This window comes from Bos javanicus, chromosome 7 (assembly GCF_032452875.1).
Source record: "Bos javanicus breed banteng chromosome 7, ARS-OSU_banteng_1.0, whole genome shotgun sequence".
NCBI lineage: Eukaryota > Metazoa > Chordata > Mammalia > Artiodactyla > Bovidae > Bos > Bos javanicus.
Window position 1 is genome coordinate 102,028,168 of NC_083874.1, and position 259,276 is coordinate 102,287,443.

Genomic DNA, 259,276 nt, shown 5'->3' on the forward strand with positions numbered 1-259,276 from the left:
TGCCGTTAGTCATCCTTCACTCTCAGACTGGGAGATAAGCATGAAGACATGGGCATGTTTTTGTTCACAAGAGCACTGCGAATGACATCTGCATACTTTACAGATCAGAAGATACTTCCTAATGTGATTTAAATCTCACCAGTCCAAGATCTGGATTGACCAAACCCATGGGTAATAAAATATCTTTATAGGCAGCTAGGATGGTTGAGAGTCCCTTGGACTGCAAGGAGATCCAACCAGTCCATCCTAAAGGAAATCAGTCCAGAATATTCATTGGAAGGACTGATGTTGAAGCTGAAGCTCCAATACTTTGGCCACCTGATGTGAAGAGCTGACTCATTGGAAAAGACCCTGATGCTGGGAAAGACTGAAGGCAGGAGGAGAAGGAGACGACAGAGGATGAGATGGTTGGATGGCATCACCGACTCAATGGACATGAGGTTGAGTAAACTCTGGGAGTTGGTGATGGACAGGGAGGCCTGGCATGCTGCAGTCCATGGGGTCGCAAAAGTCGGACATGACTGAGCGACTGAACTGAACTAACAACCCTGCAGTGAACAAATCTATTGGCAGCATTTTCCAGCAGCATTTGCTCACTTCCTGTCTCTGTGTCACATTTTGGTAATTCTCACAATATTTCCAACTTTTTCATTATTACTATATTTGTTGTGGTGATCTATGATCAGCTATCTTTGATACTACTATTGTAAATTTTTAGGACTCAATGAACTGTGCTGATACAAGATGGCAGACTTAATGGAGAAATATTGTGTGTGCTGTGACTGTTTCCCAAACAGCTGTTTTCCCCATTCCCCCTTCTCTCTCCCTCTCTTTGGTCCTCTCTATTTCTTGAGGAACAACAATATTGAAATTGGGCCAGTTAACAATCCAACAATGGCTTCTAAGGGTTTAAGAAAAAGGAGGGTCACACATCTTTCACTTTAAGTCCAAAGTTAGAAATGGTTAAGCTTAATGAGGAAGGCATGTTGAAAGCCAAGATAGGCCAAAAGCTAGGCTTCTTGTGCCAGTTAGCAAAGTTGTGGGTACAGAGGAAAAGTTCTTAAAGGAAATAAAAAATGCTACTGCAGTGAATACACAAATGATAAGAAAGCAAAATAGCCATATGCCAATAGGGAGAACGTTTTAGTGGTCTGAATAGAAGTTCAAACAAGACACAAGATTTCCTTAAGCCAAAGCCTAATCTAGAGCAAGGCCCTACCTCTTTAATTCTATGAAGGCTGAGAGAGGTGAGGAAGCTGCTGAAGAACAGTCTGGAGCTAGCAGAGGTCAGTTCATTGGGTTGGATTCATGAGGTTGAAGGAAAGAAGCCATCTCCAAAACATAAAAGTGCAAGGTAAAGTAATAAGTGGTGATATAGAAGTTTCAGCAAGCCATCTAGAATATCTACCTAAGATCATTAAAGAGGGGCTTCCCAGATGGCTCAATGGGTGAAGAATCCACCTGCAATGCAGAAGATACAGGAGACCCAGGTTCAATCCCTGGGTTTGAAAGATCCCCTGGGGAAGGGCATGGTAACCCACTCCAGTATTCTTGCCTGGAGAATCCCATGGACAGAGGAGCCTGGAGGGCTACAGTCCATAGGGTTGCAAAGAGTTGGACAAAACTAAAACAGTTGAGCATGAATGAATGCACACTAAAAAAATAGATTTTCATTGTAGATGAAACAGCCGTCTATTAGCAGAAGATGTATCTAGGACTTTCATAGCTAGAGAGGTTCAGAAAACAAACTGACTCTCTTGCTAGGGGCTAGTGAAGCTGGTGACTTGAAATCAGTACTCATTGATTGTTCTGAAAATCCTACAGCCCTTAAGAATTTTGCTGAGTCTACTCAGTCTGTGTGCTATAAGTGGAATAACAAAGCCTGTTGACAACACAGTATATTTACTATTTTAAACCCACTGTTGAGATCTCTTACTCAGAAAGAAAGATTCCTTTCAGAATATTTACTACTCATTGATGATGCTGGTGGACTCTGGGAGTTGGTGATGGACAGGGAGGCCTGGCATGCTGCGGTTCACTGGGTCTCAAAGAGTCAGACACAACTGAGCAACTGAACTGAACTGACAGTGTGCCTGGTTACGCAAGAGTGCTGATGGAGATGTATGATGAGATTCATGTTTTTATGCCTGCTAACACAACACCATTCTTCAGCCCATGAATTAAAGAATAATCTAGACTTTCAAATCTTATTGTTTAAGAAATACACTTCATAAGTCTCTACCTGGCAAAGATAATATCTGTGATGGATCTGGGTAAAGTCAATTGAAAGTCTTCTAGAAAGGAGTCACTGTTCTAAATCCCATTAAAAACACTTGTGATTCATGGGAAGAGTTCAAAATATCATTAGCTTAGAAAAAGTTGATTCCAACCCTCATAGATGGCTTTGAGGGGGTCATGACTCCAGTAGAGGAAGTAACTGCAGAGGTGGTGGAAATAACAGCAACAAAAATATTAGAATTAGAAGTGGAGCTTGAAGATGTGACTGAATTGCTGCAATCTCATGATAAAACTTTCACTGATGTGGAGTTTCACTGATGCTTCTTATGAATGGGCTGAGAAAACGGTTTCTTGAGATGGAATCTACTCCTGGTCAAGACTGTTGAAACAGCAAAGGATTTAGAATATTATGTAAACTTAGTTGGTAAATTAGTGGCAGAGTTTGAGATGCTGCTGCTGCTGCTAAGTCGCTTCAGTCGTGTCCGACTCTGTGAGACCCCAGAGACGACAGCCCACCAGGCTCCCCCATCCCTGGGATTCTCCAGGCAAGAACACTGGAGTGGGTTGCCATTTCCTTCTCCAATGCAGGAAAGTGAAAAGTGAAAAGTGAAAGTGAAGTCGCTCAGTCGTGTCTGACTCTTAGCGACCCCATGGACTGCAGCCCACCAGGCTCCTCCATCCATGGGATTTTCCAGGCAAGAGTACTGGAGTGGGGTGCCATTGCCTTCTCTGGAGTTTGAGATGATTGACTCCACTTTTGAAAGAAGTTTTACTGTGGGTAAAAATGCTGTTAAACAGCATTGCATGCTACAGAGAAATCATTCACAGTCAGAAAGAAAGAAAGAAAAGAAAGAAACAGTCAGTTGATAATGGCAAACTTCATTGTTGTCTTATTTTAAGAAATTGCCAGAGCCACTCCAGCCTTCAGGAATCACCACCCCGATCAATTAGCAGCCATTAACATACAGGCAAAACCCTTCACCAGCAAAAAGATTATGACTCGTTAAAGGTTTAGATGATGGTTAGCAACTTTTAGCAACACAAGTAATTTAACTAAGGTATGTACATATTTTAGACATGATGCTATTGCACACTTAATAGACTACATGAAAGTGTAAATATAACTTTTATTTGCTCTGAAATACCAAAAAATTATTGTGATTCACTTTATTGGGATGCTTACTTTATTGTAGTAGTTGGGAAGCAAATCTATAATATCTCTGAGACATGCCTGTGTCTGTATTAGTTAAGTTTCTTTCAAGCATAAGCTATAGGGCTGTAGGCTGTGAATTCAATATTAATTAATCAACAATATGTATTAAATAAGAATATTTAAACAGAAACCCACATAAAACAAGGTTATGTATTGGATGATTGATGAAAACATGACCAGAGGCCTTGTGGAACCTGGCCGTGTGATTTCCCTTTAGTATTCACTAACTCAGTGCTTGCAGTGACTTCACAGAACATAAGTACTGAGACTAATAAGAATGGACTGTATTGTTTACATTTGACCATTTAACAATGAATATATTACGTGTATGTTGTTTAATCAACACAAACTATTAGAATAGGTATCTTTGCAAATATATAAACATTAAAAAACATTCTGGCCACTTGTTATTTCCTGGTAATTTTATATGGCCCAATGGTGTAATTTCATTTGCTTTTGCTTTTATAGCTCTTTGTTATAGTCTCCTAATTTTATCTGTCAATTTTGTGAAAAACAACTAAAAAACAAATTGTCAAAAACAAGTGTTTTCAGTAATTTATTCCTTGGGTACTTGTGTCAGACTGTTTCTAAGTCTCAGGAATTTTCAGTTACATTTTTGTTTGTACTTCAGTTGGTTGAGCTTTTTGAATAATGATCACAAGATAACATGATTGTTGTGGTATTGATAGAAATCAAATACATCTTTTAATCGTAGGGAGAATGACATTCTTAGTGAACCAGAAAGGGCTGTGCCGAGGTGCCTCTTATGAAAACTCAGACATAAGAGCCCGAGGGCTGTGTGTTCATGGATCAGCAGAAAAGTCTGGCTCCAACTCCATGCTGTAATATAGAGTTCCTTACATCTCAGGCAGTTTAATATTTTAGAAAAGATCTGTAGAGAAAAGTTATTTTTCTTCAGAGTTTATTTTTAATAATATTCCTTAAAAATAAATTCTTTATTTTAATTTATTGTTAGTTACTCTCTAGGCTTTATGTCATTTTTACTTTTAATTTGTTCTTGGAAAATTTCAAGAATTTGTGGGCCCCACCCTGTGTATAGGGTCGCAAAGGGTCAAACGCCACTGATGCGACTTTGCACGCATTCACATATGGGGTATAATAGCCCACTATGTTCAGAAAGACAACTGAAATGTTAAGCAATAATTTTTGCCATTTAAACTATTGGCCTTTCACAGTCAATTAGAAAAATAGAGAAACACATTATCCAAGTCGATTAAGACCTTGGTCTCTATGGTATGTACAGCTCAGAGATGGAGATGCAAGAAGGATATACGAGAACTTCTCTTTTTAGACCTTTAGCTAAACATAAAATAAACTAAGGTTTATGAATATTGAGTACATAGCTGGTCTGGCATCATCATGTAGCCTCTAGTTCAGGTGCTTACAGGTGAGGAACCTCCACCCAGACTCCACTTCCCCAGGGGAGAGTGTGAGCTCCATGCTCAGAGCACTGGTCGCACACTACAGCTGCGTGTGCACTTTCAGCACACAGCAGTGTGAAGATTCAGAAACTGTATCACCTTCTGATGGAAAAACTCCTACAATATTTTCTAATGCTGTGGGCCAGTGATCTTAAAAATCTTCTATGTAACACAGAGGTGTGTTGGTTATGTTACAGAAAGGTAACATGTCAAATTTAAGATTAATTGTACATTGTCTCCCTCATTAAAATAAAAATCCCAGACCCCCTCACTTACCAGGTTTGCTGACCTTTCTTGTGATGACAAGTAGCTACCAGTAGTGTGTTATCTAGCAGATATTTGAAATAATAAGCAAACTTAGCTTGCCCCTTCAAGGTAAAGGTCACTTTTTAATAATGGATGAGACAGGAAATACTTTTGAAAGACGCTCATGTTACGGAAAAAGCATTTTAGGAATGTTTCTCTCATTAATGATTTAGTTGCCATAAACAGTGGGTTTCACCTGTAAAAACTCACATCTCCATATTTAAGGAAGTTGGAATTTAAAAATCTTCCAAATAAGATGTTATGAATTCATTTGTTAAAAATAGTAAAAATCAATACTGCCCAGTTAGTTTGCATGGATAAGTGACTGACACCATGGAAGATGGAAATTTACTAGCCAAATTTGAAGGAAAATTTTTTGCATAATTGGTGGATGTGGTTGAAAAATGAGCACCGTAATTTAGGAAGTACAGACAATAAGGCATTTCTTCCATTTGGATCTCTTCTGTCTTTGTAAAGTGTACATGAAAGTTATGACAGCGATGAAAATTATGAATGAAAATAAACAGAATTCTGAGCTAAGCCTTCAGATTCCTGTCTCACCAAATGTTAACCCAAAACTTAAAAAAAAATAAGGTATATGAAATAAAGTGGCCTCAGTATTTTAAGATGAGAGAAACATAATGGGTCTTTTGAATCTTTAACAAGTAAAATAAATTTTACTTTTTATTTTTCATCTTTTAAATTTATATTTTTGTATAAGTTTAATAATATCAATATATTATCAGGGCACCATATGTATGTGGTTTATAAAAAAGATCCCATACACTGAGGATGTGTGTTAAAATTTTTCTGAAAGGTTTATGTAATAAATTCATGGATCACTAATCTGAACAAACTATTCAGAGTAGAAAATTAAAATAAATTAGGGAGATTGGATAGACTTTTCACTTCTTTTAAAAAAAATTTTCCCAAAGAGGAGTGTTTAGGAAAAATCTTCCATTTGTTATTTGTATTTTAAAAAGTGAAAGGCAATTTAATACTAGAAAATTAGAAGGGATGTAATTGCAGAAGAAAGGGTAAAGCATTAAATTAGAAAAAAAAATTTAGTTATGAACAACTTAATACATTGTCCTTTAAGGGGGTTCCCTGATGGCCTAGTGGTTAGGATTCTGGGCCTTTGTTGCTGAGGCCGGGTTCAGCCCATCAGGGAACTGAGATCCCACAAACCACGGGCTCTGAATACCACCTTGGAGCAGTAACAGTCTGCTTACCCTAATTCTCACCATCTTCTTTTTTCCATATGTAACATGTCAGGTCCTTTGTACTTTTTTAAAATTCCTTCCTTTCCTGTGATAGTTATCCTCTTTATCCGTGTCTTCCTGGGCCTAGGGCTCAGGAAGGTAACCCTGGTGCTCTCCTTACTAAAACAAAGACTTCCTAGTGGCCAGGGAGGGAGCACTTTTGCCTTTTCCATTTTAGTTTTGCTTTCTGAATACGTAAGGCCCCTCTAACCCCCTGACATTTTCAGTTTCACACAAACATACCTTTGGTTCCTCTTCCCTCAGTACACACTAGTTCCTACCCACCAAATACTTCTTCACATTATAAAAGTCCTTTTAATTCTAAACTTACATTTTGTGATATTGGACATCCTTGCATGTGTAGGTCCAATCTTATTGGTCAGACTTCCTATTCCTATTTTTCTTGATTTTTTATTCAGTTTCCGAACAACCACTGAAATCTCAGTATTTACTTGCAATATTGGGAGAGAATACTGATGAAAATTCTGTGTATAATTTCCCACCAAATTGTTTTCCTTAGTCATTTGGTATGTATATCAAAGGAGAAAAAGACCCAACCAAACAAAACCATACTAAAAAACCCACAAAATTCTCCAGAATGTGTGGCATTTTCCATCACAAGAGCTATCTCTCTGTCACAGGAAATGAGGTAAATTGAAACTTTTTATAAAAACTAAATCTGTTCAAGTTATTCTAGTTTAATCACAAATGTCAACAAAGACAGTATTTATTGTGGTTTCATTTCTGTTGCGTGGCCTAAGCCTGTGCCCTTGAGAAGTTACACAGCAGAGGTTATCAATTTATGCACACGTGCCAAGACTCCCAACACACAAGATCATTCAGTGGGAGCAGTCAGGCTCAACCCCAACAAAATTCATGTTTGGCGCACTCCCTGACCCCTAAAAATACCCCCTCTCCATTTCTTTGTTAGTCACCAATTTCCTTCCTGCCCTCCCCACATCACTGTATGGTCCACAGCCTTGTTGAGGGGCCTCACACAGCGTTTGTTTCTCAGCAGGAAATTCCTGTCTCAGCTCCTGCTCTCTCTTCTTAAGAAGTGAATCGATGGAAGCTTGGCATTCACTTTGAAAAGCCGTTGGCTTCTGGGATGCTGCAACAGTGAACTGACTAGATCTAGCGGAGTGCAGCATGTTATTTAGTGTAGAAAGAATTTTCCAGGGAGAAAAATAGGATAAAATGGAGACAGATTATGCTTGGTTACAAAAGCAGTGGAATTCTGAAGATATATAAAAGAAGGTTCATAAAATAGAAGAAAAACTGAAAATAGAATGGTGGTGGGGGGGCAAGAACCGAAACCAGCAATGAGGTGGCAGGTGAGAGGACATCTTTCCTTCCCTTGTCTGCAGGTGCTGAACAAAGGCATGGCTACGTTTAGAAGGAGTGAGAGAAGCAATGTTCTCTCTCAAGGGTACAGAGCAAGACCTTGAAGATGGTCAGGAAACTGTGTCAGGCCGGGACCTCAAATGATGACCTAGATTTCTGCCAAGCTTTTTTATATTTGGCAGTCTGGATAAGCTTGTGTATTTTTTTTTTTTTTAGAGTAACATTTTTATGTGCGTAATCAAAACATTTAGGATTACACAGAAAACTAATTACACTGAAATACCATTATCAAAATATTAAAGAAAAATATATGATATGATAGCATCTGCTTTTTTAAATAACATATTAAACAATAGGATCTGGTAATGGAACTAACTGCTACCTAATTTTGAAATAGTGATGAATACAAGTTATATATTAGTATATGAACCATAACTATGACACAAAGTATCTGTAATTTCTGTCATTAAAAAGTTGACAGAATAGCTAAGTTTATGGTGGTTTGTTTCCTATTTTATAATTGAGGAAACATTTAAGTTTCAGTTGGAGAAAAAATAGTGAAATAGTTAGTGAACATAAAGATGTAACATTTTTTCCATCCAAGTTCAAGAACCTTTTAATGTTATATTCCTGGGAGTCCTTGAACTCCAAGTTAAGAACTTCCATAGCTAAGGGCTGGAGAGGCTGGGCAAGGAACTGTCAAGGAGGGTGTCTTCAGTGGGACAGAGGATGTAACAGTGGAGAACAGAGTGTAGGGTAACAGTTGGGAATAGCACAATATTTTTGAGGTCCATTTTCTTTCTCTGATTCTCAGTGCCATCAGCCAAATGCAGCCTCCTGTCTCTTGCCTTTGTCCGTGCAAAGCTTCCTAGCTCACCCTACAATCCAATCTGCTGGCACCTCTCCACAGTCCTGAGGAATGGCTTCATTCATCTTTCAGTTATGCTTCTGGGCTTCAAAGCCACTCAGCGGTTCTTCGTTGCCACCCACGTGGGGTATAGCTCTTTATTGTGAATTCAAGGTTTGTTAGTATCGGCTTTGGTCTGTCTTTATAGTCTAAGTCTCTGCTAGTCTTCTCTGTATACCCCACGATGCAGTCAAATTACAGTCAACCCCACTATGGTTCCTTGGTTGGATCTCAGTATATCCCTATATAGCCTTTTCTCAGGCAGTTGCTTCCATCTCAGAGTATCTTTCCCACATTATATGTGCAGAAATCTTAGTCATGCTAAAAGCTTAAGTTCAGTCACCGCCCATTCTGAGATTAGGAACTTAGTCTTACTCAACTTGTTTCTAGACGAATGATTATCTGTATCCTTTGCACACAAAAAGATGATTAATAAGATCATTTAAAATTAAAGAACAAGACTAAACGTGATATTGGGGAAGTCCAAGATCATAGATTTTAAAATTTATGATGAGATTCAAGGTAGAGTGATTCAGCAGCAGGTGTAAAGGAGTGAGAGAAAGAATTCTAATATCTCAGTGTAAGAAATAGGGAATTGATCAGTTATCAACACTACGTGAATTGTGAACTCCCAGATGTTCAAGCTGGATTCAGAAAAGGCAGAGGAACCTGAGATCAAATTGCCAACATCCACTGGATCATGGAAAAAGCAAGAGAGTTCCAGAAAAACATCTGTTTCTGCTTTATTGACGATGCCAAAGCCTTTGACTGTGTGGATCATGATAAACTGCGGGAAATTCTGAAAGAGATGGGAATACCAGACCACCTGACCTGCCTCTTCAGAAATCTGTATGCAGGTCAGGAAGCAACAGTTAGAACTGGACATGGAACAACAGACTGGTTCCAAATTGGGAAAGGAGTATTTCAAGGCTGTATATTGTCACCCTGCTTATTTAACTTATATGCAGAGTACATCATGCAAAATGCTGGGTTGGATGAAGCACAAGCTGGAGTCAAGATTGCCAGGAGAAATATCAATAACCTCAGATATGCAGATGACACCACCCTTATGGCAGAAAGTGAAGAAGAACTAAAAAGCCTCTTGATGAAAGTGAAAAAGGTGGCTTGAAACTCAACATTCATAAAACTAAGATCATGACATCTGGTCCCATCACTTCATGGCAAATAGATGGGGAAACAATGGAAGTGACAGACTTTATTTTTCGGGGCTCCAAAATCACTGCAGATGGTGACTGTAGTCATGAAATTAAAAGACGCTTACTCCTCAGAAGGAAAGTTATGACCAACCTAGACAGCATATTAAAAAGCAGAGATATTACTTTGCCAACAAAGGTCCATCTAGTCAAAGCTATGGTTTTTCCAGTAGTCATGTATGGATGTGAGAGTTGGACTATAAAGAAAGCTGAGCACCGAAGAATTGACGCTTTTGAACTGTGGTGTTGGAGAAGACTCTTGAGAGTCCCTTGGACTGCAAGGAGATCCAACCAGTCCATCCTAAGGGAAATCAGTCCTGAGTATTCATTGGAAGGATGTTGAAGCTGAAACTCCAATACTTTGGCCACCTGATGCGAAGAGCTGATTCATTTGAAAAGACCCTGATGCTGGGAAAGATTGAGGGCAGGAGGAGAAGGGGATGACAGAGGATGAGATGGTTGGATGGCATCACCAACTCAATGGACATGAGTTTGGGTGAACTCCAGGAGTTGGTGAGGGACAGGGAGGCCTGGCGTGCTGCGATTCATGGGGTCACAAAGAGTCGGACACGACTGAGTGACTGAACTGAACTGAACAGTTATCAATTGAAGGTCTTATCTCACTTTATTTGGAGCAATCTGTTTTCATTTTATTTGGCTTTACTACTTTATCATGTTCCTGTTACCATCTCCCCACCAGTGAAAAAGAGGGGAGGATGGTGATAAGAGATGAGGTTTTGCTTACTTACTGTCAACTATGGCGGAATCAATATCAGCTTCGGGTCGGTGGTGGGGGGGTGGGGGGAGTGTCTAGAGAGTATCATTCACAGTAGGCTATTTTTTTCAAAGGTTACTTTTTACATAGTTTTGACTCCAGCTTTCCATTTCTTAAATGTTGCCTGCCTTTAACCTGTATGAGGTTCCAGATAGGAATTCTCATGCTAACCAACTCCAGCTTTCCAGCTCCCATCACACCCATTATAGAATAAGGCAATCTCATGACTGCTGATATCAGACCTGATGAATTCTCTGTTCCCTATAAATTATTCAAAAGCAATTTCGACTTACCAGAAACAAATTTCCCTTTCTATGAAAAAGGCAAGCTTTGGTCATTTTCACTTTACAATAACCTAATGATACTCAAAACTAAATAGATGCATACAGGATATTTCTCAAGAAATTTGTCCTTTGAAGGCTAAACTGACCTATATTCATATCTCTTTACCAGATTCAAATGCAACTTGATATCTCTTAGATGAAAGAGCTAGGAGAAAATTAATATTAAACTGACCTTGAGTTCTCTCAGTTTCTGATGAAAAGTTTCAAATTGCAAATGTTCCTTCTGTGCTTTCGGAACACATTTTTCATAGCTAGAGCAGGCACTCCATTTGCAAGCTCTTTATTTTAGAATTTCTTGGGTAGAATTTTTTGCAACTCATTCACTATGGTAATTCCTTGCAATATAACAAACACATCTGACCACCACACACAATGGCAGTGAGTACAAAGAGACTTGGGGACGGTTGCCTACTTTGCTTTGTCATCCTGTTTGGCCTAAGGAAACAGGAGATGGCAGACCTGTGTGACTATGCAATATTTAGGACAAAGATGACTCAGTTTAAAAGGAAACATTATCTTAGTTCTGAGGTGAAAGGACAGGTCTGCAAACAAATACACTCCGTGGAAATGATGATGACAAGTACATCCCAAAAGGAAAGATGCACGTGGCATGTGACTTCATGAATAATTTGCCTTAATTGTCCATTCTTAAACGTGTGCCTGCAATGCAGGAGACCAGGGTTCCATCCCTGGGCTGGGAAGGGCCCCTGGAGAACAGAATGGCAACCCACTCCGCTATTCTTGCCTGGAGAATTCCATGGACAGAGGAACCTGGCAGGCTACCATCCACAGGGTTGTAAAGAGTCAGACACGACTGAGCGACTAACACAAGTATGTCCTTCCTGAATAATTTGTCCTAACTGTCCATTCTTAAACTTGTGCCCCAAGAATTCCCATGAAGATCAAATACACATACTTTGGCTGATTCTCCTTTTGTGATTTTAGCAGACATTGTACTGAAACAAGGAGATAAGTGTAAGCCAAGGGAAATACAATGCATCCTGATGAAGCCTCTGACATTTTGGTTGAAACAGTTGAAGAGTGTTGAACTGTCTTTCAGCAAAAGGCTCCACTGTGGTAGGTCCTGCAGCTGCTGCTGCTGTCGGCATTATGGCCTGCTAGAAAAGTCTGTGGGAGACACTCATGTGCTTTCCCTTCACGCTCTTTGATGATTAAAACTAGAAAAGAAACCAAGCATTAAGTGTATTGGTCTAAATCGGGCAACCACATAATCCTACTCCTTCTGCTTGTTTACTTCCACGGGGGTTTGCTTGTCCGTGGAGGGATGAGTTAAAAAACGAAGTAGAGGGTTCAGGATGGGGAACACATGTATACCTGTGGCGGATTCATTTGGATATTTGGCAAAACTAATACAATTATGTAAAGTTTAAAAAAAAAACACACACACAAAAAAACGAAGCAAACTCAGTCTCTAATGGTAGATAGGGGAGAGGTGGGTATGAAGTGTGAAGTTACCCTTGCTCTTTTGGCCGTGGTTTTCTGAATCAAATGCAAAGATACCAGTGGACGTGAGGCACACGCCCGCTCTCTTCATCACCCGACATGCGTTCACGGGGTCCTCACTGCTGTGCTGCAGGATCTGAAGTCGCATCCCCCCAGCCCACATCTCACTAAACGAACTTTCTTCCCACCATGTCCCTGAGAACAGGATGAGGTGAGAACTCGGTGCTCTTGAGGTGTAGAAAGTGAAAGAAAATGAAAGTGAAGTCGCTCAGTTGTGTCCAACTCTTTGGGATCCTGTGAACTGTAGCCCACCAGGCTCCTCTGTCCATGGGATTCTCCAGGCAAGAGTACTGGAGTGGGTTGCCATTTCCTCCTCCAGGGGATCTTCCTGACCCAGGGATCAAACCCAGGTCTCCTGCATTGCAGGCAGATGCTTTACCTTCTGAGCCACCAGGGAAGCTTGTGAGAGCCAGTGAGATGTAGAAAGACCTCATTATTGCCCACAAAATTACACCATCCACAGGAAAACTAATAGTACACCTATGAAGAAAGCCTAACGTCCTTTGTTTATTCAAATCCAAAGAGAAAAGTGCTCCTTCATATATTATAGATTAAAAAAAATCACAAATTATCAAAGACTATTAAAGATCTCTTTAAAGCCCCCTAATGTTTCACAGGGCTTTTGGCCATGCATTAATCTTCCCTTTTTCTCCCAGAGGCTTTGTAACCTCTTCTTGCTTTAAAGAAAGGACGGAGCCTGTGCTAGGAAAAAATTGAAGGCCATACTGTTTGAAGAGCTGAAACACTGGAAAAACGCAAATTCCACAGAGCATCAGTTTTCAATGTTAGCGTGGATAGTATTCACTGTGTGTGTGTATGTGTGTGTGTGTGTACCCTTATAATCCATATTCCTGAGCCCCAGCACCTACAGTCAGATTTGGAAGACCCAATCTGATGTCTAGAGGTATCTAACAAGTGCTGAGGTGATTCTAATTTGTGTTTTCAGACCACATTTTGAGAAACAATGAGATGGAGATAAGCAGGCTTCTATTTGGAGGAGGCAATGGCGACCCACTCCAGCACTCTTGCCTGAGAATCCCAGGGACGGAGGAGCCTGGTGGGCTACAGTCCATGGGGTCGCTAAGAGTTGGACATGACTGAGCGACTTCACTTTCACTTTTCACTTTCACGCATTGGAGAAGGAAATGGAAGCCACTCCAGTGTTCTTGCTTAGAGAATCCCAGGGATGGGGGAGCCTGGTGGGCTGCTGTCTCTGGGGTCGCACAGAGTCGGACACGACTGAAGTGACTTAGCAGGAGCAGCAGCAGCATTTGGTGTATTTGGTGTATTTAGTGAGTCTTTTCTGCTCCTGGTGATCCCTGCCTACCCACAGACCAGGGCCTGCCTGCAGGACTCACACGTCCTTACAACGTCCACGTGAGGGAAAGGAGATGCACCTGGCGTGTTCCAGAGGGATGCCTCTCCTTTCCCTCATTTCAGCTTCAGTGTCTTCAAGATGTTTCTTTATACCAGGCAGCAAGTGCTTAAGAACCAACAGGATGAAATGCCTAATGCTCAGATGATAATGACTGGAAATAGCTTAATGTTCCCTCCTCAGGCCCTTTGTACTAACAGTTCCTCTACTAAAATCGTTCCTGCAGATCTTTATTTCATCTGAAATACCATTTTCTCAGACAAGTTTCCTTGACTATTCCTTGAAACTAGGCTCCCAACCCAACCACTCCTCTCAGTTCAGTTCAGTTCAGTCGCTCAGTCGTGTCTGATTCTTTGTGACCCCATGGACTGTAGCATGCCAGGCCTCCCTGTCCATCACCAACTCCCAGAGTTTACTCAAACTCATGTCCATTGAGTCGGTGATGCCATCCAACCATCTCATCCTCTTTCATCCCCTTCTCCTCCTGCCCTCAATCTTTCCCAGCATCAGGGTCTTTTCCAATGAGTCAGCGCTTCACATCAGATGGCCAAAGTATTGGAGTTTCAGCTTCAGCATCAGTCCTTCCAATGAACACCCAGGACTGATTTCCCTTAGGATTAACTGGTTGAATCTCCTTGTAGTCCAGGGGATTCTCAAGAGTTTTCTCCAACACCAGAGTTCAAAAGCATCAATTGTTTGATGCTTAGCTTTCTTCACAGTCCAACTCTCACATCCATACATGACTACTGGAAAAACCATAGCTTTGACTAGATGGACCCTTGTTGGCAAAGTAATGTCAGCCACTCTCAAACTCAGATACTTATCAATGTTGGAAATTATCCACTGTACTTCCTATCTCTTCCCACAGGAAGGAGAAACTCTACGAGAGCCATTGGCCTTTTATTGTTTTTACAGCTTGTCTCTGACACTTGGTAAGGTTTCAGTAACTATTGTGCCAGTGACAGGACGGCCGTGGATTTCTCCCAAGAGTGTGTTTTACAAGTGGACATGACATGGCAGATGGCCTTGCCTCTGTCCTTGGGAGTTCCCACACCGGGGCAGCCTGGAAAGGACGCTGTTTTGGGAGGCTGGCTCCCTTCTAGTTCAGTCTGAAAGTCTACCTATCAAGGGGGACTCTGTCGTAGGAGAAAAAGCAGAAGGTGGTGGGAGGAAGTCAGGAAGGTGAAAGGGATTTGGATTTCTTCCCATTTTAAATGTCCTTTTTTAAATTGAGATTTCTTAATACTGGATACATAGCCCCAAGAGAATATCATCTTAAGAAAATGGTCATCCCATGGAAGACAACTCTCCCTATGTATCTGACACTTTTCCTAACCCAGAGCTAGCTGCTTTATCTTTGCATGGCCTTCTTAGCGGATACCACCCTAAGTCTGAGGCTGGTAGGCTATATAAAGAGGTGGATTCCAGGTAAATATCAACAACCTGGTTTAAATGCTGGGTCTTCTCTTATAAATTATATAATCTTTAATCCTCATTTTCATATTTGGGAAAAGGAGGAAGTTGGTCTAAATTAGTTCTCAGTCTTTTCCTGCATTCACAAGAATTTTAAGTTACGGTCCCAGATGGGCGCTGAGAAACCATTTGTGAGTACGCCGCGCCACCTACTGGGAAATCTCTTAAATTACAAAGTAAGGTTGCAACGAGGTGCAGTATTGAAACCTCGAGCTGAACTGAGTCCAGACTTTATTGGAAACTTGGAAATCCTCTGTTATATCGATTGCACATATTGACTCATTCCCTGCCTTCTGAATGCCACGAGTATTCTTCCACGATGTGGTATTCATTTTTTCCATTCCTGTGAAATCCGCAAATGACACAAATCTTAGTTACTATTTCTTATGTTCACCTCTCTCTTCCAGGTAGTTTGCAGGGAGGCACCAAACTGGGGATGAAAGCCCTGGGAAGGAAGTCTGGAGTCGTGGAAAGACGGAAATACCCTTTTGGGCCAGGAAGACGTGAGTTTGCATCTATACTCACTTATCAGCTACATGACCACAGGCAAATTACTCAGGTGAAAGTAACATGGGTCAAGGGGAGGAAATCTAGTGGTTGACACTCTGTGTCGGACCCTGTAATTGTTGGTTTACATACTTAATTTAATCCACATAAGAGTCTAATCAGGTAGACATTATCACGTCCCGTTAAATGTTGGTGGCCCACTGCTTTTCTCATCTTATTCTCTTTTCCTGGGTTACCTAGGCGTGATCCTAATTTCAGTGTGTACACGTATAGCAGAGACAGACCCCTGATTGTGGTGGGTTAGGAAAGGGAATGAAGGAATGTGGTGCTAGACAACTCTTCCCAAGAATTTGCCTTAGAAAAGGAGATGAGGGATAGAAAGTTCGTCAAAGAAATGTATGTTCGAGAGAGCCTTCTCTACCTCCCTCAGGATAGTATAGACAAGCATGCCTTTAGACTGGGAAAAAGTGAGTTTAAAGATAGAAGTGAGGCCTGTTCTAGCAAGGGAGATGCAGCCTCCCTCTAAGAGGCCTGTGTCTGGCAGGCAATTACTTCACGGCTGCGTCAGCTCCATGGACTGCTCCCTGCATCTTGAAACACGCTTTTGTCTGGGCTCTGCAAGCATAAAACTCCTTTCGGTCTCCTTTCGGTCCCATTGGCCTTTGTGTTTGGCCTCTGAGGCCAGACCCTCCTCCCTGTGCCAGACTTCTGACCGGCTCTGCCCTTGTTCCCGCAGCTTTGGCCTCAGCTCTCTTCTCTTGGAATTGACAGTCTTCCTAGCGGACCTCGACGTATGGTGCCGACTCCACATGCACATGGTTTCATATAGAACATAACTGAATCTCTTGGTCTGATCTCTCCTCAGAGCTCCAGGGTTCCATCCCCTCCATAGGGTCACCTGGAGAGCTACGTGCACAGAACCGTTGTGCTAACAAGCAAGAGCATAAAATACCATCAGAAGTCAACTGTATTGTTTACTCCTGCGGTCCATTCAAGCCCATTCAGCGGGGCTGGTTTTCTTCTGCGTCTTGACACAGTTCAGTTCAGTTCAGTCACTCAGTCGTGTCCGACTCTCTGCGACCCCATGAATTGCAGCACTCCAGGCCTCCCTGTCCATCACCAACTCCCGGAGTTCACCCAAACCCATGTCCATTGAGTTGGTGATGCCATCCAACCATCTCATCCTCTGTCATCCCCTTCTCCTCCTGCCCCCAACCTTTCCCAGCATCAGGGTCTTTTCCAATGAGTCAGCTCTTCACATCAGGTGGCCAAAGTACTGGAGTTTTAGCTTCAACATCAGTCCTTCCGATGAATATTCAGAACTGATTTTCTTTAGAATGGACTGGTTGGATCTTCTTGCAGTCCAAGGGACTTGGACTTGTCTTGAGACAATTCTAGGGCAATTCTTTTATTTTTTCTGATAATCTTTAGTATACTTTAGTATACTATGAAAGTCATTATAACATTGGGCACTGTAGAGCCAACTGACCTTCAAAGCCTGGACTCCAGTCTGCTTCCCCTTGCCTGCACTTGGGGTTAGAGCTTAACAGCCTTTGAGAGTGCACTGTGAACATAGCGGCAATTTTGGAAGAGAGTATTATCTGCTTTCTTTTCAAAGAAGGAAATCAAAGATTAGCAGCTCACATTTACAAAAGAATTCAAGACACATGGCTAAAATAACTGATCTTATTTCATGCTCCAAAGTTTCCGCTTTGTTCAAAGTGAAGTCTCTCATACTACTTTGTGCTGCTCAGTCCCTTGGAGTCTTCCCCCAACACAGCAACGTAAATATGCCGTGACGATCAGAATTCCTGAAGTAGAGGCAAGTACTTAGAGTACAGCCGCTTTCTTCTCTGAGATCTGTGGGGCCAGTGTGTCCAGCGTCCGCCAGCGACCCCCCTTCCCACACACACACCCACGTGTGGATTCTTGCGGACGTAGGGTCACAGAACAGAACAAAAATTGGCTTGTTCTGCTCTGATGGACAGAGAATGTTCCCTTTCTCTTAAAAACCTAGTTGAGCATTCTGTCTTATCCTTCATAAAGTTCATTTTCCTCTGCTGGTACCAAAGAGCTATATATACCCAACTTGTAGGGTAGATGGCATATAAGGTAAATGGATCCACCAGTTATTCCTCTTTTTCTGTATCTCCAGCCTTTTTCTCCTTGCTTGACTCCACTTTCAGAATCACTCACACTTAAACTGGTATCTTAGAGCTTAAAAAAGAATAACAAAACAATTCACCCCTCACATTTCCTTCCTTTTCAGCTGTCACTGGAATTGCCCTTTTTTTTTTAATGTCAGACCGGTTCATTAGGACCAACTAAGAAACTTAGAAAAGCTGGAGTGTATATAAATGCCTCTTTGAAAACATCAGAGAGCCTATAAGATAGTGAAGAATAATGGGGCTAAAACCTAGCAGAAGATGAGCCCAACATTGGGGTCATGTCTATCTGAAGGGGTGAAGACATTGAGCAGAGATTTCAACATGCTCGTGGAGTTCAGACCCATCAAGGAGGAGATCTTGATAAATCAGGTTCTGGGTTAGAATCATGAAGACCAATCTCGGGAATCAGAATGAGTGCCAAAAAGACCACCTTCACAATGTCTGAAGGTTGCTTAAAATTCTGAGACAAAATTGCAGAAATGGCAGATGATGGAAACAGGCATCTGTAGGGGATCCTGATAAAGGATGGACTCAGCATGACTATGATTAATATGTCAAAATATGAAACGCAGGTTTAAACATTTCAGCATGAACAGGAAACTATAAACAAATAATTAAATGGGCACTAGAACTGGAAAAATAATTGCAGAAAGTAAGGCCTTTTGGAGATTATTTGCTATCAAACTAGACAGAAGAAGTTCAGGAGAATATATACGGAATAGAGCACAAAGAAACAATTTACACTGAGAAGTAGAATATTGATTGTATGACATAATACTGATAATATCTCAGCAGATTTACAATCTGTACAGAATTTAAGCATATGACAACACAAACATATTACTTAAGACACGGTTGAATCAGATGCTGTGATGTCCATAAAATAGTTTAAATAGTAATCCATATTTGATTCTAGAAAGTCTCAATGCATGGTGTAATATTTTTGGTAATCACTAAAAGAACAGTAAAAGACTTAGTAACTACCAAGTTAAGTGGGATCCTGTGTGTGTGTGCGCTAAGTCGCTTCAGTCGACTCTTTGCAATCTTATGGACTGTAGCCCGCCAGGCTCCTCTTTCCATGGGATTCTCCAGGTAAGAATACCGGAGTGGGTTGCCATTCCCTTTTCCACAGGATCTTCCTGACCCAGGGATCGAACCTGTGTCTCCTGCATTGTAGGCAAATTCTTTACCACTGAGCCACTGGGGAAGCCCAAGTGGGCTATTTTTTTTTTTTTAATTGAAGGATAATTCCTTTACAGAATTTTGCTGTTTTCTGTCAAACCTCAACATGACTCAGCCATAGATGAACCCCTGTCCTATACAGTCAGTCAGTTCAGTTCAGTCGCTCAGTCGTGTCTGACTCTTTGCCACCCCATGAATCGCAGCATGCCAGGCCTCCCTGTCCATCACCATCTCCCGGAGTTCACTCAGACTCATGTCCATCAAGTCAGTGATGCCATCCAGCCATCTCATCCTCTGTTGTCCCCTTCTCCTCTGCCCCCAATCTCTCCCAGCATCAGAGTCTTTTCCAATGAGTCAACTCTTTGCATGAGGTGGCCAAAGAACTGGAGTTTCAGCTTCAGCATCATTCCTTCCAAAGAAATCCCAGGACTGATCTTTAGAATGGACTGGTTGGATCTCCTTGCAGTCCAAGGGACTCTCAAGAGTCTTCTCCAACACCACAGTTCAAAAGCATCAATTCTTCAGCCCTTAGCCCTAAGCTAAAATGTTACATCTTCAAGAAGGAATTCATTGTATACTCCTGTGTCCTCTATACTAAACCCTCCATTTGAATCTTGTGTCAGTTGTGAACTTGTGGCTTTCAGCTCCAAATTCACCCCCGAGTACCTGCTCTGCAATAATGCACGCAATTTCTCCCCCAGGTTTGTGTTTGTGTTTGTTTTTTAAACAACAAGCGCATTGTTTTCTCAGTAGAGGGCGACAGAGGAACATTGCAAGGGGAAGGGGTCTTCTGCTTTTTGCAGCTGCTGTGGGTGGGTCTGCAGTTTGAGTCGTGGACCTCTGGGGAAGCTCTGTCTGAGCTCTTCACCCAGGACACGCTGTCCCCGGTAGCCTTGTGGCCCTCGGGTGACGTGATGCAAACCTTCCCGTGACCCTCCCCATGGGGACACCCCTGCCCACCCGGGGGCCCTGATGCCCTCCGCTTGCTCACTTCCCCTGCTCCTGCGGTCCTCCCTCAGGGATCTCTCATGCTCCGGGCTCCCTACTGGAGAGGCATCCCCAGATCCTGTGACTCACCCAGGTATCAGCCGCCAGCTTCAGTTTGCCTGCCCCGTCTTGGGCTCCACAGGCTTACTTCCTGTTTGCTCTCTGACTGCAGACTAACTACCTCTGTCTCAACAAACCGGCGAGCTGCTCTGATAGCTGGGAGCTTCAACTACATTTCCTATGGAGAGCCTTGGAGAGGGCTGCCCTTTCTAGGTCTGCCCTTCCTTGAGTGCTCTCTCTTGGTGACACAGAGTTTTCTTAGAGTCTATGTATGCATGTGGGTTAGTCGCTCAGTTGTGTCCAACTCTTCGCGACCCCATGGACTATAGTCTATCAGGCTCCTCTGTCCATGGAATTCTCCAGGCCAGAATACTGGAGAGGGTTGCCATTCCCTTCTCCAGGGGATCTTCCCGACCCAAAGATCGAACCTGGGTCTTCTGCACTGCAGACAGATTCTCTACCGTCTGAGACATCATGAAAACCATATTTATATGAAACTTCACTTTTTAAATCTCTGTATGATTGCACCTCTTGTTTGAATTCAGACTGCTGCAATTCTCTTCTCCCATCCCATAATTTTTCTTACTGCACCAATCACAATTGCATCTTTATTTGTGGGTCCATTTCCTCATGTCAGTCTCTTCCACTGATACAAGCAGAAACGGAGCAATAACAGGAGCTGTAAGTACACTCAGAGCAGGCATCGTGTCTTTTTTTTTTTTTAATTCCCAGTGCTTAGCATAATGCCTGGCTCTTAAAAAGCACTCAATAAATATTTGTTGCATGAATGAATACTGTATAGCTGAGTTGATTTTCTGCTAATTTAATCTACTGTGTTCTTATGATGCCCCCTTAACTCTTCTCAGTCACTGCAATCTACCCTAAAGATTATGCATGATGTATTCTGGAATTCGTTGCATTGCAAGAGATCTGATTTTGGCCCTTTGTAAACAAAATAAAGCCATATTTTTATATTCTACCATTTCCGTGTTAAACCTATTGTGGTGGTGATGCTTCCAACTGCAGTTACTCAAGATGCGTCTTTTCTTAGCTGTGTCCAAACTCACTATAAGATGTATATTTCTTTTCCAAACAGGAATAGAAGTGGGGTTTTTTTTAAAATCTATTTTAATTCTAACCACTCTACCACCACCCTTTTAATTTTTCACATAAATTCTACCCCAGGACTCACACACGCATATCCCTACAGGGCCTAGTGAGTAATTTAAATGACTGGGCTCAGCGTGAGGAAATGAGCAGGAGTAGGGATTATGGCAGATTGGAGAGCACATGCTTCACCTGAATGCATTTCATTAAAAAATTTATGAAAACATTGTGCGAGCCAAATACAACATCTGCAGGCACCACTAGCTCCGTGATTGCCCCTTGGTTAGATTGAACCATTCTAAATCTCAGGAACTAGGAATCTTAAAAGTGTGAGATGCCTGACATGAGGTTGCTTTACGCATTTGTTTTGCTGAAGAAGGCCATTAAAGAAAAACTGGCATCTATTAATACTACTGTCACTGCTTCACAAAAGGAAACAAAAATCATCATTACTGGAGGTGGGAAGCACACACCATCAGGATAAACCTTCCATTCCATGGAAGAACAACTGGCAGGCTTGCATTATTGTTCCTATGACTATAGGTGGGAACGAACTTTGCTCCTTCAGAATGACCTTGACTGCTTACAAAAGAACATACAGTTTCCAGGGCCCCACTCAGGAGGTAAGGGGGTGGGAGACCGTTTGCATCTGTACTTTGGCAAACTCGTCAGGGGCTTCTGAAGCATACCCAGGTTGGAACCTTCTGGTCTGTTCCCCTTTCATACTCAGAATACAGAAAGCAAGGCTTCTCACCCTGATTACAGAGAATCTGATTTTCCTGCACTGGAGGGAGACAGGGTTTTTGCAAAGCAGCTGATTGGCTCACATTGCCTTGAAAGGCAGACACCTCCTGGTCTGTGTCACAAATAAGTGATCCACAGTCTAGAAATAAGAAGTATTCACAATGATTCCACATGCAAAGTCACTCCCTATTTTTTTTAAATGTATTGATTTCTTTATATACATATAGATAGATCTATTGAGAAGGAAATGGCAACCCACTCCAGTATTCTTGCCTGGGAAAATCCCATGGACACAGGAGCCTGGTGGGCTACAGTCTGTGGGGTTGCAAAGAGTTGGATATGACTGAGTGACTAAGCACACAGATAGATATATAGATATTCCTTATTACGGAGAGGAACTAATGTCTTTGTTAAAATATATAAAATACGCCCAAAACCCTTAAAATTAAGAAACTAGGGCAATATAATTTTTGGAGAGAAGCCAGTAGGGCAGAGGACATAGGAAGCAGTGGGCCCTCTCTTGGACTGGGCAGCTGTCTGCCTCCCTGGAGGAGGCAGCCACTACTCAGCTGGAGACTTTTAATTGGACATTGGAATTTCTGTGCAAAATCTCTGAAATATATGATGCTTGCGTGTGATTTAAAAAAAAATTAAACCACATTACATGTTGCTGTTGTTTAGTCACTAAGTCGTGTCCAACTCTTGTGATCCCGTGGATGGTAGCCCACCAGGCTCCTCAGTCTATGGGATTTCCCAGGCAACAATACTGGAGTGGGTTGCCATTTCCTTCTCTAGGGGATCTCCCCAACCCAGGAATCCAAGCTGCATTTTCTGCGTCTCCTGCACTGGCAGGTGCATTCTTTACCACTGAGCCACCAGGGAATTGCATAGAATATTGCATGGTGGTGGTGGTTTAGTTGCTAAGTTGTGTCCGATTCTTGTGACCCCGTGTGTAGCCCGCCAGGCTCCTCTGTCCATGGGATTCTCCAGGCAAGAATATTGGAGTGGGCTGCCATTTCCTTCTCCAGGGGATCTCCCCAGCCCAGGGATCGAACCTGGGTTTCCTGCACCACAGGCAGATTCTCTACTGACTGAGCGCCCAGAGAAGCCCTGGTGTTGTATTGCATAGGGCAGAGAAAACCCTTTGCCCACAGGACACGGCCTGCTGGTTGGTTGTTTGCACTGTGGGCTAAAGTCACCCCAAGTCCCTTTCCCAGACCCACAGGCCCAGGCCCCACCTCAGACTTGGCTGAAACACGGGGAGGACCAGAGCTCATATTCTGAGAACATTCCCCAGAAGCTTTCAACCTTTACCTACGGTCAGAAACCGCTGCTCTACGGGACCCTAGGTGAGGAGATGAAGTATATTCTCAGGTCCTCTGCTTCAGAAGCCTGGCCGACACCAGCCCCTGTTACCTAGGAAACAGTGCCCGCACACGCGGGCCAGCGAGGTGTTAGCTGTGCTTTGCCTTAGTCGGCCTTGATTTCTCTAGGGCACTAGGTATATGGTTTGGCTCTTATTTTCTTGACTTTGATAAGAGAGTTTTCACAGAGCGTCTGAGAATAGGAATAAATGAGATAGAAACTCATGCCAGCCTTGATTTATGCAGCCGCAGAGAAAATAAATTACACTCCTCTGAACCTCTGGAGAAGGAAAAGTTCTTTAGAAGTCACAGGAGAGAGCCCTGTTTCTAGAATCCTTCACCATGCGCAGGACCTGACAAGACAATCCTTTGCTAATGCACCCACCGCACACCCCAGAGTTGCATGTTCTTACGCGCTCCAGCCCTCCACCTTCCCCTTAGTTCACCTTCTTGTGTCTGTAATACTGGAGGCAACCGTCATTCTTCAGCACAAACCACCGCTTCCTCCAGCCCTTCATGAACCCGGAGTGCGTCCTCTTATGCAGGTAGCCGCGGCAGGCGGGCCGGGGGGTGTTGGGACAGCGGCTGATGTCGGATCCCACCACCAGAGTCAAGAGGTCTGGACCTGGAGGGGTGAGTGTGAGATAGGTGAATGATAGACAGCTCACTCGGCTTCAAATCTTAAACCAACTGCAAGGACTCTTGCTTTCCAGAAGGAATAGATGAAAAAGAGATTGTAGTTTCCGTAAATGGAATCAATGAAATAGAATTCTACCACTGGAATGGATCCAAGAGTTCTCCAGTAATGAAACTCTCAGGTCAAATAGGAGAATGAAAACTGGGGAGGCCCAGTGACTTCTCTGAGAACCTAGAGCTCATAAGTTCAGTTCAGCCACTCAGTCGTGTCTGATTCTTTGTGACCCCATGGACCACAGCAGGCCAGGTGTCCCTGTCCATCACCAACTCCCAGAGTCCACCTCAACTCATGTCCACTGAGTCTGCGATGCCACCCAACCATCTCATCCTCTGTCATCCCCTTCTCCTCCTGCCCTCAATCTTTCCTAGCATCAGGGTCTTTTCCAATGAGTCAGCTCTTCACATCAGGTGGCCAAAGTATTGGAGTTTCAGCTTCAACATCAGTCCTTCCAATGAACACCCAGGGCCGATTTCCTTTAAGGGTTGAATCAAATGTGAGATCTGGGTTACCTGGTTCTAAGACAGAATTCTTCTTCTTCAACCACATGGCCTAGTTGGGTCTGATTATGGATGACTTGGGTCTGCTCATTCTGTCTGTAACAACAGCAAGCTAAGTATTAAATGTATTTTGATTTACATCCAGAGAAGGATGATGGGTGATATTTGGCTTTTCCATCTCACTTTTATTCAGGATGATTAGCTTCTTTGATCTGTGTTAGCTAAAGGGAGGGTCTGAACCACTGCCAATGTATGTTGCCAATGTCGTCTCTGATCAAAATCAATTACTTACCTTTGAACTTGACTGGAAGTCTAGGAGGCTTGAAGCATACATGTCTTTTACCCTATCTTCTTGCCAACCTGGATTAGTACCGAGGATTGGACTCAGAGCTTTCAGTGCCTGACTTTCTTAGAGTGTCCTTCTTAGACTGTCTTTCTTACTCCTTGCTTCTTAGAGTGCTTGGACTTCAAGTCCCCTTTTCTATGGAACTGGTTTGGTGAAGAGCTTGAGAAAAATTGTCCCTGTCCCTGATAACATGAGGTCAGTGTCTACCAACTGTGCTTCGATGCTGCCAGCATGAACACAGACTTTCATCATACGCCTACCTCTTGATGCCGCAAGAAAATTCTCTGAATGTCACTCAGATAGACAGCAACCCTGACATGCTTTGAAGACTGCAAATGGGGTATGACTTCATTTACAATTCCTCTGAGATGGAGGCCACATCCCTGAAGGGGGACATTTGGCCTTGGCAGCGCTGACTTCATCATGATGTCTGACATTGAGATTACTGATCTGTTTAGAGCTGTCTATGGAAATGGGGGTCAGTGAGGAGACTCCTCTTATATAAATGACAAGCTCCAACCCAGGGGATCATTCCTGGCCAAGCCACATGGCCCTGAAAATAAAGATCTGTCCCAGAAAGGCTGACACAGTCTTAACTTTAGCAGCACGCAAAGCACCTTGGTAATTAAATAACTCTGCGTGTCAAGAAAATTCTTCATTGCCATGTAAATACATTTTAATTTATTGAACTGCCCTTAAGCTCCTGTCAAAAACACATCCAGAAAAATTAGAAGAAATGCTCCAGATTGACCAGCAACCCACAAATGTCTTTGTCTTTGGACTCTAGTCCCCAAAGAACTGTACTCCTGGACTAATATGCATAGCTGATACATCTGCCAACTTATTTATGTGCTGCCACAGCGGGCCGCCCCTCGAGGTCATTTTCCTCTTGCTTACAAAGACTGCATATGGGTTTCTCTGATACCAATCAAGCTAAACTTGAGTTTCAGCTGGCCCAAAACATAACTTGGTGCACCAGAAAATTCTCTCTGGGGCAGGGCTACAGATGGTCCTGCCGCACCATGGTGTCATTATATTAGAAGCAAAGTATTTCATGTTCACAGTTAGGACATGCGTCTGATGTTTGGGGAGTTACTGAGTTCCAAACAGCTGTTAGGTGGTGGTGATGTTATACTCTTTGCAGGTCCATACTGGGCCAGGAGGACCTGGACCTGACATTTACAGTGACGTTAGACTTTTGATGTTATCTTCACATTTGATTATTCATACACAGTCATTTTAATGTGTATGTTAAAATAATTAAATATTAGGTTTGTTGTTCAGTCGCTAAGTTGTGTCCGACACTTTGCAACCCCGTGGACTGCAGCATGCCAGGCCTCCCTGTCCATCACCATCTCCCGGAGCTTGCTCAAACTCATGTCCATTGAGTCGTGATGCCATTCAACCATCTCATCCTCTGTTGTCCCCTTCTCCTCCCACCTTCCATCTTTCCCAGCATCCGGGTCTTTTCCAGTGAGTCAGTTCTTTGCATCAGGTGGCCAAAGTATTGGAGTTTCAGCTTCCGCATCAGTCCTTCCAATGAATATTCAGGATCGATTTCCTTTAGGATGGACTGGCTGGATCCCCTTGAAGAGCATTTCTGGAGGAGGAAATGGCAACCCATTCCAGTATTCTTGCAAAAGTAAAAAAATGTTCAGTACAAAGAATTAAACACTTCTGGTTCTGCTATTATTTCTTTATTAATTTACTGGATGCCTGAAACATGTCAGTGTCCGAGTTCAGAGCTTCTGAAGCTAAGTGCACACACAAGTCACCCAGTGGGTTTCTTAAGTGCACATCCCCATTCGGTAGGCCTGGGATGAGGCCTGGGATTCCGGATTTGTCAGAAGCCCTCTGATAAAGCTGGACCACAGTTGAAGTGGCGAGTCCTGACAAAGTCTCGGCTGCTGAGAGGCTCTGTTCATGAGCACAGTCTGTCGGCAACCAGCACGCTTCTGCCTTTCCTTGACTCTGATTTCGTTTCCCCTGGATGTGTTCATTTTCACCCCCAGTACTTTGCAACAACAGAATCATGAGTTCCACCCCCCTCCTCACCCCTGCCATTACTGCTTGAGAGCTTGTTTGGAGATTCTAGCAGTGGCGCACTGGAGAAGGACATGGCAACCCACTCCAGTATTCTTGGGCTTCCCTGCTGGCTCAGATGGTAAAGAATCCACCTGCAATGCGGGACACCTGGGTTCAATCCCTGGATTGGGAAGATCCCCTCGCAGAGGGCATGCAACCCACTCCACTGTTCTTGCCTGGAGAATCCCATGGACGGAGGAGCCTGGTAGGCTGCAGTCCATAGGGTCCCTAAGAGTCGGACACGACTGAAGGACTTCCCTTTCACTTTTCACTTTCATGCATTGGAGAAGGAAATGGCAACCCACTGCATTATTCTTGTCTGGAGAATCCCAGGGACAGAGGAGCCTGGTGGGCTACAGTCCATGGGGTCGCTAAGAGACGGACATGACTGAAGTGACTTAGCAGCAGCAGCAGCAGCAGGGGCCCGCAGCCACTTATACACCCTTGATGCGGAGACTGATCCTGCCTATCGGGGACGGCCCTCCTCTTCGACAAGCGCGCGGCTCCAGGAGGGACACACACGTGAGAGAGGAGGGGACACTGGCCAGGCCAGCCAGATCAGCCCCAGCGATCGATGCAGGGGCAGATGCTGCAATCTATCCACCCCCCTCCCCACCCCCCCCCACCCCCTCACCGGCCAATTACTTCTTTCTCTAGGTCCGTCCCGCCCTGGTGAAATGGAACACACAGCCCTCACCTTCCTCCACTGGACACCCCAGAAGTCTTTCGCGCTTTTTGAGTGTGAGCGGGAGGAAGGGTGTCGGGAGGGAGGTGAAAGCGGGAAGAGAACGCTTTGTTTCCTGAGATGCGAAAGTTTGAAAATCCTTGCCTTTAGCACATTCAGCTCTTTGATGACAACGTCCTGAAAAAGAAAGTGCTCTCCAGAAAACTCTCCTTCCCTAGCACTTTGGCCTAGAGGGTTTTGGAAGTAAGGAGTCGTGGGTGAGGTTATTTGCAGCTACAGGAGTGAGAAAAAGGGTTTCTTTTTCTAATTCACACTTCCTCCTCAGATCACTGTCTTCTCCTTATGCCACCATTCTTAAACGGCGTCGGAGTCACACCTCTGCTGTCAGACAAGCCCCACCACCCGCGCAGGCGTGGAGCAGCGACGTGCAAGACAAGCCAGGTCCCCAAGGGCAGGCGCAGGGGGCTGGCACTGCCTTCACCCCGCAGGTCCCAGCTCCAGCTCTTCCGTGCCCGCTTTGAGTCCAGCCTGCTGTCAGGACACAGAGGAGCCCTCGTGCATCCGAAGGACTTCCAAGTCGACTAAGCATCGGTGTTTTTCCCTTCCTCTGTTTCTTTTCAGCACTTTTCAGTTTGCACTTTTCACTTTTCAATCAGCATTATGATGATTAAATCCTGCATTTGACTAAGGAGCCAAGCCCTATAAAAGCCCAAACCAGAAAGTAAGAGGGACCTAATGTAAGAAAAATTCCCATGGAGCTATTGTCATTCCCAGTGTGATACTGAATACTTTCTTAAATCTCTGGCTTTGGTATTCCCATCGATCAAACTGTGGTGTGTGTGATAAGTATTTCTAAATAGAATTGCTATTTGATTACTTTTATTATTCCCTATTTTATAATATATAACATAAACTAACATGTTCAGTTCAGTTCAGTTCAGTCGTTCAGTAGTGTCCAACTCTTTGCGACCCCATGAATTGCAGCACGCCAGGCCTCCTTGTCCATCACCAACTCCCGGAGTTCTCTCAAACTCATGTATATCAAGTCGGTGATGCCATCCAGCCATCTCATCCTCTGTCGTCCCCTTCTCTTCCTGCCCCCAACCCCTCCTAGCATCAGAGTCTTTTCCAACGAGTCAACTCTTCACATGAGGTGGCCAAAGTATTGGAGTTTTCGTTTTAGCATCATTCCTTCCAAGGAACACCCACGACTGATCTCCTTCAGAATGGACTGGTTGGATCTCCTTGCAGTCCAAGGGACTCTCAAGGGTCTTCTCCAATACCACAGTTCAAAAGCATCAATTCTTTGGCACTCAGCTTTCTTCACAGTCCAACTCTCACATCCATACATGACCACTGGAAAAGCCATAGCCTTGACTAAGCGGACCTTTGTTGGCAAAGTAATGTCTCCGCTTTTGAATATACTATGTAGGTTGGTCATAACTTTCCTTCCAAGGAGTAAGCATCTTTTAATTTCATGGCTGCAGTCACCATCTGCAGTGATTTTGGAGCCCCAAAAATAAAGTCTGACACTGCTTCCACTGTTTCCCCATCTATTTCCCATGAAGTGATGGGACCAGATGCCATGATCTTAGTTTTCTGAATGTTGAGCTTTAAGCCAACTTTTTCACTCTCCTCTTTCACTTTCATCAGGAAGCTTTTTAGTTCCTCTTCACTTTCTGCCATAAGGGTGGTGTCATCTGCATATCTGAGGTTATTGATATTTCTCCCGGCAATCCTGATTCCAGCTTGTGCTTTTTCCAGCCCAGCGTTTCTCATGAGGTACTCTGCATATCAGTTAAATAAGCAGGGTGACAATATACAGCCTTGATGTACACCTTGTCCTATTTGGAACCAGTCTGTTGTTCCATGTCCAGTCTTAACTGTTGCTTCCTGACCTGCATATAGGTTTCTCAAGAGGTAGGACAGGTGCTCTGGTATTCCCATCTCTTTCAGATGTTAGTCTATTCTTATTGAATGGAATTATTATTTCAATGGAACTATTGAAAAATTGACCTTATAACATACAGTGGATCCTCTTTCTAATGCTGGGCTAGGAAGATATGATAACACCTGCACCAGAAGCTAACACAATAGGTATTTAATCTACATCTTTAAGATTTTGGCCATGCTTCTAAGATGCTGTATACGGATGCTGGGCTGGCTGTGAAAGAAACGCCGGGGAGACCTGATTAAAATTACAAACATGCAGGCCACCACCATGAATTCTGTATTTAAGAGTGTCTCAGGTGAGTCTGGCATACAGTTAGATTTTGGATTTAAGGTCCTGAGAAAAGTTACTTGATGTTTCTGTATCTAAACCAGCAATGTAGCAATCAGTAATATGATAGGATTTTACCAAAGTTTCACATACTTGGGAGTGAAACTGTGCAGAGATATATAGCAATCAAAAAGATACCAGATAGACTTTTAAGAAGCTTATACAGACAGACACAAGAGTCAAGTGTAAACATTAAGTTTTTAAACACACTGTTAATAGGCACCTGGTAAGTATATATTTCAAGACCTCTGTGTTTCATATGAACATAACAAAAAGCTCAGTGATTTGTTTCACAATTCTTACTTTCTTTGGACAAGTTGGTGACTTCCTCTCCCAAAGAGAACCTCCAAAAGCTTGTTTCAGATTCCATATACTCCAAAAATACTTTGACCAATTTATAGGGCTTGCTAAGAAAATTGAACTTGTAAAGTACTATATAAAAATTAAATTATTCCTGTTATTTCTTCCCCTTTGTCTTCTTCTTTTTTTTAGTTTCATGGTCATGTGTATCCTTCTCATAGCCCCACTGCCTCTCAGTAATGCTGTTTTTTCCTTTCCTTTGCCATTACTACCTGGAGTACTCTTGCCTGGAGAATTCCACGGCTGCAGGAGCATGACAGGCTATAGTCCATGGGATCACAGAGAGTCGGACAGGATTGAGTGACTAAGACACATACATATCCTACTTGATTATGATGTATTATGTATAATTTTAATAAATAGTTTGATTCAGGCATTTACTATTTTTTTCCCTTAGGATTTGTGTATCTATACACTCATAAATAAAATTAACATATGATTTTGTTTTTCATACTATGCTATTCTAGTTCTGGAATCAAAGTTTTAGTAGATTCATAAAATGAGCTGACACGCATTCACTCTTACTTATTTTCTGGAAAAAACTCTATAGAATAGGGATTTTTTGTTCTTTGAAAGTTGGATAGTTATAAAAGTGGTATCCTGGGCTTCTGAGTAGGGCATGGAGTGGGGATGGTAATGGGGGAAAGGAGAGGTGGTCTCTTATCTTATTCTATAAATATTTTATAATAGTCTACACAGATTTTCTGTGTATTCTTGCACTAATGTTGGCTCTTTAAATGCTTTTGAACAATGTTGTTTATCTAGTTTTTAAATTTATTATCCAGTGTTCAAAGTAGTCTTTTATTATTTTTAAAGCTTTGTTTTTCCTTTTTTTCTCTTCATTTTATTTGCATCTTTTAAATTTGTATTATTTCTCCATTAAAAGCTGGTAGCCTTAGAGATGTGCAGAAGATTACGCCTGAGGACGGAATGATCAGCTTCCTAATCAAGCTCGGTCTCAAGGGCCGCACTGACTGTCCCCAATGGGTGCTCCATCCATCAGGCTTTCAGTGGAGCAGGGTGGGGAAATGGCCCCCGAGGACCACATGGGGAGAGGAACACTATGAGGTGGTCCCTCAGCCATTCCCTATGTGTCTTCAGGTCTCTTTTGCTATTGGCTATGATTCCTACCCGTCCAAACGATCTCCTTTCCCTAAAAGACTTACACTGTTCTCACTTTAGCATCTCAGATCTCGAATTCACCTTTCTGCTTCCAAGGCATCTCCACTGTTGGATCTGAGAAGGACTGGCAAAGACACACTGAGGTTCCCTAGGGTCAGGGTCTTAGGATAGAAGTCCACGCTGGCAAGCAAGGAGTGGTGGAACTCAGCTCATAAGAGCAGGTAAAACCAGCCTACCACTAACTGCCCAGGACAGCGCAATGCTCTTTCCCCAGTATCTATGTTAATCCATCAACTTTTAGAGAGCCCCCAAAACCCCATTCAAATTTTAGAGATGTTTTCTGTCTTCCATTAACTGAGGCTGAATGCTTCAGAGGTATAAAGAACATTAAGCTTCTTGGGGAAAAATAGAAGAAGTACTAAGAGCGGAAATATTACTATAGTTCAGTTTTATTTAACTCAAAAATTGGAAAATTAATTTGTGAGAAAGAACCGTGGGAACAGCTAGATGCAGCAGCGAGGGTTAGTACGTCTCCCTTACTGAAGGAGAGCCCATCAACTCAGTATAATCACTGCCCCGTTGCCCCAGCTCCTACTGTGTGCCGCACAAGGATAGAGATGTGCAGGACTCGGAAGGAGTTGCTGCACATGTCGACAGTGTCCTTGGATTCCTGGTGCAGCAAGTACTCGACAGACAGCCAAACACTTTAAGCTAAATTCTACCCCAAAAGCTTCAGCGTGCTTGTCAGGACGCAGCATTTGGTGGCGATTTTCTGGTGCTGGTCTGCACTAGTGAAGTCTGTTGCTGTCGCTTACCCCCAAGCATGATGGCATCATGAGAAATGTATGTCAAGAGATAGTTATTGCTCAGCGATAAGTTATACTTCTAGCACACGTGTCCTGTTCCAAATGCACACATTTTAATACCTCATGGCCTGATAGTATACTTCGGGGCCACAGAGGTATACACGCTGCCTTTGGGAAGCTGGGAATAGGACACCTCACCGAATAATCTCATGATGGAACACAGCAGTTATCACCTGTATATTTTTAGGTCTCTGGGGAGATGAGGGTTTGTAAAACGGTGCTAAAGAAAGTAACTTGTTTTGCAGAGACGAAGATGGTATTAACCTTTCCCAAAAGTTTAAGGTGAGTGGGTACAGGGGTGAAGGGTTTGTGTTCCTATTGCTCTCCTGGTGGGTGCATCCGTGTCAGATTGCTTTAAAGGCAGGCCTCAAGTAGAACCTGTCGGAGCTTTAGGTTTATAATTTCTTTATTTCCTTCTCTCTCTTTTATAACATGAAAACCCTGAGGCTTTTTAATTCTAAAAACTGATGGAATTACAGAAAGGAAGAAAAGGAAGAAAAAAAGAGACCCAGTAAATGAATTCTGGCAGTGGTATTTTTCATGGCAAGGAGTTTAAGGAGATGTATCGGTAATAAACAGAGCACATTTTTCTCGCTCCCATTTGCTGATTTCACTTTTGTGGCTCTCCATCAACATGAAAGGAACATGGGACAGACATGTGATTCAACTTCTCTGAGAGATCATGTTGATGACAAGGCAGTAATGGTAGTCTCAGGAGAGAAGTGAAGTCGTGCCCATTCTGCGGGTTTCCTCCTCCTCATGTTGGTATTCCCTGCTGTGTTTTAGATTGCTGCCTCATCAGAGTCACCCTGGACCCTGCAGACCACCTACCTTTCCTTGCAAGGTGCACGGCTTCTGCGTGCTCCACACTGGTGACCTCCGTGCCGTTGACGGCCAGCACCACGTCCCCGACCTGGAGCCCGGCTTCCTCGGCGGCGCTGTCTGCAAGTAGGGACAACGAGGGTCTCGTTGAGGAGGGGTCCCAAACTGAGTGCCCCCGCTGCCTGGCCTCTTTTTAAAAGGCTCTTTCTCTAACGGGCCTTTCTTTCCAACTCTAGACAATCGCCGGTGTCATTAATAAGAAGGAAAAGCCTCTCCTCGCAGCCTCCTTTCATTTCTAGTGCGTGGTGTCTTTACACGTCCACCCAGGCGTCTGCCTGGCCTCTTTGCAACATAATAGCCAGGCTGCTCAGAAACTCAATCTATTCATCCACCGGCAGGTTGAACTGCTAGTTCTCATTCCTTCATTGCTGCTAGGTCTCTTTGTAACCCTGAGAAAATCACTTAACCTCAATATCTTCATCTGTAAAAAGGGGGATAGGGGCAGAGCTTCTCTGCAGGATTGTTGAGGGAACAAGTAATTGAAATACTTATGAAGTGGTGGCAAAAACAGATCTTGAAGCAGTCAGAGAAAAAAGAGATAAAGAGCTGCTTTTCCTTTTCATGGTGTAGGCTCCTTTCCGAGCCATCTCAGAAAGGAAGCCAAAAATAGCCTCAAACGTTAAGATTTAAGTTTTGGAAGGTAGGGAGGATCTCTCCAGAGGCTGTTTAGTTTACCCCTTGGTTTTTAGGCATCCACATTTACTGTAACATACCTAATATTCTCTAGGAGTCAAAAAGGGTGTAATAAATCATTTCAGAGTTAATTCATTTTAAGTAAGATCTCCTATGTATTTGACCAAGAGTCTTTCTGCATCAGTTTAAATCTGTTTTTTCTTTTTCATTTCAGTTTAAACCCATTTTCTCTTGCTTAGATCCTAGTGCTGGGTGCGTGTTTATGGTCTTGCAGAATAATTATACAACAATATTAGGCTGTCATATATAGGATGTCATAAACCTCCTCAAATACTTTTAATCTTGAAGTGTGACTCAGTTAGTGAGCTCACATGGTTTTGGATATTTTTAATAATGAGTGTAGTTGTTTAAGTCTGTTTAATATAGTAGGGAAGATCTTTTCTGCGTGAATAGGCAATGGTCAATCAATGTAGGAAGGCTAAGTGAAGAGTAATATTTCATATATCTATTTATTTACATAATATCATCCTTGTGATGAATTGACATCTCATGGTATGATCATTTGAAAAGATTTCTTCCACTGTCCTAAAGGACTTGATTAAAGCAATGCCTTCTGAGTCAAATTCCAGAATGATGATATAGATCCAGAAGCAATTTCTTATCAATTTTTTACTTCATATGCTACTAAATATTATATCTTTATACAGTACTTATATCTTTATACAGTACTTATCCAATAAATACATATTAAATGAATGAAAAACCTAAAAATTGTACCTTGAAGGAGCTTAAAATTCCATTGGAGAAGAAAACACATGCATAATCAAAAAGAAATGCTATAATATTTGAATGGCAAGTATAAAAAGCATGAATATAATAGGCATTGTAAAACTTCAGAAAAGAGAATTCTTACTCCCATTTGGAGTGGTTAAGAAATGCTTTCCAGAGAGGTGGAATTTGGTCTGACCTTGATGAATAGATTCTCCATAGTGGGGAGTAATGGGGAAGGCAGGGTGACAAAGACTGCTTGGTGTTCACAGACCCAGTTCCTTTTCCAGCTGGGCTCGTATATGGAAAGCTTTTCTCTGACTTTTTTGCAGTTTTGGAGGCAATATAATTGAGTTTCAGACCTTGGAGTTGGAGAGAAGCCATGTATGCTACTTTTAGGTGTGGCTCATACAAACATCCCAAGGGCCACGCTCCGCGTTCTCCACCCATCTTCCTGACTTCAAGGTCCTATGGTGTGAGACACTTGGTGGTCCTTAAACAAGAGAGCCACTGGAAGTTTGTGAGCAGAAAAATAGATACACGATGGTTTTCAGAAGATTAATTTAGAATAAGGAGGGATTAAGTTAAGCTTTACAGCAAAGATATTATTATAAGAATCAATACAGAATCTGGAAACAGGAACTAGAAATGAATAGAAGGTATAAAATGCTGCCATAGGACCTAAATTACCTCAAGGCACTCATTCGCATGAGTAGGGCCAGATGCCTTTCCATCCCTCTTAGACCGTAAGCATCTCATGAGCAAGTAAAATTTCTTATTTATTGATTTAGGCATTTCCCATGGCTAGTATAATCTCTTGCACATGGTTGGGGCATTAAAAACATTGACTAAATATACTGAGATAACCGAGGAAGAGAAAACATTGAAAATGTTCATTGGGCCAGATATAAAAGATCTTTGAGATCTAGGATATGAAGTTGGCCTGAGAAATGGATTCGAAATTTAGAATGAAAGGGAAAGATGTAAGGAGAGAAATACAGAGCACTGAGAATAAGATCTTGAAAAATAATCATAATTCCCTTTAAGGAGAGAGAGGAAATGGGCAGCTAAAGAGGAACATAAAGAAAAGGCAGAGAGGTCCTAGGGAGTGTGCAGGCAAGAGTATAAGATCAGTGAAGGTGCAGAGAACAAGCGTATGGATGCCACGAAGGGGGATGGGGGGTAGGATGAATTGGGAGATTGGGATTGACATATACACCCTGCTGGTACTAAGTATAAAGTAGGTGACTAATGAGAACCTTATGTATAGCACAGGGAACTCTACTCAGTGATCGGTGGTGACCTACATGGGAAGGAAATGAAAAAGAGGGGATGTAGGTATATGTACAGCTGGTTCACTTTGCTGTACAGCAGAAACTAACACAACATTGTAAAGCAGCTATACTCCAATAAAAATTTATTGGAAAAGATTGGTGAAGGCAAAGGAAAGATTTCAAGATGGAGAAAATGGTCAACAGTGCTACAGTGACACCACAAAAGTAACCATAATAATAGTATGGTTCTAAATCCTTGTCTATTCACAAGGTCAAGATGAACAAGGATGGAAGAAATGTGACTAAAGCTGGATTAGTGAAGTCACAAGTGTTAGTCGCTCAGTTGTGCCCGACTCTTTGCCATCCCATGGACTGCAGCCCACCAGGCTCCTGTGTCCATGGGATTCTTCAGACAAGAATACTGCAGTGGGTTGCCATTTCCTTCTCAGGGGATCTTCCCGACCCAAGGACTGAACCCCGGTCTCCTGCACTGCAGGCAGATTCTGGATTAGCAAAAGCGAATTATAGCTAAAGAGTTTTAAGGAGTGTCATAGAAGTGAAAGACAAATGTTTGAGCTATTTGTACTGAATCATATGCTAAATGATTGATTAGATGAAGTGATAAACTACTATGAAATCAAAAGTATGATTGTTTGGTAACAGATCTTCTCTTCCAAGTAAACTTCACTTTAAAAACAATATTGGACCTAAGGAATCCATCAGTATGGACATACTTTGTTTTTTTCAACACTTTGATTGAATCAAAATTCACATACCATATCATTTTACCCATTTAAAGTGTATAATTAAATGCTTTTTAGTCTATTCACAGAGTTGTGAAACTATCATCACAATATAATTTTAGAATATTTCTGTTGCCCCGAAAAAAAACCAAGTAACCAAGAGCAGCCATTCTCCATCACCCCTAATCTCTCAGCTCTAGGCAACGACTAACCTATTTTCTGTCTCTGTGGACTTGCCTGTTGTGAACAGTTTATATAAGTGAAATAATATAATATGTGGTCTTTTGTGTTTAGTGTCCTTCACTCAGCAAGCTATTTTCCAGACCCATCCACTGGTAGCAAGCACTACATTTTTTCAATTGCTGAATAAATATTTTATGGTAAGAATATAGCACAGTTTGTTTATCCATTCATCAATGGATGGTAATTTGCATTGTTTTCCATTTTTATGATGAATAACACTGCTATGAAAATTTGAGTACAATTTTGTGTGTGTGTGTGAGCATGTGTCTCATCACCTGAGGTATACACCTAGGAGTGAAATTCCTGGATGAAGTAGTGACTCTATTTATTTAACGTAGGAGGAATGATCAGACTGTTTTTCAAGGTGGCTATGCCATTTCACATTCTTATCACCATTGTATAAGTGTTCTCAGCTTCTCCACTTTCTTGCCAACATTTGATATTTTTTACATATAGCCATCCTAGTGGGTATGGGATGGTATTTTGTTGTGGTTTTCATTTGTTTTCCTTGATGACTACTGATGTGGAGTATTTTTTTATGTGCTTATTTGGCTATTTGTTTATCTTCTTTGGAGAAAGATCTACTCAAATCCTTTGCTCATTTAAAAACTGTGTTATTTATCTTTGCATTATGAGTGAAAATTATTCTTGTTTGTAGAGGAATTACTTCTGTAGTGTTACTCTTCCTGATAGCTTATGTGATAGCTTTCAGCTTTAATTATAGAGGGTATTGACTGTGTTCCACTAATTTGAATGCAACTTACAAATTTTCCCTTTATCTACTAATTATGGTGACAGTTTGAGGCATGATGATCTCTTGGAGGAGGGAGGTGTTTCAAGGTGACTCTAATATACCACACAGACAGTTGCCCTACTTGAGGCTGCTCTTGGGAGCAGAATGGAAGTATCCTACATTGGACAGGAAGGATCAAAGTGTTAAGAAAACAAGCCCACACTTTTCTAAGTTGGTTTCCCCGATAGGATACTTGATGACATAGTTCTGTATTGATTATAAAGAGTTAAATGCTGAGCTACTTCATCCTTTTATGCATATTTACATATAATGTAGAGTCTGAAAACTTATAATTAAAAAAGGGGTTTGTCCTTTTCATTTAAAAAATTTTTACTATAACAGTAGCATTTTAAACTCTAGAGCTTCCCGAAAGATGGGCCTGTCCATAATTTCGTCTGTGGTCTGCCCATCCCTAAATGTATCATTTCCTTTTCAACTTTGCTTGGTATCAGAGTTGGAACATCTGTTTCTTTTGTTTATGACAACAGATCTCACAAACATTTGGGCCTTCATAGAAAATGTTCATGCAAGTGCCAGCTGGGTGTGGGCAATTAGTTATGTAAGCTACAAGCAAGCTCCCTTTCTGTGTACTTATGGATAATCATTTCTATCCCACCTACAGGTCTTCATGCTGTATCTTTTTTATCGTCAGTGTATAATTAAGTCTCTCTATTGCATGCAGAACAATGTTTTGTGGTGTGAATGAGATTTTCTGAAATGCTGGAAATATGTGTAATTTTAAAGTCCCTCAACCCTTCATTTAGTAGATTTGACTAGACAATGGATTTCAGAGGTTGCTATTCAGCACTGAGGAATGCATTTTAAAAAAAAGAGAAGTAGACTCAGCATACATGAATCCCTGCCAGGGAAGCACTTTCTGATGTTGAATAAAAGGTTAACTGTGTATTGTTGGAGCATTTTTGCTACAGTAGAGATGCTTCAGTTTTCCTCTTTCAAAACCTCAGGTCCTCCTGAATATCACATCACTTACAATGCAAATATTTTGATTTGTTTCACATCTGAATGGATTAGATATGGTTAACTGGTCTCACCTGGACAGTTATAAAGGTATCAGACATTAGAGAAATCATAACCTTTTATTAGATGGCATTTACTTATTTTATCTAGAAAGGCAGGCATGAAAAGTATGTCGAGGTTTTTGATAGTTTACAAAAATTTGCTAAACTTACCAAGTCAGATCTATTTGAATTTTAAAGGGGAGTAATTTTTATCTTTCTTATGAATTATTTCTTTGTTTAACACTAATCTTGCAAAGTCAGAGCTAGAAAGAGGCGAGCAGGGAGAAGTGAAAGAGAACAGAAGAGAGAGAAAGCAGGGCGAGGAGGAAGGGGGAAGGAAGTAAGTGAAGCCGGAAGGGACCAATATCCGTGAATACCTTCCCCGTAAACGAACATGCATTTTCTTAAAGCCAGATGTCCTTTAAAAATACTGAAGCCCCTTGATGATAAAAAGTGAACTGTCTTCAGAATGGAAGAAAACAATAGCAAATGAAGCAACTGACAAAGAATTAATCTCAAAAATATGCAAGCAACTCCTGCAGCTCAATTCCAGAAAAATAAATGACCCGATCAAAAAATGGGCCAAAGAACTAAACAGACATTTCTCCAAAGAATACATACAGATGGCTAACAAACACATGAAAAGATGCTCAACATCACTCATTATCAGAGAAATGCAAATCAAAACCACAATGAGGTACCATCTCACACCAGTCAGAATGGCTGCTATCCAAAAATCTACAAACAATAAATGCTGGAAAGGATGTGGAGAAAAGGGAACCCTCTTACACTGTTGGTGGGAATGCAAACTAGTACAGCCACTATGGAGAACAGTGTGGAGATTCCTTAAAAAACTGGAAATAGAACTGCCTTATGATCCAGCAATCCCACTGCTGGGCATACACACTAAGGAAACCAGAAGGGAAAGAGACACGTGTACCCCAATGTTCATCGCAGCACTGTTTATAATAGCCAGGACATGGAAGCAACCTAGATGTCCATTGGCAGATGAATGGATAAGAAAGCTGTGTTACATATACACAGTGGAATATTACTCAGCTATTAAAAAGAATGCATTTGAATCAGTTCTAATGAGGTGGATGAAGCTGGAGCTTATTATACAGAGCAAAGTAAGTCAGAAAGAAAAACACCAATACAGTATACTAATGGATATATGGAATTTAGAAAGATGGTAACGATAACTCTGTATGCGAGACAGCAAAAGAGACACAGATGTATAGAACAATCTTTTGGACTCTGTGGGAGAGGGCGAGGTGGGGGAATGATATGAGAGACAGCACTGAAACATGTATATTATCATATGTGAAATAGATCGCCAGTCCAGGTCTGATGCACGAGACAGGGTGCTCAGGGCTGGTGCACTGGGATGACTCAGGGATGGGATGGGGAGGGAGGTGGGAGAGGGGTTCAGGATGGGGAACACACGTACATCCATGGCTGATTCATGTCAACGTATGGCAAAAACAACCACATTGTTGTAAAATAATTATCCTCCAATTAAAATTAAAAGAAAAATAGTGAACTGTCTTTGTCTATACAGAGATAATTACAGCCACAATTGTTTCTTGTTCTTGCTAATTTGAAGAGCGCTAAGAGGCAGAGTAAGGGTGTCCTTGGACAAAATTTGCAATGTTTATGTTTTGTCATCTGAGTTCTGTGGCCACAGCCATATTCCCCTTCTACTCTCTCCTCACTTGTCTGTGGTCCACCTGTATACCCCCAACTGCCACCAACATCTGGGTAAACTTCCTGCCTTATCCAGTTATTCTGAGAATGACCTGCTTGATAGTAACCTGCATTTGATTAGCTGATTAAACTTTAATTGAAATTTATTCACATCAAAGTTAATAACACGGCCTTTTGCTTTTCTATAAATATTTTAGGATCTAATTGAAACATTTTTATGAAGAAAAACAAAAGAGATACTCTTCTAGAATTTTACTTGGGATTGTATCTATGGATGAATTTAAGGAAGAACTGACATGTTTAAAATTTACAAACTGCTCCCATTTTTCCTGCTGTTAATTTAGGTGTTCCTTAATTTCTTTCTGTATTTTGTTATTTTCAAAGTAATATTCAGCACACCTTTATGAGAATTATTTCTTTCAATGTGCCATGTTTTTCCTTCCTGAAAGCTTTATACTTCATACTCTACATAGATTCTTAGATCCACACTACCTAGACACAGCTTCTAGAGAAGCTGCCGTGAGGATTGTTTCCGAGTGCAAGCTGGGGCTCCCCAGGTGGCGCTAGAGGTAAAGAACCCACCTGCCAATGCAGGAGACACAAGAGACATGGGTTCGATCCCTGGTGGGAAAGATCCCCTGGAGGAGGGCACAGCAAACCACTCCAGTGTTCTTGCCTGGAGAATCCCCATGGACAGAGGAGCCTGGCGGGCTACAGTCCATGAGGTTGCAAAGAGTCAGACACGACTGAAGCGACTCAGTGGGCAGGCAAGGCAGGCTTCAACTGCCACACTTTCTGGGCATCCTGCCTTCTACTAAGGCTACATTCTCCCCAATAAGTCACTGCTTCCAGCCTGTGACTGGATCTGGAGCAGGTACTGGAGTCAGCCTCTTTCTGGCCAAAGAGAGACTGATCTAGTGGATGGTTTTTCTGGGTCATCTCGGAATTTCTCAGAACGACAGTGCAGTTTGACTTCTTCCTACACAATTCTGCTTCCTTCTCCCTGTCCTTTCGTAGGTGCCAGACCCGCACTGTGGTCTAAAGGCCCTACTTACACTTGTCTGCCACAGTGCTTTCCTCTAATCTTTTGCACATCTACTTCTGCATTGGTGTCTACCTCTCAGACTATAGGAACTGAGAAAAAGGAATTTCCTTTATTACCTTAAAGAATTCTACATCTGTTCCTATGCTTAACAAAACTTTTATAAGTCACGAGAAGGTAAAAGGATTATCTTTTTAGAGAAGGAGGAAAAGAGGAAAAGGTAAAAATTTAAGTACATTTGAATCAGGTATAGGGGTGGGATTTTAATGAAATCAGAGACAGGATTGGGCTGCAGGGCAGATCAGAAAGGGCTGCAGTCCTCGCGGACGATATGCATCCCTCCCTGACTGTCCACCCTGCCCTGGCGGGCACACACTTAGGGAGTTTGTGCTCCCTCCACAGGCATTTTGGGAGCATCAGCTCTGTTACCTTTGGGACACTGCCCCAAGTATTGCAGATTAAAATAATGGATATGATACTGTTTCTGATCTTGGAAAACTCCCAGTCCAGATGAGGACTATAATGTAATTCAGAAAACCCTAGTAGCCCTGGGCCCCCTTCTGTGATAACTCCATTAGGCCTCCTTTAATGCAGCACTTTGCCAGCAAAGGTCCGTCCAGTCAAGGCTATGGTTTTTCCAGTAGTCATGTATGGATGTGACAGCTGGATCATAAAGAAGGCTGAGTGCCAAAGAATTGATGCTTTTGAACTGTGGTGTTGGAGAAGGCACTCTCGAGAGTCCCTTGGACTGCAAGGAGATCCAACCAGTCCATCCTAAAGGAGATCAGTCCTGAATATTCATTGGAAGGACTGATGCTGAAGCTGAAACTCCGATACTTTGGCCACCTGATATGAAGAACTGACTCATTAGAAAGCCCCTGATGCTGGGAAAGATTGAAGATGGGAGAAGGGGACGACAGAGGATGAGATGGTTGGATGGCATCACCAACTTGATGGACTTGAGTTTGGGTAAACTCTGGGAGTTGGTGATGGGCAGGGAGGCCTGGAGTGCTGCGGTCCTAGGGTTGCAAAGAGTCGGACACGACTGAGCGACTGAACAATAGCAACAATGCAGCATGCTGGGTATGGGTATATTTATCTTATCTTTATATCTTAAATTATTCTCATGTTCTGGATTAGGGAGAAAAAGATCTATCTTTCATTAGGTATCTACTAATTCCTAATTTGTTTGTTAGGAAATAAATCTGAGAAGCCATAAAGGAAATAATCTATGGGGAATGGAACTCCTCCTAGAAACTATTAAATAGTAATAAATTGGCAGCTGCCTACTCAAGACCCTTTTTGTCTGCAGAGCTTGAGCCCTGGTTTTGTAGGTACAGGCAGGGTTCTTCTTTAATGGGGAGGCCCAATAATTACCAGAGGTGTCCACTTCAGCGGGGAAGCATAGTATTCTAAAAAACAATTGATCATGATGTCAGCACTTGCCAATCTTTATGAGTTTTTGATAGACTTGAGATTTACAAACTACTTCTAGTGTATATGTGTGTTTTACAAGACTTCAGTATTGGAGGCTACTTAGTATATTGCGTGAGGCCTGAGCTAATTGTCCTGGTCTGAATAACAACTGCTGTAGTGAAACAACTTACTAGCGTCCACTTCAGTTACCACGATGGGTTTGGAGTACTGAATACGGAATCCCCAGGGGTAATCGCCGGTCCCTTTGACAAGCTTCACGGTGCGCTCACGAACTGAAGAGGAAGCGGAAAGGACATTCTTTTGAGTTAATCTTTAGATACTACAAATGCAATGAAAATATAGCTGGTATTTATTGCTGGTTTAGTATATACCAGGCTTAATAAAAGTCAAAGTACTTTACAACTAGTATCTAATTTAATCTTCACATTGACCTAAGATTAATGTTTTTTTGGAGAGGGGAAAACTGAGGCATATAGACGCTAAACAAGTCAGCTGAGTCACGTGGTGAGGAAGGGGCAGGGCTTTCTTCCCGAGGCCGCTGACCATTGCAGGTTTCAGGCACGCGGAGCTGTGAACCATGGGACGGTTCTACAAGGTTTTAATACACGTGGAAATAAGAAAAGTGAATCTTCATCCATAATAGTCAGGTCTTAAGGACCCCAGGAAATCCCGAGCAACTGAGCTTCTCAGAAACAAGGGAAGCAGCTGGGCCTTGCAGAAATGGTAAGGTTATGCTGCATTGAAAGTGAAGAGTTCCAGAAGCTTGACAGTAAAAATTAAAAAAAATTTTTTACATTAGTCTAATCATCTTAAATTAATGTGGTCCAGCTATTTACCAGTCTGCTTTTCCATGTGTCTTCTCCTGTTTCCTCCTGCTATCTTTATACAGTCTTTTCCGTAGGTGTAAATATAGGTGTGAGTGTGTGTGTGTGTGTGTGTGTGTGTGTGGATGAGTGGGTGTGGGTGTAGGTGTGGGTGGGTGTGTTTCTTCCTCAAGACTTCTGCTTGCTGATAAGTTCATAACTGTAACTCACTCCTGGACCCTCTTGATCTTCCTCTACCTCAAGACATTTTAAATTTCTACCTCAAGACTATCCAAGGGCATTTTCCCAAGCTGAATTCCTAAAAGATAAAATCTATCAGGTAAGAACTCTTTGGGCGATTACTCTTCAGAGACAAGGAAAGAGCAGGATTCCAAGGCAGAAAACACGTCTCAGGAAGACTTCCTTCTGCGGAAGGGCGTTTTCCGTAAAGGAGATGTTGCCGTGGTAGATGTGTTTTCTTTATACTATATTTACACCTTGCATTTTATTTAGAAAAAAATACATGCCTGAATCACGCTAGAGTACAAAACCGAAATAAAAAATCTGAAGGGCTTATGTGATCTCAGAAGAATCCCTTTTAAAATGCTGACAAAGTTATCCAAGGAAGAATCACAATGAAAGACTTCAAAATATTATTTGGTTGTATTTAAGACCAACTTCATCGGGGAGAAGTGTTAATGCAATACTGGGAGAATTACTCTTTCCCCGACTATTAGATTGAAATACTTTATTAGTTGAGCTTTTTTTCCTGTATGTTAATGAATATCTTAAAATGATAAAGAATAAATCATAATACAGTACAATGAGAAACTTCCTGAGCTCCAGAAGTGAATTAATAGTAATATGCCTCTGGAAAAAAGGTATTATTAGGTCTCTAGGAAAAATGCAATTAATTATAAAATAAGAATGCTTATCTATTAATAAAGGCAGGGCAAATTCACACCTTAAGATATAATTTAATAGAATTTCTTTCCATTAAAAATAGGAATACATTAAAATTTACGGGTAATATATTTTGTAGCTTCTTTTCAGCCATTCTTTTGTATTTTTGTGTATCATTTTTCATTCCTCAGAAATATTTACATCTTCCTTCATATTGGAGATCAGGGACATTTCTTCTCTGAAGAGTTGCATCCTCTAGGTTCTTATAAAAAGGTTCATACTAAGAAAAAATGTCTGCTGTAGGCAACATATGGATAAAGTTAGAAGCAATCAAGCATTCAAAGGAGTTCGTAACAATTGTATTTTGAGGGGCTAAGGACTTTTGTTCAGCTTCCCCTTTGATGAGAAATCTCTTTCTTTGCCATTGCCGACAGATGTCTGGGTGGGTGACTCCCTGATCTTGGAGAGATATTGTTATTATAAATTTACCTTATATTTCTCAGAGCTTGTAAACAGATTTGCCATTGTTTTATTACATTTCCTCCCAGGTATTACTGAGGTAAATATTTTTAAAAATTAAGTTTCTTATAAAAAGATGACAAACATAGTAAAGGATTAGGCAATTTTTCCAAATGTTCTTAGCTGACCGTCTTCTTGGTCAGCTAGGGAATAAAAATATCTAATAAAAATAAGGAAATAAGCATCTTTGTTTTTAATAATCCATGGTAGCCTAATATCAGAGGTAATTCATTCACAGACATTTACTGAGTATCTATGTGTCCCATTGTTTTCTTATGTATCAATATGGGGACTGCGGTGTTGAGGACAGAGAAGAGACTTTTTCTCATGGAGTTGACATCCTGGACCTTGGCTACCCAAATTGGCAAACATTCAAAGAAAGAATAGAGCCTCTTCATATGGATTCCTGAAGGAATGTTTGTTATCCCAATATGTCTGAACAAAATACACTGTTTCTCTGTTGGTTAAAACAGTATCAGGAAAAGCTTACCAAAGTTGCTGTGCAAGTATTAAGTGTATTCCAGTGCTAAAATTCTGTGCTCCTGGGAAGATTTCTTATCATTTGTTAATACAATTCCCTTTTGGCAGTTATTTTACATGACTATTTGGACTGCCACTTACTGGATCTCAGCGTAATTTAAGGGACAGAACTGGGAAATTCAAGGACCCCAAAATGAATATTTTAGCAGTCTGCAGCAATCTGGTAGCTAATCAGGGCAAAAAAGAAAATCGGGAATCCTACTTCTGACCTCAGTAGAAATCATTTCTAACAATCCTACTTGTCAAAACTTCTTGCTCCCTGTAGGTTACCCTCTTGATACTAGCTTCTGCTTTTGACAAATTGCTTATCCAATTGATGTTTGTTTAATGGAGTATTTTTACTGAGTTGATTCAAATCAAATCATGTTTGCTTTTTGTCTTACATGCGATGATAAGATAGCTATTGCTTTCAAGGCTGTAGCATAGTGTTTTCTTTTTTCTTTTTCCTAATCAGGTAAATCGAATGTCAACAATGTGTGAAAGTATAAACAACTCAATAAAATCTTTAAACGGTAAGCTCAACTATAGTGAACTCCTGTGGGAGAAAATGCACTCAGAATGTTTTGCAACATGTTCCCCTCCCATTCTGAAGACAGTTTTCTCACATTTTGAGATTTATAGTCCTGGAGCCCCTTGCTGCTGTTTGGTGGGTAATCTGTGAGTGCCACACAGCTGCTGAAAAGCCACGAATAAATGTCATTGTCTTTTCAGAGACTGTGTGGTCACATCATCAAGTAATTTATCCCCTCAAATAGCATTTCCTTGGAATCATCTTGTTAGATGTAAAAGTTCAAATGAAGGGCACATAGTTCCATAAATACAACACCACTTAGATATTGAAAATACCCTAAAACTTTCTCGTAGCTCCAGCAATACACTTCTGTAGTGATGCAAAACTTTTAAAAATCTATTTCTCCAAATAATAGAAGGGCACTTTCTAGAGTATTACAGATTGAATTTTGTAAGTTTAAAATTTATTCTTACAATACATATTGGTAGATATAAATTAGCATTGCAATATCTTCAAAATGTCATTAGGCTAATACAGACATCTTTCCTTTTTAAAATTATTTTTTTGCCTCCAACTCATGTTTCCTCCCTATCTCCAGCTTCTTGTACTGATGTCTCAAAATCACATCGTTAAAAACATGTATCTGGTATGTGGAATACTTCAAGCATTAATAACAGTAAGCAAGAACAATTAGCACATTCTTGGACTGAGGTTCAGTGCAATAAATATTAATAGTTAAAACTCACTTACTACATTTAAACATAATTTGTTTAGTTGTGTGGATGTGTGTGGGCATGTACGTGTGTGTGTATATGCACACATGCATGAATTTTTTGGCAAAATTAAGCACATTTTCTTTCTTTTTTTTTTTTAGCTAAAGCAAATAATGGTGAATCAACTAAATGCTTATTCTTTGATGACCATACACAGTTGTAGAAATGGTGATCACTGTACTTTCTTACATCAGGTGTTAGCCAAGATACTGTGAGGGAAGAATGAATTCTATCTAATGTATCTTTTCACCTGCCTGCCACGAACAGTCAATACATATTGCTCAATTTAGTTAGTATATTATGAAATAGGAATTGTTTGCAGTTTACATAAAATATATATATAAATATAAACAGACATGTATGAATATGTATTTAATATTTAGTTAAAATTCCCATCAAGTAAAAATAAGGATAGGAGATAGAAATAGTCAAGACAGATAAAAATAGCCCACTATTCACATATATTGTGTCATTTCACATTTTATAACACTGTAAGATAGGCAGAGAGATAATAACAGTAAATAAGTGAATTTTCTAAGGTCACATAGCTAGTAAATTACTTTTTATACATTCATGCAACAAATATATGTTGGCTTTCCGTAATGAAATAGGCGCTGTCCTTGGTGTGGAGAATACATCAACGAACAAATAGAGAGCCTAACCCTGAAAATCCTATTTTCAGCCTAGTGTTTTTACCCTGTGCCATGCTATTACTCAAATAAAAGTTAACTATAGAAGATTTTGGTTCTTTTTTTAGAAAGTTTATTGCTTGATTCTCAGCATCTTCTTTTTATAGTAGATTTACAAGGCTGTGTTAGTTCCTGGCATACAGCAAAGTGATTCAGTTACATATATATATATATTTCACTTAAAAAATATATATTATATATATAAATATATATTTATATATAATATTTATATATAAGCTTTATATATTATACAATTTTATATATAATATATATAATTTTTATATAATATATATATTTTTTAAGTTACATATATGTATATGCATATTCTTTTTAGATTCTTTTCCATGATAGTGTATTACAACATATTGAATATATCAGAGTTCCCTGTGCTATACAGAAGGACCTTGTTGTTTATCTATTTTAAATATAGTAGTTTGTGTCTGCTACTCCCAAACACCCAGTTGATCTCCCCTCTGTTCTCCTTTGTTAACCATAAGTTTGTTTCCTATGTCTGTGAGTCAGTTTCTGTTTTGTAAATACATTCATTTGTATCATTCTTTCGGATTCCACATGTAAGCAGCATCGTGTATTTCCCTTTCTCTGGCTACTTCACTTGTATGACCGTCTCTAGGTCCATCCATGTTGCTGCAAATGGCATTATTTCATTCTCTTTTTGTGACTGAGTAATTTTGACTGTGTGGATCACAATAAACTGTAGAAAATTCTTAAAGAGATGGGAATACCAGACCATCTGACCTGCCTCTTGAGAAACCCATATGCAGGTCAGGAAGCAACAGTTAGAACTGTTAGAACATGGAACAACAGACTGGATCCAAATAGGAAAAGGAGTACATCAAGGCTATATATTGTCACCCTGCTTCTTTAACTTATATGCAGAGTACATCATGAGAAGCGCTGGGCTGGATGAATCACAAGCTGGAATCAAGATTGCCAGGAGAAATATCAAGAACCTCAGACATGCAGATGACACCACCCTTATGGCAGAAAGTGAAGAGGAACTCAAAAGCCTCTTGATGAAAGTGAAAGAGGAGAGTGAAAAAATTGGCTTAAAGCTCAACATTCAGAAAACAAAGATCATGGCATCCGGTCCCATCACTTCATGGGAAATAGATAGGGAAACAGTGGAAACAGTGTCAGACTTTATTTTTTTGGGCTCCAAAATCACTACTGATGGTGACTGCAGCCATGAAATTAAAAGACACTTACTCCTTGGAAGGAAAGTTATGACTAACCTAGATAGCATATTGAAAAGCAGAGACATTACTTTGCCAGCAAAGGTCCGTCTACTCAAGGCTATGGTTTTTCCAGTGGTCATGTATGGATGTTAGAGTTGGACTGTGAAGAAAGCTGAGCGCCGAAGAATTGATGGTTTTGAACTGTGGTGTTGGAGAAGACTCTTGAGAGTCCCTTGGACTGCAAGGAGATCCAACCAGCCCATTCTGAACGAGATCAGCCCCGGGATTTCTTTGGAAGGAATGATGCTAAAGCTGAAACTCCAGTACTTTGGCCACCTCCTGCGAAGAGCTGACTCACTGGAAAAGACCCTGATGTTGGGAGGGATTGGGGGCAGGAGGAGAAGGGGACGACAGAGGATGGGATGGCTGGATGGCATCACCGACTTGATGGACATGAGTTTGGGTAAACTCCAGGAGTTGGTGATGGACAGGGAGGCCTGGCGTGCTGCGATTTATGGGGTCGCAAAGAGTCGGACACAACTGAGCGACTGAACTGAACTGAACTGAATTGAATATCTCGTTTTGTGTGTGTATGTGTGTGTGTCTGTGTGTGTCTGTGTATCACATCTCCTTTATGCATTCATCTGTTCAGGGACATTTAGGTTGCTTTCTTGTCCTGGCTATTGTAAACAGTGCTGCAATGAACATTGGGGAGCATATATTTTTTTCAGATTAGAATTTTCTCTGGATATATGCCAAAGAGTGGGATTCTTGGATTGTATGGTAGCTCTATGTTTAGTTGTTTAAGGAAACTCCATAATGTTCTCCACAGTAGTTAAATCATTCTACATTCCCACCAACAGTGTGGGAGGGTTCCCTTTTCTCCACATACCCTCCAGCATTTATTGTTTGCAGTCTTTTTAATGATGGCCATTATAACTGGTGTGATATAATACCTCACTATAGTTTTGATTTGCATTTCTCTTAACCTCAGATATGCAGATGACACCACCCTTATGGCAGAAAGTGAAGAGGAACTAAAAAGCCTCTTGATGAAGGTGAAAGAGGAGAGTGAAAAAGCTGGCTTAAAGCTCAACATTCAGAAAACAAAGATCATGGCATCCAGTCCTATCACTTCATGGGAAATAGATAGGGAAACAGTGGAAACAGTGTCAGACTTTATTTTTGGGGGCTCCAAAATCACTGCAGATGGTGACTGCAGCCATGAAATTAAAAGACGCTTGCTCCTTGGAAGGAAAGTTATGACCAACCTAGACAGCATATTGAAAAGCAGAGACATTACTTTGCCAACAAAGGTCCGTCTAGTCAAGGCTATGGTTTTTCCAGTGGTCATGTATGGATGTTAGAGTTGGACTGTGAAGAAAGCTGAGTGCCGAAGAATTGATGGTTTTGAACTGTGGTGTTGGAGAAGACTCTTGCGAGTCCCTTGGACTGCAAGGAGACCCAACCAGTCCATTCTGAAGGAGATCAGCCCTGGGATTTCTTTGGAAGGAATGACGCTAAAGCTGAAACTCCAGTACTTTGGCCACCTCATGCGAAGTGTTGACTCATTGGAAAAGACTGATGCTGGGAGGGGTTGGGGGCAGGAGGAGAAGGGGACGACAGAGGATGAGATGGCTGGATGGCATCACTGACTCGATGGACGTGAGTCTGAGTGAACTCTGGGAGTTGGTGATGGACAGGGAGGCCTGGCGTGCTGCGATTCATGGGGTCGAAAAGAGTCCGACACGACTGAGCGACTGAACTGAACTGAACTGAATAATTAGTGACGATGAGCGTTTTTTCATCTGCCCTTTGGCCATCTTCATGTTTTCTTTGGAGAAATGTCTGTTTAGGTCTTCTGCTCATTTTCTGATTTGGTTATTATTATTATTATTTTTTTGGTTATTGAGCTGAATGAGATGTTTTTGTATATTCTGAAAATTAACTCCTTGACAGTTGCATTGTTTGCAATAATTTTCTTCTGGTCTATACATTGTCTTTTTGGTTTATTTATGGTTTTCTTTCCTGTGCAAAAGCTTATAAATTTGATTAGGTCCTATTTATTTGTTTTTGCTTTTCTTTCTTTTGCCTTTGGAGACTGACTGACCTAGGAAGATAGTGCTACAATTTATGTCAGAGAATGTTTTGCCTGTGTTCTCTCTAGAAGTTTTATTTGTCGTGTCTTCTAGTCAAGTCTTTAGGCCATTATGGGTTGACTTTTGTGTATGATATGAGGAAGTATTTTAATTTCATTGATTTACATGCAGCTCCTCAGCATCCATTTTAATTTTCAAAAATTCCACTCTAAATTCCTTAAGTTTTAGAATTAAAGTTTCATACTGCATGCTTTTCAGTGAATGGTTAATCTCAATTAAGTCATATTATGAGATGAGTATAAACAAGTATTCTTAATGTGCAGTGGACAAACCTTGCATTTTCTTATGCGTGTACACAGGAATTCACTTAGAGTTACGACTTTTCCTCATTAAAATCCTCCAACGCTGACTTTCATATTTAAAAGAAAAAATTAAGAGGCTCTATTTTCCTCTACAGATAAAGCAAATGATGATCTTATGCGTAACAACAATTACTCATGTCTCATAAATGGGATTTGGATGAAACGAGGCACATTTTGATGCCTGTACTGAAAATTTAAGTACCTCTTTATAGAAATCTCTCCTACTCACTCCTATTACGTCTGTGTATCTTTAGTAGCTTTCCCCAGTGCCTGGACCATAGTAGGAATGGTGTTTGCTGAATGCATGATTGTAAAATTAATTTAAAACATTATTTTAAATCTGAATCATTGTTTACTATTCATCAAAGTAATTTATTTATACTTTGTTTATAAAAGTTTATAAACGCTCTACAGCTTAAATTTTGCAGCAAAGATTAGATTGAAATAGTAATTTCACATTCTTAAATTTGTTATTCAGGTATAGTTTTTTTAAAAAAATCACCATGCTATTATTCCATTAAGGAAATACAGTTTTAGTAAACTGAATTTTAATCTCTTTAAAAAACATCATGAAACTATCAGACTATTAATGACATTTTAAAAACATGAAAATATTTATTTTATGAAATGAAAGTATAATTATTAAATAATTATATTATTAAATATGTCAGGCTATAGAATTTAATTGAATAATTGTAGAATCCTTAGCAGCTACTGGTTGGGGATTTTCCTTTTATATCAAAGTGTATACATGAAGGAGAAGGCAATGGCATCCCACTCCAGTACTCTTGCCTGGAAAATCCCATGGACGGAGGAGCCTGGTGGGCTGCAGTCCATGGGGTCGCCAAGAGTCGGACACAACTGAACGACTTCACTTTCACTTTTCACTTTCATGCATTGGAGAAGGAAATGGCAACCCACTCCAGTGTTCTTGCCTGGAGAATCCCAGGGACGGGGGAGCCTGGTGGGCTGCCGTCTATGGGGTCGCACAGAGTCAGACACAACTGAAGCGACTTAGCAGCAGCAGCAGCAGTATACACGAGAATATGAGATACATATTTTGTATGCATTTGAAAACAGGACTAGACCTATGTATATTAAAAAGATGAGGCAGAAACAATAAAGTGGTCATAGTCCAGTGTTGGAGCAATAAATGATTTGCTGCTTGTTTGTGTTCTTCAGTACATTTTTTATAACAGTATTTTTTACTTGTAGAATGAAAAAGACTCTTGACTCTTCCTACATTCATCTTTATTCCAACTTTGGAATTATTAGTCTATTTTGGAATAGGTTCCTAAGACAGTTATTATTTTAATAGCTTCAGAATCTTTCACAATATTGAGAAGGTTCTCTATATACACATACACACGCATATATGTACATACACACTCACACTTCTTTCCAAATGCTTCTCTCAGCGTGCAAGTTTGCCGACTTTAGAGATTTGCCTGCTTACAGATTCTCTAAGACATATGCATTTTATTGTAATTGTGAGGTCCTTACCGGCTACTGGTCGGGGTTTTTTGCTAAGACATCTGGGACTGTCTTCAGGATTCCCATCATCCCCTCGGAAAACCCATGCAGCTGAATGGAAGTTCTCTGTGTAGAATCCTTTTTCTTCGATACTGACTCGAAAGCCAAGGTCCACAGAGCAGCCATCTTCTGAGGTGACTGAGGAGCAGAAAAGGTGATGACATGAATTATGATCTGGGAAGAAAGCTGTGCACATGCTGATGGCCAGGGTGAGGAAGCACTGAATATATATGCAGGGGAAAAATCTGTACTAAAGCAGTGTGATCCCTGAAAACAAGCAGCTAAGTTTGTTAGACAGTTGTCTTGGGAAGAACTTGCACAGTCCTAAAATATCGTAAATAAAACAGGCACTGCTTGAGGGTCTGTGCGGTGGGAGTCAGTATACTAATCCTTTTGTGGAGAAGTATGTTTTTGAAACTTACGTGTGAGTATTCAGGTATTAAGAGGAAGCCACATAAGACTGAGAATTAGATTTACAATCCCTTTCAAAATACCGAGCATGGGGAAAAAAAATCCCTATTGTCTCTCTGTGCTTCAAAGAAGGTGCTGCAAAAACATATATTCCGAGAAAACTCTATGCTCTTACATGTGGAATAAAGCATGTAGGGAGGCAGGTAAAGTTTTCTCTGACACATTCATTCATAGCAGCTGACCATTTTCTGTGTATTTGGGAGTTTATTGGATTCTCTGGGAGGCTGTGTCAGTTGAGGGAAGGAGAGTGCATTTCTATTTTAGCTTCTAAGTGTTTCTTTGTGGTCCTATTTGGGTAATTAAAAACTTAATAAAGTCATGCCCCACGTCTTTCTGTCAAGGATACAAACTTGAGAAGCACTATTATGTAATTAAGGCATATGTTCAAGAAAAGCATAGATCCTTTACTTAAATTTCTTCATTATCATGAAGAAAGTGGGGTTTGACGATCCCAGAATGATTCTTCAACAATAACAACAGCAAACTCTTTTAATCTCTTCTCACATGCTATATCTGCTCCTGTATGTTTGTCTTAAACATCATAGGTAAAGCCTTTCCCTTACTCCCCTCACTGTGTCCATCGGTCATCAGTACTGTGCTTCTGCTGAAAGTCAGTTATGTAAAGCCCCTAGAAAGAAAGGTTCTTTCGCTCTCACTGCCTTTCTCTGGAGACTCACTCCCGATGGTTCTTGCCACTCAGCTTACATTTCTACTTCTGCTGTCCTAATACTAGACTGAAGGGTGCAAGTGTTAGTGGTCCTGATACCTAGATACAAGCAACAGTAAGTTTCTAGTTCAAGTGTTCGTTTAACTTGTGTGGAAATGCTCAGGGGTGGTATACTGACAAAGCATGAAATAGCACAGCCCCTCACAGACAGTCAAGAACAAATCCTAAATATCTTTAATGCTCGTTCTTACAGTTTTTATTTTATATACCAAATGATATTATACCAGTCACTTTATATCAATCCACAGTGAGTTAAGTGGTTTTAGATGCATTTAAGAAAAGGGAACCCTCTTACACTGTTGGTGGGAATGCAAACTAGTACAGCCACTATGGAGAACAGGGTGGAGATTCCTTAAAAAACTGGAAATAGAGCTGCCTTACGACCCAGCAATCCCACTGCTGGGCATACACACCGAGGAAACCAGAATTGAAAGAGACACGTGTACCCTAATGTTCATCGCAGCACTGTTTATAATAGCCAGGACATGGAAGCAACCTAGATGCCCATCAGCAGACGAATGGATAAAAAAGCTGTGGTACATATACACAATGGAATATTACTCAGCTATTAAAGAAAAATTCATTTGAGTCAGTTCTAATGAAGTGGATGAAACTGGAGCCTATTATACAGAGTGAAGTAAGTCAGAAAGAAAAACATCAATACAGTATACAAATGCATATATATGGAATTTAAAAAGATGATAACGATAACCCTATATGCAAAACAGCAAAGAACAGATGTAAAGAACAGTCTTTTGGACTCTGTGGGAGAGGGAGAATATCACTGAAACATGTATATTGTCATATGTGAAACAGATCTCCAGTCCAGGTTCGATGCATGAGACAGGGCTCTCAGGGCCGGTGCACTGGGATGACTCTGAGGGATGGGATGGGGAGGGAGATGGGAGGGGGGGTTCAGGATGGGGACACATGTACACCCATGTCTAATTCATGTCAATGTATGGCAAAACCAATACAATATTGTAAAGTAATTAGACTCCAATTAAAATAAACTAATTAAAAACAAATTACTCATTTATCAAGTTGAATTAATTTAAAATAATTATTCCTCTGTCATGAGCAAGCTACAATTTTAGGCATAATGGGGATAGAAAGATGAGTCGGATGTGGTACTTAGGATGAGATAAGAGGGTTCAGAAGAAGGAGAGTAGTCATGACCAAAGGAAAAAGAAAAAGGAAGGGTATCATTAGACTGGACCTTAAAGAGTGGTGGGCTTTCCAGGTGGCTCAGTGGTAAAGAATCCACCTGTCAATACAGGAGATGTGGGTTTGATCCCTAGGTTGGGAAGATCCCCTGTAGGAGGAAATGGCAACCCATTCCAGAATTCTTACCTTGAGAATTCCATGGACACAGGAGCCTGGAAGGTTGTAGTCCATGGGGTCACAGTTGGACATGACTGAGCATACACATGTGAGGAGTGGGCAAAATTTCTACAAAATGTTGGGGTTATGGATTGGTAGATAAACATATGTGGATAAGTAGGGAAGAAGGTACTGGAAAGATAGACTATGTTGATTGAATAAATCCAGTTTTGGTGGGTGAAAATAAAGGGGATGATGTATGGTAATGTAATGATAAAGTTAAAATGTAAATGATATGAGAATATTATGGGACATCTTGTCTGTTGAAATAAAAATGATGAAAGCTTTAGAAGAGAATACTTTAACTTTGGATATAGCATATCTTGTTCCACATAACTTATTTCATCATCCCTTATGTATGTTTGCACTCATTTTTTAATAAATCTGAGCGTAACATTTGACATTAAATGGTAGGAAAAGTAAACCAAAAAATTATAATAATTCATTGACCTATCTGAGTTTTAAGCCTAAATCAAAACTGCTTCTTACATACTTGCTAAATTTACAGAAGCCCTAAAGTGTCTTCCATGATTTAATTTGTCTATATCCTTAGCCTTAAATATTCAGTTATATTTTAATATTTATGAATATAGCATATGTAGATTCCTGGGCAAGGATTTATCTTATTTTTCTGAATAGGAGCTGTCCAGGTTGGATGGATAATCATCCCCCTATCATTTAAAGGTCTGAGGGTGGGCCTTTAAATTATAGACATCTTTGTTTTTGTCAGCCTGCATGAGGCTGTTAAAATAGCTCACTTATTTATATACAGATTTGATTATGTGGATGAGCAGTTCTCTGTTCATTCAGTTACCAAGACAGAGCTGATCAACATATTCTTACATAAACTGAGACATAAAATTTGTGTTAAAATCCAGTGAAGCAGCACGCCACACACCTGCTGCAGTTTTGAGCTGCTGGATTTCCCAGCGACTGCCCTTTGGGAACTTTGAGCCGAGAAGAAACAGACCAAACATTTCTGTCACCAAAATCTGGTCATCTAAATTTGGCTGGTTAGATGAGTCTTTTAATAAATGAAACTTTAAAACAGAATGGGCTCCTTTTTAAAAAATTAAAATTCTTTACAGTAGTTCTTGTTGTTATCTATTTTATACAAAGCACTTTGTACATAACATGTACACAGAATGAGCTCTTAAATATTCTTGGTACGACAGAAATGGCATGTTCACTTCTTTGCTCTTAAAAAATTTAAATACTTCATTTTTTTGGACTTGAGAATCAAAAGGAAAAAAAAATACTCAGCTCAGTTTCAGATGTTTTTAGACATTCTCATCTCTCTCTCATTCTACTGTATTTGAAGGTAACAAAAAAATGGTATCTTATGAAGTAAGACTCTGGGCATTTCCAGTGAGAGACCAGGTCAGATACGAATGGTCCAGTCAGTTCTGCCACTAATTATAGCTGAGTGACATTGGCTATTCTCTCCATGACTTATTCTCTTATTCTCTCCATGACTCAGATTCCTCCTTTGGTAAAGTCAGGATGAAAATATCATGCTTAACTCATTTATATCATAAAGCCTGGCATAGTAAGCACAATGTAATTGTTAACTCTTACTATTGGAAATTGAAGTTCCTTTATTATGTAAATACAGTTCCTTAATAATTCTTATTGCAGAATGAAATAAGGGAAATGCTGTCAAGAGTCCTCACACAATTAGACCCAAATTCTTGCCACATCTGTTTGTACTACAGGAACCATTCGAGATTATGAAAATCAGAGCTCCATGCTGCAGACCCTTCTGACTTCAGTATACAGCCTTCAAGTTATTTACCTGGTATGCCTTAGTCAGCATTCCCCACAGCCTAGACGGATTGATCAACTGTGTCCACAGACATAAATATGCCATTCCTAATGTGTTTTCCAGTTATTATGTAGGAAGTCAGAGCTGAGTGAGATTAACAGACTGAAAAACACCAGCTCTAATGATGCTCGATAAAGCTGTCAGATTTTAAGTCATGGATTAGGAGCATATCCTGACTCTGTAAATGAGATAAAATTTAAAGCACACATTAAGCAATGCTAGCTCCAGCAGCTCTTAGTGAATTGCAGCCTCTACTGAGAAGTTTCTGAGGAAATAGAACATGCCTACTGAGTGTTGGTGCCTTGGATAAACGGAAAAATAAAATGGCGGTTCAATTCCCTCATGTCTAATCTGAAACAAATTGTTAGTATACGTTTCCATTCAAAACAGAATCCATCCCAAAGGAAACAATAATTGCTTTAATTAAAATGATCACGGTATTTCGGCTTGAATTTGAATTGAAGTCATACAACTGATTCCTGTGTTGTTTCTAGTGGGCAGTGGTATATGTTTAACAAGTGATTGTCCAAAAGAAAAAGAAAAAAATAAGCCCTGATTTGTAGTGTTTTCTGGTTTCCATTGAATAAATACTCCATGGCCAGTTTCAAGCTACCAGCCTGATGTTACTGAATTACAGTGTTGAGGGGATAAAAGTGCTTTACCCTCTGAGCCACCAGGGAAGCTGATAAAATGGACAATTGGCTGAAATAAACCACTGTGAGCTGATTCCAACACACCTATTATTTGGTTACTTGGTGTGCACTCAGTTGTGTCCAACTCTTTGCAACTAGGCTCCTCTGTCCATGGGATTCTCCAGGCAAGAACACTGGAGTGAGGTGCACTTCCTCTTGCGGGGGATCTTCCTGACACAGGGATCCATGCAGGGATTGAATCTGCGTCTCTGGCGTCTCCTGCATTGGCAAGCAGGTTCTTTACTGCTAGTGCCACCTGGATGAGCTGATTCCAACACAGCTCTAGTTGTTCCTTTTTCTGCAGGGCAGACGTGACTGTGAAAGAGACTAGTAGTAGAGGATTTGTCCATAAAACTAAGGATTTCAGGTTGTTTGCTGTGGAGTATGTGAGACAAGCCCTTCTATCCTAGGGGCTTGAGCATCCAGGGATTTGGTGACCATGGAGGTGGGTCCTGGAAACAATCACTTGTGGATCCAGAGTACCAACTGCATTGCTTTTGTGTGAGATATGCTTTGGGGGACCAGGAAGAATAGGACCAACAGCAATTGTATCTAATTTACGTGACTAAAACAAGATTTATTTTCTTCAGTCTAGTTCAGTTCCTCAGTCATGTCCGACTCTTTGTGACCCGATGAATTGTAGCACACCAGGCTTCCCTGTTCTTTACTATCTCCCAGAGTGTGTTCAAACTCATGTCCATTGAGTTGGTGATACCATCCAACCATCTCATCCTCTGTCGTCCCCTTCTCTTCCTGCCTTCAATCTTTCCCAGCATCAGGGTCTTTTCCAATGAGTCAGTTCTTTGCATCAGGTTCTTTTCCAGTGAGTCAGTTCTTTGCATCAGGTGGCCAAAGTGTTGGAGTTTCAGCTTCAGCATCAGTCCTTGCAGTCAATATTTAGGACTGATTTCCTTTAGGATGGACTGGTTGTATCTCCTTGCAGTCCAAGGGACTCTCAAGAGTCTTCTCCAACACCACAGTTCAAAAGCATCAATTCTTTGGTGCCCTGCTTTCTTTATAGTCCAACTCTCACATCCATACATGACTACTGGAAAAACCATAGCTTTGACTAGATGGACCTTTTTCGTAAAGTAATATCTCTGCTTTTTAATATGCTGTCTAGCTTGGTCATAGCTTTTCTTCCAAAGGGTAAAGCAAATTCTAATTTCATGGCTGCAGTCACCATCTGCAGTGATTTTGGAGCCCAAGAAAATAAAGTCTTTCACTTTTCCCATTGTTTCCTCATTTATTTGCTTCCATGAAGTGATGGGACCTGATGCCATGATCTTAGTTTTCTGAATGTTGAGCTTTAAGCCAACTTTTTCACTCTCCTCTTTCACTTTCAAGAGGCTCTTTAGTTCTTCTTTACTTTCTGCCATCAGGGTGGTGTCATCTGCGTATCTGTGGGTATTGATATTTCTCCTGGCAGTCTTGATTTAAGCTTGCCCTTCATCCAGCCTGGCATTTCTCATCATATACTCTGTATATAAGTTAAATAAGCAGGGTGAAAATATATAGGCTTGATGTACTCCTTTCTCAAATTGGAACCAGTCTGTTGTTCCATGTCCAGTTTTAACTATTGCTTCTTGACCTGCATACAGATTTTATCAGGATGCAAGTAAGGTATTCCAGTATTCCCTTCTCTTTAAGTTTGTTGTGATCCACATAGTCAAAGGCTTTGAAATAGTCAATAAAGCAGAAATAGATGTTTTTCCTGGAACTCTTTTGCTCTTTCCATGATCCAACAGATGTTGGCAATTTGATCTCTGGTTCCTCTGCCTTTTCTAAATACAGCTTGAACATCTGGAAGTTCATGGTACACATATTATTGAAGCCTGTTTTGTAGAATTTTGAGCACTACTTTGCTAGCATGTGAGATGAGTGCAGTTGTCTGGTAGTTTGAATATTCTTTTCCATTGCCTTTTTGAGATTGGAATGAAAACTGATTTTTTCCAGTCCTGTGGCCATTGCTGAGTTTTCCAAATTTGCTGACATATTGAGTGCAGCACTTTCACAGCATCATCTTTTAGGATTTAGGAAATCAACTGGATTTCCATCACCTCTACTAGCTTTGTTTGTAGTGATGCTTCCTAAGGCTCACTTGACTTCGCACTCCAGGATGTCTGGTTCTAGGTGAGTAATCACACCATTGTGGTTATCTGGGTCATTAAGATATTTTTTTGCATAGTTTTTCTGTGTATTTTTGCTGCCTCTTCTTAATATCTTCTGCTTCTCTTTGGTCCATACCATTTCTGTCCTTTATCGAGCCCATCTTTTCATGCAATGTTTCCTTGGTATCACTAATTTTCTTGAAGACATCTCTAGTCTTTCCCATTCAGTTGTTTTCCTCTATTTCTTTGCATTGACCACTTAGGAAGGCTTTCTTATCTTTCATTTCTATTCTTTAGAACTCTGCATTCAGATGAGTATATATTTCCTTTTCTCCTTTGCCTTTTGCTTCTCTTTTTTTCTCAGCTATTTTAAAGTCCTCCTCAGATAACCATTTTGCCTTTTTGGATTTCTTTTTCTTGGGGATTGGCCTTGATCACTGCCTCCTGTACAATGTCACAAACCTCCATCCATAGTTCTTCAGGCACTCTGTCTATCATATCTAATCCTTAGAATCTATTTGTCACTTCTACTATATAATTGTAAGGGATTTGATTTAGGTCATCTCTGAATGGTCTAGTGGTTTTCCCCACTTTTTTCAATTTAAGTCTGAATTTGGCAATAAGGACTTCATGATCTGAGCCAGTCAGCTCCCAGTCTTGTTTTTGCTGACTGTATAGAGCTTCTCCATCTTTGGCTGCAAAGAATATAATCAGTCTGATTTTGGTGTTGACCATCTGGTGATGTCCCTGTGTAGAGTCTTCTCTTGTATTGTTGGAAGAGGGTGTTTGCTATGACCAGTGCGTTCTCTTGGCAAAACTCTGTTAGCCTTTTCCCTGCTTTGTTTTGTACTCCAAGGCCAAATTTGCCTATTACTCCAGGTATCTTTTGACTTCCTACTTTTGCATTCCAGTCCCCTATGATGAAAAGAGCATCTTTTTGGGGTGTTAGTTCTAGAAGGTCTTGTATGTCTTCATAGAACCATTCAACTGCATCTTTTTTGGCATTAGTGGTTGGGGCACAGACTTGGATTACTGTGATCTTGAATGGTTTGCCTTGGAAACAAATTTTCTCAGGTGGAAAGAAAGAAAATTTTCAGTGACTGCAAGTTAATCAAATTAAAGGCCAAGAAAAACATGAATGGCAGTTCAAGAATAATGCTATCTAGGAAATACAGTTTGGAGTAATTCACCTTAGTGAAATTTTGTCTATTTACTTACCCCAAGACTAGGGAAGATTTGAGTATATTGAGAACAAAACCTCCACCCTCTTTTACAGCTTGGAAACTGAAAACCAAAACCACTTACTTCCACACATCTTATTGTCTAAATTACACACCTTGTTTCACATTATTTTATACATTTTATAGTCTAGAAGACCCTTGACCGGGCAAATATCTTTATTGTTCATTACAGGTACTTCTCTCCCAACCATCAGCTCTTCAACAAAATGCATCAACAGATAGCTCATTTACTTAGTCTCTTTGAAATTCTCAAAATCCTCACCTTGCCTTTTCCCTAAGTGCTGATCTTTTAAATAATGATCCTTACCCAGTTTTAATCAAGTTCGCACACTGAAACACCTGCCTTAAATCAAGTTTCTAATTGTCAATAGAATAAGACTTTGTCTTTCCCCACTCTGAAGCACTACCAGACCTCTGGTGAGGGGTGTCCTCTCTTATCTCTGTAAGCAGTGGACAGCTGTGTCTTATCAGTTTGTAATGTAGGTGATATTTAATCATTGCTGTTGTGTCCGACTCTTTGCGACCCACGGACTGCAGCATGCCAGGCTTCCTTGTTCTTCATTATCTCCTGGAGTTTGCTCAAACTCATGTCCATTGAGTGAGTGATGCCATTCAACCATCTCATCCCCTGTTATCCCCTTCTCCATCTGCCTTCAATCTTTCCCAGCATTAGGGTCTTTTCCAATGAGTCAGTTCTTCACATCAGGTGGCCAAAGTATTGGAGTTTCAGCTCATATTATCCTCACAATATTAGGTTAGAGCACTGGTATGTCTTAAAGTTGGGGACACACTCAGTGAGTAATCTGAAGAGAGTTATCAGACCCCAGAGCCACGGAAGGCAGTGTGGAAAGGATGGTTTTACAGGAGTATGACTTTAGGGACACAGGCAGCCTTTGTACACCACAGGGAGAGATCTGAGGCAATAGTACCAGAATCTGTCTCCTTACTGCCTCCTCAGCCTTTCACAGCATCAGGATCTTTTCCAGTGAGTCAGCTCTTCGCATCAGGTGGCCAAAGTATTGGAGCTTCAGCTTCAGCATTGAGGGCAGGAGGAGAAAAGGGGCGAGAGAGGAATGAAATGGATGGATGGCATCATCAACACAACAGACATGCTCCTGAGCAAACTCCAGGAGATGCTGAAGGACAGGGAAGCCTGACTTGCTGCAGTCCCTGGGATCTCAGAGTTAGATACAACTTAGCAGTTGAACAACGAACAACACTCCCTCCAGGCTTCTGTTGATCTTCCCTGGAGGCCAAACCCATAGGGAGCCTGGGGGTGAGACTCCTGGGGCAGATAGTAAGGTGGAGAAAGGTTGAAAAAGAAGCTAGAGGGACAAATGGAAGCTATGTGCAGACATGGATTCAAGGTAGTAGAGGAAGCATTGGCCCAGTATCCCAATTTAATAGGAATGCTAGAAAACCTGTTTTTGGATGGGTCCTAATTCCTACAAGGTCTTTTATTTTATGAACACTGTGGTAAGTTCAATTAAACACAAGTACAAGCGGAGATTGCAGGTAAATTTTTCTGTGTAATAAAGGAGAGAGGTATTTCAAACTCCGGAAGAAAAATAGGAAGGAAACAGAGAGAGAGAGAGTGTGTGTGTGTGTGCGTGTGTGTGTGTGTGCTGTTGTTCAGTTGCTCAATGTGTCCGACTCTTTGTGACCCCACAGACTGCAGTATGCCAGTCTTCCCTGTCCATGGGGATTCTCCAAGCAAGAATACTGGAGTGGGTTGCCATGCCCACCTCCTGGGGAATCTTCCCAACCCAGGGATCAAACCCAAGTCTCTCTCATTGCAGGTGGATTCTTTACCATCTGAGACCCCAGGGAAGCCCCCAAATACTGGATTGGGTAGCCTATCCCTTCTCTAGGGGATCTTCCCAACCCAGGAATCAAACCAGAGTCTCCTGCATTGCAGGCTGATTCTTTACCACCTGAACTACCAGCAAAGCCCATTTGACATATAACACTGAGTAAATTTCAGGTGTGCACATGTTCATTTGATGCATTTATACATTATAGCAACAATTGCCATTGTAGTGACAATTAGCACCTCTATCATAGTAACATTAGTTATTCTTTCTTTTTAGTGGTTGGAATAATTAAGTTTTAGTCTTCTAGTAAGTTTGATGGCTATAATACAGTATTATTGTCTACATTCACTATACTTATACTTAGAGGTGCATTTTACCTCTAAGATTTATTTAGTGCCCTTTGCCTGTTGTACCCTTAACAACATCTATCCTGTCATCCCATGTAATCACCATTTTCCTATTTTTACAAGTATGGCTTTTTTAGATTCCACATATAAATCATATCATACAGTACTTGTCTTTCTCTGACTTGTATGTGAGGAAGTTTTGATGCAGAATGGTGGAAGCATGACCAAGAGTGAAGAGCTAGAGAGGCCCCAGGTGCAGTCAACAGAGCGATGAATTGGAGCACCATGCCAGAAACAGCCCGTAGCTTGATGTCTGCACATCCCTCACTTAGAAACTCTGCCATGAGTCAAGTAGCAGCAGTGATTGTACCTGCCTTTAGCCAAGAAGAAAATGAGTGTTTAAAAAGTTAAAGATTGAGGACAGAGGACACCCAGATGGCTTATAGAATATTCTGTGCAGGGTTATGTCTTTATTGTAACTTGCCGCTTTCTTACAGAGAGAACAGCAAAAACCACAGTGGAGCCTCTGCTACCTGCCCAGGGGCTCAGTTAGAGGTGTTAGGTGAGTAGGAAATTTGAACCAAAAAATAAGCACCCAATCAAAAATCACAAAGCACTTGGGAAAGCCAACACTATGAAATATAGATAACAAACTTGGCAAATATGAAATGAGTACTGAGAAAATAGTTGATAGAGCAACTAGATTAAAACTTTATATAATACATTTAATGTTCTCAGAGGTAAAATTAAAAAAAATAGATCAACAAAAAAGAACCACCTAAATATCCTTTGAACTCAAAAAAATAAAAAACATTTTAAAATGCTGAATGTTGCTGAAATAAAAAAAAAAAAAACATTAAAAAAAGAGGCTAAAGAGAAAGAACGATTTGGATGCAGGGAGACTTGTTAAGCTGATAGGGTTAAGGAATTCTCTCAGAATGCAGTAGAAATTAATGAAGAGATATGAAGTATGAAAGGTCGGTTAAGACATCTGGAGGATAGATCTACAAGTTTAAATGACTCTCTAAAAGGGGTCACAGCAGAAGAAAATAGACAGGAGAGAACTTGTATCTGAGAATTTATGAAACTTGAAGAAAGGCATGAGTCACCAGCATGTGATAGCTTATGGGATGCCAAACATGGAAATATATGCCATACTGACATATGTACTAGAACATTTTAGAATTCCGAGGATGAAGAGAAAACCCTAAGAGGTAAAATATACAAAAGTTGGACTTATGACATAAATTGTGAGAATGAGATTGGATTCAGACTGCTCATCAACACCACTGGTTACTGGAAGATGGTGAACCAGTTTCTTAAATAATCTGAACCTAGAATTGTCTACCAAACTATGTTAAACTGTCATCAGAATTAAGAAGGAAATGAATACATTTTCAGATTTATAAATACTCAGATTACCTCCCAAAGAAACTCTCTCAAAAACTGTTAGAGAATAACTATAGTAAGAAGAAAGTGAAGAGGAACTAAAAAGCCTCTTGATGAAAGTGAAAGTGGAGAGTGAAAAAGTTGGCTTAAAGCTCAACATTCAGGAAATGAAGATCATGGCATCAGGTCCCATCACTTCATGGGAAATAGATAGGGAAACAGTGGAAACAGTGTCAGACTTTATTTTTCTGGGCTCCAAAATCACTGCAGATGGTGACTGCAGCCATGAAATTAAAAGACGCTTGCTCCTTGGAAGGAAAGTTATGGCCAACCTAAATAGCATATTCAAAAGCAGAGACATTACTTTGCCAACAAAGGTTCGTCTAGTCAAGGCTATGGTTTTTCCAGTGGTCATGTATGGATGTGAGATTTGGACTGTGAAGAAGGCTGAGCACCGAAGAATTGATGCTTTTGAACTGTGGTGTTGGAGAAGACTCTTGAGAGTCCCTTGGACTGCAAGGAGATCCAACCAGTCCATTCTGAAGGAGATCAGCCCTGGGATTTCTTTGGAAGGAATGATGCTAAAGCTGAAACTCCAGTACGTTGGCCACCTCGTGTAAAGAGTTGACTCATTGGAAAAGACCCTGATGCTGGGAGGGATTGGGGGCAGGAGGAGAAGGGGACGACAGAGGATGAGATGGCTGGATGGCATCACTGACTCGATGGATGTGAGTCTGAGTGTCCTCCAGGAGTTGGTGATGGATAGGGAGGCCTGTTGTGCTGCGATTCATGGGGTCGCAAAGAGTCGAACACGACTGAGTGACTGATCTGATCTGATCTGATAGTAAGAAGAAAAAGAAAACAAATCTCGTTGGAAGTCATTGGTGTAAAAAGCAGTGATAAACATTGATGAACTACATTAAGTGTTGATTTTGAAAAGTATTGAGTTTTAAAAATCTAAATCAGCTTCTAGACTATATCAATCCAGAAATTGACAAGGTTATGCAGCAGAAATATTGTATTGAAGTTCAATAAAAGAAAAGTATTCCCCAGGGAGGTATTTAAAGAGTCCATGAACAGTAAAGTGATGATAAAACAACCCTATACAGTAGTATATGTGCAAATAAAAATTTAAGAAATAAGTCATGTGGAATAAGAAGTAATCAGAGGGATGTAATATACAATATAGGGAATATGGTCATAATACTGCAATGACTTTATATGGGGACAAATGGTTACTTGACTTATGGTGATCCTTTCATAATGTATGCAAATATCAAATAGTTATTTAGTACACCTGAAACCAACATAATATAGGACATAAATGACATTTCAATAAAAAGCAAAAAAAAAAAAATCATTGGGGAAAACTGGGCTCTCTCTATTCTTTCTTATAAATGCCTGTGAATCTAGAATTATGGCAGTAAAATTTAGATTAAAAAAACTATTCGAGCTCTTGAGTCCTTATTGCCATATGGGAAGAAGCAACTGGAGGGATTAGACATGATCAAGAGACAAGAAAAAAACTATCAGGACAAAGTAGAACATTTACATTGCGTTCTTCACTGTTCACATGAATGTACGAGCACTGTGGTGGGATAACACAGTATTGTGTTTAATTTAAATAAATTACTTAAAAGTTTGCCCCACATTTATAGCTACAGTCAATCTCTAACCTATGCCAGCCTCTAACTCACTTTGGATAAGGTATACCACTGTCTTTCTGAACCGTACCTCGGTCATTCCAACAGCTTGTCCTTAGGACATAACCCAGGACATTCACACGGTCTCTACTGTCTCTCTTGTAGGGACACCAGTCTCTGGATCACAACTCTTTTGGGTTCCTGGGCTTAATATCACAACTCTTGTGTGTGTGTTGGGAGCAGTTCTTCAGAAACCACATGGGTATATACTGCAATTCAACTTGATTTTGACACTACCTACTGGGTACAGATTTAAGGGTTCAATCTTACAAGAGTGCCCCCCCCACCCCTCACCCCCACCCCCATTTTAGCTGCCAGTCACCAGTCCAGGTTATGTGCTCTTCTGACCCACCAACTAGATTCCAAAAACCTCACACTCAGTCATGTCTGATTCTTTGCGACCCCATGGACTGCAGCACACCAGGCTTCCCTGTCCATCACCAAACTCCCGGAGTTCACCCAAACTCATGTCCACTGAGTCAGGGATGCCATCCAACCATCTCATCCTCTGTCATCCCCTTCTCCTCCTGCCTTAAATCTTTCCTAGCATCAGGGTCTTTTCCAATGAGTCAGCTCTTCCCATCAGGTGGCCAAACTACTGGAGCTTCAGCTTCAGCTTCAGCATCAGACCTTCCAATTAATATTCAGGACTGATTTTCTTTAGGATGGACTGGTTGTATCTCCTTGCAGTCCAAGGGACTCTCAAAGGTCTTCTCCAACACCACAGTTCAAAAGCATCAATTCTTTGGTGCTCAGTTTTCTTTATAGTCCAACTCTCATATCCATACATGACCACTGGAAAAACCATACCCTTGACTAGATGGACCTTTGTTGGCAAAGTAATGTCTCTGCTTTTTAATACGCTGTCTAGGTTGGTCATAGCTTTCCTTCCAAGGAGCAAGCATCTTTTCATTTCATGGCTGCAGTCACCATCTGTAGTGATTTTAGAGCCCAAGAAAATAAAGTCTGTCACTGTTTCCATTGTTTCCCCATCTATTGGCCATGAAGTGATGGGACTGAATGCCATGATCTTAGTTTTCTGAATGTTGAGCTTTAAGCCAACTTTTTCACTCTCCTCTTTCACTTTCATCAAAAAGCTCTTTAGATCTTCTTCACTTTCTGCCATAAGGGTGGTGTCATTTACATATCTGAGGTTATTGATATTTCTCCCAGCAATCTTGATTTCAGCTTGTGCTTCATCCAGCCCAGCATTTTGCATGATGTACTCTGCATCTAAGTTAAATAGGCAGGGTGACAATATACAGCCTTAATGTACCCATTTCCCAATCTGGAACCAGTCCATTGTTCCATGTCCAGTTTTAACTGTTGCTTCTTGCCCTGCATACAGATTTCTCAAGAGGCAGGTAAGGTGGTCTGGTATTCCCATCTCTTCAGTCTTCTGGGCTACAGTCCTCAGTAAGCTCTCCAAATAACACTGAAACTCACAGCCACAACTTTGTGCATTTTAAAAATTGCAGTTGACCTAATATTTGTGGTGTATATTAATACCCTCCCTCCATTTCTTAATCCTTATTTCCCTGAAGGGGAAGTTAGATTTCCTCACTGATGACTTACTTTCCACCCTCAGTTTGCCATAGGTTGTGGGACTGAGATATAGGGATTCAGAAGCGTCCTCCCCAAGATGTGCATTTTGGCATGCTGATTTCTTTCAGCTAAAGGCAGGGGAACTCTCTGAGCTCAAGAGAATACTGCCCCTTCCCTAACTGCCTATAAAAACTTAAACTGGGGATTTTTCCCAGAGAAAGAGTTATTGCCAGAGATAAGTCTTATCTAAGTGGTTCCTTTTTTTTTTAATTTTATTTTTTAACTTTACAATATTGTATTGGTTTTGCCATATATCAAAATGAATCTGCCACAGGTATACATGTGTTCCCCATCCTGAACCCTCCTCCCTCCTCTCTCCCCATACCATCCCTCTGGGTCGTCCCAGTGCATCAGCCCCAAGCATCCAGTATTGTGCATCGAACCTGGACTGGCGACTTGTTTCATATATGATATTATACATGTTTCAATGCCATTCTCCCAAATCATCCCGCCCTCTCCCTCTCCCACAGAGTGCAAAAGACTGTTCTATACATCAGTGTCTCTTTTGCTGTCTCGTATACAGGGTTATTGTTACCATCTTTCTAAATTCCATATATATGCGTTAGTATACTGTATTGGTGTTTTTCTTTCTGGCTTAAGTGGTTCCTTTTTTTATGGCAGTGCAAACATCTATACCAAACCTCCATTCTTATCATCCCATGAATGACCCTTCTGTCTTTGAAACCACCAAAAACCTACTCCATTTTTTATCTCAGGATGGCATATATACCTCATTTTACATTTCTGGCTTCTTTTTTTAAAGTATTTATTTTAATTGGAGGATAATTACAATATTGTGATGGCCTGTGCCACACATCAGCATAAATTGGCCATAGGCATACATGTGTCCCCAACCTCCTGAAGCCCCCTTCCACCTCCCTTCCCACCCCATCTTTCCAGGCTGTCACAGAGCACCAGTTTTGGGTTCCCTGTGTTGTACACAGAGTGAAGTAAGTCAGAAAGAGAAAGATAAATATCACATGTTAACACATGTATATGGAATCTAGAAAGGTAGTACCGACAATCCTGTGTGCAGGGCAGCAAAGGAGACAGAGACATAAAGAAGAGATGTTGGGACACAGTAGGGCAAGGAGAGGGTAGGATGATTCGAGAGAATAGCATTAAAACAAATATATTACTATATGTAAGACAGAGAGCCAGTGGGAGTTTGATGCATTTCTGTCTTCGAATGTTTCATGTATATGTAGTCTCTGACCCTCTCATGGATGTGGGGTTCCCACTCTTGTAAAATTAAGTTTGATTTTCTCTTGTTAATTTGTCTCATGTCAGTTTAATTCTTAAGCCAGCCAAAAGACCACAGATAGGCTGAGGAAGGTCTTCTCCTTGACAGAAGGATGATACTAATTTAACAGCATCTTTTCAATAGCAAGAGAAACAGCATTCTCTCACTAAAGTACACGTCTACTTCCTCATTTCAGAAATGTTAAAACAAGAAGAAAATGGTTTCTTATAATAAAACAGATTACTCTTACCTTTTGCACTATAGGTATTTTTGTAAGCCAACTCAAATTCTTAGAAATAGGATCCATTGCAAAACTATAGTAAAGAGCCCGATAGTGAGTTATTTCAGTTCCTGAAGAGAACAGTCGTCTTGGCAGGCAGTTGTGTCTTCAAGGAGGTAATTTACCAAGTTGGGATTCCTTAGTGGGTCATAAAGAGCTGATTATTCTAACAGCATCTTTTCTATAAAAGCATATAGTGACCACGTTGCCGTGGTCAAACAACAGGGTGTATATTCTGAAAATAAGAAGGAGAGGACGGGGGTGAGCTTCAGCAAGCCGTGGCCTTTGCTCTGGTTCTGGAGAACAAGGCACTGGCCTACTCACCGGACCCTTCGGTGACGTTGCTGGTGAACGAACTTCCTCCCGCAGAGCTGGACCTTTTGCCGTCTCGGAACTGCTGCCTCCTCCTGGCCCACTGCTCCACTGCTTCCTCCTGGGAGCCGTCGCTGGCCCTTTTACCTTTTGGAGCCAGTTCCTGGGATAACTTTCGAAGACTGCTGGTTTCCAAATTCCCATCTAGATTAAACCACATGAAGTTTGAAAGTGAGACAGCACTTCAAAACAGAATTTCAAATGTTCCAGTCTTTGAAACAGAACCACTGAAGACTCGAACTAGAATGATTTCACTCAATTCCTTCCTGATGCACTTTCTCAACTTGCATTACTAAAAAAGAGAGAGTGAGACGAAGAGGAGGAGGAAGAAACAGGAGAGTGAGAAGGATAAAAAAGAGCTGTATAGACTGAAGAGAGATTTACGTAGGAAACAGGGGAATCATGATGCATTTCCTCAGTAGGATTCAATTCAACAGATATTCCTTGGGCAGCAGCAGTATGCCTGATATATTGTACTAGTTTGTGTTAGTTTATTAGCTGTTTTGGAGGTGCACAATGTAAATCAATTGTTAATTACATCTACTGAAATTACTGGACAAGACATTATTATTATTATTATCTGAATTAGTTCAGGTACGGTCTTTGAAAACAAGTTTACTATTGAACTCTCAGTTCAGTTCAGTTCAGAAGGACACAGATTTCATACTTTTCTTGCTGTACGTGTTGGTTCAAAAGGAGAAGGATAAAAGCCAAATTACATGAAGGCTTTGATATTTTTATATTTGAATAAATAACAACTTGAAATAGTTTATTTACTTCCAAACTGCTGCTTTCTGTCAGCACAAGCTATGAGACTATATGTTAATTAGAAGTAAGAAAATTACAGTTAAACTAATTACAATACAAGCAAACTTTAAGAAAATAATTATCAAAGTGAAAAACAAAACTCATATAGCAGAATACATAATAACATTGAAAGTGATTTGAAAGGCTAGAATTGGTTAGGATTTTTCTTTCACTTTTTGATATTGTGCAAAAAGAAACCGAACTTTAAACTTTATTTCCAGCAGCAAATGAGTTTTTAGAATTTAATGTTTTTAAATTTAAAATCTAATTTATCAGTATCAAAGTTTGTTCTCAGAACTATTTAAATAATAAATGTGGTATATCCATGAATACATATTCTTCTTTATGTTTATATGTAGTTACTACTCATCCGTTTACATAACAATTTTCACTTCACTTGGCAGAGCCAAAGACATGGGAGGAGAGAAGAGTCATTATTCAATTCCTCTTATTTTCCATAGTTTTCCTGTTGAGTCCTACCTCTTCCCTAGGGCTTAAGAAGTTGACCAAAAAAATGGCATTCATTCTATAATATTTACTGTTCCTTTCTAAACTAATTTCTACCGTGCTAGTTACTAAGGCTGCAGCTATGAACAAGATGACTCTTGCCCTCTGGAGTTTTACAGAGTGGTGAAACTCAAAAATGCTACAGAGCTGGCCTGTCGCCCTTTCCTTCAGTGCTCACTCTAGTTCCACAATTTGTTGAGATTGGGAAGCCAGGCTGACTCTGAAGGCATCCATGAAAAGGAGACTTTTCTCATGTCAAATGTACATTTAAAGCAATTCTTTTCTGAAAATGCTGGGGGAAAAAAAAAAGAAGTCCTATGAATCTAGGAAAGTATAGGTAAGGGGAATATGACTGTGACATGGAGAGATAAGTTTTCCTCTAGAATCTTAAACATTCAAACGAGGACACATCCATGCCCTCCAGTGTGTTCTGAAGTGTGATTTGAGAGCCACCGTGATGCTTGCTGAGTAAAACCTCTCCCACTGTTACTTGGTATTTGTAGAACCTCAGCTTTGCAAACACATAGAAGGTAATTTTGTTCAACCACCCACTCTGTGCTTAAAACAATTCTGCAAGATGTCTACCAAGGAATTATTTGGTCTGAGCTTCTCAGTCTCAAATTTACGACCTGCTTACTACCTGAATCTGCATAATCCTTGAATACTTGAAGCTGATAGAGGTTTTTCACCTGGTGAATTTAACCTCTGTCTCAGTAACCTCTGCTCACATATAAGCCTCTCCCTCATTCCATGACTACCTGATAGATGGTTTACTGAGCCTTTCTAGGAATAAGATGGGGATGAGGACCCTGAAGGATCTTGAAGGACTCAAAACACAAACCATCCCTTTGTTAGGGACAACATGTTAGTCCATCAACAAGCGTGCTGGTGTTTTATGAAATGTGACTGCAAAAGTAGAGAGCTAGCACCGTGAAAGCCAGAGGGGGCCTGGGAAGTGAGTTCAGGCCAAGGAGAGGGAAATGCAGCTCTGGGTGGAGGAGCCCTGTTGGCAGAAAGCTTGGCCTTCCAGCTGGCCCTGGGCCCCTGGCCCTGCTCACATGCCAGGAGACACCGAAATGGCCATGAGTGTGGACATTCCCCAATGTCATCAGAAGTCAGCTTCTTGGAAAGTAGCCCAAGAGCTACAATTCTGTTACCAGAAAAGGGATGGCTGTTTTATGCATCTTTGGACCCCTGGTACTTGGTGTAGATCTTAGGACCACAGACTTCATCCTGGCTACACTCCTCGGCACCTTCTGCCTGGATGCAGGCTTGCAGAATCAGTCCTTCCTTAGGGGTATGGGGAAATAAACGATCTCACATGTTACCTGTAAGTTTTGTATCATATTACATAGAAAGGACTGTTTAATTACAAATATTTCTACGCCAGGCAAAATATCATTTAATCCTTCTCATTACCTGTCATTCTCTCAGAGTCACCTAGATTTGGTTCCCTCATTAAAATGCTTTATGATACAGAATTCCCGGTTCTTTGGCAGAGGTCTTAAAGATATATGTCAGGCAATTTGTAGCTGAAGAAAGGAGGCCCTGAGAAACCTTTTTACCTAAGAATGTGCAGATCAGAACCCAGAGTTTTAGTCTTAAGAGGTTCGGACTGGTATGCTTTCCCTTGCAGCACTGGCTTTGTAGCTCTTGTAGCATGCCCATCCCTACTACCCTGGGTTAATCTACTTCAGAGGTGGTAGATTGCTGAGCCTGTACCGTGTCTTACATGTCATATAATCTAGAGATTCATATAGACTAAAAAATCCCAGATCTCCAGCTTTCTTGAAAAACGAGAAGGCCTGGCCACTCAGGGCCTGAATTCTCATTGCTTCAGGACAGCGACCCCTCTGGTCCACCCACACTCCATTATTTCTGACTTGCAGCCTGCTTTACTCATTTATACTACCTGCCCGGCCCCTCTAGGCTGTGACCTCTAATCTAGTTAATTCCGAAGCACGCACGTGGTAGAAGGAACTCCGTAAATACAGTCAGCACCCACATCAGGGATTCTTAATCCAAGGTACATGGATAGATGTTGAGAAGCTGGAGGACCCCTCTGCAAATAAAGGCATACATTCGTGCCTATATTAAAAACAAAAATTTCTAGTACAAAGATATCCCAACTCTTCAAGGCAATCTATACTCTGAAAAAAATGACAAAATCCTGGCCTAAAGTAGCAATAGTATAATAACAATGGTATTGAATTAAGTATAAAAAACTCACAGCTCTAGGAGAGTCAAATCCATTTAAAGACTTATATATTCAAACAGCTAATATAAACATTTTCACTTCTGAACTGTTTTCCTGTTTGTTTGCTTGCTTTTTTGTATGTGAACAGAGTTTTCCACAAAGAATAACTTTCCTGAATTCATCCTTTCACTCAACAAACATTCACCGAATACCTACTTTTCAGGCAGGCACTGTTCAGGTGCTCTGGATACAACAAAGACCAAAATAGAAAAAAAAAAAAAAAATCCATGCCCTCATGACTGCATTCTAGTGAGAGAAATCAGAAGAAATAAAGTAATTAAATGCACAGCACATTCGCAGGGGAAGCTGCTGTGTGTGAAAGCAAGACACGGGAAAGGAATATAGTACACCCAGGCTGGAGTGGACAGGGCTCAGCTTGCAGTCTTGAATTGAGTGGCCTGAGGGGGCCTCACAGAGAAGGTGCTAGGTGAGCAAAGATTTCAAGAATGAGTGTGAACCGTGTGCACATTTGGAGGAAGGGGAGTCCAGGCAGTGGGAATTGGACTGAGGAGGACCGATGTGGGCTGGAGCCTGCCCAAGCGAAGGACTGATGTGGGCACTTCCCTGGCAGATTCCAGCAGCTCAAGAAAGTCAGTGTGGCTGGAACAGAACAATGGTTGATGCCATTGATTCTGGTGTCTAGGGCTGGGCAGGCAACTGGGCAGCTGTTGTTATGATGTGGATCTTTACCTTAGTGGGTTCATATTAAGCAGATGACTCTATGTGTTGTTTTAGGGCATTTAATTCTCTGCGAGGTAAATTTCACATTTCATGCCGACACTCATGTGCCTTTGTGTTTTATTTCTACTTCTAAATTTTATTCTATTAAAAACTTAGGGCTAGAACAGCAACGAAGAAAAGGCAGCTTCTTGACTAAGTTTTGTCCTTCCAAATATCATCTATGGCCGCACTAGGAATGTTACTGGCAGTTTGGAAGGAAGTTCTTACTTTTTCGTGGGCTACCCTTGTGGCTCAGTTGGTAAAGAATCCGCCTGCAATGCGGGAGATCTGGGCTCGATCCTTACTTTTTCAAGATGCATTTAATGTAGAATAATTACACAATGTAGAATAATGCTAACCTTATGTATAAAATATTTGGGCTTATTGAAGAGAAACAAGAAGGGCCTCTAATGATACGATGAGGATCCAAGATTAAAAGCAGACAGGCAGTATTATATATTTAGGAAAGAGCTTCTATCTTAGCCGTCTCCAAGAGAGCTTCTGGGTTCTATCAGTGGTTTGAAAATGGCCAACCAATCCACAAGGGAGGTCAGAGGTCTGCTTGTGGTCAGAGGTCCCTAGGATGGCTCAATGCGGATTAGCCATGACTGTTTCTGTTTTTTGTCCTTTGCTTTAATTACTATTCCACATGGCCTCCTGAAACATGTATGCCATGCTTCTGCAATGACACGGCAAGGTTTAAAAACACATTTTATCACAAACATTTTCTTCCAATTCTACTGAACATGCTTAGCTTGCAAGAAGGAAGAAATGGCAGATTATTTAAGAGTGGCAAAAGGCTAACATTTCCCACAAAATTGATTTGGCAATACATCAACCTTTTAAAGAGAAATCGATTTTTTTAAACTTTATATTAAACTGCAGTCTTGGTAATTTTGCTATGCACTATTTATGGGTGGGGTAGGAGATAATGGAAAAAAGCAGGCTGATATATGCTTGCCCATATTCATCTAACTCTAAAATACTCAATATATCTTCAGCCATAAAGAAAAAATCCCAAGCAATAAAAAAAGACTTCCCAAAGGTCAAACAAGTAAAAACAATGAAAGTTAAAGATTCTATACAGCCCACTGTACCTTTCAGAGCTTTCTGCTTCTGAGGGGAGAACAGGATGTCTATTTGGTGATCATAAGTTTCCTTTGGGTCATTTTTATTTTCTTCAGGGTTTGGCTTTGTTGATGCAGTCCTTTGGCACCCTGCTGGCTCCTGTTTACAAGTGGTTAGTCCAAAGCTTTGTTCATCCTGGTTACCATATTGGTCAGCATCATCAGTAGTCAGGGTTTTCTCCATAAGGAACAGGTTATCTGTAGCACACATTGCACAGCTGAACTCGGCACTGTCTGGAAAATTCGTCTGAAAACAGACTTTATCATGATTCTCCTTTGCCAGGGCTTCAAAATCTCTGTAGCATGCATTCTTTGTTGTAGGCATAATTATATGGAATTTGTCTTTTTCAACGTTTCCCAGAGAGCTGGGAGGCTCTTTAGGACTTTTCATTCCCATGGAATAATTAGAGTAAACAGTGTCTTCTTTATCACCTTGAATAATTAATCTTTGGTCTAACTCATCAGCTATTAATGTCATCACTGGCGCTTTTGTTTCGCTGGGGACCGCTGTGTCTGGATGGCTTGCCCAAGACCCTGTCTGACCCCACTCTGCGGTGATGCAGCTGCTACTGCCGAGTGGCTGGCCAGCAGAGAGGTTGCCGGAGGACGTGAGGCTGAGAGGTGGATGCGGTGTCCCCTTCACTTCCAGTAGCTGTGCTTTTTTATGAGGGTCACTATGTAAAGTGGTGTTTTCAAAGTCTCTCTCAGTCACATCAGTAAGCCCTTCCCCATAGTCTTTCAAAACTTCCGCACAGTGATTAAAGGAAAAGGGATCCCCAGGGGTTTCTTTAGGTTCTGAGTGTCCGGCGGCCCAGGGTGATGGGCTGAAAGAAGTGGAAGACTTCAGAACATTTTGAATAGAAGGGAAAGATAAAGAATCTGAGTTCTCATAGCAATCTGCAGGTGGAATTTTGCTGCCTTTGCAGTAAATGTTGGATGCCTTTTCTCCCACAAACTGCACGCTCAGAGAAGACGAACCAAAGTCAGAGCCTTTGTCATCTTGAACTGGAAAGATGTCAGTAATGGAACTTGGCAAATAATTTATTCCTTCTGGGCTGGGCTGTGTATCTGGGTCCGATGTGATCTTTTCTGGCTTATCTGAGATGATTTTTCTGTCTCTGTTCACATCTGTAGGGTCCTCAAAAGGTGTTTTACTTAAGTCGGTATCGCTTAAGCTCGTGGTCTTTAAGGTACTACGTGAAGTAGGAAGAATGTTTGTGAGAAGAGTCTCAGCCTCAGAGATACGTTTCTTTTGGGGGGTATTCTTACTGACTGCACAGTTCTTTTGCTGAAAGATGGCAGATTCCACCGCACAGTCATCTGAGACTGAAGGTACTGTGTCAGGCTTATTCTTCTCGCTGTCAGGGCTTGAGCACAGGGAAACCACAACTGTATCAAAATTCTCCTCCTTCTGGAGACCAAACACAGTCGGGGGAGAGACGTGCAAACAGCCTGAACTGTGACGCTTGTCTTCCAGCTGCCACTTCTCAGGGCACCCAGTGTCGGACTGTGCAGAAGACTCGGGCCCTTCTTCAGCTGAGTGGCTGGAGGCAATGTTTCTGTTTTTCGCTATTTTCAAACTTTTTGGTGGACAAGTTATATTTATTAATACATTCTCTTTCTTACTCACGTATTTGACTTTAATTCCTTTTCCTACGATGCTAACTTTCAGTGAGGGGCTCTCAGTTCTGGCAATTTTCCCTTCAGATTTAGACGACGCTTTGGGTTGTCCTTCTTCGACCGACAGATTCTTGCACTTCAAAGAGCAGCTTCTAGAAGTGTCGCTTCTCTGAGAGTGTCTGACAGAGTAGCACGGTTGCCATCTTGAACGCGTCTTTTTCGTTGGGAGCCGTATTCCTGTTTGACAGAAACAGCTGTTCTTGATTGCTACTTGTACGTGGACAACCCCACACCTCACGTCTGTCACGGTTTTGCCTTTTGATGGTTGAAGGGCCTCTGATGTGTTTGGGAAGCCCCGCAATGCAATTTTTTCTGATAATGGTTCTTCGCAGTCATTGAATGTGACCGCTGGTAAGACTTTGTCTGATTGATCAGAAAGGAATGAAGGAGGCTCATCCCTTTCCTTTTCCTTAATTATTTTGCTTTCAGAGGGGAGTTGTTTCTTATCTTTAGGGAAAAAAGGAGACTTTTGCTTTCTACTCGTAGCAGCAGATGTATGGTCATCTCCACTTTCCTGAGATTTTCCTAATGCCCCAGTCTGATGAAATAAAGCTCCTGCGGTGTCTCCTTTGACTTCCTTTTCAAGATCTTTTATGTTTTTTTGGCATGCTTGGTCAGCAGCCTGAGGTTCACCTAAAGAAGAAGCAAAAAAAGAAAAGCTTTCTGTGTCCATTTAGAAAGCAGCCGTTCCAAATTCTAGGATGAAATTCAATGCATATCCTTTGTAAGTATTTTGACATTCATTCCTAGTTATGTCAAGCTATTTTCCACAAACATTCATTTCTAATAAATATGTCATTTTAAATCAATTATCTTAGAATGCAGAATATCACTTGGTAGTTTTAGGAAGTAGGAATCTAAGTTAAGTTTTACTTTGAAGCAGAGACTTCCAAGATGGGTGAAATAAAAATTTCAAAGCAAATTTATGCAAACGGATTTTAAGAGACTTCTTGATAAAGAGCCAGTTGCCATGGTCAGGTATTTGGCCCAAAACTGACACCTTGTAACCTTTACACCTCTGCTTCATAATATTAGAATATTTTGCTTGGCAGATTTGCAAACATGAGCATGAAGTATTGTATCTTGTGTAACGAACAGCAGACAAAATACAAAGATTTCAACTTACCTTTTAAATGTCTGAAAGAGAGTATTTCAAAGGGAAAAGAAAAGAATGAGCAACAGAAAAATAACGATGTCATGGAAATCTATGAACCAGGTGTCCACAAGGATATCTTTATTAAGCTAATTAAGATAAAAATGTGAAAAGTAGTATTTATAATTGTTTTAAATAGTATTTTATATATACTTTTATATTTTAATAAAATTACATAAATAATTATATATAAAGAATAAATAAATAAATTCTCTTCAATCAGATAAAGGAAAATATCCTACCAAAATTTTGCTAGAGGTGGCATAGAAGTTTGGGATGGAGAAAACTAATTGCTGTTTCATGATCAAATAAAGACCCATATATTTAAGAATTATTACTTTCCAATTTCAGGAGAGGTATACAGACTTCTGATTTGACATATAGGTTGTCGAGCATACTGAAGGTCCTTGGAGAGTCTAACTATTCCCATTTGTCTATTTGTCTCTCTTTTAGTCTGAGGGAATGACTTTTCTTATAGCAAATACTCAGAGTTTCCAGTGGGCCTGATTATAGTCTGAGAGCTGTCACGTGGAAGTTGTATGAAAAACCACACGGAGACACGGCTCTCTGACGCCCATTTACAGCAGGTTATAGAGTGGTGGCCTGACTTCCAGAACTGTAGATTACAATTTTATCTGAAAATAGCACCCTCATGCGAAGAACAGTATATAGCCATTTCAGTTTGATAATTTTACAGCTTATAGCCACTTTCTATGGCCTATACTTCAATTTCTGCAAGTAGGAGATAGATACCCACTCCAGTGTTCTTGCCTGGAGAATCCCAGGGACAGGGAAGCCTGGTGGACTGCTGTCTATGCGGTTGCACAGAGTTGGACACGACAGAAGCGACTTAGCAGCAGCAGCAGCAGGAGATAGATTTGAGACAGTTACACAGGAATGCATTGATGACAGAGTCTAAGAATAGGGACTTTAATAGCCTTTGTTTGAATATGTAAATATTTTTATTTGAATTGTTGTCACTTGTAATTCATATAATTGTTAATGCAGAAATACATACATAGTAACAATTGACCAAATTTCTAAATCATTTTATAATATATATGTGCATTTATCTTCCTATTTTTATAGTTATTCCTGTGATAAAGATAAAAATACATAAACCAGGTAGTTCACTTTTTATGTACTTATAAAGCCAATGAATTAGACTTACATACTGTGGGATTCAAGAGTTTCCATTTTTTATAGGCTTTTCTTCTTTTCCTCCTCATTTTAGGGACCTGAGGGTCTTCAGCTTTCACTGGCCTTTGAAAGTATCAAATTTGAAATTATTTTCCACGCAGAATTTAGGTTTTAGTAAAATTACCAACTAACTCAATTCATTTGCGAACTTGATAGCACAATGTCATTTCCTGACATTCCACAGTTTTTCTCTGAATCATTTTGTTTTCATAATTATGTTCTCCTTTCCTGTTTATTTCCATCCCAACTATTTAGTGCATTATTATATACTATGTGAACACTTAAACATAAATTCTTTTCATATGTGTAGACATTTAGGATGCAAGTTATAAAGTCATATTATGTTTACTTTGATCATTTGAAATTCCAGTTATTTTTCCAACAAAGCTCCATCTAAGTCAATGCTATGGTGTTTCCTGTGGTCATGTATGGATGTGAGAGTTGGACTATAAAGAAAGCTGAGTGCTGAAGAATTGATGCTTTTGAACTGTGGTGTTGGAGAAGACTCTTGAGAGTCCCTTGGACTGCAAGGAGATCCAACCAATCCATTCTAAAGGAGATCAGTCCTGAGTATTCATTGGAAGGACTGATGTTGAAGCTGAAGCTCTAATACTTTGGCTACCTGATGTGAAGAACTGACTCACTGGAAGAGACCTTGATGCTGGGAAAGACTGAAGGCAGGAGGAGAAGGGGATGACAGAGGATGAGATGGTAGGATGGCATCACTGACTCAATGGACATGAGTATGAGTAAACTCTGAGAGTTGGTGATGGACAGGGAGGCCTGGCAAGCTGCAGTCCATGGAGTCGCAGAGTTGGACACAACTAAGCAACTGAACTGAACTGAACTGATATTCCAATTTTTTCCTAACATAATAGAAATACCTAATCTTTTTGGCTTAATTCAATATCAGCAAATTTCTAGCTCTTCTATATTAAGTGGGGTAGGGTAGAGAGGTGCTTTGCCTTCATTACATTATCATATATACTATATATAAAATTTTGTTTTAGTATACAACATGTATTCTTTATAGAAGAATCTATTATTTGTGAAAGATCAAATTAATTCTTTGCCTTTACTATGAAATAAAGGATTATTTTCCCTGCTGATGTCTTAACTAATAGAAAGTATTGGGGAGATATCCAGGGAGAAGGCAGCCTACTAACTAACCAGGGAAAAACCCGCCTGTGCTTAGAACTAAACCCGATTCAATTGCTTCATGTTCAGAGGATTTAACTGTCTGCACAGATACAAAGAAAAATAGCTTCCCACGAAGCAGTTTGTTTTGAGTGTATCTGGGCAGCCTGTGCCTTTGGACATCTCAGCAGAAAAGCTCATCTTTTATCTGTTTTGCCAAATAAAATACGGCTGCTTTGTGGCCAGTTTTGGCAAAAACTTATTTAAATTCTTCTTAACCCATTTCTCTCCTCAAAATCCCATCATAGTAATGTGTTGATTTAAAATCCCTTTTCTTCCATAAATTCTCAGTCTCATAACTTCATGAAAATTCCTTTTCCTTAGGCTACCTTTCTTATATAGAGCAATTGACACTCATTTGGTGTCTTCTAATTAGCCTTTATATTCTCTCCCCAATAGACACAATTAAGTTTCTATGGCTGAGTAAGCAAGTAATAATCCTTTCTTCTTAGCAGGCCAATAAGGGGTAGGGTTGGGGAGAGGATTACAAACACATAATTAAAATCTTTTTTTTCTTAACCCCTGTCTGACACATATTGGATTTTCTAATTAAAAAAAAAAAAAAGCTTCAAAAGCACTTGACTAGGTTATTGATTATTTCTGTATGATCCCATTTAGTTTGAACAGTAAAACGTAGCCTGCTGCACTTTGTTCAGGGGAAGATCTGGGGTGTGTCCTGCCTCTGCTGTTTACTTGGCAGGCCGCGTAATCTCTGTGAGGTTGGTCTCCAAAGGAGAAAACGGCAAGACATTTCACCTTGCAGAGTTATCGTGGAGAAACACAACTGAAAATATGTTATGTATGTTTCCAGTAGATGGCATTTATTATCCTTAACCTTGTATTAGAGCATATATATAGGGCTATTAGAATGCACACATAATTAAAGTTGAACAATGCCTGGCGTTGGCCTTTCCTGGTAGCTCAGATGGTAAAGAATCCGCCTGCAGTGCAGGAGACCTGGGTTCAATCCCTGGGTCGGGAAGATCCCCTGGAGGAGGAAATGGCAACCCACTCCAGTATTCTTGCCTGGGAAATCCCAAGGACAGAGGATCCTGCTGGGTTACAGTCCATGGGGTCACAACTAAGCATGCACACACACAGACACACACACACAATGCTTGACATTGGGACATAGTCCATTGGATCAGAGCTGCGAGTGAGTGCTTAGACAAAGCTGATCAAACCATAAACTCTTTTAGAGCTAGAAATATTTAGAAGAAGTTTTCAAGATTATCTTATTAAGTTCTAGTTTTATAGGAGAAAGACATACCCAGAGAGCCCTTGCTTTCTGCATCACTCAGGACTAGAACCCAGGCTCTTAGGAATTAGACGACTCTTTGAGCAACGCATTGTATAGATGCCATGGAATTATCTCTAAGCACATAGAGCAAATTTTATAATCAGTTTTCACTTTAGCTCTGAAATAGCTCAACTTTATTTTAGGGAATTGAAAAAACTGTTGAGTGTGTCAGCCTAGCATAGTGCCTGACACATTCAGTTCAGTTCAGTCGCTCAGTTGTGTCCGACTCTTTGCAACCCCGTGAACTGCAGCACGCCAGGCCTCCCTGTCCATCACCAACTCCCTGAGTTCACTCAAACTCACGTCCATCTAGTCGGTGATGCCATCCAGCCATCTCATCCTCCATCCTCCCCTTTTCCTCCTGCCCCCAATCCCTCCCAGCATCAGAGTCTTTTCCAGTGAGTCAACTCTTCGCATGCATAGTGAGTACCTACTAAAAGTGCAAGAAGAAATGAACTAGATGGACAGCTTCTAATTAGCCCCTGTGTATAATTATGTTTTTAATGACGCCCCTCAGACGTCTCTGGTGGTCCAGCGCCTAAGACTTCATTGCTCCCAGTGCAGGGAGCCTGGGTCTCATCCCTGGTCAGCGGACTAGGTCCCACATGCCAAGACGAAGGCCCGGCACAGCCAAATAAATAAATATTAAAAAAATAATGGCCCCTCTTGTTTTTCCAACTGTATTCTTTCCCTTTACTCTGTATTAATTTGTTGATAGTTAATAAAGTTATTATTAATATTACTCATATACATGTGTATGTATAATATAAATATATTCAAGATTTAAAGTAAATATATATATTATTAGTATATATATAAATATATTTTTTAAAATCTGGACAACTGCAATAGCTTTCTAATTGATTTTCTTACTTCTATATTTATGTTCTTTGAATTTACATAGCAGCCAGATTTTTAAAATATACAAATTAAATCATGTCATTCCCTGTGTTTAATACACTCTAATAGTCTCTCATTTCACTTTGAAAAAATTCTAGGCACTTTACTGTTTTTTTTACACAAAGGCATAAGCTATAATTTTATCCACAAGTAAAATATATCACCACTAGACTTTTTAGGATTTACATCATAGTATCCATTCCACTGCAGATTTCTTAGACTTATATTTTTCATAAATGTTTATTTGTTCTATGTAGAATTGGCAATAAGGTTCAGGAAAATTACCATGATTGCTATATCAGTCAAAACCTATCATATTTTAGAGCTTTACATTAGATTTTATAGATTTTTTTTTTAAACTGGGTTTTGACTCATAATTCACAGAAGAATGAGGAAAAATGTAAACAGGAAATATGAACAATATCTTTCTACTGCACAATTATAAAGTGACAGCATTATTTTCAGAATATTGTTAGATGGCAAAGATTTTTTGCAGCAATATGGATGGACCCAGAGATTGTCATACTAAGTGAAGTTTACCAAAGACAAAATATCATATGATATCACTTATATGTGGAATCTAAAATTGTTACAAATGAACTTATTTACAAGATAGAAATAGACTCACAGACATAGAAAACAAACTTATGGTTACCACAGAGGATGGAGGAAGATAAATTAGGAGTTTGCAATTAACATATACACATCACTATGTATAAAATAGATAAAAAGTTCCTATTGTATAACCCAGAGAACTATATTCAATATTTTATAATAACCTATAATGGAAGAGTCTGAAAATTATATATATATATAAATAACTGAATCACTTAGTGGTACATGTGAAACTAATACCTTATAAATAAATTATACATCAATAAAAAATTAATTAAAAAAAAAAGAAAATTTTACTGGTATCGCTGTTTTGAAAAATTACTTAAAAATTCTCTATTGTATTGTTGAAGCTGAAGTGATTTCCTTGTAACATTCACAGGGTATGTTTTGCTGGCAATAAGAAGAGAAAGAGTCATTAAAAGGTACAAATGATAGCTATTAAAATTCTATGAAATAATCTCAGAAGGTTAAATGTTTAACTTCCAGTGTAGCATGCTATCAAGTACTTTTTAAAATAACTATTGGTTCCAGTTTCTTGTAGAATTTTCAAGAAATCTTAATACATTTCTTATAACTTCGTTTTCTTGGTTTTCACACATGGACTATGTTCTCTGTACTAAATGTTTAAAGGAAATTTATATATGTAAACCAAATTATGAAAAATTTGAGTTAAAAATAGTTAAAGAAAATTCTAAAATTTCCATTTACTTTTAAAAGTGCATTTAAAGTATGCAATATTATCTTCTACTCTCATTCCTGATTTTTGAATAGCCTAGAATGTAAACTGTATTCTTTTGTCCTTAAATTTCTAAAAATTATGTATGAGCATAAGAAGAGTTATACTGGAAAACAGCTGTTTCAGCCCATGTATCAGTTGAGACTTTCCCTCACTTCTATGGGTCTACAAGAATGAAATTTTACTCACTTGGTTGCTGGGCAGTAATTCTTAATAACTACTCTAAGTTTCCTAGTATCATGAAACTGAACAGCTTTGTTGTTGTTCAGTCACTCAGTCATGTCTGACTCTGAGACCCCATGGACAGTAACCTGCCTGGTTCTTCTCTCCATGGGGATTCTCCAGGCAAGAATACTGGAGTGGGTTGCCATGCCTTCCTCCAGGGGATCTTCCCAACCCAGGGATCAAACCCGTGTCTCTTATGTCTCCTGCATTGCAGACAGATTCTTTACCACTGAGCCACCTGGGAAGCCCCTATGTATACCTATATTTATATACATTCATATGGATAAAATATTAGAATCTATTAGGTTAATGGTTTTAAATAGAAACATTCAAATCTCACATTCAATGAAACCAACTTTTCCTTGCCCTAAGTACCATATTATGAGTAGGCTGTTAAAGTTTATAGGGAGTATGATGGCTATCTATAAAACAGACTCTTGGTGATCACTGGAGCATAAATCTGTTAAGGTCTTCAGTTCAGAAGAATAGATACAAACAATTTCAATACTAAAATAATTATCTTTAAAAATAAGCTTTGTTGAAATATCATCACCCTACTTGACCCATAGTTGCTCAAACATAACTTTAGAGGATGAGGGTAGCCCTTGGGCTGGAAGCTCACTCTATACAAGTTAAAGCAGAATCTCGGCAGAAATGAAATGCAGATAGAAAAGAGCATTGTCGAGTGTGGAACTTATTGTTGTTATTATTATTATTAATGTTTTAAGAATTGGGTAAAGAAAAATTTGTATTAGTAAACCAAAAGAAAATTGAGCTTGGTATTTAATAAGGTTTGCTATATTAAGTAATACCAGTACAGGAAGGGAAGAATGAACTAAAAATGAAAATCCCTTACATTTTCAAAAGTGTCTAGCCTTTGAGGACAGATTCGTGTGCAATCATCTACTCAACGTCCTCATTTTTCATCAGAGGAAATAGAGAAGTGCAACGGATCGCTCAAGGAAACAGTGTTGAGATGCTGTTTCTCTTCTTTTTCATCATGGGAATACTCTGAAAAGTGAAGAGCTGTTTTTTTTACCTTAAGATTTTTGGAAGATTTTTATTGCTCTACGGTGTTAAATGTGGAGCCTCCTCCTGACATGGTCTAGGAACTCTCTCTTTCCTCTCTCACTTCCTTATAGAATGATTCTGGTAAAAGGAGATGGATCATAATTAGGAAAACCCAGTGTGTTTCCCGTAGAGGCAGACTGAAGAATCCCTTTGTGCTATGGGCTCAAGGTTCTGAGTGGGCCTTAATATAAAAATGTAAACATATTCTAAACTTCAAGGAATTTGTGGTTTAACACAAGAATTCTCAGACAAAAGAGGTTTAAGAATCACGGAGTAACTTGCAAAAAATGTCAATTTTGGAACCTCTTAAGAGATTTGGATTCTGAGGAGGGGCCTAGAAATATGCATTTTTAATGAGCACTTACCCACCCTCTCAACCTCACAAACATACCAAGTGGTTCTGATTCAGAAACCCCACTGAACCCAATGCAGTCAGATGGAACAGAGTCTCATTCAGAAAATCTTTAACAGCCTTAAGATTTTAGACTAGAACAGTCCTGAGGAAACCTGCAATGAATAGAGTTTCATTTCATTCCACCTCATTTTCCTCCTTTCCCAAGCAGTACACACTAAGGCTTATGTTTGGATGTTTTAAATTTTGGTTTAAGCACAGATGCTTTTTCTTTCTTTCTATATCTGCAAACTTCTAGGAAGAGATCACTTTTTAGTTTGTCTCAGGCCAGCATAAAGAGACTCTGCCCCACACTGCATCCTAGGTCTATTCTAGGTGTTAAGGCCACAAGATCGTTCTGTAATCCTGTGCTAAAGGTACCTTGTGATAAAATCTAGCAAGTCAGCTTAGCAGGCCAGGGCTGCAGAGTAAGATGTTAAGTTGTGTTTTTAATTGCTTGTCTCCCCGGTGTCCACATGTGGTTTTTTGGAGTCGAAGGTTTCTATTCTTTGGGCTTGACTTTGCATGTAAGAGCTGACGTGATGGGCAAGGACGGGGGGATTATGGGAAGTGTTCATGAGGAGGGTACCTGGCAGGGCAATGATGTGCCAAGGCCTTGGCCTTCCTGTTTGCAACGTGCACCGGAAGCTCATCCTCCTCCGAGGCTCAGGACTGCGCAAGTGTTTCTTCCTGAAGCACCACTAGGGAGACTGTCTCCCTGGGGTTCAATCAATCAGATACCAGGCTGCGCCATAGCTAACCTGACTGGAGCCACCAGAACTTCAGAGGAAATTTAGTTTGGGATCCAACAAAAGTCGATAAAACACCCCAGTGTAGACAGCCTTAGATTACCCTAGTCTCCCGAGGTTCCACTTAGAGAAGTGAGATGAGAATGTAGGATCCACAAGAGCGGTGCCTCTTACCTTCCTTAATGTGCTCCTATTTCACACGTGTGCGAAAAAACTCACAGTTAATCAATCATATTGGCTGCAGGAATGAGTACCACTTGCTTTCCTGTTTCCTGCCAGTGATTTGTGTACCGCCTTTAGGAGTTTGACCACTGCTGTAAAATAGCCGTGCTGTTTATTTGCTTAGTAGTTTTTGATTCACTAAATTTTGAACTTTAGCTTCATGTTAGATAACAAGACATGTCACATTCTGGGTTGTAGCTAATACATATTAGAACAAATAACTAATGAAAAGAAAATATTTTCATCTTGCATCCCCGGAAGCCATTTTGCGTATCACCAATGGTATGCATCTCTTACTTTAGAAGGTGTAGGCACACTCTGTGTGCTCTTATCATGACAACACTAGACATCCTTGGAAGTGTATTTTGCTCTGCCGCAGATCTTCTTTGGCTTTGGAATGACTGTAAGCGTATGTTTAGCTAATCCCACATGCAGAATGATGCATGGATTAAATACCACTGCACAAGGAGGAATCGCCCTATTCAACTACAGTTAGAGCCCTACCTACTCTAAAACATTTTCAGTTGCTAGATCTGAGAAATCTGTACCTATGGTTTCCCCCTACTCTGGCCTTGGCCAACATAGAATCTATCTTAAGGGACCCATTTCATGTATTCAGTCTTCAGTTCAGTTCAGTTCAGTCGCTCAGTCGTGTCCGACTCTTTACGACCCCATAAATCGCAGCACGCCAGGCCTCCCTGTCCATCACCAACTCCCGGAGTTCACTCAGACTCACGTCCATCGAGTCAGTGATGCCATCCAGCTATCTCATCCTCTGTCGTCCCCCTCTCCTCCTGCCCCCAATCCCTCCCAGCATCAGAGTCTTTTCCAATGAGTCAACTCTTTGCATGAGGTGGCCAAAGTACTGGGGTTTCAGCTTCAGCATCATTCCTAGATCTCATAAGTCTCTATTCAGTCTTATGTGACACTTAATAATATTTCTCTTTGGCCGATTATACTGTCTGCAAACTAGGGAAGAGATGACAGTTTCAACACTTACATATTTCAAATAGTAAAAAGTTTACTAAACAGTTGTGTTTCCATTAAGATGAAGAAAAAGGAAAAATAAAGCATATATGTGAAAGTCAGCAAAAGAACAGGCACCTAATACATATTGAATAAATCTCAGGGACTACTTTTTTTCTGTGGACGACCTTCCCTTACCTATTAATTAAATGAAGAATGCTTTTGAGTTTTCTAAAGAGGAATGCTGTCTCCTTTTGCACTTACTGAAATAGAGCTACACTACTTCAATAACTATGTTCCAGAAGAGCTATGCTTCTCTGAAGGCTTAATAATTGCTGAATTACCAACTCCTGATGGGTTTAAGTGACACCCTCTTAATTTTGAAGCATTCAGGCTCACATCTCTGTTTGAAGCAGTGTTCGAATACACTGTGTCTTGATCTCCATACAGAAAGCTCAGTGTGTAGTTCCCCCCAAACCTAAAATTACTGTGATTCACTGAGGTCATGTCCTACTCCCCCCAGGACAAATGTCATCTAGTCTATGATACTAGAGAGTTTTTGATTGCTCAAAGTAGAAAATGTGTAATATCATTCCTTTCCAGCCTAGAATCAAGGAAAACACATATAATAGCACACTGTTAAATTCTAAAGAGTAATAGTAATTTCAAGTAAACATTTAAGTTAAAAATGGCTGCAGGTTAACTATACTTCTTCAAGTCACTCAGAAGACATTAATGAGCAATGTTCTTTCAAATGTTTCATTGGAAATGTTATCATCATCAGCTACTTATTAATAGCCAACTTTTTATTCTAATAATATTTAGGGTACTTTGGGCAATGTTAAACCTCATTGCTAGTTTAGGATTTATAATTCAGGATAACCTGAATTACCTTGAAATTACTTGCATCACCTCTGAAAAAATAATTTGCTAAGAATATTACTTTACAAGATGTAAGGACTTCATAGAGGATTTATTCAAAATGTTTAGAGGATATACCTTCTCCACTAATTTTAGAATCAACATTTTGAAACATTTCATATGATCACTTTATTTATTCACTAAAGTAAATACTTTTCTGTAGCTTAATCCAAACTAATGCATGTTTTTGAAAACAGTAAAATGGCATTTATTTTAAAATGTCTATGCTTGATAGTTTTGCTTTCATTCCTTTTACATAGTTTGATCTGTCTAAGCTGTAGTTTTGCCCACTGTTATTAGAAAGTGTATAAATTGCAGTCTGGCCAATGATGAAGGAATGAGAAATTATGTTTAGAATTAGTCTGCCAAGTTAATTTGATCAATTGATGATTGAGTTTGTATTGGGCAGATAATCAGTGCTAACATTCTATCCCATCTCTCAAATTCACTGAGGTCTCCAGATAAGAGTAATATATCAGTACATTTTGCGTGCTGAGTTTTTATCTTCACAATTCAGATCACATTCAGAATTTTTATTCTGCTTTTCCCCAAAACAATCAGGAACAGTCTGTAAAAGAGGCATTATAGGTGATGAGACAATTGAGAATCTGATCCATCCCAGTTAAAATTCTGGGTATCATTTAAGAGACTTATTTGAAAACTTGGTCATTGGATGGTTTTCCCCCTGAAGAGAAGATGCCGAGATTATTTAATGAACATCCTATAATTTTATCACATGGTTACTATAGATTTCTTTGAAAAGTTAAATGACTTCACATAAAATTTAAGAAAAAAATGAATTGCTAGCAACTGAGGGAATAGAATATCTTTCTAAAAAAGTGGACAATAGAGATTTATTTTTCAGTTTACTTTCCAAATAAATAATTTTAGGATACTTAGTCAACATTATGGTAATCTGACACTAGAATAAAAGAACTAATGTTAAAATTCTGGGAGAAGAGAAAGAGATGAAAACCTATCTAATACTTAAATTCTGAGTGAAAGTAAGGAGGTAAGAAGGACTGGGACTGGCTGAATCCTTGATCCAGAGAGGAATTTTTTGACTGTAAATATACATTGTCATCAGAATCTTGGGACATACTATTTAATGATAACTCAAAGTGAGGTTGCAAAAACATTATTTTGCCAAGTTTGATTTGGGATTATTTATACAAAAGGTATCAGTCAGAATATTTTGCCTATGAAATTGATCTAAATCTCAGAGTAGATGAAATTATTATTATGGAAAAAATGTTTAATTCTTAATTTATTCTTTCTAGAGATCAGATTACAATGTTTTGGGTAATTAATATTTTTCAAAACAATTGAATATAAACATTTACACAATAGAAAAAATTGAGTATAAAATTAATCAGGAAAAAGTCTTATAACCAAACTGGATGAGGAAATCAAATTTGGTGATTAGTAAATTTAATGCTGCAAATGAAACAAAGCAGAATATAGGAATTCAAAACAAAGACTGCTGCTTTGAAATTAAACTGACCCTCACTGAATTCAGAAAGAATTTCAACTATATTGAGCAGCCTGGCTTCTCAATTACATTTTCCTTGCTTTCCAAATGTACAATTTATTTCAAATAACCAAATTAGGATATAGATGGTGGCTATTCAAATGTACATATAATATCTTTCTTTGCATAAATATAAGAAGCCTGAACAAATTGACTATTCAGAATTTTTTTTTGGGGGGGGGAGAAGGCTGGGATGTATCCATCCTATTTTGTAACAAAGCAGGTTAAGAACAATTGTTGGATTTTTTTGTGACTGGGAAGAAATACATTGTTAAATTATCTTCATATATAACACTCAAACAATTTTCCTTTTGCTAAACAACTAATTTAGGACAGCAAGAATTAAAATAGGGTATAGTTCATTCAAAATGGCATAAAAAAGAAGAAAAAGGAAAAACCAAAAGGAACATATAATCAGCTCACCTGGGTAAAGCCTTCATAAGTTCCTCAGCTCTAAAGGAGACATGGATAAAATGCAAATGTGTGTTTTGAAAGGCAAGAATATGAAGTAAAGATTTGAGTACCTTGTCTTGTTCTACTTGGGATTTATCTGGGTTGTCTAAATCCAAAATCTGATTAGCATCTTAATCTTATGCAGTGTCAGGAATGATCTACCATCCTTTAATCATTCTATTATTATCTGTCTTAACCATTCCTAACAGTCTGTTTATTTTCAGATATGCTTTTAGTAAACAGTGCTGCACTGCATGCCTTTGTGGCTTAGGGTCTTGGATGGGGCATATATGAAACACAGCTGTGATGTTCATGTGGTGCAGATGAAGTGGAAGAAACCCAAACAAAAAGGAAACCTAAATGCTCTGGTGGAAGAAACCCAAACAAAAAAGGAAACCTAAATCAAATCCCTTATGATTATACAGTGGAAGTGAGAAATAGATTTAAGGGACTAGATCTGATAGACAGAGTGCCTGATGAACTATGAACGGAGGTTCGGGACATTGTACAGGAGACAGGGATCAAGACCATCCTCATGGAAAAGAAATGCAAAAAGCAAAATGGCTGTCTGAGGAGGCCTTACAAATAGCTGTGAAAAGAAGAGAAGTGAAAAGCAAAGGAGAAAAGGAAAGATATAAGCATCTGAATGCAGAGTTCCAAAGAATAGCAAGAAGAGATAAGAAAGCCTTCTTCAGTGATCAATGCAAAGAAATAGAGGAAAACAACAGAATGGGAAAGACTAGAGATATCTTCAAGAAAATTAGAGATACCAACGGAACATTTCATGCAAAGATGGGCTTGATAAAGGACAGAAATGGTATGGACCTAACAGAAGCAGAAGATATTAAGAAGAGGTGGCAAGAATACACAGAAGAACAGTACAAAAAAGATCTTCACGACCAAAATAATCACAATGGTGTGATCACTCACCTAGAGCCAGATATCCTGGAATGTGAAGTCAAGTGGGCCTTAGAAAGCATCACTACGAACAAAGCTAGTGGAGGTGATGGAATTCCAATTGAGCTATTTCAAATCCTGAAAGGTGATGTTGTGAAAGTGCTGCATGCAAAATGCCAGGAAATTTGGAAGACTCAGCAGTGGCCACAGGACTAGAAAAGGTCAGTTTTCATTCCAATCCCAAAGAAAGGCAATGCCAAAGAATGCTCAAACTACTGCACAATTGCACTCATCTCACATGCTAGCAAAGAAATGCTCAGAATTCTCCAAGCCAGGCTTCAGCAATACGTGAACTGTGAACTTCCAGATGTTCAAGCTGGTTTTTGAAAAGGCAGAGGAACCAGAGATCAAATTGCCAACATCTGCTGGATCATGGAAAAAGCAAGAGAGTTCCAGAAAAACATCTATTTCTGCTTTATTGACTATGCCAAAGCCTTTGACTGTGTGGATCACAATAGACTGTGGGAAATTCTTCAAGAGATGGAAATACCAGACCACCTGACCTGCCTCTTGAGAAACCTATATGCAGGTCAGGAAGCAATAGTTAGAACTGGACATGGAACAACAGACTGGTTCCAAATAGGAAAAGGAGTATGTCAAGGCTGTATATTGTCACCCTGCTTATTTAACTTCTATGCAGAGTACATCATGAGAAACGCTGGGCTGGATGAAGCACAAGCTGGAATCAAGATTGTCAGGAAAAATATCAATAACCTCAGATATGCAGATGACATCACCCTTATGGCAGAAAGTGAAGAGGATTTAAAGAGCCTCTTGATGAAAGTGAAAGAGGAGAGTGAAAAAGTTGGCTTATAGCTCAACATTCAGAAAACGAAGATCATGGCATCTGGTCCCATCACTTCATGGGAAATAGATGGGGCAACAGTAGAAACAGTGGCTGACATTATTTTTCTGGGCTCCAAAATCACTGCAGATGGTGATTGCAGCCATGAAATTAAAATATGCTTACTCCTTGGAAGGAAAGTTATGACCAACCTAGATAGCATATTGAAAAGCAGAGACATTACTTTGCCAACAAAGGTCCGTCTAGTCAAGGCTATGGTTTTTCCAGTGGTCATGTATGGATGTGAGAGTTGGATTGTCAAGAAAGCTGAGTGCTGAAGAATTGATGCTTTTGAACTGTGATGTTGTAGAAGACTCTTGAGAGTCCCATGGACTGCAAAGAGATCCAACCAGTGCATTCTGAAGGAGATCAGCCCTGGGATTTCTTTGGAAGGAATGATGCTAAAGGTGAAACCCCAGTATTTTGGGGTTATGCGAAGAGTTGACTCATTGGAAAAGACTCTGATGCTGGGAGGGATTGTGGGAGAAGGAAAAGGGGATGACAGAGGATGAAATGGGTGGATGGCATCACTGACTTGATGGCCGTGAGTTTGAGTGAACTCTAGGAGATGGTGATGGACAGGGAGGCCTGGCGTGCTGCAATTCATGGGGTTGCAAAGAGTTGGACACGACTGAGCGACTGAACTGAAATGCTCTAGTTGGGCTCTTGGATGGTGATTTATCTTCATGTGGTAGATTCAGAAGCAGAAGCAGTATGGTGTATGGTATCATGGAGGTTGTAGACTTTGATTAATATTATTTAAATTTGAGTCCTATTTTCATAACCTGTGTGGACATCGGGGAGGTATCTGACTTCTCCTGGACTCAGTGCACTCATCTGTAAAACTAGGATAAATAATAGATAGACCCTGATTTAGAATTTATGAAATCTTAAATCAATGAAAAAAACAGTTTAGAATTTTTAAATAAATGAAATATTTCTATTTAAGCTAGTGTTATATGATACTGACCATAATTATTCAGGTGATCCTTAATGAATGTTATTAATGCCTAATAAAAATTTAGAAGATGTGTCTTGTGGCTTTTGTAGGAACATGAATTATGGTATATGAGGGGTTGGAAGCAAGGGAAGTGATTAAATTTAAACTGCAGAGATTAATTGTTATGATAAGAAAATAGGACTTTATTCTTTGTCCAATGGGGTATCTTTTCAAGAACTTTAAGTAAGGGAAAGACTAGAAAAGATTTCCCCTTATCAATATCTCCTTTGACTGTAATGTGAAGAATGGATTGGGAATAATACCTGAAGTAGTGGGAAAAGTAAAAGGGATAGGGTTTGGAAATTGTTTGCTGTAGGAAAGGGCAGGGTGAGGGATAAAGTAGGCAAATCAAGGATAACAATACCCAAAGTTCCATGCTGAGTCATTGCAAGAATATTAAAATAGGGCTATAGAAGCAGGGACATGCTTGTGAGAAAAGATACTTTTATTATTTTAAATTTATTTTTAATTTTTTTAGAAAAGATAATTTTAAAACATGTAGTATTTAGGAGGCTCTGAGACACCCAAGTAGGTATGTCTGACAGACAGCTGGAGACAGAAATCTGGATATTAAGTAGTGAAGATCTTGCAGAAATATACAGAGTAACAAGAGTAGAAGGCCCAACCTGAAAAATAACTAAACTTTAAAGGACTGAAAGAGGAAATCAAGACTGGATGTACTTTTGTGAAGGCAGCATTATTAAGAAAATTTTGTAAGATAGCTCTGGTAAGTGGAAAAATTTTGTAAGATAGCTCTGGTAGAGTGAAATATTTGGATTCAAACGTGGCCTCTCCTATTTATTAACAATGTGAATGAGTCCTTGGAAGGAAAGTTATGACCAACCTATATAGCATATTCAAAAGCAGAGACATTACTTTGCCAACAAAGGTCCGTCTAGTCAAGGCTATGGTTTTTCCAGTGGTCATGTATGGATGTGAGAGTTGGATTGTCAAGAAAGCTGAGTGCTGAAGAATTGATGTGAAGAAGGCTGAGCAACGAAGAATTGATGCTTTTGAATTGTGGTGTTGGAGAAGACTCTTGAGAGTCCCTTGGACTGCAAGGAGATCCAACCAGTCCATTCTGAAGGAGATTAGCCCTGGGATTTCTTTGGAGGGAATGATGCTGAAGCTGAAACTCCAGTACTTTGGCCACTTTATGCGAAGAGTTGGCTCATTGGAAAAGGCTCTGATGCTGGGAGGGATTGGGGGCAAGAGGAGAAGGGGATGACAGAGGATGAGATGGCTGGATGGCATCACTGACACGACGGACGTGAGTCTGAGTGAACTCCGGGAGTTGGTGATGGGCAGGGAGGCCTGGCGTGCTGCGATTCATGGGGTCGCAAAGAGTCGGACACGACTGAGCGACTGACCTGAACTGAACTGAAGCCAAATGTAAAATGGGGATAATGATATTATTATTCATTTGATACGGTTAAGGATAAAATTAAATAATTGTTAATATTCTATATGTAAAGCCTACGTAAACATTATTAGTATTAGGAGAACAAGCTAATTAGAGTTGTTTTCTAAGAAGCTTTTTAAAAAAAAGGGATCCATAGTAATTCTTAGAAATATATTAGAACAGGAAAAAATAACCTTTACAAAGTCCAGAAAACTAGATTTAAATTGAACTTATAATTTATTAATATTGATGTTAGATTATCTGAACAAAGAGACTTATGTGACCTTTTAATCATGTTAAATGAAGTGAAAGTTGCTCAGTCGTGTCTGACAGTCCAGAATACTGGAGTGGGTAGCCTTCCCTTCTCCAGGGTATCTTCCTAACCCAGGGATCGAACCCAGGTCTCCCACATTGCAGGCAGCTTCTTTACCAGCTGAGCCAAGAGGGAAGCCCCAAAACAAAACAAAGCATTTATGTGATGAATATATCATCTAATAGAATGACAAATATGTGTATTATTCATATGGATGTATAAAATGGCTGGGAAAACAAAGAAAAAGGTCATTATGGCAAACCTAGTAATTTATACAACATAAGAGTATTTTTCAAAATAATAATAATTAGAAACCTCTACACAGGTCTGTGTTTTCTCTTGTTATCCCAGAACACACGGTGTTTCGACTGGCTTCCCACTCCTGGCGAGATTCCCACTGAAGCCCTCACTATGACAATGCAGAGCAGATGATGGTCTGGCCCAACACAGTCCTGAGATTTGAATGTGCACATGGTTGGGGCGTCTTTTCTTTGGAGTTCCAAATCCTCCTAACTATTTGGTGCTGGAACATTTAAGCTTGTTTTATAAACACAAGTAAACCAAGCAAAAAAGTCAAGTAACTCTTAGCAGCAAAGCTGTTGGATAAATGGCATTTTAAATCGTTTTTACCCCATTGATGGAGATGACTTCAGCTCACTGCTATCTGAAAGCAGTAATAAATATTTATAAGGTACTCTACTGAGGTGTTCAAAACATCATACTGCTCCAAATAGAGTGTAATTTCAGGCTAGAGTAAAATGGGCAGGATAAAAAGTAAACAAAAATAAGCTTCAGACTGGATCACTTGTCTAGTTCTCTGTTCTAAAATAGATATGAGTACTATTTTCCATTTCTACTGCTGGGTCTAACTTCCACATTACTAAAAATGAAACTACTTCCCGAATTAAGTGGTTAGGAGAATGTTCTTAATCCATCAGGGATAAGACAAGGAATTCCCATGAGCCCAGGAGTGAAAAGTCAGGACATTTTTTCATTCTTTCTGCTAAAATTTGTCTCTTGTCAGACTTCTTTAGAAAAATGTTCAGATCAGTTCAGTCGCTTAGTCGTGTCCGACTCTCTGCGACCCTATGGCCTGCAGCACACCAGGTCTCCCTGTCCATCACCAACTCCCGGAGTTTACTCAAACTCATGTCCGTTGAGTTGGTGATACCATCTAACCACCTTATCCTCTGTCGTCCCCTTCTCCTGCCCTCAATCTTTCCCAGCGTCAGGGTCAAAAATGTATCCATTAGCAAAAACTTAAGATCTGCTTTAAAACTCCACAGCCACTCCACTATTCTGTAGAGCATCATTATAATGGGAATTGTGAAAAGGAGAAATATCTGTTGTCCAATGTATGATGTTATCTGCTTAGCAGTAAGAGACATGCATTCTTGAAGGAATAAAGTTACAACTGCTACTTCCACCAATGAGTACAATTATATTAATATGTGGGTATCCTTTAGTGAAAACAGTATTCGCCTGGTATGCCAATCAACATTCCCAAGATTTTTACTTTATAGTTGAAAGAACTTTTCCCATATAAAAGAATTCAGGCTGCTGATGACCCGTTTTTCTCATGCCATCATTCACGTAACTTTCCATGTGACCATTTCTAAGTTGGGCAAGTAAATGGAATTACTTGAAAACTCTATTGGATATAATATAAATTGCACACCACCTTTCAGAAGCTGTTTTGAATTCTACCCAAGTGTCCAGGGAAGAAAAAGGACAAGGTGTAGTGTAGGAAAAAAAAAATCCTTTTCAGTACTGTTTATTTTTACAAGTGACTTCTTAACAGTTCTCTCCTGATTGAAGAGATTGTCTTTAAAGATGCAGGCTCTTAGCAACATTATTTTTCTGGTCTCCTCAAAGCACACGGTGCCTCTGGGCCTCTCTTCACCCCTGGGGTGTCAAAGCTTCCAAGCGCTTGGCCCCCTTACTGAGCACCCCTCTCATCTGCACTGATGTCAGACTCTTCAGCCCTCCCTTTCCAACTGCTTTGCAAGTACTTCTGGTTTGCCTCAAGACCCAGATCTTTCACATCTGTAGACAGACGCTCCTAATTTTGCACTTTGGATTACTTTGTCCTAGATACTTGTTCTGCTAAGAGAAAACTGGCTGTTTTAAGCCCAGCACATAAATTTTACTCATCACCCCCAGCTTGCAAGCATCAGTTCAGTTCAGTTCAATCACTCAGTCATGTCCGACTCTTCGCGACCCCACGGACTGCAGCACGCCAGGCCTCCCTGTCCATCACCAACTCCTGGAGTTTACTTAAACTCATGTCCATTGAGTCCGTGATGCCATCCAACCATCTCATCCTCTTGCGAGCGTGAGCCTGCACAAATACACTGACATGTGTACACACGTACACATTCAGAACCTAGTAACTGGTTCTCATCCCTAATTAAATTTGCGTTGTGGGAATTTTATTGTGAATAATTAATAGATTTGTTTTATAGTACAGTCTCACCTAGTATTTTGCTATATATGCATTAGCAACACAGTTCTAGGACTATCTGTCTACTGTTGTTTATAAGATTTTAATTGAATTTATTGGCTTATTAAAACTTATACTTTCTCCTTCCATCTAATGGTCTCACCCTCTGTTGCTTCATTCTCTTCTATCTTAATCGATGTCCCTAACCTTATATTTGAAAAAGTTAATCATTTTTCCAGCCAAATGAAAAATTAAAATGCAGAGACTGGTAATGTTAGACAAGTAATAAAAATAGACATTAGACTAGATATGTAACTTTAAATCAGAAGATAAAATTTACAGTATGTGTACATGTGTATATGTTAAGTTTCTGTGTGTATATATATATAAAACATAATATATATGTATACAAATATATGTGACCCCAACTTGTAAAGATTAAAAAGATTAAATACATTTAAATTATAAAAAATTAAGCCTTCCAAATATGGCAACTTTGTAAAAGGCATTTGTATTTTTTGTTTACACACTACTAATTTTAAACAGAGGAAGATGACTAAAATTTGGCTTTTTCCATTTTTCAGAAAACATTTATCAAAACATATTTTAAAAAACCACACATGACACATGAAACAGAAAATAAACAAATATTTTAATGTATTGTTACCTTCCTTTTCATTAGGACACAATCACGGTACTTGAATCTCTAATATTTCTTGTTAGTCCTTCTATTTATGTGGAACTATCCACCTCTCAGAGGTTAGCAATTTAAGAATAATTATTAAAACAATAATTTACTTAGATATTGATTCTCCCTGGGTATAGGATTAAATATAAAAAACTAAACTTATAAATTTTATTGATACTTTATATTTTACTTGGCTATCCTAACATTATGAAAATCTAGAATTTTATGATGTAATCTTAGAATCTATAAGTATAAAAAGTACATTTGGGATAAAGTGGAACTTGGAGTCATTATATTTCATAATAATCAAGGCACATCATTTTCTATATACTTACATAATTCAAATCTTATTGTGTATCTAAATGTCTTATATAGTTTGAATTTTCTCTAAAGTCCTAATATCAATATCTTCATCAATTACTAAGAAAATCATTGTTCATTAGTAAAATAAAGTTTTGTTTAGAAAAGTTAACTTCTTTAAATGAACTTTAGTGCCTAAAATTTTAATTAACAGTATTTGGTAAATTAAATTTAGTCTTATCATCCTTTATTTTATTACTTATTTACTTTCAGTAATAGTTTTTACTTCCTATTAGAGTGAGAATCCTGAACTGTGCAGTACAGACTGTTGTATCAATAATTAAGTTACTTAATTGTAATTATAATTAATTGTATTAACAATTATAACTAGTAATTGTGTAACTGTCACCAATTAATTAATCAATTCACCTTTAATGGATAAATTAATTAAGTTCACCTTTTAGGATTTCCTTATCTATAAAAAAAAGGGCAGTGAACTACATACATATATTGTTTTTAAGTTCTCTTCCTGTTCTACCATAGAATAGTAAAGAGCGAAATTATATAAATTTATACATTTATAAAAGAACTTTTAAAACAATTTCAAAATAACCTTGTGAAATATAACAGTTCTATGTTACAAAATTGTGAACTACTACAATTTACTTTCTCTAAAATCGTACTGATTCAGTTCTAAAATATAGTTATTGTATAAATGCTTCTTAGAATGTTGAAATAAGGCTAAAATCAAGATGCTGTATTTGAGTTTAATAAACATTATTAGTAATTATTATACAATTTTCTCCTAGTGAAGATACATTCCCTTATCACAAAATGCCATAAGCCATTTTATTTAATAAGTAAATCTATCTGAGATTTTATTTAATATCTGACTTTGGAGAGAATTCCTTTCAAATATGTTTAATTTTAGGGAAAAAAGAAGAGATTTTTAATTTGTCTTAAAAAACAACTTTGAGTATAGTTAACAAATAGATATATTAATTAATTTTATGTTTAAGAGGGGATCCCAGACACAATGATATTCTCTCACTTAAATTCTCCTTCCCTGAAGGTGTGGTATACTGATCACTAATAGAGTTGTTAAAATAAGAAATTCTTAACACTGATCAAAACAGATTAGTAGCAACACTATAACAGTGTCACTGACAGAACAATAAAACCAGGAGAAAAAAGTGGATCACGTAAAGTGGTAAAATGAGCAAAATTCAGCCAATGACAACCAAAAGGACCTTCATAATAATGAAAACATTAAAAATTAAGCTTAAAATTCATTAAAAATATTTTGTCTCATTTTTCATAAAAGGACTTTAGTGAATGGTGAATGCTTATAAGAGGCAATGAAATTTAGGTTTATTTACATTTTAGAATCTACTTCTTTACAACATGATTTCTCTTATTAGAGATACAGTTTTGTGAGATAAAACTCTTGAGCAGAACCCCCTCAAAAAAGTTCAGAGAATGCTGACTCAGATTTGACAAAAGCTGACATTCTAAAGAGCATTAAACATTTCTAATCTCACTTGAGGAATAAGTAGGATTAGAAATCAATTAGACATAGTCAAAGTTTAGTTATTTGATTTAGAGATTGGGGTTCATTCCAATCCAGTGTTTGATTAGCTGATGTGCAATAGCTCGGCTCGGTGGAACAAAGAATGCCTGCTGCTTGCCTTTGGTCAGAACGTCCACAACCTAAAATACACCACAGTAAAATGCATTAGGATTTCAAAACTATCACACTTAAATACTATCTCTATTCTTAAAACAATTTAACTAAAATGTAGTAACTTTCACAGTGAATAACAAAAGGAGAAAGTAATAACATCCATTTTCAACATGCAAAATTCAGTACAGTATTTTTAGTTGCTTCATTGAGTTAGTGATTCAATTTTAAAAATATTTCAGAAAGGTATTTTTCCTGATGAAAATAAGGTGATAAAAGAACAAAGTATTTGCTACACATATATTTTCAAAGTGAAAATGAACCTTTAGAAAAAATTTCCTTTTATCAAATTCTGAAAAAAATCTAATTTCTACTTTTTGAGGTTGAGCATAAAATACAATTAATTCTGTGAAGGCAAAGTGACAAAGGGTTTCAGGTTATCACTACTGTAGTGTACCCCTCTGTCTTTTATACAAAGACACTGAGTTATATAAGACAGAGACAAGTAATTTATCTTTCACTGTACTACTTAAGGCTGCGTTTTAAAAAGTTCTGAGTGCATCTTTGTTAAACAGTTTTGTCAGTCTTATCAAGTGCATTTAAAATGATCAAGAATTTTTCTAAACTTTTATGCAGTTTTACTGATTTTTTTTGAGTTACTTGTTTCAATACTATAAACTATGTCTAATAGTAATATTCCTGCTTCTCATCTGAAATAATGACCACCCATTTTAAGGCCACTGAAAGATCATTAATCTCAGGGAACAGCATCTGAAATAAGAAAATGGCACAGACTCATCATCACTAGAAGTATGTCACAGCAGGAGTAACATAGGACACATCAATTACGTGGTAATCCGTGAATGATGAGGGGCCATAGCCATTCATTCAACTGGTTGAAAACATGTATCCTTGCTACATGCCCAAACCAATACAGTCAGAGAACAATCAATAGGAGAAGGAAATTAAATTGAACTTTACCTGTTCTCTAGTGAACCAGCGGGCATCCTCTATTTCATTCTTGTCAACTTTAATTTCTGTAGACACTGCCACAGCTAAGCAACCAATCATTAAGGAAGAGGGCATTGGCCACGGTTGACAAGAGACATACTGAACATGGCCAACTTTGACTCCACTTTCCTCTTCTACTTCTCTCCGAACAGCGTCTTCTATTGTCTCCCCTAATCAAATGGGGCAAAAGAACAAGTAGCTGATGAACATGCCTTGGACATTTTGTCCTCCAAATGGTTCAAACCTTTGAAAATCACTTTGGACAGAAACCCAGTTCATAGAATCAGAAAGCAGAAGCCTAAAAGTAGATTGGAATTAAAGAAACATTATTTTTTTAAATATACATACAGAATTAAAAAAAAAAATTTAAATATAACATACAGAATCAAAATGCCAGGAAACTTTTCATTTCTTAAAGGCTTAAATTTGTTACATTTAAAAAATTTTAACATCTACAAATATCCAGTACCTATTTACTATTGGCTAAACACTATGCAAACATTTTATGTATTATCTTGTTTATGTGGTTAACCTTTTCCTCACTAAAATCTTGAAACATTTTTCTTATGTTGTCAAACAACTATTACAGATAACACTTTCCAAAGAGTTAAAAATCAAATAACACTAAAAGTTTAAAAACAGCATAAAATGAAACTCATTTTCTCTTTCCAAATAATTATTCTGTAGATAATTACTGACCCAGCTATGATAAAATAAAGTGATGCCCATAAATGAATTTATATTTCTGATTTATTGAAATTGAGAATTAGACTAAATGGAATAATTTTAAGTTAAGGTTATCTGAAAGTTTAGAAATATTGTTATTTAAATATAGCTTTCTATTTCAAATAGATTGGTAAATTTCCTATATAAAATTAATGTATGTTTATAAAAAATATTGAAAAGATAACTTTTACACTAGCATATCTACAAGACCAAACCTAAATAAATATTAGCACACAGTGAATATTAAAAGACCTCTAAAATCAATAAGAAAAAAAGATTAAACAACCAAAACAAAAACAGACAAAGAATTTAAAATATAAAATTCAAGGGGAAAGAAACTGCATGCCTAACACACATCTGAAAAAGATGCTTCATCAGCAGGGAAATAAAAGTTAAAACTACAATGACATACCACTTCATATCCATCAGAATAGCAAATATGGTCCTGATATTCCTAACTCTGTAAAGAGGAGGAATAACAGACATTTCATGTACTTCCAGAGGCAGTGTAAATTGGCAGGGATATTTCAGAAAATAACTTGGCAATATGTGGAAATGATTAAGATGCTCATGGTCTATGAGCTAGCAGCCGTGCTCTCGGATATACACCCTACGAAGGCCAAATGTACACAAGGATTCACTGCAGTGTTGCTGGTAAAGGTAAAAGCTTATAGCAGAATGGATAAATGAATTGTGGAATATTCATAAGTGGGAGGCTACATAGCAGTTAAAAAAATGACCTAGAGCTACTAGAGCAAGCATAGTAATTAGGAGCAGGGACCTAGAGCCAAACTGCCCAGGGCCGGATGCCTGTCCTCTCACTCACTAGCTGTTTGTTCTTGGGCAAGTTATTCAGCTGCTATGGTGAAATAGTAACTACTATGTAAATTTGTATGAGGACAATATGATTTAATATACAGAAAGCCTTTGGAAAAGTTCATATGTTTAGTACTATTATTATCTATCAGTGTAGATTGATACTGGAAATTGAGATTAAACATGTGTTAATTAGATATATTCATTTATTCCACAAATACTTATTGAATATTTATTGAACTTCTACAACATAGGAGGCATATGCACTAAGGGTTTGGGATAGAGCGATAAATAAAACAAAGTTCTTGCCTTTATGGAACTTACTTTCTGGTACTAGCAAATAATAAATACATAAAAAGAAAGGTAGATAAGTAAATACATACTTACATATATACCCTGTTAGGTGCTGATGAGTGCTCTAGGGAAAAGTCAGACTGGATAACAGGGACTGTGAATGCAGGATATGGGGTTAACTAATTTACTTGGTTCCATCTGGGAAAGTCTCTCTGAAAAGGTGACAACTGAGTCTAGTACAGAAGGAAGTGATGCCTTGGGTAAGAGCAATATATGAAAAAGCAAAGAATTTTTAAAACAGATGAAATTATTCCACTAGTAACAACAAAAATTATATTATTTAAAACACAGAAAATATTTTAAAATACCCCAGTTTTATAACATGATAGGTCGTCAGAGATTACTTTCAAATGCTGTCCAAAACTTTTATTTAGAAATCATATGTTAAATGGAAATTACTATAAAAATTATAAAGAAAAGGCGCACCAGGTTCAATAAATCCAGCGAGGCAAGTAAACATGCCCGGAGGAAATCTCTTCTGCCTGCCTAAAAGACATTTGGTCCCATCGGGATGAATAACTTGCATGATTACCACTGGATCTGTTTAAAAAAATCAGATGTATGAATGACAGGAAAAAACAATTTAGACTCATTGTGTACAGTCACTAATAGGATAATACAAATGTGTACCTCCTGTAAGAACAAGACTCTTTTCTAGTTACAAGAGGTTGTTTCTATCTGCCTAAAGACAGTGTTTCAGGGAAATTGCATAGAATACTGTCAGTAAGCTAAAGAAAGGCCATTTTTGTCTTCTTTCTCATCTTAATAGCATAAAAAATAAGCATAAGATAAAAATAAAAAATAAGCATTAAAAAAATAAGCCTCACATACTGTAAGTATACAATAAATGTTGATTTATTGTAAGTATTGTATACTTATAGTATGTGAGGCTTTTTTTTTAATTAGAAAGAACTTTAAATAACTAATATATAGCATGGATAAAATTCAAATTTTACCATAGTAAATATTTCCTTCCATCCCAATCCTTGTTGTTGTTTGTTGTTCAGTCACTAAGTTGCGTCTGACTCTTTGTGACCCCATGGACTGCAGCATGCCAGGCTTCCCTGTCCTTCGCTATCTCTCAGAGTTTGTTCAAACTCATGTCCACTGAGTTGGTGATGCTATCCAACCATCTCATTCTGTTGCCCCTTTCTCGTCCTTAACAAAGTGTTTTTAAAAGCTAATATGGCTTGATGGTTAAGTTTAAGCCATTAAAAAAAATTAATTTATTTAAATAATATTCTCTGCATTAGTGACTTCTGGAACGATTCAAGAAGTCACTAATTCAGTGAGTTTGCCTCACTAGATTATGACTGAGGATCAGTAATCAAATGTGAAATGCTCTAAGCAGCAAACACCTGTCACTAGGCCATGCGCTTTACTCCCAGACATCCTCAGGTGTGGCTGGGTCTGTCCCTTTTTGCGCAGTTTTAAAGGGCTGGTTTATCAGATTTCCAAGTCCACAGCCAATTCAAAGCAGTGATTGGGAGACAGAAGGTAGAAGCAGACACCAGCAGTATGGAGAAGCTAGCTCCAGGCTGTTTTGGTGATGCCGCAAGAAGGTACTGGACTGTTAGGGTGTATTTTTTTTTTTTTCTCCCTCTCTTCACTAAATGGATGCAGATGGTGGGCTTTTGAAATCCTGTACCTCAATGCATCAAATTCATGCTAATTAACCCAAGGTTAAGAAATGGTCAGTTATGTACAATGAACTTTACTTAAAAGTCATCAAATTAGGTAATACTTTAATACTTACGGTCTTAATGGTTAAACATGTTTTTAATAAAAAGGTAAAGCTCCTTAGCAACTCAAAATCTTGTCTTTCCAGAATGTCTTATTCCCTGGGGTTTCCAGATGGCCGAGATTTCACTGTAAAAGAAAAGGCTTACCAACTCTTGGGTATGATGTATTGTGAACACCATGGAGACTAGGACAGTCTTCTTTTAAGCATACTCTTTTATAGCCACCTTCTTCAATTTTAGTTGCATTTCCACAGGTTGGGCAGAACTTATACCGACTGTGCCAAGCGAGAACAGATCTTGCTTGAGCTACAACCCCTATGACGGGAGCAAAAGAAGCTTTAATTCAATGACAAATGGTAAACAAATTAATACATAAGGAAAGAACATTCTTAAGTCATAATAAAGACATGTACTATATTGTAGGTGTGTGATCAAAGGTTTTATTTTCCTACTTTTGTTATCTGTATATGTCTTTTAAATTAAAAGATTTAAATTCTACAGATGACAAATGAAAATTAGATTTACCTTTAATTTGGACTAATGAAATAAAATTCTCATATAAGATGGATGTACTAACATCCATATACACTGTATTAGTTTAGGCTTTTACCATAGGTGATTTGTAAATTTTGGATATACATGACTCTAGTGTATACTGACTTTACAATAGTGAAGTCACTCACTTGTGTCCAACTCTTGGTGATCCCATCCCTACCAGGTTCCTCCGTCCATGGGATTTTCCAGGCAACAATACTGGAGTGGGTTGCCATTTCCTTCTCCAGGGGATCTTCCTGACCCAGGGACTAAACTCTGGTCTCCCGCACCATAGGCAGACTCTTTACCATCTGAGCCACCAGGGAAGTCCAGGGAAGACTTTACAATAGTGACTTTCATAAAAATACACTACAAAGACAGTTCCTAACTTAGATTTGGACCATAAATGAAATATTACTAGGAAACTGTAGGAATCCATCTCTACTTTCCTTGGTGCCTAAGACAGTACTGGTGTGTGTCACTGTGGAACATATTCTGTTTATAACTGGAAAGTAATAGAATATTTTTTTAAATATTGTGTTTACAACTCTTGTGATTAACTTTGTTTATGACAAAAATGCCCAATAGAATAAATCTTAGACTATGTACACCCTGTCTACAACCTTTACCCTGATACTTCAAAAAATAATATGGCCTGACCAAAAATAGTAGAATTGGGGCAATAAGAGTAGAAATGCTACATTTCAAATGCCTGACAAAACTTCTCTCCCCTAAAACAGATTATTTGGTCTAAGGATTTTGAAATAAAATAACCATAAATAGCAACGTTTTAAACTGGGAAAAATGAATAAGCCATAAATTAAAACAAATGGAACAGTGACATTCAATGAACATAGGCAACATTAAATATCCGCCTGCTCTGTTACTCTGTAATCTGTAACTTACCTCAGAGTACCGCCATTATCTCACTCTCATTACAATAAGAAAAGCTAACATTTATTGAGTACTTACTGTGTGTCAAGCACCCAGCAAAGATCTTCACACACATCATCTTATTTAATGTTTAGAGAAACACTATAGTGTAGGTGCCATTATTATCCTCATTTTTGGCAGGAGAAACTGAGGCACACAGAGGTTATGGATCTACATAAGGTTACACAGCAGCTGAGTAAAAGAGCCTCAGTTTCCTTACTGTTTTTTAAGATATTGTAATTACATGCTGCTGCTGCTGCTAAGTCGCTTCAGTCGTGTTTGACTCTGTGCGACTCTCTTTGAAGCTGTATATGTAATTACATATACAGAGAAGAAATTTTAAACTCATAGTGTTTTTTCCACAGACGTAGAGAATAAAACATAACACTCCTGATTTTGGGATGAGTGTCTAAGAGGTCTCTGGAAGAGCCTGTCAGGTTACCTAAGGGAAAGTGGACACTGACAAGTGACCCCCTTCCTCACCTCCCATTAACTCTTCAGTCCACCATAGTATACCTTCAACTCCTTCTATTCCACGGACACTCCTCTTGTCAAATTACCAACAGCTTCATATTACCAAACCAAAGACTCTTAAAAAAAATTCTGTATCTTCATCTTACTCAAACTCTCCACAGCATTCAATATATTTGACTAGTAACTCCAAGAAACACTTTGCTCTCTTGGTTTCTACAAGCACATTCTCCTGTTCTTACTTGTGGCCATACTGTCAACATCTTCTTTGATGGCTCCTCTCCTATCTGACCTCTAAAACTCAGGGGGATTCAGGCGATTCTCAGGTTCTCCTTGCTTGCTCTCAAATTTTTATGCAACCTGAAAGTTTCCTGGGATTTAAACACCACCATTGTGTTGATGACTCTCATACAGGTATATTCTAGTTCTTTCCTTTGTTCCAGATTCTGTTTCCCTTCTCTAAAACTTAACATGCCCAAAGATAAAATCTTCATTTATTTACTTCAAGTCTGTTCTGCTTCCCTTGCTCTACCCATGACTCTGTATTATTTTATCAATAAAGCTTATTAGTATCTACCAAATGATTAAAGTTTCAAACTTAGCAGTCCTTCTTAATCTTTCACTTCATTATTATATACTCCACACCCACTCCATTAACAAGTACTGCTGATTTTCTCTCCAAATATACCTTGACTGTATCACTTTTCCTCCATCTCTCCTATTATCATCTTAACAACTCAGGCTGTAGTCTATGTTAGCATCATCTCTCTCTCACTTACAAGTCTCAACCTACTGTTCAAGCCCTATCAGTTCTACCTTCGTAATATCTCAGAACTCTCCCTTTCTCTCTACTCCACTAATCCAAACCACTGCATTCTCTTACCTGGGCTACTATAATCTTCAACCTCCTCATAACAGGATTCCTGACTTCCACACTTTACTATCTACAGTTCATGAGCTACAAAGCAGCTAGAGTGATTTTCTTTTTTAAAACACAGGCCAGATTACAACATTTAAATGGAATTTAGGTTAAAATCCCTCATTTCTGAGCATGATACATATGACCCCATGTGAACTGGTATAACAAGCAACAGAAAACAAAGTAGTCAAGGTCTTTGCCAGCATGTTTAATGTATAGCAGGCACTCAGTAATCATTCACTGAATAATCAGATGAAACCAGTATGCACTAGGGTTAATTCTGGGGAAACTAATCTTGGCTGATTAAAACTGCTGTTACCACCCAGAAGAGTAGTCCTCTAGGGTAAGAATGTCAGGAAGTTTCTACTGAAGACAGCCTAATTTCATTGCTTCCTGGAAAAAGTGTGCTTCCTAGAAATTGCAGATACATGCAATTCTAATCCAGTACCCAAAACCAGATTATTACCAATACAAGTAAACCAGTGTTCACTTCTTACCAGCTTCTTTTTCTTTCAATTGCAGAAGAGCTGGCATTGGTGGATGAAGAAAATAACAATTTTCATGCCTTTGCTTAAATTCTTCAGCAGCAACAGTATCTATACCTAAAGCAAACCAGGCAACCAACCCATCTTCTTCTTCTTTTGAGATTTCCCCAGCATAATTAAAAAACTCTTTTTTCATTTCAAGTTCTACTCCAAGGAAAATCAAGGTGATCTTTTCAGGCTGAGCCAAATAATCCTTTATATCTGTGTAGTTCAGCTGACAAAGCCTGACTTCTGGCTGTTGAAAACTTTCTTTATTGCCTCCTAGAGTAACCAAGGGATTTAAATCTGAGAAAAGGATATAAACTGTGGCTGGATGGCTTTCTTTTGCTAACAGCCAGTCAGAATTATTTCTTTTTTCACTTTTCCGGTCCAGTAGTGTCTTGCTAAAATAATTTTCACATTCTTCCACTTCATTGGTTAGGAACCAAGGCTTCTTCCCACCTTTAGCATTAGCTAATAAGTTAGCTATATGCTTATAGCCCCAAAATTTAGCTATATCCAGTGCAGTCTGCCTTGATTTGTTGACAATGGATCTGTCGCATCTATGGATGGAAGCAAAATATAAAATAGCAAACATTTTCTTCAGTATTTATTACAATAAAAATTTCTAGATATACATGATAGTCCCTCTATTTAATAATCACATAATTTCATTTTCTTTTAAAATATAATATATTAATGGAAAGGTTAAAAACCCATCATAAATGATTACAAGTTAGAGACAGTGGATGATTAAAATTTCTGGAAGATTTGTAAAATAAAAAGCATACATTTTATGTGCTGTAAGGGGATATTAAATTTTTACAAGGAATTTTCAGTAGTCATAGTGGGCAGGTTTGCATTTTTTATTTCAGAAAAAAATTAGATTAACTGATTAACTGCTTGGCTATTAAGTATGAAAAGTTAATTCCCCAATAAAAAAGTTTTAAATTAGAAATTATGCTATTATATAACAAGACTGTTCAATGAGTTATTTACAAACCCAATACTATAAATATGGCTATACGAAAAATTGAAAAGAAAATACACTATCCATAAATTAAACCAGACACTCTCCAGGTGGCACAGCCTAAAATGTTTACCCTTTCTCAAGCAGAAATTGGACAACATCTGGGTGCCCATTCCTTGCAGCATACATTAAAGCACTCCAGCCATTTTCAGAAGTTTCATTGAGAAGAGATGGAGAATGACTGAGTATTGCTGTTAACTTGGCAATATCTCCTTCTGCAGCTGAATAGTGAAACTGGGATATTATTTCTTGATTCAGACTTCTTTTTACAGAAGACATTTCTTCCTTAAAACAGGAAAATAGGAAAAAACTCATTTACAATTGCTTTCTTGTATCAGTGATTGAACATTATCAGAGTGTTGATATAATTAGAACATTAGTTACGGTTTCTAAAACGATTTACTCTTAAAAAGGTAACTGTCAAGTGTCATCACAGGACACAAAAACTGTTATCAGTTGAGAATTTTAAATGTAATTCAATATGAAGGATGTATAAAACAATGTATAAAGAACTTTGGTGGAAGAGTTGAAGGGAGTGATATCAGTGGGATGGGGGATAAGGTAAAAGATATGACAAACAGGAAAGTGTATTGGAGGCAAACCAGAGGGACTCCAATACAGATCAGAGCATGAGGGAAGTTAAAGTAGATAGAAATAAAGCAGGTGATTTTAGCAGAGGACAAGTAGTATTCTCTTAGACTACATGATACTAGAAACAGATCTGTCCTCTCAGGGAAATTATGATCCTATTCAAAGAACTAAGTTTCATGTGAAAAAAATTTATTGCTTTACCTTTCACAGGGATTGATTAGTCCATCAAGGATTGATTTTTGCTCATGGTGTGAGGTAAAGGTCACGATACATTTTTATCCCAATAGATAAAATCCATTTGAGTCAGGGTCATTCTCAAATTTATTGTCTTTGTCCCATTATATTGCAGTTTTAGACTTGTCATAAATGAGATGACCATATATTTTTGGATCTATTATTGAACACTGTTCTATTGGTCATTTTGTCTATCCTTGAATCACAGAAGCTTTTAAAATCATTAACTTTGTCTGTTTTGTCACCCTGTTACTTCAGTAAGAAAGAACTGTTCTACGTGTGCGTGCATGTGTGCACACCAAATTGCTTGAGTCGTGTCCGACTCTGTGGACCCCATGGTCTGCCACCTACCAGGCTCCTCTGTCTACGAGATTCTCCAGGCAAGAATAATGACGTGGGTTGCCATGCCCTTCTCCAGGGGATCTTCCCGACCCAGGGATTGAAACTAATTGTTCCATATCCTCTAATAAATGCTTCCTAATTGTGGGCTGAATGTGGTAGGGCACAACTACCACTGAATTGTGGTAGGGCACAATTTTGGGGGAAATGGTTCATTTTTCAATTGTCTATAAACTCCTCAAAGTACTTTTTTTATGGTATGATTTTTTTTTCTGTGAAATTCTATTAAGAAAATATTTGGGATTCTAACTAGGTTTCTACCTTCTGAGGATAACCTACTGAGGCTATAAAGAAAGGTTATATAATCCATAATTTTTGACAGCAGTTGTCTTTAAGGTTCTGACTACAATTTTGTTTATCAATTGTCTATCAGTAGCAGCATGACAATATTTAAAGAAAAAAATGGGCTGGAGATTAACTTTCTTATTTTGTGTCTGTTCACCTTGCCTGTTTATTATCTTTCTGCTACCTATAAATAGGCTAAAACTACTCACAGAAATAGAAACAAAATACTGAAATTCTGTATATAACTTAAATTAGGAGGGGTGGCTTCTGGATTAGAAAACAATTCATTTCTTTGGATTTACCCTAGAATTTACTTCACCATTCTCTTCATATTAAGATTTCTAAACACGTTAAAAACATTATGAATAACAGAAGCTACTTTTCAGGATTTTATTTTGCACTGCTGTATACAGACTCATGTATGGTTTTCCCTTTGAAGTTGTCTTTCCTTAAAATCATATCATCCAGGTTCTTCAGTTTGGTTTACTATAGGTAATATTTAAGTCATGGTCACGTCCTCACTTCCTCCATAGTCCACTCACTCCCGGTTGACTGCAAAATTGGCCTCCAAAAACACAGTACCATTCAGTACCCACAGTGCAATGCTTATGCATAAGGTATTTTCAGGAGAAAAAAGTAGAAAATGTATACTTTCCCCCCTTACGCTTTCTCGCCAGAAAGGCCATCTAGAAACAGAACCATTACTCATTCCAGAAGAGCACACAACAGTCTGAAGTCCAGATCTACTGTTCGATTTACTTTTTCCTTTCTCCTCAGGTTCTTCTGAAGACAGGGTGTTTGAAGGCAGGATCAGGTGATTCAGTTAGCCTAATGCTGCTCTTGCTTTCCAAGAATATGGACAATCCTCAGAGACGGTTTTAAAGAATCTTGACTTTAAAGGGTCTCACACCTTGAGCCAAACCAACACCCAGTTTTATGGGTGTGTGGACCAGGGCCCCTGACTGGTCCAAGGCCACATGGCTCAAGAGACAGGGCAGACCTCACAAACAGCTTTGTCACTGCGGTCACCGACCCGAATTTCTGGGGCATTCCTGAGGGCCAGCTCACCTACCAAACGCTCCCCTCCCCGCCCCATGCACGGTCTCCCCAGCGTCTCCAAGTTCCTTGAATGTCTGTTTCCGTGCCAGGACTGTGAGAATTCTTTAAACATAGTGAAATGAACCCACAGCGAATCCCCACCTCTCAGACTGTGCTGGGTCGGCTGCGCGCCCAGCCCCCTCCCGGAAGCCCAGGCTCTTAAGTCCACACCTGCGTCCGCGCCGTAGCGCGAGGCTGCGCCACACCACCCAGCAGCGCAGGGCCCGTCAGCGCGGAGACGCAAAGAGCACAGAGAACTGGTTACCGGCTCCAGAAGGGGCCCTGGGCCCGCCAACTTGCCGCTGCTGCTACTAACCCACAGGTGACCACAGTAACGGACACAGGGGTTTGTAGTCCAAGAGCCGGGGAAACCCCACACTGCGGCGCCGGATGGAGCCTCGAGAACTTCCGGTGAAGGGCAGGTGTCCGCGCACGGCTTTATGGGAGATGTAGTTCGAAGGTCACACACCGAAGATGAGAGAAAGCTGGGGGCTGGCGGGTGGAGGCGTTGGGAAGCCAGGGCTTGAAGTCCAGCGGTGAGGACAGGCTTCCTAGCGGTGAGTGAAGGGCTGTTTTGTTTTGTTTACCCCCGTGGAACCGAGGTGTGTAAAGCGACGAAAACCTGTAGGTCTGTGGGAACAGTTTTGAGTTCTCCAGAATTTCACACCCAGCACCCACAAGCTTCTTTCATGTATAGTTCAGTGCGTTGGAGTGTTCAAAGCATTCTTTCGTGTTTAAACAAACGTGGAATATAGGCTGGACCGAGTCGTTCCAGTGTAGAACCTTACACGAGTTGTTGGCCTCCGACCCTCAGTCTCCTCTTTTGAGAAATTGTCCCATGTATTGATGCCTACCTCATTCAGTACTCCTCTAAAAAAGTTTACGTCAGTCGCCTACACCACCTCCTTGGGTTGCTATGAAATTGAGGATAAAGTATGCAAAGTCCTTAGGACAAGTGCGAGGTCTGCAGCTAGTACATGCAACACAATTATTATTGTTGCTGTTATTATTTAATTTGCTGTGTTGTCATGCTCCAGAACCTGCTCAGGTTAAGTGATTTGTGATTTACAAAGCTCCGCATTGTTAGCCTTCTAATTCCCAGATTAGGTGTTTTTTTTTTCTTTACTAAATTGTTCCCTTGGCATTCCGTAACAGATAAGGAGTCTCGAGGTAGACTATTGCTTCCTGCCCCGATTGTAAGCATTGGAAGTTCCTTTTCTCAGTGAAGTTTTTGCGTGCCCACCCACATTGTACTTTCATAACTACTTTTTTTTTTCTTCTAACTTTGTTCTATGTTTCTTTTTCTGAGTAGTAGTTTTCAGTCTTTAATGATTGTATTGATGAGGCAGGAGATCAGAAATACTAAATTTAGTCAACTCACTTGGAATACCCAATCTCTGTATTCATACATATCTTAAGTACGTTAACAAATGCACCTGTATTAATCAACTAGTGTAAATAAGGGCTTCCCTGGTGGCTCAGATGGTGAAGAATCTGCCAGCATTGCGGAAGATGCCGGTTCGGTCCCCGGGTAGGAAAGATCCCATGGAGAAGGGAATACCTACCCACAACAGTATTCTTGGGGCTTCCCTGGTGGCTCAGACCTTAAAGACTGCCTGCAGTGCCAAGAGACCAGGGTTCGATGTTTGGGTAAGGAAGATCCCCTAGTGATGAATACGTAGTCTTCCTTCCAGTCCTTTGGATTCTTTTAAAATGAATTCCAGACATCATATTATTTTATTGATAAATATTTAAGGTTACACTTTCTGGAATTATGAATATATCTAAATTATAAAAAAGCTTTTAAAAAGAACATTATTGCAATATGCTGCTGCTGCTAAGTTGCTTCAGTCCTGTCTGACTCTGTGCGACCCCATAGACGGAAGCCCACCAGGCTCCCCCATCCCTGGGATTCTCCAGGCAAGAACACCAGAGTGGGTTGCCATTTCCTTCTCCAATGCATGAAAGTGAAAAGTGAAAGGGAAGTCACTCAGTCATGTGTGACTCTTAGCAACCCCATGGACTACAGCCTACCAGGCTCCTCCATCCATGGGATTTTCCAGGCAAGAGTACTGGAGTGGGGTGCCTTTGCCTTCTCAATATGATTAGTACTAAAATGTTAACAGTACTGTAGAGGAACTAAAAAGCCTCTTGATGAAAGTGAAAGAGGAAGGTGAAAAAGTTGGCTTAAAGCTCAACATTCAGAAAACTAAGATCATGGCATCTGGTCCCATCATTTCATGGGAATAGATGGGGAAACAGCGGAAACAGTGTCAGACTTTATTTTTTGGGGCTCCAAAATCACTGCAGATGGTGATTGCATCCATGAAATTAAAAGATGCCTACTCCTTGGAAGGAAAGTTATGACCAACCTAGATAGCATATTGAAAAGCAGAGACATTACTTTGCCAACAAAGATCCGTCTAGTCAAGGCTATGGTTTTTCCAGTGGTCATGTATGGATGTGAGAGTTGTACTGTGAAGAAAGCTGAGCACTGAAGAATTGATGCTTTTGAACTGTGGTGTTGGAGAAGACTCTTGAGAGTCCCTTGGACTGCAAGGAGATCCAACCAGTCCATCCTAAAGGAGATCAGTCCTGGGTGTTCATTGGAAGGACTGATGCTAAAGCTGAAACTCCAGTACTTTGGTCACCTCATGCGAAGAGTTGACTCATTGGAAAAGACTCTGATGCTGGAAAGGATTGGGGGCAGGAGGAAAAGGGGACGACAGAGGATGAGATGGCTGGATGGCATCACTGACTCGATGGACATGAGTTTGAGTAAACTCTGGGAGTTGGTGATGGACCGGGAGGCCTGGCATGCTGCAATTCATGGGGTCACAAAGAGTCAGACATGACTGAGCAACTGAACTGAACTGAACTGAATACCATAAAGGAGACACTCAATTTCAAATTTAATTGTCTTAAATTTTATTCTATATTTTACAACTGATTTGCTGAAATCAAGACCTAAACAAAGTCTCCACATTACATTTGATGTTTTTCTGTCTGTAGGTTCCCCTTTAATTTTTTCATTGCAGACTGTTAAAAAATAATGATTATGTAGAATTTCACACATTCTGAATTTTGCAAATTGTATGAATACATATGATGTCCTCTCTCTCTCTCTTTTTTTTGTAAACTGATAGTTAAATCCACAGGATTATTCAGATTGCAGGATTTTTGTTTTTTCTCTGGAAAAGACTTCATAGGTGTTATTGTTTACTTCCTGTTGCATAGCTTTAAGAAGCATTCACTATCTGGTTATCTTTCTGTCATGTTATGATTTGGTTTCTGGGTTCAGATGTTGTCAACCTGATGAAGTTTACGATAAACAACATAAATTTTCTTGTCACCTCTTCAGCTAATAGTTTTAGCAACCACTGGTGATTGCTGTCTATGTCCATTATTTCATTGTTGTTGTTCAGTCACTAAATTGTGTCCAACTCTTTGTGACCCCATGAACTGTAGCACACCAGGCTTCCCTATTTTTCACTGTCTCCTGGAGTTTGCTGAGACTTACCTCCTTTGAGTCACTCATGCCATCCAACCATCTCATCCTCTATCATTCCTTCTCCTCTTGCCCTCAATCTTTCCCAGTATCAGGGTCTTTTCTAATGAGTCGGCTCTTTGCAGCAGATGGCCAAAATTTTGGAGCTTTAGCATCAGTCCTTCCAATGAATATTCAGGGTTGATTTCCTTTAGGATTGATTAGGTTTGATCTCCTTGCTGTCTAAGGACTCTCAAGAGTCTTTTCCAGCATCACAGTCTGAAAGCATCTGTTCATTTCTTTCAGTTTAGTTCAGTTCAGTCACTCAGTCGTGTCTGACTCCTTGAGACCCCATGAACCGCAGCATGCCAGGCCTCCCTGTCCATCACAAACTCCCGGAATTCACCCAAACTCATGTCCATTGAGTCAGTGATGCCATCCAACCATCTCATCCTCTGTTGTCCCCTTCTCCTCCTTCCCTCAATCTTTCCCAGCATCAGGGTCTTTTCAAATGAGTCAACTCTTTGCATCAGGTGGCCAAAGTATTGGAGTTTCAGCTTCAACATCAGTCCTTCCAATGAACACCCAAGACTGATCTCCTTTAGGATGGACTGGTTGGATCTCCTTACAGTCCAAGGGACTCTCAAGAGTCTTCTCCAACACCACAGTTCAAAAGCATCAATTCTTTGGCGCTCAGCTTTCTTTACAGTCCAACTCTCACATCTATACATGACTACTGGAAAAACCATAGCCTTGACTAGACAGACATTTGTTGAGTTACAAAATGGTAATATTCTTATTTGATCATTAAGTCTTCATTTACTAACAGAAATTCTTTTATAATAATAAACTTTACATCATTAAATATTTGTACAGTTTTTATAGGAAGAGTAAGGTAAATGGTGATTTTCTCCTGTATTTCCTAGTTTTCAGAATGTGGTAATTCCCTTGTCACCTTCTAGTTTTTAAGTTTATTTATGAACTCATGATCGAGAAGGAAATGACAACCCACTCCAGTATTCTTTCTTGAGAATCCCATGGACAGACGAGCCAGGTGGGCTACAGTTTATAGTATTACAAGAGTCGGACATGAGTTAGCAGCTAAACCACCACCACATAAACTCATGGTTGTTAACATTTTTCATATATTTCTAAAATGTTTATTATTTTTATGCTCAAATTCTTTCTTATTTGGCCATCGGGAACTGAGTGGGTTCTGAGTTCTTTTGACCAGGCAACTATAGTGCTTGATAGTTTACTTTCTTTCTGGCAAAGCAAAATGTTTTAGACTCTTCTTGTAGATACTCTGTGCAGACCTGGAATCAGCCCTTTCTCCTAGGTGCATTGGTTCCTTTTAGTAAAAAATGGTATTTAGATACCACAGTCTTTGTGCTTGGGGTGCTTGTTGCTAATGTGGTACTGAATACTTCTCTGCATGTAATGCTTTTTTAGGGAAGTTTATAGATCCTATCCAATAGGCATTTATATTCCAGGGGCAATAATGGTGCCAACACAGATTTTAATGCCATAATGTTTTCATTTTATTTCTTTCTCATTTAGAAACTTAAAGGTTCCTCGATACCTCAGATAAAAAGTTGAAATTCTTTAGCCTAGCATTAGATACCTTCCTTAACATGGACCCAGTGTGTATATTTAGCTGTATTTTCCCTAGAATATTCTGTATAAACTGTCTCTGATCCTGCCAAACTGACTTATAACTGACCTTAATACCTCTTACTCTTTCTTACCTCAGTATTTTTGTTCATGCCACTTTTCCTAACTTAAATGTTTTCCCTTAACTAAATCCAACCCATTTCTCAAACCTGGCTCAAGTTCCTCTTCTCTTGGTTTTTTCAGATCATTCTTGACCATATTTTTATCAGTTCACCATCAACATTCCCTTCTCCTTGCCACTTCAGCATTTGCTAGCCCTTCTTCTAGTTGCCAGCAATTGTATTTTTTTTTTTGGCCTGAGAGCTTTTTTGTTGTCACCACTTTGTCTTCCTACCCAGTAGATCAGCAATTCCAGTTAATTAATATTGCCTGGGAACAGCCTTAGCTTATTAGTGACATGAGTGAGTGTGTAAATTTCTCAGCCTTTCTTACTGTTTCACTACCCTGGTTACACTGGTCTAGACTTGCTACGAGATTCCTCCAGTAGGATTAGGTTCTTTTTGTCTATAGTGGACACTTGATTAATAACCAATTTTTTATTGCCCTGCTTTCCCTTCCCTGTCTCACTTTCTCCCTCTCTTACAGTTGTTTCCTCCTTTATAACCAGTTTCATGAATTGGTGAATCTTTGACTCAGAATTTACTTCTGGGAAAAACTAAACTAAGACAAGGATTTTTTCCTCTTTTGAATTCTTAACCTCAATCATATAGTGGTTAGCTTTCTTTGCATAACTTGAGAGGATCATAAACCATCATTTAATAAATAAATCACTATTATCACTCATTCTGGCTCACATTATTTTTTGTTGTGTATGTTAGGGTCAGTGTTATTGCATATTCATGCATGAAATTTGGATTTATTGCCTTTGAGTCACATAATTTGGTGTTCAAATTTAAAATCACACTTTTCTCTCTGTTCATCCATTGTATTACTTGCCAAAATTGTTCATCCCTCACTATTACCAGACCTCTAAGACCTCATGGACCCTTTGTTGCACTTCTGGGTGCAACAACCAGTTTTCGCTGCTCTGGAAAGTTCCTCTCAACTTTTTTTTGGTACCGTGCAAGTGAATGTTGTGTGTCATACATAGACTGTTTCTTAAGACAGAAATACGTCAACTGATTCCTGCAGATTTAGTGAAAATCTGTCCAATTTTCTTTCATCTAGATAGAAACTTATGAACAACATATAGATAGATGTTTATGTAGATAATCTTACTTGGTGATTAATCTTATATTGCCTGGAAATATGTCTCATTCTTGCTACACATTGCTTTTATAATTTTGTATTAGTACTTCATTATATTTGCCTTTTTCTGTAATAAACTGTAATTTTTTAAGTGAAATCTGATTTTTTAAGAAATTTCTACAGTGATAGCCACTTTTCTTTCACATGTAAGGGCACTTAGTAAAAGTTGGTAGTTGATAGTGATGAGCTATGCTGGGAATTGTGCTTTAACTCTATTTGATTTCGGAGTGAAGCGAAGCAAAGTCGCTCAGTCGTGTCTGACTCTTGTGACCCCATGGACTGTAGCCTACGGGACTCCTCCATCCATGGGATTTTCCAGGCAAGAGTACTGGAGTGGGTTGCCATTTCCTTTTCCAGAGGATCTTCCTGACCCAGGGCTCGAACCCAGGTCTCCCGCACTGTAGGCAGACGCTTTACCGTCTGAGCCACAAGGGAAGCCCTTATGATTTAGAGGTGAATTCAGTAAAAGTGAAGATATTTTGAACTCTTGATAAGGTCTTTAATATAAAATAATGTCACATCTAATTACGGATAGGGATTGAGCATACTTCGTATACATATTCTGCATTCTTGAATACAGCAAGTTCACTCTGGACTTTGGGCTAGCTGTTCCCTCTTTTAAAATTATTCCTCTCATAGATTTTCTAATTGTAGCCTCCTCTTTTGCTATTCCAGAGAAGGCAGTGGCACTCCACTCCAGTACTCTTGCCTGGAAAATCCCATGGACGGAGGAGCCTGGTAGGCTGCAGTCCATGGGGTCGCTAAGAGTCGAACGCGACTGAGCGACTTCACTTTCACTTTCCACTTTCATGCATTGGAGGAGGAAATGGCAACCCACTCCAGTATTCTTGCCTGGAGAATCCCAGGGATGGGGGAGCCTGGTGGGCTGCCATCTACAGGTTCGCACAGAGTCGGACATGACTGAAGCAACTTAGCAGCAGCAGCGTTTGCTATTCAGAGAAGGAAATGGCAACCCACTCCAGTACTCTTGCCTGGAAAATCCCATGGACGGAGAGGCATGGTAGTCTACAGTCCATGGGGTTTCAAGGAGTCGGACATGACTAAGCGACTTCACTTCACTTCACATCACTTTTGCTATTCATGGGTTGTTCAAAGGTCACCTTTGTAGAGGACTTCCCTAATGACCTTGTTTATAGTAGCTCTCCTAATGATAAAATATTTTCTTGTTTCTGGCATTCTTGTTTTTGATATTTCTTGTTTCTATTTTTATTTATTGTATATCCTTATTAGAATGTAAACTACTACATGAGAAGATCCTCACTTATCTCATTTATTTCTCTTTTCACAGGACCTGAAGTTTCAATTGGCATATAGGAGACATTCAGTTAATATTTTTTGATGTTAAATAAATGGTGGCTTTCATATTAAGTCAAATGTGTTTTTGATGTTACTACCATACCTTGGAAATTCAGTCACTCAGTTGTGTCTGACTCTTTGCGACCCCATGGACGGCAACATGCCAGGCCTCCCTGTCCATCACCAACTCCTGAAGTTTACTTAAACTCATGTCCATCGAGTTGGTGATGCCATTAAACCATCTCATCCTCTGTTGTCCCCTTCTCCTCCCTCCTTCCCCTCCTTCAGTCTTTCTCAGCATCAGGGTCTGTCTTTTCCAGTGCGTCAGTTCCTCCCATCAGTTGGCCAAATATTGGAGTTTCTGCTTCAGCATCAGTCCTTCCAGTTGTTGGGGGAGAGTGTAATTTCCTCAGTTCTGTCTTGTCACAACAAAAATTTGAAGTGACAGACCAGCATTACAGTCTTCGGACAGACCATGTCACAGCTTTTGGACAGATCAGTGTTATAGCTCTGCTTTATTCAGAAAATAAAGGAAATACATCCTCGAGGTGTGAGGGCATGCCGACCCAAAAGATGTGAAGAGAAGAGAGGGAGCCAGAGAGACCCCTGGCCCTTTGGCTCCTCTTTTGGTATGTGTTTTCTCCTCCCCCTGGGCCTGCCCTGTGTACATGGGGCTAGCCAGGAGTGCTCTTTGTTCCAACTGAGGTCCTCAGTCTGGTCCTTGGACCTTCCTCTATTCTATTTTTGGGGGCTTTCCCCTTGTCTTTTAGCCACAGCCATTCTGGACCCCTTTTTCCTATTCTAACTACCTACACAATGAATATTCAAGACTGATTTCCTTTAGGATTGACTGGTTGGATCTCCTTGCTGTCCAAGGGACTCAAGAGTCTTCTCCAAATTAGAACTTCTCAAATGGCATGCACTTGCCTTTCTGTGGTTATGTTTGTGTGTTTATGGAATTTACCAGGAAGACATTATATGGTTGTTCCCTTCAGGGAGTTCATTGCCTGATGAGGTAAAGCAGATGATAAACCTATTACATTTTCCATTATATGACAGAGTGAAGACAAAGCAGAGACCATGTTGGGTATCCAGTCTACATGTACAGTGCATGGTTAGAAGGGGTACAGTGGACACCCAAAGTTCTTACCCATGTCTCATTCTTCTCTTCTTCCAGATCTTCTGGAAAGAGGATATGACCCACTTTCCTTCAAGCTCAGTACGACTTCTGGTTAGTTATAGCTAATGCATTTTGGACAGAAGTGGTGCTCTCTTGGGACAAAGTAGCTATGAGACATACGTTGTCTTCCAGATCCTTTTTACCCTACTGTGGTAATCTGGGTGTGGCATGTTAAGGAGATAGGACTGGCCTTTAGCCTAGGGAGGGCGCTGCTTTGGAGAGCCACCAGACTTGCAGTGGACTTTGCATATGTAAATAAAAGGTGTGAACCCCTGCAGCTTCAGCAGCCTTAATCGGTAGCATGCCATAACAAGTCTGTTCTGAGTAATACAGAAAACAATGAGGAGGTGACCTCTGACCTCAGTTTTGAAGGGCCAGGAAAAATCAAAGTACAAATTGGATTCTTCCTTTTCTCTTTGCCTGGATAGAAGCTGGAACCTTAAAAAAGAGTGGGAGCAAAATTAATAGATATTGAGTAGGTTAGTAGTCCAGATTCCAAGGAGTTACTAGAGTCCACTAAGAGTCAGATATATCAGAAAAGCACCCCATAAAATCCTGATATTCAAGGGCCCCGGTCGGCAGAGTGCGGACAGCGCTCTGTCTGCCGTCCCCAGCTTGCCTGATTTAAGGCCTGTTGCACTCACTCCGCTTCTTCAAATGCATTTCCTCTTACTGAGAATGACAGCATGTAATAGCAGTTGGCAGAGATGACCAAAATGAAGCACTTTACCCTTTTGCGATGTGTACATCCAGAAATGCCTTTAGTCTTTAAATGTGCTCATTTATGATTTTTATGGGTACCAAGTGACTCTTGTTGAGTTTAATGGTAATTTCATCTGTCTTATGATTTTCAAAAACAGTTTTCAGAGTTTTTCACTGTTAAAAGTGTATGGAAATGACTGTTTTTTTTAGAAGTGTATGGAAATGACTACTTTTTTTTTTTTTAACACAAACATCAATTTATGTATTTTATAGAGAATTTTCAAGGAGCAGTTTGTTCTTATTTACAAATTGTCTCTGCCTTTTCGCTGTGTACATTGTGTTTTATGAAGCGACAAGCATGATGTGAGGAGGAGTCTTGTCTGATCAGAGGCACAATTAACATTGCTTGAAAGAGCAGCCTTCTATCTGTGTACTCAAGTTAATTGATGCAGTAATTTAATCACTGAGCTGCTGCTCACATTTCATGTTTAAGTCTCTTACACTTGATTTTATTTTACTTTTTTGGAATGTCTAGGCTGATGAGGATTTAAATGGGTATGTAGCATTTAAAAATGTCCTCGAAACTGATTGCAGCATGACATTCGTCAGATTCTGTATTCAGTTTTACTTACTTTGAAGCTGTCAGATAAAAAAAAATCTAAACTTAATATTCTGCAACAGATTTTTTTCCATCATCATACTAAAGCTCAGAGGAGCACAATATAGTTTGTCAGTTTTAGTCTTCTATTTTTCCTTAGGATATTTTTGACCCCAGATACTTTTTCCTTTAAATTTGACTGAGCTGTGATCATGGCTCTGACCTCTAGCCTTGAAAGAAGAGGAGTTATGTCTCTCAGGAGCGATGCCTCAGGCAGTTTGCAAATCGGCTGGCAGGGATTATTTCCCAGGCTGTGCAGAGATGACCTTCCGAGGAGAGTGAGTGTCTGCAGTGCACGTAAATTCCTTCAGCCATGATTGAGAGCCTTAGGTTTGTTACCTGCTCTATGAATCAGAGTCCATTCTGTCTCTATGGAAGATGGGTAATATAGTGCTATATTTAAAGCCACATGTTATGTGCTCACATGTCCATTAATTTATTGCTGGAGGTGAATATATTCTGTTTTCTTGAGCCCTGTGTAGGGTTAGTTCAGGAGTAAATCTGGAATTTTGGCATGAAAAACTGGGATGACTTTAGTATGGTTAGAGGGCACCTATCCTGTTATTGCTAAACAAAGTGCCCCTGCAGTGGGCCCTGTCAGCTGTCTCCAGCTTGTCTGAGTTCAGTCTCCCAGAGAGGATTTCTGTCACCTCCTAAGCTATCATTACAACAATAATAGAATGCTGATTGCTTCAATATTCTCAGAATACATTAAAAAGAGGGGTGAAATTTAAACTGATTAATAAATACTTTTTGAATTTGTGGGATGGCATTTTGTTTTTATTCTCTGATCTGAACTGTCAGTCTCAATCCAGTGAACTTGCAGAGTTTTTATTCCAAAAAGTACTTACATATTTTTAGGATGGAAAACCTACTTTCAGGATTAAATTAGTGGTTTGACATTCGTGTTTCACACATTAATGTTAAAAATAATTTCTAATATTTGAAGGTCTTGTGAAAAATCCTTGCAAATTCATCTATTGCCATTATAGTCTAGTCAGTTCCAAAATAAATATGACTGATAGAACTGTGGGAAAACTATAGAGTGCTTTGAGAAGCTATGCCACTGAAAGTGAAAGTGAAGTGAAGTTGCTCAGTCGTGTCCGATTCTTTGCGACTCCACGGACACCAGGCTCCTCCATCCATGGGATTTTCTAGGCAAGAGTACTGGAGTGGGTTGCCATTTCCTTCTCCAGGGAATCTTCCTGACCCAGGGATCGAACCCAGGTCTCCCACATTGTAGACAGACGCTTTACCGTCTGTGCCACCGGGGAAGTCCCAAGGCATGTGAAATACTTACAGTGCAGAATAAGAAATTATTACAAAATGCAACTAGGGATAGCTCTTATAATATCCCACATTGTCCTAGTTAAAAAGTTACATGCTGTGAGTGAAAACATCCTTGTTTATCACAAGGAACTTTACTGGCAACAGGATCATCAGTATGATACAGTCTAGGTAAGACCAGGCACTTTGATCTGCAATAAAATTTAAAAATTAATTCATTCATTCAAAAAATAAGGAGTTCTTAAAATGTTGATGGAGAGTAATATTATACTTCAGTTATGCAAAATGTAGTTAATTTTTTAAAATCCAACTTTAAACCCCAATGACTACAACTTAAACCTAGTTGTGGGGTTCCCTGGTGGCTTAGCAGTAAACAATCTACCTGCTAAGCAGGAGACGTGGGTTCAGTCCTTGGGTCAGGAAGATGCCCTGGAGGAAGGCATGACAGTCCACTCTAGTATTCTTGCCTGGGAAATCCCATGGACAGAGGAGCCTGGCGGGCTAAGTCCATGGGGTCACAGAGAGTCAGACACAACTTAGTGACTGAACAACAGTAACTGCCTAAATTATAGGTCATCATTCATCCTCTTTTGTATGGTTTCTATTTTACTTAGCTAACAAAATCTGTGATAGATTTGGAGGCAGATTTACTTAAAAGTTCCTGGCCTATGGAACCTGGTAAAGCAGAAAGAGAACAACAGAAACACAATACTATCTTTGTTCCATCACTGATGGGAAGCCAGGGCATAATTGGATACTGGTTTTAGCATCTTACTTTAATATCAGCCAATATATTTCACCCTCACCTTTGCCAACCTCCTCCTTCCTTTTTTCCCCATATTCAGTGATCAAGATTTTAATTTACCATATATGAGAAAAACTGGAGTGATATAGCTAGAACAGTGATCATATTGCTTTTCAAGGATTGGGCCTACTCCTGAAATCAGAATATAATTTCATCTTTGAGTTTCAATGACCTCAAATAGATAATAGTACCTTATAACTTGATTTGTAAGCCTGCTTTTGGAAGAATGTATAAATTGTGTTTATGGAATCGTGTTGCGCCAAAATCTAATGAATGACGTAAGTCAATCTGATTTACACTTGAAATAATCTTTTTTCCTTATAAGCAATTCTGCCTCCTCTTTGGCATTCCCACTGTGACACCGTCATTGTTTAAGACCTTCTCGCTGGGATGACTGAAGAGGCTTCACTACTACTTTTCTTGTCTCAGATCCCTTCTAATTTATCTCCTAGGTTACAGGTAAAGAGTGATCTTTTAAAATCCAGTTGTTCATTTGCTTTAAGTACTTTATTACTATACATCACTTTCAAGACAATGTAGAATATGAGTTCTTTGTTTTTATTTAATCACAATGCCATCAATTGCATTTTGAAGGACATATATCTAGAATATATTTATTTATTTGTAAGTTATATACATGTACAGTGGTTAGCATTCTAAAATATTGTATACAGTATATCATATGTACAAAAAGATAATTTTGGGAAAAGGAGGTGGTAAGAATAATTGTAAGAAAAGTTTTAGTTTTTTCTTCCTGTACTCTTGAATTTGTCTTATGTACCCAACTTTGGGGAGCTCCCCTACTCTCATTTTCTACGTGTATGTGTGTGTGTGTGTGTGTGTGTGTGTGTGTGTGTGTGTGTGTTAAGTTGCTTCAGTCATGTGCCCTCCTCCAGGGGATCTTCCTGACCCAGGGATCAAACCTGTGTCTCTTGTCTCCTGCATCGGCAGGCGGGTTCTTTACCACGGACGCCACCAGTTATTACAGACACTGTGGCATGTCAGCTCCTTCTGTTTCTTCTCTTAGAAACACTCTACCTCTTCACCCATTTAACCTGTTCTTGAGTAATTCCTACTTGATTTTCAGAACTAAGTTCTTGTTTCACCATCCTGTGGCACTCATATTTGCTTTGCTGGTTCCAGAGCACTCTGAATAAACCTTTTTCATAATAATTTATAGTATAGGTATTTCTCTTTTTCTAACACTCAAAAGATTAGGAGCTCCTTTGGGGAACAACTCTTCTGTCCATCTTTTCATCCTTTTCAACCATAATGCCTGGCATGTGTTATACTCTTAGTAGAAGTTAAATAGATTCATGAATGACCCAAGAAGAGAGGAAAGGAAGGAAGAGAGGGAGAGGGCGGGAGGGAAGGAAGGTGTGTTCAAGATAAAACAATCTGTTACTGGTAAAAGAATTTTAACCTACTCTTTCATGGTTTCCTGGTGGTTAGTTGGTAAATATTCAAGTAATTTTCTATTATTTAAGTGAGAAATTCTCATTTATTATATGTTTTCAAATGTGAATATTGCTGTATAAATGTTCTTGTTTTTCTCCAGGTCTGAAATAGTCATGTGGTTACTTTTATCTATAGCAAGCTTCATTTTTATCCTTTAGGGGAGGGAGGGAAAGTCCTGTTTTATATAATGCCATAGGACTAGCACAGGTATGTAAAATATTGAAGTGCTTAAAGTTACTTTTGAAATGAGTGTGGAGATAGAGCGAATCATAGGAAGCAGGTTATGGGTAAGGATAATATATTTTGATGATATTCAAATTCATTCAGCAAAGCCCAAATTAGTCAGAGCAGATTTGCTGGTTCATCAGCTCTGCTGCTTCTGCATCCTTATTAGTAAACGGTAACACATTTTACAAAGACCCATCATTTCCCACAGGGCGCAGTGCTAGGTTAAGCTTAAAAAGCAACTTTCATTACAGACAGTTCATTGAAGGCAGAGTGAAGCAATTACAGGATCTCTTTGAAGAGGTGTACTGGCCAAAGACTGTTTTGGATAGTGTATTATACTGGGATAGTTACTTAATACTTTGACTATTATTGAAACTTGGAAATGTGTATGGATGCCCTCTTGGGCTTATTGCTATTATTAGAAAAGCAACAGATATGTTCTGGAAAAAGAAAGTATGTGATCCTGATCAGCCTTCTCGAAAGCTAAGATGTAGTGATAGCTCAGTTGCTGTTTGTTTTATGTAGTTTACAGTACCAAGGAAAGTTGTTTTGAGAAATCATTTTCCTGTGATATATTGATAAAAACAAATTTCTATTCTGTTGACAATTTGAGCAAATTTAGATGTAAAAATATAGAGGTTCTTTTATATTTAATCTGTGTGAATTTTCTCATTTGAAAAATTGGAACAAAATGCATAAGATCTTTTTCATAATGGACCAGTCATAAAAACCCTGGCTCAATTCTGGGAAATTAGATCCTCTAGAGAGTCAAATCGTCTCCTTGGAAATGGTTGACTCTTTTCTCCTGAAAGTAATGGATTTTTGTCACCTTTCTCTGATACTGGGGACACGGTTTGTGTGTGTGTGTTTTGTTTAAAGTTCTGAATTATTTGAATATATCAAATGTAAGTTATTTAAATTAAACTGAATCTTGTGAATTTTTTCTTGAAGGTTTTGAATATAATTTAAATTTGGAAAAATGTATTTTTTTTTTTTTTTGCAGCTAGTGAATGCTTTCTCAAATCACAAGTTCAAATTTCTCTGTTTCAGTGGCATATCTTCTTGTATAAAATAATAGCTGGCAAGAAATTGTCATTAGCATTCAGATCTCCATCTAAGTGTTTCTTTCACTGGTATTTGCAGCGTTGTTATATTCATTTACATGGATCATTCCATGGGACTTTTTCTTTTTAAAATTTATTTATTTTTAATTGAAGGATAGTTGCTTTACAATATTATATTGGTTTTTACCATCACATCAACATGGATAAGACATAGGTATACATATGTCCCCTCCCTCTTGAACCTCCCTCCTACCTCCCACCCCAACTCATCCCTCAAGGTTGTCACAGAGCCCCCGTTTGAGTTCCCTGAGTCATGCAGCAAATTCCCCATATGTCTGTTTTACATATGTTTCCATGTTATCTCTCTGTTCGTCTCACCTGTTCCTTTCCCCAACCCTGCTATGTCTGTAAGTCTGTTCTCTATATCTGTGTCTCCATTGCTGCCCTGCAAATAGGATCATCAGTACCGTCTCTCTAGATTCCATGTATATGCATTAAAATATAATATTTATTTTTCTCTTTCTGAATTACTTCACTTGGTATAATAGACTATAGGTTCATCCACCTCATCAACGCTGACTGAAATGCATTCTTTTTCATGGCTGAATAATATTCTGTTATTATATTCCACAGCTCTTTTATCCATTCATCTTTCAATGGACATCTAGGTTGCTGCCACGTCCGCGCTATTGTAAATAGTGCTGCAATGAACACTGGGCTACAGGTGTCTTTTTCAGTTATGGTTTTCTCAGGGTATATGCCCAGTAGTGGGATTGTTGGGCCATATGGTAGTGTTATTCCCAGTTTTTTAAGGAATCTCCATACTGTTCTCCATAGTGGCTGTATCAATTTACATTTCTAGCAACAGTGCAAGAGGGTTCCCTTTTCTTCACACCCTCTCCAGCATTTATTGTTTGTAGATTTTTTGATGGTCATTCTCACCGGTGTGAGGTGATATCTCATTGTAGTTTTGATTTGATTTGTCATTTCTCTAATAATGAGTGATGTTGAGCATCTTTTCATGTGTTTGTTAGCCATCTGTATGTCTTTGGAGAAATGTCTGTTTAGGTCTTTATCCCACTTTTTTTGCTGGGTTGTTTGTTTTTCTGACATTGAGTTGCATGAGCTGCTTGTATATCTTGAAAATTAACCCTTTGTCAGTTGTTTCATTTCCTATTATTTTTTCCCATTCTGTGTGTTGTTTTTTCACCTTGACTTTAGTTTCCTTTGCTGTACATAACCTTTTAAGTTTAATTAGGTCCCACTTGTTTATTTTTGTTTTTATTTCCATTACTCTAGGAGGTGAGTCATGGAGGATCTTGCTGTGATTTATGTGATGAAGAGTTCTGCCTATGTTTTCCTCAAAGAGTTTTACACTTTCTGGTCTTATATTTAAGCCTTTAGTCCATTTTGAGTTTATCTTTGTGTATGGTGTTAGGAAGTGTTCTAATTTCATTCTTTTACACATAGCTGTCTAGTGTTCCCAGCACCACTTATTGAAGAGGCTATCTTTTCCGCATTGTATATTCTTGCCTTGTTTGTCAAAGATAAGTTGCCCACAGATGCGTGGGTTTATCTCTGGGCTTTTTATCTTGTTCCATTGGTCTGTATTCCTGTTTTTGTGCCAGTACCCTATGATCTTCATGGCTGTAGCTTTGTAGTATAGTCTGAGTCTGGAATGTGGATTCCTTCAGCTCCATACTTCTTTCTCAGGATTGCTTTGACTATTTGGGATCTTTTGTGTTTCCCTCAAATTGTGAAGTTTTTTGTTCTAGTTCTGTGAAAAATGCTGTTGGTAATTTGACAGGGATTGCATTGAATCTATAGGTTGCATTTGGTAGTATAGTCATTTTCACAGTGTTGATACTTCTGGGGCTATTTGTTTATATTGTCGTTTTTATAGATTCATTCTCCAAAAGATACAATAAATGTATGCTCTATATACAATTTGGGGTGTCTTCTTGCAGACTTCTGTGCTGTATCACAGATCTGTTCTAGGTGCAGTAGCTGTTATTTTTAGTGTTACAACTACTATATGTTTATTTGTTCTTGATCTTAAACTTTCCAACTTTACCTTTTCATTACCAAGGACACAATGTAGTTCACAGGTTAAAATTTCTCAGCCCCAGTAAAGAAACAAAATGGATTTTTCCAAGGTGATTCATCAGTAGTGATGAAAGAAATAGATTGTAGCAATGGAAGTTATGCATTTAGGTGAACAACATTTATATTAGTTGATGAATCACATGATTCTACCAATATGGAATTTCAATAATTCAAGTGAATGGTATTAATCAAAAGACATTCTTAATGTGAACTAATGAAATAATAGCTTATTATTTTATTGGCACTACTACATTTCATTTATTTCCCAAATTCTTTTTGCTTCACTTATGGAAGTATGATAGTATTTGGTTGACATGGAGGTTAATCTAATACCGCCTGCCTGGTTCAAAACCTGACTCTTGTTACTTTGAACTGTGAGTTTGAGCCAGTAATTTAATCTGTGCCTCAATTATTTTATCTGGATAATGGGTTGATTAATAGTATCTTCCTCATAAAATTGTTATAAGGATTAGATGAGTAAATGAGAAAAAGTTTAAGAAATACTGGCATATGTAACTTAAAACACTTTGGGGTTATTCCTTTTTTTTTTTAAATTAATTAATTTTATTTTATTTTTAAACTTTACTTAATATCTTTTTCTTTAAGACATTATTTTGTACTTGAAATGGAGAGTGTTTATCAAATTATCACCTAGAATAAAAAAGTGAATTATATGAGAAATTTCTCTCATTAATACAGTTAGTTTATTGTGGTTAAATGGTGGGATTAGTGGAGAAGTAGAAGGGTGTCCCACACTACTTGATTCTTAAACTATTTATTCTTCATACTAAGGTTTATGAAAACTGTATGTAACTATTCTGCTTCTTTTACTGTGACCATGTGGCCTTTCTTTTAGGTTGAGCAAGGACTTCTAGCATCATTTGATTCCTACTCTGTGCAGTTGGCAGAGATCATTCTCCTTGTTTTTCTAAGCCTTTCTGCTGGCTTATATGCTTAGTTGCTTAGTCGTGTCCAACTAGAGAAGTTGAATGACTTCCCTAAGGCCATGCAACTAATCTTAGTGGCAGGATATATAGAATTAGTTTCACATATAATTTTATAATTATTTGATAACATTTTCCAGTTATCAAAATATTAAATAAAGCATATTTTTTTCAGAAGAAGATACTTAAAGCAGAATTAATGTCTGGATCATGTAAGTCTTCAGATATTATAAAATGACCAATAAAATAAGAGTGATGTTAACAGTTGCTTTTGGTTTACACTATTTGGGAGAAATCCTTGGAATCAGATTTTCATAATTATAGTAGGAGAAAATAAAATTTTGTTGAAACTTTTTCTTAACTGATACATTGTTTTAAAATGTCAAAAATTTTTTTATTCAGTATTTAGTATACATGTTAAAATTAGAATATCTCTGAAATATATATTAAGAAAAAATATATCTTTTTGATAAATCTGTTGGCAATTTTTAGAAACATGGATAATGTAATAAATCTATTCCTTGGTAAGTATTCTGTGTGTTTGTGTGTGTGCAGTTATTTCCAACTCTTTGTGACCTCATGGACTGTAGCCTGCTAGGCTCCCTGGGATTTTCCAGGCAAGAATACTGGAGCGGGTTGCCATTTCCTACTCCAGGGGATCTTCCCGATCCAAGGATTGAACCCACATCTCTTGGGTTTCTTGCTGCATGGGCAGGCAGATTCCTTACCACTGTGCCACCTGGGAAGCCCCGAGTATTCTATATAAAGAGCCTTAAAATCATTCAACACTGTGATAGCTTGAGAACTAAAACGACATTTCAGACGTGACCTTTTAGCAATATTTAAATGAACTTCAGAAGCTTAGTTGGTAAAGAATCCGCCTGCAATGCAGGAGACCCCAGTTTGATTCCTGGGTCAGGAAGATCCACCGGAGAAGGGATAGGCTACCCACTCCAGTATTCTTTGGGTTTCCTTTGTTGCTCAGCTGGTAAAGAATCCGCCTGCAATGCGGGAGACCTGGGTTCAATCCCTGGGTTGGAAAGATCCCCTGGAGAAGGAAAAGGCCACCCACTCCAGTATTCTGGCCTGGAGAATTCCATGGACTACATACATAGTCCATGGGGTCGCAAAGAGTTGGACACGACTGCTTGACTCTCACTCACTCACTCAGAATTAAATATTTGCTTTCTTAGCCATTGGCTTTATTTATAATGAGAATCTGTTTGAGACCTGCACTAGCAGCTTTTGCCAGGTTATATTGTGGTACCAATCAACAGCTACATTTCTGTGACTTACAACAGTATAGGTTTATTTCTTGTTCATGTTACACCTCTGTGGCAGGTTGGTATGTAACACATCCTCACATTATTGTAATACAACCTCACATTGTTGGTTATTCCAGTTTGGTCAGAGAGAAAGGAAAGCTCAGTGAAAACGCACCATGCCATTCAAGTTTCTGCTTGACAATGGCACAGGTTCCTTGGGCTTACTTTGGATTGGCCAAAGCAAGTTCCATGGTCAAGCCTGAGATTGTGGTGGCAGGAATTATATTTCTTATGTAAGTCAAGTCATTACAGAGGGAACTTATAAGGAGGAGTGAATATTTTGAATAAATAATATCATCTACCACAGAAACCACTGAAATTCCGATGTGTGGACTCTCCTCTAGGTCAATACTACAAGTTTTTTAATGGATAGTACTTGTCTCTAAAATTGTGTTTCACGGACAACATCCATCCACATCTTTCAGTTTTTTTCATTTTTATTTGGGTTTGAATTTTTCTCTTGTGTCAAAAATGTCCAAGAATTTTCTTTGGACTTGTTGAAGTCAAGGTTTTTGGCTTCAAGAAACAGAATCACGTAGCAAAGTAGTCAGAGTTCCCTTTGTGAAGGGGGTTGTATGGATATGGGAGAGGTTGTGGAAGGAAGTACTGCTGGGCTTATGGACTAGAAAGCTGCCAGGCATTACTCCCTGTCTCTCCTTCTGTGCTTTCTTCTTTTTTGGGGGGAGGGGGGGTGGGGTGGAAATTGTACTTGCCTTTTCTTATTTTCTCTTTGCTTGTGGGCATTTCTTTCTGCTTTTCAATGCATTTTGTACCCAATGACAGCCCCATAACCATTAAATTTATATGTTGCCACTTTACAAAAATATCAGATACTGAACCATCCTTTCTTAACTTCAAGAAGAGATAAGCACTGTCCTATAGACTATGACCTTCTGGGATCAAGGATTTTAAAATTCTATGGATGAGGGAGGGCTTCCCAGGTGGCACAGTGTTGAAGAATCCACCTGCCAATGCAGGAAATGCAAGAGTTGCAGGTTCGATCCCTGGGTTGGAAGATCCCCTGGAGGAGAAAATGGCAACCTACTCCACTATTCTTGCCTGGAAAATTCCATGGATAGCGGAGCCTGGCAGGTTACAGTCCATGGGGTTGCAAAGAGTTAGACATGGCTGAACACATACATACACACACATATATGGATGGAAAGTGAGTGGGGAAATTCATAAAGAGTTCAGTAGACAATCTGAAGCTGTTTATTATGCAAATGTTAGATTTCTTGGTAAAAAATAGGCAGCTTTAAAATGAGTTTTCTGTAGTTTTAATAATAAAATTCTCATGCATATTTTTTGAAAAAGGTCTTGGTTCGTTTTTTAATGTTTGATAGACATGAAAATGGAAGGACACTGATAAAGCTTTAAGTAACAGTTTTAAAGCTGTTAAATTTTGAAAGGAAAAAGTATGGAGTAAACTCATGTTCTTTTATGCACTTTGTTCCTGTTCTACCCAAGAAGGAGTATTAGGTCACTGCTCCAACTGTATAACTAGCCAACTCCCATAAGACCAGGGTTGCTCTAAATCATGTTTCTCTAGAATGAGAAAAAATGAAAGCCTCAATATTATTTCAGCCTTTCTCAGACTTTAAAATACGTATTAAATTTGTCAAATACAAGTTCAGTGTTCTCTTAAATTCCTTGAAATTTAGCTGCACTGGTAAAACAGATCAACAATATCAATGCATTATATTTTTTCTCCAACTTTTTATTTAGAAACTTTATAAACATCAGAAAGAAAGGATAGAAACATTATATTCTGTATATCTTTCAACTAGATTCACTGATTTTTGTTTATACCTTGTACATATATGCTTATTTCTCATTTATTAGACATGTTTACTCAATGAAAAGAAAATCACTTAATTCTTTCTGAAAAAGCTTTAATAATTTCAGTTTTTTGGTACTGAATTACCTCTTTTTTTGTCACATAATTAATGCTCTTGTAAAAAATATACTTTAGTCTGACAAATGATTACTAGACTTACGGTTATTAGTTTGTAGTGTATATAAATGTCAAATCACTGTGTTGTATACCTGAAACCAATATTATATTGTATGACAGCTATACTTCAATAAAAAACTTAAAAGCAAATATACCTCAATGAAACGCGACTGATGAAAAAGGTTCAAGGGTCTTTTCAGTCATATACTATGCTGCTCTTTCATAGTAAGAGGCTTATTACAATGTAGATATAACTTTGTTAGAAAAACTTTATCAGTGGCTTGCACACAAATTGTGTTTAAAATCCTTCCATGTTTGCTTTCCAGACCAATTTGTCCATGCTATTCCATTTATTTTTATTTCAATTTATATTTGCTGGAAAATGATTTAGAATCAACAGCAGGTGGCAGTACTAGCAAAGGTTGTGACTTTTCATGTACGCTCAGCTTGAACTGGAATGTATGTGTCTTTCAAATCTACATGAATAATACAATTAGAAAGGAATCTTTATGCAGAGACTTAAATTTATTGCCAATTTTTATTTCAAGTATTATTTTAAGCCTCAGTTGAAAATTGTAAGATGAATATGTTTAAAAATACTCATTTAGAGACTAAATTTTGTTTTAATTGTGGAACCAAATAAGTCAAAAAAAATCAGCTTATTTTTTACTTGATTTTTTGCTTATAGAACCAAGAGAGAGAGAGAAAAAAAAAAAAAAACCAGAATACTTACAATAGAAAGATTAGGTAGTTTGAATACTGTAAAGTTTTCAGGAAAAATGTCATAGCAACATCATTTATTTCCACTGAAGAAAAGGTAGTTATTTTGAAATTTTGTGGCAAACTTCAAGAAAGCTTTTATAAAGCTAAAGTACTCTAGTTCAACAGGGTGACAAATTTTAGAAAGTTCAAATTGCTTTGGGCATTTGTGGAAATAATTTAAAATACCCTCTTTAGTTACAGTTTGTTTCATAGACCATGATTTTGTTGCATTTCTCTTCTTTCATTTTAAAGAAAAGGAACCTGGAATAGAAAATAATTTTTGTTTTCATTGAGGTATTGTTTGGTTTTTCTCAGCTTTTGTGTCATATTACTAGAAACAACAAAGACTTTTAAGGGTGACATATCAAAAACTGTTTGGAGCAAAGAAAAATTCTTTCTTGGATTTTAAAAGATTCATAATATGTATTTCAGTAACTTACATATTGCTTATTTAAACATTCATATCTTTACATGTCTGTAAGTCATCTAGACATTAACAGCAATTTAGTTAATTACTATTGTTAACCTAATTTAATATAGAACATGTAAAATTAGAATCGAATTGAGAAATCATATAGTTGAATGGGGTTATGCTCAGATGAGGAAACTGAGGCCCAACAGGGATTTCACTGGAGGAGACTTAATTGTATGCAAAGACCTGTTACAATGGTTCTTGCTTCTTAGGCAGACTCAGAAATGACTCAGTTCAGATTATTAGGTTGGTTCTGCTTTTTCTATAAACTGGTTCTAATAGTGCTTAGCTGTCTTTAACTTCATTTGAAACAGTTTTGTTAGATTGTAGTATGACAGCTATCATATCAGTGTGCGTTAAAAAATTGTATCAAAACTGATGAATTTTTCTGTAGCCATTTTAATATTGAAGATGGAAGAAAAAAAGCAACATTTCTGGCATATTATGCTTTATTGTTTCAAGAACAGTGAAAATGCAACTGAAACAAAAAAAGGGTTAATACAGTGTGTGGAAATTGTCAAAATGGTTTTTGAAGGTTTGTACTAAAGATTTATCTCTGGATGATGGCCCATGGTTGGATAGACCAGTTGAAGTTGATAGAAATCATATTGAGACTTTGAGAAGAATCAGTGCTAATACTGCATGAGAGATAGTCAACACACATGAAATGTTCACATCAAGCATTGAAAATCATTTGGACCAGCTTGGTTACATTACGGTCATCTCTTGATGTTTGGGTTCCACATAAGTGGAAAAACCTTCTTGATCTTATTTCTTCCTGTGATCCTCTACTTAAGCATAACAAAAACATCCCATTTTTAGTTGATTATTATTTTTTAATTAATTTATTAATTTTTGGTTGCACCGGGTCTTGTTACTGTGTGCGGGCTTTCTCTAGTTGCCCCGAGTCAGGGCTCCTCTTCGTTGCGGAGCTCAGGCTTCTCATTGTGGCAGCTTCTCTTCCCGCAGAGCACAGTCTCTAGGTATCCGGCTTCAGAAGTTGCAGCTCCTTGGTAGCTGTGGCTCTCAGGCTCAGTAGTTGTGGGGCAAGGGCTTAGCTGCTCCATGGCATGTAGGATCTTCCCGATGCAGGGATCGAATCCATGTCTCCTCCATTGGCAGGCGAATTCTCCACCAGGAAGGTTCAAAAACATCCCATTTTAAAACAAATTGAGATGAGTAATAAAAACTGGATCCTGTACAATAGTGCGGAACAGAAGAGATCATGGGACAAGTGAAACGACCACCACCAACCACACTGAAGGCCAGTCTATGGTGGGATTGGAAGGGAGTTCTCTATTATGAGCTCCTTCTGAAAAGCTAAACAATTAATTCCAACAAGTACTGCTCCCAGTTAGACCAACTGAAGGCATTACTTGAAAAAGCCATCTGGAAGTAGCCAACAGCAAACACATTGTCTTCCATAAGGATAGTGCAAGACCGCATGTTGTCTTTGGTGACCAGGCAGAAACTCTTACAACTTGACTAGGAAGTTCTGATTTATGTGCCATATTCAGCAGACATTGCACCTTTAGATTTCCATTTATTTCAGTCTTTATAAAATTCTCTTAATGAAAGAAAACCATTTCAGTTCCTCGGAAGACTGTAAAAGGTGCCTGGAACAGTTTTTTACTCAAGATAAAAGGTTTTGGGCAGATGGATTTAACAGGTTGCCTGAAAAATGGCAGAAGGTAGTGGAACAAAATGGTGAATACTTTGTTCAATAAAATCCTTGGTGAAAATGAAAAATTGGTCTTTTATTTGTACTTAAAAACTGAAGGAACTTCTTGGTCAACCCAGTATTATTTTGATTACTTATGTTCTGCAGATTCCTGTGTATTTCTTTTTTTGGAGATGTGTGTGTGTGAGAGAGAGAGAGAGAGAGAGAAAGATTGATTCACTAGATTTCTTTTTTTTTTCTTTTTTTTATGTTTTTTTCTTTTTAATTTTATTTTTAAACTTTACATAATTGTATTAGTTTTGCCAAATATCAAAATGAATCCATCACAGGTATACATGTGCTCCCCATCTTGAACCCGATTCACTAGGTCCATATTTTATTGTGATTTTTGTTTTTTTTTTTTTTAGTTCTACCAGTTTATTGCTACCAACCCATCTCCCACTACCCTCATGCATGCATGCTCAGTCATGTAACCCCATGGACTGCAGCCTGCCAGGCTCCTCTGTCCAACGAATTTTCCAGGCAAGAACACTGGAGTGGGTTGTCATTTCCTTCTCCATTTTATCGTGATTTTAACAGCCTATCCCCTCCAGGAAGCACTTATTTTAGCCACTTAATTAACTGAATAGTTGACTTCATGCCCCCATTTGCCTGATGTGTAATTAAAATTAGATGAGTCTTTCTGAACCTTAGTTTTGGTGCTTTTTGAGCTATACCCTGTGTGGTGACAACTATTATTATCATTACATTGTAAGAAAGATAAGGAGAAAAAAATAGCAAAATATTTAATTTGCATTAAGATCAAGAATAAGTCTTCAGGAGACTTGAGTAGGACAAAAAGACTCAGGCATAATCATTTGTTTCTCAAGGAACAGCTTTTTTTCATGAAAAGAGAAGCAAACTTAAAAAATTTCTTCTACCATTATATTAGAATTATGAAATGAGATGGAAACATTCTAGACATTAAATGTGGGATAATTCATTTTGAAATGGAAACACATTGCCTGTTCTCAATAAAATATCAGTGATTTATTGAAGTTATTAGTTAATTCAAACATATAATTTTTTGTACTCTTGAAATTTCTTTATGATTATGTTCTTAAACATTACTCCTTTAAAAGCTAGTATTTACATACAATAGCTTTTTTTAAGATTAGGCAGATTGTTGTTTCTTGAAAATTCTTAGGTCAAGTGAAAGTGCCTTAAAAATGGAACTTTATCAAGTTTGGCCTGTGGTAATCTATGTTTTAAATTACAGCACAATTCATTCCAAATCAATTTAATGAATTGATTTGTAAATGTTTCAGGCAGGTCTGCGTTCTTTGGATTTTTGTCTACTGAATGTGCACTGCAGTTAAAGCATCTTTTTTATGCATAATTAGTCTGTGTTCTAGGCGTTTCATTGAGTTTAAACTGAGCTAAAAAGGCAGAAATGTATGTTAAGGCAAAATTATGCACATCCATTATTCTTAGTCTTACAAATATTGAAACTTTTTTTCCCTGCCCTTTTGGTGGGAGGTAGAAGAGACAATAAAACAGAATGCCTGGTACTTTAGTTCCCATTTCTTAGGATATTTTATTTCTGGATAAAACTTGAACTTAGTGCTCTCAGATGCCTATTTGTCTGAAAACACTGTAAAACCCTTTATTTTTATAGCTATAGTTTTATTTTAATTCTGGTGTATAAAAAGGGTACAAAGGAACATAGTGGCGGTTTAAATTTTGAGAAGTCTGGGGATATTTTGAATAAGCATATAAGTGGAGAGAGCTGTAGGGGAAGATCAGTTCAACTAACATTTGATGAGTACACGTTACAGTCTTCGATGTGCCAGGCACTGGGTTAGTCACTTTGTAGGTACCTTTCAGTTTCCCAACAACCCCGCCAGGTGTTTTAGTCCTGATTTACATGTAAGGAAACTGCAAAATTGGCTGGTGGAGCCTAGGATTAAAACATAGTTTTCCAGAATTATGTTTTCGACTCTGAAAGTGTCATGTTGCTTTAGCGCCTCCTAGTTTTTAGGTACTGGGGATGTAAAAATGAATCAAGTGGATTTTCTGGTGGTCCAGTGGTTGGGACTCTGTGCTTTTAACTGCTGAGGGCCTGAGTTCAGTCGTGGTCAGGGAACTAGGATCCCACAAGCCACAGCCAAAAAAAGGAAAAAAGTGAATCAAGTCACTTCCTGTCTTCAAGGAATTCAAATGGTGGTCAATTGGAAGAGACAGTCAAATATTTTATGTTATCATATGATAAATCCCAGTATATAATGATGTTCTGCAGTAAGAGAGGGAATTATTTCTTTTTTTTAATTGAAGTATTGTTGACTTACTATGTTATTAGTTTCTGTTGTACAGCAAAGTGATTCACTTACATATATATATTGTCTTTCATATTTTTCCATTAGAGGTTATCATGAACAGGGAACCCCTGTCCTATACAGTAAGACCTTATTATTTATCTATTTTGTATATAGTAGTTTTTAATCTGTGAATTCCAAGCTCCTGATTTATCCCTCCTCTCCTTTTCCCCTTTGGTAATCATAAGTTTGTTTTGTATGTCTGTGGGTCTATTTCTGTTTTGTAAATAATTAGTATATTTTAGATTCTCTCTATATAAGTGATATTTGTCATTCTCTGTCTGATTTACTTCATTTGGTATGTAATCTCTGGGTCCACCCAGGTTGCTGTAAATGGCATTGTTTTATTCTTTATTGTGGCTGAGTAATACTCCATTGTGTATATGTATCACATCTTCTTTATCCATTCATCAGTTGATGCACATTTAGGTTGCTGTCATGTCTTGGTCGTTGTAAATAGTGCTGGTATGAACATTGAGGTGTAGGTATCTTTAGAATTAGAGCTTTAAGAAAGGAAATTATTTCTGATAAAGGGAGCTAAGAGTGTAATCACTGAAATGTGAAAACATGTAATGCTGAAGAAATGTAGTATCCTGTGGCTGATATTGAAGGGCCTGGAATTTTATGTTAAGTACTTTAGGACCTCTGGGTTACTCTACTTTCAAACAACCCTCATTATTGGTTTCCTGGATGGTTGTTGATGCTAGTGGATTTAACTGTTTTGTATCTTTGAATATACAATTAAATTATCAGACTTTTGTCTGATGCAAGTGCAATGCCCACTAACAAAGCATGTGCAGTTTTTACAAAGATAGACATGCTTGTAAAGCAGATTCCAGTTGCCCGTGATTGTTGTTGTGGAAGAGTGCATACAAGAAGAGGTGTTAGTAGTATTCACTTGGCAATTTCATAGTGTGTTTTTCAACATTTATGAAATATGAGCCATGTGTTTCAGACTACATACGTGATTGCATTATAAGAGTGATGACATGGGTTTTTAGATTCTTTGAAAGTATATTTGTAAATAAAAAGTATTTTTCCAACTGGTAATAAGTTTAATGTTCTGAGGTATGTGTTTGCTGTCAGCACACCTAATACAGTGAATTACACACAGGAAACCTACAGATGAATATCTCGCAGGCATTGGCAATCTCTGTAAAGGCTGTTACCTACTGTGAGTGATGATTATATTTTTTGGATAGACCACCCAAAATTTATTTTAAACTTCATTTGTAATTTTGGAATTGATAGGAGCTTTAAATATTTGGAGCATCAGCCTGTGTGATATCTGACTTTAGCATGGTGAAATTGTATCTTCTGTCTTAACTGTTACTCAGTCACAGGATTTCTTGCCCTTTGGGTTAGTACTCTTTTGTGTCTTTTAATAGCAGGAGTTGTAGTTTGAGACCAAAATATCAATTTTTAAATATATGTATATGTTCTGATATACTTTTCTGATAAAAGTGTGAATGTAATATGTTTAGCATTTAAAACCCAGAGTTACTCAAGTTTTTCTTCTCTTCAATTGAAAATGTCTTAACATGTGTAGCTGTTACCCTGGAAAGGAAAAAAAAAAATGTATGGCAGTGCAACAGTTATTCTTAGAAACACTTTATAAAGACTAGTTCTTCTGCCATATGTACAGTTGGAGCAGTTATTTCTTTTTACCACAAAACAGATATCCATATCACTGGCTTAAACTGAGCTTAAAAGGCAGAAATGAATTGTCAGCAGCATGAATTCAAAAATAAAATTTGTCATTAAAGGTTTACACATTTTCCCTAAATGTTTTCTAAACAGGAAAGTATAATTAGTAGAAAGAGGATATTTTAAGTTAGGAAAGGAGCAATCAGTCTTTGTTTTTATTATGGTTATCAAATTAAATAGAAAGGTAATCCCTTGCATTCCTATACACTAATAATGAGAAAATAGAAAGAGAAATTAAGGAAACAATTCCATTCACCATTGCAACGAAAAGAATAAAATACTTAGGAATATACCTACCTAAAGAAACTAAAGACCTATATGTAGAAAACTATAAAACACTGGTGAAAGAAATCAAAGAGGACACTAATAGATGGAGAAATATACCATATTCATGGATCAGAAGAATCAATATAGTGAAAATGAGTATACTACCCAAAGCAATCTATAGATTCAATGCAGTCCCTATCAAGCTACCAACAGTATTTTTCAGAGAGCTAGAACAAATAATTTCACAATTTGTGTGGAAATACAAAAAACCTCAAATAGCCAAAGCAATCTTGAGAAAGAAGAATGGAACTGGAGGAATCAACCTGTCTGACTTCAGTCTCTACTACAAAGCCACAGTCATCAAGACAATATGGTACTGGCACAAAGACAGAAATATAGATCAATGGAACAAAATAGAAAGCCCAGAGATAAATCCACGCACCTATGGACACCTTATCTTTGGCAAAGGAGGCAAGAATATACAATGGATTAAAGACAATCTCTTTAACAAGTGGTGCTGGGAAAACTGGTCAACCACTTGTAAAAGAATGAAACTAGAACACTTTCTAACACCATACACAAAAATAAACTCAAAATGGATTAAAGATCTAAACATAAGACCAGAAACTATAAAACTCCTAGAGGAGAACATAGGCAAAACACTCTCCAACATAAATCACAGCAGGATCCTCTATGACCCACCTCCCAGAATACTGGAAATAAAAGCAAAAATAAACAAATGGTACCTAATTAAAATTAAAAGCTTCTGCACAACAAAGCAAACTATAAGCAAGGTGGAAAGACAGCCTACGGAATGGGAGAAAATGATAGCAAATGAAGCAACTGACAAACAACTAATCTCAAAAATATACAAGTAACTCCTGCAGCTCAATTCCAGAAAAATAAACGACCCAATCAAAAATGGGCCAAAGAACTAAATAGACATTTCTCCAAAGAAGACATGCAGATGGCTAACCAACACATGAAAAGATGCTCAACATCACTCATTATCAGAGAAATGCAAATCAAAACCACAATGAGGTACCATTTCATGCCAGTCAGAATGGCTGCGATCCAAAAGTCTATAAGCAATAAATGTTGGAGAGGGTGTGGAGAAAAGGGAACCCTCTTACACTGTTGGTGGGAATGCAAACTAGTACAGCCACTATGGAGAACACTGTGGAGATTCCTTAAAAAACTGGAAATAGAACTGCCTTATGACCTAGCAATCCCACTGCTGGGCATATATACCGAGGAAACCAGAATTGAAAGAGACATGTGTACCCCAGTGTTCATCATAGCACTGTTTATAATAGCCAGGACACGGAAGCAACCTAGATGCCCATCAGCAGATGAATGGATAAGAAAGCTGTGGTACCTATACACAATGGAGTATTACTCAACCATTAAAAAGAATACATTTGAATCAGTTCTAATGAGGTGGATGAAACTGGAGCCTATTATACAGAGTGAAGTAAGCCAGAAAGAAAAACACCAATACAGTATACTAACGTATATATATATGGAATTTAGAAAGATGGTAACAATAACCCTGTATGCGAGACAGCAAAAGAGACACAGATGTATAGAACAGTCTTTTGGACTCTGGGAGAGGGAGAGGGTGGGATGATTTGGGAGAATGGCATTGAAACATGTATAATGTCATATAAGAAATGAATCGTCAGTCCAGGTTCGATGCAGGATACAGGATGCTTGGGGCTGGTGCACTGGGATGACCCAGAGGGATGGTATGGGGCAGGAGGTGGGAGGGGGGTTCAGGATGGGGAGCATGTGTACACCCATGGTGGATTCATGTTGAGGTATGGCAAAACAAATACAATATTATAAAGTAAAAAAATACAAAAAAAAAAAAAAAGAGTAACACGAATTACCTCTAACAGGTAGGAATATGGATGGATAGTTGTTGTTGTTTAGTGGCTAAGTCGTGTTCAACTCTTAAAAAAAAAAAAGAAAGGTAACAATTGATCCTTAGGGTTTTTTTTTTTTTTTTAATGAACTTAAGAGGAATTTAATGTTTCCAAGATGACATGAGGCAATTGAATTATAAAGTGTGTGAGTGTATACTTAATTTTCCTATTGCAATTTCTTAATGAAGGACAGCCACATTTATACTGTTCTTTTTAGGATATTGTACTAAGTTAGAAGCCATATCCATGCTTTATATAAACTGGACCAAACAGATTCTAAGTTGATTTCATCATGCCAGTATCAGAAAATAAAGACTGTGATATCTAATGATGGCATTACTATTGAATTGCTTTGTGCTAGGAGGCAGAATCTTAAATTTTTATTAGCTTGTTAATCTGCCAGACATGATTGGAAAATATGCAGTATTTCCTAATTATTATCCTAGTAACCTTGACTCCATATACTTCTGTTTTCTCAACAGTGTCAATAAGTGTGAGCTTCAATTAATATTTGGGATTATGAAATTACAGATTTGAAGGTGGAAAGTGTGTAAATGTCATTATTCTAATAAAAAATCAAATTTGCAAGATGAAGAAACCATTGAACCACCTTGAATAAGTTGCTCCCAACAAAGCAGATCCTAAAGTGACCCTCAGAGGGCTCAGAGGCATCACAGCATGAACAGACCCAGGGTCCAGAGTGAGGAGACGCTGACCCTCAGAGGGCGCAGAAGTGTCATAGGATGAACAGAGCCAGGGTCCAGATTGAGGAACCGCTGACCCTCAGAGGGCACAGAAGTGTCTTAGGATGAACAGAGCCAGGGTCCAGATTGAGGAGCTGCTGACCCTCAGAGGGATCAGAGGCATCACAGCATGAACAGATCCAGGTTTCAGAGTGAGGAGACGCTGACCCTCAGATGGTGCAGAGGCATCATAGGATGAATAGACCCAGGGTCCAGAGTGAGGAGCCGCTGAGAGAAGGGCATCTCTGTGCCCACAAAATATTTAGCATTTCAGAAAACATCCAAGGCTTTGAGAGCATGTCGGTGAACATGACATGAGTTTATGTTTATTCGAGTATAATCTTACTTTTCTTGATTTTTTTTGAATGAACAAGTTGTTTCTATGTTGGTTCTTAAAAAGCTTGAATAGCATCATATCAGTAAAGCAGTGTTAAAAGCAGGATATAATTATAGTTGCTGCTGTTTAAACTGAATCTAGGGTTTTTAAGTAATAAATTACTGTTTTAGACAAATATAAATCCTGTTTTATATTTTATCTGTAAAAGTGGACTTTTGATTGGCGAGAGGAAATTGTTAGAATAAGAAGCTTTGGAAAAATTTGAGAAAGAAAGACAAAAAGTGCCATAAAACAGTGGTGCCCAACCTTATCGGCACCAAGGACTGATCTCATGGAAGAAAGTTTTTCCATGAACCAGGGTTGGAGATGGTTTCGCAGTGATTCAGAAGCATTACATTTATTGTGCACTTTATTTCTATTATTATTGCATCAACTCCACCTCATATCATCAGAGGTTAGATCCCAGAGGTTGGGGACCCCTGCCGTAAAATGTCTTCTAAATACAAAACACGGTTTCTATTTGTTATTTTGGGTCTTTGAATTATTTTCTATTTTAATGATGTAATTTCATGAAACATATTTGTAGGCAGATTCTAATGAATTATTTGGTCCTTTGCACATTGTAAGAAAGAAACTCAACAAACAAACAAAAAACTTACCTAAAAGTAACTTTAAGTATTAATAGTTGACAGAAGCCACAAGCAGGGTGCCAGTTACAGAGCGGTTATTTTCATAAAATTTCATTTCCTGTTGTTAGTTGGACATTTAGATGAGGTAAAAATATTTTCAAAATAATATCTTTGGTTTATTTCCTGACAATCTTAGAAGAAAGTGAGAACTGTATTCTCTGTTAGTTGTGAGAGGAAATAAAAATTAATGATTTGTTGGGTATTTAGTTTTAAGGCCATATCTGAAAAAAACTGCTCTAGAAGTAATGGTCTTTGGTGATTTTATGTTAGCTTTTCAAAATAAAATCAGCTTTTAAAATGAAATCTCACAAGAGATGTTGAGTCATTGGAAATATTTTTTTGTTGTAGGCTGTCATTTACTAATAGACGCCCCAAATTTCACAGCATTCCTCATTTTTTCACCATCAGAATCTCAGAGACAAAGGAAGACCCTAAAATTTGCCCTCTTTCCATCTTTGCAGTGACCATCTTCCTCAATAACTGAAGTAAGGGAATATTCTAGTAACACCATTCTTTACAGTGCTGTGCACGTAGAAATCAGGTTCCTGGAACTTGCTTAAGAGATAGATATCGAGATTATAGCCCTACATATCTAACAGCAGGAATATCTCTGTTTATACCTTTTATTACATGCAGAGTGTTACGAGAATTCTTGGAGTGATAAAGTATCAGTCATTGAATAGATTTATTATACATGAATATTTAGAAATTGTCATTGAGGTTCTGGGGCATTGAATAGACTTATGTATGAATGTTTAGAAATTGTCATTGAGGTTCTGGGGCTAATCCAGCTTGTTCTGTAGCCTTGCAGTTTCTAGTTGAGATGAGGAAGATGGTAATGTAAGAGAAGAAAATTAATGCTCTTGCTGAACTCTAAAAACTGCATTTCAACAGTGATTGGGAAGGTCCATTAACATTTATACCAATCTCAAGAATTACCAAAAGATAAAAAAAACTTCAGATGTATAAATTAAGCCAATAGGATTACAGACATAGGTAATTAAACTTTGAATAAAAAAGAAAACAAAGATATATTAATTCACATTTCATACCTGAAGGAGAGAGAGGTCTGAGCATATTGTGTGGGGAAGGAACAAATCATTTCAAAAAGACTGAAAATACAGAAGAAACAAGATTTTACCCTTAGTGCATTTATTCAACATTCTGTTACTATGTACCAGACATTGGTCATCTTGTTGCTATTTTAAGACCAATCAATTCTTAGTACTTGGAATTCTAAAGAGAGCATATTTTTCCTTTAGATCCTTTCTAACTCAGAATATATCAGATATCCTAGTACTTTTAATAAACATTGTATTTACCCTGAATTAATTTGTGGACCCTACAAGGTTGGTATAACTCAGTTATGAAAGGCAGCTATATCTTCTAATTTATTGTTGACATGAGTCTTTTATGGTTCATTATGCTAAATTGATATTCTTCATATTACTCAATTAATTTTGTATCCCAACTGGAGAGAATTGGGGCTACTTCGACTTTTAATTTCAGGGTGACAGAGGGTTATATTTCAAGAAGAGGAATGGCTGCATTGGAAATAAAGAGTTAGCATTTAAAAGGGATTGTTTTATATCATGAGTATTTCTACTTTTATTTTGGTCTTTATTCCTCATAGGGCACTAGGGACAGCAGAGGTTTTTTAACTCATTCCTCAAGGTGTGGTCAGGGCTTCATGCCATCCTTCAAAGACAGTTTGATATTTATCTTCTGTAAAGGTCTCCAGGGAAGGAAAATTCATATGCCGCCTTGGTGACTCATCTTAGCGTGTAGAAGCCTTCGTACATTTGTACAAGAAAGAATGGAGAAAATCCCAGTTTGACGTAAAAGTCTTCATTTCCAGTGGGTTATCTGACAAGGAGGGGGAGGCACATCTCTTCTCTTCTCTTGTGGAGATGAGTGCAGCCTTAACTTTGCCCTGTATTCTGAAATCCTCTTGATCCTGCAAATGTTGAAAGAATGGAGTTTGTGAACAGTTGTCAGGCAGTGTGTGCAATTATGGGAAAAGGAGAGTTTGAAGGGAACTCCTGAATATCCTCTTCTTCTTAAAAAAAAATACACACACACACACACACACACACACACACATAGTTTTCTTTTTCACTTTCCTTTGGTTACATCTATTTCTCCCAGCTCATGTTCTCACAAGCTCCTGTCAGTGAACCCAAGCTGTTCCAGTTCCGGTTCAGTTGCTCAGTCGTGTCCGACTCTTTGCGACCCCATGAATCACAGCACACCAGGCCTCCTGTCCATCACCAGCTCCTGGAGTTCACTCAAACTCACGTCCATCCAGTCAGTGATGCCATCCAGCCATCTCATCCTCTGTCGTCCCCTTCTCCTCCTGCCCCCAATCCCTCCCAGCATCAGGGTCTTTTCTAGTGAGTCAACTCGTTGCATGAGGTGGCCAAAGTATTGGAGTTTCAGCTTTAGCATCAGTCCTTCCAATGAACACCCAGGATTGATCTCCTTTAGAATGGACTGGTTGGATCTCCTTGCAGTCCAAGGGACTCTCAAGAGTCTTCTCCAACACCACAGTCCAAAAGCATCAATTCTTCAGTGTTTAGCTTTCTTTACATTCCAACTCTCACATCCATACATGACCACTGGAAAAACCATAGCCTTGACTTGATGGACTTTTGTAGGCAAAGTAATCTAGGTTGGTCATAACTTTCCTTCCAAGGAGTAAGAGTCTTTTAATTTCATGGCTGCAGTCACCAACTGCAGTGATTTTGGAGCCCAGAAAAATAAAGTCTGACACTGTTTCTACTGTTTCCCCATCTATTTGCCATGAAGTGATGGGGCCAGATGCCATGATCTTAGTGCTGAGGTCATGACAAATCATGACATTCACGTGCCAAACTCTCTGAGACTCTGTGACAGAAAGAGAAGATTAAAAAAAAAAGCAGACTTACAGTGAATGAGGTGGGTAGGCCTAAAATGTGAAATGTTTGTCTCCACCCTAACTGGGAAGCTGATGCCCTGGTATTAGGGTGGACCAGGTACTGGATGAAGAGTTTCTGTTTTGAAGAAGTGTAGAAAATACACTCCTGGCCCTGTGTGTAACAGCAAGGGCCAGGCCTGTTCTATATCAGGCATAATCTGTATTCCCCTGGCCATTCGACATAGTTTAGAACTTGAAAGAAAACAAGAAAAAGCAACAAAAGTAGAAGTTATATTTTAATAAGATGATAATTTTGGACTGTTCTCCCCAGAGATGGTCTGTTCAAAAGTTTTGTGGATATGATGGTATTTTAATGAAAGCAACATGAGAAATGCAGCATATTATTCCATAATCAAGCTGTGATAATGTTTCCATTGGATATTGCGTCAGTGTTCTGTAATCTGGTCTGGTTCCAGATGAAATTTAAGGTGTTGACTGTAGACTATAAAGTCCAAAATTATCTGGATCTTGGTTACTTTATTCTCCCCTAATGTGATACATTAAAAATTTAGACTTCTGTATATTCTTGCTGAAAGTTTTCAGACTACACTGATGAGAACTGGAGAATAAAATGTGTTGTGGATGCATAGCCCTGCTCAGGAGCTTACTTTTTTTGGTGGAGGAAGGGGCAGGGTGAACTTACAAATGTTGTAAACATCTGTTGACATTGACATTCCTTTGACAAAAGAAGTTTTATTTCAAAGTCCTGAGTATTTAAATTATCTAAAATAACGAATTGCTTTTAAATCCAAATATTGTTTTCCATGTATATTCTTACAAATATATAAGTGTTACATGCACACTTAAGTTGTATGGAGTTAAATTTATGTTATAAAATAATGCAGTTCTGGCTTAGGGCTAGAAGAATGTTACAGACTAACTGTTTATCTCCCCTCAGAACTTATGTGTTGATGCCTTAGCCCTTAATGTGATTGTGTTTGGAGGTGGGGCCTTTGGGAAGTAATTATATTTAGATGAGGTCATGAGGGTGTGATCCTCACAGTGGCATTAGTGTCCTAAAGAGACCAGAGCTCTTTCTCTTTGCCTTGTGAGAACTAAGTGAAAAGGCAACCTTCTACAAGCTAGCAAGAGAGTTCTCACCATGAATCAAATTTGTCAGCAACTTGATTTTTGATTTATCAGCCTCCAAAACTTTAAGAAATAAATGTCTATTATTTAAGCTGCCCAGTTTATGGTGTTTTGTTAGAGCAACCTGAGTTGACTAAGACAGGATGGAAATGTCAAAATGATTCTAGACATAAAATATTACTATATTGCTTTCTTTATACAGTGTGTTGTTGAACCTTTTATGCTATCTTTAATAAATCTCTTCCTGCCATGGACCCATTCTGATGGCTTCAAAAAGTATCTGTTCCTCAAAATCTGTACTTTGGAATTTTACATTTTCTATTAGCCCAAAATTTATAGGTTGCATATCTATATATCTCCCACCCTCTTTACATATATTCAAATCATCACCAATTCTCATACCACTCCTTAAATATATATTGATTCTGGACTTCTAATTCATATCCACCCTAGTCCAGTCTGCCATCATCTCCTGACTTGATGATTGTAGAATTCTCTTGATTGGATTCCTACTTACACTCTAGCTCTACTCCAATTCATTTTATTCACAGTGGTCAGCATCATCTTTTTTTTTTTTTTTAATTAATGGGTTTATTTTTTGCAGTTTTATGTTTATAAAAAAGATTGAGTAGAAAGTAGAGTTTCCATACACTTCGCTGGCCCCAACAGTTTCCCCTGTTATTGACATCTTGCTTTTTTGTGCTATATTTGTTATAATTGATAAGCCATACTTGATACATTATTGTTAACAGAAATCTATAGTTCAACACCTGTGAGAACTTCTTAAAGAGCTGGGAATACTGGACCACTTTACTTGCCTACTGAGAAACCTGTGTGCAGGTCAAAAAGCAACCATTAGAACTGGACATGGAACTACAGACTGGTTTGAAAGTGGGAAAGGAGAACGTCAAGACTGTATATCGTCACCCTGTTTATTTAACTTCTATGCAGAGTACACCATGAGAAATGCTGGGCTGGATGAATCACACACTGGAATCAAGATTTATGGAAGAAATATCAACAATCTCCAGTATGCAGATGACACCACCTGTATGGCAGAAAGCGAAGAGGAACTAAAAAGCCTCTTGATGAAAGTGAAAGAGAGAGTGAAAAAGTTGGCTTAAAACTCAACATTCAGAAAACTAAGATCATGGCATTCGGTTCCATTACTTCATGGCAAATAGATGGAGAAACAATGGAAACAGTGACAACTTTATTTTCTTGGGCTCCAAAATCACTGCAGATGGTGACTGCAGCCATGAAATTAAGAGACACTTGCTCCTTGGAAGGAAAGTTATGAGCAACCTAGACAGTATATTCAAAAGCAGAGGCATTACTTTGCCAGTAAAGATCCATCTAGTTAAAGCTGTGGTTTTTCCAGTAGTCATATACGGATGTGAGAGACCATAAAGAAGGTTGAGCACTGAAGAATTGGTACTTTCGAACTGTGGTGTTGGAGAAGACTCTTGAGAGTCCCTTGGACTGCAAAGAGATCCAACCAGTCCATCCTAAAGGAGATCAATCCTGAATATTCATTGGAAGGACTGATGATGAAGCTGAGACTCCAATAATTTAGCCACCTGATGTGAAGAGCTGACTCACTGGGAAAGACCCTGATGCTGGGAAAGATTGAAGGCAGGAGGAGAAGGGGACAACAGAGGATGAGATGGTTGGATGGCATCACCGACTCAGTGGACATGATTTGAACAAAATCCAGGAGACAGTGAAGGACAGGGAAGCCTGACATACCGTAGTCTTTGGAGTCACAAAAAGTCCAGCATGACCTAGCAACTGAACAAAAACAAGAATATTGCATATTAGCATTCACTGTTTTGTACTTTAATTGGTTTTTACTAATGTAGAAAGACACGTATTCACCATTCGAGTATCATACAGAACAGTTTTATTGTCCTAAAATCTTTGTCTACTGTACTGATGCATTCCTCTCTCCCCTTACTGTCTAGCAACCACTGATTTCACATCCCTCTCTACACGCTAATCGGAAAATGAAAGTCTAACATTTTGGCCTACTGTCTTGTAATTTATATTATTGATATCAGAATTAATTTGTTTTTATAAGAAACTCCTAGAGATGTGCTGTTTTTCTTCTTTTTTTTAAAAGATGAAACCATTTTGAGGATTTGAAGGAAACTAAGGACCCTCACCTTATATTCACTGACATCCACCCTATTACATATATAAAACTTCACAGGTTTTAGGGCACTCTGAAGCTGTGCAAAGGACTGCTATTCTGAAGAGAGATTTCTGTGTAGATTTCTTCTACAATTTCTGTGTAGTTGTTTCTATTACATGGAAAAAAGTACTAACTACATTTCTTTCAATATTAGCTAAAATTAATGTGTAAAGATGAAAAATTTGCACCAGCCTCCTGTCTGGGGAAAATAGATGCGAAGAAACAGAATTAACTTTTAGAACAGTTTGATGAACATAAATTTTCTCTAATATGTTGGGATTTTTCTACTAGAGGCTTGAGATTTTAAGATTGCCCAAACACTCATAGGTTGTTGAAAAACTAGTTCTTGTTCTGTGTTTGTGAAACATTTCAGTCTGTGCTGCTTCTCATTCGCAGTGTGCTTTGTCTTCTTCGGTCTCACCGTTCTAATTCTGTTCAGCTTTTCTTATACATTAGTTTTTTCCAAATATGAGATTATGTTTCTAAAAAGAGTAATATTTATTACTAAGATACCTGAATTCATGGAAATAATAGGACTGTAGACCAAGGAAAACCCTTCTGAGGTAATGCTAATTTTTCGCCTTGCTTGCCCTTCTCTTCACCATAGCTCCAGAGCAGATTGGTGGGAGGTCCACTGCCCCTCCCGTAGCCATGGTGCACTTTCTGGAATTTGCAAAGGAGGCTCTCCATGGACTTAAATGATTTTAGCAAAGCCTTCTAGTTCTTTGTGTTGCTGATAAGTCAAACTTAGCCCCTGCCCCCGCCCCAAATAGGCTTATGAGGAATCCAAAGAGCTCAGGTTCCTTATTGGTAAGACAGTTACTCTTGGATTCACCTCATCACTTCAAACACCTAAGACAATAATCTTCCCCAAATGCTGTTTTGAACTGCTTACCCTTCTGAGAAAAGCATCAGGACAAAGTCCATCATGCTTTACACTTCTGTTTATCAAAGTCACCTTTAGAAGCGCAAAATCTCAGTTCATAGGTTATTAGTAGACTGATGCTCCGTAAACCTGAAAAATTCTCTAATTCGACCAGATAATTTGCTTCCATCCTGTATTTTACACTTTTTCATTGTGCCCTTACAGTTTGTCATCAAAATCTAAAATCCTGGGTATTTTCGGCTTTCTCCTCATCATTATCTTCACCTCACGTTTTTTCTTTAACTGCATCCTGGTCATCTTTGAGGATATTGATTCTCTTCTATCAATAGCTTTCTTTACTGGTGACTATTTTTTTTTTAATCTCATATTTCACATGTAATGAAGCTTGAGGAGGAGATAGTTGTCCTTATTCTACTTCATTGTCCCTTCTAGACGGCTCCATCTCCTTCCTCCCTATGAAATACATTCCTTTTTTTAATGTGCAAACCTCCCCGCTGGTTCATTGATGATATGAGCATCTAGATAACTTTCTTCATTCTTCCTGACTTCAGCATCGATGTGGGTGCTCAAACTCAACACATCTGAGCCCCTTGACCTCATTTTCACTGACACACTGTCCGTGTGTCCTATCCTAGTCTGTGTCATTACCAATGACTTCATGTCTTCCACTTTTTGAACAACTGTATCAGTTTTAAATTGCTGCCATAATGATCTCAGTAGTTTAAACAACATGTTTGTTTTATACTGTAATTCTGGAGGTGAGAGGTTTAAAGTGAGTCTTTAGGGGAGAATACTTTTTCTCAGCTCTTTCCGCTTCTCGAGGCTACTGACTTTCCTACCTTCCTCTTCAGAGTCAGAAACACAGCATCTTCAAACCTCTTTCTGACTTTGACTCTCTGTTTCTATCATCACATTTCTTTTCCCTGTCTCAAATTCCTGTCTTCGCCATAAAAGGGCCCTTGTGATCCCCACTTTAAGATCTTTAACTTAATCACATCCACAAAGTCCCTTTTGCCTTGAGAGATAACATAACCAGAGGTTCAGGGGATTAGTGTGTGGACATCTTTAATGGGCCATTGTTCCCTACTGAGTCCACTGTCTTATGTTTCCAAGTCACTTACTGATTCCCTGCCTCAAACATGGTTTGACTGCATTTGGATCTAATCCATTTACTGTACTACTTATTCACTGTCTGCTCCTGTCTTCATGGATTCACTTTTCTCCTTATCCAATTTATATTCAGTGATCTTCTTCTACAATTAGTCCCTTCCAGACACTCTCAGCCATCCTCCTCCCATCCCTCTTCCCCACCTCTGCTTTCTGTAAACATCAGGATGTGTCCCCGGTTAAGCCCAACCAACTCTCTTCCCACCTACTTTGCACCTGCACCCGAGCAGTAGGATGTGGTTAGAGAAAAATGTATGTTCAGGAAGATCTTTCTTATTCTTACCATTCTATTTCCTTCCGCGGATAGTATAAGGGCTTCAGGAGCGTGCCTGTCCTGTGTCTACCCTCTCATTCACTCTGCACTAAAGGAGATGGGACTTTACTCTATTTGGGTGATTGAAATGAAAAATTAGGAGCGTTTGCCTTGGCCTCCTTGGGATCTGGCTGCCTGCAGGAGGTATGAGTTCCCTCTGTTCTCTGTTGTGCTGCTGGAAGAAGGGTCTGACACTGGTGGAGGGGTCCTGCAGTTTCCTAACACTGACTACAACTGGGTTGGCAGGTCTGTGGGACTGTAGGTATTAATATTATGTAGTCCTGTTTCCCATGGATGTCAGACGCGTTTTCCAAATTCAGTGCTATCAACAAAAACAGATGACATTTGGTTTCTTATTTGCCTCTTCCTTATTTTTTTTTTTCTCAAGTGAAATAGAACTTGAGTGTATTATTTATTGAGTGTCCCCAAACTCTGAGCATTCTATCAAAAGTAGCCTCCTTGCACTCTCTTTGTTTCTTTGCCCTGCTTTGTTTTCTTCCTAATAGTTACCAATACCTGATATAATGTACTTACTTTATTTGCTGTCCACTTCATCTTTTAAATGAGGGTAAGCCACTTGTTTCAGCCGTGTTCTCAGTGCTGGGAACAGTGCTTGGCTCACAGTTACTTGGTTCATCATTCACTGAATGATTATTGAAGGAAAGCATATAAGAACATTTTCAGTATCACATGGAGATTCAGTTTGGAAAAAAGAAAGTGTTAGTCACTCAGTTGTGTCTGACTCTTTGTGACCCCATGGACTTTAGCCCACTAGGCTCCTCTGTCCATGGGATTTTCCAGGCAAGAATACTGGAGTGGATTGCCATTTCCTTCTCCAGGGTATCTTCCCAACCTAGGGATTGAACCTGGGTCTCCTGCATTGCAGACAGATTCTTTATCATCTGAGCCGCCAGGAAGATTCAGTTTAGGCAATTGTATTTGATACTTTGATTTTGCTTTATTACAAAAATGCCAGCTCTCAGTCATCCATGGTTGCCGGGGACCAGCCCCAGCTGATCCAGGGTATTCGAAGGAGAGACGGCCTAGGCGACTATTTATATGCTAATTAGAGATATAAAGAATAATAGAATGAGGATAGCTCAGTAGGAAAATTCAGTGGAGAAAAGAGGCTGAGTAGCTTGGTTTACGCGGGAGACCAATAAAACTTCAAGACAAGAAGTTTGCACCACTTACGTAGGCCGCAGGCGCCCTCTCGAATAGCGGAAGGTGCCTCACTCTAGACACCTTCTCGAGTGGGTCTTAGAAGCCCAGGCATAATTAGTAAGCATGGTGGATTCCGCGCTCCAGATGGATACTTCAGCCAGAATGTGAAAAGAATGACATGGGGAGACCAAGCGCTGGTGAGCAGGGCCGGTAGCTTTATTTTCAACAGGGGCTTATATACCCTAAATTACACATAGACGATAATAGGGGATGCAAAGTCAGCAGTCTTTGATTCTTATCAAAAACCAGGGTTTCTTTCCTGCAAATTTATCGTATACAAATGGTTTAGGTGATTTACATCATCTGGCCAGAAGGCCTATTAACATTTTATGACTCTTGACAAGGACTTATCAACAAAGACTTACTTTCTCTAAGAGTAATTATTTTAAGGTTTGGCGCCATCTTCCGAAGATAAAATTGCATTCCTATAGGGTGGATGTGTAATGGGTTTACAACAAAGGAAAGAATTTATTACCTTAAGGGTCTAAAGTTACTAACACCAAGGCCACTACTTATTTTTTCTACATACCAACTATTAATTAATACACATTCAAGGATATAATTCAGGGGATGTGAAAACTTGGCAACAAACATTGACTCATCAATGAAATCCCTTACTAGTCTTATTCTGACAGTTTCTAACTCTCTGAGAGGCTCTAAGCTATTTGAATATCTTAAGCTTCCCATGCCTCTGGAGGCTGGGAGACTGTAAACAATTGTATGCATAGCTGTAGGAGTCCGGGTAAACTTGTCAGGCGAATTAGAGAGCCATCTGAGGGGTTTGGATTTAAACACTCCTAATTGCCCAGGAACTTTATTAATTGGAGCTGTAAGTTAACTCTTTGACAGAGAGAGCAAGATGGTGGTAGGGGACAGCCCCCAGTAGAGTCAGAGGTGAGAGCACAAAGCAATAAAGTAGGCAGACTCTGGTTTTTTGGGGGGTAGATGCTCGAGAATATCTGGGCAGACTCCTGAGGCTCGATCCCGCCTTTGCGTATGCCGAGCCTCCTTCCTCATGACCTTTGTCATGAGTGGAATGCCTCACCGGCTCCCGGCACATGGTGGAGCTAATTGATTTAGAGATTAAACATTATAGAAAGTAATGATAGTTCAAATTTTTAAAAATTAACATAATTAAAAATTCTGGTATATAGCAAAAAAACTTCTGTATATCAGAAAGACTATTTTCAGTGAAATTAAGTAATAACTAATATCTATCATATATCAAACATGCATCAAGTTATATCTACTTGAACTTGGAAACATTCTTACTTATCATTAGAAGTGTAGTAATAATAGTAGTTTGAAAGTTGGAATCCAAGCAAAAAAAGCAGAGTGATTAAAGAAATCATAAGGTGGATAAAAGGATAAGATTTCTTCTTTACAGCTTGGTATTGGGGAGCAAACACATTTTTGTTTTTGAAGAAAAAATTTTCATTTGCTTTCTGAGTTCAAGTGGGTTGAGCAAGTGAATGCGTGATAAGATACCCTCTTTTGAAAGCCATGGTTAAACTTGGCTCCATTAGCAATGGTTAGAGAAAAGCTGCTAAACAAGAAAAAAGTTTATTTGAAGTCTCAGAATGAAATATGTAACAAATGTCTCTATCTCTTTTACCTGATAGATTCCAGTTTTCCTTTTGAGAGTTTTCCTCTCCTACTTGCAGTTCACATGATTCAGATGGGCCTGATTATTGTTCTAGTTCAGAGGGTGTCACAAGGATCAAGCTTGAGTGATCACTGTATTCCATACCCCTGGCCATGGTCACTGGTACAGGGATGAGCTCATGACTCAAACTGTCTTGGTCAATATTACTGCTAGGACTTCAGTTGGAAGTCTTGGAACAAAGTATACATTTTAGCTGGCATTGGTCAGCTTGGTAGAATATATAACTGCCAGTGGCTTTCTTGCTAGAGGCAGATTAACTCAATGAAAATCAATTCTACAAAAACTAATTTTCTGAAATTAAATTTCCCAGATTAAACTTCACTGTATGATGCATCTACCAATTTATCAAAATCTTATGTCCTTTAACTACTTACAAAGATTACCACAATTTATACTTGGGGATGCTTTTCAAAGCTTTAGAGTATTCTTGGTTTTTATTTTTTGCGGGGAGCCGGTGTGAGGACCTCCACCATGGCAAAGGTCATGAGGAAGGAGGCTCGACATACGCAAAGGCGGGATCGAGCCTCAGGAGTCCCCCTGGAAATTCTCGAGCATCTACCCCCAAAACCAGAGTCTGCCTACTTTACTACTTTGTGCTCTCACCTACACCTCTGACTTTATGGGGGGCTGTCCCCCACCACCTCTTTCGGAGAAGGAGTTAACTTAGAGCTCCAGTTAATAATAATTCCTGGGCATGATAGGAGTGTTTCAACCTACAAACTCCTCTGAAGGTTCTCTAGCCTGCCTGACAGGCTTGTCTGGCCACATGTGATTGCTCACAGCCTCCCAACCGTGAGAGGCACGAGATGCTTTATAACCTTCTAAAAACAGGTTCTTTAGAGAAGTTAGAAAACTATTAGTATAAGTATAGTGGGCTGATTAGAAATTGTATTGGTGAAGGGTTTTTCATTTGTTGAGCCAATGTTTACTGCTAAGTCTCCACATCCCCTGCCCTTACACACATTAATGAATATATAGAAGAAATAAGTATTAACCTTTGATATTAATCACATTAGACCTTAGGCTAAGTAAATTCTTTCCTTAATTAAAACCCACTACACCCTCACCCTATAAGAATGTAACTTTATTTGGGTGGCGTCTGTTTTAAGAATAATCACCCCTGGAGAAATAAGTGTTGACTGACCGCTGTCACAAGGAGAGGGTCATAAATTGTCAGCAGGCCCCCTGGCCAGAAGATGATGTAACACCCCTAAGACCTCTGTATACATCTGTATGAAGCACCTGACTTTAATAAAAGTCAGGACTGCTGACCCCGCGTGACTTTTGTATAACATCTCAGTGTATAAAAACAGACCCTGGAAAATAAAGAATTGGAATCAGTTCCTCAAAATACTGGTCTCCCAATGTGTCTCTCTCTCTCAAACTCTGGCTGAGTCTCCATCTGGATCGTGGAGCCCGCCAAGCTTACTAACTTTGCCTGGGCTTCTAAGATCCAACCGGGGAGGCCTCAGTGTCTCCTCTCCTTCAGGAGAACGGAAGGACGCCTGCGGCCTACGTAAGTGGTGCAAGCTTCTTTTCTTGAAGTTTTATTGGTTTCCCGCGTAAACCAAGCTACTCAGCCTCTTTTCTCCACTGAATTTTCCTACTGAGCTATCCTTATTCTATTACTCTTTATATCTCTAATTAATATTTGATTAAAGCCAGTGTATCCAGTGAACTTGCTGAAGCCATCTCCTCTTCAAATTTCCCTGGATCAGCCAGGGCTGGACCTCGGCAATTTTTCTTTATATGGACATTCTAAATAAGTTATAGTTGGTGAATTCTGAGGCTCATAGGGTGCCTTATTTTTGCAGTACTTATATTTCATATTTGGAAAGCAATATTTTATCATCAAAAACCAGTACCATTTTGTATGAATTTTTCAATTTCTGTTTACTTCACCTTTTTTTAATGCTAGTTTTTGTATCAACAACATTTAGCACTAAGATTTTTCTGCCAGTTTTCCATGTGGTATTTAAACCTTAGATTATTTATAAAAAATGGTGGTAAAATTTAATATTTGGTGTGATTTTCCTCTTGCTTTCTAGTTAATTTTATGTTTAATTGTATCAGTTTTGGGATTTTTAGCCAACTGATTTTGTAATGTGTTTCAGCAATATAGTTTCAGCAATATAGCAAAGTGATTCATTTATACATATAGTATACATATATAGAAATATAACATATACATGTTATTTTTTATATTCTCTTCCTTTACAGATTCTTGCGAGATACTGAGTGTAGTTCCCTGTGCTATAAAGTAGGGGCTTGTTGTTTGTCTCTTATCTATATACTTTAGGAATGTGTGTGTTTTAATCCCTAACTTCTAGTTTATTTCTCCCCTCCTCCATCCCCTTTGGTGACCAGAAGTTTGTTTTCTATGTCTATGAATCTATTTCTCTTTTGTAAATAAGTTCATTAGTATCATTTTTTTTTTTATTCCATGTGTATAAGCAATACAATGTTTGTCTCTGCCTGACTTGTTTTACTTAATATGGCAATCTCTAGGTCTATCCATATTGCTGCAAATAACATTATTTCCTTCTTTTCTGTGGCTGATTAATATTTCATTGTGTATATATATATCTTCTTTATCCATTCATCTGGACATTGAAGTTGCTTCCATTTCTTGGCTGTCGTAAGTCATGCTGCTATGAACATTGGGGTGCATATATGTTTTAGAAGTTTGGCTTTCTCCAGGTATATGCCAAGGACTAGGATTGCTGGATCATATGGTACCTCTATGTTTGTTTTTTTTAAGGAACCTCCAAACTGTTCTCCATAGCTGTCGTACCAGTTTATACTCCCACCAAAAGTGTAGGAGAGTTCCTTTTCCCCACATCTTCTTTGTTTATTATTTGTAGGCTTTTTGATGATGGCCATTCTGACCAGTTTGAGGTGATCCCTTACTGTAGTTTTGATTTGCATTTCTCTAATAATTGGCAATGTTGAGCATCCTTTCATGTGCCTTTTGGCCATCTCTATGTCCTCTGTCAAGAAATGTCTATTCAGACTTTCTGCCCATTTTTTTTGATTGGGTTATTTGCTTTTTTATATCCAATTTCTGTGTTGACCCTTCAAATTTTTCTACTTTTGTCTCATTTTCAATAAATGACATAGTAATCATTTAGTGTATTATAGTAATAATATGAATTGCTTCTAGTCATCCTATTTTTGCTGACATTGCTTTGAATAATTTTATTGTTCTAAGTCAAATCCCTTAGCATCTTATTTCTAGGTTCATATATCTAATAGTTTACTGTGAAAAACAAAAATCACTTTTCATTTCTATTGGGTGATTTTTTTTTTAATGTTGCATTTTCTCTAGGTCTTCCCTGGTGGCTCAGATGGTAAAGAATCTGACATTCTCTCTAATTTTAGACATTTTCAGCTTTCTTGTAACAACTCCTTGGATAACAAATCGCTTATTTACTTCTTGCGCTTGTTTATACAATTTTCATTAGATAAATTTATTATTACAGAGCTGATTTTGAAAAAAAAAAAAAAACTGTGGTGAAGTGACATAAAAACCTCTTTCTATCACAGAGGAGTAATTTGTTAAAAATGAATGTAATGCGGATCTGAAAGATAGATTGCTGACAACATCAATTGAAAACACCTGGTTCCTACTGTGCTTAAAGATAGAGGTTGGAGGTTGGGTTTTCAGGGACGTTGAACTGTGAGCTCGAGATTAGGCTATAAGAAAGTGCATTTGGATGAACACCTGGGGAGAGCAGTGAAGGACGCTGACGGGACACAGGGAGAAGCTGGACTGTAATTCAATCTCAGCAAGGACTTCAGACAATCCCACCCTTTCTGGTGACTAGAATGCTTGTTCTGGCTCAGCTATTTTCCTACACCAAGGTACCAGGAAAACTGGATTGTACTTAGAAGGTTGTGTGGGAAATATGGAATGAAAACAAGGGGAAGGGAGAGACTTTATTCAGCCCGTGAGAAAGCCATAGGAATATCTCGTACAGGGGAGGACATCCCTCTGGTAACTGTCCCTGTCTCTTAAATGAAGTTCTCTTTCCCGTGGAATATGCTGGACGCTTTGTAGAGCCAGTTTTAGCTCTGAAACTTCCACATTTCCAGTTCTATTATTTATCATAATTTTTTCACAGTAAAATTTAATTTCTCTTAGTATCTAGTTTTTCTAGAAGGTCCTTATCACAACCCTCCGTGACTTATAGTCCCCACGTAGCTCTTACTGCCTTTGACTGTTGCATGTAAACTAATATTACCTCATAAAGACAGAGGAGTATATAAATGGTCTCATTGCCCAGGAAGTAAATATTTGGGGGCAGTATGTCTTCACATAGGCTTATTCTGGTATCTCACATAAAGTGAGGCTTATTTTCACTTGCCTTGAAGCCCAAGTCTGCATGTTATTAGATATCAAGACAATTCTATTTGCCTCTTAAAACTTTGAAGAATATAGATTTTATAATAGATTTCTGAAAGAGATCTTCCAGATGTTCAAGCTGGATTTAGAGAAGGCAGAGCAATCAAATTGCCAACATGTGTTGGATCATAGACAAAGCAAGAGAATTCCAGAAAAAACATCTACTTCTGCTTCACTGACTGTGCTAAAGCCTTTGACGTGTGGATCACAACAAACTGGAAAATTCTTAGATGGGATACCAGACCATTTTACGTGCCTCCTGAGAAACCTGTATGTAGGTCAAGAAGCAACAGTTAGAACTGGACATGGGACAATGGACTGCTTCAAAATTGGGAAAGGAGTACATCAAGGCTGTATACTGTCATCCTGTTTGCTTATCTTCTATGCAGAGTACATCATGCGAAATGCTGAACTGGATGAAGCATAAGCTGGAATCAAGATTGCTGGGAGAAATATCAATAACCTCAGATATGCAGATGACACTATCCTTATGCCAGAAAGCGAAGAGGAACTAAAGATCCTTTTGATGAAAGTGAAATAAGAGAATAAAAGAGCTGGCTTAAAACTCAGCATTCAAAAAATGAAGATCATGGGATCTGATCCCATCTCTTCATGGAAAATAGATGGGGAAACAATGGAGACAGTGACAGACTTTATTTTCTTGGGCTCCAAAGTCACTGCAGATGGTGACTGCAGCCATGAAATTGAAAGATGTTTGCTCCTTGAAAGAAAAGCTATGACAAACCTGGACAGACTGTTAAAAAGCAGAGACATTACTTTGCCAGCAAAGGTCTGTCTAGTCAAAGCTATGGTTTTTCCAGTAGTCATGTATGGATGTGAGAGTTGGACCATAAAGAAGGCTGAGCGTTGAAAAATTGATGCTTTTGAACTGTGGTGCTGGAGAGGACTCTTGACGGTCAAAGAAGATCAAAACAGTCAATCCTAAAAGAAATCAACCCTGAATAGTCATTGGAAGACTGATGCTGAAGCTGAAGCTCCAATACTTTGGCCACCTGATGTGAAGAACTGACTCATTTGAAAAGATCCTGATGCTGGGAAAGATTGGAGGCAGGAGGAGAAGGGGATGACAGAGGATGAGATGGTTGGATGGCATCACTAACTTGATGGACACGAGTCTGAGCAAGCTCTGGGAGACGGTGAAGGACAGGGAAGCCTGCAGTCCATGGGGTCGCAAACAGTTGGATACAACTGAGCGACTGAGTGACAACAAGTCTTCCTTTGCTTCCTCCGTGTCTGCCCCTGTCATGTTTAGTTATGGACCCCCTTCCAGGTCTTTTTTTGCAGAAACACTTTCTAGAAAAAAAATCCATCTTTTTCTCTGACTGTCTTGTTTATGAGCTGCACATCTATTAAAATTTTGATAAGGATCATTTATGTTTCCATTTTGGAAACAGTGTTATATTTACCTGCCTTTGCTTTTGCCATTACCCCTTCTTGTAGACTGAATGCGTGCTGCCTGTGTGCTAAGTCACTTCAGTCGTGTCCAACCCTTTGCTATCCTATGGACTCTTGTCCACTTGGCCGCTCTGTCCATGGGATTTTCCAGGCAAGAATACTGGAGCAGGTTGCCACGGCCTCGTCCAGCAGGTATTTCCTGACCCAGGGGTAGAACTCACCTCTCGTATGTCTCCTGCATTGGCAGGTGGGTTCTTTACGACTCGACTAGTGCCAGCTGCACAGCCCATAGACTGAATATTGAGTATGTCCACCCAAACTTTGTATGTGGAAGCCTAACTACCATTGTGATGGTATTTTTTTTAATTGTTTTTTTATTGGCTGCGTTTTGATCTTCCTTGATAAGAGCAGGCTTTTTCTAGTTGTGGCCAGCAGGGGCTCCTCTCTAGTGGCGGCTTGTGGGATTCTCATTATTGTGGCTTCTCTTGTCGCAGAGCACAGGCTCTCAGGCATGTGGGCTTCAGTAGCTGTGGGGCACCATCTTAGTACTCCATAGCATGTGGCGTCTTCCCACGCCCCTGCATTGGAAGGCGGATTCTCAACCGCTGGACCCCCAGGAACGTCCCTGAGATGGTATTTGGAGATGAGACCTTTGAGAAGTGGTTAGGTTATGAAGGCTGCACCCTCACGCATGGGATTGTGCTGTGATAAGTCCCTCAGTCATGTCGGACTCTTTGCCACCCCGTGAACCGTGACCCGCCAGGCTCCTCTGTCCATGGGGTTCTCCAGGCAAGAGTACTAGAGTGGGTTGCCATGGCCTCTTCCAGGGGATCTTCCCCCATGAATGATATTAGTGCCCTTATGAAAGAGATCCTGGACCCTTCTGCCAATTGAGGATGCAGCAATTTAGATGGTCATCTATGAACCAGGGAGCTTGTTCTCACCGGACACAAAATCTGTAGCATCTTGATATTGGACTTCTCAGCCTCCACAGTAGTGAGAAGTAATATTTGCTGCTGAGCCTCTGCAGTCATGGGTATACCATTGTGTCTTTTGTTGCTCAGTCATGTCTGACTCTTTGTAACCCTATGGACTGTGACCCGCCAGGCTCCTCTGTCCACAGGATTCTTCAGGCAAGAATACTGGAGTGAGTTGCCATGTCCAGGTACTGCTTTAAGTTATTCCACCTGTCTTTCTGGCCTCCTCCAACCCTCTGCAAACTCTAGAATGACAGTTTTACCCTTCAAATACTAACTCCTCTCTCATTTTCCCCACTGAAAATAATGGAATTAATCACTCCATGCTTCTGTTTCTTTTTGTACCTATCTCTAATATTTTATTAGAGCACTTTCCACATTATATTTTCATTGTTTCAAGTTTTGTCTTTCCTGATAGAATGTGAGCTCTTCAAAGGCAAGACAAGTTTCTTTTTTCATCCTTGTATTCCTAGCACAGAACCTGGCACATTATAGGTTCTAATTAAATGTTTGATCAAGTGAAAGCACTGAATTTCTTCTTGTTCAGTTTCAATTAATTTTACTTGTAACCACTTACTGAAATAATAAAAAATAGTATTGAGTAGCACTTCACTACTTTTTCATACTAGAACAGTTATTTTCCGTGTTTAATGTTTATTTAAAGAGATATTTAAAATTTTGCATTATATACTTCTGGTCTCTACATATTTTTGCTCAATTAGATCTAAAAGATGACTCAGAAAGTTAAGCTTTGCTACTGTGGGGAAAATGGGTAACTATTGATAGGCTTCTAGTCTGTTTTTGAAGTCCTGCTAATGTCAGTTCTTGAATGCTTCAGCCATATGCCGTTCAGTGGAAACTTATCAGTGGTTCACTGCGGTGTTGCCACATGAACTTTCCTTAGGGGTGGGAGACTGTGGAATAGCCAGACTTTGTTGAGGAGCATCTTGCTTCTAGAAAAGCAATGGTCCTCTCTTGCCTTAAGTCTGCAGAGAGAGACGCAGATGGTGAGGGTGATATCTTGTTTGAAGGGGGATCTGAGATTATAGATTTAGACTCATCTCCTATACATATGCATTGTGCATATTTCTTCTGATTATGGAGGATATATCTTTCCTTGCTTCTAAGCAAAAGAACTGGAGGAGAGAAACAATTTGATGTTTCGGATTAAAGAGCAAAACACTAGTGTGTATCATATTTTGGCAGGAAAGGAAAGATGGATAAGTACACACCATCCACATTTTTCCCAACATGGTAGTTATGCTAACTTTAAGTTGAATTGTGAGATGGTATTAGTTGATAGAATATGTTTAAAAAGTACTAAATTTTTAGTGGAGCCGAATAAGCATATTTCTATGTTAATCATAGACGGAAAACCAAAATAATGTTTTTGAACAAATTAGAACTGAAAATTGTGACACTATCAGTAGCACCTGAAGATGTGGAAATTAGAGTATATCTGTGGTCATATTTAAATTTCAAGCATCTTACCACTGATATATATTGGAAACAGCTTGGTATTAGCTCATTTTAAAATAGAAATATGTCTCTTAACAGAATTTCTCCCCAACCTGTTTTCTTTGTTTCTCTTTGCGGAAAGAGTCCTTAAAAGAGTTATCGCACCTCCAGTCCCTGATTCCTCTCTTCATTTCTCTCTTACACTCATTTTCTCAGGCTTTTGACACTCTATGTCCCACTAAAATTGCTCTCACCAAGGTCAGTAAAGACTCTCAGGTTGCTAAATGCAGTTCTCAGTTCTCATCTAACTCGACCTATTAGCTGCATTTACAGAGTTGATAATTCCTTTTTTTCCCCCTGAAAACTCTTTCTTCACTTAGCTCCCAGGATACCACACTCTCCTGGATTACTTTCTACAGTACTGCTATGCCTCTTCTAGCTCCTTTTTGCTGTGTCTTATTTATCTTGACCTTTTTGATGTAGCTTTGGCTCAGGGCTCAGACCTTGCACCTCTTCTCTTTTTCTCCTTGTTAAGTTGGTGATCTCATCTGCTTCATGGCTTAAATCTCATCCATGAGTTGACAGTTGCCAAATTTATATCTTTGGCCCAGACTGCTCCCCGATTCCAGAACTGTATATCCAGAGGACCACTTGACAGTTCCATTTAGATGTCGAGTAGCTGTTTCAAAATTAGCACGTCCAAAAAAGGATTCTTACTTTTGTCCTCCTCCACATTTGCTTCATTCATTGTCTCGCCCATATCAGTCACTGACAACTCCCACTTTCTGATTGCTCAGCCCCTGAAACTTTCAATCATCTTTGCCTCTTTTATTCATTCATGGAATATAGCCAATCTGTCAGCACATGTATTGACTCTACCTGAAATCCAGAATATTGCCACTGCTCACAATCTTCTTTGCTACTAACTGGGTCCAACCTAGCAGCTTCCCTCATTGGAACTGTTGTATGTGATGGTTTCCTACCTGGTGTCTACTATTCTATGTCTGCCCCACTTCAGTGTGTGTTCTCAAATACAATTCTGAATGGTCTTGTTAAAATGTAACCCAGATCCTATCACCCTTCAACTCAAAATCTACCAAGGGGATCTTCTGTTCTTTTTAGTAAAGCAAAAGGCCTTACAATGTAACATGTATTAGTTTGGCTCAGTTCAGTTCAGTTAGTTGCTCAGTTGTGTCCTACTCTTTACGACCCCGTGGACTGCAGCATGCTAGGCTTCCCTGTCTTTCACCATCTCCTGGAGTTTACTCAAACTCATGTCTGTCAAGTCAGTGATACCATCCAACCATCTCATCCTCTTTCGTCCCCTTCTCCTCCTGCCTTCAGTCTTTCCCAGCATCAGGATCTTTTTCAGTGAGTCAGTTCTTCGCATCAGGTGGCCAAAATATTGGAGCTTCAGCTTTAGCATCAGTCCTTCCAATAAATATTCAGGACTGATTTCCTTTAGGATTGACTGGTTTGACCTCTTTGCAGTCCAAGGAGCTCTCAAGAGTCTTCTTCAGCACCACAGTTCAAAAGCATCGATTCTTTGGTGCTCAGCTTTCTTTCTTTGGCTACTATAACAAAATACCGTAGACTGAGTAGTTTAAACAACAGACATTTATTTATCACAGTTCTGCAAGCTGAGAAGTCTTAAGATTAATGTACTGGCAGACTCAATTATTGATGAAGGCCCTCTTCCTAGCTTACAGCCAGCCACCTTCTTGCTGTATCTTCTCACGGCAGAGACAAGCAGCTGTGGTGTCTTCTCCTCTGCTGGTAAGGGCACTGGGCTTCCCAGGTGATGCTCGTGGTAACGAACCCACCTGCCAATGCAGGAGACATAAGAGATGTGAGTTCGACCCCTGAGTGGGGAGGATCCCCTGGAGGAGGGCATGGCAACCCACTCCAGTGCTCTTGCCTGGAGAATCCCATGGACAGAGGAGCCTGGTGGGTTGAAGTCCTTAGGGTCACGAAGAGTTGAACATGACTGAATTGACTTAGCACCCATAAGTTCCGCCATGGGTGCTCTACCTTCATGACTTCATCTAAACCTAATTACCTCCCAAAGGCCCCAACTCCAAATATCATCTGATTGGAGATAGCTTCAAAATATGCATTTTGAACAAACACAAACATTCAGTCTATAATAGCTTGTAAGAACTACTGGCTCCTTTTAGTTCTCAGATCTCTCCTGCAGTACTCTGCTGAAACCATGACAATCTTTCTTTCTTTTTTTTTTTAAATCTTCTTTCTTTTTCTTGAGCCTTCCAAGCACCATCCTATATCATGCCCTTTGAACTGACTCTCCACTCTTACTGAAGTGCTCTTCTCCCATGTGTGTATACACACACACACATATATGGATCTCAGAGAAGGCAGTGGCACCCTACTCCAGTACTCTTGCCTGGAAAATCCCATGGAGGGAGGAGCCTGGTAGGCTGCAGTCCATGGGGTCGATAAGAGTCGGACCCGACTGAGCGACTTCACTTTCACTTTTCACTTTCATGCATTGGAGAAGGAAATGGCAACTCACTCCAGTGTTCTTGCCTGGAGAATCCCAGGGACAGCAGGGCCTGGTGGGCTGCTGTCTATAGGGTCTCACAGAGTCAGACACAACTGAAGTGACTTAGCAGCAGCAGCAGTAGCATATGGATCTACTCATATTTCCTGCCTGGAAATCCCCATGAACAGAGGAGCCTTGTGGGCTACAGTCCATGAAGTTGCAAAGAGTCGGTTACATCTGAGCGACTTTCACACACACACACACACACACACACACACACACACATTTCCTTTCAAGTCTTTGCTCAGCTCTAATCTGTTCAGTGACACCTTCTCTGGAGTTAAGCTGTTTAAATTGGTGACCTATCTCCCAGCACTCCAAATAACCATTCTTTTTTCTTTTATCTTCTAATATATTTTATATATGATGAGACAGTGTTTGTACTTAGTGAATATATTCCTAGGCTATACCACTTAGGCTTCTCGGATTGTGGTAGGATATAAAACTTATTCTTGCTAATGAAATGTGTGTGGAAGTAATGGGTATCCCTTCTAGGGCAAGACAGTTAAGAGCAGGCATTGCTTTCTTGTCTCCTAGATGGTCACAGACAATTAAGAGAAGGCACTAAAAGGAAAGAGCTTCCTGAGTCACAATGTAGAAGGATGTTCATAGAACACCAGGATTATGAGCGAGAAGGAAGGCGATTTCTGTTTTCTCTCTAAGTTATGTACAACCTCTGTCTAATTTCTTAGTGCATGTGTTATTTTAGAACATTTTGAATATCATTGTAGGAACTTAAATGGATCAGTTGAACTTAAAGGGATCAGCATCTCACTTGAAACTAAGTGAGATAAATGATGGCTGTTAATGGAAGGAGTGTTAGCAAATAAATACTATGGATTCTACAGGTCTCAGCAGCAGTTTTGACAGTCTCCTTAGATGAATTGAATAAAGATCATATCCATTCAAGATCGTTAAGAACTGACTCTAATTTGGGCTGGTCTGTGTAACAGTTTATATATTAACTTGAATATTTGAGAAAATTCAAAGACATTTTTATTCTTTCAATATTATGGATATTTATAAGCAAGTATTGTACTTCAACACTTATCTTGACAAATGTCGGTATAAGCAGACCCCTAATTAATACAAGCCTTGTTTTCCTGGCAGTGGAAATTTGCATAGCTGTGACTTATGCTAACATCTGACCTGTATCTTGCAGCTTGATAGAAATTATGCTTAGAGGGGAGCAGAATTTGTCAAATATAGGAAATTCCTCTTCCAATAACCCAAGTGATGACTCAACACATACACATCAGCAGATGGTCAATACCGAAATCAGACTGGTTATGTTCTTTGTAGACAAAGGTGGAGAAACTCTATATAGTCAGAAAAAACAAGACCTGGAGCTGACTGTGGCTCAGATCATGAGCTTGTTATTGCAGAATTAAGGCTTAAATTGAAGAAAGTAGGGGAAAACCACTAGGCCATTCCAGTATGACCTAAATCAAACCCTTTATGATTATACAGTAGAGATGATGAATAGATTCAAGGGATTAAATCTGGTAGACAGAGTGCCTGAAGAACTATGGACGGAGGTTCAAAAGGTTGTAAGGAGGCAGTGATCAAAACCATCACCAAGAAAAAGAAACGCAAGAAGCCATAGTGTTTGCCTGATGAGGCTTTACAGATAGCCGAGGAAAGACAAGAATCAAAAGACAAGGAGGATGGAAGCAACCTAGATGCCCATCAGCAGATGAATGGATAAGAAAACTGTGGTACATATACCCAATGGAGTATTACTCAGCCATTAAAAAGAATACATTTGAATCAGTTCTAATGAGGTGGATGAAACTGGAACCTATTATACAGAGTGAAGTAAGCCAGAAGGAAAAACACCAATACAGTATACTAACACATATATATGGAATTTAGAAAGATGGTAACAATAACCCTGTGTACGAGACAGCAAAAGAGACACTGATGTATAGATCAGTCTTATGGACTCTGTGGGAGAGGGAGAGGGTGGGGAGATTTGGGAGAATGGCGTTGAAACATGTATAATATCATGTATGAAACGAGTTGCCAGTCCAGGTTCGATGCACAATACTGGATGCTTGGGGCTGGTGCACTGGGACGACCCAGAGGGAGGGTATGGAGAGGGAGGAGGGAGGAGGGTTCAGGATGGGGAGCACAGGTATACCTGTGGTGGATTCATTTTGATGTTTGGCAAAACTAATACAATATTGTAAAGTTTAAAAATAAAATTAAAAAAAAAAAGACAAGGAGTAAAGGAAAAGATATACCTAGCTAAACATGGAGTTCCAGAGAATAGCAAGGAGAGATAAGAACATTCATTCTTGAATGAACAATGCAAAGAAATAGGGGAAAAAATAGAATTGGAAAGACTAGCACTCTCTTCAAGAAAATTGGAGATATCAAGGGAACATTCCATGTAAGGATGGACATGATAAAGGACAGAAATGGTAAGAGCCTAACAGCAGCAGAAGAGATTAAGTAGAGATGACAAGAATACACAGGAGAACTACACAAGAAAGATCTTCATGACCTGGATAACCACAATGGTGTGATCACTCAGCTAGAGCCAGACATCCTGGAGTGTGAAGTCAAGTGGGCCTTAGGAAGCACCACTACAAACAAAGCTAGTGGAGGTGATGGAATTCCAGCTGAGCTGTTTCACATCCTAAAAGATGATGCTGTTAAAGTGCTGCACTCAATATGCCAGTAAATTTGGAAAACTCAGCAGTTGCCACAGAACTAGAAAAGGTCAATTTTCATTCCAATATCAAAAAAGGGCAGTGTGAAAAAATGTTCAAACTGTTGTATAATTACACTCATTTCACACGCTTGCAAGGTAATGTTTAGAATCCTTCAATCTAGACTTCAACAGTACCTGAACTGGAAACTTCCAGATGTGGTAGTTGGATTTCCAAGAGGCAGAGGAAGCAGATATCAAATTGCCAGCATTGGTTGGATCATGGAAAAAGCAAAGAAGTTCCAGAAAAATATCTAATTTGGCCTAATTGACTACACTAAAGCCTTTGACTGTGTGGATCACAACAAACTGTGGAAAATTCTTGAAGAAATGGGAATACCAGACCACCTTATGTGCCTCCTGAGAAACCTGTATGTAGGTCAAGAAGCAGTTAAAACTGGACGTGGAACAAATGAATGGTTCAAAACTGGGAAAGGAGAACGTGAAGGCTGTATATTGTCACCCTGCTTATTTAATTTCTATGCAGAGTACATCATGCAAAATGCCAGGCTGGATGAATCACAAGCTGGAATCAAGATTGCCAGGAGAAATATCAATAGCCTCTGATATGCAGATGATACCACCTGGCAGAAAGCAAAGAAGAACTGAAGAGCCTTGTGAGGAGGGTGAAAGAGAAGACTGAAGAAGCTGGCTTGAAATTCAACATTCAAGAAACGAAGGCATCTGGTCCCATCACTTTGTGGCAAATAGGGGAAAAATTGGAAATAGTGACAGATTTTAATTTTGGGGGCTTCAAAATCACTGCTGATGGTGACAACAGGCAGGAAATTCAAAGATGCTTGCTCCTTAGAAGGAAAGCTATGACAAACTCAGTGTATTAAAAAGCAGAGACGTCCCTTTGCTGACAAAGGTCCATCTAGTCAAAGCTATTGTTTTTCCAGTAAAAATGTATGGATGTGAGAATTGGACCATACAGAAAGCTGAGTTCCAGAGAGTTGATGCTTTGTAATTGTGGTACTGGAGAAGATTCTTGAGAGTACCTTGGACAGCAAGGAGATCAAACCGATCAATCCTAAAGGAAGTCAACCTTGAATATTCATTGGAAGGACTGATGCCGAAGCTCCAATACTTGGGCCACCTGATGTGAAGACCAGATTCATTGGAAAAGAACCTGATGCTTGGAAATATTGAAGGCAAAAGGAGAAGGGGGTGGCAGAGGGTGAGATGGTTAGATAGCATCACCTACTCAATGGACATGAATTTAAGCAAACTCCGAGAGGTAGTGGAGGACAACGTGACAGGAGAAAAGGATTCCTAGGAGAGACTGAAGACCTTTTAGGTATCTGAGGCACAGGTAAAGAACCAGTTATTATATTTGGGATTCAATATACCAGTTGCTGTAGGTATTCAGATAAGAAGAGTCTCGGTGCTACTCTGTACAGCCATCTCTAGGCTGACTTGATGATAAACGTAGGGTCTGTGAGTTTATGGTACAGAATTTGTTCATGTGTATGATGTAAGACAACTTACAGTTGAAAATTTAATACTCCAAATACTGAAAAATTAGCAATGCTGGCAAGGGAGAGAATAGATACTTTCACCATTGTTACCCAGTAAGTGTCCTCAAAATGTTTTTTTAATAAAATAAAGGAATGAATAGGTAGAAAGTTTTAATTTGGGTATTTAAAAGATGATTAAAACAATCTTGTATTATTTAGGGTATATATATAATACATATTTTGTTATATCTTGGTAATAAGCTGATCATGAATGTTATTTTCACAGTTGTTACTTGCTTTTAAGTTTATGTAGGCCAGTTTTTGAATATGAATTGTACACCTAAAAACATCTTGGGATACAAAGTAACTATTTTATTGTATCTTAGTTGTAATTCAAAGCATGTACTTAATAGTAACTTGAATTTTAAAAAATAAGAAAGTGAAAGTGAAAATTGCTCAGTTGTGTCTGACTCTTTGTGGCCCCATGTACTATACAGTCCATGGAATTCCCCAGGCCAGGATACCGGAGTGGGTAGCCTTTCCCATCTCCAGGGGATCTTCCCAACCAGGGATCAAACCCAGGTCTCCCGCATTGCAGGTGGATTCTTTACCAGCTGAGCCACAAGGGTAGGCACCCCCCCCACACACAAAAAAAATTAAGGTAGTATTAATTTAAGTTACATAATAAATATCGCCTTGTGCCCAGACCTGCCAGCACTGAGTGTGTGTTAAGTGACTCAAGTGTCTGTTTTCAAAGTCCACGTGGTAAGTTTCTTCAAAATGCCGAGAATAAGGATTTTCATATGAACCCCCATATACTTGTTTCCTATGTTAGGAAATTAGGATTTGCTTCTATTTGATCCAATAGGAAATGTCAAGCTTCCCTGGTGGCTCAGATGGTGCTACTTTTGTACTGGAATAGGCATTTGCTTCATGACGGAGTTATTAGCCACAGCCTGTTTGGGATTCAGTGCCCAGCTGTATTGACTATTAGCTGGAGTGGGTGATGCTCCAAGTCATAGCCACTTGCCTTTGCTCTGTTGTATCCACCTTTATTCTGGTGGTGAGCTGAAAAGTTGTACTGCTTCTCAGTCTGTTCCCTAAAGATGTTGTGGCTGGTATTATTCTTTATTATCAAGTTTCTCCGTATTTTCTCCGTATTGCCCTCTCTCAATCCCTAGGCACACGTGAGAGTTGTGATGAACTGCTTAGAGATGGCGTGTTTTTGATCTTCTGTTAAGAGTCAAAGCGAGTATCTTAAGGAGATCACGTTCTAGTTCCTATCCCAGTCAGTGGCATGTTGGGGCAACTCTGTGTGGCAGGATAATGTTTTGGGCATTTAACATATTTCTCTTGTATTTTTTCCTTTTTCTTGAGTGCAGTCAAAAGAGTAGATGTTTCCTTTGTTCAGAGAAAGCTAATGGAATGGCAGAAATATAAAAATAATAGCTTAAATCATTAAGTATCTCATGTGTGTGAGAGACTTTCCTGAACGGTTTATAGGTGGAACTCCTTTCATTCTCTCAGAACCTGTGGGTTGCCTCTTTTTGTTTTGTAATGCACTTTATTTTTCAGAGCAGTGTTGGGTCCATAACAGTATTAAATACAAGGTCTGGGGGTTTTCTGTATAGCTCCTTCCCCACAGATGCACAGTCTCTTCCCTCATCAACGTCCCAAGCCAGAGATACGCATTTGCTACAGTCAGTTAGCCTACATCCACATATCGTATCAACCGGAATTCACAGTTTTCATTACGGTTCATTCTTGGCGTGGCACATTCTGCGAGGTTTGTCAAATGCATCATGACAGACATTCACCACTGTAGCTTCGTAGAATGGCCTAAAATCTTTTGTGCTCTGCCTGTTTATCCCTCTACCCCACAACCCTCGTCATCCAGGGATCTTTTTACTGTCTCTGTGGAAAGAACGTGTTATTGCTCAGTTGTGAAATTGGCTTCTTTCACTCAGTCATGTGCATTTGAGGTGTTCTGTGTCTTTTTGTGGTTTGACAGCTCATTTCTTTCTAGCAGTGAATACTACTCCATTGTCTAGATGGACCACAGTTTGTTTATCCACTCACTGCCGAGGAACATCTTATTGCTTCGAAATTCTGACCGTTATGAATAAATCCTGTAAACGTCTAGTGCGCGTATATATGGAGACGTAAGTTTTCAACTCCTTTGGGTAGATACCAAGGAGCATGATTGCTGGATTGTGTGGTCAGAATATGGTGAGTTTTTTAAGAACCTGCCAGGCTTCCACAGTGGCCGTACCATGGTATTACTTTACATTCCCACCAGCAATGACTGAGAGTTCTTGTTTCACATCCTCACCGGCATTTGGTTTTGTCAGTGTTCTGGATATTGGCCATTCCCACAGGCTCGTCTCTGTCTTTGTCTTAGGCTTTGCTTGTCTTTGTAAGTGAATTTGACTGGAATGCAGCCATGCCCAGGTGTTTACATTCTGTCTGTGGCTGCTTTTCACCACCAGTGGCAGAATTAAGCAGTTGTGATAGACTTTATGGCCTACAAATCTTAAAGTATTTGCTGTGTGCATGGTAAGTTGCTTCAGTCGTGTCCAACCCTTTGTGACCCCATGGACTGTAGCCCACCAGGCTCCTCTGTCCATGGGGATTCTCCAGGCAAGAATATTGGACTGGATTGCCCTGCCTTCTTCCAGGGAGAATGTTTGTAATCTGGCCCTTTATAAAACGTGTTTGCTGACCCCTGTATGCAGAGTTGCTGTCACAATATGTCACAATATCTTCTTTAAGTATGACTAGTTTACATCAAGCTGATAGTCAGAACATACTTTCCTGTTTCCTATGAGCCTGTTAAAACTCTTGCAGTATCTTGAGTTGTAGATTAAGCTAACTCTCGAATGTACTCCTGAGGTTTAACAACACTTTAAAAAATCATGCTTTATTTTTATTTCTAGGCATATACTTTATTGCTTAGATGTGATTTTTTCTAAATGACGTTATTTCCTTAAGAACTTGAAGTTACTGTGGGTTTATTTTTAACACGTATTTTCTGGTGGTTTTCTTTAGCATTCTCTATTGCCCTCTTCTTCCTTTCTAAGAAGCACCTATTTTTTTTCCCACTGACCCCAGTTCCACTGACTCACCCTCCCATGTAGCAATTTAAAATAGCACCAATGAAAGATGCTTCTGTCTGTCTTGAATCTGTCAAGCTGCTAACTAGTTTCCTCTCAGGTGTTTGCTGAAGATGAAGCTGATTTTCAACATATATGTTTCACGTACTATTGGCTAGTTTTTCATTGTCATTTATAGCTACAAGGGGGTCCTGACCAAGAGTAGTAGGAATTTTGCCCTTTGTGCTCTAAATATTATGTTGTCAAATTGCTGTCTTCACGCACATTAGTAATATCATGTCTGTTTGGCATGGGCATCAGGGCCCACAGAATAATTTATGATCTAAATACAGCTTGTAATAGTAGAATTGCTGTTGGTGCTTAGAAATTAATTCAGAAATCACTGTCTGTAAGGTAATGATTTACCATTGGTTTTGAACCATGTTGTGGAACCTCAGAGTATTAATTAAGAATTATGGCACAAGTCCAAATAGAAGCTGGTGAAGTTTCATATTGAAACAAAACAACCAATTTCCAAACTGTTTTGAATATAATAAACATTTTCATATTTTCAGATCAAGTTGTGAGTGATACTATTTAATGTACTGCAGGGCTTTGAATCACAGAAAGACCACATATTAGTGTATAATCTGGATATTCTAATAGACAAATATGTCCCCTTTTCATGAATTGTTAAGAATTAACAAGGATAATTCACCAAGTTAGAAATAATTGGATGTATCTAAAATTGTAGTAAGATTTAAAGATGAAAAATTTATAAATCAGTTCAGTAGTGGTGATTTTTAAAAGTTGAGTTGAAAAAAATCAGTATACAATTGAAAATAGATGAGAGTAAGGAAATAGACTCATGGAATATATATTTTTTTAATATGGTCTGTCTTATATACAGTGCATCTTTGAAAGCTGAGTTCGGAAACTTTCTCCCCAAGTAGCTACCAAAAAACTTCTATTGGAAGTCATGATGCTGATGCTGATCATTAACATTTTACAGCACGTTCCACTTATCACTTTACAGTGCTACTCTTCCTGTAACAAAGTCTGTTTAACTTTCACAATTTCTCTGTAAAGTGTCTTCAATTCCTGAAGGCCTTTGTAATTGCCTGCACCTCTGTCTGTGATTCTTTATAGTGATGTGTGTCCCAGACACTTGGGATTCTAATTCAGGAAGGAGGTCTGGGATTAGGCCCTCTCTCCTTTTCTAATCTTCCTGATTCTAACATGCACCACCAGGATCAACTTGTATGAAACATTTTATATGCTGTTCTGCATACATTTGTGTTCAAGTTTGGTTTTCCCAGGTAAGCAGCAACTATTAAATGAATTATAAAGCTAACCGAAAAAAAAAAAAATCTATAAAATAGGAGTCTTAGAAATTAAAACTTGACATTAAAGTTTTACAAAAAAGTTCCATTTGTTCAGGATTTAATTCAATTCAGTTAATTTAACAGTTTTTTAAAAGTACTATGTGTTTTCTATTGATTTATTTTTTAATTGGAGAAAAATTGCTTTATGATGTTGTGTTGGTTTCTGCCATACAGCAATGCAAATAAGCCATAATTATACATATATCCCCTCTCTCTTAAGCCTCCCACCCCTCTAGGTCATCTACAGATAAATGGATAAAGAACATGTGGTATGTATCTACAATGGAATAGTACTCAGCCATAAAAAGAATGAATGGAAGTCAGTTCTGGTGAGATGGATGAACCTAGAGCCTGTTATACAGAGTGAGGGGAAATCAGAAAAAGAAAAACAAATATATATCAGCACAGATACACGGAAGCTATAAAAATGGTATTGATGGGCCTATTTGCAGGGAAGGAAGGGAGACGCAGATGTAGACAGACGTGTGGACACAGTGGAGAAGGAGAGAGAGGGGGGAGTGTACACACCATCGTGTGTGAAACAGGTGACTGGTGAGGAGCCGCTTTTTAACACAGCACTCTAGAATTTCTTTGTGTTACATGTTGTGAAGGCTTTCACACTAAGTAAAACATGGCCCTTGTCCTCAGAGAGCTGGTAACGTGGAAAGTGGGATGAAACAAAGCAGAATGCCATCATAAAAGGAAAGTTTGAAGTTAAGTAAAAATTAATAATAATTATTGTGTGTGCTGAATCACTTCAGTTGTGTCCTACCCTTTGGGACCCTATGGACTGTTGCCCGCCAGGCTCCTCTGTCCATGGGATTCTCCAGGCAAGAATACTAGAGTGGACTGCCATGCCCTCCTCCAAGGGATCATTCCCAACCCAGGGATCAAACCCATGTCTCTTATGACTCCTGCATTGGCAGGTGGGCTCTTTACCACTAGCGCCACCTGGGAAGCCCCAATAATACTTTATTATTGTTATTATTGCCGTAAAAAGGCTATCAATGACCAAAGAATAAAGAACGCAGTATAACATACCTGATACCCAAATACCACTGTGTGATTTACAATATTCTTTGGATGCCTATGGAAGAAGTGTGAGCTCTCCTTCTCTTCCAGTGTGTTAAAAACCAGAAGAGTCTGTTTTTGTGGGAGGGAACCAGACATACTAAAAATGGGAAATTGAAATGGTTTTCAAAGAAAGTACACGTTGCAAATGAAGGGAAGGCCTGAAGTAGAGTTAAAAAACTAGAGAAATAAGATGGTAGAAAAGAGGAGAAAACTGGAGGTTAATGCTGGGTGTCAGAATTTTATGGCTTTGCTCAGATTAGTACTTCCAGGAAATATTCACAGGCAATATTCTAGGTGCATATAAAGAGGCTGTGACCGAGGGACAACTCAGAAATAACTAAAAAATATTGGGGGATCAGTTCAGTTCAGTTGCTCCATTGTGTCCGATTCTTTGCGACCCCATGAATCGCAGCATGCCAGGCCTCCCTGTCCATCACCAACTCCCGGAGTTCACTCAGACTCACGTCCATTGGGGGATGATATATTATATAAAATGGATATTAAAAAAAGCAATTCCTAAAGTCCAAACTATCCGTCAGTGTCAAAATTCTTTCTCTTTTTAGTAATTAATTCAGGAGGGGTAGATACTATACAGCTGTGCATCATGGTGGGTCACTAAGAACTACACAGTGATGTTGTCCGATTTTGCCATCTAACAGAAGCTTGTCATACGGTGTTTTTTTTTTTTTTTTTTTTTTTTTGCCCTAGTGAAGAAATCTCAACTTTGCTAAAACCTAGATTTACTGTCTGGCATTGTTCTTTCAGGCTCTCACTTTATGAGGCTCCATGCATTTTCGATCCTAACAGGAACCTGCTTTTGTTATTATCTTTTTGGATAAGTGACTCCTTTTACTCAATGATGCCCTGATGTGGATTAGGCCAACTAATGTGGATTAGTTCCACATTAGACTTTTGTATTTAGGGGCAAGTGCAGTTTGTAAAGAAGGTGGAATTACGCCTTGATAAAGAATGTCTGCTGCTGCTGCTGCTAAGTCGCTTCAGTCGTGTCCAACTCTGTGCGACCCCATAGACGGCAGCCCACCAGGCTTCCTCGTCCCTGGGATTCTCCAGGCAAGAACACTGGAGTGGGTCACCATTTCCTCCTCCAATGCATGAATGTGAAAAATGAAACTGAAGTTGCTCAGTCATGTCTGACTCAGCGACCCCATGGACTGCAGCCTACCAGGCTCTTCTGTCCATGGGATTTTCCAGGCAAGAGTACTGGAGTGGGGTGCTATTGCCTTCTCCTAAAGAATGTCTAGGTAGGCAATTTCTTTTCCAAAATGCTTATCTTTTGTACTGTATGTAACAGGCCCTAGGATGCATCCTTTCAGTTCCTAATTAGTGAGTGTTTGTTATAGGCTGAGTCGTAGTGTAGTTTCCACGTTAACCGTATGGTGGTAAAGAAGCTTCCAAGCCAAGCTGAACGTTTATTAAACAAGTGAGTCTGTACATGAATAAGATAACTGCTAAAAGGAAACAAGACAAGTGATGGCATGAAAAGTGATGTGGTTGATCAGGATCAGGCGGAGACTTAGGTGGATTGGTCAGGGACAGCCTCTCTGAGGAGGGGACATTTAAAAATGGAATGACAAGGACAGTGACATGTGAAGATCTGGTGGGGATCTGAATGTTCCAAGCACGGGGAGCCAGCACAGCAGATCAGCAGCTGGTAGGGGAACAAGGCTATGCTCAGAAAGAAACTTGCTGGCCATTCCCTCATATTGACTCTGCAGAGAAGTCTGTGTAAACCGTCTTTAACAAAGATCCATGAGCCATTAAACACGTCTCCTACTTGACAGTCCTACAGCTATCTTTCTAAAATTTGACCTTTAATTCTGAAAACCAAGACAATTTCTCAATTGTAAAAAGACAAATGATTAATATTGTTCTTACATTTATGCCCTTTTTATTTCCTAGAAGAAAAAAATTCAGTGTCAAGCAAGGGCACTGTTTAGAGAGTCTTCTAAAGCTCTAGTCTACGTAATAACCCAAGGAAGTAATGTAAGACCACTGCTAATTTGGTACTTTCTACTAGTCAGATTTGGCAGTTAGGTGAGGAGCAAACATGTTATCCCACACTGATTCTGAACATATACTTTTAGGTACAGAAGGCCAGATCTAGGTTTTGTGGTTTATATAAATGAATTAAAGCACGAGTGTGGACCAGGAATTAAAGTGGAATATAGAAATATCTATTAATCAAGTCATCATTAATCACAAAGTCTTAATTTAAAAATTAAGGCAATTATCTGTAAAACACCTTGTGAGATTTACATATTTTTAAAAATGTAGGTGTGTATAATTACACACACATAGGCACACAGATAAGATTTTTATTTAGTTCTTTCCATTTGGCAAAGCAGTATTACTCCAGTTTGATGGATGAGAAAACTGAAGTTCAAACCTCTTAAGTGACTTAAACATGTTTATAGTGTAAAATTAGGATTTAAACACAGCTATTTCTAATTCCAAAGTCCATCCTTTTTTGCTATGACACACTGAATTTTCAAATTTTGATAAACCTGAAGAATTTCATTTATTTGTTTTGTTTGTGGTTCTAACTAAATGAAAAGTATAAATAAATTACCAGAGAGAAAATTTTACTTAACCTCTTAAACAATAAGCAGTTTTTTAGACCCCTGGAAGTGTTTAGTCACATAGAACTGATACCCACAAAACAAAACAAAAAATTTGTTATATAAAATTATGTTTTATGTTATTGAGGCAGAATTGCCAAATAGTTATTGGAAGTATTTTGTTATTCTTGTATAATTATTATGGGATGTAAAGTTAATGTTTATGAGCACTCACAATGTTTCAGAATGCAGTGTGCAAAATTCTTTGTAACTGTGGTCTCCTTTAACCTGTCCCAGTTTACAGTCAGGGAACCCGAGGTACTGTGAATATAAGTAACCAAGGTAAGTGAGGGAGCTGGGGTCACATGGTTCCTAAGTGCCAACCTGTCATGTTACTGTCATCTCTACAACCTTTGTAGTTTGAAAGCATTAGCATTTCTTTATAGATGGACAGAATAATTATGATCTTTCAGTCTTTCAGATGGCACTTCTTTTTACCTGGCTTTAAAGTGAAATTTATCCTGTTTATAATAAAATCTAGATTCTTCTTTTACATATGTAAACTTTATATATCCCTTTTACTCTTTTCCCAGGAAATTTTGGAAGATTTCAGGCCATTAGTGTCATTTACAGTTAACTGAAGTTTATTAGGTGGACGCCTTAAAGATTAAATACCTTTCTTATTATTTATCATCAAACCTACTGTTGTAGTGGAGCAAGCTATTAGCACCTGGGGAAAATAGAACCACTGGTTGTTTGACGGAGATAAATTCCTATAAAGGCCTTGAAGTTCAGTATGAACTTCATCCCTGCTTTTGATTGATTTATAAGCGGATCGGGCTTCCCATTCATAATGCAACAGAGTGAATCCTCTGGTGGGTATATTGGGAGCCACAGTTTTGAAAGTTTGTGGTAATTCATCACTGTGATTTAAACTTTCAAAATTATTCATTTCCGTTTCGACTGCTGGAAATGTTTTACTTTAATTAAAAACTTTTCAGTCCCCAGCATGTGTCATATGCATGGCATTGTTAATCTATATTTTCAGTTCATGGCTTTAAGCTGTGTCCACAATTGCTACTTGCATTCTCAGCAACTAGATGTGTGGTTACCCAGAAAGCTAGCCACTAAATGTGACTGTCTTGATAGAACTCAAACAGCATGTAACAATGGTAGGCCAGCATATCCCTTTTAGATACAGGTAGTGTGTTAAAAAAAATTTCCCTATCAAGTCCTATGAGCTAAGAAATTAATGTTTTTTTATGAGGAAAGATTTGGAAAAAGAAATGAAGCCACTGAGATCAATCCTGGTTTTATTTAAGTAAAATGAATGCCCCTATGTAGAAGGAATATTTTCAATCTTGTTGAAGAGGTAAATAAGAAACTGTTTCACCTTCAAGATGCAGCTTGCACATGTGATGGAAAATTACTGAAGAGAAGCAGTCACATTTCAGAGTCTCAAACTGTTAGAAAGTGAGAGCAGTTTCTCTCCATGGAATTGTTACTGTGAAAAAACAGGCTAGCTTGTAACACTGGGGTGCTTGATTTCAAGTCCAAGTTTATATTGGGCCTTCAACAAGGTGTGGAACTGTAATAGGATGTGGTGGTTTGATACAAGGTAGTTTATAAGTCTAACCTTTAAAAGCCCATAGCATTCTCCTGAGAATTCTTTTTTTCTGATTTTTCTCTGGCAAGAAACACATGCGGGTCATTGTTAGATATTCCAAAGTTGTTAAATAAAATAAATATGAAACAATTACTATTGTATGGGAACATTTCCCTAGCATCTCTACTATGGTATATCTTTGGCATGATTAAATTGTTGGTAAAAATACACACACACACACACACACACATATATATATATATATATCATAGACACCTTGATACTCCTGATAACTTTGGGACAGTGTGAACTGCATTTTATTATCTTAGAATATAGCCTTTCGCCTCATACTGTCTTCAGAAATGAGATGAGAATAAGACCAATTATAATAAGAAGACCCAAGGCTCCTGGGATTTGGTCCTCACTGGGTAAGATTTTAGGGAAATCCCAATTAATCTGATTTAACGTCTACGAGAAAGTAATTTCTAGACAACTCTAGTACAGATTTTTCATTGCTTTATGAAATTCTCAGTGTTCCAGTCTGTAATTACTGCCTTGCTGACACGTGAATGAAGATCTACTGTGATCACAGTATGTCCCAGGCATGTTTGCTTTGGTAGACCCCACTTCTTCTTATATCAAATTCTAGTCCTAATGCACTTACTAGAATGCATTTCATTAAATTGATTTTAACGTAAAATTTTAATATAATTTTATTTTAGAAGGATAAATTATTTTTTGTGGACATTCTTTGAATATATATATATATATTTAAAATTTTTGAAGACAGTGCTATATAATTTGGTGAGGAAACTTGGAAAGCTAACAGATCTTAGGTTTTGTGTTTGCAATGGCTAATGCAAAAAATGTCCCTAATTATGAAAAGCTGGTCTAAACTATTGTGGTTCTATACGGAGGTCTAAGATAGCCATTGCAAAGCTAGTTTCACGGTTCTCATAGCAACGTTGGTAAGTGTTTGCTCCCACTTTTGTAAGAAGTAATGTTGAAATGCTTGGGCTTCTTGAGACAAAATGCTGTTACCTTGAGGACAGTGTAACTGACAGAATCAGTGTCGTAAATCCCAGGTGAAACTGCTACTTGATATGGAACAAGTATTACCCAGAGGCTAGTTTTTCAGTGTAACACATAAAATGATCCTTGGTTAATCTCACAGGTGCACACACATGTATGTATGTATGTGTAACCTTTTTAACATGACCATATTATATATCTTTATAGACAGCAGATTGAAGCCCTCCCACCCCCCACCTACACTGTAGACACTGAAGATTTTTTTTTTTTAAAAGGTTGAACCTTGTGGATCAAAGATGAGGCAGGAGATATAAGATGGATTAAAGTTAAAATGAAGATAAATTCCTGAAGGCAAACAAAGGCATGAGAAGATGCAGAGAGCTTTCAAGGTTAAATAGAGTGATAATCTCAAAAGCCAAATGAATTTAGAGTTCTATTCTACTTTATCACAACCTTTCACAAATAAGACCCTAAAGAGATACCTGGGTGAATATGATGAGCTGCTGCAGTAGCTCACCACAGAAATTCCATATCTATCATCTAATTGCCTCTTTCTTACAATTTTTCTCTTATGTTAAAAAAAAGACTCATTTTGAGATTATTTTAATGAATCATTGATATTTGGGTCATCCAATATAATGTGTATGTTGTTTTTCAGCTCACATCATTGGCTCTTAATTGTAGGCACCATTTTTTAATTAGAGAAAGAATATTTAAGTTGTCTGAAAGTGGTTAATGCCCTGATATAGAATTCTGTGCCAAAGTAGCTGGATTTTGAGTTTAAAGTCTCTGTAGAACAGCTAGTTTGACTGTGGTGTTAGCTGAAGATTTTCCTCCTCTTTCATTAATCTTTTCCTGTATACTTGCTGAATGCCTTTAGATCACTCATGACCTGGTCACTGAGGAACTTGCCAGCTAGCAGTTGACCAGTATGTGTCCTTTGTTTTGTATTCTGGGTGATCTGATGGGTCGTCAGGTCAATGCCCAACTGTATTAGAAATAATAGCTGTAAGTGAAATCATGGTGAGCCTTTAGAAGCCCATAAAATGGGTGAAAAGCCATTTGATCACATGTAATGTTCAGGAAATACCCTAGGAGAAGTTTGGTTGTGTGAAACATAACAAGTGCATATACTTTAACTAATCCTGGCCACTGACTTATATTTTATATCAATGCTGAGTTCTCACCATTGTTGAATTTGATTTTTTAAAGCTAGGATAATTGGGAAGAAGATTATTGCAGTAGAGATGGTGCACAACATCTTACATTTGACTGCTAACATTTCTTTATGAGGTCACACAGCTCTACCGGTAGTTTCAAAAAGAAAGTATGTGTTGTGTTAGCATTATTTGACTATCTTCTAGTAGAAAATACATCATGTGGGAAATTTATATTTTAAGAATGTTATGGGTAAGAAAAATTTCCTGTCCAAAGTTAGAGTTTATAAAAATTAGAATGAGTAAGACAGTTATTCCAGAACTGAGAATATGAACTTTGTTTCCAAGTGGAACATATAGTTAACAAGGAGAATAAAGAAAAAGGGTTTGTGTTAAGGAAGACAGACTTTTTAGGCGTCTCATTATTTATGACAAATGTCTAAACCTTTGAAAGTGCAGCAGTGGCCTGAAAAAGTAAATCTAGACACAGTATGAGCAGATAGATGTGGGACCCACCTTTATTTTTTTGAAATTGGAACTGAGCTAGCAGTTTGCTAGGTAATCGTGCCTGCTTGCTGGCAGTGGAAATTCTCCACACAACCAGACTGATCCTGCCCTGAGAACAGCACAGTTGAGTCTGAGTGGGTGGGGAGAGGCAAGGAGAGCCCAGATAAGTCCGTAGATGACCACAGTGCTACTGAATTGTGAACCAACTAGAAGGGGTGGGGTTTGGGCTCGTGAAATTCTGAATAATTGACAGCAGTGTTCTGAGGGTGCCGCTGGGCTGCTTGGAGAAACTGGAGATGATTTTAGAAGGTACACAGGTGCAACATGTAAAAACTCCAAGCCACGTTTTAGAAAGAGAAGCACTTTAAATATATATATATATATATATGTATTTTTTTTTTCCCCCTAATTAGATTAGGGAGAGAGGAAAAAAGCAAAACCAAACCTCAGTGTGGTGCTAATGTGTCCTAACTAGCCACTGGCACTTGCTGTCTCCCTATTGCATAATCCGGAGGCTGACCTGGGCAAACAGCTGCATCTAGCAAGATGTTTTTGGCCATTTTAAATGACCCATGGCATTGGCTTTTCACTTAAAATAAAGGTAGAAAGTTTTTTTAAGTGAATTTATTTAAGTAAAACTAATGATACTATTTAAATTAGAATACAAGTATATGAGTCTAGGTGTTACAGAGATAAGATACAAGTCAAGACAGCAGAATGCAAATGAGGGTCGTTTAGCCAACAGTGGTGTAGAGAGGCGCTTCAAGCCCTCTCTTATTTATGAGAGATTTTGGAGACGTTTTGCCACAGAGCATGTGCTAAAGCTTTCCTTTGTGCTTCCACCTTCTAAGGGTCAGAACTCTGTACACTGGGAGGGAGGCAGAACTCTGCTTGTTCAGCACTAGGGGAAACAATCAAATAGTTGAAATGGAAGCTTGGATAGACCACTCTTGAAATAAAAGAAACGCAATACAATTTTCACGTCCATACACTCACACTTAGAATGAATTAGCTTGCAATACTCATGTTTATAGTCAGAAAATGGAAAAAAAAAAGGCTTTTCTTTTGACTTTTTTTGAACATATGAAGTTTATTTCATACACTGGGTATTTAAAAATAAAACATATTTGGTAACAATTGAAGAAAATATAGCTAAAATTTAGCTGTATTTTAAAAGAAAAATTGTAAGTATATTCTGTAATCTTCAGTATATCATAACATAAGCCTTTGTCAAAAAATTCCATTGAGGAACAGTGATTTTTGAGTGGTCTGGGTTCATATCTAAGAGTCCAGAAATAGGATGTATTCATTTCTTTACTCTGACTCCTGCTTGCACTTTTCTTACAGGACCAGGGTCATCTAAGAAATTAACACTCAGCAAGTTATATGATATTTCAGCAAGTAGCTAACTCATAAATTTAGAGATTGCCACTTAAGTGGACAGTGAATGTAAATGGATTATTTTATGGAGACTTTGAGGCCTCTAATAACTTTCTGTAAAGATGACTTGATATATGAAGGGAGCTTTTGCACAGCTGATTTATTTGCTGTATGCTTTTTACCCTGAGCACATGGGCATTAAAATAAATGCCTTCAGTGCTAACTAAATCTAGAAGGGCTGTGTTAAGTATGGTTTGGAAAAAAAGTTGAATTGGATGACAAGCTTATAAAAATATTAAAAGGAAATATTTTTATATCCATTGGGCTCTACTGGGAGCAGATTGGCTCAAAGTAGATCTCAACAGGTTATATTTTCATGTTCACCCCCTGCCCTGAAATTGCTGTCTCTTCTATAAAAGCTGAGTGCTGAAGAATTGATGCTTTTGAACTGTGGTGTTGGAGAAGACTCTTGAGAGTCCCTCAGTGATCCAACCAGTCCATTGCAAAGCAAATCAATCCTGAATATTCATTGGAAGGACTGATGCTGAAGCTGAAACTCCAATACTTTGGCTACCTGATGCGAAGAACTGACTCATTGGAAAAGACCCTGATGCTGGGAAAGATTGAAGGCAGGAGGAGAAGGGGATGAAGAGGATGAGATGGTTGGATGACATCACCGACTCAATGGACTTGAGTTTGAGTAAGCTCCAGGAGTTGGTGATGGACGGGGAGGCCTGGCGTGCTGCAGTCCATGGGGTCACAAAGAATCGGACATGACTGAATGACTGAACTGAACTGAAACATCAGTTTGCTTTTTTGTATCTTCCCTAAATACCCTTTGGCTTCCCAGGTGGCACAGTGGTAAAGAATCTCCCGCCTGCCAATGTAGGAGGTGCTAGAGATGCGGGTTTGATCTTGGGTTGGGAAGACCCCTTGGAGTAGGAAATGGCAACCCACTCCATATTCTCGCCTGGAGAACTCCATGGACAAAGGAGCCTGGGAAGCTACAGTCCATAAGGTTGCAAAGAGCCAGACATGACTGAGCTCACACAAAAATACCCTTTACCTATTTTACTAGGTATTACAGTTATTGACGTATGCCTTGGTTTTTAAGCTCTGTATCTTACATATCTTACTCAACTCCCAAGATAGCGTCTTACTGGTAGTAGTCTTTCAATTAATGCTTTCTAAATTATTTTAAGTTTTGAAAGCTGCTTAGCTTGAATCCTTTTTACCGCTTGCTATTGGAGTGGCTTTGGAAAAGTCGCTCAGTGTTTTTAACGCTTCGTTTCTCCACCTAAATTGGGGTATTAAATTGGGGTATTAATTGTACCTGTCTCTTAGAGTTGCTATGAACAATCCCTACAGCCAAATACAGGAAGGGAGTCAATACATTTTAGATTTTTAATTTTGGTGATGATATCCAAATTAATTATTTCAGAGATGACTTTTACAGATTGTAGTAGTGGGAAGAAAACTGGACTGAAATCCAGGAATCTATATTTTCATCTTGTTTCTATTGGTATTTATATAACCTTAGCCTTAGGAATAATATTTCCTAAGTTTGTTTCCTCATTTATAAATATGAGGGTGTTTGGATATGATGTCTCTATACTCTTTCCATTAAAAAATTTTTATGACTTTTATTCTGTTTGTTCTTAATTGAAGAACATTCTAAAAATACAAGTAGTATGTGAACATTTAGGAGGTATTGCATAATCTATCTATGATAGAATGTACTTGATTAAAAGTTGAAAAATATTAAGGTCTTATTGAGACTACTGTAATTAAATAATCATTTAATCTGTCAGTCTCATTTATATAAGTGAAAGTAAGATGCATGCTTATTTTGTGGAACTTAACATTTTTATCTGTTTACCAGAAGCCAAAGCTGAACAGATGGTTTATTAAGTGAAGTTACTAAACCAGGTATTAGTACAACTGAATAAAAGGTCATACAAAGTTAATGAACGTATCATTTCCTCAAAAGACAGTTAAGGTAACCCTTTGGTGACTTCTTTGGATTCATTATGCTTCTCTTCGGATAACTGGTAAAGAGTTGAGTTGTTCTTCTGAGGGTCTATCTTTGACTTAGGTTTCAAGGAAAATTGACATTTAAATCTTTATCATCTAGAGGCTGAACATATTCATTCACCTAATTAATGATTATCTTTTAAGTGGAACAACAAAGAAGATAATATTTAATTTATACTGTACCAGCAGTACTTAAATCCAAAATCTGGCTTGAAGAAGTCAGCAAATGTGGTGGTCATATGGGGAAATAAGGGTAGCTAACTGATTTTTAGTAGGCATGTGATTTATTCCAACTTGCAAGTAACATAATCTGACTTTTCTATTAAATTACAAATGAAAATATTTCACCCACTTCTATGAATCCATCCTTCAAAAGGGAAAGTATCAGAATATAACGATGTTTGAGGGTGTTTATTTTGTCATTGTTGGATCTTGCGAAAGAAGAGAAGCAAAGGAGGTGACTGGACAGAAGCTTCACACCGCAGCATGGCTGGAGCAGAAGACGAACAACCGACTGAGTATCGCCAAACATCTGCTGCTGCTGCTGCTGCTAAGTCGCTTCAGTCGTGTCTGACTCTGTGCGACCCCATAGACGGCAGCCCACCAGGCCCCGCCGTCCCTGGGATTCTCCAAGCAAGAACACTGGAGTGCATTGCCATTTCCTCCTCGATGCATGAAAGTGAAAAGTGAAAGTGAAGTCGTTCAGTCGTGTCTGACTCTTCGCGACCCCATGGACTGCAGCCTACCAGGCTCCTCCGTCCATGGGATTTTCCAGGCAAGAGTACGATAACCAAATCCATGAGATTCCATGGAGAGTACTAGAAAAAACAGAATTAAAGAACAAGTAGGACTTTAAGGAAGTACAATATCCTTAAAGAAATAAAATGAGTTAATGCAACCATGAAGCAATAACAGGCTGTTAGGGGAAAAAAGTTGATCATTTAGAGATCATCAAAATAAAAAGAAGCTCAATAAATGGGCTGAATAGTGGGATAAACATAGATGAAGTTTAATTAGATCTTAAGAAGACTGAACGAAAGATTTCATCTAGAATTCAGCACAAAGACAAAAGGATGAAAAGTACAAAATAAATGATTCTTGTGGGTTTAAAAATTGCCATATCCATTTGAAAGTTTTCCAAGAGGAGAAAAATTTCTGACAGTGCCCGTATACCTGAATACTCTCAAACATGGATTATTATTTTTAAATTTATTTATTTGTTCTCTGCTTCTCTACATTTAACTGTAACTTGTCTTCTTTTATAGCTACATGGTTGGCAAAGACCCAGTAAATTGAAAGGATTCAAAGTTGCTTATCATGGTTTTTTTTAATTTATTTTTAATCGGAGGATAATTACAGTGTTGTTTCTGCCATACAACAATGTGAACCAGCCATGATTATATATGTATCCCTCCTCTCTTCAGCTTCCCTCTCACGCCCCTCATCTCACCCCTCTAGGGGTCACAGAGCACTAAGCTGAGCTCCCTGTGTTACCCAGCTCCTCCCCCCACCTGTTTGTTTTACAGGAGGTAGTGTATGTGAGTCAATGGAGAGGGTGGGACAAATTGACAAGCTTGTTATTGATTAGTTTTTCTTGAAAATCCAATAGTTTAAAGACTGTGAATGGTATTTAATTTGCATCTATATGACTATCGAGGTTGAACATCATTTCCTATATAAGATAGATAAATGCATATATATATATATATATTGTTTTCCTATTACCTACTCAAGATATATGGCTTTTTTCTATTAAATGATTGCTTTGTTGTTGATATATAAACATTCTTTGTATTTAAGGGCTAATGATACTTTGCTAGTCATTTAAGCTGTAAATACATTATCATGATCTGCTATTAAAAATTAGTTATATTTTGTCCTTAAGATAAATTTTTTCCCCATTTATTCAGAAGGTCAATATTTTCTTTTTCTTTTTGTTTTCTAGATCTTATGATTATCTTAAGAAGAATTTTTTTTTTTTTTTTGGCTAATCCGCCAACCTAAGGTATATTTTATATAACTCCTTTATTGTTTTATTTTTAAGTTTTAGATCTTACATCAATTTGAAATTTGTTTAGTTACCATATAATCATATACATTAGATGGCCAGTTCTTTTCTCATATTAGATATGTATGTGTCTACTATGAGTCTAAAAGTGTGAATTTTCTATTTGTTTCCTTTGATATCTTTATTTCTCTCCTAATACCAGACTACTGTAAACTACCAAACATTAATATTTATAACTGGTAGAAAGTGATCTTGTGTTATTCTTTTTCTGCAAACTTACCTTTGCTATTCTTCTATATTTACTGTCTCTAAAAAAAGCTTTTGAATATATTTCTCAGCCTTCTATATGAATTATGCTTTTTTTGTTTTAAAATAAAACACCTAGATATAAAACCACAAGAAAATCACATATGTGCCTTTGTGAATTAATATAATGTGAGTACTTTTCTAGCTACTACCTGAGTTAGGAAACAGAATTTTGCCTACCATCCTAGAATTCATCCATTTGCCTTATTCTAATCCTAATCACCTCACTGAACCTAGTCATTCATCTAATTAATGACAGTTTATTAAGTACAGTTACAAAGTAATATCTAATTCATAATGTACCAGCAGTATGTAAAGAGATCCAAAATATAACCTGAAAAAGTTAGTAAATATAAGTTTGGAAAAGAGGAATAATATAGGTTCACTTTTACTACCTTGATTTTTATATTAATCACTTCCTTGAGCTTCTTTACCAGTTTTGCATCCCTGTAGTCTAACACCTTGTTTACAGATTTGCTGTGCCTTTTATATCTTTTGTTGTTGTTTAGTTTCTAAATCATATCTGAGACTTTTGTGACCCCCATGGACTGTAGCCACGAGGCTCTCTGTCTATGGGATTTTCTAGGCAAGAATACCAGAGTAGGTTACATTTCCTTCTCCAGGGGATCTTCCCAAGCCAGGAATTGAACCCATGTCTCCTGTATAGGCAGGCTGATGCTTTACCACTGAGCCACCAAGGAAGCCCTTTATATCTTTTAGCATAAAATGTCTCTATCTGTTTCTTCTTTGGAATTCATTTGTTGAAGAACTTAGTTCATTTAACCTTCAGGATTTCCCACTGTGGATTGGTAATTTCATACTTAGTGCTATGCTATTGCTCACATTCCTCTGCCCTCTGACTTCTTGCATGTTGGCATCTGGTTCCAAAGACTTGATGGGTTAGATCCCTTTGCAGACCTATTGGTTGTCTTGGTTTGTCATCAAGGAGACACGTACTGTCTGGTTTTATCTCAGTCCCCTCATCCCGGCCAGAATTTCTCCCTCTCTGTAACTCTTGTATTATAATGTTAGCAACCATTCATGTTAATTGGGAACTGGTGATATATGTAAGTTTAGTATTTTGTTTTCATTTATCAGATGGAATAGTTTTATGAAATGTTGCTGTTCCTCATCTTTTATGGTATTTACCCAATGGTAGAATTCATATAAGGAAGGCAGTATAGATGCTTATTTTTCTTAATTTACCAGTTTCCAGGAGAGTGAGTTGATTTTCAGTCATCTTCTAGAGACCCATTGGCTTTTTCCCTCTGTCTTTATAAAGTGAAAGTGAAAGTGAAAGTGAAGTCACTTAGTCATGTCTGACTCTTTGCTACCCCGTGGACTGTAGCCTACCAGGCTCCTCCGTCTGTGGGATTCTCCAGGCAAGAATACTGGAGTGGGTTGCCATTTCCTTCTCCAGGGGATCTTCCCGATCCAGGGACTCATAGTTTTAAATGTATTTTGGTATATTTCAATCTATCGGCATTATTGTCTTATTGAAACTCAGTTGTCTCAATTTTGGCTAATGGAAACCTCTTCCAGTTGACTTTTGAGTGTTTTGGCAGGACCCTACTAGTTCTTGATTGCTTACTTTGTATTTACTCTCTGATTTGACAAGATTTTTTTATATTTATCTTACATATTTCCTGTCTCAGTCCTAGAATCACACTTTTTCTAAGAAATCAAGCTGAATAGTTTAGTGGAAAATTCAATTTCAGGATTAAAGTCTGGATGGTAGGGATGTTTATTTATCTTGGACTGGTCATTGTTCTTATGCATTTTAATAAAATTAATTATGTTGGCAGAAGTGAAACATACAGAAATATATGTTTAAATGTATACATATCCAAAGATAATGTATCTTAGGGATTTATACTGATATTTTCAAATCAGTTTAAGTATGACAGGATTTTACTTAACCTTTCCTCAAGAACATAGGGGTTTGCAGAATTAGATTTATGCTATAATTTCTTGTTTTCTTTATTAAGAAATTATACATATAGTAGTCTTAGAATGACAATACTAATATAATGACTATCAATATGCTTATGGGTCACATTTATGTGTGATTTTTGCATATGCCATCCTCATTCCTTGCTCATTTTCTGGTAGTTGAATTACAAGGTCTGAGTATATAACAATTACATACTATATTTTCCTTTTAACTTAGTAATCCATTTTTTTTGGTTCTAAATGTAATTATAAACTTAATGCTCACTGTCAGTGCTTATGTTGCTGTTTCTCATTTTGATTGTCAGTATTCTTTGCCTGGTAGATTCTTAAGGAAGTGCTCATGAGAACATTCCTGAATTCTTTAATGTTGATAATTGTTTGTCTTACACTGTTTATATTTGAAAGTCAGTTTTGCTGGATATGAAATCCTTGATTCACGTATTCTGTCACTGAGATTCTCAAATATCTTATTCCATTTTCTTCTGGCATAAAGGATTGCCATCAAAGCCTGATGATAATCTAATTTTATTTTTCATATAAAATGAATGTTTTCCTTTAAAAAAAAAAACTGCACAAAGGGTTTTTTCCTTTAAAGTTTGGTAATTTTACTAGAGTGTACTTTAGATAGTAGTTCTTAGTTTAAATTGTCAAGTACATATGTGCTGTTTTAAATGCAGTTTCAAATCTGTAATTCAAGCAAGTTTTCTTGAATATTAGTTTTTAGATTTGTTCCAGTCTCTTGGTTTGTTTTTTTTATTTTAGGGACTTGTGTGATCTATATCTTGGGTTGGCTTTTTAGGACAACATATTCAGTATTTTATCTATTCAATGTTTATCTTTCCTTTATTTCTAAGCCATCTTTATCTTTTCTTTTTCCAAAAATTTCTTAGATATAATGTACATAGAAAAAATTTAACCATTTTAGTGTAAAGTCCTTTGGATTTTAAGAAATGCATAAATCTTGTAAATGTCACCACAGTCAAGATATGGAAATAGTTCTAGCACTCTCATCCCTTAAATTCCTCTATCTCCTCTGTAACTGAAAATTTATCCCACCCCAGTCCCTGGCAACCACTGATTTATTTTCTGTCTCTATAGGTTTGTATTTACAAAAATATCATATAAAAGAAATTGTACATATGTCTTCTGTGTCTGAGTTCTTTCATTAATGAAATACATTTTAGATGCACACATGCTGTTGCAGTTATCATAGTTCATTCTTTAATCCTGGAATTTAATTTAATTTAATTAATTAAAGTTAATTCTTTAATTTAATCCTGGAATGTGAAGTCAAGTGGGCCTTAGAAAGCATCACTACGAACAAAGCTAGTGGAGGTGATGGAATTCCAGTTGAGCTATTTCAAATCCTGAAAGGTGATGCTGTGAAAGTGCTGCACGCAAAATGCCAGGAAATTTGGAAGACTCAGCAGTGGCCACAGGACTGGAAAAGGTCAGTTTTCATTCCAATCCCAAAGAAAGGCAATGCCAAAGAATGCTCAAACTACCGCACAACTGTACTCATCTCACACGCTAGTAAAGTAATGCTCAAAATTCTCCAAGCCAGGCTTCAGCAATATGTGAACCGTGAACTTCCTGATGTTCAAGCTGGTTTTAGAAAAGGCAGCGGAACCAGATATCAAATTGCCAACATCCGCCGGATCACGGAAAAAGCAAGAGAGTTCCAGAAAAACATCTATTTCGGCTTTCTTGACTATGCCAAAGCCTTTGACTGTGTGGATCACAATAAACTGTGGAAAATTCTGAAAGAGATGGGAATACCAGTCCACCTGACCTGCTTCTTGAGAAACCTATATGCAGGTCAGGAAGCAACAGTTAGAACTGGACGTGGAACAACAGACTGGTTCCAAATAGGAAAAGGAGTACGTCAAGGCTGTATATTGTCACCCTGCTTATTTAACTTATATGCAGAGTACATCATGAGAAACGCTGGACTGGATGAATCACAAGCTGGAATCAAGATTGCCAGGAGAAATATCAATAACCTCAGATATGCAGCTGACACCACCCTTATGGCAGAAATTGAAGAGGAACTCAAAAGCCTCTTGATGAAAGTGAAAGTGGAGAGTGAAAAAGTTGGCTGAAAACTCAACATTCAGAAAATGAAGATCATGGCATCTGGTCCCATCACTTCATGGGAAATAGATGGGGAAACAGTGGAAACAGTGTCAGACTTTATTTTTCTGGGCTCCAAAATCACTGCAGATGGTGACTGCAGCCATGAAATTAAAAGATGCTTACTCCTTGGAAGGAAAGTTATGACCAACCTAGATAGCATATTCAAAAGCAGAGACATTACTTTGCCAACAAAGGCCTGTCTAGTCAAGGCTGTGGTTTCCTGTGGTCATGTATGGATGTGAGAGTTGGACTGTGAAGAAGGCTGAGCACCAAAGAATTGATGCTTTTGAACTGTGGTGTTGGAGAAGACTCTTGAGAGTCCCTTGGACTGCAAGGAGATCCAACCAATCCATTCTGAAGGAGATCAGCCCTGGGATTTCTTTGGAAGGAATGATGCTAAAGCTGAAACTCCAGTACTTTGGCCACCTTATGCGAAGAGTTGACTCATTGGAAAAGACTCTGATGCTGAGAGGGATTGGAGGCAGGAGGAGAAGGGGACGACAGAGGATGAGATGGCCGGATGGCATCACCGACTCGATGGATGTGAGTCTGAGTGAACTCTGGGAGTTGGTGATGGACAGGGAGGCCTGGCGTGCTGCGATTCATGGGGTCGCAGAGTCGGAGACGACTGAGCGACTGAACTGAACTGAACTTATTCTTTAATTGCCAATCACTGAGTAATGTTCCAGCATGTAAGTGTACCAGTAGCATGGTCTGCATCTTCATTCTTCCATTGAGACATGTGTGTTTTTTCTGATTTTTAGTAATTTTGTGTAAACCTGCTGTAATATTTTGTGGGTGAGGTTTTTGTGTGATCTAAGTTTTTATGTCACTTGAGTAAATATGCAGAAGTGGAACTTCTGGTTGATATGGTAGTGTTTGTTGAGGAAGGTATGTGTGACCGAAAAGAATGAAAGTAGTGTGAGAAGAGAGGAAGTACTTGTAACGACGATAAGTTCTTGATCTCATTCCCCCGCCAAGATCCAGATGCTTATTTGTTTTTCCCATAACTTGGTTGTCCAGTTATTCTTTGAATTTCATAAAACAAACTAATGTCCTTTGGAAAATCTATTTTTTATCCCTTTAGGCTGTTCTAAGTGGATTTCTGACATGTGCAACTGAAGAAAGATTTGTATTAGGGCAATATTTTTTTGAGCCCTTAGAGGGAGCTAGCTACTGTGCTAAACTCTTAACACGCATTTTATAATTAATTCACTGGGGTTATCCAGCCTTGTACACTGGTTGCAATGAAAATTTAACTCATTGTTTTGAAAAAGAGAGAGCAAATGAAAATAAATAACCTTATGTGAAACTAATGTGTTTACTAAAGTGTTATAAACATTCTGTCAAGCATTGCCAATACATTTTTGCTTTTGGAGAAGTATACTTTTCATTACAAATGACTTTATTATTTAATACGGGCATTTTAATGTTGACAAGTAAAGTACAAGTCTACTTTGCACAAAAGAACAAGCCACCTTGTTATGAATTCACACATGCATATGTAGATTACTTCTTTGGTGTATATATTAATAAATAAAATATTCATGAACTGAAAGCCTTAAAATGAGGGATTTGAAACCATGATGGCTAAAGCACTTTGTTATTTCCATTAGTTCTAACAATATTCAGCTTTCTGGTTTCCTTTGGAAGAGATTTTTAAACTACAAATGATATAAAAGATCTCTAAATATGGGCCATAGCCTTTACAGAATAAGATAATTTGCTCTCCTTCTACTTGGGGATTAATACTGTTTTTTTGTTGAATCATTTTGTAAGGACACAGATGGGTTCTGTTAGTGGTTCAGATGCTACTTGCTGCTGGAGTTGAGAAAAGGGAGAGGTCAGTTGCTGAGTTGGAGGATCAGGGAAGGCTTGGTGGATAAGGTGGTACTGGGATGAGGCCTTGTAAGTTATTTAAGTTATTTTTTTTCCAGAGACCATTGACACTAATAAGAATACCTTTATTAAATTAATATGCTTGTAAGGTACTAAACTTAAGACTCAGGTAAATGATTCACCTTCAAAAAAGTAATTAAATTTCTTTTTCACAGTGTTTTGAATATCCATAGTTGAAATCAATGGAGAAGGCAACGACACCCCACTCCAGTACTCTTGCCTGGAAAATCCCATGGACGGAGGAGCCTGGTGGGCTGCAGTCCATGGGGTCGCACAGAGTCGGACACGACTGAAGCGACTTAGCAGCAGCAGCAGTTGAAATCAATAAATCCATATGGCTGGATTCTTGACCAAGTATTATAACAGGAAAATCACACCCTCTTTGATCTTATCTCCTGCCATTGCACATGGAAAAAGCAACATCTAAAAGAAAATTATTCTATTATCTAAATCATTATGGAATATTATTATTATGTTTAGCCAAAACTTCTATGTTGTATGTTTATTTGTAGTTGATTGACCTGATTTCCAGCAAGAGAATTATTTTAAAATTTTCATTATCTCTTAGAGAAATAGTAGATCATTAAAAATGAACATTATTTATTCAGTAGAGATCAAAAGCATCAATGTGGCTACTCAGTAAAATATACTTTTAGATTTAAGAATAACTCATGGCTTTTCAGAATTATAAAAGCACACTTTGAAACAGGAAAAATCATCATGGCATTTAGAAGCAATAGAAAAAATAATATATAACCTCTTTGTAATTGATTACAACAGGACCTCCCAACATTTCCTGTTGGGAAGTGTTGCTGATTATTTATGAAATAGGCAAGAAATAATGGTTCAGAGTTGGCATAAATTCTGAATTAATCTCTTGAGTACTTGCCTGCTATACAGCATTATCACCCTGATGTTCTGATATACACGGATCACTATAGACACTTGTGAGCAGAAGTTTTCCAGATGTTTACAAGATGTTGAAAGATTTGATCGCACAGACATTCATTAACAGTATTTGTATGTAAACACTGTTACCACTTTAGTAAATGTGGTATTATATAAATTTATGGTGCCATGTTAAATATCACAGGCAAGTTTAATCCACGATGCAAATTGTATTTAGTAATGCAATAGACCACATGCTTTGACATGACTGTCTTGCACTCTTTGATTGAGTCCCTCAGTCTTCAGATACATCAGTGGGGCATGTGGTGACCCCAGACTTTTGGGCAGGTCAGCCTCTTCCATTTTACTGAGTACACAATATAAATCTGTTGTTGTTTAGTCACCAAGGTGTGTCCAGTTCTTTTGTGACTCCATGGACTGTAGCCCATCAGGCTCCTCTGTCCAGATTTCCCAGGCTACTGGAGTGTGTTGCCATTTCCTTCTCCAGGGGGATCTTCCTGACCTAGGGATCGAACCTACATCTCCTGCATTGGCAGGTGGTTTCTTTACACTGAGCCACCAGGGAAGCCCAACAAAAAATACATATCAATTTTGACACACGCTATGCCAATAAAATGGCTTGAAAACCCTGGAACCAGCATTTTTGAGCAGAAGTTATGTGAAAGATACTGGCCTAACCACTCAAAGTGTTAGTTGTCTAGTTGTGTCCAACTTTGTGCGACCCTATGGACTTCAGCCTGCCAGCCTCCTCTGCTCATGGAATTCTCCAGACAAAAATGAAAGCACTGAACAGCAATTCTGTGGAAGATACTGGCCTAAGAAATAGAAGTGATTTAAAAACAAAGAACAAGATATTTTAATGCTTTTAGGTGCTCAGTTGCTCAGTTGTGTCTGACTCTTTTGCAACCCCATGGACTGTAGCCCACCATGCTCCTCTGGCCATGAACTTTTCCAGGCAAGAGTACTGGAGCGGGGTTCCATTTCCTACTCCAGTGGATCTTCCCGACCCAGGGAAAGAACCCATGTCTCTTGCATCTCCTGCATTGGCAGGTAGATTCTCTTCCCAGCACCTCCTGGGAAGCCCTTTTATGGTTTAAAAAGTATTTAAAACCTAACATAAGAGGGATATGCAATGAATAAAGTGTTACAAACTCAGATTTGTTATTTCTGTTTAAATGAACTTAACATGCATTCCAAGCCTTCATTTCCATCATATTGGAAAACATTCTTGCCAGATCAAGATGGTGTCCAGTTTAAGTCATATCTTCTGAACCAATTCTGACAACTTCAAGGCTTCATTCCTACTCCCCTTTCTAGGATCCTCTAGGTTCTTGAGTGCTTTCTTATCTTCCTGACACCGGGGGAAGACAGCGTGATCTGAGGTGCCTGTCTTTTGTGTTCACTGCTGTTTAATAACTTTCCCTCTGTTCTCTCAGTGTCAGCAAAAGGCAGTGATTGTTCTGAAAAGCTTACTCTGTACTCGAAGTCTCCCTCACCACCCCCAAACATTCCTTATCATCTTAACTTTTAGGGCTGCCATAATCTCAATTTTTACCTTATCTCTGTGCCGTACTTGGGCAGCTGACTGTTCTTAGATTCTCTTTGTATTCCAAAGAATTCAAGAAAGGGTGATGGAGTGGACATGGATTTCAGGATATTTCTATGTCTAGACATGCCGTGTTGTCCAAAGCAGCAGCTCCATGTTAAGCATCACACTGCTAGGCTTTCTCTCTCCAACATCCTGCCAAGAGGTGGAGCTTTTCCTGCCACATAGTCTCATGAAAGTTTGGTGGCCTCTGAAGTCTCTGTTTATCTGGGTTTCAAGCCTTCAGTGAGAAAAGGAGGCGCCAGGGACAAGAATTTAACAGTTGCTCATTGCTGCCGTCCCCCAAGCTTCTCCAAGCTCTCTTTCCCATTCACATCTGTTGCTTTTGTTGTTCAGCTGCCAAGTCATGTCCAGCTCTTCACAACTCCATGGACTGTAGCACACCAGGTCTCCCTATCCCTCCACTATCTCCCAGCATTTGCCCAAGTTCATGTCCAATGCGTCGGTGATGCCATCTAACCGTCTTATCCTCTGTCGTCCCACCTCTCCCCTGCCCTCCATCTTTCCCGGCATCAGGGTCTTTTCCAATAGGTACATACAAAGGTTCCACCCAATACGTAAGCATGTTGCTCCTCCCACCCCAAGGTAGTTTGTAATTTAAAATGGTATTTTTCAAAAATTTCTGATAGAAACTCTTTGTGAATAACACATTTCCTTATCAACCCCAGATACCACACGTTTACCTTACTGTTACGAATTGCAGAGTACTCTATTCCATTTCATTAGGGGGAAAAGACAAAAACAAAAACTCAATGCTTTAGACTCAGGAGAATGATTTCATGACCTTCCTGTGGGCCTTGATCAGCCGTTTGAAAAGCAGTGCTCTAAACCTCTGTTCTGAGTCATTCTTTGTTCCTTTTAAGTAAAGCCATGCCAGATTTTTAAATTCTAGTAGACATCATCCCTTTTCAAGTGGTTGGATCTTGCAAATGAAAAGAGCTTTGACCTTCAGACCAGTATCTATGCAGTGTGCTTAGAAAATTCATTTGAATTATTTGTTTTGGCCTGTATCCTATTCTCCACCTTTGGCCGTGAATACCTCTGAGTATACAGGCAGAAAACAGTAAGAAAAATGAGAGCAAAAAATCTACAGATTTTATCCTGATACATATAAATCAGAACAGAGAACCACAGAATTTAAGAACACCACAGAAAAGCAGAGACATTAATTTTCCCAGCCAAGCGGTTCAATGAGACATAATCATCTGGCTTGTCCAAGGCCACAGAACTCGTTGGAGCCAAAAACGCAAACCCCTGGCTCTTGACTGTCATGTCACCAGTTTTTCTACTTAACACTATTCATTCTCTTCTTAAAGTCAGAGTATTGGTAAAATGAAAGCACATATGAAGCACTAACATGGAATGGAAACTCATTCTCACCATGTACTTAATGATTGTTAGCTCTTTTTTCCTCTTTCTTCATGAACCTGAGGTTGAAGTATTCATTCTGTCTGATGGTAGTTCCTGATTTTCTACATTCTGTCTTTTCTTTTATTTCATTCTTGGGAGAAGAGTAAAGAATACTGCCTATACTTTTGTGGGGTCACTTTTAAACTGTGGTATTAGGGAGCCTAAAACTCAAGTGCTGTAAGACATAGATTTGGGGGGATTAAACTGATAGTCACTTTACTCTTTGGCTTTAGCCAGTAATATATTAATAGCACCATCTTCCATTTCAACTCATCTTAGGGGAAACATATTTCATACACTGACCTAAAGATATCTGGATAGTTCTGATGATGTACATCAGGGATCTGCAAAAAGCGATATTTAAAAATATGTATCTAAAATACGTAGGCTATGATCCGTGGGGTCGCAACGAGTTGGACATGACTGAGCAACTAACACACACACACTCATTGGAAAGTCTGATGCTGAAGCTGAAGCTCCAGTACTTTGGGGAAGAGCTAAATCATTGGAAAAGATCCTGTTGCTGGAAAGATTGAAGGCAAAAACAGAAGTTTACAAAAGAGGATGAGATGGTTAGATAGCATCACTGACTCAGTGGACCTGAATTTGAGCAAACTCTGGGAGTAGTGGAGGGCAGAGGAGCCTGGTGTGCTGCAGTCCATGGGGTCCTAAAGAGTGAGACATGAATTAGCAACTGAACAACAATCATCAGTAAGATGATTAAGTAAATTATAATAAATCCATTTTAAAATAAAAATTATTATGCAAAATGTTGTAGAAAATAAATTGTTATCCAGTCTTGGAATATAATATTGAGGATGTGTCTGTGGTTATGGGGAAAGTTTGTGTTTTGAAAGATTTTATAAAAAGATTTAAGATTGCATCCTCAATATGAGATTAACTAACAAAAATTGAATAGAAAAAGATTAGAAGGAAATAAATCAAAATATAATAATGATTATCTCTGGGAGATGGTTTACACTGATCCAGTTTTCTTCTTCCCTTCTGAGTCTTAATTTTTTCAATTACTATATATTGTACATACTCAGAAAAAATTAAAAAAAATTAAAAGTCAAGTGTTTTAAAAATATGTAATATTTTTTAAAAACACTGGAAGCAGGAAAAATCTCAGGTTTTAGTTTGTATTTGGTTACAGCTTTTAAGGAAACTTCATGAGTTGGGATGTTAACACAGTTTCTTGGATGGCATATCCTAAGACGTAACCTCAATGACTTACAGCCACTGTCAGTAATGTGCAACATGAAAAAATAGGATGTTAAATGGAAAGGGCATCGGCCTTTAAACAATAGGTGGAGTTATTATTTAGCATTGTGAGTGGGCCAGGGTGCTTGTTTATCTCCTGCTACTCTTTATAACCTAAGACTGTTATTAGATCCAGAATAGAGGAGTGAGTTGGAAAAAAATAACAAGAAATAAATAGCTCCTCCAGCTCCTCTTTGACGAAGTTACCTGCAATCAGTCTTGCTAGAGTGAGTGGCAGATACAAATGGGTCTGAATTCTTGAATTCACTGCCTGTACCAACAGTCCGTGCTGCAGTAGTTGAAGCAGTCTTCCTTCCAAGATATTGATTTCCTATGGAATTGTCATTTGAAATGATGGATTTACAGTTGGGTTGGGACCTGGAGAGGAGATGGTTGTGTTTGTGTTGCAGACATGAATCTTGACAGGCTTTGTCCTCTACACAAAGGATGAAAGGAAAGGAAAGAAATTATTAGAGATGGGGAAAAGATTAAAGAAAACACTTGAATCATCTTCCAGTTTCACGGGCCAACTTCTAATACTTATGCAAGTTATTTATTTATAAGTCCATCATTTCACAGTAGTTGAGTTTTTTGATTGTTCCTGAAGCCAAAGTAGTAACCACTTATGGTTATGTACTTTGCAATAGAAATGCAGATTTTTTTTTTTTTTTTTAACCAGAGTATCCATTGGTAGTTATTTTCTTTTTCTCAGAGATTTGAAGGCTGATCTTTAGGTCACCACGATCACAGTCTTTTTCTCTATAGATCAGATTTCCTAGCTCCATTTAAGAAGGTCATGATTCTGAATTGTTTTCTTCTGTCCTAAGACACTGGATCTTCTTCCCTTCTTCCTGTTCTTCCTTCTGTTATCCTCTTTTATGTGATATGAATTTCATGTAATGTGGATCTTCTTTGTCTGTGTGCAATATGTTATTACTCTTTTTTTGCCACACCTGGAGGCAGATTATTCCACTCTTTTTTCCTTCTTTTTTTTTTTTTTAATTTGTTTTTCCTTTATGCTCTTATTTTTTATTTCAGAAACAATGGAACTTCATTGGTTTGGGGCTCATTAATTAGACTGATTGTTTTCTTGACATGAATTAATTTCTTATTTTTCTAGACAGGTTCAAAGGTATTAATATATCCTTTTGTTTTCTCAGTTTTCACAGTATAGTCCATGATACAAAGTAGGTACATGAGACTGCATATGCTTGTGTAGTAAAGTATGCAGTATTAAAAACATTAAGTTGATATAGCAATTAATGAATACTTATCACCAAGGAATATAATATTCTTCATAAATTTTATAACAACAAAAATTTGGCTTTATTGTCAGAATATATTTTTTAAGCCATTTTCTACATGAAGTTTTCACTAGAAATCACTGATTTATCTACTTACAGCAAGTATAATGAACCAAATTAAATCACTTGTAGGTGATGAAACATCACCCGTATATACTATATAATAGGTGCTGTTACTAGTTTGGGGGGCCGCTGAGTCATTATCTCCTCAAATTGAATGACCACTGAGATTCTTTGTTGTTTCACTATATATATATATATATATATATATATATACAGTGATTTTTGATACCCTATTATATATATATATATATATATTTGTCTTTAATCAGCTGACTTTTCTTTGTCTTACACACTTTTTTCCTCTTCTCTAATTTTCTACTTTTTGTGGGGAGCTGCCTGTGAGAACGGGGTCCTTTGTCCGAAGGACACAGCTCTGGGAGCTGCCTCAGTCCTTGAGGGTTTGCTTGCAAACATAGCTCTCTGTCCCGCCACCCCAGAGATTAGGCACTTATTTACTGCAGGCACCTGGAGTTCTGTGCAAACTTCTCACGCACAGAGAAATGTTATCTGGTGTAAGAAATAATAACAGGGAGCCATTCCCATGCTCTCAAGATTTCTTGTGACTGTTTGTAAGATGTATAGGCCAACCAAGAAAAAATGTCAACTGTCTTGTCTTTCTCACGCTTTTCTGTATAAATATGAGATGTTGAATAAAGTTGGTGTCAGACTGCGTCCCTTCATGGTGACGTGTCTGAACCTCTCGACCCCATCTTTGTAGTCTCTTGCTTTAGTTTCTTTCTTAGCCCCGCCGTGCACGTTCTCGGGACCTGATCGACTTTGCCGGCTGGCTCCGGCAACTTTTAATCTACTGTGAACTAGAAAGATGGGATCTATCCTTCATAGAATTCTACCTGAAGCTGGAATAAGTAGTCACTGAATAATATTTAAAAATAGAGTTTGTACATAGCTTTTGACCTCTATTTTTGCTTCCTTGAGCTCTTTAATAAAATACTTTATTTCCTGATTCTTAATAGGATTACAGAGATTTAATGTTGTTGGCTAGGTGTGATGTTGAAATATTTGACTATTTCTATGTAATGCTGGAATCAAGATTGCTGGGAGAAATGTCAATAACCTCAGATATGCAGATGACACCACCCTTATGGCAGAAAGTGAAGAGAAACTAAAAAGCCTCTTGATGAGAGTGAAAGAGGGGAGTGAAAAAGTTGGCTTAAAGCTCAACATTCAGAAAACTAAGATCATGGCATCTGGTCCCATCACTTCATGGGAAATAGATGGGGAAACAGTGGAAACAGTGTCAGACTTTATTTTTCTGGGCTCCAAAATCACTGCAGATGGTGACTGCAGCCATGAAATTAAGATGCTTACTCCTTGGAAGAAAAGTTATGACCAACCTAGATAGCATATTCAAAAACAGAGACATTACTTTGCCAACAAAGGTCTGTCTAGTCAAGGCTATGGTTTTTCCAGTGGTCATGTATGGATGTGAGAGTTGGACTGTGAAGAAAGCTGAGTGCCGAAGAATTGATGCTTTTGAACTGTGGTGTTGGAGAAGACTCTTGAGAGTCCCTTGGACTGCAAGGAGATCCAGCCAGTCCATCCTAAAGGAGATCAGTCCTGGGTGTTCGTTGGAAGGACTTATGCTGAGGCTGAAACTCCAATACTTTGGCCACCTCATGAGAAGAGTTGACTCATTGGAAAAGACCCTGATGATGGGAGGGACTGGGGGCAGGAGGAGAAGAGGATGATGGAGGATGAGATGGCTGGGTGGCATCACCAACTTGATGGACGTGAGTCTGAGTGAACTCTGGGAGTTGGTGATGGACAGCGAGGCCTGGTGTGCTGTGATTCATGGGGTCGCAAAGAGTCGGACACGACTGAGCGACTGAATTGATTGATTGATGCAATGCTTGTGTTAACAGGAGGTCAAATATCAATACATTGTGAGGATTAAATGTATCCTATATTCAAGCATTTGATACATGATGGTCACATTGTGTATGCATGTGTGTGTGTGAGAGAGAGAGAGGGAGAGAAAGAGAGAGAGAGAGAAACTCTCTTCCTAGGAAAGAAGTGGGCCAAACAGATGGCTTAAAACTTGTGTGGTACCCATTTCTAGCACAATCACTAATCTGAATCAGTTGTCAGCACTATTGTCAGCCAACAGCCATCTCACCTTCATCATTGTTTTGTTTAGTTCACATCCCCTACCTTTCTTCTATTTAGAGAATATATTTAGTTTGGAAGAGGCACTAGGATGTGTGTATGTGGGTGAATGTAAAGGGAAATAAAGCATAAAAACATCCTGTTGGAGCTATGACTCTTCTGATTCTAGTGTGCAGTTAAATGTCTAGAACACTGAAAAAATTATTTCTCAGATCTTGCTGATGATAACCTGTTATCATAGCAATATCTTATTATTGAATGATTAAAACCACACTTTCAAACTAGAGTAACCCTTCCAATTGGGGCATAAATGCATATTATGATTCAAGTGCCCACTTTAGACTTCAGTCAGTAAAACCTTAATTAATTAGAAATCAATACATTACGGACATAAATCAGATAGATTTCAACAGTACAATAATTTTTACTCTATAATAATAAAATAACCCAATGTTTAAAAACTATTGTTCAGTAATAAGTCAATATTAAAAAAATGGCTTTCTAGGAAACTCTCAGATAGCCAGGATTTATCATTCCATTTCTGATAGAGTATTGTTAGTTGAATTCTTATCACAACAGTAATTTTAAGGTAAAAAATCTTTCCCCCTTTCAGGACAGTAGGCAATTGTGGATTCTTTAAATTCTTAAAAATCAAAGTCTGATTAGACATACTTACAAAATTGTGTTTGATATGCATTTTTATATAAATGGAAAGATTTTTATATCAGTCTTTTTTATGAATGTGCATAATTAATGGGAAATCAGTATCATTTGAAAAATCACTTTGCATTGATTGTCACATTTGTTTTAACAAAGTAAGTAGATTCTGTTTGGTATTCAGTGAAACAGGCTGTTTTGTTGCTGGATATTTATGATAAATACATGCCATTTCACACTCATCTTTGTTTAGACAAACATGCATTTCTGACATTTATCTATTTTATTTACTGGTCACTGCTGTTTATATTGGTAGGTAATGCAGTTTCCTATTTAACTTTGGTATGAACACCATGCAAGTATAGTTTTGAGCTCAGCCACCTGTTTACATATTTTGTCTTGTGTCCAACAAAATCTCTTCTAGAATAAATATTTCAAGAAAGTGAGACCTTTGGCTCTCCAAACTCTAAAGGACACTTAAAATTGATTTTTAAAAACTGTTAGCCTGCACAAATTCTTAAGGATACCTCTTGGTATGCAGTATAATTGAGATGCTTAGGAGTATGAAGGGAGTAGCTGGACCGTTATTGATAACATAAGCCCTTAGCTTATGAATATTGAAAATGTGTTAACCTGTATTTATGTTTGGTTATGAACTCAGAGACAGTGAAATACTCAAAGGCCCTGAATACATAATATATGAAGGAGCCACAGTTCTAAGGTTCTACTGATGGTGTTCTTTCATATGGATTTTATTTTTACGTGAACAGTATTCTTTCTTGTCAAATCTTGGAAAGGAACTGTGAAATCTTCTAGTGCACAGCTTTGTCAAACTTTAAGGATTTACTGAAAAATCGTACTGCAAGCTTCTTAGTGAAGGTGGCGTACTAGGTTTTGAGAGATCAAAGTTTCGTCCTATTACCTCTGTTGTTTCCCAGCTTAACACTAGGAATTCATTTTGGACATTGATTTTTTTTTTCCGGTGAACTAGTAGATGAATGTCATTTCAATGAGTGATCTACAACTGGGTGACATATGCCCCCTCCCCCCATCAAATGCCTTGTATACAGCAGTAAAAGATGTATGAAAAGAATAATTTATTTTGAGAAATGGAAATCTTTGAAGTGGTAGGCTTTGATATAAAATAAGGAGTTATCTTTCTCTGAATTAGGGGTAATATGAAAGTTATAAAGGAAGTGAAATTCTAGTGAGCAAATATGATTAAGAATATATATTTGCCAATGAAAAACTTACATTTATTTCTGATACCTTTTTTTTTGTTGTTGTTGGCCAAGGGAAAAACTATTAGATCAAGCTTTTGATGATGGAATAAAGAGTTTTGACCAAGGTTCTGTCTTCCTGTCATTGAAAAGAGTTCTCTGAGTATGAGTTTCTAACAATATGAGCAATCAGAAATTTGGAAAAGAAAAGAAAAGACTAGTCTTGCAGGATGTCAGGAAAGGGCATGAGCAAGCATTAAACAAAAAGAATACACACAAAAAAGACCCCTAATGTGATGAATACCCAGCTTGTCACAAAAATGCTTAATGATGGAGTGAAGATAAATTTGTCAGTTTCTCATATGTTGAATATTCATCATATAGTCTATGCAGCTGTATCTTGGAATGCCATTTCTTTTTTTTTTTTAAAGCATAAAACAGATTTTATTCTACTAGTTTATTCTTAGGAACTGCATTGTGCACCTTACATGCTTAAGTGAACTATGGTAAGACAGTACTTTAGATGCTATTTTGTTATTCTTAATCCTTATTTTCTTACTGTGTGATCACATTTATGGTACATAGGTCATTTTTTTTGAAAGAGGGAAAAGGTTATTTGCAAATGGGCATTTCCTTGTTTTGTACACAGGCATTCTGATTGATGTTTATTCAGTGTTAAATAAAACTAGTGCCGTATTTAAAGCATATATGCAAATTCCTATGTGTCATGGTATAAAATTTGCCCTTGGTTATTTATTAGTAAGGGAAGTGATCTTAATTATTTCTGTAGTAGATTTCACTGGTTAATGCCAAATCTAATCATATCTTCTTAGACTGAATGCATGTGATTCAAATTTTACAAAGCCCTAACTTGGAAATAGTATTTATCATGTGTTATTTGTAATTCTATATCTCAAACTAATTTAAGCAACCATTTAAACTTTAAAGTAATTCTTAAAATATATGTAGTACCTGATTTAAAAAGTGAATTTAAGATGAAACCCACAAAGCTTAAGTTTCAGGGCCCTAACTTGCATAGATTCCTTTCAATGTCAGCATCTACTTTAGGGATGTGGGGAGGAAGCCCAGATTGTGCTGTAGGTGGTGGTTCTGGCTCGTCATCATCTCCATGTCTACCCACTTGACTTTGGTAGATATCATTGTTCATCTGGATCCTGTTTTTGATTTCAAAGGAAAAAATCTGAACAAATGCTGTTCTCTCTCTCAGAGAGAATTAACACCAAAATATAGGGAATAGGTATATAGAAGAGGTAATTAATAATGCAAAAGTGCTAAGTTGTTCTCTGAATTTTATGTTCTTGGTATTTGTCAGCTTTTAAAAACTTTGTAATTTGTTATGAACACTTTCCTTATTCTAAATATGTACTTATTTTCACTTCTACCTTTGTATTCATAATTTTATATTATATTCTAAAAAAATAGATCCTCCGGCTATAGAAAACCTGGATTCACACTTTATCTGGTACATAGTAGCTCTTTAGTACATGTTTATTTTATTCTCCTCTAGACTCATCAAATTTCCATTGATTATATCAGTAATAATGACTTTAATAATGTTTGTCACACAGAAATACATCATTTCTATCAATTATTTTCACTTCCTTATTCTGACAAATCCAATGGATGGAGGAGCCTGGTAGGCTGTAGTCCATTGGGTCACGAAGAGTCGGACACGACTGAGCGACTTCACTTTCACTTTTCACTCTCATGCATTGGAGGAGGAAATGGCAACCCACTCCAGTGTTCTTGCCTGGAGAATCCCAGGGATGGGGGAGCCTGGTGGGCTGCCGTCTATGGGGTCGCACAGAGTCGGACACAACTGAAGTGACTTAGCAGCAGCAGCAGCAGCAGCATTCTGACGTTGGTAGTGGATTGAATGATGACCTCTAAAAAGGCAAGTCGCATATCCTGAAATTGTTGTAGTTTCCAAATCTTATTTGGAAAATGAGTTTTTACAGCTATAAATAAATTGAGGATGTTGAGAGAAGATCATCCTCCATTTTCCAGAGACATCGAGAAGACAGACAGAAGAAGAAAGAGGAAGAAAGAGTCCCTGCGACACTGCAGGTGCACTGTCGAGGGCGGACGATGGAGGAAGGGTGATGGATACTCACATCAAGGAGCTCCGGTAGCCCCCAGAGTTGGAAGAGACAGTGCGTGCTGTCCGTCCTCACGCCTGGAGGAAGAGAGTGGCCACGTGGGCACTTTTGATTCTGCGCTTCTCTTACTCAGAGCTGTCAGAGAACAGATTTCTGGTGTTTTCAAGGTATCCAATTTGTGGTCATTTGTCATGGCAGCAAACAGAAAACTAATACACTCTCATTTTATCACCACCATTTTCTAACGTTTCAGCAACACACATTCTATTGTAGCAAAAACAAATGACCAGAAATTGGGTGAAAGAGGGGGAAACAGGGATTGAGAGGGAGAAACTGAAGAAAAAATTTAGACAGGGCAAAATAAAAAATTTATGAAGCTGTCTCTTGGTATTCAAGAATGGTTCTGCAACCTCTGGGACACAGAAGTCTGCAGATACTCAAGTTCTTCGTATAAAATAGTGATACTTTTTAGCTTGAGTTATCTAGAGATGATTTAAAGAATTATCTCTGGACAACTTAATATAATGCAAATACTATGTAAATAAACTGTTCCTTATGGATAAACAGTTGTGGGGAATGTGGCAAATTCATCTCGCTGTTTGGAACTTTCTGAATTTTTTTCTGTAACATTTTGATCTGTAATTGGTTGAATCTGCAGGTGGTTGAATCCAAGGATGTGGAATCCAAGGATTTGGAGGGTGAACGGTATTCATGAAATAGACAATTCAGGCACATGTTTTCTTCCTCTTCCTGTAACATTCTTTCTGATAAAGCCATTTTTTTCTCTATCTGTTTGGGGGGATGGTTAAAGGATAGAATTTATTAACCCTTTGGTTATAGAATAGAAAACAGGCAAGGATCACAATTCAGTTCCAGGACCACAGTCATCTGAGAAGTTAGGAAGAGGTAGTTACAAATCTTTTGAAACTTTTCAGCCCCACAAGTAAGTAAGCTGTTTTTGCCTTATGAATAATTACCTCACATTCATAGTTTTCTTCCATACAGGCTCAGAAGTATATCTTTACAACAAGAGACTGCGAATTTTCTCTTTTGTCCTGGGTGCAGTCTATTAATATTACACTGCACCTGAGTAAAGAAGATCTCTTTTGTTCCTTAACAAGGTATATTTTAAAAATATTCACTTAAACAAACCAACTAGGGTATGTTTTTGCTTCTTTAGTTGTACAAATGTTTAAATACACATAAGATGAATGAGTTTTTTCATTAAATAGTGACAGCAATCTACCCTGAAGAATTAAAGTGATGTGACTGTTAGAAAAAAGGCATCAGTTATATAAATGCATCTTAGAAAGTACACTGAACTGACATATACAGAAAGATTATTTCAGTTTCATCCCAGAAAGAATTCATCCATTTACATTTAACAATAGCTTCCTATTTTGATGTTTTTGTATATTGAATTCTCATATATCATCTTTAGAAGGTATAGTCATTTTTTTTTTACAAATTGATGAGAAAGTCACGAATGGCATCCATTGAAAATCAAACTCATTGTTCTTTGCCAGAATAGAGATTATGTTCAATGTTATGTTTTAAAAATCAGATTAAGTGAAAAGGATGACTTTCTCTATCTTGTTTTGTGTTAGAGGACATTTTTTCTAAAAGGAATTTAATGTATTTTGTCAATATTAGCCTAGATTCTGTTGATAGTCTCTGTCCTTTAGAAAGACAGGTGAGAGATAAGGGATTCTCTGCTTTTAGATTCCTCTGCCCTTATTCCTCATCCCAGTCTATCCTCTGAATTAATCTATTTATAAATAATACAAATGCCTTCCTATTTATATTATTTATAAATAATGAATAACTGTGAGTTGTAGAACTCATAAACAAGTCCCTTTTAGTTAAATGACTTTATCTCCCTCCTCTTCCTCTCTTCTCTGTCCTCTCTCATGTTGTATTTAAATTATATTGAACTATTAAGCCATACTATGCCACATCCGTGTACATTTTTTCAAGTATGGAGAGGTTCTAAGTAAAATGCAAATATAATTGGTCTGGAAAACTATTGGGGTGGGCACTTTTTCTGTGCACTGAGAGCAGTTTTAGAAGAACCTGTTCTGAGGGGAAGATAAGGATGAAGCTGTTGTAAAAAGTGAACCTTGGCCACAGAAGAACAAAGCCAGCCTCAAGTTCAACACGTTGTCCATCTCTCATTCGGTTTCCTGTTGCACACGTGTCTAAATCCCATGGAGACTGAGTAGGAGAGGGATGAAAACAAAAGAAGCCATCATAAAATTCAATTCTCCCAAAATCTGTGTAAAATATTAGGACTCTAGCATCAGTGATTTGTGAGTCTTTTCCCTAAATGGAACAAGACAGAACTCCTGCTGTGCTTTGCCATAGACTTCTCCAGAACTTTGATTATATGCAGGTCCAGTGGCAGTCCCCAGGAAGTATGGTTCCCTGTTGTTTGATACTCCCTGCGTCGGTTAATGCAGAGAGTATACTCTTTGAGTATACTCACCGGGAGTATACTTTTTGGTGAGTCTGTATAAGACACTTTGTGGATCTCAGAAATATCTAGTTGTGCTGGTGTTAGTGTTGGGCATTGTAGGATTTGGACATTCTGAATTAATAGGTGGAGAAAAGCTACTAGGAAATTGGGACTCTTGACTATTAAGTGTGACCTTGTATCAGTCAGGTCCAGTCAGAAGACAAAATAAACAGTAATATTTTGAGCAGGGAAAAGGTAATGATTATTAAATCGATAAAAAAGATAAAGAAAATTTGAAGGAATAATAGAGTTAGCAATTGCAGAAGACAGAGACCATCTCTGTGATTGTAGAGTTAGTGAATCAGGAAGGAATTTAGGGGAAGATCCCCATAAGGCTGAGATGTGGCCTCAGATGGAGGAGCATGACTGCCCACAATACACTGTATTCTACTGGGGTGAAGGACTCAGGGGTCTCCTCACAGAAACCTGAGGCCGGCCTGGGGGTGGTCAGTGCTTCAGAGAACGCTGTGGGGGACACTGTGCCCCCACATGATCTCGGTCTTCTCTCTGCCACATGGAAACAGAAAACAAATGTGCGGAAGAATGTCAACTGCTACTTCTTATTCCAGGGTTGCACGTCTCTCAGTGCCCCATTTTGACCAGCTGGCAAAAGCAAACCATTGTAAAGTGTGGGTTCAATACCTTAAGGAGGAAGCTGGGTTTCTAGCTGAGAGGTGATAGGTTGGTAATTGGCACACATGCATTTCTCCACCCCACACATTCAACTCACATCAGTCCCAAATTGTGCAGTTGTATAGGTTCTGCTGCTGCTAAGTCACTTCAGTCGTGTCCAACTCTGTGCGACCCCATAGACGGCAGCCCACCAGGCTCCCCCATCCCTGGGATTCTCCAGGCAAGAACACTGGAGTGGGTTGCCATTTCCTTCTCCAAGGAAGGTGTATAGGTTCACCTTCCTTTTGATAGCTGAACCCATGTTTCACCTTCCAGTTTCCTCCCCAGGTACTTCAATTTTTTTGAAGAGTTTACTATTGATATTTCCCCTGTTTTCTTTGTTGAACTGTTGCTTTGGTTATCAGCAGGTCCCTAGGCGATCTTACATCCTTTGTGTTTCTGTAGCTTTCTCTGGACCACTTCCCCTCCAAAACAGAGATATTGCCTTCCTAAAGCTTCTTTTTGAGAGAGGCCTGGCATTTAAGGGCTAGGAGATTCATGTGGAAAATAAACTAATCATTTCAAATCACATCACTAGCCAAATCATTCCATAATAAATAGTAAAAAAGCATTTGTGCCTAAATTCAGGCTACTATGTTATTAAAATGTTGCTTTTATCTTATTTATAAATTAGGGCACACAGTCATCATCTGACCTAGAGGAAAGTGTCTTGAAAAATGAAAAAGACGTAAACGTTTGGAGACTTTGGAGTCAGAGGTACATTTTTTAGGGAGTACTACCAAACACTCCAAGGAAGGACTTACTTCATTATCATACTATTATATATGTCTCTATCCTTATTAAGTTGGACATTCCAGAATAGAGTTTTGCTCAACTTTATACAACCGAAAAGCCTGTAAAACTGAAGAATATTATCCTCAAAGATAACATTAGGATACTGGTAACTTGGGAATCATGAAACTTCATTGGATTTTGTTTTAACTTACTTTCTTTTTCTTTTAAACCCCTCAGAGATCTCATATCCTCTCAAGATTCTAGTGTCTTTCCTGTCCAGACACCATCACTCTCATTGCTGTAGATGGTAGGCTTCTGAAAGACACACGTGTGGAGGTCAGTAGAGGATCAGTTCCAATCCAGTCTTCACTGAGAGAAAATTCTGGAGGGTTCTTATACATGGATGTGGTTTTGTCTTATTTCTAATTATCTCGATAGATGTCACTTCTTTCAAAAAGACTTTCCTGCCGTCTCACCTGAGCTATAGCTTTGGCCATGACGTCCTCTGGATATTTTGCATGTGCTTCTGTTCCTGCAGTTGTAGACTGCCTCCCTATTAAGACATTCTTGTGATGCTGGTATTCTAAGTACCTAGAACACTGCCTGGAGCATGTTAGTACCTAATAAATTGCTAAGTGAATGAATGCATTGAACGTGGCTTCAAGGCCAAGGCTGTTTCTTCAGACATTACCAAAATTAGGAAGTAGACATTTCCCCTTTTCAGTGCTCATTACCTGCATTAACTCTTATTCACCTTTCAGGTATTCCTACCTTGATTTTATCTTTAGACTAATAGGCAGCTCTATCCTGGAGCTATTTTCCCTTCTTCTTTCCATCTCCCTATCATTCTAAATTTTATTATTTGGTGCCCTAATCAATAGAATCTTGCTAAAGGAATGACTCATTTGATATACTCATTTCTGTTATTATATTAATGACTGGAAATGACCTAAAATATGTTCCACTACTTTGAAATTTCACTAGAAATGAAGTCCTTGAAACTCAAAGATCTGCCCCTATGGTGAGATTTTAGTCCCTGTGGCAGGCTTGAAGTTCAGATTTTTGATGAGGGAATATTATTCAGATGTTCCCCATATCACATCCCCTAATTCCCTATAGTTTCGTTCCTTCCAGAATTGCCTCCAGATAAGTAACTTTCTTTGGACTCTAAGGGCACTCCAGCACCGCTGATGGTTCTCTGAGGAGAGGACCAGATGGTCCATTTTAGTCTCCTAACTCACATCGTTACCCCCATCTATACATGAGAATCTTCACATTTATCACAGAATATCACTGAACAGGAAAAGGTAGGTGCTAGTAGTTGCTGGGAAAACTAGTCCAAAGCAATCATCAAGAAAAAATCTGTTCTTTGTGTTCCTTTCTGTTTTGCATTATAATAACCCATCAAAAAAACAAGCAAAAATGAGGAAAGATTCTTGGCATAATAATATTATAAGCTAAGATCATGCAGATCTGGTTTCATGCAGAATTCAGCTTTGTACACTGAAAAAGGTAGTAAGTAATCTGTCCAGCAGAACTCTGGGGGCCTGAAGCAGTTATTGCTGCCCGTTAACCAATAGTACCGTGAGCTACCTTATTAATTAGTGTGCATGTGTGTTTCTAGAGTCCCAATTTTTATCTATTAAGCCTTGATTAGAATTAACAAGTCAAACATAATCTTTTAACACTAGACCTGAGTGGATGAATGAGAACTTAGGCAGCATCAGACAAATCGGGGATGAGACTGACCACCCAGGGGTGTCAGTATCCCTGTAGGCAGGCCTCATCACTGGATCTCCTGTCCCTCCGTGCGTTGCTCTGGTGAGGACCAAAGTGAGCTTCCCCTTCTTGTTCTGCTGGAGATCCCACTGCTCAGACCTCTTCCTCCTCCGTGTATTGTTTCATCCTCAGTTTCTTTGGTTTTAATCCAGATTCCAGCAACCAGTTTATTGACAAGTTTTTGAGTAGTTGACTGTATTCTTTCTGTTTTAATGTCATATAAATGTTTCCCTGTTAGAAATTGTCTGAGTCAGTCTTATCATTCTACGACACATGAGACAGTTGGAGAAGTTAAGTGACTTTCTGTTTACATAGTTTGCTAAGATGAGAAGGACAGGTCAGGCCTTTTGTCTGCCTCCTGGTCCATTCATCCTTCCTTTACATCATGCATTTTCTGACTAAAACCTGGAGTAAATGTCTCCCTTGGTATCTGAGAAGGCAAAAATGGCTGAAGTGCCCTTGAAAGTCCTTTGAGCTTATTTCCTAGCAAAGAAAAATGAAGCTAAGTCTGATTGCTAATTTTTCAGTATTTACTAAAAGATTCTTAGTTGTTGGCATTGAAAAATATAAAACCATAATGGAGACTATACCACACAACATGGCATATTATATATTTATTTGAAAAAGCAAACAATGAAGTTATTTACAAAGCACATAATAACTGTATTTGCTTAGATGCAATTTGGAAGTGATGTTAAAATTTGAGAGCATTTAAAATTTTTCAGCAGATATTAAACAGGAACCTACAGAGTATCAGACATGTGTTAACTGCTTAGGATGCTGTGATAATAGTGCACACACAACTCCTGCCTTTCTTGAGCTTACTGTCTAGTTGGGGACATAGATAAATAAGGGGTAAGATATACTATGAAAATGCACATCTGAGGTGAAATACAGGACATGTGAGTACTTAGCAAGGGCAGTTCATCTTCACATGTGCTGTCTGAGAAGTTTTGTCAGTAGAAGAGGCATTTCATCTGAGAAGTCAAGAATGAAGAGAAGTTAACCCAGTAAAAATAGGACTTGGTTGAGGATGGACAAATATTGCAGGTAGAGGGAGCAGCAAGTGGAAGGGTTCCAAATTTAAAAGAGTAAATAATTTTTCAGGGACTGAGAGCAGTTCTGAATTATTGCAATATGCCTCCTACAAACTTTTCTATGACTATTTTAGTGATAAACATACACGGTTATTTTTTCTCAAATACGTACTTTTTCTGGGCTTGAACGTTTATGAAACAGTGTTCCTTTTAATTTTTGGAAGAAGGGGCAGGACTCTAATCTCCATACATACTAGTTGTTTATGATCTCCACCCCATGTGTGTTCATGTGTGTGGGAATAGTGTCCCTAGAAGGAGATACCGGGTTTTCACATAAATCTATGAATCATGAAAAGTGGATGCCATCTTTTGCCTGCATTATGACTGTCGTCACTTATAACGTAGAATGTAGGCTTTATGCCAAAAGCCTTGTGTGACTTGTCATGGATAATTGTTAATGTATTTCCAACATCTAACTAACTTAAACTTTATTTTATATATCTTATACCTTTATTTTATATACTTATACCTTTATTTACCTATGTTAGATATCTTCTTATATCTTTTTTTTTTTATTGTGGTTGAGCACCTCAAAATCCTACTTAGAGCGTGGAAGTTTCTGAGAATTCTGCCACACTGGATGATTTAATTAACAACTGAGAGATAGGGAAAAAAGACGCTCAGGAAATAATTGTAACTAGCTTATGCCTATTCAAAGCAAACTAGTGGTGAGCAATTGTCCTGTTTACATTTCCCTGCACTGAAACCTCTTGCTCCCTTCCAGAACTGCTCATGCTTATATACTAGGTCATTCAGTATTAAAGTGATTATGAAGATTCCTAGTGTACAGATATGTTCTAATAATACATCATAAATATTAGCCATTATAATGACCGTTGGGCTTCCCTGATGGCTCAGTGGTAAAGAATTCCCCTGCAATGCTGGAGACGTGGGTTCAAACCCTGGGTTGGGAAGATATCCTGGAAGAGAAAATGCAGCCCACTCCGGTATTCTTGCCTGAAAAATCCCATGGACAGAGGAGCCTGGAGGACCCCGGTCCATGGGGTTGCAAAGAGTTGGACATGGCTGAGCAGCAGCAGCATAATAATCGCTACTAACAGTATTGGTAACTAGCACTGTGTCATGTTACTGTATATCAGATACTGTGCTAAGTGTTTCGTGTCCACTATTTCATTTAATCTGCATTTATTATGCAGCAGGCATTGACCTTTTCTATCTTACAGTTAAAGAAATCGAGGCATGGCGAGGTTATGTACTTTGCCCAAAGTCACAGAAGAAATGTGTAGGGAGAAGGGCTTTGAATCTAGGCTGTCTGACTTCAAAGCTCACCTGTGTACTAGATAGACTCTATTGCTGAAGATAGTGGCATCATAAAAACAGCGAAAGGGTAAACTAGGCATGCCCAATAAACCAGTGGAGTATGACATTAAAAGGGACTTTTTTTTTTTTTTTCACACGATGAGCTATTTTCTTATGTATATTTTCAGGATGTTTATTAGGTTCAAATTACATGCAGTTCTTGTGGATGCTAATAAGCCACCCTGTTTACCTTTATGCTGAACTTTACAAGCGATATTTGTACCTTTGTAACCTTGACATTTATTAGGGTTTGAAAAGTGCTGTTCACTCCTTGAGAAAAGAGAGTACATCTACTCCTGGTTTCTTGGAAAAAAATCAGTGTTACATGTAGAGTTGTTTCAGTGGTTCTTTTTCGCATACCAAGCACTTTTGCATTGCTTTATTCTTAAAGCTTTTCTAGAGAGAGAAGGTGAATATCATTGCCTCCGTTGTGTGGCTAAGGAAACCGATTCTCAATGAATGATGGTTGAACCAGAATTAATACATGGATCTCTATAATCTTCCCTATATGCTGCTTCCCTATGTATAATTTAGAAGAATACGTTGAAGAAATTTCCTAAGGAATGATAATATAAGGAGACAAAAGCAGCTCCCTATAGGGAAGCTAGAATGTGACACTGTCTCCTGATTGCTTAACATTACCAAATATGACTTGGTTGATAACTGCACTGCAGACAATGAAATTCCTGATTATTTGCAACTCGTGAGTATAGCGCGTGGCTCGTTTGCTGGCCCCTACTTGTGTGTCTGCATGAGAAGGCAGCTTCTTGGACTTCAGGCCTCCCCTTAGTCTATACTGGTGGCACTGGGGAGGGAGGGAAGGTGTTAGTAGAGAGGGACTTTATAAACTCTCAGGAAAACCTGGGAAATGACTCCATTTTTCAACAGATGAGGCCCACTGACTGTCTTAGCGAGGATTTAAAAGTATTTTTTCTTTTAGCATAGAGCTAAAGTAATTTCAAAAACCTGTTGTAATTAGGAGAAAAATCCATTCCATCAGCTTGTCAGCATACTCAAATTCTTGCTAAAATTTGTATTCAAATAATCTGTTGTCTTAGAAAATTGAGCTCTTAGCCAAGATTTTTCCATATTTAATTAAAGAAATAGGTGACAAGATGAGTTGAAAAGTGTAGATTTTTATAAATAATGGACAAAAACCAGAATCAAAAGCGTGTTGAAGGAGATCTTGGCAATAGCACCAAGTCACCAAAATAGTTAGCCTAAGACAAATATCAGAAGTGGGAAGTATGCCTACAGGTATGAGGGCAGGTAGGAGCAAATAAACAGAGGAGGCAATGGCATTCCACTCCAGTACTCTTGCCTGGAAAATCCCATGGACCGAGGAGCCTGGTGGGCTGCAGTCCATGGGGTCGCTAAGAGTCAGACACAACTGAATGACTTCACTTTCACTTTTCACTTTCATGCATTGGAGAAGGAAATGGCAACCCACTCCAGTGTTCTTGCCTGGAGAATCCCAGGGATGGGGGAGCCTGGTGGGCTGACTATGGGGTCGCACAGAGTCGGACATGACTGAAGCGACTTAGCAGCAGCAGCAGCGGGAGCAAATAAAAAAGGCAAAAGTATTAGCCAATCAGATATCAACTTGATAGTATCTTTTTATTAAAGTAGTCTTTAACAGTAATTTTACAGTGATCACACATTAAGGGAACTTTGTGATCTTCAAATATTGTGATAAACAAAGAGTTTCCTTCAATTGAAGAATTACTTTGTTGTCAGGCAAGCCCTTGTAGTCACGCTCCTGGGGCCCATTTTCTTGGCCAAGACATCTAGCCTGATGCAGACCAGAAAGGTACCACAACCCTCACAACCTGAAGAAAGTAAGATGACAGAGGCTGATGGGCTGATTTAAGGTTCTTTAGAGAGAGATTGAGGTCCATCCGGAGCTAAGATTTCCTGACTCTGCTGAGGAGGTCCAGTTCCTGTGTTGTGGAGATGTGGGCCTTAATTAAATCTGTTATAACTGGGTTTAGCCCAATGCTGGTTTATGTAGTTACCTTTAGAGATGTCTGTCATGGGTCTGCCACAGATCTGGTCTAGTACGTAACCTCAGTGGGTCTTTTTCTGTACAGCACAATCGATACACTCTGTGTTCGTTTCCAGTCCTCACAGGGATGCCTGTGAACAAGGAACGTAGTAAATGTGAGGCTGTTTAAGAATTTCTCAGAGCAAAGACACATTGTGTACTGTAAATTATTGCTATTATTTAAGTAATTATTGTTAGTGGTACGTTAGAGTCAACAGCGGGGCTTCCCTGGTGGCTCAGAGGTTAAAGTGTCTGCCTGCAATTCAGGAGACATGGGTTCGATCCCTGGGTTGGGAAGATCCCCTGGAGAAGGAAATGGCACCCCACTCCAGTACTCTTGCCTGGAGAATCCCATGGACGGAGGAGCCTGGTGGGTGGGCTGCAGTCCACGGGGTCGCAAAGAGTCGGACACGACTCAGCGACTTCACTCACTCACTCGCTCAGAGTAAACAGCACTGTCAGTCAAGACTTGAGTATTTTTTTAGCTAAAAATCAACAAAGTTCAGGTTAAATAATATAAGAGTTCTACTGGGATGGATAACAAGGTTCAGGTATAGTAATTTCTTTTCTTGGAAAAGCACTGAACAATATATTTATTTAGGATCCATAGAAACATTTTCTTTGTGTTTGTTGTTGAAATTGGAAGGTGTCCTAGTACCAGATAGAATCAGTTCTGTTAGATGAAATTTCCTCAATTCAGCGATGGCTGACCAGCTTCAGTTTTTTATTCTGTTCCCTTCATATACCCTCTCTCCTAGGCTCCTTCACATACAACAGTCAAATAGTTATAAAAGCCATACCTTGAATACTGTCAAGTCAGCAACATACAAACATGCAGTATTCAGTTTTTTCCCCTAATATCTTGTTAACATTATTTTCTGTTCTACCACCCCCTGATAAGGCTGAGGAGTGAAGCTTGATCTTTACAGTAGAGATATCCCAATTTGTGCAGATAGTTTTCTCAGGACACGTTCCGTGTTTATTATGGTCAGTGTCTTTCAGTGGAGGGGTAGTATCCCACACCCTTGCTCACCCATGTTTGCTGGAGCCTGGGCTTTGGGTGAGGGCCTGCTGCTCCTGTGAGGACAGTGCTCCTTGTGAGGATTCAGGGTGCCTCTGTGACCGGCCATCGCCTCCTGTCCATCTAACAAGGATGCCTGGTGACATTTGGTGCAGCAGGTCTCCAATGCTGGCTCTCTGGTGTGACACTTGAGATGGCCTTTGGTACCTAGGGGACATTCTATGTGCAGACCCCTAACTTCAGAGATGTCTGTGGAAAACAGTGACGCCTCTTTTTCCTCAAAACCCCTAGTGGATGTCCCTGGGTGGGTCCCCTAAGTGACCCCCTTGCCTTGTCCGAGATTATTTCTGCAGGCTTCTCTAAGCTCTGACAAAGTCTCAGAGGCCCTGCCAAGGAGCCTTGGCTCAGGGGAAAACTGAAAAGGGCAGTCTTTGCCTTATTCCCAAATGTTTGCTGGTCCTGGTGGTCAGCAAACACAGTCGGCTAAATTGTGAGCTGCTTTGAGGTATCTGCTTACTCACACAGAGGCGAGAAGGGAGAGGAGAAAGTGCCAGTGCTGCAAAGTCTCCCCTTCTGCTTTCTTCTCCAGGAATGCTCTTTTCTTCCCCATCTGGGCTTTTTTTCCTTCTTTGTTTTTTTGGGGGCAAGATTTTGGTTTCATTCAAAACTCATAATGCCAGGTAATCAGCATAGAGACTCCTCTACTTCACATCTTCACACAGTTCTTGAGTGGATCTGAATCTTTCAGGAATGAATTTTACAAGTTTTTTGTTTGTTCTCTTTAGGCCAAATAATATGTAAATATTTCATGGTAAATGAAATGTCTCTCCTAATTTAAAAGATACCAAGAGAGAAAAGGCCTTGGCTAAGCAAGATTGCTGGGAGAAATACCAACAACCTCATATACACACATGACATCATCCTAATGGCAGAAAGCGAAGAGGAACTCAAGAGCCTCTTGATGAAGGTCAAAGAGGAGGGTGAAAAAGCTGGCTTTATTTTCTCAGGCTCCAAAATCACTGCAGATGGTGACTGCAGCCATGAAATTAAAAGACGCTTGCTCCTTGGAAGAAAAGCTATGACCGACCTAGACAGTGTACTAAAAAGCAGAGGCATCACTGCTGACAAAGGTCAATCTAGTCAAGGCTACTGTTTTTCCAGGAGTCATGTACGGATGTGCAAGTTGTACCATAAAGAAGGCTGAGCACTGAAGAATTGATGTTTTCAAACTATGATGCTGAGAAGAGTCTTGAGAGTGCCTTGGACTGAAAGGAGATCCAACCAGTCAATCCTAAAGGAACTCAGTCCTGAATAGTCATTGGAAGGACTGATGCTGAAGGTGAAACTCCAATACTTTGTCCACCTGATGTGAATAGCTGACTCATTAGAAACGACCCTGATGCTGGGAAAGATTGAGGGTGGGAGATGCAGGGGACGACAGAAGATGAGATGGTGGGATAGCATCACCAGGTCAACGGACATGAATTTCAGCAATCTCTGGGAGATAGTGAAGGACAGGAAATCATGGTGTGCTGCCGTTCATGGGGTCACAAAGAGTCAGACACAGCTGAGTGAACAACCGTCCATTCCAAAGTGTGTGTGTGTGTGTGTGTGTGTGTGTGTGTGTTTTCCTTCCCACAAATAAGAAATGCAGACAGTGTTTTCCTGGTTTTACTAATGAGGAAATGAGTCTCAGAGAAGTTGTCACATACCTAATAAAAGGCAGAGGGGTTATTCAAGTTTGGCTAACATTGAATCTTTGCTCTTTCTGCTACAGAAAAGTACCTTTTAGCTTCCTGTTCCTCTTGGTTGGCCAGCATTTGAACCGTATTCCCAAATATGGGAGTTGCTTTTTCATTATGAGTCTCTGCAGGGGCGTATCCTCCCCCCATTAGTGAAAATATTACTTCCCGAGCCCCTCCCCTCTTGCAGCTAGGACGAGGATACGTGATCTAGGTGCCGTGAAGTGAGATGTGCCCAGCCCAGAACAGTAGGCACTTTGGGGAGTTCCCTCGTTGGCAGTGGAAGTTGCATTGCCGGGTTGAATCTCGCTGGTCAACAGAACAGTTCTGCCCGTGCCTGTGTCCCGGTTACAGAGCAGCAGTGCGGACAGAGCGAGCTGCAGAGTTCGGCGCCGTGAGATGGCAGCCGTGGTGTTCCAGTTCATCAGGTCATTAGGCTAATTTTGGGGATTATTCTTGGCTGTGTGTCCACACTTCTGCTTCCCCCCCGCCCCGACTTTTCCAATGAGTCTGATATCAATCTAATATCCTTTCAATAAATCTCTTTCAATTTAAATCATCTAGGGTTAGTTTCTTTTCTTTAGGCTCCAGTCTCCAGCCTGTTTTCTTCTGTGACTTCTGTTTTCTGTGTTTGGGGTCTATAGAGTTTATCAGAGAGGTGGATAGTATGACTTTGGGATATATTTTTCAAAGTATTGTCTACCGTTTCCTTACAAACTAAGGGTGATTTTTTAAGATATTAAGGATATGGTTGCTGTTATGTACCTGGCAGTATGCAAGAGCGTTAAGTGAGTTGTTTTCCCATAAGTTAACAGGCATGGGCTTGGAGCTTATGAAAAGAAGCAAAAGCATTTCAAGAGATTAATTTGTGAAGTGATACCCTTCGGTTACCGCCTGTCTAGCGACACCCGGTCAGTTAGAGCGAAGTTAAGTCACATAAAGCCTTTCTGCCCTCTGCTCCTCTGTTTCCTAACTGAGCGATGTCTCCTTTGACTTGGCCTTTCCATTCTTCTTTATTACGCGCTCTCTCTTTGTCACCCTTTCTTCATCCCTCCGTCCCTGCTTGTCTCCCTCCCTCCCACCCTGCCTCCGTTTTGGGGTAAGCTTACTCCCAACACACAGGTACAAACAAACATTGGAATCAGTGGCTCTTCAAGGGCAGATACCATGTCTCATTTGCACTGTTGTCTCCAAAATCAAGTCCAGTGCCTGGAACTGACTGAATAGTCAGTGAATATTTATTTGAAGAAACTATTGGGTACTGTAAATTCTGATATGGTTAATTTCCTTCAGATTTCACCTTTGTTTAAGCCCAATTTTCAAGAGATGTTTATCTACATAGTTTATGTAATTCTTTATTAAGCTTTCCTGATTCATTTGGCTTCTTCCAAAACCCTATCTTTTCCAGATTCTCTCTCTACCCTCCCCTTCCACACGTGTAGCCTATGAGCACTAATACAGCAAGGTGGCCCAAGGCTCATGACTATTGTTTTAACAATAAAAGTTCCCTCTGAAAAACCTTAGTATTGATGTCACTATATTTTAAGCCCTCTCGTATTTTCTCTTTCTCTGGCCCCATTCCATTGTATTACTTTCAATCCACTAAGTCTTAGGAGAAGGTTTTTGATTGCTTAGTGACACATGATTTGTGATGGTTGTATTCAACGTTTTAAAATATCATCTGGGGAGGAGAGAAGTTTAGATTGGACCGGGACATGCCTTTAACTTTGTGTGTTAGCGCCTGTCTCCCAGAGTTCTGAGGTACAGTCATTATCGTAGGTCTGTAGTGTAAAGCTCTATTTGTGTTGCCGGTCTCAGAATTCTGAATTTCATGCTGCGAAATATGGGGGTTCCGTTTTGTAACACTCCCTTTCTAGAACCTACTCTTTATTTTCAAAGAGAACAAGGATTATAGTGGAAGAAAAGAATGAGGATAATAATGGCTCCATTTTTACAAGCCCCCTGTCAGGGTTTTGTGATGTAACCTCTGTCAATTTAAGTAAAGGCAGGTGAGAAAGACCCAGGGGCTCTAGTCACACAAGTCTGCCCTACATGTACCTACTGTTCTATCTAACCCTAACTCTCTCCTAGTCTTTTCAAAAGGAGAAAAGAAAAGGACATGAAATAGCTCCTGTCTGTTGTACTGCAGACTGGATAGAATATATCAAAGAGGAAATTATATGTCTGCGACTTGGAAAACATTCATTATAACTGATCATAGAACAAATTGACATGAACCAGTGCAATGTGCTGGCCTTACAGTAGATTTAAATATATAGGACAGAGGCAAGGACAGGTAGTGTCATGACCTTATTTCCACTCAGTCTCTTAAAATGTCTTTTTAATATTTCTACTACATTCGGGGCTTAAAGAATATACTAAGGTCTTTCTAGAAAAAGAAGCTATGTTAAGTGTCACATTATATAAAATGATACTTTCAAGACATTTACAGTTTAGTGAGGGAGAAGTAATCAAAGAAATGCCATAAGTTATAATTCAATATGAAATTTAATAACAGCCATCTTATAGTGAATAATTACCCTGTGATTTAAGCTATTCTAATTTCTGTGCATCCTCTATCTCCCCCTTCTCTTCCTGTCCTCAGTCTTTCCCAGCATCAGGGTCTTTTCTAAAGAGTTGGCTCTTCGCATCAGGTGGCCAAAGTATTAGACCTTCAGCTTCATCATCAGTCCTTCCAATGAACATAGGGGGTTGATTTCCTTTAGGATTGATAGGATTCATCTCCCTGCTGTCCATTATAGTGTTGTTTGAATTTTAAACCACAAAGTAGTAATTGATCTTTAGGTTCAAAAGCAGGCAGTCTTAAACAACGTGATACATAATGAAACCTGAAATATTTTACATTTGTATATAAGGCACTACAGTTTTGCTTTTGCTTATGAAAATCTGTAGTGCACGGGGTTGCAAAGAGTCAGACATGACTGAGTGACTGAACTGAACTGAATTTCTGTACTGATAGGACTTCATTTAATCTTTATAAAAATCCTGTTATTATCTGCATTTTACAAAGAAGGCAACTGAGGCACAGAGAGGTTAGGTCATTTGACCAAATTATCCCACAAGTTACTGGAGGAACAGAATTTAAACCCAGACAGCTATGCATTGGAGTATGTACGCTACACAGTCCGACTGTCTTAGATAGTAATAAGGAAAAGACTCTGATGCTGGGAGGGATTGGGGGCAGGAGGAGAAGGGGACGACAGAGGATGAGATGGCTGGATGGTATCACCGACTCGATGGACGTGAGTTTGAGTGAACTCCAGGAGTTGGTGATGGACAGGGAGGCCTGGCGTGCTGCAATTCATGGGGTCGCAAAGAGTCGGACACGACTGAGCAACTGAACTGAACTGAACTGAAGAGATGCCCTAAAGCTGTATGTATTAGGAATGTCTATTTCAGAGGTGGCAAATGATGGCTTGGGCTAAACTTGGCCCTTAGATGTTTGGACCATACTCTTTTGCCTGCATGTTGTTTAGAAAAGTTTTGGTGTATTTAAAAGAGATTTTAATTAATTGCCAGTATTTAAAAACAGATATTTTACATAAATATTCAGAGTTTCTCTTCTCTTGAGAATCTGGAAGAGCTGTAGATCCTCTACCCACGATTTTATGAGAGAGCAGTGTCTGCAGCTGAGTAGCTCCAGTTCACTTTGGAAGTGCATCATTCTTCAATTTGCCGTAGTCCCCACCACTGCCTTTTATCTCCCACTTGAATGTTGTGTGCCAGCTGCCGTATACCCTCCTGCTTCTAGAGGTTTTTTCCCTTGTGAAAGAGGAGGAAGATTATTTCTCATATTCATGACTGTATTAGGTGTGAGGAAGACGAGAAACATACACAGATACCAAGTATTGACACTCTTCACTCACATTACCTGCCAAGTTTGTATACTTGAGATTATACGTTATGTAGGCTATAACACAGGGCTCAGTCTGATAAAAAATTTTAAAAAGGGTTTTACTTGGGTCTTAATATTTAGGGTTTTTATAGGTAGATCAAAGTATGTTAGGGAATTAGGGAGGTTAAGTAGAAAAAAGTTAATTTGTGTAACAGTAGATTCAGTAGCCAAACAAGCATTACTCACTTTTTGACTAGAGTAATTTGTGATGGGTTTGGTAGCTTCTGAGGTTGAAATGAATGAGTTGCATAAACAAATCTGAGAATGTTTTAATGGAAGTACTAGTCGTCTTTTACTCTTTTCCCCGTGTCTCTAAGACACACAGTCACAGGCACACACATATACTCAGATATACCCACACAATACAAATATGCATACATGCATACATATACATACACATACATACATATGTATATATACTATTTTTCCCTTCAAATTGTTCAATGGCTTTAAATGATGGGATCAGACATGATATTGATAAAACTGCCAAAATAAATCAATTAGTAGGCCATAATTGTATCAAAAGATTCAGGTAACAGAAAAGGAGAGATATTTTCCTTCAAGCAGGCACTTCTGGAATCCACAGGGTCACAGAATCAATAGGCACTAAGCCATGAACTGTGAATACCTTACAGATAGACCTGAGAGATGACCATGTCCATGTGATTGTCAACTAGTCAAGATCTGGCTCTCCAAATTTCCTGGGAAGGTCTTCTGTCATCTCCTCTAGTTACACTGCCTCCTTCAACCCTTGTTGCTGATGGAGAAAAGTAAAGTATTGGAAGACATGATTTTAAATAGGTTTTTAGCTAGCTTCTTTTCAAATAATAAAGAACCATTCTAAAACTGTGCTTGAGTGCATTTGACTGAAACATCTTCGTATACAATGAGCCTCACTGAACATCTCTTTGTTAGGGGTAGCACACTGCCTGGAACCACCCACCCTGGCCAGGCACCATAGTAACCATTTGCATGAGCTGTTTTACGACAGGAGGTCCTGGTAAGGAACACAGAACTAATAAGCCACCACCAACCAGAAGCTTTGAGGAAAGGTCAAAAGGAGACACCACGTGTCCAACTACCTCCCAGAATCCTTCTCTCTGGCGTCCATCTTGGCTGAACAAGGCAGGCACCACCAGGAAGGACCCTGAGTCAGAATGACTGGCTGAAGACAACCCGGAAACTAATCCCGTCAGTCAGAATGATTGGCCAAAGACAACCCGGAAACTAATCCCGCCAACATAAAACCTGAGACTGTGAGCCACGTGGCAGAACGGTTCTCTGGCTTCCCTCATGCTCCTGCTCTCCACCCGGGCATCCTTTCCCAATAAAACCTCTTGCTTTGTCAGTGCACGTGTCTTCTTGGACAATTCATTTCCGAGTGTTAGACAAGAGCCCAGTGTGGGGCCCTGGACGGGGTCCCCCTTCCTGCAACAACTTTGCTACACTTCACTGTACTAGCAATAGTTCTCACTGCAGTAGTTCATTCCCATTTGTCTTATGCCGAGAAAACAAGTATTTCCCAAATTCCAGAGGTACAATTTCCTTTCTTATATTTTCTGTCGTGAAAGAAAATGTCATTTCCAAAAAAAAAAAAGAGAATCTTAAAAAATCTCCCCCTCACACCTTCTCATCTCTGTTTTTCTTCGTAGTTTCATTTTTGGCTGTGCTGGGTCTTCATGCTGCGCACAGGTGTTCTCTGGTTGTGGTCAGCAGGGCTGCTCTTCGTTGCTATGTGTGGGCTTCTCACGGTGGTGGCTTCTCTTGTTTTGGAACACGGGCTCCAGGGCGTGCACGCTTCGGTGGTTGTGACTCCTAGGCTCTAGAGCGCAGGCTCAGTGGTTGTGGCACCTGAGCGTGGTTGCTCTGCAGGCATGTGGGATCTTTCTGGATCAGGGTCAAACCCATGACGCCTGCATTGGCAGGATGATTCTTTACCCCCGAGGCACCAGGAAATCCCCTTGTTTTAAAAAGATTAGATATCAGAGCAGAATAGTCTGTGGTTGCTGTGCAAATTCTTAAGGTGTAGCCTAGCTAACCCACTTCTTTTCAATACAGAAAGTATTTCTTAATAAACTGCTAGAAACAAAATAGGAATTTAACAGGTGTTAGTTTACTTTTCTCTCTTTAAAAGTAACTACTGATTTCAGTCTTGTTGATTTGGGCCCCATGAAGGGTGACATTAGTGTCCTGCAGGGGCCAGATGGTAAAAAAACATAAAAGGTTGAAAGTTTAAGCAGGGCACATGCGAACCAAGTGCCTTCCAGGTTTTGAAAGGTGTCACAGCATTTGCTGCAGTGGAAAAGGCCTACTAATACTACTAAATCACTTCAGTTGTGTCCGACTCTGTGCGACCCCATAGATGGCAGCCCACCAGGCTCCCCGTCCCTGGGATTCTCCAGGCAAGAACACTGGAGTGGGTTGCCATTTCCTTCTCCAATGCATGAGAGTGAAAAATGAAAGTGAAGTCACTCAGTCGTGTCCGACTCTTGGCGACCCCATGGACTGCAGCCTTCCAGGCTTCTCCGTCCTGAATTTGGGTCCTGTGGATGCGGACTTCCATCTGTAAGAAACCCCTTCCTTTTATCCTGCTCCTTTACTTCATCTATCCCTTCTTTCTTTCTAAGTTGAGCACTTACTCTGTGCCAGCTACTATACCAGTTGCTGGTACACAACTCCCTGTGTTAGCCTGCTAGGGTTGTCATAACAAAATACCACAGAATGGGTTTTTTACAGTCAGAAATTTATTTTCTCCTAGTTCTGGGGTTCACGGTGTTGGCTGGTTTGGTTTCTTCTGAAGTCTTTCTCCCTGGTTGTCTTTTTACTGTATCTTCACTTGGTCTCCCTCCGTGGACATTCATCCCTGGGATCCTCCACTTTCTTCAGAGACATCATTCATAATTAATTAGGTCCCCAATCTTACCACTTCATTTAGTCTTTTTTTTCTGAGCTAAATTAAAAAAAAAAAAAGTCTTTTATATTGAGGCAGAGTTGATTAACAATGTTTCTGACGGAACTTCCAAAACAGGTACCACCCCTTCTGTAAAATAACTTGCCCCCATACACCATAATATCAAATGCATACCATGGAAATCCTTCATGTTCCATATTTAGTGCCATGTGTAAGGCTTGTTTTCATCAATTGTGATTCTTCTTTCTGAAAATGAATTTCCCTTTTTCATTTTACCTTTTATCCAGTGTGAAGTAATTTAAAAATCCATTAACACATACTGCCATGTTAATTAGATGATATTCTTCAAGGTCAAGAAACTATCAATAGATATTGAATAGTGACTATAAATAAACTCATCACAGTAATTAGATTTGTCAATTAAAATTGGGAACTGCAACTCTTTATGGCTGGATTAAAGGTGGATCACTTTGGGAAAATGATTTTGCTCAACATAATAGAGGAAGTTTGGGTGATGATCTCATATGCAAGTTTGACCCCATGAGTGAAATAAGTTTCTGATATTTTTTCTATCAGCAGGTTCAGAAACTCCAAGAAGTATGGGTGCTGTTGAATCTTCTCTAAAAATATTTAAAAAAATTAAAGTGTGAAATATCTATCATAATATTTGTCAAGAAGTCACTCTAATAATAAGATCTAACATTTATTGAGAATTTGTCTATCTTTTGCCAGCCTGTGTACTAGAACTTTAATGCATTATCTCTTTTATTCCTCATAAAAACCATATGAGGTATATAATTATCTTCTTTTTGCAGGTAAAACTTTTCCACAGTCACTGATACTATTAATAAACGCCAGAGCTGGATTAAAATTTCAGTTCAGTTTAGTTGCTCAGTCACGTGCGACTCTTTGCGACCCCATGGACTGCAGCACGCCAGGCCTCCCTGTCCATCACCAACTCCCAGAGTTTACTCAAACTCATGTCCATTTAATTGGTGATGCCTTCCAGCCATCTCATCCTCTGTCATCCCCTTCTCCTCCCACCTTCAGTCTTTCCCAACATCCGGGTCTTTTCAAATGAGTCAGTCCTTTGCATCAGGTGACCAAAGTATTGGAGTTTCAGCTTTAGCATCTGTCCTTCCAATGAATATTCAGGACTGATTTCCTTTGGGATGGACTGGTTGTATCTCCTTGCTGTCCAAGGGACTCTCAAGAGTCTTCTCCAAGACCACAATTCAAAAGCATCAATTCTTTGGCACTCAGCTTTCTTTATAGTCCAACTCTCACATCCATATATGACTACTGGAAAAACTATGGCTTTGACTAGATGGACCTTTGTCAGCAAAGTAATGTCTCTTCTTTTTAATATGCTGTCTAGGTTGTGTAGGATTAAAATTTAGGTCCATCTGACTCCAAGCCCAACACTCTTGTCACCTCTCTGCATATTCATTACTCGATAAATATTTTAATTAGTTTCACTTTGTTTTTTGCTCCAATTGAGGTTTCTGGTTAAAAAAAAATGTAATTTTTTTTGTTTCCAGTTTTAGTAAATTTGGAATGGTTATTCTGAAAACCAGATCGTGTAATTTATTGCATATTTCTTCGTTTTTTAATCAAATAGTTGTACAGTGTATAGAAGTTTGTGGTCAGTGTTTGGATTCTACTTTGTTGGTGACACAGCTATATTTTTTCACATGTTCTCTCTTCATAAGAAGTCTGAATTGCGTAGCAACTTCAGCATCACTGGTTTGGGGATATCAAACGCTCTGTGCCCAGTTTTGGATGCCGCCAATCTAACATATTCACTCAGCCAGTAATCTTTAAGTGCCAGGCATATGCCACAGTCTAGCCTAGATGCTGACAATAGAGCAGTGAATTAGAAGACAAAAATTGCTGAAGTCGAAAAACTTATATTCTGAGAAAGGTAGAACCAGTAGGTGATCTCAGATTTGTCTGACCCGAAAGTGCACACTTTGTAAGTAGGCTATTCCATCTTTTATCTGCTGAGTCACATTTTTTTTTTTTTTAACATAAAATCAATATATTTGGTGTGTGTGTGTGTGGTGGTGGTGGTGGTGAGGTGAAGGTTTGGGGGTGTGCAGAATGTGTGGATAGACTAGAGAGTAACATACCAAGCTGTGTTCATCTTAGTTTTTTAAACTGTCATCCTAACTGCTGACATCTGAGCATGTAATTCCCCATAGGGCATGGTTTGTACTTTCTGTTTGTTGCAAAATTGTCTGGAGTTTGTGGTATGCCAGATCCCCAAGGAGAGTGGCCACCAGAAACTTCTGTGATGAGTAAGGGATCATCATACAGAGTAGCCATCAATGCTGAACATCAACTTGCATGCCAACTTTTTATTATTTTGTTAAATATTGAGTATTCATTAGGTCTTAGCCTCTAGATAATGGAAATAAGTAGAGATTTGGGGGAATGAGACAATGGTAAATAGTAAATATTTGATATGGATAGATTATTACCTGTAACTGTATCTGAAAATAAAGCTAAAGAGAGTTGAATGTGTGCTTTTGATCTCACGGCAAAGAATGGGAACTTCTGTCCATGTTCTTCAAAATGGAGAACAGATATCTTGGAATATGTGGTTGTTTCTAAGTGGTACAGAGGCCAATATATAAACCTGTCCTCTCTGTAATATCAACATTTTCTGACTAGCCAGAAGAAAGTGCAAGTGTTAGTCATTCAGTCGTATCCGATTCCTTTCTACCCCTTGGACTGTAGCCCTCCAGGCTCCTCTGTCCATGGAATTCTCTTGGCCAGAATACCAGAGTGGGTTGTCATTCCCTTCTCCAGGGATCTTTCTCACCCAGGGATTCAACCCAAGTTTCCTGCATTGCAGGCAGATTTTGTTTTACCATCTGAGCCACCAGGGAAGCCCACCCAGAAGAAAAAAATCCTAAATTAAAAAATACTAAATATAGATAATTTACAAAGAAGCATGGAAAGTGTATTTTCATTTTTAAAATTTGGTAATTGTTTATTGAAATATACATAGAAAAAAAGTGAACATAAGTATGGAGATGATAAATTTTCACTGATAACAACTAATAGCATACCAAGAAATAGAGTATCAGTCCTCAAGCCTCACTGTGCAGTTTTCCAGCGTCTGCCTCCTTCCACCAAGAGTAAGCCCTCCTGACGTCCAACAGCACAGATTAGTTCCACCTGTTTCTGAACTTCATCGACATGGAACCATAGGGTAGCACAAAAGTCCTGCTTTTTTCACTCAGCATTGAGTTTGGAAGAGTCAGCACTGTTCTCTGTGAGTACTCGTAGTCTGTTCATTCTTCTTGTATTGTGTTCATTATGTGAATATACTACATTTTGTTTATACTTTCTCCTCTTTTTGGGCATTTGGGCAATTTACAGATTTTGACTATTACAAAGAGCTTCGATATGATATAAAACTTTTTTCATGAACATATGTACGCATTTACTAAGAGCCAGGTTGCCAGGTCATAGTTTTGTATATGTTTTGCTTTAAAAGATATAATTTTTCAAAGTGGTGTTGCAAATTATATTCACACTAGCAGTGTATTAGAGTTTTGGTTGCTTCAGATTCTTCACATAATTTTTCTTTTTAATTTTAGTCATTCTAATGAGTATGCAGTGATATTTGATTATAATTTTAGTTGTATCTCTTAAATATGATATTTTCATAATTTTAAATATTTTCTTTTCCTTTAGATACTGTCTTTGGTTAAACATTCATTTTTTTGTCCACCTTTTTACTGAGTTTTCTGTTTTTGTGTTTTTCTTATTGATTTGTAGAAGTTCATTGTATATTCTGGGTACTAGCCCTTTATCAAGTATCTATATTGCAAATATCTTCTCTTATACCTTGTGTTGAATACACATTGTTAGCTAATGCATAAGCATAAGACTTTGTTGCAGTTTGGCTTGCAAGAGGTCACTTTGGGTTGTGCCCCAAAGGATGAAAGTTTACTTATGTATTTGCTCCACTATTACTAAAGGTTGTAGGTACCATATTCCCCAGCCCTGTCCTGGTCTTAAGTGCCCTATCATTGAAGTTAAAACCAGGAAAATTCAAGAAACAATGAAAAAGGCAAGATCCTTGAAGTCTGCTAATGTACTTCATAGTCTCAGGAATATTACAGAATTTAGGATACAAAGTTACATTTAAGAAATATCAGAAAATTAGTGTTTGTAAGAGATGAGTGGCATATGTAATTGAATTAAATGCCATATTTTAGGAGACAAGTAGTTCTCAATCCAAGGAAGAAGAGGTTTTAGAAAACTGTCCCGTGTTTGGTGGTAGGCACGTGGTATGTTTGCAGTCCTGGAATAAGAACATCAAAATTGCTATTCTGAGCCCAGCCATGAAGGTCACGTGATGCCTTGGCCCAGGTCTTCTGTTTGTACCCAGCGTAAGTGCTTTTCTCTGTTATTCTCCTTCCCTCTCTATTTAAATGTATGTATCGTTAGGGATGCGTTCTGCTGTAGATAGCAGTTGACACTCATGAGTCTTCCCAGTTTTGTGAAATGAGAAATGGATGGGTGAGGAGTCCAGAGCTGTCACAGAAGCTCGGGGAGGTGGGCTCTCCTTCTTCCCACTCCATTCTCTTTGCTGTCTAGGCCTTTGTCCCCATGCACCTGGATTTAGGGTCTCGAGATGCCTGCTGAACCACTGGAAGAACACATGTCTTCCAGGCGGGAAGAAGCAAGAGAGCAAAAGAGCTAGCAGGCTAGTTCCTGATAGGTTTGATTCACGGGCGCATTCTCTAGAGACTTCCTCCTCTTTGTTATGGCCTGAACCCTGATATATGTCCACAGCTGGCTCCAGAGAATGGAGAAGGCAATGGCACCCCACTCCAGTACTCTTGCCTGGAAAATCCCATGGACGGAGGAGCCTGGAAGGCTGCAGTCCATGGGGTTGCTGAGGGTCAGACATGACTGAGCGACTTCACTTTCACTTTTTACTCTCATGCATTGGAGAAGGAAATGGCAACCTACTCCAGTGTTCTTGCCTGGAGAATCCCAGGGACTGGAGAGCCTGGTGGGCTGCCATCTATGGGGTCGCACAGAGTTGGACATGACTGAAGTGACTTAGCAGGCTCCAGAGAAAGCTGGAAAAGAGGACTTTGTTGTTTGTTTGTTTGTTTTCTAGCTGCAACTGTAGGCAAGGCAAGAGCAAGGAGGCCCGTGAAAGGGACACGGTCCATGAAGGCCACAGAACCTTCATCTCCCTCCTTTTTCTCTTATGTGTTTTCTTTGTCATGATGAAAGTATTACAGACTTGTTAAAGAGAGCAAAGAATGGGAAAATGTCCATCATTTTAACAACCCTAAGAGTCGGACACGACTGAGTGACTTCACTTTCACTTTTCACTTTTATGCATTGGAGAAGGAAATGGCAACCCACTCCAGTGTTCTTGCCTGGAAAATCCCATGAGCGGAGGAGCCTGGTGGGCTGCAGTCCATGGGGTCCCTAAGAGTCGGGCACGACTGAAGCGACTTAGCAGTAGCAGCAGCAACAACAGTCACTGCAGATGTTTTCGGTTCAGTTTGCATCTTTTAGTCACTCCAGAAAACAAGACCGGGGCGCTCGGTGTACTGTACTTATGGGTGTTGGTGGTGCATTCTCAGCAGACAGACAGGTGAATGATACACACCTGCCATTATAGCTACATTTACTTCTCCAAGCTTCTGTGTATTATGAGATCAGTAAGTTCACACTGAGGTGTTTAAGTCCAGTGCCGTGTCATTTCATTCCACTGGAGCTTTGCCCTTTATCCGTTCGCGCTTTCTCCAGAGTGTCAAACCTGGCTCCTTTTATCCTCCACGTATTGACTTACTTGATTGATCTCTCCATAGCTTGGACTTCCCTCGTGGCTCAGACGGTAAAGCATCTGCCTACAACCCGGGAGACCTGGATTCAATCTCTGGGTCGGGAAGATCCCCTGGAGAAGGACATGGGAACCCACTCCAGTATTCTTGCCTGGAAAATCCCATGGATGGAGGAGCCTGGTGGGCCACAGTCCATGGGGTCACAAAGAGTCGGACACGACTGAGCCACTTCACTTTCTTCCTTTCTCCATAACTTACCTCCCATCTTGCCTCCTCCCCTCCCATTCCTCTGGCCGGCTTCCTAATCCTCCCCTTCAGCACCATGTGCTGCACTGCTGCCTTACTGGGTGTGGCTGTCTCTTCCCCCTGAGCTCAGGCAGCTTTGCTGGGCTCTCTATCAGCTTGTGTTCCCTCCCCGCTTCCTAGAGCAAACCCTTCTCCCCACAGACACTCCGGCTTCTCACTGGCTCAGCTGCACTCTTGAACCCGTGTTCTGACACTACCTTGCTTGGCCTTCTCTGTCAGTTTGACAGAATTTGTAGGAAAGGAAGGGAGGAGGAGAAGGATGTAGGGGGAAAAAAAACATCTTTTAGTTTATGGTGTGTCCTGATGTTATAAAATTTGGATTTTCTTTAAGTAAATTGGTCCATCTTTTGGAGTGATTTCTTATCCTTTTACATTTAAGATGTGATGCCCCATTGAGCGGAGAAGGCGATGGCACCCCACTCCAGTACTCTTGCCTAGAAAATCCCATGGATGGAGGAGCCTGGTAGGCTGCAGTCCATGGGGTCGTGAAGAGTCGAACACGACTGAGCGACTTTACTTTCACTTTTCACTTTCCTGCATTGGAGAAGGAAATGGCAACTCACTCCAGTGTTCTTGCCTGGAGAAACCCAGGGATGGGGGAGTCTGGTGGGCTGCCGTCTATGGGGTGGCACAGAGTCAGACTGGACTGAAGTGACTTAGCAGCAGCAGCAGCAGCCCCACTGAGATATTTAAAAAATATATTAATTTTTCTAAGCTTTTTGGCATTTAATTATTGAATCAGTTAGACATTTTGCCTTTTAATGTGAGGGCATGAGATCTAAGCTACTTTTTTTTCCTGTTATTTAAATTCCACTTTCCTCTTTTTCCCTTTTCTCATTTTCTCTTCTTGTAGCTTCCCTTTTCTTTCTGTTTCCTTCTGCTTGCTTTTGATTTTTTCAGTCTGGATCTCTATATTTCCCTCACATTCTGCTACCAGACGTCACAAAGCCTGCTGACTCTGCCCTGGGGCATCCTTTGCTTTCCGCTCTGCCATCCTCTGAATGTTCTCTTCCACCCTTTGTGTAGTAGTCAGTCAGATTTTAGGAAATCGGGTTGAGTCATTCACAGTAATGAGTGCCAAATAAATTAGAGGTATTTTAGGCTCTTCCTAAGAAAGGCTAGGGAAGGAGAACCCTCTGATTGTCTTAAGATCTTCCAGCTCTAGCTCTCAGTGTGCAGATGAAGTCAGCAGAATTATTTTTATATTCTTCCCTGTAAGGGGACTGTCCTGCCCTAAACAAAGTGTGACTTGCTACTACAACAGATTTCTGCCCCAGGGATACACTGGTCAGAATACTTAAGCCATATATTTTGCATGTTGGAGAAGGTGAGTCTAAAGGTTCCAGAAGCATCCCTGGACAGCTCTCTCAATCCTGCTAGCTCTCTCTCACTCCTCTTCCCCAGATAAACAGAAACATGCTTACTTTGTGTGTTAGAAAAAAAATCACAGATGTGAACTGCTTTATATTTATGTCTCAATATGATATTTAACTCATTTCAGTATAGCAGATTTTATGTTATGGTATAATTTACACTTTCTAGGTATTTCCAGTCTTTAAAGTTCTGTGGCATAGTTATCAGACTGCAACTTAAAATAAGTAAGGATTAAGGGACTAAAGAGATAAAGATGAGGTTTAAAGAAAATTGGCTGGAAGGACTAAAGGACAGTGAGTAATTTTCCACTCTTTTGATTCCCCAGTGAATGCATTTGTGAAGATCTTTGTTTTAGAAAGCTGCTTATATCCTGAGTGAAGTCAGAGAAAACACTGAAATGATGAGATTATGATTAGGAAATGGTTGGGGATGGGGGGAGAGCCTATATAACATATTTGTGAGCTAAGTGACTTTTGAAAACTGTCTTCAAGGTGAAAGTAATAAGCCGACCATTTGCCAGTGTCTCTGGAACATACTGTCAACCTTTGATTATGTAAGGGGGCAGTGGTGTGGATAATTAGCAAAGAGTCAATAGTTCCCCATGCTTTTCTATTAACGTGGGCAGGGGAGTGGTTGGTTCAGATTGTTCAGCAGATAGAAGAGAAAGGAAGTCTTTCTCCTCAAAACTTCAACACTTCTTTCTTCTCATTTTAAGCAATAACTTTGTTTCTTATCTCACAGCAGAAAAGAAGTATTATTTCACAGAGGTAATCTGGAGAGAATTTCTCTGTTTTCCTCTCTTCACATTATTCAACCCTTCTGTCTGTCTATGCACTAAATCCTCCATTTCATCCTTCACTGTGGGTGCCGTGCATTTCTTTCTGTGGCAGCTGTCCCTTTCTCCTCCCCTACCACACTCCTGCCATTTGCTCTTAAGACCCTGTCCTCTGGTCTAATCAAGGACATTGCTCTAGCAAATCTTTTTCTGTCTTCCTTTATGATTTTTTTTTTTTTTTGCTTTTTATCAAATAATTCCAATGAGCAAACACATAAGTTATTTTTTGCTTTCTTAGAAACAGATAACTACAATAATAAAACTCCAAAAAATCCCTTCCCTCCATTTTTTGCTCTTCTTTAGGGCAAAACTCCTAGAAAGAGCTGCTCTCTACACTCTGTGTGCCCTTTGTTCCCATTTGTCTTTGAGCTCACCTGATGACCTTGAAACAGCTTTCATGAAGGATATCTGACTTGTACGTGGCTGAATGGGTTTTCCATACCGACCAGCCTGTATAAAGGAGCCTCCTCCATCACTCTGGATACCCCTGGGCTCCCCGCCACTTTTTTTTTTCCCTCAGCCCTCATCAACGCCTGACACGCTGTATGTTCACTGAGTCAGGATTCTTTCTTTGTTGACTGCTGAGTCCTAGTACCTAGAACAGCGTCTGTCTCGTAATAGGTACTGAGTAAATATTTACTGAATGGGTAGATAGCTGGATGGTAAGGGAGATGAGTGTTTCTTATTTGTTTTTAAAGTTCTAAGGACTGAATTTGGGTTCTGTTTGGGTGGCATCATGGGGAGGGAGAGAAGGATGTATGTGTGGAAGGAGAATGGGGCTAGAACCCAGGTGTCGCCTGTTTGGCACCAAATCACAATCCTTGGAAGGGGATTCTCCCTGTTTGAGTGAGGATGTAGTGTAAAGGTGGATGATGAGCTTTGTTAGGCCTCAGAGTAGCCAGGTAAGATATCCTCATGTGAAGCTGGACAACCCCAGAATTTTTTGCTCAGTCATAAAGCAAACCTGAGATACGCTAGTTAGGAGGAACTGTTCCCAGCTCTGACTGGCCTCATGAATTCTTGAACAAAATCTGTCACAAACTGTAACTTCTTCAATATATATATATATATTTTAAAATGGAGACTAATAGCCTTTTCTTAAGAAGTGTTTTTGGCTTACAAAGAGAGACAGCATAAAAAATAACATATTATGTATATGAAAATCAGCAGCTGCAGTGCCGTGAAAATAAGCCAATGAGATTTTTAAATTAAAAATATTCTACTTTCAAACCTCCTGTCTCTTCCTATTAAAAAGTTCTCCAAGGCAACGAGCTATCACTATAAAAGCTTGAAATCTGTTTTAATCTTAGCTGTGTTGCAGAACTAATGGAACAGCAAAATGGGGCAAAATTTCTTCCATTTCCTTTCTGTATGTTGAGGATTCTGGACTGGAGTTGAGTTAGCAAACACAGTCCGTCTTCCGTGCCAGCTGTGATCGATTGGTAAGGGCAGCCTCGAGTGCTGTGTGGATAAGCATTGGCGGCCACGCCTAGGTGCAGCAGAAGCGAAACCCGAGATTGATTGGTGCTGTCTGCCTTGGGTTTAGGAAAGATGAATGGCAGCTTGCCTGTGTGGTGTCTTTGCTATCTTGGACTTTATAGTCTCTAAGATATTTTTGAGTTCTAAAATTCAATGATTGGGAATGCCTAGTATATTATATGGTGTCTTTGCAGTAAAGGCAATGATAAGATTTTATATGTAAGGTAGTAAAAATACGTTTTAGTGAATGCTTTTGGAAAATCTTATTATCTTTCATAACAGTTTCTTCTAAAGGTTCTGGGTTTTATATATTACTCAAAATATTTTTACATTGTGTGCTACATGATAAGTGTGTGTAAGCAGCATATAAAAGTAGTAGCTAAATTTTGCCATAGAAAACTCGAGTTAGCATCAGTTAACATAATTCATCTATATCAGGTTTTAGTTTAATTTAAAATAATCTTGCAGTTTTACCCACTGGTGTTGTTTCTTGATAAGCCCATAGGAGGTACTATTTTAGTGTCCAGTAAACAAAGCATTTCAATTGCAACCTTTTTAAATTACTACAGAAACTTCTAGAATTCATTTATGCAGTCTTGGTTAAGATAAATATAAGGGTGAGATGTAAGGGAGCAAGCATATCTAGAAACATTTAGAGGTAGTTCAGCTTTAAACATGGAACCATAATTATAATACAAACCTGATCTGCTTCAGTTTATATTTCTTAGAGCAGTTCTTCTTTGCCCACCACCTGCAACATGCCATATAAAATAAGTTGGAAATGTTCGGTCCAGTATATGGATCTAATTTCATCTGTTTCTCAAGAAAAGTATCAAAATAGGATACAATTATGTAACTGGATGAAAAGCACCATTATGTTTGGAATATTTTTAGTGCAAAAACCCAAGTGATCACAAGAAAGAAATGTCAATTTATGGAAGTAAGCACGTGTTTGTCATGTAACTGTTAAGTGTGTCTTACTCATCTTCAAACTTGGCAGTGAATTTGGCACTTAAGTTCTTAGAATTTTTGAATAGAAATAATTAAAATAGGACTTTGGATAAATGTACTTTGAAATACATTATTTCATATATATATATATATATATATATATATATATATAATCCTGGAGTTATTTGTGGTATTTGAATCATCTGAACCAGTTTTTTCTAATTTCTGATATTTGAAATACTCAAAGGGATTTTTTCTTAAGAACTGAAAAAGACATTTAGATATCTAACGCAGCTCTCTCACTTTCCTTTCCTCACTTTTATTTTGCCTTATATTTTATGTGATTTCTGTGTTCATTCTGGTCATTTGGTTTTATTTTTGTTTTCCCACTTGTTTGGTCTTGGTCGTATTGCCTTAGAACAAATACAGTGAAATAAGTCAGATACCACTTTCTAGATGAATCTTAGTGTCGGTCAGACACCGGGTTCAGTGAAGCGTCTGTTAAACTAAGCAAACAGCGATTTGCCTTCACACCCTGAGCATGTTGTCTGAGTTTCGTCTGGACTGGGTTGATGGTTTTTTACTCATACTATGATTTTGCCCTTTGGTAAGCTGAGTTCGTTAACTGAGTCTATTTTGCCTCCTTCACTGTAAACTCTAACTAGTTGCCTCAGGGTGTCTGTGTTGTGCAAGTAATTCAAGGGCTGGAGGTTGTGCGTTTTTATATTTTGCTGTTTTTACAAAGTAGTCATCTCCCGCTGGCAGGGTCCACATTGTGTTTATTTTTCTTGGAGCAGTTGGACAGTGCTTTCTACCCAGTAGGATCTCAATATTTGTTTTTTAAATCTTTATGTATTCTTTTATTTAAGATATAGGTTAAGAGGTTATACCATTAATTAGGACTTCACCTATGTGATTCTGATATGAATTCCTCTGGAATCTTAGTTTAGTAACTTTGGATGTTCTCAGCTCTTTCAATGTCTCCCCAAACCATCTTTGAACACCTCGTTATGAGATCTCCTTCCGGGATCGGAGATATTTTTGGCAATTTCAGATGTCCTATTCCTTTCCTTTCTGTTTTTCTAGATTTATTGAAACTCCAAAGTTATTTTTTCATTGAATATCACTTATAAGCTTTTAGGTGAAAATTTCTGAATAAAGGGTACATAGGGAGATGTAGGTTAAATTTCTTGTTAAATTTCTTCTTGTCATTTTGATGAACCATGAAAGAGGAAAGAAGAGAATTCCCATATTTAAGAACGTTGAAGGAAATGTAGAAGTGGGAATTTTGTAACTCCGTAGTGAGTCAAAACTGGATAGAGACATGTCTCTTCATTTTACATATGAGGAAATGAAATTAAAGGAAGACTGAGTTGTCCAAGAAGCACGCCTGTTGGTAACTGAAGGATCCTCAGACACCTATTCCAGTGCTCTTTCAACCTAACTGTCCTGAAAGGTAAATCATAGGTTGCCCAGATGTCCACACCTCTCCACCTCAGTCCTTGCTTTCTTTGGTCTAGAGTAAATCAAAAGTGACCAGGTACCTCTAAACCTTTTCCTGAAATTGTGAAAAGAGAAACAGTGAAAGATGTGCTGAGCTAGGGGTGAGAGCCTGGGTAAAGGTGAGTGGTGAGTGATTAAACATGGAAGATTTCATGCATCATGCTTATCTATTATTTGCAGAGGTTTATTTTTATTTTTTTAAACTTCACCAAATTGCATGGGCTTTTATAGCAAAGACTAACCATCTCATGACCATCAACACGCCCTCAAAATTGTTTTCTTCCTTTTTCTGTTATATAGGAATGCATTCCAATTTAGGGTACTTTAACTGTCAGAAATATCAGAAAGAGCTTTTGCACTTTATGCAATCTTCCCAAGCCCCTCTCCTGTAGACACAGAGTAAGAGCAATTTTGAAGCAATCCTTGGTGTTCTTCCCATTGCCCTTTCACCCAGGATGAGGCTTTCAGCTAATTAGCTCTTCCTGACACCTCAATGAGAGTTTTACTGTGCTCTACCTCGTAAGGTGGATTGGGAGAGGTCATACAACTCTAGCCTTGCTGGGATTTATTTGTAAAAACCATATTTTGTTTAGCTGCTTGACACCTCACATTTCGGTTGCCCGAGTGCTCACAATTTAAAGGTTCCAATGAACTGAAACTTACTGTTTTAACTTTAGGTCAGTTTCTTTACTCTGTTTCTGCCTCTTTTCTTTAGATAGTACAAGTCCCAAGTCATAGTGAAGTCATTTTTATTTTGCTTTTTAAAAAATGTGAAGAAATACTGAATGTCAGGATAGGATCACTGGGTTTATTTCTATAGGCACATTTCTTAAAGATTAAAAGGTAATGAAAGAACAAGAAACTCTTAATATTTTTAGCATACACTGTGCTTTGGAAAGGCCGCAAATCAGAGGGTCGTCCATGCTGTGGTAGACCTTCACAGAGGCATGAAGCCAGATAATGTACAATTACAGGCATCGGTGCTTTATCTGAGGGGTCTCTTACAATGAAACTTTTAAACAGGATAATTGTAGACATCTGCTTCATGTTACCTTAGCAGCAACATAGCCATTATTTGTTGAGATCTTCTTAGCTTTTACAGCTTCACACAAAAGGGCATATTGGCAATTCCGTTTTCTATATAATAGGAATACTATGCAAAATACTGAGCTAGAATTCCGCATTGTTGTAGAAATGCTCAATGTCACCAGAGCGATTGACTTGTTCCACCTGGCTTTCAGACATTTGGAGAAGCAAAACATATGTACCTTAATTGCAAAATGTGGGCTTAATGAACATGCAGCCGTTATGTTACACCAAATGCAACAGTCGATGTGATGGCAAGCTCCTTAAGAACATGTCACATTGTTTGGGTTTTAAGAGGCTTGCCTTTGGCAGTGTTTCAGAGAAGAATGTGTTTCTTACATTTGCAGTCCTGTGAGCCAATAATAAAGTGTTCAGCATATGAAGCTGGTGTTTATTTTAAATTGCTATGTCAATATTTTTGTTTGAAAGCAGGTTTGATTCCCTGTGTGGACTTTGTTGAAGCCTTCTATCACTGCTTTTTATTTGAGTTTGATTTAGCTTCCTTTCCCCCTGATTTTGTGTTTTGCAGAATAGCTTGCATGAAAGCCTTCTGATTGGGCTGGGGGGAGAAAGTTGCTGTGTGAATTTCAAAGCCCAGACAATGTGAAAAAGGAGCAAACACTTGCTGAAGGCATCAGAGAAGTGACTGCAATCAAGCAGTGTTGGTTTTGTGACCTTGAAGCTTCCCAGAATAGCTACCACATTGGGAATAATGGAAGCCCTGGATTCAGATGCCTCAGGATGACCTCATCACCAACAGCCCCCTTCCTCTTCCTGACATGTCTCCAGGCTCTATGCCAATGTTTAGACGTTAGCAGGAATCCAGAAAATCAGGCTTTTGTTTTCAAAAATACAAAATAAAGGCAGCCATTATGGAATATTGCATAACTGATTTAATCCTAATGTGATGTCAAAACAAATTTCCCCAGTAGTTGAAAGAATGCTTTATTTACCACAGATACAATTGCTTTGTTGGTGCCGGGTGCTCTTCCAACAAATGGTTGGGCACTTCTCTTCATGAATTCTCGCAATTCTCCATCCCGGGCACATTTCTGTGGGTAATTAAAATGATCTTTTTATAACGGCAGTATAAAACAGTATGCATCATCTAAACACACTGAGCTGAAAAAATATTGTATTCATAAATTAAATTGGACATTTTGAAAGGTTAACGCAAAAGCTACTTTGCTTTCGGTGATCAATAAGGAAAAAAGGATTTCAGGTAATTAAAATCTGTGAAGTGAACATTTCTCATTTGGAACCTATTAAAAAGAATATAAGCAGACAGAGGCGAGAGATAAATATGGAAAACAAGGGCTTCAGAAATTTTGTTACATGTTGGCAAGGGGAATGTAACAACATATATTCTGAGGTCTGAAATAATATAACGTGTTATTACGGATAATATAACAAACTATACAGTCTATAAATTATGTATGTATATTACTTAATTTAAGCATTAAGTTGCAAATTAAAAGTATGCCTACACTGTATTTTGGACTCTGATTTAGTTATCGTTTAGGTTTTTCTTACTCAAGAGTTTGAACTTGGTACCGGTGTACGGCATGAGTGCAGAATTTCCGGTCCATTCCTGACTCACAGAATCACAACCTGCAGTTTAAGGCATCCCCTATTTGTGATTTATTTGCATATCAGAGTTTGAGAACAGGGCTTTTGGTGCTTGTCCCACTAAAGCGTGTTGCCCTTTAAAAATTCATGCTCGTTTTTTTTAGGCCCAAATTAATAGTGTTACCTGGGCTAAATATGAGGATAATAATAAACTCTGCCTGGGTTGTTTTAGAGCACGTGACTGCTCACAATGTGGCAACGAAGGGAATTAAATACTAGAGGTGCCAGACTCCAAATATTATTTCTGGGCATGTGTGTGGATGTGTTTCTGGAAGAGACTAGTATTTGAATCAAAGCATTGAGTTAAGCAGATGGCCTTCCCCAAGGTGGGCAGGCATCATCTAATCTGTTGAGGGCCCCAAGAGAACAGAAAAGCAGAGGAAGGGTGAGTCCGCTTCCTGTCTTTCAGCTGAGACATCCGTCCTCTCCTGCCCTCGGACATGAGAAGTCAGCTCCTGGTTCTCGGCCTTTTGGGTGCAGATTGGGTTTTATACTCTTAGAACTGCGCTCCTCCCTCCCACCTCAGGTGGGTCAGTTCTTTGATTACCTGCCTAAACTTTTGCCAGATACAGGATGCTAGACTATAAAATTATTTTGCTTTCTCTTCAGTTTTCATATAGCTTTGAGAACACTGAAGTAGCACATGTTCATTTTAGTTTTGATGTAGAATTGCAAAGATGTATTGTTTGCATGGGCTTCCCTGATAGCTCAGTTGGTAAAGAATCTGCCTGCAATGCAGGAGACCCCAGTTTGATTCCTGGGTCGGGAAGATCCCCTGGAGAAGGGTTAGTCTAACCACTCCAGTATTGTTGGGCTTCCCTGGTGGCTCGGCTGGTAAAGTATCTGCCTGCAATGCGGGAGACCTGGGTTTGATTCCTGAGTTGGGGAGATCCCCTGGAAAAGGGAAAGGCTACCCACTCCAGTATTCTGGCCTGGAGAATTCCCTGGACTGTATAGTCCACGGGGTTGCAAAGAGTCGGACTTGACTGAATGACTTTGACTTTCATTGTTTGAATGCCAGAAGAGACTGTTTTGTACAAGGGATTAAAATATATGGCTATCACTTTTGGATAACAAATATTTGTGTGTGTATATATATGTGTGTACTTTTTTTCCCCCCAGTGACGAGGAAGGAAGGACCTCTGCTGTGTGCTATGCGTGTAAGGATGATCTATAAAATACATGGTTTAGAGCGCCTAATGCGCATCCTGTAATTCAGATAGGCCAGTGTAGAAGTGCTACAGAAGTAGAAGTGACAAGAAGGGCATTAGGTGCTCAGAGGTGAGAGATGTCACATCTGGCTGAATGGTCAGGAAAAGCCTCAAAGAAGGGGTAGTATCTGAACAGGACCTAAATGGGATAGGGAAATGGTATTCCCAGCCCAGAACACAGCAAGGGCACAGATGCCAAACCAGATTTATTTATGAGGTACCCAGAAATATAATGGACATTCAGGTGAAGCTGAATATATGTGAAGGCAAATGGTGGGAGACAGAGGAATCTGATCACAGTGTGCTAAGCATGTGAACTGGATTCCTGGAAGAAGCGTAATCGTTAGTGACAAAAACGGGAGAAAAGGAGTGTTGTAGGGAGAAGCGCAACAGGACGAAAGGCAACTCTGCCTGAATGCCTGACCCTGAAGGCTGGCCACGGACGGGCCACACTGAGCAACGAAGAAGTGCAACAGGACGAAAGGCAGCTCTGCCTGAATGCCTGACCCTGAAGGCTGGCCACGGACGGGCCACACTGAGCAACGAAGAAATGCACGTGAAGTCTTTGTCAGTCTGAGCAAGGTTTCTCCTCCCGAGGGAAACAGGGTATATGTATCAGAAATCAGTGGCCCCATCAAGTGATCAGCAGCCATAGAGTTCAGAGTCTAAAGAATACATTGGTCATTTGTTTGGCCCAAATGGATCTAATAAATTGAGAATCCAGAAAACCCACGATTGGGGGTTTTGATCAGTCAAGCTATGATTGATCACACTTTTCAGTTCAGGACAGATGAAACAAGTAAAGTGATTGGTTCTCATGAACTGGGAGAGGGCAGGTGAGGTAGGGGAACATGGAGACTGGTCTCGTGTAGGGAGCACTGACTCAGGATTCAGACAGGGACAGCATTTCAGGTTCGGTCCTAATTCACTGGGTGACTCTCGGCGTCTCTGCATGGGCTTCAGCGTCCTCGGCTGTAAAATGAGCACAGCCTCTATTCCTGGCTGACATGGATACACTTCACCAAGCTTTCTAGGTCTTTGAAGATCACAGTGAGCAAACAAACTTCAGTTTGGGAGACTGTGCCAACCAATATGATGAGGTGGGAAGCTTAAATTGCTTTCTGAGTATCAAGGCAGTACATTTTGTTGAATCAACATTACACAAGTTGATGCAAATGGAACCATTGCTGGACACGCAATCGATAGTGGTAGAGTTGCAGAGTTTTCTGCCTTTCTGACCCCTGGACTGCTGGAGAGGTCAGAGAAGGGTGGGGATTAGAAGCTGTGACTGGGCACATCCAAAGGTGGCTTTGTAGAACAGGGCACGATGCTGGTCCTTCAACAGAGATGTTCTACCGCGGGCTTGTGGCTACGTCTGTGAGTCTCCGATGCTTAAACTGCAAGTGTAGCTTTTTGGCACTCATCACTGTGAATATTGTTTAAGACTTTGGCTTCCAAGTGTCACATAGTTTATGCACTACAGGGAATGTCTGCCAATCAAGTCGTATATCTCAGTGGGACGTATTTTTAAATTCTTGTGACCGTAATCACCTCTCGTTACAATTTTCTGCAACGTCTACTTTGGAAAGAATGCTACAAAAATAGAAAAAAAGGTTGTATTTTCAGAAAGTTATTTGCAGTAATGCCAAATGAGTAAAATTCCTAAGTGTTTCAATGTCAAATAAAAGACAATGTTACCCTGACCTTCTTCAATTTTCATATGGAGCCTTATGAAGTTTGGGTAGGATGAAGAGAAAGGTACCTTTTATTCCCAAAGGTTTTTAAAACCTGCCTTTAGTAGGCACTCTGTGTCTTCTCTTTGTAATCGCAGGTTTTATAGTCTCCTTTATCAATTGTGAGAGGTGTGGAATGCTAGTTTGTATCTTTCAGAAGGGACACCCGGGTCAACAGGCTGGAAGAACTTTGAAAGTTACTTGTATCTTTGCCAGTCACTGCATTGTGTGGGAATCGCTGTAGCTAGTGTGTAAACTACCTTTGAATAAGAGGCAGAAAATGGAATTTATCAGGGGACAATGCCCTTTGTTTAGAAGGAGCAACAAAAGATGAATAAAAGGACACAGCCAGTCTTCTGTGCTTAGCGTCCCATTTTTCCAGATAAAAAAGGGGATAATATTCAATCTTGCTTGTGCGCCGAGGCCTTTGGTACTTTAAGGAGATGGAGGAAGAAGGGAAATGAAAAAGAATAGAGCAACCAATATGTTCTTGAACTGTGACTTCTAGCAGCTGCATGTAAAAAAAACAACCATTACGGTTTTTTTTGAGTGTACTGTGAGGCTTATCCATTATGTGTGCAAACACAATCTGATTAGTATTTGTTATAAGCTCGTCTTGTCTGCTTTTATTATAGACATCACCTTCAGATGTGGGGCCACTGCAGCTATTAAATCAGGAATATTTAGCTATTATTTGTAATAAATGTCAGCAGGGCTGAACTGAAGCCAGCAGGAAATGTTCAGGGCAGAAAACACACTGACATTCATTCATGCAAATTTGCACCAGTGGTAGAATTAATCACAAAGAGGGAGGGTAGAGCATACAATGCATTTATATTACTGGTTTGGCCAGTTCTCCTTCTTCCTGAATATGAGAGTTATAATGAACAGAAAGCAATCTGCTGACAAATAGTCCCATGTGAAGTACAGGCAGCAAGATTAACTTTCCAAAGCAGGCGTGTCTGCGTTTATAGTGAACCACCTTTCCTTCCCTTCATTCTGCCCCAGCCATCTGAGGCAGCTCTGTGGTGTCCCTTTTCCTCTTTAAAAGACATGGAGATGTAGCATGCAGATAGCTCTTACCTCTTAAAAAAAAATCACAGGGGCACTCCGAAGAACATTCCGCGAACTTTGCTGAGTGCTGGACCAGACTTACCCTATTGTAACTCGGGATGCTTACCTGACACTGGGAAGCTATGGTGATAGGAACTTGGCTCTGATGACTAAGCAACTGTAGTTTACCAAAAAAGAGAACATTCAAATCCTTTGTAATCTGCCTCTGTGTAAAGTGAGGTGATGGCTCCTACAGCTGAATAATCTCCTCAGAGAAGACTGTAATCACCATTATTAAACAAAGCTATTGCTTAAACCAAGCATCAAGGAGTATCATTTAATTCTCTGAGTGAGTAAAGTTATAAACTTCTGGTTATAAAGCAGAAAAGCATTAGAGCACTTATTTTTGTAGAAAGGTGAGAAAAATACAAGATGAAAGCATGCTTTAAAATTTTTCTCATTTACTTATTGCGTGACATTATTATTCATCAGGAAACAAAAATTGCTGAAAGGAGCTGACAGAAAATGTAGGTGACTTCAAAGATACGAATTCTTCTTATGGTGTTTTAGCCCTATCATTCAAATAAAAACATGAAGAACATGGGATAAAAATTTGCTCGATAAAGTTAACACAGAATGCTTTTACAAGTTGTATACTAGTGTTAATCAAATTTAAGCTAAAGTCTTCTAAAATATTTCATTCATGGAACTCAAAGTAATGCTTCTCTAAAACAGTGTCTGTCTACTCCTATCCTCTCTGCGATCATTTGTACACATGTTTATAGAATGTGTATTATAAACTGAAACACTTATCTTACTAATTCTAATCCCTGATGTGATTATGTTTCTTGCATTATTTTTCTTTGTGTAGGTTTTTAGGAGAGAGCTTACAGAAGTCAAGTGGAAAAGGACATTTCTGTTAATGAAGTGAGTGTTGTACTAAATATAGCAGCTGAATAGAATGACTTGTGCTGTAATTAGGGAAATCAGTCATGGCACCAAGGGAGGTGTTGAACATGGTTTTGCCGGTGGGATGTGTGCAGTAACAATGGAGAAAGCTAGAGAAGCTGATGCAACATTGTGACTTCTAACTTTTTGAAGCTGAGCTACTCTTTTGAACAATGTCCTTACGGTATAATTATTGATTCTGTGTCTCATTCTACAGAGGATTTGCCGCAGTTATAGGAACATATTAAAAAATAAGGGAAGTATAAATTAATGGCAACAGTAAACATTTCTTTATAGGGAAGGTCAGTATTAGGCAGGTAGATAATTACACTGCAGATACATAGACTGTTTGGCCTTACAAAGGTACTAAAGGTGAGTCAAAATTTTGGCTTTGGGTCTCCTGGTGACCAAAAAGAAAGAGCAATATGATTCTTATGTGATTAGAGTTGTTGGAAAGAAGAAATTGTATTAGTAATTTGAGGCAGGCAGATTCCATGGTGGCCCACATGATTCCTGCCTCCTAGTATTCCTGTCCTAGCTCAGACTCTTCCCCTTGAGTATGATCAGGATCTGTGACTTCTGACTAAGAAGAGTCTGGCAAAGGTGACAGGACATGCATGATTATGAGTGAGGATTACCTTATAGAAAGTTATACCACCCATCTTGCTCAGCTCAGTTCAGTCGCTCAGTCGTGTCCGACTCTTTGCGACCCCATGAATCACAGCACACCAGGCCTCCCTGTCCATCACCAATTCCTGGAGTTCACCCAAACTCATGTCCATCGAGTCGGTGATGCCATCCAGCCGTCTCATCCTCTGTCGTCCCCTTCTCCTCCTGCCCCCAATCCCTCCCAGCATCAAGGTCTTTTCCAATGAGTCAACTCTTTGCATGAAGTGGCCAAAGTATTGGAGTTTCAGCTTCAACATCAGTCCTTCCAATGAACACCCAGGACTGATCTCGTTTAGGATGGACTGGTTGGATCTCCATGCAGTCCAAGGGATTCTCAAGAGTCTTCTCCAACACCACGGTTCAAAAGCATCAGTTCTTCGGCACTCAGCTTTCTTCACAGCCCATCTTGCTAGGACTCTCAAATTCTCTCGTTTGCTGACTCTGAAGAAGCAAGATGCCGTATTGTGAGCCACCACAAAGAGAAAGCTGTTGGAGGAGGAGAAGAGCTCCCAGCAAACTGCCCGCATGAAACTCGGCCCCTGAATCAAGCCTCGCAAGGAATTGAATGCTGCCAACAAGAGCATGAGTGGGTCATTTTCCATTTGAGCCTCAGTTAAGACCACAGCCATGGCTGACACCATATTGAAGTGCTATGGGACCCTGAGACAGAAGAGTTGCCCAACTTGTTCCTGGACTTCTGACCCACGGAAATTGTGAGATAATAAATACGTCTTGTTAAAAGCACTGAATTTGTAGTAATATTGTTGTGCAGCAATAGATAACCAATGGGTAAAAAGAAGAAGAAATCTTCTCCCGTTTCTCTGCTGTTTGGATCCTAAAACTGTTCTGTATTACTCATTTATCTTGGGAACCCCCAATTTTTTTTCCCCCAAATCAAATTGCTTGTGTCTCCTCCTCCATTTGCAAACATGCTTCCTTTGGTCTAAAGGACAGTTATTTCATATCCCTGTGTCCTCTTCCTTTGCCCTCTTAAAATGGTTCTCTTCTCTACACCCAGGAAAAGTGAGCATTTAATCTCTGGAGAGACTACATATTTTTCTACATATTTACTACATGGTTTTCTCTCTCTAAAAGATTTTGATGCTTCTTTAAAAAAATATAGCACAATTCACAAAGTATAAGTATCACAAAAATTTTTATAAGGGAGCTAAAATAGAAAATTCAGATTACACTCATGTGTCAGGCTCTGTTCTAAGTGCTTACATGTTAAGTTTTTACATTAGTAAAAACTTTTTCATGAAGAAAATGGAAGCGGAGAGGTTAAATAACTTTCTCAAAGTCACACATTTAAGTGCAAACCGGAATCCAATTCCAAGCATCCTGGTTTCAGAATCCATACTTCCAACTACTGTGCTTTCCTGCCTCTTAAACGCTATTAGTAGCAGAAGACAGCTATTAGAGTGGGTGCAACTGTGTATAAAGTCTATTTCCTGGTGGTTCTTGCAGTGGATGAAATACGCTGCTTATTTAATTTTAATTGTGTTAAGAATGCATTTATGAAGTGGCCGTGTATCAGCCTCCATATTGTAAAAGAGGATTCACAGAATTGTTTTTGAAGCCATCCTCACCTTTCCAGCTGGGCAAGTAGCTCATATCATATCCTTATTGGAAGGCCCATTTAAGCTCCAGTCTTGATTAATCTGAATTTTATTTAAAAGGTAGCATTTGTATCTTTTCCCAGTTTGATTATTCTCCTCAAAACCTCTAATTTAAGCAATGCAACCAACTGGTATACCTGTCTTTCAGGATGAATCACCTTTGGCCTCCTTTAGCCGTTCGTCCATCTGTGCATTCCTTTTTTGTTTGTTGTTATTTTATATAATGTGATGATTAATTTCATGTGTCATCTTTGCTGGGCTGTGGTGCCCAGATACATGATCAAACATTATTCTGGATATTTCTGTAACAGTTTTTTAACATGAGATTAACACTGTTCCTGAAAATAACAAAAAAATATTTACCTCACTCCATCAAGAGAAAATTCTGCCAGCAGACCACCTTTGACCTGAACTTTAGCATCAGGTCTTCCTGTGTCTCTGGATTGCCATCCTATTCTGCAGATTTTGGAATTGCCAGCCTCCATAATCATGTGATCCAATTCCTTGAAATAAATCTCCATTTTAATGGTACTGTTTCTTTGGAGAACCCAAGGGCTTCAGGGGAGGTTGGTCTTCCTTTTAGTCAAGAGATGAAAATGAGAGGTTAGAGGCATTCTACTGAGAACATTTTGAGAAATATTTCCTCAGTGGTAAAAGGTGATATAAGAGAGTAGGTTCGTTCTTTTTTCACCCTGGACTTCACTGGCCTGTGTGACACCAGGATCAGTACTGGTGAGCTTGGAAGGAGAGAGGAAAAGCCACAGAAACCAAGGCTGTGTACTCAGGACTGCAGAGCAGGAAGCCAAGACCTTCTAGGTGCTTGAGATACTGCCTAGCTGCTGAATAGGCCAATGTAAGAACCCTCAGTTTAAAACTCCTTTACATCCAAGATGCTGTTAATAAATATCTATAATGCTTAATCCTAATTGGGTATTAATGGATGTTGTTAACCACAGCATACATCTCTAGGGATTTGAACAAAGGGACCTGATGTGTAATTATTAGATATTGATTGCAAATCAGGTTACAACATCTTAAGAATACAAGGTCCACACAGTTAATATATTGGAATGAAGAATAAGGAGTAATGGGGACTCTAGGTGCCGGGGTCCAGCCCCGGTGGATCCAGGGAATTCGAAGTGGGGACGGCATCGGCGAGGATCAGGAAACAATTGCTTAATTAAACATTAATTAAGGATATAAAGAGTGGTTAAATAAGGATAGCTCAGTGAGAAAATTTAGTGGAGAAAAGAGGCTGAATAACTTGGTTTACGTGGAAAGCTAATAAAATTCCAAAATAAGGAATTTGTATCACCTCCATAGGCTGCAGGCGTCCTCCCATTCTCCCGAAGGAGAGGAGACACTAAGGCCTCCCCGGTCAGATCTTAGAAGCCCAGGCAAAATTAGTAGGCTTGACGAGCCTCCCCGCCCCAGATGGGAATTCAGCCAGAAGGTGAGAGAAAGAACAACATGGGGAGACCAAGTTTCGGTGAACAAAGCCCACACTTTGTTTTCCAAAGTAGTTTTTATACCTTAAGTTGTGCATAGAGGATAATGGGGGAAGGGGTAGAGTCATGCGAGGACAGCAGTCCTTGATTCTAATTGAAGCCAGGCTTTCAAACTTATCATATGCAAAAGTTTAGGTGATTTACATCATCTTCTGGCCAGGAGGCCTGTTAACATTTTAAGATCCTTTCTTCAGAAAACTTCTTTTTCTCTAAAGGTGATTATTCTAAAGTCAGGTGCCACCCTCCAAAAGCATTAGATAAAGTTGCATTCCTATAGGGCAAAGGTGTGGTGGGCTATAACAAGAAAAGAATTAACTCAAGGGTCCAAGGTTACAAACATTAAAGCTACTATTTACATTCCTATACACCAATTATATTAATCAATATACTGCCAGGGACACAGTAGGTAAGGGATATGGAAACTTAGCAGCAAACATTGGCCCAACAAATGAAAAACCCTTCACCAATACAATTTCTAATCAATCTCTTAACTGCTCAAAGGAATCTGTATTTAGACAGTTTAGAACATCTCATGCCTCTCACAGCTGGGAGGCTCTGAACAATCATGTGTGGCTGGAAGAACCTATTCCAGCAGGCTAGAGGACTTCCAAAGGAGTTTGTAGGTTGAAACACTCGTGTCATGCCCAGGAACTTTATTAACTAGAGCTGTAAGTTAACTCTTTTTTCGGAGAGAGGTGGTTGGGGACAGCCCCCCGTAAAGTCAGAGGTGTAGGTGAAAGCACAAAGCAGAAAGTAGGCAGACTCTGGTTTTGGGGGTAGATGCTCGAGAATTTCCAGGGGGACTCCTGAGGCTCCATCCCGCCTTTGCGTATGTCGAGCCTCCTTCCTCATGACCTCTGCCACAGGCGGAGTTCCTCATGCTGGGTCCCAGCACTAGGGTACTTGAAGAGGGTAGAATCTGCATTATGGGGTGGATACTCAGCTTCTATGAATTGTTACTGTTTGAAAATGCAACCCAAGTACGGTCGGTTTTTTTGAATTTGAAAAATCTGTATTTTTCTTTGAAATCTCCCGTTTTTTAAATGTTTGTAATTAATTCAGTTATAAGAAAGAAAACACTAGCGGGTCAGACAATCAAGGTTGAAGGCCTGAGAGTCCACTTGTGAAGCTGTAGTTTGTAATTTCGGACATGAAATATGGTGAATTTATGCCAGATATAATTTCTTGTTTCATTTTATGTTATTTTAACTATTGATTACCTCTTTTCCCTTGTACTACATAGGTAACAAGATCAATGATCTCTTAAGGCTGTTTCTGGATAGTGGTAATAATATCACATTACCCGAGTACAGAATGCTTATCTTCCCATTTGCTTTAAAGCATTATGAAACAGTTATGATATAAAGTTTATAAGACAGAGGAGTGTAGAACTTTTTTTTTTTTTTTTTTACCATCACTTAAAATGATATCTACTCAAGATACCATTCCCTCTATCAAAATTTTCTAGGATTTCTTATTTTCATTTTGTTTTGAAACATGCTTACTGAATTAGCAACACTGTCCCTCTAGATTTTAAATTCTAATCAGAGGGATACTCTCGAATTTCTAGGCAGACTCTACCACCATTTATCAGACACTGGGAAGATTATTTAAGCTTTTAAAAGCTCTTTTTTTTTTTTTTCCTAATCAGTGAAATATGAGAATTAAGAATGGAAATCAGTAACATCCTTTTCATGATATAATGATTCTTGGTTTATAGCAATAGCACACAAACTACATTTTGGGGAGAGCTGATGATACTGTACTGTCTTTATATTATTCTCCAGCTCAAGAATATTATCTTTTAAATAGCTTGTAATGGGGTCAATCTGTGTGAATCCACCTAAACTCAGACTTTTTGAGTTCCAATTTGAATAACATTTTGAGGATAATGAGTTCCATGTGTTATGTAATCAACAGGCAATGAAGTACTTCTTTTATTTTTTTGCAAATATGGATTTTTAAAAGGAACAACAAACATAAAAATATTTACATAACTTGTCCTCATGGGTGAGACTATGATATCCATCCATAATTTCTTTGCATAATTAAAAAACCTCATTATAGCTGTAAAGGTATAATGAAATGGAGGTAGTGATATTGCTGTTATACACTGAAGTGATGGAAAAAATAGCAGTAACAACATCACATCAGCATGATGGTATATATCAAAAGATGACTTATGCTTTCTCAAGGTAATAGGTTCCCCAAGCAGACTCCAAACACATTCTGATTTTTCTTTTCTATTTACTTGTTTCTCTTTTCAGCCTCTTAGCTAATTATGCCAAATGTTATATACCAATCTTCTATGTGAACAGAACAAATATATGTTAAACAGAAGTTTCTTATTGAATGTACAAAATTCAATGACTGACAAATATGACCTAACTTTTTAGGAAAGGAGAATGAAATGGAAATGCTTCCAACACTGAGCCTCAGTGTTCATAATGAATTGAAATATAATCTGGTTTTCATCAGACATAGAATTCTCACCTGCTTGAGAAGATTTTTTGTTATCTGGAAACTTTGATGTCCTCCACTGCACATTCTACATGTTTAATGACCACGCTTGTAAAGTAGGCTTTTTAAAGAAACCCTGCCCAAATCGGTTCATTGTGAGATTGAAATATTTAAAAAACATGTATTGTTTTCTGGAGTTACTTTTTCTATATAAAGGATTAGGAGATTTTTAGAGTTCCTAGAAGCAGTGGGGATGGAAGTTTTGTGTTTATTAAATCTAAATGTGAAGCTCCCACACTTAATTCCTCAGCTGGCATTTCTAAACTAGAGCATTTATGTTTGTTAAAAATTGATTTTTACCATGGCCAAAGTGTTGATTTATTTTTGTTTGTATTCAGCCATTCTTATGAAAAGAAATGAATTTGAAGTGTTTTTGAGAAATTCATATAGTACATTCCCTTTATTTTTTTGGCAGCTGTGATTTCTCTGGTTGTTCGAATATGACTTAGTGATCCCAGTGACTGTGATCTGAAAAGGTCCTTAAATCTTCTGAAGTTGAGGTAGGAAATATATCAGGCCTTATTAAGAAGTCACCTGTGTGCTATATTGATTTGTATAAATTGCTTCTCAAATTATGGACAGCATGATACATGCAAACGTCACTGAGATCGGATTATATTTGGATGAAATTAATTCATTTTGATAGTAGTTATTGTCACAGCTATTTTCTTATACTGTGCCACAAGTAACTGTCCTTTGGTAAATTATTTAAAATGCAAACTTTTATCTTCATTCTTATTGAAGGTATATGTTGAGTGAATTGTGCTTATTGTTAGTTACTGATGTCGATCTTTGGTGTGTAACAAACTAGGAATCTCTCCTGGGTCAGTCTTTCTTGTCCACAGCCATTGCTAAAGAATCTGACTTGTACAGATAATGGATTCCTGCCCTCTTGGTTTGGCTGATTGGGAAATAGAGGAATAATTAATAAGGGGAGCAAAAATTGAAAGATGTCATGGGATGAGTGATGATCACAAGCCAGAGGCCTGAGGAGGCAGAATTATGAGCAAACAGAAGTTACGAAGAAGAGAAAGCTTCGTCTCTAGTTGTATGAATGGAGACAGGTAGCCTAGCTGAGCTAAAGCCAGAACACTGGTGTAAAGATTGTACCACATTACAGGGTTTATATCGTCTGGGCTCCAGACTGTCCTGGGTTTCTGTAGCCATGGTCATGTATCCCCACAGCACACTTCATGCTATAAAGTTTGTCTCTATTTCTTTTTTTTTTAATGATTAAATTTACTTGTTTTTAATTGAAGAATAATTGCTTTACAATATTGTGTTTGTTTCTACCAAACATCAACATGAATCAGCCATATGTATACTGTTTTCCTGTTACTTTCTCCATACATCCCACCCTCTCCTTGACATACAATGATAACTATTATTTTTCTAACAGCAGAACCAATTCCTTAAGTGAACTAGTTTTTAGCTCCCTAATATTTTGAAGCAAATGAAATCCTGTACACTTGCGGCAATGGAAGGGGGCTAAAGTGTCTGTCACTCTTCCCTTGGTTCTCCCAACTCCCCATCATCACCCGTTGAGACAGTTCTTTAGTCTAGTCTCCTCTTCCTATAGTTTAAACTTTCCTGATCTGAAATAAAGATACAAGCAAACCCATAAACAGGTGGTGAAAGGAACAGGGGGACTTAGACACACAGAGGCATTTATTTCTCTTGAGTTTGAATCATTATTTCATTATGGTTTGTATCATGATTATTTGGCCGTGAGACCTCTTCTTCTCAAAGTGCTTTCATTCCTCCCATGATCTCACAACATCTGTGTTTAACGATAAACTTGACATATCCAGCCTAAACCACTTCCTTGACCCCTGTACTCCTCTGGCCAGCTGTCTTCTGATCATGCCCTCTGTGCGGCTAGTAGGCATCTCAGAAAGTAGTGGGAAAATGAAGTCCTTACACAAAAGGAGATCAGCTGCTAAAGCTGAAACTCCAGTACTTTGGCCACCTCATGCAAAAAGTTGACTCATTGGAAAAGACTCTGATGCTGGATTGGGGGCAGGAGGAGAAGGGGACGACAGAGGATGAGATGGCTGGATGGCATCACCGACTCGATGGACGTGAGTTTGAGTGAACTCCAGGAGTTGGTGATGGACAGGGAGGCCTGGCGTGCTGTGATTCATGGGGTCCCAAAGAGTTGGACATGACTGAGCGAATGAACTGAACTGAACTGAACTGAACTGAACCATGTAGAAATACTACCTTTCAAAGAGTTACCTGAAAGGAATTGTCTTGGTAAATTTTCTTCAGACTATTACTTGCTAAGTGCTTGAAAAATGGGAAAAGGAAAATCAGCAAATGTGCCTGTGTTTATAAGTTGATCTTTACAACTAAGAGGAAATAGTGGCTTTTGACTTAGTTATTCATTTCACACAGCAGTGGGTGGGTTGTTATTGTACAATACCAAACAATCTGGGGTGAGATTTGCTGTAATAACATAGACCAACAGGTTTAAATCTCAGAAATGACCTTTTAAAGGGCAGACATTCAATTTCGACAAAACTGATCAGCGGCAGGCTTGAGGGTAAAATATAAAAATTTAAAATCCTACAATTAGGCAGCTTATTTAAAAACACACGGTGAGAGACACAGATGGTTCATATTAACAAAAGCAAATAAACAAAAGACTAAAAACAGGACTATAAAATCAGCAATGGTAAGATTTTAACAGATTGGCTCTGAAAAATGTACCTCTTTATCAATCAGTATGTATTGGGAATTGAAGGTAAAATCCTAAAGGAAATCAGTCGTTGAGTATTCATTGGAAGGACTGATGCTGAAGCTGAAGCTCCAGTACTTTGGCCATCTGATGAGAAGAGCTGACTCATTGGAAAAGACCCTGATGCTGGGAAAGATTGAAGGCGGGAGGAGAAGGGGACGACAGAGGATGAGATGGTTGGATGGCATAACCGATTCAATGGACATGGGTTTGGGTAAACCCCGAAAGTTGGTGATGGACAGGGAGGCCTGGCGTGCTGTGGTCCATGGGGTCACAATGAGTCGGACATGACTGAGCAACTGAACTGAACTGAAATGATAGTAGTTTGAGGTAATAGATATTACTAGGGGTGAGGGGAAAGAAATGACAGTGAATATTTGTGTTCCATAAACTATTTATTCTTCATTCCTTTTTCTACCGTTTCTTCTTGTGTTTGTTTCTCCTTTCCTTTTTAATCTTCTTCTTTTTATAATATTTCCCAGATACTTATGCACTGAGCCCCAAGTGGTTTGAGTGGAGGAAGTATATGGTTGAATTGCTTATGCGGCAGTATTTTAGTGTTTCTTTTCCACTGGTCTCAATTCTTTGTCCCAGTGTATCCATCCACCTTTGCACATGTGTGTGGAAAGGAGAATTTGATGCTTTTGCTAATCGAAGGGTTTAGAACCCTTGACTTTTTCTCATTGGAGGGCCTGAGCAAGGGAAAAGAAGCAGCTTCCTCAAATTCCAGCTAATTGTAAATTTTGGTTTTATGAATGCCCTAGGCATTTGACTATTGTCCTTCATGGATACTTTCTGTGATAGCATGCGAGGCTGTCAATAGGAAGCTAATCTATTTGATCTCTTAAATAAAGTGAGTGGTTTCAAGGACACCTGCTTATATGGAACACTATTCTATATCAAATTGCTTTTATTAGCTTATTTTATAGATTGAAAACTGACTAGCATGGAAGGTTTACTGACTTTCCAGCTCAGCCCAGCAAGTCACTAAGATAATGCGGACTTCCGTAACTGAGTGTAAAGCCTCACAATCAGGCAATTGTGTATGTGCATTTTTTTTTTTTTTTGCCGAGGCCTCTTATGGGGTCCATTTTATTTTCTGTGGTTGCTTGTTTCTTTCAGCCGGCCTCACTTCAAAAGCACCAGCTCTCAGAAGCAGCAAGCCACTTGTGGCCCTGTTGGCGGCATCTGGCTCATCGTTGACCTGGAGACCCCAGCTCTCGATAGCAGCCCATCCACACAGACATGCCTGCGATTGACCCACAAAATGCATTCAGTCTGCGAGGGGCAGTTTTTATCCGATTGAATGACTTGATGGGCCAGGGGTAACTAACGTGTATACACAAATCTACGCCCTCTTTTTCTTTTTGGAAACTGTGAACTCCACTTGTCAGGATAAAGAATATATATATATATATATATTTTTTTTTTTTCATTTGCAAGCCTTCTTTCCCTGTCTCTGATGTCTACACATTTCCTCTCTGCTACATTAGCCCTGAATGAACTGTAAATGGGATAATGTAGAACTTGGGAAGGGCAGGACATTTAAGGGGCAGCAGGCAGAGAAGGGGTGTCCTTTTCACCGCTGATCGTCTAATGGCTTGTTCAGTCTGCCAGACGGCTGGTGCGGTGATCAATCCTAGCACTTGAGACAGGACCATCCCAGCTGCTAGTACCTCTGTCGTACCTACGGTTGCATTCAGTGCCAGCCTGACAGGGCAGTGTTGGCAAAATTTTTCTAACCTTGGGTACGAAGGCAAAGCAGAACGGTTTGTGATAAATGGATCAGAACCATTTCCTGTCTCCCTTTGGAAGGAACGTTTTTTTTTCCCCTCTTTTTCTCAGACAAATGAGGGTGAAATAATGCAGGTTTGTTGTGGGGAAAGAGTTGAATCAAAGAATTTCCTTCTGTTTCAATCAATCCTAAGTGCTCTGACATCTGTTTTCCACTGGGAGGGCGGAACTGGGGTTGTCATAGAATAATTAGAGCCTGGCGCCCTGAGCGTTGTGTACACCGTTCAACCAGATACCACAGGTAGTTAAGCCTGTTTTTGTGTCTCTGTGGCAGGGATCCCCCTTCCTGGCGGTCATGGAGACGTGTCTACAGATGTTTTTTGCAGATGTCTCCCAGCAGGGACTCTTTTTACTGACTGCTTGCTCTGATCGCTTGCTTCCTTTCTTCATTCTGTATCTGTCAGTTTCCTTCCAGTGAACTTTTTGCTGCTTCTCTCTCTCTCTCTCACACCTGCCCCCTGGTTCCCTTGACTCTAACTTAACTTTGTCCCTTCTTCCTTACACCTGCAATCTGGCAAGAAGGCCACCTGTTCTTTTCCAAATCTCTTGTCAAAACTCAGCTTTTGGGAAATGTTTTCAGTACATTACCATAATAGGTGCATTTCATGAACGTTAACAGTGAACATCAAAAGAAGAAAAAAATGCACAAGTAGGTAATAAAAATAGTGCCTTATCTCTGATTTGTCATCCATTAAATGAGAACTATACATTTAATGCATTCATTTGTTTCATAAACTTTTAGTGACTAAAATGGCCCAGAAATCTAGATTTAGGAAGAAGTTCTTCTGACCTGAAATGAAGCAGTATATGAAAAAGTAAGTAGATAACTTTACTAAAAATTAAAAATTAGCCCATCACTATTGAAGCTGTATTT

General features: G+C 39.0%; 2 protein-coding genes and 1 long non-coding RNA gene across 5 annotated transcripts; 1 reads left to right on the forward strand and 2 right to left on the reverse strand.

The window, feature by feature from the left end:
* Positions 1–69,960: 69,960 nt before the first annotated feature.
* Positions 69,961–78,272, reverse strand: LOC133252167 (uncharacterized). Its single transcript, XM_061424864.1, has 3 exons — positions 78,119–78,272; positions 75,536–77,878; positions 69,961–70,291 (listed from the first exon to the last, which is right to left on the reverse strand). The coding sequence occupies exons 1-3, from the start codon at positions 78,270–78,272 to the stop codon at positions 70,092–70,094; spliced, it is 2,697 nt and encodes an 898-aa protein (XP_061280848.1). The 3' UTR covers positions 69,961–70,091.
* A 20,195-nt stretch (positions 78,273–98,467) lies between these two features.
* On the reverse strand, positions 98,468–112,518 carry NUDT12 (nudix hydrolase 12). Of its 3 annotated transcripts, none has more exons than XM_061424502.1 (7): positions 112,436–112,518; positions 109,637–109,848; positions 108,507–109,096; positions 105,300–105,467; positions 103,837–103,950; positions 101,485–101,684; positions 98,468–100,532 (listed from the first exon to the last, which is right to left on the reverse strand). In XM_061424502.1, exons 2-7 carry the CDS (start codon positions 109,840–109,842, stop codon positions 100,422–100,424), a joined length of 1,389 nt encoding a protein of 462 aa, XP_061280486.1. In that variant the 5' UTR covers positions 109,843–109,848; positions 112,436–112,518; the 3' UTR covers positions 98,468–100,421. The 3 variants fall into 3 exon arrangements, with proteins under 3 accessions (XP_061280486.1, XP_061280485.1, XP_061280487.1); XM_061424501.1 differs by lacking the exon at positions 112,436–112,518 and adding an exon at positions 112,342–112,425; XM_061424503.1 differs by lacking the exon at positions 112,436–112,518 and adding an exon at positions 112,273–112,331.
* Positions 112,519–112,637: 119 nt separating this feature from the next.
* On the forward strand, positions 112,638–241,856 carry LOC133251724 (uncharacterized). The gene is made up of 2 exons (XR_009737758.1): positions 112,638–112,727; positions 241,508–241,856. It is a non-coding gene; the product is annotated as an uncharacterized LOC133251724 (long non-coding RNA).
* The last annotated feature ends 17,420 nt before the right edge of the window (positions 241,857–259,276 follow it).

Bases quoted from the DNA above. Each gene is read 5' to 3' on its own strand.
- NUDT12 (XM_061424502.1), bottom strand. From the start codon at position 109,842: ATGTCTTCTGTAAAAAGAAGTCTGAATCAAGAAATAATATCCCAGTTT. The intron at 105,468-108,506 runs GTAAGAAGTGAA...CTCCCGTCATAG, and splicing joins ATTGAAAGAAAAAGAAGCTG to GGGTTGTAGCTCAAGCAAGA. The intron at 101,685-103,836 runs GTGCGCCTTTTC...CCATTTGATTAG, and splicing joins CGCTGGATTTATTGAACCTG to GGGAGACAATAGAAGACGCT.
- LOC133252167 (XM_061424864.1), bottom strand. From the start codon at position 78,272: ATGAAGCAGAGGTGTAAAGGTTACAAGGTGTCAGTTTTGGGCCAAATA. The intron at 77,879-78,118 runs GTAAAACTTAAC...CTTCTTCTTTAG, and splicing joins TTGGAAGTCTCTGCTTCAAA to GTGAACCTCAGGCTGCTGAC. The intron at 70,292-75,535 runs GTACAGTGGGCT...GGTTTAATCTAG, and splicing joins GAAGCAGAAAGCTCTGAAAG to ATGGGAATTTGGAAACCAGC.